General features: G+C 38.7%; 6 protein-coding genes and 1 pseudogene across 12 annotated transcripts; 4 read left to right on the top strand and 3 right to left on the bottom strand.

Moving 5' to 3' along the window:
* Positions 1–23,571: 23,571 nt before the first annotated feature.
* Positions 23,572–35,313, bottom strand: WDR53 (WD repeat domain 53). 4 transcript variants are annotated; one of them, XM_068545489.1, is made up of 4 exons: positions 35,248–35,313; positions 29,835–30,330; positions 24,553–24,727; positions 23,572–23,836 (listed from the first exon to the last, which is right to left on the bottom strand). In XM_068545489.1, exons 2-4 carry the CDS (start codon positions 30,312–30,314, stop codon positions 23,814–23,816), a joined length of 678 nt encoding a protein of 225 aa, XP_068401590.1. In that variant the 5' UTR covers positions 30,315–30,330; positions 35,248–35,313; the 3' UTR covers positions 23,572–23,813. The 4 variants fall into 4 exon arrangements, with proteins under 4 accessions (XP_068401590.1, XP_068401588.1, XP_068401587.1 ...); XM_068545487.1 differs by lacking the exon at positions 23,572–23,836 and adding an exon at positions 33,949–34,120 and having other exon boundaries at positions 24,101–24,727; positions 35,248–35,270; XM_068545486.1 differs by lacking the exon at positions 23,572–23,836 and having other exon boundaries at positions 24,101–24,727.
* Positions 35,314–35,558: 245 nt separating this feature from the next.
* FBXO45 (F-box protein 45) lies at positions 35,559–49,380 on the top strand. Its single transcript, XM_068545485.1, has 3 exons — positions 35,559–36,026; positions 41,359–41,715; positions 46,174–49,380. Exons 1-3 carry the CDS (start codon positions 35,712–35,714, stop codon positions 46,357–46,359), a joined length of 858 nt encoding a protein of 285 aa, XP_068401586.1. The 5' UTR covers positions 35,559–35,711; the 3' UTR covers positions 46,360–49,380.
* A 66,120-nt stretch (positions 49,381–115,500) lies between these two features.
* NRROS (negative regulator of reactive oxygen species) lies at positions 115,501–122,078 on the top strand. Its single transcript, XM_068545484.1, has 2 exons — positions 115,501–115,623; positions 119,926–122,078. Exons 1-2 carry the CDS (start codon positions 115,516–115,518, stop codon positions 121,894–121,896), a joined length of 2,079 nt encoding a protein of 692 aa, XP_068401585.1. The 5' UTR covers positions 115,501–115,515; the 3' UTR covers positions 121,897–122,078.
* A 35,490-nt stretch (positions 122,079–157,568) lies between these two features.
* Positions 157,569–165,578, bottom strand: CEP19 (centrosomal protein 19). 3 transcript variants are annotated; one of them, XM_068546509.1, is made up of 3 exons: positions 165,103–165,578; positions 159,884–160,083; positions 157,569–159,261 (listed from the first exon to the last, which is right to left on the bottom strand). In XM_068546509.1, the coding sequence occupies exons 2-3, from the start codon at positions 160,011–160,013 to the stop codon at positions 158,900–158,902; spliced, it is 492 nt and encodes a 163-aa protein (XP_068402610.1). In that variant the 5' UTR covers positions 160,014–160,083; positions 165,103–165,578; the 3' UTR covers positions 157,569–158,899. The 3 variants fall into 3 exon arrangements, with proteins under 3 accessions (XP_068402610.1, XP_068402612.1, XP_068402613.1); XM_068546511.1 differs by having other exon boundaries at positions 159,884–160,080; XM_068546512.1 differs by lacking the exon at positions 165,103–165,578 and adding an exon at positions 164,896–165,042.
* PIGX (phosphatidylinositol glycan anchor biosynthesis class X) lies at positions 165,172–197,326 on the top strand. The gene is made up of 7 exons (XM_068545656.1): positions 165,172–165,309; positions 165,422–165,614; positions 168,388–168,451; positions 181,799–181,940; positions 191,400–191,613; positions 193,514–193,614; positions 196,309–197,326. The coding sequence occupies exons 1-7, from the start codon at positions 165,172–165,174 to the stop codon at positions 196,450–196,452; spliced, it is 996 nt and encodes a 331-aa protein (XP_068401757.1). The 3' UTR covers positions 196,453–197,326.
* LOC137766654 (ras-related protein Rab-5A pseudogene) lies at positions 178,553–179,172 on the bottom strand (annotated as a pseudogene).
* Positions 191,595–287,963, top strand: PAK2 (p21 (RAC1) activated kinase 2). 2 transcript variants are annotated; one of them, XM_068546508.1, is made up of 15 exons: positions 191,595–191,613; positions 248,145–248,352; positions 264,975–265,075; positions 265,416–265,563; positions 267,138–267,169; positions 268,140–268,244; positions 269,312–269,444; positions 274,433–274,496; positions 275,896–275,944; positions 276,433–276,545; positions 277,856–277,973; positions 279,777–279,876; positions 281,992–282,188; positions 284,787–284,924; positions 285,384–287,963. In XM_068546508.1, the coding sequence occupies exons 2-15, from the start codon at positions 248,166–248,168 to the stop codon at positions 285,468–285,470; spliced, it is 1,572 nt and encodes a 523-aa protein (XP_068402609.1). In that variant the 5' UTR covers positions 191,595–191,613; positions 248,145–248,165; the 3' UTR covers positions 285,471–287,963. The 2 variants fall into 2 exon arrangements, with proteins under 2 accessions (XP_068402609.1, XP_068402608.1); XM_068546507.1 differs by lacking the exon at positions 191,595–191,613 and adding an exon at positions 201,639–201,934.
* The last annotated feature ends 395 nt before the right edge of the window (positions 287,964–288,358 follow it).

The following is a 288,358-nucleotide window of genomic DNA, read 5'->3' as shown; positions in this document are numbered from 1 at the left end:
GTGCCCTTCCTTGTTCTCTCATAACATTCTTTATTTTCAAGTATATTTTATCTGATTTGAATATAGCTACTCCAGCTTTCTTTTGATTTCCATTTGCATGGAATATCTTTTTCCATGCCCTCACTTTCAGTCTGTATGTGTCCCTAGGTCTGAAGTGGGTCTCTTGTCGACAGCATATATATGGGTCTTGTTTTTGTATCCATTCAGCAAGCCTGTGTCTTTTGGTTGGAGCATTTAATCCATTCATGTTTAAGGTAATTATCGATATGTATGTTCCTATGACCATTTTCTTAATTGTTATGGGTTTGTTTTTGAAGGTCCTTTTCTTCTCTTGTGTTTCCCACTTAGAGAAGTTCCTTTAGCATTTCTTGTAGAGGTGGTTTGGTGGTGCTGAATTCTCTTAGCTTTTGCTTGTCTGTAAAACTTTTGATCTCCCTATCGAATCTGAATGAGATCCTTGCTGGGTAGTGTCATCTTGGTTGTAGGTTCTTCCCTTTCATCTCTTTAAGTATGCCATGCCACTCCCTTCTGGCTTGTAGAGTTTCTGCTGAGGAATCAGCTGTTAACCTTATGGGTGTTCCCTTGTTTGTTGCTTGTTGTTTTTCCCTTGCTGTTTTCAATAATTTTTCTTTGTCTTTAATTTTTGCCAATTTGATTATTATGTGTCTCGGCGTGTTTCTCCTTGGGTTTATCCTGTATGGGACTCTCTGCACTTCCTGGACTTGGGTGGCTATTTCCTTTCCCATGTTAGGGAATTTTTTGACTATAATCTCTTCAAATATTTTCTCAGGTCCTTTCTATCTCTCCTCCTTCTGGGACCCCTATAATGCAAATGTTGTTGCGTTTAATGTTGTTCCAGAGGTCTCTTAGGCTGTCTTCATTTCTTTTCATTCTTTTTTCTTTATTCTGTTAAGCAGCAGTGAATTCCACCATTCTGTCTTCCAGGTCACTTATCTGTTCTTCTGCCTCAGTTACTCTGCTATTGATTCCTTCTAGGGTATTTTTCATTTCAGTTATTGTATTGTTCTTCTCTGTTTGTTCTTTAATTCTTGCAGCTCTTTGTTAAACATTTCTTGCATCTTCTCCATCTTTGCCTCCATTCTTTTTCCGAGGTCCTGGATCATCTTCACTATCATTATTCTGAATTCTTTTTCTGGAAGGTTGCCTATCTCCACTTCATTTAGTTGTTTTTCTGGGGTTTTATCTTGTTCCTTCATCTGGTACGTAGCCCTCTGCCTTTTCATCTTGTCTATCTTTCTGTGAATGTGGTTTTTGTTCCACAGCCTGCAGGATTGTCGTTCTTCTTGCTTCTGCTGTCTGGCTTCTGGTGAATGAGGCTATCTAAGAGGCTTGTGCAAGTTTCCTGATGGGAGGGACTGGTGGTGGGTCTATTTTTAATTTTTTATTTATTTTTTTACCAGGAATTTTTATTCATTTTTTTAAACATCTTTATTGGAGTATAATTGCTTTACCGTGGTGTGTTAGTTTCTGCTGTATAACAAAGTGAATCAGTTATACCTATACATATATCCCCATATCTCCTCCTCTTGCGTTCCCCCCCCCCACCCTCCCTAACCCACCAGTGAGCCAGTTTTTAGAAAGCCCCTAAAGATGTGGGGCTGGTTGCCAGGGGAATCAACCACGTGATTAGAGGGTTGGAATTTTCAGCTCTACTCCTCAACCTCTGGGGAAGGAAGAGTGGCTAAAGGTTAAGTTAACCACTAATGCCAATGACTTAATCATTATACCTGTTGTAATGAAGCCTCCATAAAAATCCTAACCAAAGGGGTTTGGAGAGCTTCCAGTTTGGTGAGCAAGAACACATCCATATGCCAGTAGGTTGTTGCACCCCAAACTCTACAGGGACAAAATCTCCTATGCTTGGGACCCTTCTGGACCTCACCCTATGTATCTTTTCAACTGGCTATTCATTTGTATTCTTTAATATATGCTTCGTAATCAGTTGGTAATAGTAAGCTGTGTTCCTGGGTTCTGTAAGCCATTCTAGCAAACCATCAAACTTGAGGACGGGGTCGCAGGAACCCTTGATTTATAGCCAGTCATTCAGAGGTACAAGTGACAATTTGGGACTTTTGATTGGCCACTGAAGTGGGGCAATCTTGGGTGACTGAGCCCTTAACCTGTGGGTCTGTGCCAACTCTGGGCAGTTAGTTTTAGAACTGAGTTAAATTGTAGGACATCCAGCACGTGTATGCCAAGAACTGGAGAATTGTTTGGTGTGGAAAACCCCACACATCTGGTGTCAGAAGTATTGTGTATAGCAAGGAAATGGTGTTTTTCCTTTTAATGATTTATCACAAAATGAACACATTCATGTAAACTTAACCCAAATTTAAAAAATAGAAAATTGCTAACATGCCAGATTTGTCATGGCCTTTGTGGCCCGTCCCAATTACTGCTTTCCTTCTCCTCCTAAAAGATAACCACTATCTCTCATTATACATTAATTTTGCTTATTTTTGAAATTTTAACAAATGGAATCATACAGTATATATTTATAACAGCTTTACTGAGATATAATTCATATATCATACAAGTGACTCATTTTAAGTGTACAAGTCAAGAGTTTTTAGCATATTCACAGAGTTGTACAACCATTACCACCAGCAATTTTTGAACATTTACATCACCACAAAAAGAAACTGTATACCTACCAGCAGTCATTCCCTGTTCCTTCCTAATCCCTCCTCCCCCTGCTTATAGATTTGCTTATTCTGGACATTTCATATAAATGGAATCATACAATATGTAGTCTTTTGTGACTGGTTTTATTTACTTCGCATAATGTTTCCAAGGTTTATCCATATTATAGCATGTATCTGTATTTCATTCCTTTTTATTGCCAAATAATATTCCATTATGTGGTGCTATGGACTGAATTGTGTCCCCCACCCCCACCCCAAATTCATATGTTGAAGCCTTAACCCCCAATGTGATTTGGAAATAGGAACTTTAAAGAGGTAATTAAGATTATATGAGGTCATATGGGTAGAGCCCTAATCCAATATGACTACTGTCATTACAGGAAGAAGAAGAGTCACCAAGGAGGTACATGAACAAGAGAAAAGGCCATGTGAGGACACAGTGAGAAGGCAGCCATCTGCAAGCAAAGGAGAGAGGTCCCAGGAGAAACCAAACATACCAACACCTTGTTACTGGATAGCATCCAGAAATGACAAATAATTTTCTGCTGTTTAAGCCATCCAGTCTGTGGTATTCTGTTATGGCAACCCCAGTAGACTAATGCATGAACCAAATGGAAATTCTAGAGCTGAAATACGCAACAACTGAAATTAAAAATTCACTGGGTAAATTAGGCCCTGGAGATGAATAGAGCAATGAATCTGAAGACAGGGCAATGGAAACTCTTTAAACTGAAGCACAGAGGAGTAAGGCTGAAAAGTAATTAACAGAGCCTCAGTTATCTGTGAGACAATATCAAGAGTTCTGACATATGTGTATTGGAGTTCCAGCAAGAGAGGGAAGCAGCAAAAAACATTTGATGTCAGAAATATTTCCAAATTTGATGACACATTAAATTCCAAGAAGTTCAAAGACGTCCAAGCAGAATATACATAAGGAAAAGCATACCAATGTGACTACAGTTGATTACACTACACTGTATTGTATAAGTGAAATTTGCTAAGAGAGTAGAACTAAAATGTTCTCACCAATAAAGAAAGAGAGAAAGAGAGAGAGGGAGAGAGAGAAAGAAAGAGAGAAAGGGAAAGAGAGAGGTGATGGTTGTGATAATTAACTGGATGGGGGGATCCTTTCACAATGTATACCTATATCAAATCATCATGTTGTACACTTTAAATATCTTACAATTTTATTTGCCAATAATGCTGAAAAAAACCCCAACCATACCAAAGCACAACAAAATCAAATTGTTGAAAAACAGTGATGAAGGGAACATCTTAAAAGCACCAAGGAGGGACTTCCCTGGTGGTGCAGTGGTTAAGAATCCTCCCGCCAATGCGGGGGACACGGGTTCAAGATCTGGGAAGATCCCACATGCTGTGTAGCAACTAAGCCCGTGTGCCACAACTACTGAGCCTGTGTGCCACAACTACTGAAGCCCGAGCGCCTAGAGCCCGTGCTCTGCAACAAGAGAAGCCACCGCAATGAGAAGCTCGTGCACTGCAACAAAGAGTAGCCCCTGCTCGCCGCAACTAGAGAAAGCCCGCATGCAGCAATGAAGACCCAACACAGCCAAAAATAAATAATAAATAAATAAATAAATTTATTTTAAAAAAAGCACCAAGGAATAAATGATGCATTAAGTACAGAGAAACCAAGATAAACATTACTGATGAGTTCTCATCAGAAACAATACAAGCCAGGGGAAATTGAACTATCATCTTGAAACTGATGAAACCAAATAAAAACAAGGGGTAAAAAAACTACCAACCCACAATTGGTAATAATATCTTTCAACATGAAGGTGAAATAAAAAGATATTTGCAAACAAAAAAGATCAGACTGGAGTAGGGTGGGCGGTTAATCCAATACGACTAGTGTTGTCTTAGTCCCTACAGGCTGCTACAACAAAATACCACAGACTGGGTAGCTTATAAACAACAGACACTTATTTCTCACTCTTCTGGAGGCTGGGAAGTATAAGATCAAGGCACCAGCATGGTTGCCTTCTGATGAGGACCCACTTTCTGTTTCCTAGCTAGCATCTACTTGCTGTGTCCTCACATGGCGGAAGGGGCTAGGGATCTCTCTGGAGCCTCTTTTATAAAGCTCACTAATATAAAACTTACTAATCCCATTCATGGGGCCTCCATCTTCATGACCTAAGCACATTCCAAAGTCCCCACCTCCTAATATCTTTGGGGTTATGTTTCAACATATGAATTTTGGGAGAACACATTCAGACCATAGCAAGTGTCTTTATAAGAAGAGGAGAAGAGACACAGAGACACAGACACACAAAGGCAGGCTGCCATGTGAGGACAAAGGCAGATAGTAGTCCTACAGCTACAAACCAAGGAACACCAAGGATTGACGGAAACCCACCAGAAGCTAGGAAGAGGCAAGGAAAGATTCTCCCCTACAGGTTTCTTGGCTTGGCTTTCTATTTGGCCAAAGACACAAGGGAACTCCTGTGCAGATTTCTGGATCTCCTTTGCATATATATGCTCCCATCTCTCTGGTAGTCTGCTCCACAAATTTTAGCTGCCTCAGTCTCTACAAGCTCTGACTCTTTTCTCCTGAGCTCAGCAAGTCTGTCATGCTTTACTTGGGACCCCCATTCCTATGCTGATATTTGGTAAATGCCACCAGGCAGAAAGCTAGGGAAATTGTAGGGCTCACTTCACTTCTTCCTTTCTCTCAGAAATCACGGTCTTGGGCTGCCTATGGTCCAATGACTGAAGACAGTTATTTCATACGTATTGTACAGTTGTCTAATTGCTTATGACAGGAGATTTAGTCTGGTACTAGTTACTCTGTCATGGCTAGATGTGTGTATAATTTTTTGAGTGGTTCCTTTTGCTTAGCATTATGTAAGATTCATCTTTGCTGGTGAGTGAAAGTTTTCTTTTACTTCTGTATGGTATTCTGTTGTATGAATATATCACACAATTTACTTATATATTCTATTGTTGTTAGACATTTGAGTAGTTTCCATTTGGGAGCTATTATAGATAATGCTGCTATGAACATTCTTGTACATGTCTTTTGGTATAGAATTCCTGTTGGGTATATATCTAGAAATGGAATTGCTGGGTCATAGGCTGTGCTGATACTCAAGTTTACACGTACTGCCGATTAGTTTTGCAAAATGGTTGTACCAGTTTTTATTCTCATGTGCAGAGGATGAGAGTCTCAGTTGTTCCACACTTCATCAACACCTTATATTGTCAGTTTTTAAAATGTTAGCCATTCTGGTGGGTGTGTTTTAGTTTGTAATTTCTAGTTTCCAATAAAATTGATCACCTTTTCATATGATTATTGCTCTTTTGGATATCTATTGGCCTATTCATATCTTTTGCCCATTTTTCTGTTGGATTATCTGACTTTTTTCTCTTATTGATTGATCAGTTAATTGATTGAGTTATTTACTCACTCTGGATTTGAGTCCTTTGTCAGTTATATACATTGCACATATCTTATTCCACTCTGTGTCTTGCCTTTTTACCCTCTTAATGATGTTTTGATGAACAGAAGTTCTTAATTTTAATGTAGTCCAATTTATCAATGTTTTCATTTCATCTAATATATGAAATCTTTCCTTCTCCCAAGGTAATGAAAATGTTCTTTTTCTCTTTAGGAGTTTTATTACATTATCTATCACATTTAGATCTGCAATACACCTAGAAATAGTTTTTTTGATAAGTCTGAAGAAGGGATCAAGATTCATTTCTTCTTCATATAGATATACAATTGACCAAATCCCATTTATCACAAAGACTGCCCTTTTCTCACTGCTCTGCAGTGCACCTTTGTCAGCAGTCAAGTTACCATATTTGTAAGCATATATTTCTGTCCTCTATTCTGTCCCATTTCTCTACTTATCTATTCTTGTGCCCATACCACGGTCTTAGTTATTGTAGCTTTATATAATAACCCTTAATATCATATAGTGAGGCTTCCACCTCTGTTCTTCAAGATTATCTGGGCTATTCTGAACCATTTGCATTTTCATATAAAATTTACAACAAACTAATTTTATAGTAGTGCTAGCTGGGATGTTAATTAGATTACATTGACATCTTTATAATATTTAGTCTTCTAATTCATGAATATGAGAAAAACTTCTTTTAAATTTTCTTTAATTTTTCTCAATCATGTCTTGCAGTTTTCTCTGTAGGTTTTTGCATGTCTTTCATTAGATTTATTACTAAGTATTTGATGTTTTTTGATACTGTTGTAAATGACGTTTAAAATTTTTCCCTTATTGTTGCTCTTATATGGGAATATCAGCAATTTTTGTAAATTTATCTTTTTATTCAGCAACCTCAATTTATTTTTAATTTTAGTAATTCATCTGTAGATTCTTTTGATTTTCTGGGTACACAATCATGTTGTCTGTGAATGACAGTTTTACTCCTTACTTTCTAATTCTTATGCCTTTTATTTCTTTTTCTTGCCCCGTACTATCTAGGACCTCCCGGAGGACATCAAATAGAAATAATGAAGGAGATATCTTTCTCTTCTCTTGTTCCCAATATCAGGGGAAAAAGTGGTAATATTTTACTATGTTTCTAAATAATCCATATCTCAAAGAAGAAATCACAATGGAAATTTAAAATGTTCTATTGGAACAATAATGAAAGTGCAGCACATGAAACTGGAAGGATGCAGCTAACACTATACTTGGGAAAAAAATCAGTGAGTTCTGAGTATCCATCTCAAGATGTTAGAAAAAGCAAATTAAACCTAAAGATAGTAGAATGAAGGAAATAATAAAGACTGGAGTAGGAACTAATGAAATATTGATAGAAAACAAATTAATAGAATTATCAAAGGCAAATTTTGGTCCTTTGAAAAGGCTATTAATATTGAAAATCTCCTGACAAGACTAATAAGAGAGAAGCCAGATAAGCAAATAACAGGATTGAAGAAGGGAACATCACTATACATGTAACCAAATATCAAAAAGTGAAGAGGATATTATAAACAAATTCTTGACAATAAATTTGAAAATCTATATGAACATCCAGGTTGCTTCATGTATCAAGTTTGTTCTTTTTTATTCTGAGTAGTATTCCCTGGTGTGAATATATCTCAGCTTGTTTAACCATTTACCTGTTAAAGGAATCTCAGCTGATTCCGGTTTGGGGCTATCACAAAGTTGCTATAAACATTTGTGTACAGGTTTTTATGTGAACACATATTTACATTTTTCTTGGATAAAGGCCCAGGAATGCACTGCTGGATCATACGGTAGTGGCATTTTTAGTTTGGTAAGAAAGGGCCAAACTGTTTTCTAGAGTGGCTATAGCATTCTACATTCCCACCAGCAGTGGAGGAGAGATTCAGTTTCTTCATATCCTTACCAGCATTTGGTGTTTTCACTTTCTTTTTCTTTTACTATTTTTTATTTTAGCCATTCTGACTGGTGTGTAAATCAATTAGAAAATGTCATTCAGATTATCTAGTATTTTTGAAGGGTGAGTTGATCTGCAACATGTAAAATCTCTGTAATTGGTACTGAATCAGGTATTTGAGGGATAGGACACAGGCATCTAGATATTTAAAAAATCTTAATTGGTGAATCTGATTTGCAGCCAAGATTATGATGACACCTTGGTCTCAGAAGACACAAGCTTTGAAGGAAAAGCCCTATAAAGAAACAGCCCTCCCTTCCTTCCTTCCTCCCTTCCTTCCTTCCTTTCCTTCCTTCCTTCCCTCCTCCCTTCCTCCCTTCCTCCCTCCCTCTCCCTCCCTCTCTCCCTTCTTCCCTCCCTTCTTTTTTTTTTTTCCCCAAACATAGGATTTTTATGAAAGTGCTGTGGGCAACAAAAAAGAGACAAAATAGCAGTAAACCCACTAAAATGTCTGTTCACCTCTTGTTTGACCTTTGATGGCAGTAGAAACATCACAGACACCAAGAGGATTGAAACATTAGGCCCCTGAGAAACAGAAAGCCAGCACTGGAAGTCTCTTCAAGGAAAACATCAAATAGCTATTTCCAGTTGTTTCAAGCTTTACAAACAAGCTGAATCCGAGCTCTACGATTTTGCAAATAATTCCACGCAGAAGCCAATGGCACACACATTCCTGAGACTTTCACTGCAATCGATAAGTTTGCTGTTGCTGTCAGCCTGTGCAATTTCCCTGATTAACTTGCGAAAAGTGTTCTCCTTTATGAATGCTGTTCAGAAAAAAACAGATATTGTAAAAGGAGACAAGGGCAGGTTCTGGAACTTGAATTCTTGGTGATCTTAAATGATGGTGTATGAAAGAAAGAAAGAGGGAGAACAGTTTGATTTGCTGCAACTAGGTTGACCCAGAAAGGAGAAGAGCAGAAAAACTGCTTTGCCTAAGCAAACATGACATCAAGTCAGACAAGAGCAGCACTCACAATATCCAGTATTGAAAACTCATTTAAAAAATATATAGTCTGGGGCTTCCCTGGTGGCGCAGTGGTTGAGAGTCTGCCTGCCAATGAAGGGGACACGGGTTCGAGCCCTGGTCTGGGAGGATCCCACATGCTGCGGAGCGGCTGGGCCCGTGAGCCACAAGTACTGAGCCTGCGCGTTTGGAGCCTGTGCTCCGCAGCACGAGAGGCTGCAACGGTGAGAGGCCCGTGCACCGCGATGAAGAGTGGCTCCCACTCACCGCAGCTAGAGAAAGCCCACGCACAGAAGCGAAGACCCAACACAGCCAAAAATAAATAAATAAATAAATAAAAGTGTAAAAATTAAAAAAAAAAAAATATAGTCTGGATCTGAAAGACATTTAAATGCCAGTAATAAAGAAGTCTTTGCTCAAAAAGAAAAAAAAGAAAAAAGAAACAGCCATATTAAATGATGGGAATGTCATAGACAATGAAAGTATGTGGTAGGATAGTAGAGCTAAATGAGGTTTCAGAAATATTAACAAGGATTCTATGACCCTGAAAATTAACATATTTTGGAAAATAATGTTTTAAGCTTTTGAAGATTCAAACTAGATTAATTGAATTTAATTAAAAAAATTTTTTTGTTGAAGTATAGTTGAATTACAATATTGTGTTAGTTTCAGGTGTACAGCAAAGTGATTCAGTTATACATGCATATATATCTATTTTTTTCAGATTCTTTTCCCTTATAGGTTATTACAAAACTGGATTAATTTTTAAGGGGTCTACTTAGACCCAAAAAAATTTTTTTATTTGAATATCAAAATAATAAACGGTTACTTAGAGCCATGAAGAATTCCTTATTAACAAGAAAGAAAGAGAGAGAGAAAGAAAGAAAAGAAAAATAAGTTAGTTGATAAGGAGATGTACAATTGTCCCACTCAGAAAAGAAAAAAAAATAATAAACTCAGGTATGACTAATAAATTAATTGACCAATTTGAGGCTATCAAAATCTCTGAGGACCCAGAAAAAGTTGTGGATTGTGTCTCTAGGGGGAGCTGAATCTCTACAGAGCAATGCAGGAAGGGAAAATATTGAAAATTCTAAGAACCAGAAAAGTAATGCCTCATGAATTAGCATCAATTAGAAAATTAGAATATGTTATTAAAAAGGGAGCAAGACTAAGAGTAAGAGATTTAAGGGAAACAAAGAGAAACAGAAGTGTCTGCTTAGTCCTCCCTCTGGCTTTGGTAACGGACTCTGAACCACCCCTGCCTCTCCAGTGGGATTCTGTCTTGTGCAACCAAAGAGTACTGACTAATAACAGCAGCTGTGTGTCATTTTGGAGAACTGATGGTAATGACACCAGAAATGCTAGCCAGGGCAAGTCAGGGCAGATCAGGTCTAAGTAGTCAAACCTGTTCACCCTCTTGTGCTCCCTACCTGGATTTATGGCCTCAGGATCCACCCAGTCACTGAAACCAGAAACCTGGGCTTCCTTCTTGACTCCAATACCTCATACTGATAATGTGACTAGTTTTCCTACCTGGCTACCTTAGAATTTATGCTGAAAAGTTATCTGTGCTCCTTCAGAACACCCTCTTCAGAACAAACTATGGGTTCTAACCTTGCTACTTCCCCACATTCCCCAGCAACATCATTGACTTAGTTGTAGTCTCACCTAGAAATGCTAAAAGTCACTCAAGAGGATCTTCAAGACTCTGTACAAGCCCATGCATTCAAGCTTGAATAGTGTCCACTTTTAAAAGAAAAAATTATTAGACTTCTATGACTGATTATTATTTATTATACCAAGATTATTTGTCCAAATCCAGCATTAGGTATAAACTTCTTATACTTATAACTCTTACATAACTATAAAATCAAAACAAATCTACATATTGAATACAAACCAAATTACAACTAATTAAATTGTCAATATTAATTTATTATGATGGCTGATGCTGTTTTGCTGAAACTAAATCACCTGTAACATCATGGATTTGGTACTACCTGCTTTAGAGGAGATTCTTTTGCATTTGGCAAGTTGATACTACCTTGGGCAGAGTAATGACAATTACAAAACATTTCTGTAATTGAATTACGTCCATCACTTGGTGTATGCATTCTTAATTTGTAGATTTTAGATTAAAAGAAACACAACACCCTGAATATTTACACCTGCCATGTATATGAAACATTTTCAGATTTTATGAGTTTTTTTCAAGGCAAAGATACTCTATGACATTGATGACATATTGAAGATCATTTAAAAATCAAAATGGAGTAACTATGGTTCAGGCGTCCAAAATGGAGCTGGGTGGCCATTGTGGATGTGGTTTCAGACACGTTCCTGCATCATTGAGAACCTGAACTTTCTGAACTGTATAAAACTCAAAGACACCACCAGCCATTTTCAAAACAATATCTACTAGCAGCTGCTAGATACAACCTTGTAGTTTCAAAGCTCCCCACCCCTACTTAGCAACTATGTAATCATTTTGAACCCCAAACAATCCTTGCTTAACAAGCACCCTTACTTCTTGCCAACTCCAATCCTAATTCTTGACAAACAATTTATGAAAAACTTCCTCCATTTTGTAGTTTGGCGGAACACAATTCAAGTACTTTTTTGGATTTGTGCTTCCCAGGCTGCAGTCCTAACAAATCCCAAATAAAAGCTTTTTGTTTTGTTTTGCCTCAACCAGGTCTCCATTCTTTGAATTTTTAGTTAACAACATGATTTAGAAGATACATTCTTTCCGTTACTTCTGCTACTGCTGTTGGTGAGTGGAGTACTGATGATGGAACATTGGGAGAGTGTTTACTGACACATACTGAGTGACTCTTTTGGCTCTGGGGGGACCTGTGCCTGCTGAACAACCAATCAAAGTGTTTCTGTTGAACACATGCTCAGTTTAAACTCTTTTTTGTACTATTATTTCTAACACAACTTTCAAACTAAAAAAGAAAGCATGGAAAAAGTATGTGAAATCTAAGGGGAAAAAAATCCTACTTTTAAGTGAAAAATTAGTGATAACTTAAAGCAAGACAAACCTTAAAGTCATGAAAGCTTCAAACTTTCTATGTACAAGGACAATGGGTGGTAATAGGTTTGGAAAGAACACTAAGAAACTTGTCTTGAAAATGTACTTTTTATAGCAAGCAATCTTTTTACAAAAGTCTGTTTTGAGATATAATTTACATACAATAAAGTTCAATAATTTTATTTATTTATTTATTGGCCACACCACATGGCATGTGGGATCTTCCCCGACCAGGGATGGACCAGGGATTGAACCCATACCCCCTGCATTGGGAGTGTGGAGTCTTAACCACTGGACTGCCAGGGAAGTCCTCAATAATTTTAAAAAGTACAATTTGTTGAGTTTTGACAAATGCTTATAGTCATGTGACCCCCCACCACAATCATGATAAACATCACAGAACATCACCGCTATCACCCCCAAAAGTTCTCTAGTACTTCTTTGAAATCAATCCTATACCCACCTCTGACCTCTGGTAACCTCTGATCTGCCTTCTGCTTTGCCTCTTCTAGAACTTCATATAAGTAGAATAATACAGTATTTTGTGTCTGGCTTCTTTCACATATCATAATGCTTTTGAAGTTTTGTTGCATGTATCAATAGTTTGTTCCTCTTCTCAGTAATATTCTACGGTATGGACATATTACAATTTGTTTAAATAGTCACCAGATGATGGGCATTTGGTTTGTTTTCAATTTGTCTATTATGAATAAAGTAGCTATAAGCATTTGGGTAGAGATCTTTGTGTGGACCTAAGTTTTTATTTCTCTTGGGTAAATATCTAGGAATGGATTTGGTGGGTCATATGTAAATATGTTTGACTTGATAAAAACTGCCAAACTTTTTTTCCAAAGTGGCTGTTCCATTTTTCATTCTTAACAATGTAAGAGAGTTCCAGTTGCTCTGCACCCTCTCTAACACTGTCAGTATTTTTAATTTTAGCCATTCTAATGGGTGTGTATAGATATAACATTGTGGTATTAATTTGTGTTTACCTAGTGACTATTGATGTCAGGTACCTTTTCATGTACTTATTAGCTATTTGTATATCCACTTTGGTGAGGTGTCTCTTCAAATCATTTGCTCATTTTTTAATTGGACTCTTTGTCTTTTCATTAATTTGTAAGAGTATATTATATGTTGGTAAGTCCTCTAACAGATATGTGTTCTACAAATATTTTCTCCCAGTCTATGGCTTGCCTTTTCATTTTCTTAATAGATTTTTTTTTTTTTTTTTTTGAAGAGCAGAAGTTTTCCATTTTGGTGAGGTCCAACTTGTCAATCTTTTTTCTTTTATGGTTCATGCTTTTTGTGTCCTAAGAAAGCTTTGTCTAACTCAAGGCCGCAAAGATCTTTTTCTCTGTTTCCTACCTTTTACAGTGTTAGCTCTAATGATCCATTATTTATGGTATGATGTAAGGGTTGAGGTTCATTTTCTGGCATATGATATCCAACTGTTCCAGCAATATTTGTTGGAAAGACCCTAATTGGATTGTGGTCCATGTTGGAAAGACCACATTGAATTACTTTGGTAACTCTGCTGAAAATTTGTTTGCCATAAACGTGCAAGACAATAAGTGCATGAAAGGATGCTTAAGATCATTAGTCATTAGGGAAATGCAAAAAAAAACTACAATGAAATACCAATTCACATCCACTCCGATGGCTACAATAAAAAAGAAAAAACAAATGTTGGTGAGGATGTGGAGAAATGGGAATCCTCATAATTTGCTGCTCAGAATATAAAATGTTGCAGTAACTTTGGAAAACAATCTGGCAGTTCTTCAAAATATTAAACACATAGTTACCATATGACATAGCAATTCCACTCCTAGGTATATACTTGTTCTCAGCAGCATTAATCATAGTAGCCCCAAAGTGGAAACTACCTTGAACATCGATCAGCTGATGAATAAACAAAATGGGATATATATATACATACACACACACACACACACATATATATATACATACACACACATGTGTGTGTATGTATATATATACATACACATACAATGGAATATTATTTGGCCATAAAAAGTAATGAGGTACTGATACATGCTATAACACAGATGAATCTTGGAAACATTAGGCTAAGTGAAAGAAGCCAGTCACAAAGACCACATAGTATATGATTACATTTATATGAAATGTCCAGAATTGGCAAATCTACAGAAATAGAAAGTAGATTAATGGTGCAAGTGGTGGTATAGGGGAAATGGGGAGTAACTGCTAATGAGTACAGGGTTTCTTTTTGTGGGGGAGAGAAATTTTCTAAAATTAGGTTGTGATGGTAGTACAACCCTGTTCATTTATTAAAACCCATTGCATTGTACACTTTAATTGGGTGAATTATATGGTATTGAATTATACCTTAATAATGTTGCTTTAAAAATCCCCCTCAAAATTATTGATTTAAATTTTTTGTTCTCTAAAGCTATATTCTTGTTTCTACCAGTACCATAAAACAATTGTTATTTCCAGTGTTTGAAACAGCAGCTGTCTCCTCTCTTACACTGTTAAAATAAAATTTCTTCTAGTCACAAAACTCACATAGGCACACTAAGATTAAAAAAAAAAGTTTAGTTTCACTGATGTGTCAATTACATAAGAAACAGCAAGCTAAAGTAAACAGAAAGTATAATGGAGAACTTGCAGACCACTGGCGATACAAACTCAGACCTCAGTTTCACTCTCTTGTTTTCCTCCTGCTACGTGGGTACCACCTGACTAGTGAGAAGATGGAGGACTGCCGCTTCCCCAAACCCTTCATGGTATAGGAGGACTTCAACCTCGTGACCTTCCAAATTCTCCTCGCATATCATCCTGTATTTTTTATATTAGAAACAAAATTTTTCCATAGGTTTAATTCCTCCTTCCAAACAAGCGCATATAAAGGAATCAAGAAATAGTCAAGAAGGGAGGAAATTGCCATCACCTGTGTCTTTATAATTCACAATGTCAGCATTTGTCGGCATGTGCTACACTGTTTGCAGCTGATGCTTTAGCTCCTGAACCTGAGACGTAGAGTTGGAATGCCTGTGAACACTTGGGCCAGCCTCAGAGCTTGGCTGAGAAAGGACTACAAGCTACAAGAAAGATGCTGGGCAGGTGGGGGTGCCATCTATTACTTTCTGTTTTCAGAGGGAGGGACAGAATTACAGAGAAGCCTCATCAGATGGCAAGATGAAGCCAGGATCCTGTGTCACACATGTTTACTTTAGTCCTTCAGACAAATATGTTCCGTTCAAATACCAATTTATTCAACTTTCCTTCTGTCATGAGTACACTACACTAAGCTACAGAAAAAAGGCTCTCCTCATCAGTCCATGGTTATATAACCCCCTGTATCTGGCATAATGATATTCTATCTTTTTTTAAAATTTATTTTTGTTATTGGAGTATAATTGCTTTACAATGTTGTGTTCATTTCTGCTGTACAATGAAATGAATCAACTATATGTATACATATATCCCCTCCCTCTTGGACCTCCCCCGCCCCATCCCACACATTTAGGTCATCACAGAGCACCAAGCTGAGCTCCCTGTGCTATACAGCAGCTTCCCACTAGCTAGCTATATTATACATGGTAGTGTATTTGGCAAACCTAATATCCCAGTTCATCCCACCCTCCCCTCCCACCCCGTGACCACACATACGTTCTCTATGTCTGCATTTCTATTCCTGCCCTGCAAATAGGTTAATCTGTATCATTTTTCTAGATTCCACATATATGCATTAATATACGATATTTGTTTTTCTCTTTCTTACTTCACTCTGTATGACAGATGCTAGGTCCATCCACATCTCTACAAATGACCCATTTTCATTTCTTTTTATGGCTGAGTAATATTCCATTATATATACATACCACATCTTCTTTATCCATTCATCTGTTGATGGACATTTAGTTTATTTCCATGTCCTGGCTATTGCAAATAGTGCTTCGATGAACATTGGGGTACATGTGACTTTTTGAATTATGGTTTTCTCAAGGTATATGCCCAGGAGTGGGATTGTTGGGTCAAATGGTAGTTCTATTTTTAGTTTTCTAAGGAAACTTCATACTGTTCTCCACAGTGACTGTATCAATTTATATTCCCACCAACAGTGCAAGAGGGTTCCCTTTACTCCGCACTCTCTCCAGCATTTATTTTTTGTAGATTTTTTGATGATGGCCATTCTGACTGGTGTGAGGTGATACCTCATTGTAGTTTTGATTTGCATTTCTCTAATAATTAGTGATGATGAGCAGCTTTTCATGTGCTTCTTGGCCATCTGTATGCCTTCTTTGGAGAAATGTCTATTTAGGTCTTCTGCTCATTTTTAGATTGGGTTGTTTGTTTTTTTAATGTTGAGCTGCATGAGCTGTTTATATATTTTGGAGATTAATCCTTTGTCTGTTGATTCGTTTGCAAATATTTTCTCCCATTCTGAGGGTTGTCTTTTCGTCTTGTTTGTAGTTTCCTTTGCTTTGCAAAAGCTTTTAAGTTTCCTTAGGTCCCATTTGTTTATTTTTGTTTTTATTTCCATTACTCTAGGAGGTGAATCAAAAAAGATCTTGCTGTGATTTATGTCAAAGACTGTTCTTCCTATGTTTTCCTCTCAGAGTTTTATAGTGTCCGGTCTTACATTTAGGTCTCTAATCCATTTTGAGTTTATTTTTGTGTATGGTGTTAGGGAGTGTTCTAATTTCATTCTTTTCCATGTAGCTGTCCAGTTCTCCCAGCATCACTTATTGAAGAGACTGTCTTTTCTCCATTGTATATCCTTGCCGCCTTTGTCATAGATTAGCTGACCATAGGTGTGTGGCTTTATCTCTGGGCTTTCTATCCTGTTCCATTGATCTATATTTCTGTTTTTGTGCCAGTACCATCTTGTCTTGATTACTGTAGCTTTGTAGTATAGTCTGAAGTCCAGGAGCCTGATTCCTCCAGCTCCGTTTTTTTCCCCCAAGACTGCTTTGGCTATTCAGGGTCCTTTGTGTCTCCATACAAATTTTAAGATTTTTTGTTCTAGTTCTGTAAAAAATGCCACTGGTAATTTGATAGGGATTGCATTGAATCTGTAGATTGCTTTGGGTAGTATAGTCATTTTCACAATATTGATTCTTCCAATGCAAGAACATGGTATATCTCTCCATCTGTTAGTATCATCTTTAATTTCTTTCATCAGTGTCTTATAGTTTTCTGCATACAGGTCTTTTGTCTCCTTAGGTAGGTTTATTCCTAGGTATTTTATTCTTTTTGTTGCAGTGGTAAATGGGAGTGTTTCCTTAATTTCTCTTTCAGATTTTTCATCATTAGTGTATAGGAATGCAGGAGATTTCTGTGCATTAATTTTGTATCCTGCACCTTTACCAAATTCATTGATTAGCTCTAGTAGTTTTCTGGTGGCATCTTTAGGATTCTCTATGTATAGTAACATGTCATCCGCAAACAGTGACAGTTTTACTTCTTCTTTTCCAATTTGTATTCCTTTTATTTCTTGTTCTTCTCTGATTGCTGTGGCTAGGACTTCCAACACTATGTTGAATAATAGTGGTGAGAGTGGACATCCTTGTCTTGTTCCTGATCTTAGAGGAAATGCTTTCAGTTTTTCACCATTGAGAATGATGTTTGCTGTGGGTTTGTCATATATGGCCTTTATTATGCTGAGGTAGTTTCCCTCTATGCCCACTTTCTGGAGAGTTTTCATCCTAAATGGGTGTTGAATTTTGTCAAAAGCTTTTTCTGCATCTATTGAGATAATCATATGGTTTTTATTCTTCAATTTGTTAATAGGGTGTATCACATTGATTGATTTGCGTATATTGAAGAATCCTTGCATCCGTGAGGTAAATCCCACTTGATCATGGTGTGTGATCCTTTTAATGTGTTGTTGGATTCTGTTTGCTAGTATTTTGTTGAGGATTTTTGCATCTATATTCATCAGTGATATTGGTCTGTAATTTTCTTTTTTTGTAGTATCTTTGTCTGGTTTTGGTATCAGGGTGATGGTGGCCTCATAGAATGAGTTTGGGAGTGTTCCTTCCTCTGCAATTTTTTGGAAGAGTTTGAGAAGGATGGGTGTTAGCTCTTCTCTAAATGTTTGATAGAATTCACCTGTGAAGCCATATGGTCCTGGACTTTTGTTTGCTGGAAGATTTTTAATCACAGATTCAATTTCATTACTTGTGATTGGTCTGTTCATATTTTCTATTTCTTCCTGGTTCAGTCTTGGAAGGTTATGCCTTTCTAAGAATTTGTCCATTTCTTCCAGGTTGTCCGTTTTATTGGCATAGAGTTGCTTGTAGTAATCTCTTAGGATGCTTTGTATTTCTGTGGTGTCTGTTATAACTTCTCCTTTTTCATTTCTAATTTTATTGATTTGAGCCCTCTCCCTCTTTTTCTTGAGGAGTCTGGCTAATGGTTTATCAATTTTGTTTATCTTCTCAAAGAACCAGCTTTTAGTTTTATTGATCTTTGCTATTGTTTTCTTTGTTTGTGTTTATTTCTGCTCTGATCTTTATGATTTCTTTCCTTCTGCTAACTTTGGGTTTTGTTTGTTCTTCTTTCTCTAGTTCCTTTAGGTGTAAGGTTAGATTGTTTATTTGAGATTTTTCTTGTTTCTTGATGTAGGCTTGTATTGCTATAAACTTCCTTCTTAGAACTGCTTTTGCTGCATCCCATAGGTTTTGGATTGTCGTGTTTTCTCTGTCATTTGTCTCTAGGTATTTTTTGATTTCCTCTTTGATTTCTTCAGTGATCTCTTGGTTATTTAGTAACGTATCACGTAGCCTCCATGTGTTTGTGTTTTTTATGTTTATTTCCCCTGTAATTGATTTCTCATCTCATAGTGTTGTGATCAGGAAACATGCTTGATATGATTTCAATTTTCTTAATTTACTGCAGCTTGATTTGTGACCCAAGATGTGATCTATCTCGGAGAATGTTCTGTGCACACTTGAGAAGAAAGTGTAATCTGCTGTTTTTGGATGGAATGCCCTATAAATATCAATTAAATCTATCTGGTCTATTGTGTCATTTAAAGCTTCTGTTTCCTTATTTTCATTTTGGATGATCTGTCCATTGGTGTTGGTGAGGTGTTAAAGTGAGGTGTTAGTGAGGTGTTAAACACTATTATTAGTATTACTGTATTAGTATTAGGTGTTAAACACTATTATTGTGTTACTGTCGATTTCCTCTTTTATAGCTATTAGCAGTTGCCTTATGTATTGAGGTGCTCCTATGTTGGGTTCATATATATTTATAATTGTTATATCTTCTTCTTGGATTGATCCCTTGATCATTATGTAGTGTCCTTCCTTGTCTCTTGTAACATTCTTTATTTTAAAGTCTATTTTATCTGTTATGAGTACTACTACTCCAGCTTTCTTTTGATTTCCATTTGCATGGAATATCTTTTTCCATGCCCTCACTTTCAGTCTGTATGTGTCCCTAGGTCTGAAGTGGGTCTCTTGAAGACAGCATATATATGGGTCTTGTTTTTGTATCCATTTAGCAAGACTGTGTCTTTTGCTTGGAGCATTTAATCCATTCATGTTTAAGGTAATTATCGATATATATGTTCCTATTACCATTTTCTTAATTGTTTTGGGTTTGTTTTTGTAGGTCCTTTTCTTGTGTTTCCCACTTAGAGAAGTTCCTTTAGCATTTGTTGTAGAGCTGGTTTGGTGGTGCTGAATTCTCTTAGCTTTTGCTTGTCTGTAAAGCTTTTGATTTCTCCATCGAATCTGAATGAGGTCCTTGCTGGGTAGAGTAATCTTGGTTGTAGGTTCTTCCCTTTCATCACTTTAAATATGTCATGCCACTCCCTTCTGGCTTGTAGAGTTTCTGCTGAGAAATCAGCTGTTAACCTTATGGGAATTCCCTTGTATGTTATTTGTCATTTTTCCCTTGCTGCTTTCAATAATTTTTCTTTAATTTTCGCCACTTTGATTACTATGTGTCTCGGTGTGTTTCTCCTTGGGTTTATCCTGCCTGGGACTCTCTGCACTTCCTCGACTTGGGTGGCTATTTCCTTTCCCATGTTAGGGAAGTTTTCGACTATAATCTCTTCAAATATTTTCTCGTGTCCTTTCTCTCCTCCTTCTGGGACCCCTATAATGCGAATGTTGTCGCGTTTAGTGTTGTCCCAGAGGTCTCTTAGGCTGTCTTCATTTCTTTTCATTCTTTTTTCTTTATTCCGTTCTGCAGCAGTGAATTCCACCATTCTGTCTTGCAGGTCACTTATCTGTTCTTCTGCCTCAGTTATTCTGCTATTGATTCCTTCTAGTGTAGTTTTCATTTCAGTTATTGTATTGCTCATCTGTTTGTTCTTTAATTCTTCTAGCTCTTTGTTAAACATTTCTTGCATCTTCTCCATCTTTGCCTCCATTCTTTTTCCGAGGTCCTGGATCATCTTCACTATCATTATTCTGAATTCTTTTTCTGGAAGGTTGCCTATCTCCACTTCATTTAGTTGTTTATCTGGGGTTTTATCTTGTTCCTTCATCTGGTATATAGCCCTCTGCCTTTTCATCTTGCCTATGTTTCTGTGAATGTGGTTTTTGTTCCACAGGCTGCAGGATTGTAGTTCTTATTCTGCTGTCTGCCCTCTGTGTGGAAGCTTTTAAATTGGATGGAGTCCCACTTGTCTTTTCTTTTGTTGTTTGTGGTTTTGGTCCAAAACACCATTGTGAATACTGATATTGAATAGCTTCTTCCCTCCTGTTGAGGTCGTCTTATGTTTAAGTCTTCATGGTTTCAGGTCTTATGTTTAAGTCTTTCGAGTTAATTTCAAGTTGGTTTTTGTGAGTAGTGTAAGATAGATAGGGGTGAAATTTCATTTTTCTGCATGTGGTTATCCAGTTTTCCCAACACCATTTGCTGAAGAAATTATCCTTTCCCCACTGGATGTTCCTGGCTCACTTATCAAGTAATAGCTGACCATATATGTGGGAGTTTAATTCTGCGCTATTTTCTTCCATTGGTCTGTGTGTCCATTTTTATGCCAGTACCATACTCGTTTAATTACTATAGCTTTGTAGTGTAGTCTCAAATCAGGATGTGTGGTGGCTTTGTTTTTCTTTCTCAGGATTGCTTTAGCTATTTGGGGTTTTTTGTGGTGCCATACACATACAAATCTCAAATAAACAATCTCACCTTACACTGCAGGGGGTGGAGGTTCAATCCCTGGTCAGGGAACTAAGATCCTGCATGCTGCATGGTGTGGTAAAAAACAAACAAAAAACCCCCAAAAAAACCCCAAAACCAAAATGGTACCCTGATTCTCTGTAAGCCCAGGCTGAGGCACTTTATTTTGCTTACTTTACCATTCCTCAAACTATCATTAACTAAAGTAATCTGGGTGTATCTTATTGTTCAGCCCATACTCCCCTTCCCTGAGAACTACCTCCCCACCTATGCAGGCCCCATTGGCAATGTTGATACTAAATGACAACACCCCCCTGATCAGAGCTGATTGGATCAGAGCTAGGCACTTGACGAAGTCAGACCAATCAGATTCTCTTCAGGGCCTTGGAACTTAGACACTACTCAGTTTCTGGAATTGAAATGGGTTGCTGATGTAGCCCTGGAAGGCCATCTTTTGTCAGGTGAAAGCCACTATGCAGAAAGAAGCAGAGACAAGCGACCACAGGAACTCAGAGAGACAGAAAAGGTAGCTGCTTTGGTTCTTGGTGGCTTCCCTGGTTAGAAACGTAGAGCCAAGCTACATTTCTGTTCTGGGTTGAGAGAATTCTGCTCCTCCACTCCCCATAGTAAATTTCCCTTTTTGCTTAGGCAGTCTGAGTGGGTATCTGTTATTAGCAACAAAAAGAAGTTTAAAACTAATGTTTCAATCCTGGTTAGGGGAGGGGAGAGGGATGGACTGGGAGTTTAGGGTTGCAAACTATTACATTTAGAATGGATAAACAATAAGGTACTACTGTGTAGCACAGGAAACTATACTCAATATCCTGTGATAAACCATAATGGAAAAGAATATAAAAAAAGAATGTATGTATGTGTATAACTGAGTCACTTTGCTGCACAGCAGAAACTGGCACAACATTGTAAATCAACTATACTTCAATTAAAAAAAAAAAATCAATCCTGGTTTAATACTTCCTACCTTGTTCCCATAACATTATTCAGGCTCAATAGCTAAAATGATGCTGTACTTGGGTAATTTTTCAAAAGATTCCTCTAAATCTCCAGCGATTGCCCATGATAATTAGTTTTTACTGACATTTTAATAAATATTAGAATCACTGGATAAACACAGTGTTATGATAATGTTGTTTTCATTTCATAAAATAGTGGCATGGAAAGGACCTTAGGGGATGTCTAATTCAACCCTTCGCTTTCAAGAAAGGAAATCAAGGCCCAGAATGGCCAAGAACTTTGCCCATTGCTGGGATTAGAAACTTGTTTCTGTCAATACTCAGGCCAAGGTCCTTGTCAATGAATTTTTTAGGGCCAAGATGGTATTCTCCTTGCTTTAAATTTTAAGTGAGATCACTAAACAATATTTACTGACCGCCCACTTAATTGGTCAGGACCCTTTTAGTCACAAGTTAAAAAAAGAAAAAAAAAGCTCCAGAAATAACTTGTTTCAGGCATGGCTGGTTCCAGGCTCAACATTACTGTGAGGATTCTCTCTCTCCATCCCTAGGAAAGACTTTTCACAGGTGAGGCACCTATAAGACTCACATCCTTTCAGCTTAGCTACCTCAGCAGTACAAGCCTGATTATCCTTGGACTTCTCAGTTACGTGAGCCAATAAATTCCTTTTTATTCCCTTAAGTCAATTTGAATTTGGTTTCTGTCATGTGTAGCAAACATTGACTAAAATTGAGCTTATCAAAGAGTTCTCCACAAACAAGGATAATGGTAACCAATCAGAATCTCTCTTTAAACCTTTGAATATAAGAGTAGGCAATTTAAGCAGAAGCTGAAAGAACATGCAGAGAAATCAGCAATCCAGGGCATGATGAAAAGAAAACTTACTCTCAACATACTGTCTTGGCTTCTATTCTCTACCTCTTCTATCTACCTTACATCTTCTGCTTAGTCAGAGTTTCTGCTTATTCATAACTTCAGCTTATTCTTGGTCCTATCAGCATCACAGCCTGGATTGCTTCGTAATATCCTAAACTGATTTGACCTGGAACACTTTTCTTAGAAACGGCAAAAGGGGGCTTCCCTGGTGGCGCAGTGGTTGAGAGTTTGCCTGCCAATGCAGGGGACACGGGTTCGAGCCCTGGTCTGGGAGGATCCCACATGCCGCGGGGCAGCTGGGCCCGTGAGCCACAATTGCTGAGCCTGCGCGCCTGGAGCCTGTGCTCCGCTACAAGAGAGGCCACGATAGTGAGAGGCCCGCACACCGTGATGAGGAGTGGCCCCCACTTGCCACAATTAGGGAAAGCCCTAGCACAGAAACGAAGACCCAACACAGCCATAAATAAAAAAAAAAAAAAAAAAAAAGAAACGGCAAAAGGTGACTGTCAGCAAAGCCTTCCGGGCTTTACACAGAACAAGCAAGAACAGGTTTCCTCTTTCAACTTGGTAAAGTTCCTCATAACATCCTAGGATCAGAAATTACTAATGTTATAACTAATGCGGTGACCATATTTGGATCAGGATGTGGGCTTCCCTATGGCAGGAGGCTTGACAAGACAATGAAGATCCTTTGCAGGTAAGTAATCGTGCCTGCAATTTTCTTGGTTCCTCAAGTTACTTAACATCTCTGAGTCTTGATTCCTGTGGCAAAAAATGAAGGAAATAACCCACTTCATTGATTTGGAATAAGAAAGGAAACATGTAAAATGGCTGGTACACAATCAGTACTCAGTGAATATTAGTTCTCTTTCTCCAAATTTTAATATGTCATTTACTATAAGAAGTGTTACCCAATTATCTCCTTTTGCTCAAATGTTTTAAAATTTATATGATGGAATGGTATTATTTCCGCATATGACAAATAGTTCAAACGAAGAATCAGGATTTTTTTTAACCCATAAGAAGTTCTGCAGTTTTTCAAATGTTTTATTGGATTTAAAATTCTTTTAAGGGATATACAGATATACAATTAGTTTGATCAGCTACCAATATATTTTGGTATCCCTTTATTTTTGTACTCAAGAGCCAGTTCACTTTTTCTCCATGTTCAATACTTAACTTTGGTAAAATTTTGCCATGTTCGTCTTCACCTGCTACTGAAGCATGAGTGTTTCCACCCTGCTTGGTATAAGCTGCCCTTTTGGTTTTCTTCTTGTGGGTATGTTTTGTAGGACTCTTCTGTTTTTTCTCAACTTCACTGCTTACATCCCACAACATTATCTTCCCATCATTCCCTCCAGTAAGCAGCAAATAGGATTCTGGCAGAAAGCAGACATGGGATACCCCTAAGGTGTGGCCCTTAAATCCCAGTTCCTGTTCACACTTGACTCCCATCACCCTAAAGATTCGAATCTTACCATCTTCTGCACCGCAACTAAAAATATTGCCACATGATGCCACAGACACAGAGTGGGCTAGGGCGGGGTTTAAAAGCTGACCAGGTGATTGTGGGTCTTCCATTTCTTCTGTTTCATCCTCCTGCAAATTTGTAATCCAGAGTGGCCGGGCTTTCTGAAGGTTCCACAGCATCACCTTTAAATAAGAGGAAGTTACATAGTTACGGTTCTAGTCAGTTTGTTTAACTAACATGTTTATTCCACTTCTAACAAAATCATCAAAGTAGTCTGAGAATGATTAGTAGGATACATTTCCTGCAATATTAAAAAAAAAAAAATTCAGATGGCACCACGACATGCCAGTGGGATGCAACCCTGGTGCCAAAACTAGAATGCCAATGGGCAGTAAGGAAGATAGAATTTAGAAAACAAGATCCTGAGTAATTTTCGATTAACAAACCCATTAAAGTGTAATCCAAATTCTTAAGCAGATGCCAGTTTCTTTGAGTCATTCTACCCTGATCTCTGCAGGTAAAATTGAAGATTATGAAATTTATTAATTTTCGTCTATGCTTGTTACAAGTAAAAATACCTATCAACAAAATAAACTAAACTAGAATACCACTGAAATCATTTTTATCTGGAATGCTTTTCCTTTCCTTTCACATTACCCAAATTACTCATCCTAGGGGCATAGCTCAAATTGTGTCCCTCTAGGAAGGCTTTCCTAACTATTCCAGCCCCTTCTCTCTTTCCCATATTTAATTCCTGTCCTATTAATTGACATATACTACTAGCTTTTCAGTTTCTTGAGATTTAATTCATCTTTGCTAATGTCTAGCATAGTACCTGGAGAAAAGAGCAGAAATTCTAAACAAGTCTGTTGATTAATTTGACATCCTGGTATACTTAGCTTTTTGTTGTTGTTCCCTACCATGATCTTGGACCTACTAAGCGAATTTAAATTAAATGCTAATTAGAAACTGTTTAAAACAAAACAATAGACTCTGTGAACTGATTTTACTCTATTATCTAGCAATTTTCTTCCCATAGCAACCAATTTGAAAAAGAAAATATTCTTCATACTTTCAGAGAGAATAGACAGCTGTATTTTACCATCTAGTACTATCCCTGAATTATGACTCACAATTTAAAATGGACACTAGGATAAGCATAACCTTCTTTAGTCAAAAGCACAGATCTGAATTGACAAGATTACTACTGTTGATTATTAAGGATCTGGTTTTCTATTCAAGGTAACTTCCTTTAACTCAGCCTACTTTCAAAAGAAGCGACATCTAGTAACACTTATACTCTGCTTATACTAGGGAAGACACTGAAAATCTCTTTAGATTGGATTTATAACATTATACCAAGAGGCCAGCAATTGTTATACGTATGGGTGAAGCCAAAATACTAATAAATTGAAATAAAGTAAAATTTTAAAAATCAGAAAATGTAACAAAAATGAATGAGTAATAAAACTTGAGGGAATTCCCTAGTGGCGCAGTGGTTAAGAATCCACCTGCCAATGCAGGGGACGCAGGTTTGATCCCTGATCCAGGAAGATCCCACATGCTGCGGAGCAACTAAGCCCGTGCGCCACAACTACTGAGCCTGCACTCTAGAGTCCGCATGCCACAACTACGGTAGCCCGCGCGCCTAGAGCCCGTGCTCCGCAACAAGAAGCCCGTGCACTGCAACCAACAGTAGCCCCTACTCACCACAGCTAGGGAAAGCCCGTGTGCAGCAACGAAGCCCCAACGCAGCCAAAAAAAAAAAACTTGACATGGCAATAATCTCTATAAAAAACCTGAACACAAGGAAAATGGACATTCTAAAATCTACTAGCTTAACTGTATGGCAGGTATCCCCAAGTTCTTTTTCACATAGCCCCATAATGCTTGGATTATATTTTCTGCCCCAAGACATCCAAACATGAACTACACCTGAAGTGTTTTCAGCAGCTTAAACATTTTTGTATTTACTTAAATCATCTAAACGTGTTAATAGCCATTTCAGATTCTACCAACCCAGCAGTCATTTCCAAGTGTTGAAGATTCCCAGATTGTTCCTGCCTGGACATTCCCTTTGTACTTCTTTACTCTTCCTAACTGCCCAAGAGTCCAAGGTATCTCACAATTTCTCAACCACCTCATCAAGCAGTATCACCCTAAGCAAGAGAGGTAAGGTATTAAAAGAAAAGAATATTAAAGAAAATTGATTTGAAGGAAAAGTATACAAGAGTTGAGGGCTTAAGGTCCAATAAAACGTCAAAGGGAGAAAAAGTGGACAACTGGCAAATGTTAAGAAGTGAATGCAAGCATACCAAATTGACCCTGCTCAAAAATTTCTCCTACAAAAACATTTATTTCCACATAAAAGATTCATTTTCAAGGGGGGGAAAAAAAGGCTCCTCCACTGTCCCAATCCTTAAGTTCTGTACTAGAGATCTTTCAAACTCCAGAAAGAACAAACCTTTGAACCATTTATTTTCAAATGTGGAAATGAAAGAGAAAGAAAACCAATGTGTATGCTACAGAAATCCATGATGGCTTCAAATTTCCAAAGGTCCTTACAAGATAAAACTATATTTGAGTGGTGGTACACATGTATTTATTTAATGTTATTTTTTATACCTTATACATATATTATGAATATTATTTTGGGCCTATTTAATAAAAGATTAAGCAGTCTCAAGTGTATTAATAAATCATACTTCATTCTTAAGGTCCCTGCCTCTTTGAGTAAGCACTGCCTATTTAATTTTATTTTTTATTTATTTATTTTTAAAATTTTATTCATTTATTTATGGCTGCATTGGGTCTTTGTTGCTGCACACAGGCTTTCTCTAGTTGCAGTGAGCAGAGGCTGCTCCGTTGCAGTGTGCAGGCTTCTCATTGCAGTGGCTTCTCTTCTTGCAGAGCATGGGCTCTAGGCACGTGGGCTCAGTAGTCGTGGCTCTCGGGCTCTAGAGTGCAGGCTCAGTAATTGTGGCGCACGGGCTTAGTTGTTCCGCGGCATGTGGGATCTTCCCGGACCAGGGCTCAAACCCATGTCCCCTGCATTGGCAGGCAGATTCTTAACCACTGTACCACCAAGGAAGCCTGCACTGCCTATTTAAACCGATCTAAATCAAAGGGTATAATTTTTATAATTTGTATAATAATAAAGATAGGTGTGTTGAACACATCTATTATATGTGGCAATAATTCAATTCCTGCCTTGAGATAAAACACACTTGTTCAGAGAGAAATAACTCATCATTAATCTGATAAGAACTCCCTTCCACTATTATGCCTACATTCTTGGACTCCCCCATAGACTGGCTATTCTTAAAGTTTAGAAAAATACCAGATAATCAGGTTTTAAGAAATACTGATAAATTGGAAGAAATTATAGTTTCAATGTCAGTTAAAGAAGTAATTTTTTTAAAGTGTGGCTGTATTATCCTGGCCACTGTTGTTATATCACAACCCAATGCAGAAGTTAATCTACAGTGAATTTTTAGCAATTCTTGACAGTCAAATCAAAAAGCAATTACCAAGGGCTTCCCTGGTGGCGCAGTGGTTGAGAATCTGCCTGCCAATGCAGGGGACACGGGTTCAAGCCCTGGTCTGGGAAGATCCCACATGCCGCGGAGCAACTAAGCCCGTGTGCCACAACTACTGAGCCTGCGCGTCTGGAGCCTGTGCTCCGCAACAAGAGAGGCCGCGATAGTGAGAGGCCCACGCACCGCGATGAAGAGTGGCCCCCGCTTGCCCCAACTAGAGAAAGCCCTCGCACAGAAACGAAGACCCAACACAGCCAATAAATAAATAAATAAATAAAATAATTAAAAAAAAAAAAAAGCAATTACCTAAGCCTTCTTCTCACAAAACATTTATTTCCTATACTGTTCTCTAGCAGCTGCCTGCCACTAAACATTCTCATCTAGAACTGGAGGTAAAATGGTAAATTCTGGGTGCCTGCTTCTTATCTAATCTGTGATTGCTGCACACCTAATTGTTTATTGCCATGCCTAGTAGTTAATTAATGAACCAGTGATTGAAAACTGGTATAGCTTAAGGATGAAAGAAAGACTAGTCAAACAGACACTGTACAATCTGCCTACTTAAAACAGATATCTGACTGGTTGTGTAGGTCTTTCTGCCCAACCAAGTAAGCAGATTATCTCCACTAGGATAGAAAACGTAGGAGGTTTATAAAAGTTCTGGACAAGACCTAGGAGTAGAAAAGGAGTTTAGAGATTATGGGGTCACTGTGCCTTGAAGGTGTAAAATGATTCTCAATAGAGGCACTACAAATTTTTGGTCGGACAATTCTTTATTGTTTAGGGGCTGCCCCAGCACTGCAGGACAACCACCGATTCTTCCTACTAAATGCCAGTAGTTTAGGGGGAGGGGTGGCAGTCATAGTGACAACAACTAAAATTAGCCTCATTATTTCTGAATTATAAGGAGGTGTGGAGGGTAGAGGAGGGAATGGTAAAGACCACTGGCCAAGAAGTGGCCACAAGTCTTAGAAGATACTAATATATAGTTGGGAATGTAGATTAAATGCCTAGAACAGTGCTGGGCACACGTCATTAATAAACAATGGTTCTTTTTCTAGAAGTCATCGGTTCCCATACCAAGAACTGTTTCTACCACATTATCGATGATACTCTGTTTAAATATCTCTGGTATCACAGAGAAAAAATATAGACTTTTAAGCCAGAGAGATTGAGGTTTGAATCCCAATTCAGACAGCTGTGGGGAAACTTAACTTGAATCTCAGTTTCCTCATTTCTAAAAAAGAAATAGTAATGATCAGGGTATGATTAAAATGAAACTAACATATGTAAAGCAGTGGGAAGTAGTAAATGCTCACCAAAGAGAAGCCATGACTATTCTCACTCCAGTGATTTTTAGAGTAAAAACAATAATAGATCCAGGCCCTCCAACTTTTTTTTTTTTAAACAACAGACTTTGTAGAGAGTGGGTGATAAACTCTGACTTTAGCATGACTTTATTTAAACAGATGTTTAGAATCAAATATTTGAATTCTCATGTTTTAGGAATGTCTTAAAGCATAGAGAAAGGAAGAGTAAAAGATTAATAATCACTCTGTGAATAAAATCTACTAGACTTTGTCAAGTTAGCATTAAACATGCAGTAGAAGTAAAGCTTATGCTTCATAAATACATAAGACATGTCAGTGGAGAACAGAAAATGGAAAGATATATTTAGCCCAATTAATAATTTGATTCTGTTACCAAATCCCATCTAGAAATTACCCAAGTACTCTCTGCAAGACATCACCTGCATATCCAGTCCACATGACACCAGGCTCTGAGGTCTTTGAGGCCGAAAAGCTACAGAAGAACAGATATTGGAATGTCTCTTCAGTGATCTGCTAACTTTCTTATTTTCCAAGTCTAGGATTTTGATTGTTCCGGAGTCATCAGCAGAAGCCAGAAGGTTTTCAGTTTCATTCAATGAAACACAGTTGATTTCTTCTTCATTCGCATGAAAATCGTCCAAGGATCCTTTGAGAGACCTGACATCCAGTATGCTAATGGTTTCTCCATGTGAGGCATAGAGCTTGGTGGGGCAGGAGGGAGCGAATAAGACACTGGTAACATCGTCTGCCCCTTGGAAGCGTGTGTGTCCTAATGGAGTCCCATCTTCACCCCAAACCATGAGATCTCCACCTTCTGCTCCAGAAGCCACTAGCCCTTCTTGACTTGCATTCAGGCAGAGAACAGGAGAAGAATGTCCACCAGTCCACTTGACTGCCATAATGGCCCAGATGACTCTGTGAAGAGGGGGGAAAAATTATAATCTCACGTTTTATATAAGAACTTCATGAAAGACAAATTCAATAAGCAATATTTCATTTAATTATTAAAAGACATCTAAAAAACTCAATCAATAAAAAAAGACATTTGAAGATCAAGCCTACAAAGCCTAGTTGAACACAAGATTGTGGTGCACCTGGCTGGCACATGCCTATATGGGCTTTCCTTGCCATCAGGGGCACAGGTAAGCCTGGTCCTCCAGCCCTTGATGTGAGGCTCACATAAGAATAAACAATAAATATATTTATTTTAAATTAAGAAAAATCCTTTTTAAGAAAGGGCTGCACAATCATCAGGTTATATCCTTTATATGAATAATGTTTATAGAGAATGAGCCCTGGAACTAGACTCTCTGGGTTTGAATAGCTCTATTACCTATCAGCTGGGCAACTTTGGGGCACATTACTGAATCTCTCTATAATTCACTTTCATTCTCGATAAAATGGGGGTAATAATAACATCCATTTCACAGGATCAGATTGGATTAAATGACATAATAAATGTCAAGCACATATAATAGTGCCTGGTACGTAATGAGGGCTCAACAAATATTACCACTGCCACTTCTCTTACTTTTATTAGGCTAGTCAAAGTGGCATCATATATACTACAAAAATGGTCCTCAAAGTATGGTCTCCAGGAGCATTAGCATTACCTAGGAACTTGTTAGAAATATAAACTGTTGGACCCCACTCTAGACCCACTGAATCAGAAACTCTGGGGTTGGTACCCAGCAATGTGGTTTAACAAGCCCTCCAGGTGATTCTGATGTATGCTAGAATTTGAGAACCTGTACTATACCAGTAATCATCGGGGGAACTGGTTAAAAATGCAAACCCTTGGGTCTTACCATCGGAGACTAATTCAGTACATTATTTAATTTTATTCTCAAAACAACACTTCTGATTGGTAAATATTATTCCATTTTACAGATAGTAAAACTGAGTCTCAGAAATGTTAAATAATTTTCCCAAAGTCACCTGGCTCTTAGGATTTGTACTTGGGATCTAATACAAAGGGATCCTAAACTTCTAAACAATGAAGACCTTTTTCTAACAATTCTACTTGACAACAGGTTTAACTTGTTAGTATTCTTTGAAAGTGCAGAAAACGACTGAAAGCTGCTAATAATTCATTACTGCTTCTAAATATACTCACATCTTTTAAATCACATAATCACCTACTTGAACTTATATAACAGTAGTACTTATGTGCAAAATTTAGTTTCCTGATACACTAGGCAGCCTGTATCTATAATTGTAGCTGCCACATAATACTACCCCCTGTCGTAACTACCTCCTGTGCAAAGCAAAAAAGGAAATTGGGGCAATTTATACAACTCTAAATGGTCAAAAGGAAGCAAAGAAATCTATCTGGATAAATTTAATTTTTCATTCCACAAGACAAGGGAGAATTTATCTACTAAGAAACTGCCATAGTTGCTTTACTATTTTCAGATACGATACCTGAATTTAGTTCAATTGTACAGAGATAAATTTCCTAAAATTGTTTTGAAAAATAATTTAAAATAATCTGGCGATCTGCCTAAAACTTCTATTCCCAACACAAAGGTTATTTCCTCCACTTTTAGCCACACATACAAACAAAATCACTAACTAGACTGCAAAAAATCACCAATCTAATAATAATCGAAGTAACAGAAACAAGACCACAAAATCAGATATAGCAATTTTCATATAGATAACAAAATGGAAAAAAGACAAAAAGATACATTTTTAAATTTCAGCAGAAGCACTCAATTAGTAAACAGAGGAAACTAAATAGAGACTGAAACAAATAAGTTTTAAAGGAGAGGTTTGGAGAGGAAATGACTCAAAGGGAGATAAAGACAGGGAACTCTGGTGGTTTGATTTTTGCCGACAAGTACTGAAATAGTAGTTAAATAATTTTCTACCATAACAAAGACTTGCCAAATGTTCCAGATAAACCAAGGAAAAAGGACACTTAACACAACTTAAAATGAAAGGTATTAATATTATTTAGGCTTAGGAACTGTCATTTGTGGTGACTATTGACTTACATTATAAATACAATATCCTACCTTAAAATATGAAATTTGAATTAATCACTGAAAAGTTACAAATAGTTTTATTTAACTCTGTCATGAATCTTTAGGGTATTGACCACTTATTTCCTAAGTCAGAGTTTTAATTTTTCTACAATGAATTAACTTTAAAGTCCAGAAGTCTGCCCCCTACAGCTTTAGGATTTTGTGTCTATATAGGTTTTGGATCACTGTTGGGATATATTAGGTTTTTGCTAAGACAAGAATGAGGCAGGGTTTCTAGTACTTCTATTTCTCCATCACAGATCTACTCACAAAGGACCTAAGTAAATGCTGACTAGCAGACAAAAGTTTTAGCAGGTTTTCTTCCTAATATAACTCTTTTCCAGAAAAGAGTAACTCAATTTTAAAGATACATTTGGTTAAACTCCACCCCAAAGTGTGAGAAGTTAGGCAATAAATGAATTTTGTACTTAAAGAGACTATTATAGACAACAACACAGTTCCTGTAAATTTTTCCATAATGGAAGCAGTAGTAACTCTTGGACTATTACAAGTCCAAGGTCAGCTCTACCTTAACCTCTATGCACCAGAGTAAAGAACAAGTTAAACTTCTAATCTCTACACCACATGGATAATATTCACTGATCACCTAGCTAGTCAGAAAAATTAAAATAGAGACCTATTGTGGGGAATGTTAGGAAAAACAGTTGGGAAAGCCCCAGAAATCCATACATTCGAAGCTTTTAATTTTATCATGCAGAGTATTGATCAGGGATTCAACGAGAGCCCCCCAGATCACCTGTTTACTTAGTCTACAAAATTAAAATTATTTGTTATTATTTGAAACACATTCGAAGATCACCATCAAAAAGTGTTAAACAATCGGACTGCTGTGGTACGAAGTAGTGGGAAAAATTAACTACATATGGGTTAAATCAAAATAATCTTTCAGAAATGAGTTGTTTCTTGTTTTTCTTTTACTGGGACTGGAAAGCCTACCTGGAAATAGCTAAGTACCACTATCCCCACACTCAGGTATCAAGTCAACTAGCTTTTCTCCTAGGTAGATGCCTAAAGGGTCAAGCATGGCAATTAATCATATCCCATTGTGAATCAGTTTAATTAGATAATGGATTCCTTCCTTCTAACACCTAATGAGATCATGGAGTGAGAGGGGGCGAGGAAGGTGGGGTACTATGAGAACATTTTTATAAAGGGTGCAGTGCAAAGATGGAAGTTCTAAACAGTGAGAGGGCAGAAAGAGGGTACTGAACATGGGGGAGGGGACATGGTCAGGAGGGTGCTGAGCAGGCAAGAAAGAAAAGGAGGTAGTGATAAAGGAAATCTTTTCCTACTTTGAAATCCTACCTGGGCCACTTGGGGGGTACTTTGCCACAAAAAGTCACCTCACTGACCGGACAAGATTTGCCAGAATTATTTCATCAGATCCTTCAAAGGCTCTACCTCACACCATGGCAGACAGGATAGAGGGCAATGTCTTTAATAACTGAATGCTCTCTACTCTAAACACTTACTCCTGTCATACCTCCATGTATCCACTTGTCCTTTTCAAGTGTCTATGCCTTTAAAGCTGTTCATTCTGTCTGTTCTTTGTCCCCTTCTTGGATGCACTGACTCTACTTATCCTTGAAGCTGTAAAAGAAACTTCAGTGCCTTTCCAGACAAAACTTGGACCGTCTTCCTTGGATGGCTGAAAGCTGAAAAATGAATAATAAATAAAACTCCATAGACTGAGATCTAAATAATGTGGTAGTCACTATCATTGTAATAAGTATAGGTCAACTTTTCTTGACATGTTTGAGTTTTTCAAAGCTGGCCTCGATGTGGAGAAGCTAGATAGCAACAGAAGTGGCTGAAGGGCTGTGGCACTGGCACTAGTAAGAATGAAAAGAATCTGGGTTACTAAGCTTGGAGGAAAAAACATCTGGGAAGAAGGGACTGCCAAGTAATAACCAAACACCACCTATCAGAGAGTAGAGATGGTAGGTGCTGTTCTTTTGTTTTTACTGGAGAACAAAAAATGGATTATACACAGTAAGGGAGCTTTTGGAAAGATTCCTTACTACATAAAGGCAAGACAGTGGAATTGACTACTAAGGGAATCTGTGAAACCTATTATTATAATAATTATCTCACAGAGTTGTTCTGAGAGTTATATAAACACCCCTGTAAAGGGCCTCAGTAGGGTGCCTGGCTCACATGATAGATATTATTTTCTCGTACCAAGCATTCTTTAAAGGCTGTCAGAAAACGTTCTGGCCACCTAGGAAAACGCAATATGACTAAATAATGCTGAAACTCTTTCCCTTCCAAGAAGCCTTCTATAATTGTAGCCTCCATGTCATTCTCCCTATTGGAATTTCTCAGTTAAAAACACACTGCTTTAATTCGCCTACCAATCGTGGGTTAGTAGGAAAGACTAGGAAAAGCCACATTTTGTCCAAAAGAATGTAGCACTTAATAAGCACTTAAACGGCACTTTAAGGTTATCCAAACACTGGGGGTTGTGGGGGGGGGGGAAGGTGTTCAAATGTGGCGACCTCGCATGCTGTATACACGCTAGGACACACGTTCTGATAAGCACTGGTACTAAGGGAGAACAAGAGGCCCTGACCAGAAAAACACGACCTCACCTGCCGAAGGACTGGCTAATAAGAAGAGGGAAGTTTCATGCGTTAGATTGGAAAAGTGAAGCAGGGGCCCAAATGACTCAGCGAAAACTTATAGGAAAAGGGGTCCAGAAAAGCCGACGCGAAACCACTAGACTAAAAAGGGGAAAAGGCACCGGAGGATAGCCTGGAACCCACCGGCACTAGCCTCATACCTGCGCTTCCAGCTTCCCTCCTAGGCGCCTGGTAATGACCTCACCCGTGGGCGCCCAATCCCATCTAGCGTAGGCGGGGAGGCGCCTCAGCCAAACAGTCACATCCGGGGCCGAGAGGCACTGCGTGAGCTGGGCGTGCGCCCTTGCTTCGTGCCCTCAACCCGCATGGGGGAGCCACGGGCGCGCCACAGGGAGGCCGTGCGAGTCGGGCCGTTCCGGCGCCCGCGCTGAGCCGCGGGGGAGGGGCGGGGGACGCCCGTGTGGCCGGTGCGTCTGCCCTCAGTGAGGCGGGGCGCGTGGCGGACGCCCCCGGGCAGGGGCGGGAGTGGTGGAGGGGCCGGGAGGTAGTCTGTGAAAGGGGCGGTGAGTAACTGCTCCGGTCTCAAGGCGAGGCTTGGCCTCCGGAGCAGAGACGGGGGGAAGCGGCGGCGGCGGCGGCGGCCCTCGGGCCGGCTGGTGAGGTGATGGCGGCGCCGGCCCCGGGGGCTGGGGCAGCCTCGGGAGGCGCTGGCTGTAGCGGTGGCGGCGGCGCGGGCGCCGGCGCCGGCTCCGGGGCCGCGGGGGCCGGGGGCCGGCTGCCCAGCCGGGTGCTGGAGTTGGTGTTCTCCTACCTGGAGCTGTCCGAGCTGCGGAGCTGCGCTCTGGTGTGCAAGCACTGGTACCGCTGCCTGCACGGCGATGAGAACAGCGAGGTGTGGCGGAGCCTGTGCGCCCGCAGCTTGGCAGAGGAGGCTCTGCGCACGGACATCCTCTGCAACCTGCCCAGCTACAAGGCCAAGGTGAGGGAGCCCCGCGCCCCGCCGCTGCCCCCAGTCCCGCTTGTCCGGGCCACTCTCAGTGCTTCTCAGCTAAGCTTCTGAGTCGGAAGCCTCGCCTCACCATCCCGCCTTTCCACCGCTCCAGTCTCAATACCTTACCTTACCTCCCCGCGCCATGAGGATCCTCTTCTCTTTGGGTTGAAGTTCTGCTCCTTAACCCACCCCACTTCCGCGATACACTTTTTGAAGGGCCAGGTGGTTTCCCATCCCTGGTTTCCGTCACTCATTCTACTTTCCACAGTCTTTACCCTTAAAAACAGACCACCTCATTGTTGTAGGTTTCAATACTCTCATCCTATTTTTCTCCCTGCCCTTTATTAAATCACCTCGGCTGCCTTAACATCGGCTTAGTTTCTCAGATCTGTGCTTTCACCGCACCTTTTCCAAGCTCTGATTTATAACCATATTTTCTTTATTTTTGCCCAAGCACTCTTTAATTTTCTCCACTATATTACAGGCTTATAAATGAGTGTGGTCCAAGGCATCCTGCTGACTTTCAAGATAGAGGCTTTAATAGAACATCCTCCCATCGGCACCACTTAACAGTCATAATACTGCCATGTCCCACTATTATTAGCTACTTCCTTGCCAACTTTTTCGTAGTTCCACCTTGATGTTGTGTCCCTTATGTTCTATTTGTCATCTAACATGCTGATTCCATTTTTGCTGCCTTTTTTCCCCTGCCAGATTCTTATGATTAGTCTTGCCTTCATATGCAAGTGAAAATGTCAAGTAGGAGATAATGGTAGGACTGAGAGGATTCTTCAAGCAATATAAATAAAAGGTCTTAAACTTGGGTTCAGTTTGGATGGAAACAGCTATTCAGAATAGCAGTCACCAAGAGCATATATGAGACAGGATAAAGTCTGACCTAGAATATGGTAAACATAAAAATACATTAACAACTAAAAAGGGAAAACATACCTTTTTAATGCTAGACTGCCAGTGGGGCCAGAATAAGGAGTAAATTTTTTTTCCATGTGAAATAGATGTAAAATGTATTCTTCTGTAATAAAACAGGTTTTAGTTTAATAAGGAATATCGCTTTTTAATATGTCAACTGTCAAGTTGTTTTTCTATTAAATGAAATAATGTTAATTTGCGAGGACAGTATTTGTACATGGCAGATTCTCAATGGATACTAGTTGTAATTCATATAGTAGAGTGCAGAAGATTGCAGTTTTGTCTTACTGTGCCTGATAAACGTGTAGATTTCATGAGTCTTATTTAGTTTTTCCTTTTCCATAAAGTTTATTGTTTTTACTTATTTTAAATTAAGACATTTTTGTAATTGGTCTGTAATAGTCATGTTCACGATTCAATATTCATATAATAATATGTAATAGATAATGTATTCATGTGAAGAATACATGATTCAAAAGAAGCAAAGTGATGTAAAGCAAAATGTCTTCCTTTTGTCCTTAACACCACCGCCATCCAGGTTGGAGGCAACCTATGTTACCTATTTCTTCTGTATCCTTCCAGAGATATTTTAGGTTTCATAAGTTTTTAATACTTTGTGTGCCTTTGTACTACTAGTACTGTAGGTATTATAGACCTGTACTAATCACATGTACATTCAGATGTTGCAGGACTTTTCTTGAATATCTTGAAGATAAAAGATTAATTCAGAAGGAGTCATATAGCCTAGTAAGGAAGTCCTCAGTCTAGTAGAGGAGAAAAAAATGTATAGAAATAACTAGTGGTTATTAGATAGGAATGGTAGAAATTGTTGCTAACTGTTAGAGATATAAAAATATATATATACTAGAAGTTTACTGAAAGAGATTTACAAGTTGAGTGGATGATTGTAGAAGGTTTGAGGTTGAGATTGTATTTGAGCTGAGTTTTAAAGATGGGGAGAATGTGAACATTTTACTAAGGGGAAGTATCCTGAATAAAAGCAAGGCAATGGAAAGCAGGGGGTTTGTACAGCATATATTTTTATTTAAAAAAATATGAATGCTAGGCACTGTGCTCAGTTTTGCAGATGCAATGGTGAATAAAAACAAATACAGACTCTTATGGATGCCTTGCCATATGGCATTTACAGTCTAGTGGGGGGAAGTGGGTATTAATCAAATAGTCACACAGTTGTAAAATTGCATTTGTGGTAAGTCCTACGAAGGATGGATACATGATGCTCTGAATGTCAGTAATGGAGAATTTGAACTAAGTAGGGAGGTCAGGGAAGGCTTTCTCTGAGGAAATAATGCATGAACTGAGACCTGAATGATAAGGATAAATAGGCCAGAGAGAGAGAAGAGCCTTCCAGAAGGGAACCTAATGAGTATGACGGACAGAAAATAATCAATGTGGCTGGAGCATAGAGAGCAAAAGTGAGGCAGGTTTGAGAAAGATGGAAGATGTGGACTGGCGCCAAACAAAACGAAGCCATTTTAAATTGTAAGCAAAAGGGGGTTAGGAGTGTGGGGATTGGTGATGTGATATTTTTCCATTTTTTAGAGGTTATTCAAACTTAAGAATGGAGAACAGGTTGGAGGCTGACCTTAGAAATATGAGTATTAGGAAGTATGTAGTAAAAGAGATGGGGAGAAATTTAGAATAAATTTAGGAAATAAAATCTACAGGACTTGACAATAGATTTGAAATAGGGGTGAGGAAGAGGGAGGTGCTCAGGATGACTCCTAGGTATCTGGCTTACATGATATAGGGATTACCTGGGCTAGATTTTGGAAGAATAACAATGAGTTCAGTTTTGGTAGCACAGAGTTTACAGTGTTTTTAAGACATCCCAAGAGTTTTCAGATAGGCATCTGTTACAATTTGTAGCTTAGAGGAAAGGCTAAAGATATAAAATAGGTTAGTTAGATTGAATTGTGATAGGAAATATGATTGTAAAGGTAAGCTGAAACTAGATATATCATGGAGGTCCTTGACATACAGCCTTCAGTCTGTAGTTTGGACTTTGTCTTACAGCTGGGAAACACAGAAATTTGAACAAAGGAGGGATGAAGTAAGAGCTGTGCTTTAGAAAAACCAGTCCATAAGGTGAATTCAGGAAGGCAGGGGTTGGTGCCTATACCAGAGGTACTTAAGACCAGAGCAAGTGTATAGAACAGAGAAGGGGATGGCTGGGAGAGGAATTGCAAGAAGACAAGTCCACATAGGTGGACAGCTGACTGGGTGAGGTGGGATGAGGAAGAAGAAAGGGTCAAATAGGATTTCCAGGGAGCCTGGGTAACTGAGAAAATGATGAGAACAGGCTTGGGATAGCATAAAACTGGAAAGTATTTGGAGTTGTCAATCTAATTAGGATTTGTCTTTTTAAAAGTTCATGTTTTACATATTACCAAGTAACATCAGTTATTCCAGTTATGCTTGGCATCTAGCTATAATTGTCTAAATTTCAGACTTACATCCTAAACTAGGTCTTAAAGCTGTTTGCTATAATGGAAAATCCAGGTTATGCATGAGACTGTGTAGCAAGAACTATAGATTGTTTTTATTTATCTGTGTATTTTTTTTCCATTTTATCTGATTTTTCACATTATCTATCTCTAAAAGATAAGGACACTTAATCACAATACCATTATTACATCTAAAGTATAAAGAAATTAATGATAATTCCTTAATATAAAAAGTTTGGTGTTCAAATTTCCAATTGTCTCATAAATGTCAAATGTTATATCTTTAATTTTCGGTTTATTTAAGCAAGATCTATATAAAGTTCCCGTGACAAACAGTTGATATGTCTCAAGGCTATTTTAGTCTACAGATACACCCTCCATCTCTCTCACCTCTTACCCCTGAAGTTTATTTGTTGAAGAAACCAGGTTGTTTACCCTGTAGAGGTTCCCTCAATCTGGATTTTGCTGATTTCATTCCCATGGTGTTGCTTAACATGCTTTCTGTCCTCTGTATTTCCTATAGAAGTTTGATCAATTTTGGTTAGATTAGATTTTTTTTCAAGATATGTTTTACTAGAATCAAATGGTTGAGGTGTGTACAGCACTTTTAGATGCTTAAAAGTGTGTTATAATAAGAACAGATCGGAAAAAATTTAGGTATACTTCAGGTTTACATCCCGTTTATGAAAATATGGGATACCTGAACCAAGGAGGTTTTTTGTTTTTGTTTTAATCTGTGCTCTGGAGTACAACAGTTAAACAGTGAAGTACTTGCTAATGGTAAATAAGAACTAGATGAGGGGACTGGATGCTTGACTTCTCTTTGGGGCTCTTGTGCTAACTACCTGTTGACTTTACGCCTGTGTCCCCATCCCTGAGTTGAAGTAGGTGAACTTTAACGTCTTTCCTAATGCTGAAATTCTGTGATTCTGGAGTTGATTTCTCAGGTTAACTAAAGCAATAGGTCTCAGCCTTCAGCTGCTTTTGGGTAGTTTGAATAAAGAAGGGATTTTCTAAAAAACGTACAAACCAAAACCTATAAATTATTAAAACATGAGAGAATGTTATTATTTGTACAGAGTAACAATTTTCATATTGTCTTTATTTTGGAAGCTTAAAAAACTGGTGATTACTGAAGGTCAACTATCCTGTCCTGTCAGTGGTAGCTGCTGTTAATGACTATCTCTTCATAAATTTTAGTGATTGAATTTATGCTATCTAGGGGATTATTTGATTTGGTAAAATGAGAGTGGTGATGTCTCAGTGTATGAGTAATACCTAGCAAGGAGGCTGAGTATCTAAGATAGTTTGTGGTTATTAAAATTTTTCATAAACTCTAGAGCTGATATGACTAAGTTCTCCATTTTACTTAAAATACAGTTCTTTTTGGTGGCAGCATTGCCAACACGAAAACTGCATATCTTAACTTTTTAATGTAAAAATATCGAATATAAACAAGAGTATAGAAAATAACCTCCCTATACCCATCACCAAGCTTACCAATGATTAATTCATGGGCAGTCTAGCTTCATGTCTACCCTGCCCACTCTCCCATTCCATTCCTGGATATTTCAAAGCAATTCCCAGATATGTCACCCATAAACATTTCAGTACTATCTCTAAAATATAAGGATTCTTGTGTATATCTTTTGATGTGTTAAGAAGTCTATTTGGAGAAATTATACTGTGGTTTAGAATTTTAGTCAATAATGAAACAGCTGGCAGTTTTATTTTTAATGTTGCATAATTTATTATGTTAGGATCCCTTGCTGAAACATGAGCCATTTTTGAGAAATACTTATTGTATTACTTAAAATATGTAACTTTATTGTTTAAAAACATGTAGCCTAAAGTTTGGGTACTTTTTAATGTTTAAGAAAAATTAAATTTCAATTTCTTTTGTCTGCTTTTCATCTTTTCAGATACGTGCTTTCCAACATGCTTTCAGCACTAACGACTGCTCCAGGAATGTCTACATTAAGAAGAATGGGTTTACTTTACATCGAAACCCCATCGCTCAGAGCACTGATGGTGCAAGGACCAAGATTGGTTTCAGTGAGGGCCGCCATGCATGGGAAGTGTGGTGGGAGGGCCCTCTGGGCACTGTGGCAGTGATCGGAATTGCCACAAAACGAGCCCCCATGCAGTGCCAAGGTTATGTGGCATTGCTGGGCAGTGATGACCAGAGCTGGGGCTGGAATCTAGTGGACAATAATCTACTACATAATGGAGAAGTCAATGGCAGTTTTCCACAATGCAACAATGCACCAAAATATCAGGTGAGGAACTGAGTATCTTCTGAGCCTTTGTTAAGTCATGGCTTAATTTGTTGTAAATTTACAAAATTTTATATAGCAGCATTATTTGTCTTTTTGGTAACTTTTAAATAAATAGTGTAACTGGCCTTTTTTGGCTACTCTGACAATAATCTTTAGTATCTCAATATTTGTTTCCTAATACATATTCAATCTGAGCAATCTGTCTTTACTCTAAATCAGGTTGGCAAACTTTTTCTATACAGGGCCAGATAGTAAATATTTTAGGCTTTGTTGTCCATACTGTCTCTCACAACTGTTCAACTATGTTGTTATAGCACGAAAGCAACCATGGATTATGTAAATGAATGAGCATAGCTGTATTCCAGTAAAACCTTATTTATAGACTGCAAGCCGGATTTGGCCCAGGGGCCATAGTTTGCCAACTTGTGCTTTGGATTGGAATCTTTCTTATATCATGCACATCCAAATCTACTTTTTCTGGATACCTCACCCCCTCACCCCCACAAATGCACCTGTGTGCATGTGCATACATACTTACCCTCTGCTACTTATTAATCTGGATTGTATTTAAAGCGTCTGGAGGTGTCAGCAATTTCCATAAACATAGGTGAGTTCAGGCAAACTACTGCATATTTATTTATTTATTTATTTATTTATTTGGCCGCCCCGCGCGGCATGTGGGATCTTAGGTCTCTGATCAGGGATTGAACCTGTGCCCCCTGCAGTGGAAGCATGGAGTCTTACCACTGGTCTGCCAGGGAAGTCCCAAACTACTACATTTAAAAATTCTTTTTTTAAAAAATATTTATTTATTTATTTATTTATTTGGCTGCGTCGGGTCTTAGTTGCGGCACGCGGGGTTTTCATCGTGGCGTGCAGGCTTCGTGGCCCCACGGCATGTGAGATCTTAGTTCCTTGACCAGGGATCGAACTTGGGTCCCCTGCATTGGAAGGCAGATTCTTAACCACTGGACCACCAGCAAAGTCCCTAAAAATTCTTAGCCTTAAGCCATACTCACTTGATTCTAGGGTCATAATTATAGTTCCTATTTGTAAAAGCTATATGATTACCATAGATTCAGCAGAGTTTAAAAAATAATAATCTGATAAGAAATTGGAAATTTTAAGGAATTATAGATTGTACATTTCAGAGGAACATGTGGTTTGAAAGCTCTAGCCTCAGTAATGACCTCAAGTCAGGCATAATAAAATAGAAGAACTAAAATATATCCCATTTCCTGACGTATAAAAGCCTGGAAGGATTTTCTTTCATAGAATCCTTTCCTTACTGTCCTTTCAGGCTCTGCAAATGCCCTAAGGAGAATTGGACTTAATCATCATTGAAGATAAAGACCTATGACTAGCCTTGTGATTTTGTAGTGAAAGTCCTTTTTTCTTTGTTTTTCAGAGAACATACTCTGTATGATTTCAGTCCCTTTAAATTTATTGCAGCATGTTTTATTCCCAGCATATGGCTTACCTTGATAAATGTCTTGTATGCTTGAATATATATTCTGTTGGATGGAATAATCTATTAAGGACAACTAGGTCAAATTGGTTGGTAGTGTTTAAGTCTTCTATCTGCTTTCTGTATTTTCTTTCTACCTGTTCTTTCATTTACTAAGGAGTATTAAAATCTCCAACTATAGTTGCAGATTTATCTATCTCTTCTTCCAGTTTTGTCAGTTTTTGCTTCATGGGTTTTGGAACTGTTATTAGATGCATATACATTTATCATTATGAAATGACCTTCTTTGACTCTAGTAATATTCCTTGTCTTTACATCTATTTTGTCTGATATCAATAAAGCCAATCCAACTTTCTTATGCTTACTATCGCAAAGTACCTCTTTTTCCTCATCCTTTTACTTTTAGTCCGTCTTTGTATTTAAAGTGGGTCCCCCAGACAACATGTAATTGGACCTTGCTTTTTATCTAACCCAGTCTCTTGATTTGAGTAGTTAGTCCATTTATATTTAATGTAATTGTTGGACTGCTTGATATCATCCTTGTCTCTGTGCCTCTGAAGCTGTGTTCTTTTTTCTCTCTGTTTTTTGGATTCGTTACTTTCTGTTGTTCTGTCTTCAAGTTCATAGATTTTTTTCTTCTTGTCATTTGAACTCTGCTATTGAGCCAGGCTAGTGAATTTTGGTTATTGTGCCCCTCAGTTCTAAAATTTTCATTTTTATAGTTTCCATTTCTCTACTGAGATCTCTATTTGTTCATTTATTAATACTATATTTTTCTTTAATTCTTTGGGTATATTTTATAATAACTACTTTAAGTCTTTGCCAAATCCAGCATCTAAGGCCCACTTGGAGTCTGTTTCTACTGACTGCTTTTTTCTCCATGAGTATGAGTTACACTTTCCTGTTTCTTTTCGTATCCAGTCATTTTTTAATTGAAAACTGGACATGGTAGATAATATATAGTAGTAACTCTGGAATGTTTTGTTTCTTTAGAAGCTGCTTTGTTCTTCTGAAAACTGTAGGTTTTCTTGTTCTAGTAGGCAGTTAACTTGCCTGCACTGAAACTATACAGCAGCTTGTGTCTTTGTTCAGTTTTTTTGGCCTCTAGCTGCTACTTTTTCTGCCTGGTTCCCTGGGGGTTTCCCCTGTGTTTGTGTAATACAGTCATCACATGAGGATTTGGGCAGAGTTTATTTTCAGATTTTGGAGCTCATCCTCTTTGTGGTTTTTTGCTTGCGGAGTTCCTCTAAGTTTCCAGTTGCTCTGCTGTCTCCAAATTTTGTCCTCTGACACCTAAAACTGTAAGACTTTCTTTCTGCTCTCTGTGCTATGTGTATGTATGTTGTATGCTCAGTCAAAGGTAAAGCAAACTTGCAAATTTCACTTGGAGTGGTTCTAATTTCTTATTTTCATCTTCTGTAAAATAGGGATAACTCCTAGGATTAATATGAGAATTAAATGAGATAATATAAAATCACTCAACAATACTCATCAGAATATTAGCTTTTATTTCTGATTTTTGCTGTTGTTCGTGTTTTGTTTGTAACAGTAGTGATGATGGTGATTTGGAGGTTCTTAGGTCCATAAAATGGGGTTAATCTGTGAGTTGGGCAGAGGGAGAGAAAAAGTAGATGTTGGTAGTTATTTGTGATAGGAAATACAATGAAGGAAAGTAATGATAGCAGCAGGGGATATCATAATTGGGAAGTATTAAATTATGATTTTTGATTGCAAATGTTAGGACTTTCTGCCTCCAAGTATATAGATGCAACAGCCTTTAATACATGCAAATTATAAGGATAAACATGCTCTTTCTTTGTTTACTTTTCCAAATGGGAAAAGAACTGGGTAATTGTGCTTCCAGTTTAGTTTAACAATCAGTACTGCTATTTTTATAACAAATGGGTGTTTCAGAGTAGTGGACCACAAAGTGATTGTTTAATAAGCCTATTCTGCATCTTTAGAACCTATAGTCAGATTTGGCTATTCATGATTATGTAAGTTCCACATTGTATGTAGAACTGCTTTGTAAATTTTAAAGGTTGTGGAAGTGTTTTATAATTTTTTTTATTGTGGTAAAATATACACAGCAATCTTTATTCTTTTAACTATTTGTAAGTGTATAATTCAGTGGCATTAAATGCATTCACAATGTTGTGTAACCATCATCGCTATAAATACCCAAAACTTTTTCATCATCCCCAGCATAAACTCTGTGCCCACTGAACGATAACGCCACATTTCTTCCTCCCCCAAGCCTCTGGTAACCTCTATTCAATTTTCTATCTATATGAATTTGAATATTCCAGGTGCTTGATACAAGTGGAATCATATAATATTTGTATTTTTGTGTCTGGCTTATTTCTCTTAACATAATGTTTTCAAGGTCCATTCATGTCATAGCACATATTAAAATTTCATTTCTTTTTAAGGTTGAATAACATTCCATTGTATGTATGTACTATAGTAATTTGAGAAAATTTAGGTAGCCTTTTTTGGTAAAATATGCCAAGTTATAGATTTTAGTGGTAACCTTCTTAAGAAAAGTCTTTAAAAAGAATAAATAAAATCTGGGGACTGTTCAGGAAGAATATTTAAATTTTCAGTATTAAATATAATTCCCACACAAGTCTTAAGGTTTTTTTTGTTTTTTGTTTTTTTTTAAACATCTTTATTGAAGTATAATTGCTTTACAATGCTGTGTTAGTTTCTGCTTTATAACAAAGTGAATCAGTTATACATATACATATGTTCCCATATCTCTTCCCTCTTGCATCTCCCTCCCTCCCGCCCTCCCTATCCCACCCCTCTAGGTGGTCACAAAGCACAGAGCTGATCTCCCTGTGCTATGTGGTTGCTTCCCACTAGCTATCTATTTTACATTTGGTAGTGGAGATACATAGTCTTAATAATATTTTCAACTTGATTACATCTAGCTGTGCCTTCGATGGGTTTTCTTCTTACCTTCTTTTTTTGTTGTCTGTTTGCAGATAGGAGAAAGAATTCGAGTCATCTTGGACATGGAAGATAAGACTTTAGCTTTTGAACGTGGATATGAATTCCTGGGGGTTGCCTTTAGAGGACTTCCAAAGGTCTGCTTATATCCAGCAGTTTCTGCTGTATATGGTAACACAGAAGTGACTTTGGTTTACCTTGGAAAACCTTTGGATGGATGACAGTGGCTTTCTTGGGATGAAAGACAGAGTGGAGGAGATACCTGCTTGTGGAAAGTAGAATCATGAAGTGACAGTGTCATACATGCATGCCCAAGAAACATCCTGAAAAAACACATGATATTGTTAACTGGAGAAGCAACTCTACAGCAGAGATTATCTTAGTGTTTCCTCTTTTCTACTGGGCCAGAAAAATCCTCAGGGTTGCAGTTGGTTGAGTGGGCAGTTGACATATGCATGTTTCAACAGATTTTGTCTCTAAGTTAGTGATGTGATATTTCCAACTTTTAAGGTGAGATCTTAGAGATGGTGTAAAAGGGATAAGATAAGGAACTAGCAAGAGTTTTAAGTAGTGTGTTTGTGAAGAAAGACTGATCCTGTTTTACAACTGCCTGTTTTTTCTCCAGACCCTTTTTTCCAGCCAGCTTGACTATTAGAAAAGTATGAAACTGGTTGGATTTTATTTAATATTTTTAATATATTGAGAAGCATGGTCTGCCTGGACTGCACTTCTCTAACGGTGAGATATAAAATTGTGCAGCTATTTTAAAAGTTGTATATACAGTATGTGTGTAAAAAAAAAAACTGTAAAAAAAAGACAAAACTGGACAAAGGAGTTGCTTTGTTCTAGTTCAATTTCTTAAAAACCACTACATGGTACAAAATTAGAGTAACATTTAGGGACAGTTTGGTAACTACAAAGAAGAAAATTTTAAGAGGAGATGTGTTGTATTGGCTCATTTTGTATTATATTTGGCTTACAGTTTCCATGCCTATTACAGTCTGATTTATTTTTTTAACCATCAAAATTATTATACAGATCCTTCAAATCTCCAGGCTAAGATTGAGGGAAGGCAAATCTATTTCTAATCATTCATATATCAATAATAATAATAATGTGCATCTTATAGAATCTGGTTTTATTTTTTGACCTTCCAAGAAAGTGTCTCATAAGAACAGAGAACATTGCCATTTGTTCTTATAGGCCTCAAATATGAAAGCTGTTAGTCACAGACCTTAAGAAAATAATTGATCAATGGTCCTTTTATTTTGTAACTTTATAATGCTGTAGATATTATAATTTTTTAATTTCATATTGTTTACATCATGCAACAATCTAAGCCTCAAACTCTTCATTGGGGTTGTCAAGAAAATGTTTACTCATCCATCTGAAACAGTGCCAACCTGAACCCAGCTTAAGAATGTTCTTTATCTCATTATAAATAATTGCCCCCATGGGACTTGAAATAAAACACCTTATGCTGGAAACTTCAGGTTGGTGATATTTTGAAGGTTTTATTGTAGAAGAGTTTAACGTTAATTCCTATTCAGAATTTTTGACTAAGAAATCTGATTTCACTAATACTCTTTCAAATTAATAATTCAACGTACATGAGCTGAGATTTTCTTTCGTTAGAAAAGAAACAAACATCTTTCTGTATGAAAGTATAAATTGTATGGTTTCAGATACATCTTTGTGATAAGAATTGACTAAGGCAAGTGGAATCTTTGTATTTTTTAGGTTTTGCTGTATGCATATTTTGTTTTGAATCTGATAAAATTAGGGACAGCAAGCATCTGGCTGGGGTTCTTGGGTTGCTCCTTGCGAGTTAATATTATCAGTACTCCTGTGAAACAAGGGATTTCAGTCATGGACAAAGATTTCATTTTTGCCACCTGAAAGGTTTACAAGTATTTGTTGTATATTTGGTGTGTTGCTTAAAGGTGTAATCTGTTAAAGATCCTTTTTGATACCCACATCAAGGAAGAAACCTCCTAGAAACCATATTTAATACTACAGAGTGAAATTATATGTTAAATGTATTAGAGAACATAGCTGCTACAGAAATTGATTTTTCTTGGTGTGGAACAACTCAATTTGGCAAAGTTTAAAATTTAATTAAAGAAGAGATCTGGTTCAGGATAAAGATCGAACTAGTTAGAAAGCTGTAAGGTCTTTCAAGCACTTGTTTCTTTTTCAGATTGTGATATGGTCGATTCCAAGAACTTTTGCTCAGAGTTTTGTTTATATCTTCTGTTTTGTCTTATTAGTAAACATTCATTTGTAACAAAGTTTTGAAGGTGCTGAATGGAAAACAGAAACACATGGTTATTGCATATTGAACCTAGAATCAAATAATTGCCTAAATATTTAATAACAAGCCATTCTTGTCTCAAGGACTTAAATTCCTTAATATCCAATTTGCAGATTTTATAAAATGGAGGTTCATATTTAGCATGAGCATCAGGGGAATGAAGAGCCTCCATTTATAACCTGGTAAATTAATTTGTTACTGGAGACCAATAGTAGTTGTACAGAATAATAAGACAAACTGTTACAGTGTTTGAGGAAATGGAATCTCTTTTTCATTGGTGCTGAGAGAGCACTTAGGTAGAAGCCAGTTGCCTCTGAATACTGAATATAAATCATCTAAACCAGTGGTTCTCAACCTTGGCTATAGTTTGGAGTCACAGGCATTTTGAAAAATATTGATGCTTGGGTCCCGTACCCTAAGATTCTGATGTCGGTCTGGGCTATGACATGATCATAAGGATTTTTAAAACTTCTTAGGTGATTTCAATATGTTGCCAAGGTTGAGAACCACTGATCTAAATTCACCTTAAGTTTTCTTATCTGCAAAAAAAAAAAAAAAAAAAAAAAAAATCCTTGCTCCCTCCCTTCACTACCTCATAAGGATATTGGGGGTAAAGAAGAAAATAATGGGAAAGTGCTTGTGCTATGGATAAAAAGTGCTATTGAAAGGCAAAGTTATATTTGTTGTATTTCAGCTGAAACTCTGATCAGGAAGAGATGTGTAATTGAATTTGCTCTGTTGACTTGGGAAACCAGGAGCACTCTCTTTGGTTCTTAACTTTAGCAAAGTGTGCAGATGGGTAAGAAAACATTACTATTACTCTTATTCATTCTATGGTCTTCTGTCATACTTGAGATAGGCTGGTTTAATTATCTGGTTTTACACAGGAAAGAAGAAATATTAAGGTTTAAAGTCTGTAATGGTCAATGGCTCACAATTCATTAAAACTTTTCATACAAAGAATTCTGTGGTTAATATATGTCATTTCTTAGTTGCCGTTATTTTTTCATTGTCTGACTTTTGAATATTGAACCATTTATTTCATCTGCTTCATTCTTATTCCTGTAAGTTTGGATATAGATTTGATAAGGCACCTAAAGCAAGTAGGTGTTGCTCAGTTGAATACTTCAAGTCACAGTTCCGTGATTAGGCATCTTCTGTCTTTTAGATATGATTTGACCTGAGAGAGAGTTTTGAAAAGAACAGAGCCCTAACCCACATAGTAGGTATTACAATTAACTTTTCATTTATGTCTCCAAACTGCTGTTTATATAGACTGTAATATTTATATTTTTGATCGTCTAAAAAAATGAACGGTTTGATAAGATAGAAACTTGAAATTAAAAGATGGGTATTGAGATTACATTCTAGAAATCAGGACCACCACTTTAAAGCCTTCCTGAAAGGAATAGTTCATACCTAACCCAAATGCTATTCTAATAAAGCATTCCTCAGTTTCTCTAGCTGAATGTAATCTCTCCTTCCTTGAAATTTCCTTGTCTTTATATTTATCTATACTTAGCTCATGCTGTATTACTTTATACCTTGTATAAATTTATTTATATTTATTATTTGTTTATGTCTTAGCTCCCCTAAACATCTTAAGAAAGAATCTCTGATGGACTCATCTTTATGCTCACGTTATCAAACCCAATGTAGGAAGAAAAAAAGCTCTGAATTTACAGACGATAGTAACAAAAGATAGATGAGAAAAATTCTTTTTGTATCCTGTCCGAGTGAAGCAAATCTGAGGCTTGTAAGGAAGAAATAGTGACTATGAATGCATTTTAGCCATTCCCCTTTATTCTTAAATATTGGTAAACTCTGATACTTAGTTCTTGGTATAGATTTCTTATTTGTTTAGAATTAAAATTAGAATTCTGTATATTAATTTTTTGAAATTCTTTTTTGCTTTAGTTTCTTAATAAAAAGTTAAAACAAACATTAATCACCTGTGATTGCTTACATTTAAAACAAGGAATTTTTTTGTATGTTGGTCAGAAAGAAAAATGGTAATACCTTAGTAGCCAAATGTGTTGATGGAATTTACCTATAAATTCCATGCCTTTTAATAATGGAATCCACATTTCCCATGTTTAGAATGGACCATGGCCAGGGAATAGTAATTCACTAGGATCTTGTTTCGCTATCGCCTCCACCCCTAGCTAACAGTTGTTTGATAATGCAGTTGTTTGCCAAGAGTTATAAGAAGCAGGCATGGCTGAACAAATGGCTCCTGTGATCCAAAAGCTTAAAAGAATCAGTTGATCATGTTGCTGAAAGTTGCTTGATGTATAAATATGTTAAAATTTATACAAAGAGTTTTAATTTTCTAAAGGAAAATAAAGTAGGTGTAAAATTTCTGTATCTTTTTGTTTAGTGGGAAGAGATACCAGGGACAGCTTTACCAGTCTGTCGTCCTAATTTCTTTTTTGAATCCTCCCCCAAGCCATTTGCTTTTCATTTAATGTATTCATTAAAATACTGTTGAGAGCAACATGTTCTTTACTTTTCAGAATATAGTTTGTTGAAAGAAGTAGCCCCTCAAGATTTAAGATTGTCATTGTTCCGCTTCTGTGTGTAGGATTTCATGATGAATGAGTGACTCAAGAAGTAAGAATCATTTAGAGAGTTTTCCTTAGGTCACTCTGTTGACAGTCCTTAATTTCTGTTTCTTTTAAAACAGAAAACATATAAGAGAAAGATTAGGGAAGTCAAGTTCTGTCTGTCTATTCTGCGGTAGATACTTAGTAAGTTGTATTGTCTTTCTTCCTCCTTTTCTCTATAAATGAAATGGAGGATGAAATTGAGTAATGGGAATGGTTTTGAGGTCCTATCTCCTTTGAGAAGGATCCTGAAATGATTTATTAAAATGCTAATATCCATTTAGATTAATTAGAGGCGTATTGTAATGGGAGTAGGCCAGATCTCTTTATTCTAATGTAGCTAATGTATTCATGTTTTCCAACCAATGTTTAAAAGGTTTTTTATTTAGCCGTGCCCTTTGTTGATTACCTTTACTTTCGAAAGAAAGGATACTTAAGGTTGAAATGGGAGAGGTCAAGGACTTCTCTCCCCCCTTCAGCAGTCCAGAGAGTGATATATATAGTTCACAACTAAATTGCCCAGAGCTCTACCAGCCTCACTAGACTCCACAACACAGTGGGCAGAGTGAGGGGAGGGTACGCCTGGAGTACATTGAAAGGACAACCAACTGCTCTTTTAAGTAGTGACTCTACCAAGTAAAGGCTGGTGGGGTTTTTTGGTTTTGTTTTAACTCTCATGGCCTACATCTGTGTAGCAATCCCTGCACTTCAGATTTTTCAGGTGCCTCTTTTAAAATGTTTTGAGGAGCTCAGTAATGTTCTAGCATTTTGGTTTTAAGGCAAGAACACTGCAGTAATAGTTCAGGAGTCACAAGCTCTAAGGCCTGGCAGTCCTGGTAGCCATGACATGATTCCTGAGCAGATTTCTTCTCTTTTAGGGCTGTTTCCTTACGTGCTTAAATGAGGAGATTGACCCAGCTCAGTGGTTCTCATTTTGAGCTGCTCACTAGAATCACCTGGGAAGCTTTTAATTTTTTAAACAGCTTTACTGAGATATAATCAACATATAGTAAGCTACACTTATTTCAAGTGTGCACTTTGATAAGTTTTGACATAGGTATACACCCATCACAATCAAGATAATATATACCTGGGAAGCTTTTAAAAGGTAAGATTTCCAGGCAAATTAAATTAGATGGGATAGGGGGGATGCACACAGGCATCAGTAACACTAGTTTATTTTAAAGTTCCCAGGTAATTCTCCCCTGACTAGAAATCACCATTCAGGACTGACTTTTGACAAGACTGAGAGCGGAGGTAAAATCTCTTTTATGACCAGGAAAAAAATATATATATACATATATATGTGTATATATATAATTTATATAATATATAATTTTATGTTTATGTAATTTGTTATATATATATATATATATATATATATATATTCATATATAATACTCTAGCCCTTTACTGAGAACAAGTCAATGGCAGAGCCAGAGCTAGTAGCTAAGGCATCTAATACCTACCTCTTCTGTTCGTCCTTCTGTCATCCTTAGTGAGCTAAATATATGCAGTCATTTAAAAGAGAATGGACTTGAGGACACGGGGAGGGGGAAGGGTAAGCTGGTACGAAGTGAGAGAGTAGCATGGACATATATACACTCCCAAATGTAAAATAGATAGCTAGTGGGAAGCAACCGCATAGCACAGGGAGATCAGCTCGGTGCTTTGTGACCACCTAGAGGGCTGGGATAGGGAGGGTGGGAGGGAGACGCAAGAGGGAGGGGATATATGTATAGGTATAGCTGATTCACTTTGTTATAAAGCAGAAACTAACACACCATTGTAAAGCAATTATACTCCAATAAAGATGTTAAAAAAAATAAAAGAGGTCAGTGTCCTTATTAGGATTCTTTGAGGAACAGTGGATTTAGTATCCTTCCTGAATCAGGGTGGTTATGAAATTTGAGTGCTAAACCAAAGCTGAGGAGCTGCACCTGTGGTTTGTCGCATGTTAGAATCAAACTTTTGACCTCTTCGAAAAAAAGGGAGATATAATCATTGAAAATTGCTGCAGGAGAGAAATGGTAAAAGCTGGTGTTATGGGTTGAGTTGTGTCCCACCCCCACCCCCAAATTCATATGTCAAAGTCCCACTTGCTTCATAATGTGACCTTATTTGGAAATAGGGTTGTTGCAGGTGTAATTAGTTAAGATCATACCGGAATAGGGTGGGTCTCTAATCCAGTGTGATTGGTGTCCTTATAAAAAGAGTATATTTGGACCCAGACATGCGCACAGGGAGAATACCACTTGAAGATAAAGGCAAAGATTGGGTGATTCAGCAGAAGCCACGGAATATCAAAGATTGCCAGCAAAACTACCAGATGCTAGGACAGAGGAGGCATGGAACAGGTTCCTCCCTCACAGCTCTTAGAAGGAACCAGTTCTGCCCCACACTTTGATCTTGAACTTCTGGCCTCCAGAACAGTGAGAAGATAAATTTCTGTTTTTAAGTCACCCAGTGTGTGGTATTTTGCTATGGCAGCCCTAGGAAACCAATATACCTGGTAAGTTTTCACTCTAACAATTTTCCTATTTCTCTCTGGGGGCAACTTCGATGCTGCATTGTGTTGTTCACTGAATCAAGAATAAGGCCAGGAACTATTTTCAAGGGTGTTATAGATTTGTTGGAAGGTCTTTTGTCAGGTTGCATTGGTAACCTAGAGTTTGTAAAGTACAATACGTAGTGTAGTGGTTAAGGGCATGGATTCTGGAGTCAAGATTTCCTGGATTCAACCCCAGTTCTACCACTTAATAGCTGCGTCACTTTGGAGAAGACATTTGATTTCTCTGTGCCTCAGTTCTCTTCTCTGTAAAAGAGGAGTGGCGGGGGGAGTGCTAAATCGTTTATAGGATATGGTGAGTTTGAAATGAAAGGCACATTGAGCTGCTTTAGAACAGCGCCAGGAACATAGTAAGCATTCAGTACATTTCTCATTATAGTAGGTAAACATCATTAAGAACCAACCATGAGAAAAAAGCAATTTTGTGTGTGTGTGTGTGTAAAAAACAAAACTTTAAACGCATTTGGTCCTAAAATTAGGAATAGGAAACATTAAAAAAAAGTATTCAAAGCAACAGAAACTTTAGGTAGTTTAAGCAAAAGAGACAGATTAAGAGGTCCATGGCAAGAATGCAGTTGGACTTCACGAAGGACTTGCACAAGGCAAGGGAAAGGCATCAGGAGCCTGGGAGTATCGCTTCTTCCTCGTCTCTGAGACATCTCTTCACTCTTTCTCTTCTACATAGTTCACTTTGTGGAAAATGGCTGCCTTATACCTCTTCGTTCAGATATCAACCCAGGATGAGATTGGACTCCTAGTCCTAATACCAAATTCGAAAGATAGGGACTCCACTTCCCACTCCAGTCAGCTGTGGTCATGTCACAGGGTGGGGAGCAGGTTCACTAGTACCGAAGCTGCTAGGGTCCCAAGTCTGTACCCAATGGCTGGGAGGGGAGAGGAGGGTAGTTGGGAGGCAGTCACAGAGAAGAGAGGCTGGATACCACACAAACACCAACAAACGTACTTTTTAAAAAAAAAACAATTTATTGGAGTATAGTTGATTTACAATGTTGTGTTAGTTTCAGGTGTACAGCAAAGTGAATCAGTTATACATATACATATATCTACTCTTTTTTTTTTTTAGATTATTTTCCCATATAGGCCATTACAGAGTATTGAGCAGAGTTCCCTGTGCTATACAGCAGGTTCTTATTAGTTATCTATTTTATATATTGTAGTGTGTATATGTCAATCCCAATCTCCCAATTTATCCCTCCCCGCCTTATCCCCTGGTAACCATGAGTTTGTTTTCTACATCTGTGACTCTACTTCTCTTTTGTAAATAAGTTCATTTGTACCCTTTTGTTTAGATTCCACATGTGATATGATATTTGTCTTTCTGTGTCTGGCTTACTTCACTCAGTATGACAGTCTCTAAGTCCATCCACGTTGCTGCAAATGGCAATATTTCGTTCTTTTTTTATGGCTGAGTAGTATTCCATTGTATATATGTACCACATCTTCTTTATCCATTCCTCTGTTGATGGAGATTTAGGTTGCTTCCATGTCTTGGCTATTGTAAATAATGCTGCAATGAACATTGGGGTGCATGTATCTTTTTGAATTAAGGTTTTCTCCAGGTATATGCCCAGGAGTGGGATTGCTGGGTCATATGGTAATTCTATTTTTAGTTTTTTAAGGAACCTCCATATTGTTCTCCATAGTGGCTATGCCAATTTACATGCCCAGCAACATGTAGGAGGGTTCCCTTATCTCCACACCCTCTCCAGCATTTATTATTTGTAGACTTTTTGATGATGTCCATTCTGACTGGTGTGAGGTGATACCTCGTAGTTTTGATTTGCATTTCTCTAATAATTAGTGATGTTGAGCTTTTCACGTGCTTTTTGGCCAACAAACATGCTTTTATTTCAAAGTTCGGCCATATAAAGAGTAGCATGTTTAGGGACTCTGAGAGGGGGGAAAAAAACAGGAGGCTGAAAGGGGTGAGGAGAAAAGGATACAGAGAGGAGAGCAGGACAACCCCATAGAGGGATGGAGACTTACAGCATGATAGCACCCGAGGGAGAGGACCAGCGTCTCCATGCCAGACTCAGTCTTGAGAGGCAGCAGACACTGCCTGGGCAGCAGGGGCTGCACCTTAGCAGGAGCTGGTTTGTTAAATAGAGGGCAAGAATAAAAAGCTCAGGTCCTGTGGATCTTGAAAAAAGAAACTATACTTCTTGCCTCATACTTCTGTTCCCTGCTTTAAGACAGAGCCTAAAGGATGGTGAGATTTGAAATTCAAAGGAAAGCCAGCTCCATGATCTGCTTTTTGTTTGGCTGATCTTGCATCATTAGCACCCAGCTACTCATTGGCTGCTCATTTTGAACAGCCAATGTGTTGCCCCCTGTGAATGTGAAAAATGGGGGTAATTGCATTGTTAATAAGTTGCTCCCTCTCTTGTGGGAATCATGCTTACATAGTTCACTGGATTCCTTTCCTGGAGGACCCCAAGTTTAATTTCGGTTGTTTTGGGGGATCCTGAAGTGAACTTAGGGTCACAGCCTGGAGGGGAGTTTGGTGATGTGGTGAACTGAGGAAATATTTTAGGGAAAGGACAGATCTCAGTCAACTCAGGCTGCTATAGTGAAATATTATAAACTGAGTGGCTTATCAACAACAGAAATTTATTTCTCACATTCCGGAGGCTACAAGTACGAGATCAGGGTGCCAGGGTGGTCGATTTCTGGTGAGAAATCCTCTTCCAGGTTACACACCTTTCTAGTTGTATCCTCACGTGGCTCACAGCAGAGCAGAAAAAGCAAGCTCTCTTGTGACTCTTTTAAGGCCACTAATCCCATTCATGAGAGCTTTACCCCTATGACTTCATCTATCCTAATTACCTCCTAAGGCCCAACCCCACCTCCTAATACCATCACTTTGGGGGTGGAGTTTCAACATATAAATTTTGAGGGGACACAAACATTCAGTCCATAAGAGCAAAGGAATCATATGTTCAAATCCTCTACTGCTTCAACCAAGTGAAATGTTCCTGCTTCGCATGGGGTGAAACTTAAGAGCTACAGGTTTTGAGGTAGAAAAGGAGCTCTTATAGGAAGATGGAGACAGGCATCCTCCCAGAGGGGGCTCAAGAGGACCTACTGCACTGTCCACACCCTCCTCCCTGCCCAAGCATGTATGTGTCTCCTGATTTCATGACCTGTTGTGGCCTGCCACACTTGCACCCATGTCCCTGACCTAGGGACCCCCATGAGGAGTTGAAGTTTCTTCTGTGCAGCTGCCCCTCCCATGAGGAAGCACAAGATACAGTAAAGAACAAGGGTATTACAAGGTCTTGTCCTCTGTGCATCTCTCACCCAGGGCCTTATCAGAGGTGGCTGGTGGAAAATTATGATTGAGGCTTTCTTATCTCTTTTCCCATCAGCATCATGACTAGCGGCACAAATAAAATATTAAGAGCCTCTAGTGTAGGGAATCAATGTAGAGCTCACTCTCCTCACTTGGATGTTCATTCATCTCTCACACATCTATTGAGCACCTTCTTCATAGCATGTACGGTGCTGTGTTAGGACCAAGTCCCTGCACTCCTGATCTTTATAGATGTCGTGCTTAATATTTCTGAGCACCTGCTGTGTGCCTTTACCTACATTATCTCATTTATTTATCACAACATCTTAATGGTATTCACTTTTTTGGGGATGTGAGTTGATTTACAATGTTGTGTTAGTTTTAGGTGCAGAGCAAAGTGATTCAGTTATACATAAGATAGCACAGGGAACTATACTCAATATTTTGTATTCACTTTTTATAGGAGAGACCTGAGGCTCTCAGAGGATAAGTGACTTGCTAAGTTTCAGAGTTGGGATTTGGACCCAGATCTATGGCTCAAAAGCTTGATCACTTTCCATTCAAGGGGGAGGCAGACACGTCAATAGACAAACAACCCATAACAAAGTGGGTGTTCTTGAAGAGGCAGACACAAGTAGTGGTGGTGGCCGACTTGCCTGGAAGGTCAGCAGAGACGCTGTGACAGTTGCTTTATTCGTCAGGACTGGGAAGACAAATGGGCACAACACGTGTTCCCTGCCCTCAAGCCACATTCAGGGTCTGTGCTAGCTCCTCTTTTCTTCCTCTCTCACCTCTGTGAACTGTCCCCTTTTGTTTTGCCTATTAATTATGATCAGCAGTAACTACACAACCCCTGACCTTTGTCTGGGTGGCCAGATAAAATACAGTATGGCCAATGAGATTTGAATTTCAGATAAATGAATACTTTTTTAGTATAAGTATGTTCCCAGTGTTGCATAATATGTACTTATGCTAAAGAATTATTCATCGTTTACATAATTCAAAAAGAGACATGTACCACAATGTTCATTGCAGCACTATTTACAATAGCTAGGACATGGAAGCAGCCTAAGTGTCCATCAACAGATGAATGGATAACAAAGATGTGGCACATATATACAATGGAATATTACTCGGCCATAAAAAGAAATAAAATTGAGTTATTTGTAGTGAGGTGGGTGGATCTAGAGTCTGTCATACAGAGTGAAGTAAGTCAGAAAGAGAAAAACAAATACCATATGCTAATACATATATATGGAATCTAAAAAAGAAATGGTTCTGAAGAACCTAGAGGCAGGACAGGAATAAAGACGCAGATGTAGAGAATGGACTTGAGGACACGGGGAGGGGGAAGGGTAAGCTGGGACGAAGTGAGAGAGTGGGATGGATATATATACACTACCAAATGTAAAATAGATAGCTAGTGGGAAGCAGCCACATAGCACAGGGAGATCAGCTTGGTGCTTTGTGACCACTTAGAGGGGTGGGATAGGGAGGGTGGGAGGGAGACATAGAGGGAGGGGATATGGGGATATATGTATATGTATAGCTGATTCACTTTGTTATACAGCAGAAACTAACACACCATTGTAAAGCAATTATACTCCAATAAAGATGTTAGAAAAAAAGAATTATTCATTGTTTATCTGAAATTCAAATTTCACTGGGTGTCCTGTATTTTTATTTGCTAAATCTGGCAACTTTAAACCCAGCCGGAGACCTCTTGTTTGGTCCTCACAGTCAGCAGCCATACCTTTCTTAGCCCTTGGCTTTTCTGTGTAGCATCCTGATAGCAGCCTGGCCCTGGGCTCCTGGGCTCCACCCAAGCACTCTCACCTGCTGCTTTACATGCCCCAGCATGGGAGCGGGCTCTGCTGCTGCTGCAGAGAAAAGCTTTCATCATAATCTCTTGCTTTGCTTTCCCTGACAGCACCTCCCTGGCACCACACTGGCAGGCTGGCACGGTACGCAGAGCATGCAGGTAGCAATTGGCAGAACTTCCTCTCAAAGGAAATGGCCCAAGAGGGGAAAATGTTGAAACAGTAGAAGTCTGTGGCCTAAACTCAAAGCACAGACTGTTAATAAATACCCTTCACTTTGCAGGTTGGAAGAAGCAGACATTTTTAGTTACTTGATTCTTTCCTCAGTTAGGGCTCCTGGTCCCTCTCCTCCTCTCCCCTGTCCAGATATTTACTAAGGACCTACCATGAACACCATACTATCAGGCAGGCAGAGATGAGGAAAACTTCGCCCTCAAGGATCTCATGGCCCAGCAAGGAAACCAAGACCTGCCTAAATAGCTGTAACATACAGTAGAAAATTAACACCTGAGGGAAGTGCAGAGAGAAAGCTATGGGACTTCAGAAGAAGAAGAAGGTGAGGGAGAGGTTCAATCCAAGCTCCTTCGTGAAGGAGGTGTCTTTTGAGCAGACCCTCAAAGGATAAATAGTATTTAAACATTCTCATTTTGCTAAATAACAAACTGTTGAACGCTAATTCATTAATAGCAATTTACAATTTGTCAAATGACCAGCTCACTAAAACCTTGTTTCTTTTAAGTATTTATAGACTTTATAGCAATTTGTTTTTTACCAAAACTTCCAAATATTGTTTATTATTGTTTTTTAAAATCTCAGGCAATGTCATGTCCCAAATGTCAAAAATATCATAAGGTTTATTTCTCTCTTCCACCCAATTTTATTTTTTAATGTCTAAAAATTGTATAAGTTTCAGGTGTACAGCATTATAATTTGGCATTTGTATTCACTACAAAGTGATCACCATTACAAGTCTAGCTGCCATCCATCACCATAGAGTTGACCCGCTTCACTCATTTTACTTACCCCTTAACCCCCTTCTCCTCTGGTAACCACCGATCTCTTCTCTGTATCTGTATACCTGTATCTGTGAATCTGTTCTGGTTTCATCCTGTTTGTTCATCCATTTTGGTTTTTTTTTTTAGATTCCACATATTGGTGAAATCATATGGTATTTGTCTTTCTCCACCTGGCTAGTTCACTTAGCATAATACTTTCAAGGTCCATCCAAGTTGTCGCAAATGGCCAAATTTCATTCTTTTTTATGGCCGAGTAGCATGCCATTGTATATATACACCACATCTTCTTTATCCATTCATTCACTGATGAACACTTAAGTTGTTTCCATATCTTGGCTATTGTAAATAATGCTGCAATGAACTTGGTGCATATATCTTTTCAAGTTTGTGTTTTCATGTTCTTGAGATAAATACCCAGAAGTGGAATAGCTGGGTCATACAGTAGTTTTATTCTTAATTTTTTGAGGACTCTCCATACAGTTTTCCATAGTGGCTGCACCAATTTACAGATTAGTAAGTGGATCCCCATCACCTATGGTCCATGCGATTTTCAATCTGGTGGTTTTACCCTGGTTTTTGGGTAGAGTCTGCTCATGAGCCCTTTAAAAGTGGGTTTTCCAGACTGGTGGTTGCTGAGGGGGAGGGGTTTGGGGGAGGGATGGAGTGGGAGGTTGGGGTGAACAGATGTGAGCTTTTATAGGTAGAATGGATAAACAACAAGGTCCTACTCTATAGCACAGAGAAACATATTCAATATCCGATGATATACCATAGTAGAATACTTTAAAAAATAATGTATATATGTATATATATATGTATAACTGAATCAATTTGCTTTATAGCAGTAATTAACACAACATTGTAAATCAACTATACTTCAATTTAAAGAAAAAAAGGAAAAAAAGTGGGTTTTCCATTCCCTTCATTTCTATAGTTTTCCTGAGCATATTCCCCATTGGTTTTTCAAAGCCAAGTGTTTGGGGTGCTTGACTGGCTTGTCTCTCCCATGCAGGATCTAGGGGTTGGGGTGCCTGATGTGGAGCTCAAATCCCTTGTTCCTCAGGGAAAAGATTCATACCTTTGTGATCCCGCTGCGTGTGGATCACTGTGGCTAGGGTGTGAGTTTTCCCTTGAGGAGCCCGTCTCTCTGCTTCTCTTACCCATGTCGATGCTGTCCTTTTACCTTTCGTTGTGGAAGCTCTGTTCCTCCAGTTTTCAGGTCCCCTTCCAAGGGAATTATTCCATACATAGTTGTAGATCTCTTGTGTCCATGGGAGGAGGTGAGTTCAGGATCTTGCTACACCACTGTCTTGAACCTTCTCTTTTCTGATGAATCTCTTCTAACCAACTTTAAACTCATTTCGCTGTATCCTTGGGCTTCGTGACTCCACTGACTTGATTCCCACAGGTACAATTTTCTGCAGACACATGCTTGAAGCTTTCTCTATCTCATGACTATTCCTATGTAATTTTGACTTTTTTGAAATAAGCAGAATAATAAAGACAGTAACAACAAACACCCACTGTTCAGCTTTAACAAATCTTAACATTTTTCAATATTTGCTTCAGATAATTTTTCATTACAAATAAAATATTACAGATACAGTTGAAGCCCTTATATACCCTTGCCTGTGATTTGATTCCTTTCCTATCCAGAATCTGAGACTTCTCTTTCCCACGTTTATTTTTATACTTTTCTACATATGCATGATTCCATAAAGGTTTAGCATTGTTTTGCATATTTAAAAACTATTTATGTATGTACATATATATCATAATACCGTTTATGTCCTTCTTTAACGTTATGTCCTTATGATTTATCCATACCTGAACATAGAGCTGTTAATTCATTTTAGATTACTATATAGCATTCCATTTTACAAATATACTACAATCTATTCATTCTTCTGTTGATGGATGTTTAGGTTATTTCCAATTTTTTATTATTACAAACAAAGCTGGAATACATTCTGTACATACACTCTAGTCTCTCTAGAATATATTACTAGAAATGGCATTCTATAGGTTATACACATCTTCACCTTTGTTAGGTATTGCCTGATTGATTATCAAAACATTTGGACCAATTTACTCTCACTAGCAATATTTCTGTTTGTCGAGCAAGGGGCAAGGGCAAACCCCACAGATAACACGTGGTACATGCGTGTTTCAACCTGCAGGTATAAGGGAATGTATGTGGTGCCTCAGTTTCTGACCATTTCATGAGGAAGTGTTCTCAGGCCAGGCACAGCTGGACACACTATGTATTGTGTACAGGAGAAGGACTACACATTTCCCGTGACCTCACATGTTTATAGAGGTGTATGGAGGAATCAGGATCATCTGAACAAGCTGGCTTTGTGATTAAGATTTTAGCCTTCCTGGCATGAGAAATGTGTCAGAAACAACCCAATAATTTAGAGAATTTATAGACCGGAGGTTCTGCGGCCCTCCCCGAAGAGCCAGCTCATTGATAGGCTCCCTGAACGAGGCTCACAACAGTCGTCCAGTAGACAACTGGTTTATCTCTCTACATTACACCTCTGGCCCTGGAGGCTTATTAAACATAGGCCTTCTGACACAGGGAATGTATTAGTCGACAACATTGTGACAATGTGCATCATGGGCTATGAAAGGCATAAAAGGTATTTTGGAACTTCTTGTCCACATCTGTAATACAAAGGGAGAAAGGGTGTTTTAAACTTTTTAATATAGGTCTTTAATCTATTTAGAACTTTTTGTTTTGGAGAAAGTAGAAATTTCATTATTAAAAAATATGATTAACATATTATCCTTGTCCTATTTATTAAACAGCTTATGCTTTATTCCATTGATTTACAATGCCCCCTGTCACTAATCAAGTTTTCATACATACATGGTCAGTTTGAGGGCTCCCTGTTCTATTCCTCTGGTCTAGCCTCTACACATAGGCTAACACCATACACTCTTAGTTATTCTTACTTTATAATCAGTCTTCATTTTTGAAAGAGTAAGTTCCTCAACCTTGTGATTTTTAAAAATTGTTTTGGTTTTTCTTGGCCATTTGTTCTTCCATAGAATGTTAGATCTGACTTGTCAAGTTACCTGAAAATTCTGTTGTGATAAGTATTAAAAATAGAAAACATAAATCAATATACATATTGAATTAATAGATTTGGGAAGAACTGATTTTTTTTAAAGAGCTTATCTCTTTATGATAAAGTGTATTCTCATCCATGATCATGGTATATCTCATTTTCTTTTATGTCTTTCAATGTTATCTTTGAGGGTACGATAATTAGATAGGGTTCTCCACTTGGATTTGGAACAAATTGAGAAATAAAGGAGTAGTACTTAGGAGACAAAAATATTACCTTTTGCTGATAGAGACCGGGTTAGAGGATATGGCTTTGGGTCAGATAGTCAAGTTCTTGGTACTAAATATCAGTAAGCATTCAAAAGATTCATACAAACAATCTCAAAGATAAAACTATATATAGGACCCTGTCAGGAGTTTGCACCCCAAGAAGAAGAAAAACAGAACTGAGCCTAGCATGCCCACATTATTCTTCCTAAATTTACTATTTAATATCACTCTGTCCTCCAAGGAGCAAAATGAGTAAAGGGGCAGAGAGACTGAGAGGGTTTGTCATACCAGTAGAGCTCCTGAATTTCAAATGGATAGAAATCTTTCAAGTAGGAAAAAATATTCTTTCTTTATATTGTATACCTTATATTAGGTTTTAGTCTTTTTAAATTGAGAATGGAATTTGTTTCCCATTACACTTTTTCATTGGTTATCATGGGTATATAGGAATTCTATTGATTTATCTATGATGACCTCATTTTCAGCAACCTAAGAACCACCTTATGAGATAAGTAATGTTATTATTCTCTTTTAGGTAAACTGAGGCAATGGAGAGTTTAAGTAACTTGCTCAGGGTCACAGACGTAGGATGTGGTAGAGCCTGGCTCTTGTCTAGGCAGTCTGATTCCAGAGCTTTCACTCTAAATCCCCATGCAAACTTCTTTCACATGAACGCGTAGTATCCGTTGTATGGATGACCCATCGTTTATTTACTCAATCCCTATTGATGAACGTTCAGTTTATTTCCAGTCTTTCCTTATTACAGATACACTGCAACAAGTAACCTTGTACATATGTCATTTTAAACACATGACATGAAATAAATTTCTAGCATAACAAGATGTCCTAGGTTCATCTTGCACTTTTCCTGCCCCAGACCTGGAATCAATTGTTCTATCAGGAGCCTGGTTACTTTTAGTGGGGAATCGTATTTAGAAACCAGTATCTGGGCTTTTGACACGTATCTTTTACTGAGACTCTCTTAATCTTTAGATGTCTAGAAAATGTCTTCATTTTGCCCTCACTCTTGAATAAGTTTGACTAGGGGAACAAAGTCTAAGTTAACAATTCCTTTTCCTTAGCACTTTGAAAATATTACTCCATTATTTTCTGGCATGATAAGAAGTTTGCTGTCAGTCTAATTATCACTTCTCTATAGTTAATCTTTTTTCTATAATGGCTATTAAGATTTTTTCTTTAAACTTATTATTCCACAATTTCACTTCAATGTAACCAGATGTGAATTTATTTTTATTTATCCTGCTTGATACTCAGCATGTACTTTTTATATGAGGACTCATGTTTTTCTTCAATCCTAAAAGATTTTCAACTATTTTTATAGCTTTATTGAGACATAATTCACATACCATAAAATTCACCTTTATAAAGTATACAATTCAGTGTAAAAACCAAAGCTGTACAACCATCACCACTATCTAAGTCAAGAACATTTTCAATACAGCAAAAAGAAACTCCATACCCATCAGCAGTCATTCCCCATTCCTCCCTTCCCCGATTCCCTGGCAATCACTAACCTACTTTCTCTCTCAATAAATTTCCCTATTCTGGACATTACATATAAATTAAATCATGTGTGACCTTTTGTATCTGGCTCCTTTCGCTTAGCATAATTTTTTCAAGGTTCATCCATGTTGTAGCATGTGTCAGTATTTCTTTCCTTTTTTATGGCTGTGTAATATCCCATATGTATATACTGCATTTTTTGGTCCATTCACCAGTTGAAGGACATTGTGATTTCCACCTTTTGGCTACTAAGAATAATGCTGCTATGAACATTTGTGTCCATATTTTTAGACAAACATATGCATAAATATATGGTTTCAATTCCCTTCAGTGAAATTCCATAGGAGTAGAATTGCTGGATAATATAGTAACTCTATCTTTAAAGTTTTGAGGAATGGCTAAACTGTTTTCCACAGTGACTGCACCATTTTACATTCCTACTAGCAGTGTATGAAGGTTACAACTTCTCCAAAACCTCACCAACACTTGTTCATTTTTTTTCTTCTTTTTAAAAAAAATTCTAGCCATCCTAGTGGTAGTGGTAACTTGTGGTTTTTAAATAATGTTGAATATCTTTTTATGTACTTATTAGCATTTACATAAGTTCTTTAGAAAAATGTCTATTCAAATTTCTTGCCATTTTTAAATTGAACAACTTGTCTTTTTATTGTTGAATTGCAGAGGTTCTTTATATACCCTAGCATGACGGTGCCCTCTTGAAGTACACAAACTTTTAATTTGATGAAGTCAAATTTATCTATTTCTTCTTTTGTCAGCTGGATTTTTGGTGTCATATCTGAGAAACCATTGCCTAATCCAAGGTCATAAAGATTTATTCCTTTGTTTTTTTCTAAGAGTCTAATAGTTTTAGGTTTTACATTTAGGTCTATGGTCATTTGGAGTTAATTTTTGTTTATGGTGTGAGGTAGGAGTCCAACTGCATTCTTTTGCAAGCAGATATACACATGAACTTTTTTTTTTTTTTAATAAATTTATTTATTTATTTTTGGCTGTGTTGAGTCTTCGTCTCTGTGAAAGGGCTTTCTCCAGTTGCGGCGAGCAGGGGCCACTCTTCATCGCGGTGCGCGGGCCTCTCACTGTCGCGGCCTCTCCCATTGCGGAGCACAGGCTCCAGACGCGCAGGCTCAGCAGCTGTGGCTCACGGGCCTAGCCGCTCCGCGGCATGCGGGATCTTCCCGGACCGGGGCACGAACCCGTGTCCCCTGCATTGGCAGGCGGATTCCTAACCACTGCGCCACCAGGGAAGCCCCTACACATGAACATTTTTTTTTTTTTTTTTAACATCTTTATTGGAGTATAATTGCTTTACGATGGTGTGTTAGTTTCTGCTTTATAACAAAGTGAATCAGCTATACATATACATATATCCCCATATCTCCTCCCTCTTGCATCTCCCTCCTATCCTCCCTATCCCACCGCCCTAGGTGGTCACAAAGCATCAAGCTGATCTCCCTGTGCTATGTGGCTGCTTCCCACTAGCTATCTATTTTATATTTGGTAGTATATATACGTCCATGCCACTCTCACTTCGTCCCAGCTTACCCTTCCCCCTCCTCGTGTCCTCAAATCCATTCTCTACGTCTGTGTCTTTATTCCTGTCCTGCCCCTAGGTTCTTCAGAACCTTTTTTTTTTTTTTTTTAGATTCCATATATAACACATGAACTATTAATTTTCAAAAATTTCTTCCTCACAATTCTCTCCATTCTTTTCATATGAGACTTTTAAAAGAGATTGGAATGGAGACTCAACCTATTCTCTATGTCACTTGACTGCTGTTACATTTTTTACATAAGAGTATTTTTCGTAGTGTTTACTCCTCTGTCATATTTTAATTCACAAACTTTCTCTTTGTGTTCCGGTTTGCTGAATTTTTAAAATCATTGAATAAAGATTATATTTACAGTATTTCTAAACTATTTTTTCTGATTAAGGAAAAACCCATTTAATTAATTTATTAGTTTTGAATATGCAATATAGGCACATTGTACAAAATTCAAAAGATATAAAACATAATGAAGAGGTTAGTGACTTTTTAAAAACACATCTGTTCTTGTTTCATTTTTGCCAGTTTTTGTTTCATAATTTTGTACCTGTGTAATGCATATTATTCACAGAGCTAGATGAGCAGCGGGACGGATAGGAGAGAAGCATTGATGGTGAAAAGACAATGGGAAGGAAAGACCGAGGGTTTGGGAACAGTGAAGAGTTCAGTTTGATAGGAGAACAGCTTGTGCAACGAAGTCTAGTGGGAGGCAAGGCTGGAAAGGTGGGTTGGGGTCAGTCTGTGGACTTTGGAATAAAAGGTGAGAAAAGGTTAGTTGAAAAATTTGAACATTATTCTCTTAGCAATGTAGTCTTTGAAGATGTTTTTCACCACACAACAAATACTGTGCTTTAGGAAGATTAATATGTTTCAAATAGGCCAAAGAGAGAAGATGGGTAGTCTAGGCCTCATCAAAAGCTTTCTGTCTCAAGTGAGTACTCTCCCCCTTGCTCTGCTTGACCTCCTTTTAAAAAAATAAAAATAAAAAGTCATTTATTGATTTTAATTTTTATGAAAGCAATGATCTACAGTTTTTTTTTTAACCTCTTCTAACAGGCCTATATGCTGATTCTAAGCCAGATGTTTCAGATATTTCCTGCAAAGCTTGATTTTAGTGTCAGTCTGTATTAAAATACTCTGTTTTGTTGACTGCTCCTTAGAGTTCCCACTTCCACTCTGGGTGCGGAAAGGGGCCGCCCTCCAAAGGCACCTGGCTCCCCGGGTCCTGCAGCATTCTCCCAGCAGGGGGCAGCAGCGGCACACTTCAGAGTCTCAGGGGAGGGTGGGGTGTCGTGGGGTGCCCAGCGGGGAGGAGCTCACAGAAGGAAACCCATTGAGTGCAAAAAGTTAGCTAGTTCCTCGACCCACTTCAGAGCCAAACCCACACCCTGCGGTGGGTTGAGCCGCAAACGCTCTTTTCTGTAAAGCTGACAGAGTCTTCTCTTATGGAGGGAGGAGGATGCTCAATACTTCTGGGGACCCGGTTTTTTGTTTTTTCCTTTCTCCTAATTCTTTATCCTCTGCTTTTGCCCATGAAAGTTCTAGTTCCTCCAGCTTTCCTTTTCCATTCTTTCATTTCCTCCAGTTTCCCACCACCACGGTTGTGGGTCCATCCAAATAATCACCTCCTTGACACTGGGTCACTCTGGGAAGAAGAGATGCAGCGTGAGGGAGGGGCAAGCTGGCTGGCTTCCCGAGCTCCTTGCCTCCCTAGAGGCATCGTTTTTAGATTAGATTAGAGACTCGAATCACCTCTAATCAAAGGCACCTGGCAATCTCTTGCACATCGTCCTGTTCCCACTCACTTGCTGAATCCTCTGCCTGGACAGGATGAGAACATGGGCACCACCCCCGCGATCTGGCCTGTAACTTGGTCTACACCTGCATGCCATGTGGGGAAGGAATTCCTGGGGGCAGAACACGTGGGGTTGGGGATCAAAGCTCAGTGGTGGGGGATAGTTGTTCAAAGATCCCAAAAGAATGTGATCCTAGTACTTTCTCACTGCTTTTCCCCAAATCTGCTGTTACGATGCCCTATGCAGCACGGCCAGCCTGGCATATTACAGTAGAGGCGGTGTGGTGTAGTAGAAAGCACATGGGACCAGGACACAAGCCATAGCGCTTGACTTTACTGCTGTGTGGTTTGGGGCAAGTCACTTACCTTCAAGCCTCAGTTTCCTCTCCTGCAAATGGATATTGATAATACTGTCTATAACCACCTTACAGAGTGGAGATAGTCAAGTAAGATAATGATATGAAAAGGTTTTATAAACAGTAGAATGCTTCAAAACTATCATTTGTCACGACTATTTCTTTTTTTCTTTTCTTTTTTTTTACTTAATTAATTAATTAATTTTTGGCTGTGTTGGGTCTTTGTTGCTTTTTCTAGTTGTGGCGAGCAGGGGCTACTCTTCATTGTGGTGCGTGGGCTTCTCATTGTGGTGGCTTCTCTTGTTGGAGAGTATGGGCTGTAGGCACGTGGGCTTCAGTAGTTGTGGCACGTGGGCTCAGTAGTTGTGGCTCGTGGGCTCTAGAGCACAGGCTCAGTAGTTGTGGTGCACGGGCTTAGCTGCTCCGTGGCATGTGGGATCTTCCTGGACCAGGGATCGAACCCGTGTCCCCTGAACTGGCAGGTGGATTCTTAACCACTGCGCCACCAGGGAAGTCCATGACTATTTCTTTTTGAAGAGCACTTTGGCTTCTGTTTCATGGGCACAGAATCAGGTATTGGGACAAACTGGATTCTTGCAGGTTCCAGGGCTATTGGGAGACAAGTCAGGACAGAACAGAGTGGGACTATTTCTAGGGACTTGGCTCCTAGCCCTCTGTGAGAGGAGGGGTTTCTTTCTTTCCCTTGGGCCAAGGGAGACTAATAGGGTGATCTACCTCTAGAATTCTGGGTCTGGACAAGATCACCAAGGTCATTAGTCTTAGGCCATTTCCCTGTCCCTCACCTAAGGCTGCATCTAAACTACCTCAGATAGATAAGAAAGAATATGGTATATAGTCTGTTAAACTGTTTCTGGGGAGATTCCATATCCTCTCCTGGCAATTCAGAATCAAGTATATTTTACAGTGAGTTGTCATTTGTATTTCATTTTTCGCCTTTTTCTGCAGTTGAAGGTTTTGAACGCTTCGAGGGCAGGAAAAGCGTGCATTCATTTTCATATCCCATCTAAGCCCAGCACAAAGTGGCCCTGGGGTCCAGTGTGTTTGGCTGAACTGTATTGTGCTATCCTTAGCAGAACTAGGAAACATGCTGGTCACTGTTCTTTGCCAGTTTTACATGTAGTATTTGCAAAGTTCAAAACAAACATTGCAGTAATTTGGCTTGCAGCTTCTCTCCTAATCCTCCCTCCTTTGGGGACTGACCAGGTTGGGGGTAGGAACTGTCAAGACTGAGCTCCCTGTTTCTGCTCAAGAAATGCCCTGTGTTGGCTTGGCTTGGGCTCCCCTCCCTTTCTTATCAAATGAAATCAGCCACTGAAGGAAATTGGCTTCTCCAGATTGCGAGAGACAGGAAGCAGCATTGAGAAGCAATGTCCTGGGAGGGCAGCCAGAGAATTAGCTCGAGGCCCAGCCCAGTCAGTGCCTGGCCCTGGCCTCCTTCCCTACAGCTCTGTCCTGTTCTCACAACCTCCAGCCCCTCCTCTCCTTTTCCTGGGTCCTGGCATGTGAGGCTGAAAGGGACTGTAGATATCATCAAGGCCAGTACTCCCAAGTCTTCCAGCCTGTGCTGGTTGCTTCCAGAGATGGGAATTTTGCTGCTTCCCCAAGGAATCAGCTCCATTTTTGCCTTTTATCCAGTTGAAATCTGCCTCCTCCAACAGTCCCCTCATGCTCACCTGGGCCTCTCTCCTTCCTCCATGGGACAGGCCTTCAGATGCCTTAGTCTGACACCCCCAGGAGAGGTCCTAATAAAAGCATCAGTTTCTCAGAAACTTACAAACCCTAAGGGCATCTGAATTAGAACCTAAGCAGGAAGGAAATGCTGAGGACAATGCCATTGGTCGTCCTTTTCCTTGCCAAGAAGACCTGTGTGGTTTACCCTGATGTTTTGTATGGCCTTGACATACTGCTTTTGCCCCCCGCCACTGTGTGCCCAGTGTCTTCAAGAAGAATTTGTTTTCCCATCCATCTCACTTTATTAATTTTTGCTAAAATATTTAGAAGTATATTTAAAGACATCAATGACATTCTGCCCCTAAGAACTTCAGTATATATCTCTTTTTAAAACAATGGAACGGGGACTTCGCTGGTGGCACAGTGGATAAGACTTCATGCTTCCATTGCAGGGGGCCTGGGGTTCGATCCCTGATCAGGGAACTAGATCACACATGCATACCGCAACTAAGAGTTCGCATGCCGCAACTAAGAGTTCACATGCCCCAACTAAGGAGCCCGCCTGCAGCAACTAAGACCTGGTGCAACCAAATAAATAAATAAATAATAAAATAAAATAAAAATAAAATAAAACAGTGGAACAATATCTTTATTTTATTTTAAAATAATTTTTAAAGATTGAAGTCAAGTTGATTTACAATGTTGCGTTAGTTTTAGATGTACAGCAAAGTGATTCAGTTTCACATATGCATATTCTTTTTCAGATTCTCTTCCCTTATTGGTTATTACAAAATATTGAGTATAGTTCTCTGTGCTATACGGTAGGACCTTGCTGGTTATCTATTTTATATATAGTACTGTGTATATGTTAATCCCAAAGGCCTAATTTATCCTTCCCCCCACTTTCCCCTTTGCTAACCATAAGTTTGTTTTCTATGTCTGTGGGTCTATTTCTGTTTTGTATATAAGTTCATTTGTGTCATTTTTTTTTTTAAGATTCCACATATAAGCTGTATCAATGGTAGATTATATATCTTTAAACCATAAAAAATACTTTCCTGCAGAGCTGAAATCAAAATATAATACCCAACAAAATTAATTATAATTTCCTGATATTGTCTAATACTCACTCTAAGCTGAGAAGTGGAAGGGAGCATCCCATCTTCTGGATATATCCGACTGCTTCCTTGTTGTAGTGTTCTTCTAGCTGGTTCTTCTATGCCCTTTATTTCCTATAAATGGTAAGTTAGATTTTAGGGCTTGATTATATTCAAGTTAAACCTTTTTAGCAAGGATATACCCTCAATGATGTTGGGACTTCACGTTGTCTCACATCGGATGACATGTCTGGTTGTCCTACTATTGGTGATGCTAAGATTACCCGGTGGATTAGGTGTTGACCCCTTCATTGTGTTTTTTCCATTTTGTGACCAGAAAGAATTCTGTGTGGTTGCTGTATTATAGCACTATACAAATGTCAAATGATGTGTTTTTTAAAGTCACAATTGATCAGAAAAAGAAAAGGCAGGGCTGGGATGGATGGAGGTTCCATCTCTGTTACTGTGTTCTGTTCTTGTATAAATCATTTAACAGTCAAGGCGCCTCAGTTTTCCTATCTGTAAAATAAAGGGTTTGAACTAGAAGACCTCTAAGGTTCCTTCTAGCTTCAAACTTCTTTTTAAAAAAAGGTTCAATTGTAGTAAAATACACATAACATAAAATTTACCATCTTAACCATTTTAAAGTGTACAGTTCAGTAGTTATGTATATTCACATTTTTGTGCAACCATCACCACCATCCATTGCCAGAACTTTTTCATCATGCAAATATGAAACTTTGTACCCGGTAAACAACTCCACTTTTTCCCCTCCCCTCAGTCCCCGGTAACCACCATTCTACTTTCTGTTTCTATGAGTTTGACTACTTTAAATACCTCATATGAGTGAAATCATATAGTATTTGTCTTTCTGTGACTGGCTTATCTCATTTAGCATAATGTCTTCTGGGTTCATCTATATTGTAACATGTGTCAGAATTTCCTTCCTTTTTAAGGCTGAATAATATTCCATTGTATGTCTATACCACATTTTGCTTATCCATTCAGCTTTCCCCATGGACACTTGGGTTGCTACCACTTTTGGCTATTGTGAATAATGCTGCTAAGAACAAAGGTGTACAGATATCTCTTAGAGACTGTGCTTTCAATTATTTTTCCTGTATATCCAGAGTGGTATTGCTGGATCATATGGTAATTCTATTTTTAATTTTTTGACAAACTGCCTGTTTTCCATAATGACTGTACCATTTTACATTCCCACCTACAGAGTACAAGGGTTTCAATATCTTCATACCCTTGCCAACACTTGTTTTCTGTTTATTTTTTGATAAAGCCATCTTAATGGATGTGAGATGTTACGTGGTTTTGATTTGCATTTCCCTGATGATTAGTGATGTAGAGCACTTTTTTCATATTCTTGTTGGTCATTTGTATGTCTCCTTTGGAGGAATGTCTGTTCAAGTCCTTTGCCCATTTTTTAATCGGGCTATTTGGTTTTTTGTTGTAGAGTTGTAGGAGTTCTTTGTGTATTTTGGATAGTAACTCCTTATCAGATACATGATTTGCAAATATGTTCTACCATTCAGTGGTTTTCCTTTTTGTACTGTTGACTGTGTCTTTTGATGCACATAAACTTAAATCTATAAAACTTGAACTACAATTCTTCCTCTCATCTTTGGCCCATAGCTGCAGCCTGAGGACCTTAACTTCTCTTCCCTAAATAAGTGGCATTCCTATCTCACTGCTTCTCTGATGATTCAGATCTCAGAATAGAATTCTAAGTTCTTAATGACTAGAATAGACCTTAGAGGTCTCGCCCATAGAATAGACCTTAGAGGTCTCGCCCAACCTCATTTCACTAATGGACAGACTGGGGCCCATTGTTAGCAACAGAGCTGGATCTAAAATATGGGTCTTATCCCTCTCTATCTGGGGCTCTTTCTATTTCACCCACACTGTGATTCAACTCCACAAGTCTACTGGTTATTTTAGTAAACTCAGGAAGCATAATCAATTACAGGAAAAGACAACCAGGCTGTTAAGAGGGAATTTTATTCTACCAAAGCTCTGCCATGGGAAAATATGCATGTGTTTGTTATATGTAATCTATTTACATATTCAAAAACCTTTTTACATTCTAAAAGCAATTACACATACCTGGGATCATGTGAGTGCTGTTTTCTGGTAGGTTGGAAGCTGGCTTAGAGACCAGGAATAAGGGGTGGAGATCAGTGGGCTTCTCTGGGCGAAGTGTAACTTGCAGTATTTCCAAGGAATCAACATTAAACTTGTAAAGAGGATGGTCATTATTTCTTATCTGCCCAAGTTCCATCCCTCTTCTTCTGATAAAAGCACTGATTTTCTTTAGGATGCCACTCCTCCTCCACATTTAATTCATATAGTTTGGATGGAACTTCAAGAGTAAGCACATGACCCAGTCCACAAACATCAGTACGTTCTATCACCCAGCCACAGTGAATGGTGAGGGGAGAAGCATTTGACCCCAGGTCATACCAAGGAGACTCAGTCCTGGGACTTTTGCTGGGCTATTTTGAAAGAGGCCCTATTTCTGCTGGGATTGCTAAACTAGTAGGATGTTGGCCTGGAACTGCCAGTAGCCATTCTACATGCCACCTGGGAAGATTCTGCCTGATGGGGTGGCCACACGGAGGAAGATGGGGGTGAGACCTGGAGGGACAGATATTTGAAAGCATTATTTGAGCACTTGGATTCAGGTTTGCCTTAAATCAGACTTTTTGAGTATATGAATCAATAAATTCCCCTTTTTGCTTAAGCCAGTTTGAGTTAGGTCTTTATCATTAATAATTAAAAGAATCCTGATTATTCCAGATTGTACTTTAAAATGCTTGTGTAAATTATCTGGAGGAGGGTATAAAAATAATGGGCAAAGAGTGAGACTGATATTAATTTTTTTAGAATAAAAAGTCAAATTGATGGGAATAATTCTGTAGGGAAATTGTGTGAAACCACGTTAGCGATAAGAAAATTGACTGTTAGGTTTAGGTTTCAGTGTAAGCAAGTGGCTGGTAACATATTTAGGAAACAATAACGTAAATTCTGTTTATAGTATGACAAGTTGCAAGACAAAGAATGAGAGGCATTAAAGGCTCTTTAAGAACGTATTGTGCCAAGATGCTACTGTTGCCCCAACACATTGGAAAAGTATAAAAGGAAAAAAAACCCAGTTAAAATGATTCATTTCACCCTTGTGTAGAACTACAATGTGCCGGATTTATTCCATTTGACTTTCTGGATCCACTCTCCACACTTTATCCATCCTGCTCTATGCTCAGGGCAATGGACCTGTATTGACTACATCAACCGTTTCTGTGTCCTTTGTCTTCTAGGTGGGATCCCTAACTGGGAGCCCTGACAAGAGATTAGAGGCAGAGAGGAGAGAGAAGTTGGGATATTTATTTCCCTGGTTCCCTCCTATCAGGGTTTCTTCAGGGTGGCTGCTTCCCTAGGTCAAATGTCCTCTCCATGTCACTTTTGGACCTTCTCGCCTTCTGGGTTCTGATCATTGTGGCCTCCTCTCAGTCCTAGGGATGTTAACAGCCCTTTGTGGCAAGTCCTGGGTTCCTGTACTACCACATCTTTGTACTAGTCCTTCTATTAAACCCTCCTCGAATTGCCTGATTTGCATGTGCCAAGTCTTCGCTTCTGGGATCCTGTCTGATACTCATAATATGTTCACACTTGGAAAATTACATTTGTTTGTGATTGCGAAGCCTCAAGAGAAATACAAGCAAAGTAGGAAAAGTCTAAAGGAGGGAAACCAAAGTGATCAAGGGGCTAGGAGTGAGAGTTAGAAGAGTCACGTGGGGACAAATCACAACCTGATGCTTGCGCATAAAATCCTTAAATGAATAACTTATACATTAGATTATAGAACAGGATATTAGTACTGGGAGCACATCCTGACCTGGAGATATATTAAATAAATAAAATGAAGTATTACTTCATGCAGAGGATTGTACACTTGTGAAGTTCATTACCCTAAGAGGTGGTATCATTTGAAAGTAAAGATCAATTCCCAAAATGACTTAAATACAGAAATTAAGGAAATTTAAGTCACTAAGGGAAACTTAAATTTTGAGGTTAATATTGGTATATGAGAGATGGAAATGGGCTGGCTGAAATAGAGCTGACCAGGAAATTCTTAATGTTTAATAATAAAGTAAAATTTGAACATAAATAAAACTTAAATTAGCTTTCCATTTTCCACTTCAGTTAACCCTTCTGAAAACAAATACCTTCAATAGTATTATTACCTTTTTTTTTTTTTCTGGATTCCAAACTAGGGTCCATGGACCCAAGCGGTCTGTAAATAGGATTCTATTTCAATATATTTATTTCCTTTATAACACTATGTATTTTATTTTCTACATTTAAAAACATGATTCTGAGCTAAAATATGACACAAATGAACCTACCTATGAAACAGAGATAGACTCACAGATGTAGAGAACAGACCTGTGATTGCCAAGGGGGAGGGGAGGTGGGGGGGGGGATGGATTGGGAGTTTGGGGTTGGCAGATGCAAACTATTATATATAGAATGGATAAGCAACAAGGTCCTACTATATAGCACAGGGAACTATATTCAATATCCTGTGATAAACCACAATGGAAAAGAATATAAAAAAGAAAGTATGTATATATACATATACATATATATATATATACATATATATGTATATATATATGTATATATATATATATATATATAACTGAATCACTTTGCTGTATTCCAGAAACTAACACAACATTGTAAGTCAACTATACCTCAATTTTTAAAAATGTTAAACACACACACACAGACACACGTGATTCTGAGGAGTCCACAGGCCTTTCCAGACAATAAGAGGGGTGTGTAGCATAAAGAAGATTAAGATTCCCTTGTGGACCCACCAGCCATCTGGGGTTCCCATGGTGTTACAGAGAACGACATTGCCTTGTTTCACAACTCTTGCAAGGATCCTGGTTACCAGGGAACTTCCCAGCTCTTGTAGAGGCATGGAACATCTCCATTTTGATCTAGATGCAGAGGGTACAGAGGACTGAGTTGGGGCAGGGACTGGTAAGAAACATGCAGATAAGGGGCCTGGGATGATAGGAGTCATCTTCCAGGCAGAGCAGCAGTGGACGCATCCCTTCCTTGGTTGCTGCTAACATAGACTCTCTCCTTGGCTGATCTCATCCTGCCGCTCTGGATACACCTTTGGGACTGTCAGACCAATGCTTAGGTCTCTTCATCCTTGCCCAGCTCTTTAGAGGCTACACAGTCCTGAGCCAGCTTACTCAGCCAGTCATTGCTTTGTCCTCAGCATATAACCCTTTGAGGAGAAGACTGATGACCCTGAGACTTTGGATCCCTCAGCTGGTGCTCCTAATCATGTGGCCCAGGGACCAAAGCCTCTGACAAGCTGAGGACCACACCATATAGTTGTGCTGGATCCCTGCAAAAGAACACTGAGCAGAGGGGAGGAGCGGAGGCGGAAATCTCGCCTCTGTTTTACATGTGGACTGTGTATCTCTTCTAATCACACAAAGACATTGTACAGCAGAAGTCCTGAACCAGAACTACCAGTGGTACTGCCCACCTAGTAACAAATCCTTCCCCAGATGTTTCATTGTGTAGTTTAACCTTCATAATGTCATGGTCTCAGGCTTAGGGGGTGCTGAAGTTCTGAAGAGCTACTTAGTCTTCTAATCCCAACCCCAAATACCATATCCAAATCCCCTTTGAATAAAGCATACATTTAGGTTCTTACATCATGCCTGCAGCAATCTCTCTCTCTCTCCTTCTTACTAACTCATTGTTTGCAGTATCCTCATGGATTAGTCAAGAAATAAATATAAACTATCTTTAATCTTTTATCTAATTCATAATGAATATCACTGGTAGACACAATCAACAGAATATAAAACCTAAAAAACTGCTTATACTGAAACATTTAAAAATTTGTTTTAGCTAAAAATTAAAAAATAAAAATCTTCTAGACAAAATTAAGGCCTGTAAAATTTGAGTTAGAAAATCTGGACTTGATAGAAACAATAGCCATAAAGAAAATCCACAGTGGGTGTATCAGCTAAGGCATTTTTGGTTGCAAGGAACAGAAAGTTCAACTAAACTGGCCAAAAAGGGGGCGTGGGGGGGATTTAATGGCTTGTATAACTGTGAAGTCCATAAATAGCTCTTTCAGATGTAGTTTGATCAGGGCTTCAGTTCAGTTTCCATGGAGACCTATAGGTCCTGTCCTCCTCTATGTGGTGGCTTAGCCCTCAGCCAGGCTTCCCTCATGGCAATGAAATGGCTGCAGTGCTTCCCAGCTTCCCAGCTTCATATCACACTAGTCAATGGAAGAGAAGAGAACTGCTTTCCCAGAACACCCCACCAAAAGTTATTTTCCAACCTCACTAGCCTGAATTAGGTCACATTCTACCCCTGCAATAATAACAGTTCACTGGAGTTGGGATTTTGCTGATGAGCCCTGGCTTGAGCCATGGTCCTTTTTAAGCTGGGGGTGGAGTTAGCTTTCCTCAAATCCCCTGGATTGCCTAGTGGATATACGGTTCGCAGACAAAAGTTGGGGTACTCACCAGGAATAAGGAAATGGATGGGGGATGATGGGACAATCACAATGTCACTGAACATGGCAGAAACTTTAGTAAAATTTGATACAGATCTGATACAGATAAAGAAACCAAGAAATGTGACAAAACTAAATTTAAAAATTTAAATGAAAAAGAATTGATCCTAGTGAAAAACATTTCAGTTGAATAAAGAGAAAAATGGAAATGTTTCAAATGAGCGTCATAGAAAGATGATCAAGGAATTAAATTGATTTCATGGTGTTTGTTCCAGAAAACACATTCCTGATGAAAACTCATCAATGTTAGTATCATTCATTTGAAATGTTGGCATTGAAAACCTCCTTGGGGACAAAATGGCAGGGATGGAAATATTCTCTGGCCCCCTAGTGACGACTGCCTCTTTGAGGTGCCCATGAGCCGTGTCATTAATAATCCATTTTGATTCTGGGACTGGCAATAAATACAATGGCTTGTGATGTGTAGAAGTGAATTTTCTCACTGTTTTGAAAATTGTCATGTGTCTGTCTCCAGAGGTCTGTCATTTAGACAATGCCTCAAGGATAATTCACCTGCAAGTCTCCCCGCAGTCTGGAAAATAATTTCTCTCGTCAGATTCTTGGGATTCATATAGAAACACTGGGGTTGTCTTTTGCAATTTTCCCTCCCACCTTGGGTTAACTTTCCTCTGGGCTTTTCTGTTCTAAGAACATTCCCCGTGACAGAGAAAACAGAAGCAAGATACAAATTGAGTTCTGCTTTCTCTTTGTCACCCACCAACATGACAACATTGACCACAAATAGTGTATCCCTTTTTTGCTTTGAATATGACTTATGAAGCCCTTTACAGGTCTCAATTCATGTGAGGCTTTCACTTTCTCGGAAGCACGTTAGGCATTTGTTCCGCCTTCTTGTGCTCATCAGTGGCTCTGCTCCGCCATGTCCATCTTAGGCTTACTCTCTCTTACAATCAAATAAACAAATATATATGTAACTGTATGATTTCTTTAAGTCCCTTCCCCTTTTTTCACTGACTTGAAATTTCACAGGTAAGGGAGATGTTCTTAAGAAGGTACCAAATTCTTGAGCATCTTTCTGAAGTTTCAAGACGTGGTATCTTCTTTTAATTGTTAAAATCTGGGGAACACATCTAGCCATTTCTGTCCTACCATTTCTCTCACTATCACAAACTTCAAGAAGACACAGTTGCTCTCTCCCAAGGTTCCTGTCACTTCCACTCTGCCAACCAATTCCTCCTTTTGGCCAAATTTAGGTTTAGAGTGGCAGTTCCCCTTATTACTTCCTCTACCCTTTGGAAGATGAAATTGTCAGCAAGCAATAATACTGGCTAAAGTCTATTGAGCTCTTGCTGTGTGAAAGGCACCTTTCCTATGAGGAAGCTGAGGCCCAGGGAAGCTAATATCTTGTTCAAATTCACCCACCTGGCAGGTGGTAGAGCATGGACACCGGTGCCAGGGTCAGACTCCAGAGGCCACGTTCTGTGTCGGGTTAAAAGAGCTTATCACCCGGGCTGGTCTGAGCTGTGTAGACTTCCAGCTGGCCTGAGGAAGCGCTTTTCCCACCAGCATCTTCCCGTCTCCATGCCGCTTCTGTGAGGTGGAGAGGCTGTGCGCCATTTCCTGCATCTGGTTGTAGGAGCTGTGATAATTCCCACAGCAGCAGGCTTCCTGCATCTCTCCTCTTCTTCCACCCTCATCTTTCGATCCTTGTGACCTACCACGCGACACCCTCTTGGTTGTGGAGTTTTCCTTACTAAAGCCCTTCCTAGGATTACCTAACAGGGTTCCTTGGTTACCTCCCAGGATGTCTTCATCCTCTCCCCTCACAAGTCACACAGAGAGGCTTTTCTTAAACACCTTTGTTTCCCCCCACCTGTGGACCATTTTGCACTCATTACAGACTTGGCTGGCAGAAGGATAAGGGTGGCACACCTTTGGGGGCCACTTGAGGTTGGTGATGGGTTTCCGAGCAGAAAGGTTGTTTCCTGTGCATCCTCCGTTAAACAGTTCTGCTCTTTTTATTTTTATGTTTTTATTTTTTCTAAATCTAGGTCAGTTGTGGGAATGCCTTGCCTTTTGGGTTTTTTGAGTCATCTTGTTTCAACTAAATTGCTGCCCAAGCCTGCTTTCCTTTCCATAGCCATTGAGAATACATCTGACTTTACACCAAGTAATAAAAAACCCAACAATCACAATAAAAACAACTAATGCTTATTGAGTTCTTAATATACTCAGACCCTGTTCTAAGAGCTTACGGTATTAACTTATTTAGTCCTTTCAGAACAATTCTACGAAGTAGCTACTTCATAGAATGAGGAAACTGAGGCACAGAGAGGCCACACAACTACTGAGCAGCTCATTTCTGCTGATGATCATCCAGTTTGTGCCTAGCATGGAACAAAGCCTATACGAATCTGTTTCTTTTACGAACTTTCTATTAATTATATTCAGCCAATCCGTAGGATTGAAGGGATCCTAAGATGGAAAAAGTATCATTTCATTGAAACGACCTTAAATTGTGTTACTAAATTTAATCTATAAACCACTATGTACTTAGAAAGTATTACTTTCTTATTAATAATGCCAATTATAAAAGTTATTAAAGTTATATAGAATTGTAATTTCAGGATAACTTAAGTAGTGATTATAACCCAAACTATAAGCATTTCTATCACACATAATCATAAACCAATTCTCTCAATTCTTATTTTTATGTTTGGTCTGACATTATTTCACCTATAAAAATTTATGGCTTATTAATTTTTTCACTAATATTTTTGACTTGCTTCAAATATTTCAGTTCTTCCTATATTATTATCAAGTTTTGGGCTAACATTTAACTCCTGTTCTTTTACGTGTTTCCAGGTCTAACTTATCCTAAAGTACACCCACCAAAAAACATCATCTCAGAATATCAGACACTACTGTCTCTGAAAATAATTCTGTCACTCTATCACTTGAGTGAAATCCTCCTAGGGTAGTGGACTATAATTTTTGACTTGTGCCTATTGAATTGCAATCCTGGTTTCCTGGGAGTCCAGCAGCTTTGCTCACAGTTGCAGGTACTGTCTTACTCTAATAAGACTTGTTGCTGTCACTGCTTTATGCTAATTCTGGGGAAAAGCTTATTTACCTTTCCAAATCCCAATACCTCCTTTATCCCCCTGCTTCTCCTCTTTTGCCCATCACCTTTTTCAACTTCAAGAGTTTTTTTGTATTTTCTTTTTCCCATTTGGAGAATGAGTTGGGATTCTTGACTGCAAGCAACAGAAGCTGATTCTGGCTCACTTAAGCAGGAAAGGAGTTCTTGGAAGGATTGTAGGTAGATGTGAATGTGAAGGCTGGACATCCAGATGAGCAAATGGGCAGCACCAGGGGGAGGTGGGCAGCTGTAACCACCGCCATGGTCATGCCATGGGGACAGCCTGGTTGGAAGGCTGCATCACTGTGGCTGCGAAACCCTGTCCCTGGCACTGTTGCCACTACTGCTCCAGACATCAGGAGCTGCTGCTGCCACCTCTGGAACAGTCAGCTTCTTTGCATGGCTTGCTCCAGACCCATGGTTCTTGGCACAGATTCAGATGGTTGAGCCTGGATTGTGCAATCATATTCTAATTTTCTAGGGATAGGGCTCTGTTTCCTACCAAGACCATGCAAGAAAAGGCTCCCCTAACAGGAAGGGGGTTTGGATACTAAGCACCCCTCAAAAACAGCCCAGCAAATATTGTCTATTACAGAACCAAGTCCTAGGTACGTAATCCTCTTTTCACCAAACAGAAGAAGGGAGCCATTTCTGCTCTCAAAAGGATGAGGACCCCTTTCTCTTTAACAAGGAATACCAGCTGCCCAGAGTTTTCTGAAATATAATAATATACAATTAATTTGTATATTTAAATTATATAAATATATTAGTATTTATATACTTATTATATACTTATATTTACCTTTATATTATACTTACAATATAATAACTGTTTAACATACAACAGTAATATAATTAATATATATTCATGATCTTTTTTTTTTTTGGCCATGTGGCTTGCGGGATCTTAGTTCCCCAACCAGGGATTAAACCTGGACCCTGGCAGTGGAAGCGCAGAGTCCTAACCACTGGACAACCAGGGAATTCCTAGATGATTGTATTTTAAATAAGAAATCTATAACTTCAAAGTCTTCAAAACATTTAAAAACATTTAAACAGGTGTTAAAGGGAGAGTTCAATAACATTGAAATCTTTTTACTTTGAAAAGCTAAATATAGATGTGAAACATTCAACATCTACAAAGAGAAACTGCACAAATTCAAGAGAGTATGGTCAAAATTTTACGTCACTCTGTCACTTAGTACAATCTTTTCAAGCATTAAGATGTTGATAGTTGCTCCTATATCCCATCTGCTTTAGAGTGCAGTGGTTAGGATCAAGATGTTTTACATAAATATATTTTCCAGATAACTGGACAGTATCAATGTAAGCATTAATTTTTTTAATTCTGAGTTTTTTTTTAATTCTTTTTTTTTTTTTTTTTTTTCTGGCCACACCGCACAGCTTGCGGGATCTCAGTTCCCCAATCAGGGACTGAATCTGGGCCACAGCAATGAAAGCGCCAAGGCTAACCACGGTACTGCCAGGGAATTCCCTGAAAAAATTCTTAAACCATACAAGATTCTTATAAAAGAAACTAAGTCTACAGATTCTGGGTTTTTTTTTCTAGTTTTACTTTTTTTTTTTTTTAATTATTAGCACCTTTTAAAAAAATTATTATCTATTTATTTATTTATTTGGCTGTGTTGGGTCTTCGTTTCTGTGCGAGGGCTTCCTCTAGCTGCGGCAAGCGGGGGCCACTCTTCATCGCGGTGCGCGGGCCTCTCACTATCGCGGCCTCTCTCGTTGCGGAGCACAGGCTCCAGACGCGCAGGCTCAGTAGTTGTGGCTCACGGGCCTAGTTGCTCCACGGCATGTGGGATCTTCCCAGACCAGGGCTCGAACCTGTGTTCCCTGCATTAGCAGGCAGATTCTCAACCACTGCGCCACCAGGGAAGCCCCTCGTTTTATTTTTTATATAAAAGCTTTGTTGAGATACAACTCATATGCTAAACACATATTAAGTGTATGAGTCAATGTCTTTTTAAAAGCATGTTAACAGAGTTGTGCAACCATCACCACAATCAATTTTAGAACATTATCATCACTTCAAAAGGAAACTCCATACCCGTTAACATTCTCTCCCCAGCTTTCCCCAAATCCCCAGACCTAGGTAACCACTTATCTTTCTATTTCTACAGATTTGCCTATTCTGGTCATTTCGTAAAAATAGAACCATATAATTGGTTTTATTATGTGGTGTTTTGTGATTGACTTCTTTCACTTAGTATAATGTTTTCAAGGTTCATTCGTGTTGTAGCATGAATTGGTACTTCATTCTTTTTTATGGCTGAGTAACGTTCCATCCTATGGATATACCACATTTTGTTTATTCATTTATTCCCTCAATGGATATTTGGGTTATTCCCACTTGTTGGCTATCATGAATACCGCTGCTATGAACATTTGTATAGAGGTGTTTTTGTGGACATACATTTGCATTTGCGGGGGGGTGGGGGGGTACCTAGGAATGAAATAGCTGATTTGTATGGAAACGCCATGAGGAACTGCCAAGCTGTTTTCCAAAGTTTCTGCACCAGTTTACATTCCTATCAGTGGTGTGAGAGGGGCCCAATTTCTCTCCAACTTCCCCAGCACTTGTTATCTGTCTTTTTTATTTTAGCCATCTTTGTGGGTGTGAAGTGGTATCTGATTGTGGTTATGAGCTACATTTCCCTGATGACAAATGCTGTTGAGCATCTTCTCATATGCTTATTGGGCATTTGTATATCTTCTGGAGAAATGTATGTTCATATCCTTTGCCTATTTTTTAATTGGATTATTGTCTTTTTATTATTGAGCTGTAAGAATTCTTTATATAAGTCTGCTCTTGTTGACTTAGAGCCTTCTTATGGGCATCAGTGGCTGAGGTTCACTGTGATACAGAGGAGCTCTCATAGGTTATAGACCCATGCAGGGCTGTCTGCTCTATATTAAAAGGCAAGGTGATGCTATCAGAGAGCACTAAAAAGCAGTTATAAGAGCATGTCCTTATATATTTATGTACATCTCTTTTTCTTACTCTCTCTGCTATCACCCCTTGTTCTCACGGCTCTAAATATTTATGATTGATTACTCTAGGTAGAGGCCAAGGGTGACTCAGCTTATCCCATGAATGAGGTGCCTGGGCTTTGAGACAGCTTTCTGCTGTGTTTTGGGTAATTTAGTTACCAGGAATCTGATTTCTGGGAGAATTAGTGGCACTTTACCTAAGTAGAGGTAGTACATTAATAGGGGAGGATTAATTGGGGCAGGTTTTGAGGAGGTGAGTCTTTAGTGAAATCCCCGATAAGGTGGTGACGATAACCTGGCAGAGAAGAATAGACTCCTGTTCAAGGGAATTTGCCAGACGTCTATGGGAATTGCATCATTGGTGTGACCGATGTTGGTAGTTAAGACAGGAAGCAATAAATAGGAAGAGTCTCCTTCAGAGTGGTGAAGGGTCTAAATTCAGACTTTGAGCTCATTGCCAGGCTGATAATAATTGGTCTGATAGGTCAATCTTCCTCTGGTCTGATGGTGTGAGGAAAAAAAAAAGATCACTCCTCCCTGTTTCCGTCTTACCAGCCTCCCCTGACCCTGTCGACCCCGCCCTGCCCCCAGCTTGTGGCTAAATAGCCCAACTGCTAATTAAAACCCACACTTCCCAGCATGCCTTGCACCGCCCAGAACCCCAGTCCCCACCATTCATTCTGCTCGCCAGCTGAAAGCAGCTCGAGCAAATAACCTTCCAGATTCAGGGTCTCTCGCTCTCCAGGGGCCTCTCCCCCCTCCCTCCCTTGACTGTGGCTGAGTCTGCTACCACCTGACAGCAAACCACACTTGACAGGGAACAGGAAGGAGAACCGGGCCCACTGCCTTCGGCCTCTATGAAATCAACAGGGCTGTGCTCTTTCTCCCACAGCTGCTGCTTCTGAGCCTTCCACCCTTTTTTCCTCCCTCCCAGGGTCTCAGGAGGCCCAGGAGGACACTTTGGAGGTCTTATCCTGGATGTGTAGAACTTCTGGGGCTAGGTGATGCGGAATGAATTGAGGGGCTTTTGACCTCTGCTTTGTGGCAGTTTGCACCTTGCCCCACTGCCAAGGCCTCTCCGGTCTCAGCCATTGACACATCCTCCTCCCCCAGGCACTCCCTCACTCCTGAGGACCCTGCTTCTACAGCTGACCTCCAGGCCTGCAGCCCCTCTCTGTTCCAGGAATCGCACCGCCACCTGTTGGCTTCTTTTGCTTCCTGAATAGCCAGAACCTTGCCTTGCGGTTATGCTTTTCATTCTGCTGCCATTCTAGCATGCCACAGCTGTTGGGAAGCATGGCCAGGATGTGGGACAGCCAGCTTCGAATCCTGATTTGAAGTCCACAATTATGAACTCCAAAAATCTCTGAAAACTAAAGGCTTTTTTGGTGAGTTTGACACAAACTCATTTGGTTGCAAAACCTGTGAACTGACAAAAGCCTATTTTGTTCACTTTATCTTTTCCCCACTTAATGTGAATATTTATGTTTGTTGCCAAAATATTAATGTGTTGACTTAGGGTATAGTTCTAGATCCTGTTGGAGGAATTATGTAATATATGGTATATGTACCATGTAACCATGAAAAACTGTGATTTTTGAAACACTTCTGGTCCCAACATTTTATGATAAGGAATTTTGGACCTGTACTGTAATGCCACACAAAATAGACCTGGATAATTAACTATTCACATCTAAGTGGCAGAATAGCATAGAACGAATCAAAATCATGTCCATGGACATTTAGGGACATAGGAAAACAATTCCAATGTTACAGATTATGTATGTAAACTTACAAAAGAGCATGTGGAATCTATCTCAACGTTGTTTTTTAAAAAGCATATAGCACATGAATGAAAAAAAGCTGGGCCTGCAATACACCATAATGTTAACAATGAGTTGTCTCTGTGGCGGATTTTCTTCTTTTTAGGCTTTCAGCATCTAGGTAATACTTTTATAATCAGAAACTTTTTTTAAAAAAACAGTAACTGTTACTAAAAACAAGTTTCCACTATGCGGCCTTGGGCAAAAGGCCCACAGTATGTTATCAATCTGAGCCCAATTTTCTCTTCTGTAAGTTGAGGCCATTAGTATCTGCTTAAATGGAGTTGTTGAGGGACAATGTACGTGCCTGGGTGGAAGGTAGCTATGACTGTAGGCCTTGTGTCAAGATACCTTTCTCCTCCACCAGGCCTGGACTGCCCACTGCTGTTATGCAATAGAGCAGACCAGGTCCCTCACACATTGCCCGCTGTTTTACAAGTGGGTCCTTACAAACGAGGATGATCAACAGCTAACGATGATCAACAGGCAACCTTTCAGAAACACAGCTATCACATGGAAAAACTCGCCTATTGTGTAAACTGGATTGAGAAATTCTCTCAGGTGATCCTGTAATTTTTTTTTTTATGCTAAAGTAACGTATGCTCGAGCATTCTGGTGTCTTTATATGTGTGTAATAATTTCTTAAAACCATTCAACACAGATAACTATTTAAGTTTTTGAAGAAAGTTGGAAAAGGCTCTCCTCCCAAGGACAGTGGCTGGGAGGAGACGGGGCACAGCCAGTTCCGAATGCTGGTAGAGGGTGCAGTGGCTTTTGGGCTCAGCGCCTGGAACCACTGACCCAGGCTGGCTCCCCACGTGGCAGCATGTGATCACAGGCAGCTCGGAGTCGAATACAGGCCCTTACACGGGGGCCTCTGAACCAAGCCTCTGTCCCTTCCTAGGGGTGAGAACTGTACAGAGGGATGGAGCCATCTTCCTCCAGGAAGCCTTCATTCACCCTCAGTGCTGCTGTTGCAACTAGGCTGTTCTGGGCAGGACTCCCGTTTGGGTGGGGAAAAAGAACGCGGAGGATGTTGATTACCTTCCCTTCTCAGCCAGCCTGACCTTTTAATACCTTTGTAAAAAGCATGTATGTATTTATAGTGTTTTAGAATTTTCTAACTTTTATCTTAAGAGCAGAGCACCTGTTTAATAAGCATTGTACCCCTATTGTTAAAGAACTGTGTCCTCTCTCTCCTTCTCTCTCCCCTGTAAGTGCCCTTCTAATAAACTTTTCATTGAAAAGCTAAAAAAAAAAAAAAAAAATGATCAACAGTCCTTTCGGGTCAGTCTTTCCTTCTCCCTGTCACATTGGGAGACATTGATATCTGCCGCATGCAGAGGGCTTGCCACTTTGCCAAGGCTAACCCCCACTTAGAGACTTGACTCATCTTCACTCATCACTTCATCTTCACTCATCTCCCCCTGGCCTGTTCTGCCAAGGAAAGAGATATATTTATATGGCACATCTCATTTTACAAAAGGTGTTCACATACTGATCCTTCCCTTCATGACCTTAATTCTTTTTAAATTTAATTTAATTTATTTTTATTGAAGTATAGTTGATTTACAATGTGGTGTTATTCTCAGGTGTACAGCACAGTGATTCAGTTATATATATATATATCTTCTTTTCCAGATTCTTTTCCATTATAGGTTATTACAAGATATCGAGTATAGTTCCCTGTGCTATACATTAGGTCATTGTTGTTCACTTATTTTATATATAGTAGTTTGTATATGTGAATCCCAGACTCCTAATTTATCTCTCTCCGCACCCGCCCCCAACCCCTGAGATCCCCTTTGGTAACTATAAGTTTGTTTTCTATGTCTGTGAGTCTATTTCTGTTTTGTAAATAAGTTCATTTATATCATTTTTTCATTTCCACATTATATCTACCTATTCTTTTTCGATTCTTTTCCATTTAGATTATTACAAGATATTGAATATAGTTCCCTGTGCTATTGTGGTTTATCTATTTTATATGTAGTAGTGCATATATGTTGATCCCAAACTCCTAATTTATCCCTCCTGCATCCTTTCCCCTTTGGTAACAAGTTTATTTTTTATGCGTGACGTTAATTCTTTTTTTTTTTTTTTAAATCTTTATTGGAGTATAATTGCTTTACAATGGTGTGTTAGTTTCTGCTTTATAACAAAGTGAATCAGCTATATGTATACATATATCCCCATATTTCCTCCCTCTTGCGTCTCCCTCCCACCCTCCCTATCCCACCCCTCTAGGTGGTCACAAAGCACTGAGCTGATCTCCTGGTGCTATGCGGCTGCTTCCCACTAGCTATCTATTTTACATCATGACGTTAATTCTTGAAAGAGCATTTATCCCTCCCTGGGTTTATTTTCATACCCCCAGTCACTAATTAACCAACACGTGGCAACCTGGCTCCTGACCCCATGACTCTGCTGCAGCTGTTTTTTTTTAAAGATCATTCATTCACTCATTCATGTAGTCCACATAAATTTATAAGCCCCTGTATGTGTCAGACTCAGTTATAGCCACTGGGATACAACAGCTAATAAATTTCTTTTCCTTAGGAGCACACAGTCTAGTTGGGGAGGCAGACAATTAAGCAAGTAAATATATAATAGATAACAGGCAGTGACATGAATAAAAAAATGTTGTGAAGAAAATGTAAAGTAAAGGAAAAGTGACGGGGGGGGTGTGTGTGTGCCACTTTAGATGGTGCAATCAGGGAAAGCCTCTTGGAGGAGGTGACATTTGAGCAGAGGCCTCAGGGAAGTTAGGGAGTGAACTGTTTGGATATCTGGGCGAGGGGGAGAGCATTCCGGACCTAGGAAAGAGAAAATGTCAACAGCCCTGAGACAGAAGCCTGCTTGGTTTAAATGGGCTGCAAAGATGACTTCATGCTTTGAGTGGAGTAAGTGATGAGGAAAGTGGTAGGGTATGAAATCCAAGAGAGCAGAGAGGAGACCAGATCATGCAGGCCATGAGCCCATGGTAAGGACCGGGATTTAGATTTGTCAATCATGAAAAATGATTTCTCGATGACCAGCAAGTGACTTTTCCCAAGTCCTCAACCTCTCCGACTGCTCTAACCTTCATTCATTTAAGAAACCCTCACTGAGCACCTAGACTAGGTATTGCTGGGGATACATACGAATACATACAAATGTGAAAAAACTATAGTCCCAGCCAGCCAGGACCCACTGCCCCAGGGGAAAGGCAGAACTGTGACTTGTAAACGATGAAGCCCCTTGGGCAGCACTGGACAGAACCATGAACAAGGTCCTGTGAAGATGCAGAGAGGTACCATCATCACTCCTACAGTGTCTCCTCCTTGACCTGGCTTTATCTCATCCTCTAATTCATCATCATCTTTATCTCTTCTTCAGTCTGACTTCATGCCCAGTCCCGTCGCGTGAGGATCCAGTTCAGAGGCCATCTCTTCCTGAAAGCTTTCCTGGAAGTCTCCACCAGTTGTGCTCTCTTCCCCCCATGACTCTCCCAGCACCTCGTTCCTGTTTTTCCGTGATTTCCTTCCATTCTGCCCCAAACTGGACCATGGTTAGTTGTGGGTGCCCCTCTCCCTTGATGTCCTACTTCCACCTCTGCCCTGACACTGACATTATACTTCTGTAAGCATTTTGTTATCTTTGTACAAAGTGAAATCTTTATCAAATGTTGTCCTACTTCCGCCTCTGCCCTGACACTGACATTATACTTCTGTAAGCATTTTGTTATCTTTGTACAACGTGAAATCTTTATCAAATGTTGATATGGTCAGTGTTTCCAGAAAAGGAAGAGGCAGTGTCCCCCAGACATCAGTGACATCAGTCACTGGAATTAGTAGCTGAGGGAGGCCATGGACTCATTATCCTGGGAGAGCTTTGTGAGCTGCTTAAGTCCCCACCTGCTTGGGCAACAAGGAGCAAGAGGAACTGACCTCAGGATTGGAGATCCACCCCCTCACCCAGATGGTTAGAGAAGAGGAGTAAACATGCCAGGAAGGACCTTCAGCCAAGCCAGCCTCACTTGCCCTCAGTCTTTGCATTGACCCCTAAGCTTTTCCAGGACTGGCATCATGAGGGTTTGAGTGGTACCAGTGTGGGTGGTACCCTCTCCTCTTTCCGTTTTTGATTTTTGGTTCTTAAAAACTACATTCCAAATGAGGGAAATGAAACTACTGAAGACTCTCCCCCAGCAGCCAGCTGACATGGGGCAAGAGAATAATCCCCAGTTAAGGCCCCAAAGGAAATCCCCTCCCTGTCATGTGCCGAGGCCGGGAGAAGTGGGGGAGGCACTAGTTCACTGCTTGGCCAGGCCCAGCTACCAAGGTGAAGGGCCAAGATGGAGGGGCTGCACTGTCTGTGGCCAGGAGTGGAGAACCCAAGGCAGAGTGGAAAACACCACGTGGGAGAGTGAGGTGAACAAAATCTTGGGCCTGGGTGAGCTGCCAATTTCAGAGGTAGACCCTGCCACTCCATTGCTGGGTACAATGGATTGTACTCTTCTCCCGCAGACCCATCTGCAGGAAGGAAGCTGGTCCCCATTTCTCCCACTGAATCCTTTGCACACTTTGCCCCGACTCGGATGTGTCTCTCTTCCCAGTCTCTGCTGTAGGTCTTTCCACCCCCTAGTCTTGAATAGTATCTGGTTATCATCTGAAAAACCAGTGGGAGGGGAGAGAAGAAGCCAGAGTTCCTTTGATCTCTTTGGGAGACTGAGAAGTTCTACCAGTGACAAACTATTATAAAGCTTAGTTTAAGAAAGAAAGGGGAAAAAAAACCCATCAGAAGGCAGTGCCTAGAGAATCATCGACAAGATAGCCATATTGCCTTCCTTTCTTCTTTTCTTCTCTTACCTCTTTCCTTCTTTAAGCAAATATTTACTGAACCCCTTTCCGTGCTTTGGGCAGTATACTTTTTGGAATAACCATGACCGCCTTCTCTCAAGAAGCTTATAGTGTAGTTCGGGAAACAAGACAGAAATCCTAAGTTAGACCACAATACAAGAGATATCATGAGGCCAGTGGATATTGTAGACACTTGGAATCGTGTGTTCAGAGGAAGAGGTGGAGGCTTCAAAGAGGAGGGGAGCTCAAACTGTGCCTTTGAGATGGGGAGGGTTGGGGGTGGTGTCTGGGAGGTCGTTCCAAGCAAGGGAACCCTCTGATGGAGGGAGCACAGAGTGGGGAGATTTTGCTCTATGTTTAGGGTTGAAACCCACTGTGGACCATGTGTTGAAGTATGGGAGGTAACAGTGAAGAGAAGCTGGAGACAAGATTGGGCTGAATGAGGCATCTGGACTTTCTCCTCCAGCTGGGAACTGCCTAGCTCCTTGCTTTCACCTCAGATCTCCTCGGACAACCTGTGTGCTGCTTGACACTGGACTTGTCTTTGTTATGGTTGAGCAGGGAATGGGTACAAACTCACAACAAGTGGAGCAGGCTCAAAGAAAAAGGTACATGGTCCCCCAGACTTTCACCATCCCGTGGAGGCATGTGCCTGACCAGGGCAGGGCTGCATGCACCATGGGCTGTGTTCTGGAGGAAACAGCATGGTTGGGAGGGGGCCCAGAGCACCCATCCACGTTGGAGAATCCTGAGCTGTGCAGTCAGGGTTACAGTCTTGCTGGCATGTAAAACGTTCTGTTTCCAGCTGCAAATCAGCATTGGTTTCACCTGGAAGTCTTATAGGTCCTCCCTGCTGAGCCAGCTTGCTGCTGGACTAGAGGGAGAGCACTGGTGTTATCTGAACAAACTGGCTTGTCTTCAACACCATCAGGATCATTGGTTTTCTAAGTTCTTTTGAGAGGTAGCAGCTGCTTCTCTCAAAAGAAATTCTAAGGATAGATCATATCTTGGGTCACAAATCAAGCCTTGGTAAATTTAGGAGAACTGAAATTGTATCAGGTATCTTTTCCAACCACAACGGTATGAAACGATATCAATTACAGGACAAAATCGGTAAAAAATACAAACACATGGAGGCTAAACAGTACACTACTAAATAACCAAGAAACCACTGAAGAAATCAAAGAGGAAATCAAAAAATACCTAGAAACAAGTGACAATGAAAACACGACGACCCAAAACCTGTGGGATGCAGCAAAAGCAGTTCTAAGTGGGAAGTTTATAGCAATACAATCCTACCTCAAGAAACAAGAAACATCTCAAATAGACAACCCAACTTTACACCTAAAGCACTTAGAGAAAGAAGAACAAAAAAACCCCAAAGTTAGCGGAAGGAAAGAAATCATAAAGATCAGATCAGAAATAAATGAAAAAGAAATGAAGGAAACAGTAGCAAAGATCAATAAAACTAAAAGCTGGTTCTTTGAGAAGGTAAACAAAATTTATAAACCATTAGCCAGACTCATCAAGAAAAAAAGGGAGAAGACTCAAATCCATACAATTAGAAATATAAAAGAAGGAACAACTGATACTGCAGGAATACAAAGGATCATGAGACACTACTACAAGCAACTATATGCTAATAAAATGGACAACCTGGAAGAAATGGACAAATTCTTAGAAAAGCACAACTTTCCGAGACTGGACCAGGAAGAAATAGAAAATATAAGCAGACCAATCACAAGCACTGAAATTGAAACTGTGATTAAAAATCTTCCAACAAACAAAAGCTCAGGACCAGATGGCTTCACAGGTGAATTCTATCAAACATTTAGAGAAGAGCTAACACCTATCCTTCTCAAACTCTTCCAAAATATTGCAGAGGGAGGAACACTCCCAAACTCATTCTACGAGGCCACCATTACCCTGATACCAAAACCAGACAAAGATGTCACAAAGAAAGAAAACTCCAGGCCAGTATCACTGATGAACATAGATGCAAAAATCCTCAACAAAATACGAGCAAACAGAATCCAACAGCACATTAAAAGGATCATACACCATGATCAAGTGGGGTTTATCCCAGGAATGCAAGGATTCTTTAATATATGCAAATCAATCAATGTGATACACCATATTAACAAATTGAAGGAGAAAAACCATATGATCATCTCAATAGATGCAGAGAAAACTTTCGACAAAATTCAACACCCATTTATGATAAAAACCCTCCAGAATGTAGGCATAGAGGGAACTTTCCTCAACATAATAAAGGCCATATATGACAAACCCACAGCCAACATCGTCCTCAATGGTGAAAAACTGAAACCATTTCCACTAAGATCAGGAACAAGACAAGGCTGCCCACTCTCACCACTATTATTCAATATAGTTTTGGAAGTTTTAGCCATCGCAATCAGAGAAGACAAAGAAATAAAAGGAATCCAAATCGGAAAAAAAGAAGTAAAACTGTCACTGTTGGCAGATGACATGATACCATACATAGAGAATCCTAAAGATGCTACCAGAAAACTACTAGAGCTAATCAATGAATTTGGTAAAGTAGCAGGATACAAAATTAATGCACAGAAATCTCTTGCATTCCTATACACTAATGATGAAAAATCTGAAGGAGAAATTAAGGAAACACTCCCATTTACCATTGCAACAAAAAGAATAAAATACCTAGGAATAAACCTATCTAAGGAGACAAAAGACCTGTATGCAGAAAACTATAAGACACTGGTGAAAGAAATTAAAGATGATACAAACAGATGGAGAGATATACCATGTTCTTGGATTGGAAGAATCAACATTGTGAAAATGACTGTACTACCCAAAGCAATCTACAGATTCATTGCAATCCCTATCTAACTACCACTGGCATTTTTCACAGAACTAGAACAAAAAATTTCACAGTTTGTATGGAAACACAAAAGACCCCAAGTAGCCAAAGCAATCTTGAGAAAGAAAAACGGAGCTAGAGGAATCAGGCTCCCTACCTTCTAACTATACTACAAAGCTACCGTAATCAAGACAGTATGGTACTGGCACAAAAACAGAAATATAGATCAATGGAACAGGATAGAAAGCCCAGAGATAAACCCACACACACGGTCACCTTATCTTTGGTAAAGGAGGCAAGAATATACAATGGAGAAAAGACATCCTCTTCAATAAGTGGTGCTGGGAAAACTGGACAGCTACATGTAAAAGAATGAAATCAGAACACTCCCTAACACCATACACAAAAATAAACTCAAAATGGATTCGAGACCTAAATGTAAGACCGGACACTATAAAACTCTTAGAGGAAAACATAGGAAGAACACTCTTTGACATAAATCACAGCAAGATCTTTTTTGATCCACCTCCTAGAGTAATGGGAATAAAAATAAAAATAAACAAAATGGGACCTAATGAAACTTACAAGCTTTTGCACAGGAAAGGAAACCATAAACAAGACAAAAGACAACCCTCAGAATGGGAGAAAATATTTGTTAATGAAGCAACAGACAAAGGATTAATCTCCAAAATATACAGGCAGCTCATGCAGCTCAGTATCAAAAAAAAACCAAACAACCCAATCCAACAATGGGCAGAAGACCTAAATAGACATTTCTCCAAAGAAGATATACAGATTGCCAACAAACACATGAAAGGATGCTCAACATCACTAATCATTAGAGAAATGCAAATCAAAACTACAATGAGGTATCACCTCACACCGGTCAGGATGGCCATCATCAAAAAATCTACAAACAATAAATGCTGGAGGGTGTGTGGAGAAAAGGGAACCCTCTTGCACTGTTGGTGGGAATGTAAATTGACACAACCACTCTGGAGAACAGTATGGAGGTTCCTTAAAAAACTAAAAATAGAACTATCATATGACCCAGCAATCCCACTACTGGGCATATACCCTGAGAAAACCATAATTCAAAAAGACACATGCACCCCAATGTTCATTGCAGCTCTATTTACAATAGCCAAGAGATGGAAGCAACCTAAGTGTCCATCGACAGATGAATGGATAAAGAATATGTGGCACATATATACAATGGAGTGTTACTCAGCCATAAAAGGAAATGAAATTGAGTTATTCGTAGTGAGGTGGATGGACCTAGAGTCTGTCATACAGAGTGAAGTAAGTCAGAAAGAGAAAAACAAATACCGTACGCTAACACATATATACGGAATCTAAAAAAAGAAATGGTTCTGAAGAACCTAGGGGCAGGACAGGAATAAAGACGCAGATGTAGAGAATGGACTTGAGGACACGGGGAGGGGGAAGGGTAAGCTGGGACGAAGTGAGAGAGTGGCATGGACATATATACACTACCAAATGCAAAATCGATAGCTAGTGGGAAGCAGTCGCATAGCACAGGGAGATCAGCTCGGTGCTTTGTGTCCACCTAGAGGGCTGTGATAGGGAGGGTGGGAGGGAGATGCAAGAGGGGAGAGATATAGGGTTATATGTATACGTATAGCTGATTCACTTTGTTATACAGCAGAAACTAACACACCATTGTAAAGCAATTATACTCCAATAAAGATGTTAAAAAAAAAAAAAGAAATTCCGTAGGAGAACCTTAATGTATAAGACATTTAAAAGTGGGGACTTCCCTGGTGGCACAGTGGCTAAGACTCCTGCTCCCAATGCAGGGGGCCTGGGTTCGATCCCTGGTCCAGGAACTGGATCCCACATGCATGCCACAACTAAGAGTTCGCATGCCGCAACTAAGAGTTCGCATGCCGCAACTAAGGAGTCCACAAGCTGCAACTAAGACCCGACGCATCCAAATAAATAAATAAATGTTAAAATAATAATAATAATAAAAAAATAAAACATTTAAAAGTGGAATTGCTTGGGATAAGGAGGGGATGTAATGCCCGGAGTCCCACCAGACAGTCCTTAGGAACCCTGAACCTGCTGAACCTGGTTTTAAACTGCTGATCCATGTAAGAGGCGGTGGCAAGCCATGAAAGGGCTGTAAGCAGGGAGTGAGATGACCCAATATATATTTTATAAGGATGCCCATGGCTTCTGGGTGGAATCTTTGGAGGCAGGGAGCCCGGTTTTAGGAGGCTACAGAAATGATCCAGACATGAGTTGATGAGGTCTAGATCCAGGGCAGTGGCATCAAGGATTAACAGTAGGTTCGGATTCAAGAAACGTTTCTGAGTTAGAATCAGCAGGGAATATGAGAGGTGGAGTCTGGGAGGGCTGGAGGTGTGCCGAAAATAGTGACAGCCAAATACGGGGAGAGACCAGCTAGGCCAAAGGATGAGTTCAGTTTAGGACACATTGTGTTCCGGCCACTCTGTGACATTGACCAGTGGACAGTTAAAAATATGTTTGGATCTCCTCTCTTGGGAGAGAATGTTGGAGCTAGAAATTACAGTTTGGGAATAATCAACAAATTGGTAGACACAAAAGTCATGAGAGTAGAAAATGTGTATACCATGAGAAGAAAAGGCCTAAAAGACAACAATGGTTTGTGACAATTTGACTTTTGTTTAGTTTCTTTCCATTGGTGTTATCATTATTACCGTTACGAATGAATATTTCAGGGAGCAGAGACAATTTACTGGATGTTTGGGGCAGGAAGGACTTGCTTCTATTCTCTTAGGATGGACATGCTAATGATAATAATGCAATACAGAATCACAAATCTACAGGCTACAAGAGATGCGAGCGAGCCCTTAAGGACGCTTCAACTCTCCAGATCTGATGGGAAAGAGCAGAACTGGAGATCCTAGCTCTGACTCACGGAGTATGCTTGTTTGCATTACTCTTTCCGAATGCAGCAGACACTGTAAATATTTTGCCTTCTCCACTAGATGGTAAGCTTTTGGGTTTTTTTGTTGTTTGTTTGTTTTTATTTTTTTAATTAAATTTATTTATTTTTATTTATTTATTTTTGGCTGCGTTGGGTCTTCGTTGCTGCGCCCGGGCTTTCTCTAATTGCAGCAAGCAGGGGCTACCCTTTGTTGCCGTGCGCAGGTTTCTCATTGTGGTGACTTCTCTTGTTGCGGAGCACGGGCTCTAGGCGCGTGGGCTTCAGTAGTTGTGGCACGCAGTCTCAGTGGTTGTGGCCCTTGAGCTTAGTTGCTCCTAGGCATGTGGGATCTTCCCCACCCCGAACCCGTGTCCCCTGCATTGGCAGGCTGACTCTTAACCACTGAGCCACCAGGGAAGTCCTAGATGGTAAGCTTTTGGAGAAGAGGAGCTATGAGATAATGCATAGAAAGCGCTTAGTGTAGTGCCTAGCACACCTCTTTGATGGTGGCTATTATGAATTCAATTAACCTTTTGCATTCTTGGCAAGAGCTAGCAGGGAATTTTGTAAACATCAGGTACAAAAAAATTCATCCATGCTGCCTATGATCAAGCAGTTCATGGCACCACAAAGCAATTTCCATTTCTTTTTCTTTTTTTGATTTGCTGGAGTCAAGTAAAGACTAGCTGAGTGGATGACTCTCTCCCAATTGGGAAACGTGTATCCTACCTATTCTCAAAGTTTGCCCTAGCTTGACCCTTGGACATAACCTTGAAGAAGAGTTTCTGGGTCAGCAGAGCTCGTAGGCAGGGCCCCCAGTCCCCTACCCCCTCAAAATCTCGAAGGCCAGAAACCCTGGGGAGCCTTGGTTAGCACTGCTGGGAGATCATAAAAATATGTGACCTCTTTCGCGACTAATCCAGTAGGTAGTCCGGGGGCCACTGCCTCCCGCCCTCCTGCCCGCCCTCTCCCATCCCCCCTGCCACCCACCCGCGGCGGCAGTTCCCGCTAAGATGCCTGCTCTCTGTGAGTGCTGAGTTGCTGAGCTGCTCGTTCTCCATGTGACTTCAGTTTCCGTCAGTTCCTTCCGCAAGTGCTAAAATAATCTGATGCCCCAGAGAGAGCAGGCAGTTCAACCGCGCGTTCAGCTGCTGTCGAGGAGGAGGCCAGAGCCCCGGGAGAGGATGCGCCCCGCGGAGCCGCCTGGGCCTGCGGGAGCCGTGAGTATTTCCTGAGGGGCAGCCGCGGTCCCTCCAGAGGCGGGCGGCTCTGAAGAGTGGGGAGGCGGGAGGTCAGCGTCCGTGGCCCACAGCTCAGGGCTGACGGGGAAGTTGTGGCTTGCTGCATCCAAGCTCCACCAGTTCTGTTTGGGGGCTACAGCTCTGGGTGGAGGTGGAAATACCTCCCTCTGGGAGACTTAGAGGTGGCGTGGTATAGTGGAAACAGTGAGGGCTTCAGAGTCAGACCTGGGTTTGATTCCTGGCTCTGTGGGGGGAATTCCTGAGCCTCAGTTTCTTCATCTGCGAAATGGGAACAGTAATGCTCCCTCCCTGGGCTGGATGACTGGATGTAGTGAGACTGCTCTGTGAACACTCAGCCTGCCTTTCCTGCCCAACAACGTGGATTGAGAACCACGATTTCATAGATGAAGACCCTGCAACTCATTAACAACAACATATTTATGGATAGCTTCCATGTGCAGGCGAGTTGGAGTTCAAGGTGTTGGGTGGGGCTAGAGCTGTGAAGAAGACAGACAAAGCCCCTTCCCCACAGAGTGTGTGTCTTTGGGAGATTCCCCAGGTTCTGTTACTTGAACCCACAGCCTGGAGACTAGACTCCAGGCCTCTGATACCCTTGTACAGTGTTCTTCTGTAGCCCACGCAGCTTCTCCCTGTGGGCTGGATTCTGGAGGATTCAGCATCTATCCCCCTGCCCTCAGGAGCTGACAGAAGTAAGGAGCCGCCAAGTGGGCTGTGTGCTGCCCTCAGAATGGGCTGCCAGCTCACTGCACCCCTGAGGGGAGGTGACCACGTGTCCAACGGTGGCTGGGACTCCAGGAGGCTGAGGCAAAGTCCTAGGAATGGAGCCCCTGGATAGGGCTGGTCCAGGGTGGCGCACTTCCAGGGGGGAGTGAAGGGACTCCACGGGAGGTTTCTTCCATGACAGGAACAGCCTGTTAGGAGTCTGGACAGCAGAATCACTCAGAGTTTGTAGAGTTGGCCTTTTGAGGTCTCCTGTGTCCCATTCACCTACTGGCTGTGCTGCACAGACTCTTTCTGTGGAGGCTGATGGTTTACTGGGTTTTATAGCCCTGAGACTTATTTATTTTCTTCACATACCACATAGGTTTGTACATGTACGTCTGAGAGTTCCTAGAGGGGATTATAGAATCATGGGCCCTGGGGGTGTGGGTAACCTCAACTCCCGTCTTTAGGTTCAACAAAAATCAAAACCTCTTTCACAAAGAGGGTGATCTCATCTAATGGGTGCCCTCATGGGAACTTCATGAAAACCCATGTGAACCTGATCCCATAGAGTCCTTAAACCCATCATCCAAGAACAGGAGGCTCCCAAACAGAGAGCAGGCTCCGGGTAATTGTCCCGGGGCCTGTGTTAGGGATACATTGACCTGTCTGTCTCTAGTCTTTTTGATTCTGTCGAAAGAGTGATGCTAGTACTGATTGTAACTTGTGTTCTGGCTGTAGTGTGCATCCACATCACAAAGTGTGAGCTAGATTCTTGGATGGAACACTAGGTGTACCTCACATCGTGCTCAGATCCACACTGTAACCACATACATTAGGGGAGGGTGGGCTTTCACCCATGACTGAAAAACATTATCTTTCTTAGGACATGCATGTATGGTCAGGGATGCTCACTGATGTATCTGCACATTAGTGACAAATATTTTTCTTTATTATACTCATTTCCCCCAAAATTATTCTTCTCAACCTCATCATCAAACGAATGTTATGTGTTCAATATGTGGGGGGTTCTGGGCTAGGTTAGATGATGATCTCTGAAAGCTCAGAGAGGTGAGGAGAGGGAAAAAGGACACTGATCTTATCAAGCCTCACAAGCAACTGTCAACTTGAGTTTAGGGGTCGTTTAGTTGCAAATGACAAAAACCTAACTGAGCTTGGTTTCAGGGGGAAAAAAAAAAAAGAGGATTTATTGTTTCAAATGACCAAAAAGTCTATGGGGAACAGCTTCAGGCATGGCTGGATCTGGGTGCTCAAACATTGCCAGGCATCCATCTATCTCCATTCCTCACCTTTGCTTTCCTCTGTGTAGGCTTCATTATCAGGCAGATCCTAAAGTTGTTGACAAAGATGGCTGCCTGCAGCTCTAAGCTTAATTCCCACCAGTTTGGCATCTGAAGCAGGAAGAGAAAGCCTCTTTTCTAATAGTCCTAGCAAAAATGTTTAGATTGATTCTCATGGGCTTGGCATCTGTGCTGTACCTGTTATAAACCAATCACTGTGGTTAAGGAATTAGGAGGCTCTCATGGGCCCAGCCTTGATCATAGTGCTCATCTTGGAGCCATGAGTTGAGGCCAGACCCAAAAGAACACAGACTTTTTAAGAAAGGAAGGGGGTTGGTTGCACAACAATGTAAATATACTTAACACTAATAATTTCTACACTTAAAAATGGTTGAGGTGGTAAATTTTCTGTTAGTGTGTTTTACCACAAATAAAACATTTTTTGAAATAAAAGGAAGAGAGAAAAGAAAGGAAGGGGTGGTTTCCTGAAAGGGGAATTGAGGAGCTGTTACCAGAAGGAGAAATGAACGTGGGTAGGCAAAACCAAGTGATTTCCAGAGTGAATGGAGTCAGCGGCTGAGACCAAACCACACGTGTCTTCTCATTTTGATGCGTGAGTGATTTCAGGCTGAAGAAAGGGCATAAAAGAGGAAGTAGAACCCTGTAGTGGTTCTCACTAGCGAGGTGGGCATGAGGAGCAGGGCTGGTGCCAGTGATGGCTAAACGTGGCCACAAAACCCTGTGAGGACACAGGGACTCCCCACCTCCAACCTCAACCCACAAGGTCGCCTTGCTCAAGTGCTGTGCTGTGTGCCCCAAGAAACTTTCTGTTGGCCCCTCCAAGAAAGAAAAGAATCGGGAGGGGATTTTTCTTCGCAAGGTAGCACTTGGGGCTCTCTATCTTTCCACCCTGGCTCTCTTAAGCAGGACCTAAGTGTCTGAGGCAACCCAGCACCCACAATGCTCCTCAGGGGCTCACCTTGGGGTGCACATCATACTCCCCAATAACTTCATATCATTCTGTTTTAGATGCCAGGCTGGACGCTGGCTCCTCCTGATCGTCTCTATTTTTGCTCCTTGTTTGGCCCAGCCATGACCCCTCAGGTCTCTCCTGCCTTTCCGGTGTCTCCCCTCAGTGGTCCCACCAAAGGGAAAGGCTGAGCTCTCTTCCTCAGCCTGCAGGGTCAGTGGCAAGTGGGTCTTTCCATGCCTGGCCCTGGGCCACCTCCTTCACCCTCAGACATGTTAATGGTCTCCCTATCACTGCCCAGCCTGACACCCTGAGACTTCCTCGTGGGACTCTCCCGATGGCCTTTTTCTTTTTCTAGGTTCTTGTGCCCTTCCTCGGGTCCTAAACTGAAGTTTCCATTTTCACTAATGTTACTGTCCTCTTATTTCCTTCTAAATCCCCAGTTTTTTCTAGGCTTTCTAGCTCTTTTTACGGAACCTCCAAAGGCCCTCATCTTTGTCATAGGTACACCCCATGGCATTGACAGGGTACCTCATCCCCAGAGAAGACCATAGCCCTCTGAACGCTCAGGGGTGCTATTCAGGATATCAAACACCACATGGAATGGGCACTGACCAAACAGAATGGACATTGTCCTTAGAAGCAGTGTCCTGGGGGCCCCTGCTGGGTCAGATGTTACCTCCTTGGTTGCTAGATCATGGGGGAGAGGGAACTGGGAGTTACAAGAGAGGGGCCAGGCAGCTGGGGTGGGGCTCATGGGATACCTGTTTACCAACAAATACTTACCTGTGCAACCCAGCTGAACATTCACCCAACATATATTCCTCCCATACAGGTGTGCATCCAGCACCTCCAACCTGGGCCAGAACTGAGCTCTGGTTTTGGCTTCACTTTCTATAAGCCATGAGACTTAAGCAATTCACTTTGGCCTTTTTGAACCTTGGATTTCTTATCTGTAAAATGGGGACAATAAGCAAGGACTCTAACATAGATATTTGTGCACCAATGTTCATAACAGTATTATTCACAACGGCCAAAAGGTAGAAACAACCCAAATGTCCATTGATGGTTGAATGGAGAAACAAAATGTGGTCTATATATTATTCAGTCATAAAAAGGAATGAATTTCTGATGCATGCTATAACATGGAGGGACCTTGAAACCATTATCCTAAATGAAATAATCCAGGCAGAAAAGGACAGGTATTATATGATTCCACTTATATGAGGTACCTAGAATAGGCAAATGTATAGAAAAGGAATAGTGGTTACCAGGGGCTGAGGGGAGGGAAGAATGGGAAGTTATTGTTTGATGGGACAGAATTTCAGTTTGGGATAATGGAAAACTTCTAGAGAAGGGTAATGGTGAGATTGCACAACAGTGTAAATGTATTTAATTCTACTGAATTGTACTCTCAAAAAGGGTTAAAATGGTAAACTATATGTATATTTTACCAAAATAAAAAGTGGAGATAATAATTCCTACTATGTAGAACTGTTGCAAGTATTACATGAGATCAAATATCTATAAGAAGCCTTTGCAACCTCAAGTGCTATTATTATTATTATTATTATTATTATTAACCAGTAGCATTAAATTATAATCCAGTTGTTTTGGCTTTATCCAAGAACTCCCTAAAAATCATTATTTGGGGGAGGGCGTTAAAAATATCACATTACTCCCATTCCTCTGTGAACTCAAATAAGTGTTAGAGAGAGAAAAAAAATTAGCCTTATAACAAGTAGCCCACCTTGCTAGTATAATTTGAAGGATTTTTAAAAGGGTAAAATTATCTGTCCTACTGTCCTGAAACTACACCATGAACATTTGATTATTTTTCATTATTACCTATATAAATACCTATTAAAGAGCAGTTCATTAAAGAGGAGATCATTCACTTTTTAGTATGAGCTGCTTGCCTGCTAATTCTGGCTGAGAACACTAAGGCAGTGATTATCAAATCTTCTTTTTTTTTTTCTTCTTACAAGACAGAAACTTTTTTTTTCCAAATAAAATAGCTGACTTTGCAATCTCAATTAAATTGAGATTAAATTAATTAAATTGACCCAGAAGCTTGAAAAAGTAGGAACATTTTTTTTAAGGTTAAATCACTTGATATGCAGGGACTTCCCTGGTGGCGCAGTGGTTAAGAGTCTGCCTGCCAATGCAGGGGACATGGGTTCGAGCCCTGGTCCGGGAAGATCCCACATGCCGTGGAGCAGCTAAGCCCGCGAGCCACAACTACTGAGCCCGTGTGTCACAACCACGGAAGCCCGTGCACCTAGAGCCCATGCCCTGCAACAAGAGAAGCCACTGCAATGAGAAGCCTGCACACCTCAACAAAGAGTAGCCCCCAGTCACCGCAACTAGAGAAAGACCGCACAGCAACGAAGACCCAAAGCAGCCAAAAATAAATAAATAAATAAATAAATTTAAAAAAATCACTTGATATGCATTTTGAAGTATTTAGGGGGAGGTGTACGTATGACTGCAATCTATTTTGAAATGCATCAGAAAATAAGGTGGCTTGAAGGATGGATAGAAGGATAGGTAGATGGATAGATATGTGATTAAAAACAAATATAGTAAAATATTAATAGTAGAATCTAGGTAGTGGGTATACCAGTGATCACTGTTAAATTTTTTCAACTTTGCTGTATGTTAAAAATTTTCATAATAAAAATTGGGGGAAAAGTCAAATTACTATTAATACCCAATCACCACTCACATTCTTTTCATAAACATAAAAATAAAATATTTTTTAAAATGTAAGACTTCCATAGGCATTATAACTATCTATACTATAGTATCATGTTATTTGGATTATTGAATTATTGTGCATCTGAACTATGAGGATATGATGAGGAGGTGACACATGTACTGGGCCTTGAAGGATGAATAAGAGTTCAGCAGTTGGAGAATACCAGAAAAAGGACCTTTCCCACAGAGGAAACAGTGTGTGATTTAGTCAGGGATAGCCAGTATCCCAGGATGGCTGGGGCTTGTGGAATTGACACTGAGTTTTGCTGGCTTCACAGACTAAGTTTGAATTGCAGCTCTGACATCTCTAGCTATGTGGCCCAAACCTTTGTGAGCCTCAGTTTACCAAGTGTAGGATGAGGATGATAACATTTTCTTGCTAGGATTTTGTGAGGATTACTATATGTAGAGCACCTGGCCTAGCACTTATCCCAAGGTGAGCACTCAATAAACATTAGATACTACGGTTAAGAGCCTAGAAGGCAATCTGGGAGCTTGAGTACTACCCCAGTCGAGCTGGTCAGTTATCAGGAATCTATATCATTTCATTCCTCAGTTGCGCTCTTTCTCAAGGGAACCAGGGTCAGCTGGTTGGGTGGGAGTGATACATTTCTACTCTGGGCAATAAATCTCAGTTATCACCTATAACCCCTTCCATCCATAATCTCCCACAGACTCTGGGTGGTGTCTCCTCTGAATATCCCAAGGCTCACACATGGAAGGGAGAAGGTACTGCAGTTCCTCTGTCTTAGTTAACACCAGCTCCCTGTTTGCACAGAGGAACTCTGCCTTCCCTTTAACCTGACACTACCTTATCTTATTAGTGTAGTCCACAACATTTCCTTATTGACAAAGCCTTTTCACACACATTCTCTCATTCAGTCTTGTCACAACCCTGTGAGGTCAGCAAGGCAGCTGTTATTGTCAACCAGAGCCACCACAGGAGTGAAATGATCAGAGAGAACAAACCTATGATACTGAACAGAAACGACAAGTTTGAAACGAATGCGTTATTGGTTGGGTGCCTATCCACAGAGAGTATGTGTGTCTCTCTATACAAAGGAGACACCACCAGCCGTGTAAGAACAAGGTGTTATCACCCCCGTGGGAGCAGATTTGCATCTTTTAAGACCTGTGGCTAGATGCAGCCTGTGTCTATGGAACAGGACAGAGTGACTTGACTTCTGTTGGTTCTAAAGGGCTAACCTTGACCACACAGGGAAGCTGGTTGACTCATTTGTAGCCCCGAGGAGACGAAGTCAGCAGGGTAGCACACAGGCAGCGCTCCACACCCTGGCTGCCTGGCGTAGCTATAGGAAGAGCCCAAAGGAAGAAGAGCTGCTGTGGCCTCCAGCCTCCCTCCAGGTGGAGGCAGAGCCTCAACCTTTCCCAGATGAAGACTTTTCTCACAAGAGCCTTTGTGGAGCCTGGCTGACCAGGTGTGCTAGGCTCCGCGTAGGAAAAAGAGATCTGGATTTTAAACCGGTGCTTGGAAACCATTGCATTGCATTCTCTGTGGCACCTTGTCCATGTCACTTCATTTCTCTGGCCTGAGTGTTCTCACCTCCAAAATACTGGTGGATAGTCCCTTCAGAATGCTGCAGTTCTTCTCAAAAGGGTGGTCAGTTACAAAATTTGAATGAAAGTGCAGTTGCTAAGAGTCACGTGCCACAGAACTGTCCTTCCTCACATAAATTCTTAGGACCACATATTCAAGGAGCATTCCAACAAATTCAAATGACGCAACTCCTCATTTATTTGTCCAGGCTTAAAGGGGGATCCAAGTCCTGGAAGCAAATGCAAAGGGGCCCCAATAGTACAATAGGGAAAATACAAAACAGAATGTGTAGTATATTTGTTAAAAGAATATGCATGCATCTGCATGTGTGTAGAAAATACTTGAAAGGGTACATACATGTCAGCATCTCAACAGTGGGGAGAATTGCACCTGATATTTACTTTGTCCACATCTGTATCTTTGCTTCTTTGTATTTTCTAATTTGCCAGCCATCAACTTCAATTACTATATTAAGACAAGCTTTTAAAGAATAGAAACAATCTATTATTAGTTAAAAATTAAAATATACGTCATAATCAGAGCCTAATAAATATCACTGAACTAGAGAATTTCTTATAATTACTTAGAATTGAGATGATTGTGAGTGTGCTTAAAAGGATTATGTTTGGAGTCAATGGAAGAAAAAATATCACTGACTAATAACTAAAATAAGTTTTACTATAGACACTACTTTTACTTTTCAGAGTCCAGGGGTTTTAGATCTGGGGTTGCATATTCTTAGCCCAGCCCCTGGAAAGGTGGCTGCAAAGGTAAAGGAAGAGCCCAGGGTAAGGGGATACATGGAACAGGTTCAAAGCCTGGCTCTCATCTTGAGTACATCACTCAAATTCTTGGCCTCAATATCCTCTCCAGTAAAATGGGAATCATAATGCCTGTGTTGCAAGGTTATTACTGTATTAAGACAACTGTTATAACAAAGTTCAAAAAATAGTTTTTGTCATCATTATAGTATCCTCATCCCTGGAAAGCTGTCCACCTGCCTGTGCTTAAACACATCCGGGGTGGCAGCTCCCTGTTTTGTGAGCAGGTTCCTGACATCTTCCTGTGTTGAATATATTGCTACTGAAGCATTTTTAATTGCCACACATTATACCTATTGTATAGCTGTATCATAATGTATTTAGCCAATCCTTTCATTATTGGACTTTTAGATGATTTCCACCTTTTTATTATTATCACTGAATATTTGCTGTATTATCACTGAATACAGCAATGAATATTTCTGTAAAAATATTTTTACCTACACTGTAATTCCTAAGTATAAATCCCTAGAAGTGGAATTATTGTATAAAATAATGTTTTCAAGGTCTTTGATAAATCGTGTTAAATTGTCCTTCAGAAAAATTGTGCCAATTTGCTTTCTCCTATCTGCAAGATATGAGACAATTTCGGGGAGGCACTCAAAAGCCGTTGTATTGCCTATATTTTAACAAATTCATTATTTTTTAAAACTTGAAGTATAGTTGATTAACTCTGTTGTGTTAGTTTCAGGTGTACAGCAAAATGATTCAGTTATACACATACCTATCTATTTATTCTTTTTCATGTTCTTTTCCATTATAGGTTATTACAAGATACTGAATACAGTTCCCTGTGCTACACAGTAGGTCCTTGTTGGCTATCTATTTTATATATAGTAGTGTGTGTTTGTTAATCCTAAACTCCTAATTTATCCCTCCCCCACCCTTTTCCTCTTATGGTAACCATACGTTTATTTTCTATGTGAGTCTATTTCTGTTAACAAATTCATTATTAAGAGAGGAAGCCAGAGAAGCAAATTATGAGGTCTGAATTCACACATCTCAGTTCTAAATGCTCTCTTGTTCCAATCCTAAATTTGCAAGTTCTTTTTTAATGAGTCAATATTCTTTGCAAAATATAGGAATGTTTGACCAAAAATACAACTGGTTCTTTACTTTTATAACTATTCTGCATTTTCTTTTACATGTAATTCCAAAATCAAAATTTAAAAATCTTTGGATGCGAAAGTACACATTTTGTACATTTCTCCAAAGAAGGTATAGAAATGGCCAACACGTGAAAACACATATGTTCATAAACACATGAAAAATGTGCAACATTACTAGTCATCAGGGAAATTCAAATCAAAGCAACAAAGAGATAGCACTTCACACCTGCTAGGATGGCTATAATAAAAACGACAGAAAATGACAAGCGTTGGTGAGGATGAGGAGAAATTGGAACTTTAGTAATGTTGCAGACATCACACCCTTTACCTCTAAATAATTCAGTGTGTATTTTGTAAGAACAAGGACAGTCTTACATAACCACAGTACAGTGATCAAAATCTGTAAATTAACATTGATATAATACTATCATTTCAAATGTTGTCTGTATTCAAATTTTACTAAGTACCGCAGAAAGGCCCCTATAGTATTTTGATCATTTGGTTAAGGAGGCATTTGCCAGTTTTTCCACTATAAAGCCGTTATTTTCGCCTTTGTAAAATTAACAAGTAACTTGTATTAATAAGATACTTTAAGACTATATTAATATCTTGTTTCCCAACAAATTTTCACTCTTTAGTTTTACTATCCCTTGTGATTCTTGCCTATAGGGTGCACTTTGAAAAATACATTCTTGCATTCAGATTTCAGCTACTTTCTCTAATTTTCAGGTAGCATCATAATGCTTGAATGTGCTCTTTTGAAATATGACGTTCTATTTTGTCTTTGTGTTCAAGCTTATTAAAGAGCACAAGTCCTGTTTTAGTTAGGTTCTTTTTGTTGCTAAGATGCAACTTTTGGGCCAGCCTATGGGGGTGGTGATGGTGGTGAGGTGCTATCATGAAAAACCATGGAGCTTGGAAATGGACCCAGCCATTTTCCAAGAACCACCAGGAACCAGAGAGGCAGCCTTGAGCCCACTCTCCCCGCCTCCTCTCCCAGCCTTCGCAGTCCACCCTCTCGTCATTCTTCCTAGTCCATCTTCTCTGATCTCTGCCCTCTGTTGACTATCTCATTCTTTTCTGTCTATATGCCTTGTCGTCTAGCTTCTGCTTTTGCTTCCTCATGGCAAATCCCTCAAAAATTCAACTCCACCTCCTCTCTCTGTGCCTCTTGGCTCCAATTTCCACTGCTAATTACCTAATTCTCTCCCTTGTCTCTCTGCACTGAGATCACTCATAGGGTGACGGCCACAAGTAAGGAGTGACCTCCCCTGGTCAGGTGCTTCCTGAAGGTTCTGTCAGCTTGGTGGAGGTCCAGGTAGTGGCGCGGTCATAAGCTTCTCCTGAGGGCTGCCCCTCCAGAGGGACTGTGGGTGTGGTGGACAGAGCAATTGACCTGGACAGTGGAAATTACAGTAGTACATCAACCGTGTTTCCTGAACCACAGTCAGGCCATGTGATCTAACACTTCTGTGCCCCTTTCAGGTGTGAGAGATGCTGTCTGGAAGCTCTAGTTTGAATGTCAAAATGTTAGAAGTTTCAGGATATTTTAAAGGTTTCTGTGTAATGCATTTTAAATTTAACAAATGTTTCCTGAGTACCTTTCTGAGAAGAAAGTTTGAAAAATGTACATTCCTGGAAATTTGGGGACCAAAGATTACCATAATCTCTCTCCCTGTAGGAACTCCAACATTTATTTTATTTTTCCCATTTTTTTTTTTAAAGGAACGTAGTTTATTTATTTTTATTTATCTATGGCTGTGTTGGGTCTTCGTTTCCGCGCGAGGGCCTTCTCCAGTTGCGGCAAGTGGGGGCCACTCCTCATCGCGGTGCGCGGGCCTCTCACTATCGCGGCCTCTCTTGTTGCGGAGCCCAGGCTCCAGACGCGCAGGCTCAGTAATTGTGGCTCACGGGCCCAGCCGCTCCGCGGCATGTGGGATCCTCCCAGACCAGGGCTCGAACCCGTGTCCCCTGCATTGGCAGGCAGACTCCCAACCACTGCGCCACCAGGGAAGCCCCCATTATTTTTTAATTTTGAAAAATTTCAAATTTACAGGAAAGTTAAAAGAAAGTACAATGCTAAATTTGTCAGTTAGTAATAATTAGCTTTAATTCTCTCTCTCTCTCTTTGTCCTTCTCACTCTCTATCTTTGTTGAGCCATTTGAAAGAAGGTTACATAAATTGTAGACATCATGAAATTTCACCCCTAAATACTTCAGCATGCATTTCCTGACAATAAGGCATTTTTCTGCATAACCACAACATCATTATCATACCTAAGAAAATTAGCAATAATCTGGTAATATCATTTGTACATAATATCACCTAAAAAGACATCATTTAGTACACATGTAAATTTCCCCAGTTGTCTCAAATTTTTCTTTTAGAGACTTTTTAAAATCCAAAATCAACTCAAGGTACATGCATGGGATTCGGTTATTATGTTTCTTAGTCACTTGTAATCAGACTTCTCCCCTCCCCTGCCTTTCTTTGTTTTTCAAAACTGACTTTTTTTTGAAGAGTCCAAGCCAGCTGTCTTGTAGGACATCTTACAGTCTGGATCTTTCGTTATGACTGGTTCAGGGCAAACAATTTTTGGCAAGGGTACTACCGAGATGGGACTTTGTGTTTCCCAAGGCACCACACCTAGAGACTCAGGATGCAGGTGGTCTCATCATGGGAGATGCTAAGTATAACCATTCGGTGACAGTTGAGATCACTCTTTTTTTTTTTTTTTTTTTTTTTTTTTGCTAAGAATCAGACACCAGAGCTGCTTGCCTGAGGCATTCAAATACTTCTTGGTAGCAGGAATTATTTGAAGTGGTCACAGACTGGGGTTTCTGTTCTTTATTATCTATTTTCTGTGGTCTGTGACCAGCTGCCCTTCCCTTTCTCCCAGGATCCCAAGTGGGATCTGCTCTTTTATTTTTAAACAAATGCGGACTCCCTTTCTGTGGAGTCATCTACCTAGCACCCGTGGCTTTTGTGTTCAGTGATGTCACCATCACACGTTTACACTCCACACTTGTGCAAACTCTGCTTCTAGAGATTCTGCCCCTCATCCCCTCCCCCCTGCCCCGCCCACAACCAGTCTATAAATATTTGTTTCTAACACTGAGTGTTCTCCACTTTCACCTGCAAGACCTCTCTCTTTAAAGCTTTTTAAGCTTATCTGATTATTTTGCAGAGAAAATTCTCAGTTACATGCTAACGTATGGATAACACTCTTAGCACTTGCTAATAGCGCCATTAGCAAAGAGGTTGCAGTCCCAGCTCTGGAGGCAGCCGCTGTAGTAGTAGCAGCAGCTGGAGAAGGTGGGGAGGTGAGAGGGAGTGAGGAGGTGATGTTCAGGGTGCCCCCGAATACTAGAAACCCAGCATCCTTTCCTGAAAATGAATCAGAAAATACCAACAAAGCAAAACCAAAACTCAGGTCAGAGTTACTCCTTAGTATTCCCAAACTTTGAGTATGAGGATACCTTTTTATGGACAAAAATACCTGTAGATCAGCCCTTACCTGATGGTTGTGTTTTACTATCTGCTGATAAAGACATTCCATGAAAACAGAAAGCTACTTGGAATGAATAACCCTTAAAAGAATAAGTTATATTTTATTAATACAGGAAAACCTACATCCATGTGAAAAAAAATAGTGTACATGTGTGTTTGTCAGAGGACCTGACAAAAACAGGGACACTGCTGCACTCCTGTATTTTGATTCTTGTGATGATAGGGACATGGAAATTTCAGGACTTCAAGAAACAAAGACAAGTCAAAAGTTTTCACTCATCCTTTCTTCCCCGTCCATTGCAAAAGCAAGTATCACCCACATGTGTGGCTCCTGGACGGGAGCCACTCCTTGTCCTGCACGTGACCATCTTCTTCCATCCAAGCAATCCTGAGCCCAGAACTGATGCAGTCATGGCGATGGATATGGAAGCACTGCCCCAGCTTACAGCCAAGCCACTGCCGGCAGGCTCAGGATGCTCCTTCCAAGAGGAGTGAATATTCCCATCCCCTTTCATTGTTTCACACGCCCCCGGGACCATCCAGTCAGTCTCCTTTTACCTTACTTGGCTCATTGAAGCAGGAGCTTCTCCCTATTGTTTTGTAGAAACAGGAAAAGCAAACAAGCATAATTTCTAAAACAAAGAGGAATTTTTGCAGCTGATACGCATTCTTCTTCCTCACTATTAGTGTCCTCTTGTTTCAGAATACAATCTTGGTGCGTGTTGTTTTATGAAATAAATTTGTTTTTACCATTCATTTATTATGACCAGATCTGGAGAGAGAAAAGCCAGACAAAAAGCCAATTTTGTCTTTCTGCCTAAAAAAGGAACATTCTTTATAGACAAGGGATGGATGTGGGGTTGAATCACAGGTTTTCATGTTAACCAATTGGAAAGCATAGTATCAAGATGAATGGTTACAATAAGGGATGCCATTAAGTATTTGAGGTCCTAATATTTCAAGGACTTCTTAGAGAGGAAACAGGAAAGACATTTTGTGATGACACAAACAAAATAGTTAGAAGATAAAGAAAAAATATAAATGCAACACTAAGAGGGCCTCACTTTAACATGAGGTAGGATCTTAACATCTTCAAGTCAGATGTGTTACAGACAGTACAGAGTCTTGTCTCCTGCCCACATCTGGGTCAATGGTGTCTTGTCCCTTTAAAACTCTTCACTAGTTAGAAGCTCACAGTCTCTGACTTTAGTCATATTCATGATAACTATGACTGGATAAAAGATACAGAGAGATTATAGAAATCGTTAGCTGAATAAATGAATATAGGATTTATAGATCTATATAAAAAAGAATGGGACTTAACTATTTTCTGCTTCCGCACTTGGAAAGAACTCTTCAACCTCGTTATCTGGTTTAGGAAGAACAGATACAAGCAGATTCTGTTAATGCCATCTGCTTCTCATGTCAGGATCTCAGGTCTTATATGGGTTACATTCCCAGTGGTCACCCAGACCAGGAGGAAACATGGTAATTTTTCAGACCCTACTTGGAACATGGGTTGATTTGCAGTTCTTTTGTATTACTCTGTGGCTCCCACAGTGGTTCACAGCCCATGAAATAGGCACCCTTGATCCAAGCCCTTTTAAGTATAACAAGGGGAGGTTCCAGGTTACCCCGTTTAAATTGTTAATGTCATACTGTCATGTGTGCTCTCTATCATAATTGTTCTTCATCCACTTCCCTTTCTCCGCCAAAAATGTATCTAAGATGAGAAACATTTGGCTTAAAAAATGGATGTATTTTTCAGAAGATATCAGACAGATAGGAGTAAAGTGGGATGGTTACTTTTTAAAAAGCACACTCAAGCGTAGACGCTCTCATACAGCTGGAGACACTGTTGAGTGGTCCTCACCCAGCTGAGGGTAAGTGTGGGTGGAGGGAAGCAGTCCTGTGCACACGGGAGAGGGTTCATGGGATTTTCCAATGAGACTTGGCATCCCAACTGTTTATCTTGTACTCTTCACCATGCCGTGGCTCTGAGGAGGGCTTCTGCAGCCACACAGCCCAGGAAGAGTGTTTCTCAACCTAAACGGTTATTATTTTGAAAGTCTCTTATTGCTTTTCAGAGGCATTACATACCTTTTTGCTTTGTATTGTTCCAAGCCCCTTCTCACTTACATCATTGTATCAGTCAGGCTCCAACCAGGAAACAGAAACGCACAGATTATTTAAAACAGAGGAAATTTAATGCAGGAAATTGGCTACACATGATGGAAGAGGCTGAGAAGCCAACCAGGGAACAGACAGTTAATCCAGAGATTAGCAATTTTGCGAAGCTGCCACCTCCCCTAGGTAGGGGGAGGATACCGGGAGGACTACAAGAGCCTGGGAGTCACCAGAAGAAACTCAAGGACTTCTCTGTCCCAGGCAGAGAGGGCGGGAGAGAAATACCATGGATTTTCTCCTCCTCCTACCTTCTAACTAACCTCCCAGTAGTGTTCCCCATTGACCAAACCAGCTGGAGGCCAGCTGACACCCAGAGCCTTCAGAAATCAGTCCCCGCAAACCAGAGCTGGGTGGGGCAGGGTAAACTATAGCTCTGAGGACAGACTGCTCTCAACCAGCATAGTCATCTGTTACTGGGATTAGCCTTTTTTTTTTTCTATTCAAATAAGTCTTTTCTGGAATTTATTAATGCAGAATTTGTAGTCCAACCTTCTCACGTAACTTTCACACATTTAGTTGGTATAATGACTTACTCATTCTTCTGCCAAATTATTCATTCTTTTCCCTTTTGTCTGTGGCTGTTAAATTACCTTGGAGATTACACATAGGAGTAACAATCACTCATCCAGCTCACTGGTGTTAAGAACTCATAAATAATAATTGTTATTAAGTACCTTCATAGTTGAAGCACTTACGTATATACTATTTGATTCTCATAAAAATTCTGAGTAGTTATTATTATCTCTGTTTTATAACAGGATTATCTGAGTCTCGGAGAATTTATGTGAATTGCTCAAGGACAAATAACAAATGCTGGAGCCAGAATTCAAATCCTGGTCTGTCTGGTTCCAAATCCCATAATTTTCTCATGCTGCCTCATGAGAGATGGAGTGCCCAGAGGGCACAGCAAGAGTCTTTCTGGGCTGGTTGACTGAGCTTAGGAGAAAGGAGAAAATATGCTTTAAATTTGCAAAAATTTTATTGTTGACCCAGAAATTAAAATTACACTCTGGGCATAACTGACACCAGACCCATCTAGCATTCCAGTCTGCACTCTTGCCCTGAACACATCTAAACTCAATATCAATATATAGGGTTGGCTGTTCTAAAAGGCTCAGTGTCACAGCAGCATGTACCATCCCAAGCCTGACAGAGGGGATGAAGGATGAAGGGAGTAAGTCCATGGTTCCCATCTTTCTGTCTCTCCTCAATTCAAACCCAGTGAAATTTGAATGTTGGACAAATAATGAATTTTTTTTTAGTATAAGTATGTCCCAAATATTGCATGGGACATATTTACACTAAAAAGTTGTCTTTTGTTTATCTGACATTCCAACAGCATCTTGTAATTTGCTAAGTCCGGCAACCTTATCTCAAGGTGGGCAGTGATCCTACCGTGTGTGTGTGTGTGTGTGTGTATGTGTGTGTGTGTATTGGGAGTTCACTGAGGACAGGAGCCCATATGGCCTTGTTTTTGCCATCTGTGCCCTGTACATGCCATGAGGTAATAATTCCTGCACAGGTGCAGAAGTAGAAGGAGAGCCTGGGATGGAGACACCTAGTGTCTGCCAATTATGGCTGAATTCTGAATTGGAGTTTCCCTCTGTGGTAAGGAAAGCTGGCCTGACCTGAAGTGAAGGTTAAAGCTGACTTACCTGGTTTCACTTAGTTTTTCTGTTAGTCTTTCACTGGTGAGTATTCAAATCTGACCAGAAAGTTAAAATTAGCCTTAGTGTAAACTTATTCGAAGAAAGGGAAAGAGGAAGGGGCCCAAGATGGCTAGATGCGTCAGGCAGAAATGTCTGTGGGTCCCATGGAATATGTGAGGAGTTCATGTTAGCACTGGAACTGCTGGCCCAGGAGACAATTCGAGAGCAGACCCTGTGGTCCTTCCTGCGGTCCTTCCTGGGGGGATGTCAAGGAGAGGATGGGGCAGGCGAAATGCTGAGACCAGGCTCTTGCCTCTGATTCTGAGGAATGCAGAGCTAGGAGGGGATGCCACTGGGCTATAAACTCTCCCAACAAGAGGGTAGTCAATTCAACAGCACCTACTGGGAGACAGATTACCCTGGCTACTCATCCTAGAGCTCGGGGGGGTGGTTCTGGGGGCTACTTCCAGCCCTGCCACTAAGTCGATCTGGAACCTTGAATAAGCCCTTCCTATCTGTGGCCTTTTTATCTCTGGCCCTGTAAAAAAAATGTGGCGGTAGAGGGTATATTACATTTCCATTATGGTTTCTCTTAGTTCTAAAATTCTATTGGTCTATGTGTAATTTTATGCCTTCTCATGACTCCAGTTGTGGGCTCACCGGCCAGGTAAGAGAGCCGGTAAGCACACTTCATCAATAACCCTTATTATATCTGAAGATTGTTTTTTCATTTTTCCCTCAGCTTTTTTCCTTATGCAGGCAAAATATCAAAATCCTCTTTTCAAAGGTCTCTATTCAAATGAGTTAATCAGTGAGGTCTACTCTTTTCTGAAAGCCTCATGTTGACACAGCAATTAGTAACTCTATGAGACCAGAGGCTACAATTAATGTTTCAATCCCAGTTCACTATTCATTCATTCAGCAAATATTTATTGAGCTCAGGTGATGCATGGCAGATCTGAGCTTTGAGAGGAACATTTCAAGAGAACTATGAAACATGGCAAACTCTAGGTGACCTGAGACCCAGTTCCTCAAATGATTTGCTTCTCTCTTCTGTTGCTGGACTCTTGGGAGTTTCAGGTTCAGCCACCTGCCCATCAAATGGTAGAGGCAAAATGAAAATGAGTTCTTGTTGACAGTTGAGTGAGAGGTTAAATGTGTTGGCTAAGTTGAGGTATTTGAATAATCTGTGGGTTTCCACCTCCCCGTAGCCGTGGGCCTCCAACAGCAGTCATACTGAGAACTGGCTCTTTCTCCCGGGAGCGCACAGCAGCCCTCTGGGATGTCCTTCTCTTACCCGCTTCTTCCTTGCCCTCTGTCCACAGTGCTGCACTTGAGATGGAGTTACTGCCCCTCTGGCTCTGCCTGGGTTTTCACTTCTTGACAGTGGAATGGAGGAATCGAAGTGGAATTGTCATGGCCACTTCCCAAGGGGGCTGTGAGTTGGTGAGTTTTCCTGGGCACTCCAAGTTGTCTGTTGCTCCTGTCCTGACGAGGTTGGGTCCATTTGGAAAGCTGATGGATTGTCAGTCAAGGAGGGGAGGGAATGAATGAGTCTGAATCACTCTGTACCTACTTACCACGATGCCATGTGCAAGCTGCTCTTTAATCAAAGGTAAAGGTGATGCCTGGGAAAGGCCCTGCCCCACCTTTCTCATACCTGCTAAGGACAGGTGATCCCAGAGACAGGCCAAGGTCAGCCACCTGGAACAAGAACACCTTGTTAAGAATCTGGATGATGGAGCTCCACTAATGGTATCAGAATCTCTGGTGGGGGGGCGCATATTAAAGTTGGAGAAGCTCTGCCTCAGAGTCTGTGTGTGAGCCCATAGCAAATGCTTAACCAGCTGTACTGAAGAGCACCCTGCCCACGCTGCCCACGCTGCCCACGCTGCCCACGCTGCCCTGCACAGCACCATCCTTGACCACGCTCAGGCTTACAGCAATCCAGGGAGAGATACCTGAGCTTTTACGGTTCACCCTCTCCAGGGCTTTCAGCCTATATGTGGAAGCAGACTTGGCTCCTAATAACTGAGCACTCTCTAGAAATTTTCTCCTTTGCCTATAACTTAGTGGTATTAAAAGTTGAGAAACATACATTTAATGAATATTCCTTGAGCCGTGTTATATACTAGGCACTGGGAAGACAAATTGGATGTCAGGGTTAATAACATTCAAAAATGTTCTTAAAGCTGATGAATCTTAAAAACCCAGCTGGTGGTGGTTCTTGACCACTTTTAGTAACCTCTAACCACTGTGCTGAAGTAGACTCCGGTAAGGGTTAGGGGTTATGAGCCAGACCAGGTTTAAATCCCAGCCCCACCACTTACTAGCTGGTGACATTGGGCCAATCTGTGCTTCAGTTACCTCATCTGTAAAATATGTAGGTAGTAATAGTACCAACCAATAATACCATAACACTGGGCTGCAATGATGACTAAATGAGTTAATGTATGTAAAGCACTCAGAACAGTGCCTTGTGTGTAGTAATTGCTATGTGTTTTATCTACTGTTATTATTGTTGTTAGTCTCTGCTATACAGACGTCCATTATTCCCTTACAGAGGCAATGAAAGATTAACTTCACAGTAGCTAATTCAGGAGTTACCAGGCATAGGAAGAGGAGGGAATAAAGCACGAGTTCTTTGACAGCTTGCAGGGTTCAGGCTAGACTCCCTGCCTGACCCTCTGCAGCCTGGTGGGCAGGAGTAGGGACTCGGCTACCAGTGAGATCAAAGAGTGGCTTTCCAGTGCTCTTTTTTTTTTTTTAAAACAACAGCTCCTGTTTTTTAATTTTTATTTATGTATTTATTTATGGCTGTGTTGGGTCTTCGTTTCTGTGCGAGGGCTTTCTCTAGTTGCGGCAAGTGGGGGCCACTCTTCATCGCGGTGCGCGGGCCTCTCACTGTCGCGGCCTCTCTTGTTGCAGAGCACAGGCTCCAGACGCGCAGGCTCAGTAGCTGTGGCTCACGGGCTTAGTTGCTCCGCGGCATGTGGGATCCTCCCAGACCAGGGCTCGAACCCGTGTGCCCTGCATCGGCAGGCAGATTCTCAACCACTGCGCCACCAGGGAAGCCCTCCAGTGCTCTTTTGAATTGAGGGTTGAGAGTTTGAAAGTCCAGCTACTCTCCAAAGCCCCTCCTTGCATTAGCCATGCAACATTATCATGAAGTGTATGTGGTAAGCTTTCTTGGGCTCTGATGGCCACGTGGACTTTTTGCAACACGTCAGTGGGGCTGCAAGAATTGCAGAGACATGTCCCCAGCAACTGCAGCAACTCTGGTGAAACAGGGTCTCACAGCTTGAGGAAAGCCCCTAACCACAGCATTCTCCAGTCCCCACGGGGGAAAGACCAACACTTACTCAAATAAAGAAATACATCTTGTTTCTGTATGGGGAGATTCAATTTTGTAAAGATGTCAGTTCTCCCCCAAATTTCTCTGTGATTATAATGCAATCCCAATCAAAACTCCAAAGACTTTTTTGGGGGGAGGGCAGGTGTAGAAGGAACTAGACAAATTCATTCTAACGTTCATCTGGAAATTAGATATAACTCAAATGCTCAACAATAGGAAATTAACTAATTAGAGCATGCTAACAATCGTTCTAGCAAACATTTATTAAGCATTTATGTGACAGGTTCTATGTTAAGTGCTTTACACAAACAATCACACTGAATCCTCAAAAAAAAAAAACCCGGGAGAAAATTACAAGTATAATTTACATTTTACAGGTGGTGTAATGAAGGTCCCGACTGGTTAGGTACCAGCCCAAGCTCACCCATTTGATAAAAAGCAGAATCAAGATGGGCTGATCGTAGAGATCTGGCTCTTAGCCACTGCGCTATTCATGTAATGAACTAATATACAGTTGCCTAAAAGAATGTGATCAAATTTATTTTTATTGCCAAGGAAATATATCTATCACATATTATTAATGGGGGAGGGGAGGAAGTGGATTACTGAATGGTTTGTAGAGTACAGTCTCATTTTAAAATGTTTTTTAATTTATTTTTTATTTTATTTTTTAAATTGAAGTATAGTTGATTTACAATGTTGTGTTAGTTTCAGGTATACAGCAAAATGATTCATATGTGTGTGTGTATATGTATATATATTCTTTTTCAGATTATTTTCCCGTATGGGTTATTACAAAATATTGAGTACAGTTCCCTGTGCTATACAGTAGGTCCTTGTTGGTTATCTATCTTATATACAGTAGTGTGTATATGTTAATCCCAAACTGCTGATTTATCCCTCCCTAATGGTAACCATAAGTTTGTTTTCTGTGTCTGTGGGTCGATTTATGTTTTGTATATAAGTTCATTTGTATCCTTTATTTTTTTTTTTTAAAAGATTCCACATATAAGCAATATCGTATGATATTTGTCTTTCTCTGTCTGGCTTACTTCACTTAGTATGATAATCTCTAGGTCCACCCATATTGCAAAGAAAAATTGTTTTAAGTTAGAGAATGTCTTTGGAAAAGAGTCCAGAGGAGATGTAACAAAAGGTTAACAACGTTTCTTTGAAGGAGAGGCTGAGGTTACTGAATAGTTTAATTTTCATTATTTCTATAGTGTATCAATTTTTAATTACGAGAAGTTTTATTTTAATAATCAGATAAAGAACTTGGGGCTCCAAGAGGTTAATTCCTTGCCCAGAGACCAAAGCTAATAAGTGTCAGAGCCAAGATTCAGACTTGAGTCTGTCATCTTTCCAAAGCTGTGCTTCTTCCTCTCTCTCAGGAGTTTTCTCCCCTGTTCCACTACTCCGCTTGCCCCGTGGGACTGGGCCCACAATTTTAGGCAATCACTGACCTTGTTGTACTGACCAATCTGTGGAAAGAAACGCCATTGCTCTTCCATCTCATCACTTAAAACTTTTTTCCTGGACACCGAACGGATACCCTGTGGATGATTGCTTTTGCCAATCTTGTAGAAAGTGGGCTGAGGGAAAGTATCCTGAGGCTTGTGTGATTCCTGCAGTGAGACGAGACCCATCCGTCCCGGCTGCTTCGCCACACAGTCGCAGTAGAATGGCGTTCAGGAAAAGCACTGGACTGGGCAATAAGAGCTCTGGGCTCCAGTCCCAGCTCTGTCACTGGCTCTTCACCTGTCCTCTCCAGACCCCCTTTACTTCTCTGTATGATTCAGGCTGGTGATGAGCTCTCAAGTCCTCTTGAGCTGTAATATTTATCAATCGAGAGCGTAGAGGAGCCTCCCAGGCAAAATTCCTTCAGGTAAAATGAAGATGCCACAGTGCTGCCGGTTCTTGGGCAGTGTCCCTGTTAAACACACAGTGTTATGATCAGAGCGATAACAATGCAATAGTGACCATTTGCATTAATAGTGTCCACTGTGTGCCAGGCACTGTGCAGCCTCTTGCCTAATCTCACTACAATCCTCTGAAGTAGGTGCTAACTTTATCTCCATTTTTCTGAGGAAACAATAGATTTAGACTACATATATTTGCTCAAGGTCACATAGGGAATAAATGGCAGAGGTGGGATTCGAACCCAAGTAGAGACCTGATCCTCAGTTCCTCTCTGTAGTTAAAACCAAACTGCAATACAGTGGTCAGCACTCAGCACCCGATGGACAGGTTCTCAGATCTTCTCTAATATGCTGTGTGCGTTGAGTGAGGCCTGGAGCCTTAGTGAACAGTCTGATGAGTGAACTAAGTTTCTGTACATAAACCCTCACCTCAGAGGCCCCCCGCCCTGCTGACCAGTGTGTTTTTGGACCTAGCTGGATGGAGTCGCTGACTGTCGAGGCCAGAACCTTGCTTCAGTGCCCGGCAATCTCCCGCCATCCTCCCAGACACTCCTCCTGGATGCCAACCCGCTCAAGACCCTGTGGAACCACTCGCTGCAGCGCTACCCTCTCCTGGAGAGCCTCAGTCTGCACAGCTGCCGCCTGGAGCACATCAGCCGCGGCGCCTTCCAGAAGCAGGCTCGCCTGTGCAGCCTGGCGCTGCCTGACAACTCCCTCTCCGAGAGCTACAAGGAGGCAGCAGCCGCTCTCCACGGCCTGCGGGGTCTGCGCAGGCTGGACTTGTCAGGGAACTCCCTGACGGAGGACATGGTGGCCCTCATGCTACAGAACCTCTCTTCGCTGGAGTCCGTGTCCCTGGCGCGGAACACCATCATGAGGCTGGATGACTCTGTCTTTGAGGGCCTGGGCCGCCTCAGGGAGCTGGATTTGCAGAGGAACTACATCTTTGAGATCGAGGGTGGTGCTTTCGACGGCTTGCCCGAGCTGAGACACCTCAACCTGGCCTATAACAACCTCCCTTGCATTGTGGACTTCGGCCTCACCCAGCTGCGGTCCCTCAACGTCAGCTACAACGTCCTGGAGTGGTTCCTGGCGTCGGGGGGAGAGGCCACCTTTGAGCTGGAGGCGCTGGACCTCTCTCACAACCAGCTGCTGTTCTTCCCCCTCCTGCCGCAGTGCAGCAAGTTGCACACCCTCCTGCTGCGGGACAACAACATGGGCTTCTACAGGGACCTGTACAACACCTCGTCGCCGCAGGAGATGGTGGCCCAGTTCCTCCTCATGGACGGCAACGTGACCAACATCAGCACCGTCAACCTCTGGGAAGAGTTCTCTTCCAGTGACCTCTCTGATCTCCGCTTCCTGGATATGAGCCAGAACCAGTTCCAGTATCTGCCAGACGGTTTCCTGAAGAAAATGCCTTCCCTCTCCCACCTGAACCTCAACCGGAACTGCCTGATAACGCTCCACATCCGGGAGCACGAGCCTCCAGGAGCGCTCACCGAGCTGGACCTGAGCCAGAACCAGCTGTCGGAGCTGCACTTGGCTCCGGGGCTCCCTGGCTGCCTGAGGAGCCTCCGGTCCTTCAACCTGAGCTCCAACCGGCTCCTGGGTGTCCCCACTGGCCTTTTTGCCGATGCCAGTAACCTCGCTACAATCGACATGAGCCACAATCAGATCTCGCTTTGTCCCCGGCCGGGGGACTTAGACCCCGGGGGCGCCCCCGGCTGTGTGGATTTCAGAAACGTGGCGTCTTTGCGGAGCCTGTCTCTGGAGGGCTGTGGGCTGGGGGCACTACAAGACTGCTCGTTCCAGGGCACGGCCCTCACCCACTTAGACCTGTCTGGCAACTGGGGGCTTCTGAATGGGAGCACCGCCCCTCTCCGGGACATTGCCCCCACGTTACAGGTCCTGTCTCTCAGGAACGTGGGCCTCAGTTCCAGCTTCAAGGAGTTGGACTTCTCTGGGTTTGGGAATCTGAGGGACTTGGATCTGTCGGGAAATGCCTTGACCAGTTTCCCAAGGTTCAGGGGCAGCCTGGCCCTGCAGACCCTGGATCTCCGCAGAAACTTGCTCACGACCCTTCCTCAGAGGGCTGTGTCTGAGCAGCTTGTGGGAAGTCTGCGGACCATCTACCTCAGCCAGAATCCGTATGACTGCTGTGGGGTGGAGGGCTGGGGGGCCCTGCAGCGCCTGCACACTGTCGCCGACTTGGCCATGGTCACTTGCAACCTCTCCTCCAAGATCATTCGCCTGACGGAGCTGCCCGGAGGCGTTCCTCAGGTCTGTAAGTGGGAGCGGGTAGACATGGGCCTGCTGTACCTCGTGCTCATTCTCCCCAGCTGCCTCACCCTGCTGGTGGCCTGCACCGTCATCTTCCTCACCTTCAGGAAGCCTCTGCTTCAGGTGGTCAAGAGCCGCTGCCACTGGTCCTCCATATACTGACCTGGCTACGTGCCCACATTAGACACTTGGTCTGTACACGTAAGGACACTTTCTCTGCCAGGTTTCAAGATCTGGTGCAGAGGACAAGTCTGAAGAACTGCGGTTTAAATGAAAGTTTAAAATGTTTCCATCCTTTAGTTGTCCCAAGTTCTTCCTCTATCATTGTGATGCATCCTCTATCATCCTGGTAAAATATTTATTAAGTGACATTCTATGAAGATAAAAAATGTGTCTTATAAATATTTTTTAAATCAAATGCAGCTTGTGTTTTTTCTTTCCTTAATTTTTTCTTTTTGGTAGTTTCACTTAGATTATTTTTGTGCCCTTCCCTTGGTGACATCCATGGAGCAGGTGAGAAAGGGAAATCATTCAGTGCTACCCTACAGCAAAAACCACTCCAAGAGCACGTCCTATGGATGGCGAGAGTCAGTGTTCTGAGGGTTCCCCAAGGACAAGTCTTTCAGAGCCAAGCTGGGTAGTCTGAGATGGGACCTCTCACCCCCTGCCTTGACTTGCATCACCGCTGCGGCCAGAGTGGGCCTGCGGCAGAGTCCTCTCTGGGGGCCCTGGTTCCTGCCTGGAGTCTCCAGTCTCCTGACCCTTCCATGGAAAAGTTAAGAGAACGATAACTGGGGGCCCTGAGTTTATTCAGGCAGTCACTGAACGCTGGGCACAGTCCTTGTTCTAAGGGAAAGTAAAGAGGACCGCAGAAAGGAGGGAATTCTACTAACTTGTGAACTGCCCCTACTGGCAACAAAACCCACAAACAACTTCTTAACAGATGTTCAGTATCTGTACTCACTACATTCCTAGTTCCCTTTCTCCTTCCCTCCCCTCAGTGAACAATTTCTGTGCTCCTCTCTGGGGAAAAGATCATAAAGACACAGCCCTTTTGGTAGTTGAGAATTTACACTGTCCTTGCCTTTTTATCCCTGCTTATTAGATCATAAAGGGCCTAATGCAGGGGTGGTGTGGGGATGGGGAGGGGATGGAAATTCCACAGGCTGATTACTGTTACCGTGAAGGCTAAGTGTCAACAGAAATGTTTAGGCAAACCAAAGTGATAAAATCAGTGGTCTCACTTTGACAAAGCAGTAACTTCCCTTGAATGCTCTACGAGTGTAAACAAGGCCCTTTCAGCAAGCTTCCACACTCAATAGCATTAATGTCAGCCCGTGTTAGCTATTGCTCTTATTGTGGCTTCATCTTTCCTGTCATGGTATCTCTCTCCATCCCGCACCGTCCCAGCCTCGTTCCTTGGATATCCGTCCCTCGAAGCGTCTGCCCAGTGTCCTTCTGGGCAAGCCCATCAGCTAATGCCCATTAAGACCAGACTCTCCTCCGCCATCAACAAAAACTCTTTCCTGGGGTCCTGCTGTTTCCCAAGGTGACAATTAGCTAATTAGACAAATGAATCTATCTGTGGCTGGTACATGGAAGGCTTCTCTTGAGTTAGTGTTTCGCCTCCTGTGTCAGCCAGTGTTCTTAGCTTCTTGCAACTAAGGATGACTCTGTGTGATTTAAGCAGCATGGGGATTTAGTAAAAGGATACTGGGAAGCTCTAGACTCTTTGGGAAGGCTGAGGAACAGACTTTAAAAATGGGCAGGAACAGGAGATGCTACACAGCAGTGGGGACCTCAGCCCAAATCACACCATAAACAATAATTGTGGGAACAGGACTGCAGCCTCTCCCTACTGCTGGACACCACGGTCTGCACTGCTGCCACTGACAGCTCGGGACAGGGCCACTGGCACAAGGCTCACCGCCACTGCTGCCACCCACTGCCGAGTAAGTGCTCTCCCAGATTCTGCTCTCCTGGGTCATCAGCTCCAGATGCACAGCCTGGAGCAAGTGGACCCGGCTGGTTGACCTCAGCTCCTGTGCCCTTGCCCTGGCAATAGAAAATGGGCTCTGCTTCCTATAAATACTCATAAGGGGTGAAGTTCTCAAAACAGGAAGGGTAGTTAGATGTTGAGAGGACAAAAGAGAAAGACAAATGTGTACCACACCCTTTTAAGCAGCGTGTACATTTTAGCAGAGGACTTCTTGAAGCAAATTCTTTGCATAAAGAAGTGACTCAAGTGATGAAAACTTCAGACAGATCCTCAGGCCAGCAAGGGAGATAGTTTGGGGTCAGGCAGGCCTTTTGAAGCCCCTCCAGTCATACCATGTAGCTTGCCACCCATTGTACCTGTTTTCAGGGGCCAGCCTTGCAGAATGGAGCAAACTGAGAAGACATTAGGACAGAACGCTACCCCTGCCTGTGGCAGGAACTTCAGAAGGCTGTAAGCTTTTCTTAGTCTGCTAGTCCTTCACTAGGGTCCAAAGGCTGTTTTCCAAATTTATTTCCGTGTAGTAAGAAGAAAGATAAGAGCAGGGGGATTTCTGCCTCCAGTCCTGAGCTGTGGTTTCTCCAGCAAATTCTGTACCTTTGTTCTGCTTTTCCCACCTCTACCTCCACCTGCAGGAGAAGAGTACACTCTGATGTCCACTCTGCGGGTGCCAGAGGGGGAGGACTCACAGAGCCTGTCCCCAGAGTTCCCTGGGGAGACCAGCATGGTGTCTGCCTAAGTCCTCCCACACAGCCAGATGGAGCACCAAGCGATTCTTCCTCAGTGGGTGGGAAGTGGGGGCCACCCCCAGATGCCACAAGCCAGAATATTCAGACAGGAGAATATTCAGAATCAAAGATAAATAATGTCAGAGCTTGGACTGTTAACATAAGTAACAATAGTGTCGATTTTGAAAATCCCGTCACAAAACAAAATCTTAAGGTTTTTCTAGAAGCCCAAAATAAGTTATTAGGGGTCCACTGATTTTTTCAAGGACCCCCAGTTGCGAGAAATTGGATCAACTATAATCCTTGTTTCATATCACTGGTTGTCTTTGGGCACTGCTGGTCCATGCATGGCCCACTTTTATCTGTGTGATGTGCCAGATTTCTTCCATTTGCTTCTCTAGATCCATTCTCTACCCTTCTCTATCCTGCTCCAGGAGGCTGACCTCAATGGGCTCCCTCTGGCTTCCTATTGTATTTAGCTGAGCAGGAGCCTTGGTAGACCAGAGAGAAGGAAGAAAGTTGAGGTCAGAGTCTTCATTCTCCTGACCCCTCCATCTGGATTTGTCTCAAACCAGCTGCACTCACCACCAAAGCTCACATGCCTCTCAAGGTGGCCCTTTCCACACACACCTCTGCCTTGGGCTTTTAGGAACCACTCACTTCATGGGTTCCTTCTTTCTTGGCCTAGGGATGGGGAACAACTCTGGCATTACCAGCCCTGTGTAATTGCATTATCCCTTGTGGTTTGCCTTTCTCTGCCCACCCCTTTGTAAACAGTCCCTTTATAAATCCTCCTAGAGTTATCCTTGTTTGAATGCAATTCTTACATTCACCTATCTGGTTCCTTCTGGGGCCCTGGGTGAGTTGGTTGTTTATTCAGTAATACTGAGCCAGAGAAATGCTGGTACTTATATCTGGGAGCCACAGACAGCTATGAATGCAACCGGAGGTATAAAGGCAAATCCCCCAGAGATGGTTGTCCCTCTGATTCCTATGGATGGGCACCTCATCATATTACAAGTAGTATATTTAAATGTAACCCAAATTGGAGAGGGAGGAGATTCCAGCCTTGGAGACCGTCTCTAAAATAGTGTTGTGGTTGTGATGGCATGGGGCCAAAGGAAACACAACAGGTAGAGAAAAAGTGTTATAAAGAAAAGAAAAAGATTGGTGGAAATGTAAATTGATACAGCCACTATGGAGAACAGTATGGAGGTTCCTTAAAAAACTAAAAATAGAATTACCATATGATCCAGCAATCCCACTACTGGGCATATACCCTGAGAAAACCATAATTCAAAAAGACACATGCACCCCAATGTTCATTGCAGCACTATTTACAATAGTCAGGTCATGGAAGCAACCTAAATGCCCATCGACAGATGAATGGATAAAGAAGATGTGCTACATATATACAATGGAATATTACTCAGCCATAAAAAGAAATGGAACTGAGTCATTTGTTGAGACGTGGATGGATCTAGAGACTGTCATACTGAGTGAAGTAAGTCAGAAAGAGAAAAAAGAATACCGTATATTAACGCCTGTCTGTGGAACCTAGAAAAATGGTACCAATGAAACCGGTTTGCAGGGCAGAATTTGAGACACAGATGTAGAGAACAAACGTATGGACACCAAGGGGGGAAAGCCGCGGTGGAGTGGGGGTGGTGGTGTGATGAATTGGGAGATTGGAAGTGACATGTATACACTGATGTGTATAAGATTGATGACTAGTAAGAACCTGCTGTATAAAAAAACAAACAAACCAAAAAAACAACTAATACTAAACTTTCCTTGGGTTATTTGTATGGAAATATGTTAATATAAATGATTCAGACATTAAAAAAAAAAGAAAAGAAAAGAAAAAGAAAAATACTCCCCACTAACCAGCGTCTTCTACTCCATCCTCATCAACAATTTTACCAAGCCTTTATTCTGTGCTAAGTGCTTTATGTGGAATATTTCACTTAAACTGGGAAAACCCTAGGCTGAGAGCAGTTCAGATTTGCCCATGGTCACAGAGAACTGTGATAAAGACATTTAGCATTAGGCTGAAGAAGAGAAAGCAGCTTCAACAACTTGATCATCTCTATCAAGTCTAACAAACTGTCAACCTACAGCAATCTGTAGGCGGCTAGTTGTTACTGAATAGCACACGTTTGCTGATAAGATGGCAAAAGTGCAAAGGTTCATATGGTGCAGAGGTGAGGAAGTCCAGAGTAGTTGAAGGTCACCCATCCTTCTGAGGCTGTTCTGAAGGCAGCAGCAGGGTTTGGTGAGAGCGTGGAGGTAATTTACGACAGAGGAATCTCACTCAATTCCTTCCTCCTTCAGTCATGCAGCATCTTCCCACTCAACCATTAAGATAAAAGGCTGAGGCAAAAGGATTCTAGTTTTCACCATGATTTTAAAGGTTCATTGTAGGGGATGGGACTGACCAGGAAACTATCTTGCCCAGGGAGGAGACCCTTTCTGGGATAACCAAGTTTTTCAAATGCAGAACCCAACTTTTATAGGTGCATTTTCTCTGGGAGGAAAGATTAGGTGAAACATCAGTGGACATGGTACTTACTCCCTCAGAGACTTAGGAGTTCTTAAGACACTGACCCATTCACTCTAGGACATCTGAGAGCTCAGGCAGTTCTTGGTCTTAGCGTTAGTTACCAGGAGTAGTAGACCAGGGCCATTTAAGCCCCAGGAAAGGCTGCAATGCACGGGCCTCGACATTCCAGATGGAGTCTCTCTCAGATTACACTTCTCAGTGCTCCTTAAAAACTGTCAAGAGGGAAGAGATATGGGAACATATGTATATGTATAATTGATTCACTTTGTTATAAAGCAGAAACTAACACACCATTGTAAAGCAATTATACTCCAATAAAGATGTTAAAAAAAAAAACAAAACTGTCTTCAGTGACTGCTCCCAAGAGCTGCTCGCGTCTGTCACACACAGGCTAGCCACGGCTCTCGTTTTAATTTGTCCCATCGTCATGCCAGTGCAATGACCATTCTCGGCAGCTTTTTGGCTGTTCTTGGTCCTGTGGTCATTCCTCAGGCACTCAGTCTTGTACTCGCCCCACCTCCAGAACCCTTCATATGAAAAATATGGAAACTAGATTCCAAACTTTGGTTATATTTAACTACTATCACTGGACACACTGAGTTTATAACAAATAATCTGCCCCTCCCCCGCTGATTTCAAGGGTGTTTGGGTTATAAAGGGCAACCCAACAAACCATTTTTCATTTAAGAACATGCATAGCAATACTGATACCAGTGGAGTCCGTGTCACAATGATTCATGCTTAATAACTTTAGACAACCGTATCACACGTGTTTCTGAAACTGAGAAGAAGTTTCAAAGTCTCAAAATCTTTGGAGAAGTGGCATTAGCAGAACACAGTTTGACAACAATCTTTCCCACAGAGCTCCAAAAAACATTGTCAGAGAGGTGGGCATGGGGGAGGTACACGGCCAATCCAAATTTTAATGCGGATAAAATTGGCTTGAACACTGGAGTGGCCTCCATACTGCAACCCTGATAGAGCCTGTGAGGCTCCGAGGGAGAAGGGGGGCCACACGGGGAGGGCACGGAGAGTGAGGGGGAGGGTCATGCCTTCTGGAGGGTGGGTGTGTTTTCTTTCTTTTCCGGCTACTGTTATCAATGCGGTGAGCACATCCCTTCAGTTGAATGCCCTGGAGAGGAAGCCCAGGGCTTCCTGTTGTCTTACCAGTGCTGCAAAAGGCAAGTTAGAAATAAAGAAAAAAGGGAAAAGGGCAGGGGGGAGTGGGAAGCTCCTCTGGGTAGGTCAGGGACGCCAGCCTCCACGAGGGAACCCAGCTCACCTTTTCCTTGAGATGTTGCAGCAAGGGCACATCCTCAGCTGCTTCTCAAATCAATCAGGATCCAGAAAATAACCTCCCTCCAGAAAAAGGACATTTTTTGCGCAACAACAGAATAGATAAGAAGGGTGGAGATCTTAAAAGGAAGGATAAGGTAATACGTATAGAGGGATACTGCCAAAGAAATAGACTTATCCCCTGCTTAATGCCCTTAAAATCCCTCTATTTGTGGGGCTCTACCCCAAAGTTTTGCAGTGTTAGAAAGAATCATTTAAATATCAGATTCTGTTTTATTTTGCTGCTATGCACTCTTAGCTATCTATGAGATGCTTGAAGAGATTTAGCTGAAATAACATCCTGGCCCCTGGGGTGACGCACACAGGCGGTGCCAACAGGTTGCCATATATTTACATATTTACCTATTTATAGCACCATAATCAATATAAATACTCATTTATATCACCACATAACTTACCACTTAATAAAATAGCCTGCCCTCGCCTTGCTTTTCAGTGGCCAATTTTTTTCTTCTATTCTTGAAAAGGCCAATTTTATCCCCTTTGAAATTTGCTTTGGCCGTGTACCTTCCCCACACCCTCCTCTTAGATAATATTTTTTGGAGATCTGTGAGAAAGACTGTGGTCAAGCTGTAATCTGTCACCTCTCCTAAGATTCTGAGAATCTGCAAGAAAATTCTCTTAAATTTTCAAGCCGACCCTGACTCTCTTGAACTAGATTTCTTTAACAATGTTATCTTCCTCTGTTGCCTGTGTTTCACATCATAGTACATCCTTCCTTCGAAAGAGAGATAAGAACAACAAAAATTCCACTTTGATCATAACAGTCGATTAGAAAGGGAAACTCCCTCCAGTTTTCTAACTTTTCAAACATGCTATGCTTTCCCCTTGAAAGAAACGTGAGTTTTGCATCCCCGACTCCATTTCCTACAGTTTTCCTAAAGGACTGCCTGGCGGGTGGAGACAAAGGGAAAGAGGCACAGACATCTTTGTTGCTAACATCATCACCCTCAGTTCTTTTTTTTGTTACATCCAGCTGTGTTTCTAAAGGTGATGTTTTGTTACTTCACTCTTCTTTACCAGAAGTTCCAACAGTATTTAAATTATCTTCTGGACCGATATTTATGGAAGACTATCAAATATTCCGCAATATGTATCATAACCCGGAGAAAAGACCTTACACATGTGTTAAGTAACAACCTACAGTGCAGGAGGTTTGCAGAAGGAGGTGCTCGGCTCGGCTCTGTCAGCTGGATCTGCTGGGGAGTGGGGAGCATTGTGACACAGACTGAATTAAGCTTTTTTTTCTTTTTTCAGTTTTGAAATAAAAACTGTCATTAATTGCAAAAATGGCTACAAATTTTACTGAAGCACTCATCAGAATAAATACAATAAATAAATAAATACATTATGAATGGGAAAACGGTACAAATATAACCTGGGAATTGATAGTTTAAATGATCATGATGAAAAGAGATTTAATATTATGTGGATTGGGTGAAAATGAAAATACAGTGAGGCACGACAAATTGTTGAGCAAAATCAATCTCTTTATTTTTTAAAAATTTTATTTTATATTGGAGTATAGTTGATTTACAATGTTGTGTTAGTTTCAGGTGTACAGCAAAGTGATTCAGTTATACATATACATATATCTATTCTTTTTCAGATTCTTTTTCCATACAGGTTATTACAGAATACTGAGTAGAGTTCCCTGTGCTATATAGTAGGTCCTTGCTGATTATCTATTTTATATACAGTAGTGTGCGTATGTTAATCCCAACCTCCTAATTTATTCCTCCCCTGCAACTTTTCCCCTTTGGTAACCATAAGTTTGTTTTCTAAGTCTGTGAGTCTGTTTCTGTTTTGTAAATAAGTTCATTTGTATCATTTTTTTAGATTCCACGTATGTGATATCCTATGATATTTGTCTTTCTCTGTCTGGCTTACTTCACTGAATATGATAGTCTCTAAATCCATGCATGTTGCTGCAAATCTCATTATTTCATTCTTTTTTATGGCTGAGTGATATTCCATTGTATATATGTACCACATCTTCTTTATCCATTCATCTGTTGATGGACATTTAGGTTGCTTCCATTACCTGGCTATTGTAAATAGTGCTGCAATGAACATTGGGGTGCCTGTATCTTTTTGAATTATGGTTTTTTCTGGACATAAGCCCAGTAGTGGGATTGCTGGATCATATGATAGCTCTATCTTCACTTTTTTAAGGAACCTCCATACTGTTCTCCATAGTGGCTGTATCAATTTACATTCCCACCTACAGTGTAGGAGGGTTCCCTTTTGTCCACACCCTCTCCAGCATTTATTATTTGTAGACTTTTTGATGGTGGCCATTCTGACTGGTGTGAGATGATACCTCATTGTAGTTTTGAAAATCAATCTGTTTAAAGGATCTAGAGAACGGATCCATTCAATGCATCTAGAGAAATGAATTGCCCAAGATAAGGCAAAGAGACATAGGTCTTTATCTAAGTTCCAGTTTCACATGAACTTTAATGCCATTTGGATATGTGTATGGGGATAAATGAATGAAGAAATTACACATGAAAAAAAAGACGGTCCAAAAATGGAAAAAGGATGAGATATCACAACTTCATAAATATTAAAGGAATTAAAAAAGCTTAGTACAACAGTAAAAGTTCAAAATGTACAAAAGTATGAAGTAGTTCAGTGGAAATATTTTCAATAGGGCAAATTAATTACAGAAAAAAAAAAAGATTAAAAGGGGGAAGAATAAAATATTTGAATTTGTAAAAACAGTTGCATTTCCAGGTGAAAGAACTGTTTGCATAAAGAATGTGTTTACAAACAAGAAATTGGTACTTCTGAAGTCAGTCCCTGGAATATGATCCTATGTTTTGAAGAGAATGAAAGTACAAAAAATTTTTTTTAATTTCTTTATTTTATTTTTGGCTGCGTTGGGTCTTCGTTGCTGTGTGCGGGCTTTCTCTAGTTGCGGTGAGCGGGGGCTACTCTTCATTGAGATGCGCGGGCTTCTCATTGCGGTGGCTTCTCTTTGTTGTGGAGCACGGGCTCTAGGCGCGCGGGCTTCAGTAGTTGTGGCTTGCGGGCTCTAGAGCGCAGGCTCAGTAGTTGTGGTGCACGGGCTTAGTTGCTCAGTGGCATGTGGGATCTTCCTGGACCAGGGATTGAACCCGTGTCCCCTGCATTGGCAGGCGCCCTTAACCACTGCGCCACCAGGGAAGCCCCAAAATATTTTAAAAATGTGCTTTACTTACTTTTGGCTGCAGGTAATTTTACTGAGGTTTTCGAGGTGGGGAGGGTTTCTACGACTACTGAGTTTTCTCTTGGTATTTTAGCTCTCCCACTTCCCGCAGGAGGCAGAACATCTTTCCTTGTACTTTTTTAGTTTATTCAGACCATTGGTGAGATCTTTTAACAACTGGATTTTTTTTTTTTCTTTTTGATAGCTGTTAACTTGAGTACTCTCCCCCTTTTGGCATTTAAGATCTTGTAAACAGGTACAATTTGTTTCTCAGGCTTCAAAGGAAGAATATTGCTGATACTTCCTTAATTATGTGAGAAGCTCAGCCTCTGGTGGCTGGCATTGAATTCTAGTTGGGTCATCACTGAATTTATCATCTTTTCCCTTCCTGATTTATTTCACCTTTTTCTCCCCAGTTGGCACCCACTCATCCCCCTTCCCCTTTTCTTTCATTTTCAGGTGCTTTTCTTGGATGTATTTATGTGAGTTCATGACCAAATTTTACTTCTTTTGGGGGGCTTAGCTTTCCAATGTTGATTTCTTTGCCTCATGAATGTAAATCTCTGTGCCCTTGCAAAATGTTGAACTGTTTATTTTTGTATTTTGTTCACAGTTCTAATCACTGAGTCATTTAGGGAGTTGTGATCCTGTTGCATGGTAACCAAGATGGTGCATGGCTTGTTTGTTAAGACTTAGCTGGTACCTGAACTTTCATGTCCGTGAGGTTTGTTCATTTTCAGAGGACAATTTAAGTTTGAGTTGCTAGCTGAAACTACTAGGTTCTCATATTACTGGGTTTCAATATTACATTCTAGATTCTGCTTAATTTCTGGCGCTGGATGACAGTGCTCAGCACCTCCTTTGCGATAACTGAGTAGAGCTTCTTTTGGAGGCTTGTAGCAAATGACGGAGGGTTGCCAGTTGAATGGTCCTGCTCCTTTGAGTCCTCAATGGCTAACAGTTTCTATCTTTCATGGGACATCTGCTTTTTCCCAATCCCAAGCTGCTCTTTTCTACATAGATAATTTTTTTTTAACCAACCATTTGATGATAAGTCTTTCCACTGTCAGTTCCTGAGCTCTGTTAGGTAGGAAGGTAGGACAGTCTTAGGTCTGGGTATAGAATCTACTCTGAGGTTACCCAGGGTAGAAGAGCAGCACTGGAGTAACAAAGAGCCTTAAACTGTGAGGTTATACTTGGCTTCTAACTCGACGTGACCCTTAAGGCACGCATTTTCCTCCTGGACTTCACCTGCCCCACTTACAAAATAAGGAGGCTGAACTAGATCATTTCTTCAGTGACTTACAAATCTAACATTCCATGATTCTCAGGAGCTTTCTGTTCATCTCTCTGTGTGAAGTAGGCAAGTATTATAAATATTTATAAATAAAATATTAATTGAAAATAAAATTCTGAAGAATGTGCGGTCAGCCTTGTTAAGAAACAGCGCAATCTGGAGGTGCCTGGTTTGCTGACGGCAAAAGATAATGATGGAGCAGTCTTACCCTCTGTTACCCCCTTTTATCTTACTGTATATAACTGTGAGCTTCCAGATTTGTGAGAACACATACATGGATCTTTTTTTGTTGTCTGCAAAGGTCTTAGCCAACACATATCCATTCTTGATCCAGTAACCCTCTGAGACTGGTGTGTTTCAGATCTACCCTTCTCATCAGGGTTCCAGGATGCATCTAAGGGATAGAGGGCAAGAACCTCCCTCTTAATGCCCCTAAAATGGGCTGGAATTCCCCTCTGCCACAAACCGACTGACAGTAACTGAGGAAGACAGGGCAAGAGGAAGGTTAGAAGTTACTGAGCACGACAAGGGGTGCTCTGCTGGTGAACTGCCCACGGGTTTCTTGGTATCAGTCAACTGGAGCTTAAAAAAAAAAACATCTTCATCATCCTACCCCTACATCCTCATATCTGACATCCTAATCACGGAATTACAGCTCAGTGTCTTCCCTATGATTTCAACATTGCAGACCTTTCAGGTTTGTTAACTTTTAAGAATATTCATTCATTTGCTTGGGGTTTATTTCAAGCCCAAATGCACAGAAATATCTTGCTTTTTGTTCCATGCCCTGCAGTGTTCTATAATGAGGGAACGGACACACAACCCTGAGACATTCATTCATTCAGCAAATATTTATTGAGCCCCTGCCATGTGCCAGGCACATGGAAATACAGATAAAGCTATTTTTCTTCTCATTGGTTTCACTTGTAGTTACTTTTCTTCACTTCCACTTCCCAGACCCTCCACTGTTCCTGACTCTCCTCGGTATACTTGAGAGCTGAGTACTGAACCACTCTGATTAAAATAGGCCTGAGGTACTCCTTGCTATATTTGGGCACTTACCAAAAGGGTGTGGCACATGTGTAATAGAAGCTCTTTTCTGTGTTTTCAGTTTTCTTAATTTAATGTGCTTCTGAGAGAGCAGTTTCTGTTCCTGTGTCAACACAATGGCCCTTTCTATTCTTGATTCCGAAACTGGGTGACACAGAACATCAATCCATCACAGATCCAGTCATCCAAAAGACACTTCAGCCCAGGCTCTGAGCCTCAGAATCTCAAAGAAACTAGAGATGAAGTTAAGTAATATTGGCTTGAGCTCTAGTGCCAGTCAACTGCTTGTTTACTTTCAAATCCATTCTTTACCATCCCCTGCTTTGTTCTGTATCCACCTATACTAATATAAAGAAATGATTAGATAAGTAAATAAATGGAGAAGAAGAGACAAATGAACAATTCCAAATAATACATGTAGACGCTCCTCACTCTAGGAGGTGAAGCTTAGCCTCCTCCTATCCCCCTTGCTTTTGGGTGTGGGCTGGACTTAGTGACTGGCTTCCAAGGGATAGAGTATGAAGAGGGGAAAATAGCAGTTTTACAGTGGAGAGACCTGGCAGATATTACTTTAACCAGGCAATCAAAGTTAACATCACCAGGGATGTCATGTGGATATTATGCACCCCTGATATGATGTGATGAGATAGGTACATCGCCTCATGGAATTCTTTCCACAAACCCATAATCTCAGTCTAATCATAAGAAAAACGTAAGACAAACCCAATTTGAGGAACTTTCTACAAAATACTTGACCAGTACTCCTCAAAACTGTGAAGGTCACGAAAAACAAGGAAAGACTAAGAAACTAATAACTAAACACAATGTAGTAACCTAGGACAGATACTGGAACAAAGGTCATAAATTAATGAAAAAAAAATCTAGTAAAATATGAATCTGGAGTTTAGCTAGTAGTAACATACCAATGTTGATTTTGTAGTTTTGACAAGGGGAAACAAATTGGGTGAGAGGGGTATGGGCACTTTCTGTACTATTTTTGCAACTTTTCTGTAAATCTAACATTATTCCAAAATAAAAAGTTTACTTTAAAAAATTCCTAGCAAGACTAATACAGAGGAAAAAACACAAATTATCAATATCAGGAATGAAAATAAGAATATTGCTGCAGACCCTACAACATTAAAAAGATAATAAGATGGTATAACTATCTTTGTGCAATAAATTGAACAATTTAGATGAAATTAGCAAATTCCTTAAAAAACACAGGTAAAACTGATATAAGAAGAAAGAAAAAATCTGAATAGTTCTATAAATTGAATCTGTAATTAAAAACTTCTCACAGGGGCTTCCCTGGTGGCATAGTGGTTAAGAATCCGCCTGCCAATGCAGGGGACATGGGTTTGAGCCCTGGTCTGGGAAGATCCCACATGCCACGGAGCAACTAAGTGCCTGCGCCACAACTACTGAGCCTGCGCTCTAGAGCCCGTGCTCTGCAGCAAGAGAAGCCACAGCAATGAGAAGCCCCCGCACAGCAACGAAGAGTAGCCCACGCTCACCGCGACTAGGGAAAGCCAGTGTGCAGCAACGAACACCCAACGCAGCCAAAAATAAATAAATAAAATAAATAAATTTATTAAAAATAAATAAATTAATTAAATTAAATAAAAAAATAAAAACTTCTTACAAAGAAAATTTCATGTCCAGATGGCTTCCCCAGTGAGTTACTCAAAATACTTAAGAAAGAAACAATATCAATATTGTTCAAATACTGTCAAAGAGTTGGGGAAAATGAAATACTTTCAACCTGTTTTACAATGCTAAGATAATCCTGATGTCAAAAAAGAAAAATTACATTACAAAAAAGAAAATTATTAGACAATATCTTTTATGAACCTAGATATAAATATCCTAACCAAAATATTAGCAAACCAAATCCAGCAATATCCAAAAAGTATATCACATCTTGATCAGTAATGCCAGATTTGTTTCAGTAGTGCAAGAATAGTATAACATTTTAAAATCAATCAGTATACATTTTGCATTAAAGATTAAAGGAGGAACTTCCCTGGCAGTCCAGTGGTTAAGACCCCGAGCTCCTAATGCAGGGGGCACAGGTTCGATCCCTGGTCTGAGAACTAAGATCCCACGTGCTGCATGGCATGGCCTCCCCTCCCCCCCAAAAAAAAAGATTAAAGGAGAATCACCTCATATGTAGAAAAAGCATTTGACAAAATTAAAAACGGTTAATGATAAAACACTAAGCAAACCAATAATTGAGAGAAACCCTTATTAATCTAAGAAATGGTATCTATCTCCAAAAAGCCTATAGGTATCATCACACTTAATGCTTAAATACTGAGCACTTCCCCTTAACATCAGAAACATGACTGATTGGTGGTTCTGTTACCACCAGAATTCAATATTTTACCAGAGTTTCTAGCAATTACAATAAAGCAAAGGGGGAAAGGCATAAAAATTAGAAATACAGAAATAAAAGTGCCATTATTTACTGATGACAGGATAATATACATAGAAAATCTGAAAGAATCTGCAAATATACTATTAGAATTCAAAAATGAATTAAGTAAGGTTATTGGATAGAAAATCAATATACAAAAAACAACTGATCGTGTTTTATGATCAATTAGAGAATGAAAACCTTAAAAATATAATTTATAATAACTTAAAAACACTAAATATTTAGGAATAAATATAATGAAAGATATGCAAAAGCCCTACACTGAAAACTGCAAAATATTAAGGGAGATTAAAGAAAATGTATCAATGGAAAAATATACAATGTTCATGGATTAGAAGGCTCATATTGCTAAGATGTCAAATCTCACTAAATTGATCTATAGATTCAGTTCAATCCCAATCAAAATCCAAGGAAGATTTTTTTGTAGAAATTGATGGGAAGATTCTAAAATGTATATGGAAATGCAAAGGACCTAGAAGAGTCAAGATGTATTCAAGAAGATCAAAGTTGGAGGAGTTACACTACCAGATTTCAAGACTTAATATAAAGCTGCAATTAACAAGACAGCATTTTATGGGGATAAAGACAAACAAATATATTCACAGAAGAGAATAGAGAGTTAAGAAATAAACTCAACACATACAGAGTCACTTGATATACAACAAAGTCACCACTGAAATTCAATGGGGAAAGGATGGTCTTGTCAACAAATGGGACTACAGCAACTGGATATTCTTACAGAAAAAGAAAAAGCAGAACCTTGATCCTCTATTTCACACCATAAGCAACATTTCATTTGAAATGGATTATAGACCTGAGAATTAGAACTGAACCGATAGACTTTATGTAAGAAAATAAGAGCATATCTTCATGAATTTGGGGTAGGCAAGATTTTTTTAGGCAGGACACACAAAGCAATACACAAAAGAAAAAAAATTATGCTTCAGATTGATTAAAATTAAGACTGCTTATCAAAGATGTTATTGAGAGTGAAAATCAAGCCTTGTACTGGAGAAGATTTTCACAATATATATAGTCAACAAAAGCTCCATTATAAGAATATATAAAGAATTTCTAAAAATAAGTAAGAAAAAGACAACCTAATTTTTAAAAAATGGACAAAAGACACAAGCAAGATTCCACAAAAGAGGTTATCCAAATGGACAAATAAGCACATAAAAAGATGTTCAGATAAGCAAAATGCAGTTAAATCTACAATCATTTACTAATACCCATTCACTACAGTGGTTCAAATTTAAAAGACTGACAACAGTCATTGATGAATATATGGAACAATTGAACTCTCTCCATTGCTGGTGGGAATGTATATTTATGCAACTTTGGGAGATTGTAGGACAGTGTGTGCTAAAGCTAATTGCATGCCTATCCTACAACCAAGCAATCCCATTTGTAGTATATGTCCAAGGAAAATGAGTCCACCAAAAGACAAGTGCAAGAACATTTCTAGCAGTTTTATTCATAATAGCCAAACACTAGCAACAACTTCAGAGGGCTGGATAACCAAATTGTGATATATTCATATAATGGAATACCACACAGCAATATAAAAGAGTGAATTACTGTTACATGCCACAGTGGATTAATCTCACTGCCCTGTGTCGACCAAAGAAGCTGGATGCCAAAGAGTACATACTCTTTCACTCAATTATGTTCGAGACAAGATGGAAACACTCTATGGTAGTATCAATAGAAGTCAGAGTAGTTGTAACCTTTGGGGGGCTGGGTATTGACAAGGAAGGGACATAGGGAGCCTTCTGGGGCACCAGAGATGTATACATGTGTAAATATTCATTGAACTGTACATTTTAAATTGATGCACTTTGCTACACTTTTATAAAATAAAAGAACTTTGGAACAAAAATTGTAACCAATCTAGACAATAATAACAGTGTAGACAACAGATAATTAAAGTCTGGAGCAAAGAAGTGAATTTGGAGATAGATGTTGAGGGGGCAGTGTCGTAATTCCTGAGTTGACTCTTCAGGACTCCATTAGAATCCACAGGCATCTCCTTACCAAGAAAGAAAAGTGTAAAAATAGCCACCCCATAATGATTAAATACATTTATTTTCTTTTCAATATTATCTTGTATTTCCATGGAGATTGTTGCTTTAAACATTTGATATAAACGTTTTTTCAAAAAGTGAATTGCCAGTGTTACAACCTAGCTTAGGAAAACTTGCCAGGGGGCTTATTAACACACATGCTATTGCCTGTGAGAAAGTTTAAAAAAAAAAAAAATGGAGCTGTGGGAAACAGGCCTCTGAATAACAGAAAGGAAGGAAAGCTATTTCCTCCAGTGAGTGGTGAATGTGTGGAGAAGGGATGTAGGTGACAATCCTTCCTCCCTGTACTTTTCCCTCATGCAAGAAGGAAAGAGATGCAGATATATTTCCTGAGGGGATTTTCTCCAAAGCAAGGTGTAAGCAAAACATAGTGAACCAACCTAAGGCAATTGGGCTGTTTATAATTATGAGGGTCTATCTGGTAGATAACACATGTGGTCCATAGGTCTCCCGACCCACAGTGTTGCCGCTACAATGAAAGCAAGTCTCAGCCCAAATTTGGCCAAACACACATAATGGTTATTATCAGGCAGGCTTAGAAACCCGTCTTAAAACTTGTTCTGTGGACTTGATGAAGCCCCAGGTCGATGTTGTTTTAAGAACTCCATCTCACTTGAAACAAATAAAACATGAGTCTCCTGTGAGGATTCAACTGCCATCTTGTCAAACTCAAAGGGCCAAGACTCTTCTGAGTCAGTGGCTGGATTACAGGACCATTTAGGAGACAAGCCCAGAACACCATTCTACAGGGTTTGGGCCACCAGCCTGTGACTCTGACCATGCAATGGCAGGGGTGCTCTTCAATATTTCCAGGGAATCCACACCTCTTGGGTCACTACTAATGTCACCAAGGGAAACATGTCTAACATCCATTTTGCTAGTTAACAAAGCCTCTGGTGTGAACTTGACCAGGAATGTGGGAGGTATTTCATGACAGGCTTTGCTCACCACCTCTGGAGAAAACACTCCTGCTTAGGATATCTGGCTGTCACCGGCTTGTAAATCCAGTGTACTTCACACGTTTTTATCGCTGTGGTTCTGCTGAAGCCGTCAAAGTAAATTATAGACAACAGAACAGAAGCTGTCACAGAACTGATTTCTTAACTGAGGGACGTAAAAGTCAAGGTTGGTGGAAGGGAACGAGGCTCTCTCTTTGACATTAGGTCCAGGGATGAAAGAAGAATTGTGAATGACAAAAATTAGGAATAAGTGAGAGAAAATAGGAAAAAAGAAGCAGTTACAGTAACATTGCTTAAGCTTTTCTTAATTTATTGCCTTTCATAAAAGGGGGTTGTAAACCTTTGGAAAAAAAATGTGGAAATCAAAGCCACAAACTCAGGTGAGCACTAAAAGAGCCTGCTGGGGGCTTCCCTGGTAGCACAGCAGTTAAGAATCCGCCTGCCAATGCAGGGGACACAGGTTCGAGCCCTGGTCCGGGAAGATCCCACATGCTGCAGAGCAACTAAGCCCATGCACCACAACTACTGAGCCTGTGCTCTAGAGCCCTCGAGCCACAACTACTGAGCCCACGAGGCACAACTACTGAAGCCCGCATGCCTAGAGCCCGTGCTCTGCAACAAGAGAAGCCACTGCAATGAGAAGCCTGTGCACCACAACAAAGAGTAGCCCCCACTCGCAGCAACTAGAGAAAGCCTGCGCGCAGCAACGAAGACCCAACGCAGCCAAAAATAAATAAATAAAATAAATAAATTTATTTTTTTTAAAAAAGCCTGCTGGATGGATTACCAAAACCAGTGTTCAAATCCTACCTCTGCCACGCACATGATGCTGGGTTGCCTACTTTTTACTTCTCTCTGCCTTAGCTCCTTAACCTGTAGAGTAGGAACGGTAATTCCTTCCTAAGGAAATTCTCTGCAAGGAAACCCAAACCCAGCGGATTCAAACATCTGACATTGGCACACTCTTGCCCCCTGGTGGCGATTTTTAGAACTCTGTGGACCGTAGTAAGGGCAAAAATTAAAGGTGGAAACTGTAAAACAAAAATCATGAGATGCCTTCCTTGTAATGCACAGTAGCTTTTTAATTGCTAATTTTCTTACCTCCTCAGTGCCTTTCCCCTCCTCCTACTCTCAGTAGTACACACACTGCAGGAAGTTTCAGGAGTCATCCAATTACCCTGGAGGAATTGTAGTATATTTATTTTCATTTGTATTTTTCCTTCTTACATTTATGGTTAACATCCAATGGCCCAACATGGTCCACTGAGAGACATAATAGTGAGGTGGTTTAGGGCACCTGAGCCAGGTGATCTGTTCAAATCCTGACTCTCCCATGTATTACCTGCATGTCCTTGGGTGGGCTATTTAACTGCTCTGTGCCTCAGTTTCCTTATCTATAAAATAGGCTTATTGGGAGGATTAAATAAGTTAATAATAGGTCTAAAACGTGTAGAACATGAGAGTTCCCTAGTGGACCAGAGGTTGGGACTTGGCGCTTTCACTGCCCAGGGCCCGGGTCGGGGAACTAAGATCCCGTGGGCAACATGGCCAAAAAATAAAAATAAAAAATTACATGTAAAAATTCAAACCATTTAGAAATTTATTTTTAAAAACTAAAAAAATCTCACTTAGGTTCCTCCCCTCTCCCTTAAACTTCACTCCCCTCTCCACAGGCCACGATTAAAGTTAACTTGTGATGATCCTTCAAGAGTTTTTAACTGATTTTTTAAAAATCATGGGAATATAATTTACTTGTTATTTGGCAACTGGTTTCTCTCAACAGTGCAGCTAGGAGGTATTTCCAGGTCCCTAGTCTACCTCTTTGTTCCTATGGGCTTCCCAATATGCCCACAGCACAATTCACTTAACCCATGTCTTTTTTTTTTTTTTTAACATCTTTATTGTAGTATAATTGCTTTACAATGGTGTGTTAGTTTCTGCTTTATAACAATGTGAATCAGCTATACATATACATATGTCCCCATATCTCTTCCCTCTTGCGTCTCCCTCCCTCCCACCCTCTGTATCCCACCGCTCTAGGTGGACACAAAGCACCGAGCTGATCTCCCTGTGCTATGCGGCTGCTTCCCACTAGCTATCTATTTTACGATTGGTAGTGTATATATGTTCATGCCACTCTCTCACTTTAACCCATGTCTTATTGATGGATATTTGGGGTTTTTCCAATTGTCCACTATTATGTTCCCTTTTCACTCATTCTTTTCTTTGTGTAATTCAAAACCATCAAGCTGAAACTTAGCAGGGCTTCCTCATTTCACAATCATAGCTCATTTCCTATTGAGCAAAGCTTCTTCCTCAGGTCAGCTCTTGCCACACCCCTAAGGGTGGGGGGCTTTTTCCACAGAAAGAAGAAGTGGAATTATCTATCCTGGGCCTTAGGAGCAAACGTGCTCATTCTCTTGACAGCCACGCCCATGCTGCTTGGCCCACGCAGCACTGCTGCCCCTGGGGCTCCTGAACAGCTTAATAACCTGAAACAACAAAATCAACGTCACTTTGCCTCCAGTGCGGTTGGTAAGTTGTAATAGATGTGGAAACAGACAGGACGCCTTCCCATGACATATACCACCTCATGGAAGAGAGGGGTGTTCCAGGGTGAGTCTGTTTCCTCAGTGTCATTCCAGTATACGCTCCTGTTTTCAGGGGCCACTGGCGGTATGGTTCCCTGTCGTAAATGCTCTTTCCTCTCCCTTTGAGGATGAACTGAAATCTGACCCCTTTTTTTGAAGCTTTCCCAATTGCTCCGGCCTATAATAGTACTTCCCTTTTCTGAATTTCTTCAGCAAGAATGGCTTCTAAGTGCAGAACACCTTGTGAGGGTGAACCCCTGGGCCACAGAACCAGGGATTGTGGGGAGGTTTGAGATGGAAGGCCATCGTATACCTGAATCTCATAGAAATAACATAGTTATAAGAGGAGAGGCCTATAAGCAGAGAGACACTATGGGATATACTGGAGTTAATATGTACGAAAGGGAAGTGTAGATTAGAAGCATGTATACCCAGGGCAAGAAAGAAGGAAAGCAAGAGTCTAGTGCAGTATTCCTCAAAATGCAGTCTGGGGAATTTATTAGAAATGCAAATTCTTAGACCCCTCTGCAGACCTACTGAGTCAGAAACTCTAAGGGTGGAGCCCATCAATCTGTTTTGACAAGCCCTCCAGGTGAGTCTGATTCACTGGGAAGTTTGAGAACCAGTGGTAGCAAAGAAGAGACTTTTGCAACTGAAAATCTCGGGAGAAGTAGAGCAGCTAGAGGGAACTCCAGGTGCTGCTTATGCTTCACCCACTGTCAGCTGCTGCAGTGTGGATCTGGTGTTAGGAAGTGGAGGAACAAATCCAAGTGACACATGGTCCTTCCCTTCAAGATGGGATGCATAAATAAGACAGCAGTCCTACAAAGTGAGATGGACTCTGTGCCATAGTAATGGTTGAGACCAGTGGTTCCCAACTGAGGTGACTTGGGGAAGCCAGTCTGTTACAAATACAGATTCCTAGATCCCACCCTGAGAGATTCTGATTCGCATCTGAGGAGTGACTGAGTCTATACTTTTAAAAGCTGCTCAAATTTTTATGACAACTATAAAGAGAAGCCTGGTTTGGGAAGCCTTGTTATAAATAGTGGTAACAAGGAGGTTCTGAGTAGGGAGGGGAGAACTCAAGCCTGGGGTGGCAGGGAAACTCCACCTAGTAGGAAGGGATAAGCTCCCCTCCAAGGGCCTGTGCGGGTCACGTATTTCCTGGAGGGCCTGGAGGGCCTGCAGGGACAGGAGAATTACCGCCGTCTGGGGCTAAAGTTCTGCCTGAAACTTGGCCCCAGGATTTCTCTCCTCCGTGTCAGATGTGGAGGCTGATGGAGGAGACACGACAGGAGGATGGCTTTTGGGAAGAGGGCGTGTGATGAAGGCTTAAATGTTAATGCTAATTATCCAGCAAATTGTCAGACCTTCTCAAGGGCTACTAACCAAAAGACTGAGACTGCTTTTTTTTCTTAAGGGAAGTGGGGGTGGGAGGGACGATTTAGAAAGCTCCAGAAGTGATTGAGCTCAGACAAAACTAGGATTTATCTAGTCCCTGCTCTAGACTGCTCTCTGACAGTCGTGTCCTAAGAGAGGGGGTGTGGGGTCACCACCTGAGTTGGTGATAAAGCCATCATCTCCAATGGTCTTCAAAAGTTGATTTTATAAGCAGAGCTTTAAGAAATATCTCGCGTGGAACTCTGTTTTTTTAAAATTATTATTTATTTATTTTATTTTTGGCTGTGTTAGGTCTTCATTTCTGTGCGAGGGCTTTCTCTAGTTGCGGTGAGCGGGGGCCACTCTTCATCGCGGTGCGCGGGCCTCCCACTGTCGCGGCCTCTCTTGTCGTGGAGCACAAGCTCCAGACGCGCAGGCTCAGTAGTTGTGGCTCACAGGCTTAGTTGCTCCGTGGCATGTGGGATCTTCCCAGGCCAGGGCTCGAACTCGTGTCCCCTGTATTGGCAGGCAGAGTCTCAACCACTGCGCCACCAGGGAAGCCCCTCAAGTGGAACTCTGAAATGGGTTAAACTTAGAAACATAAGGACTGAGCTGCTGTGGTTAAGTTGGGGGTCCAGTTCCCACGTCCTTGGTCTCCTTCCTTTCTATCACTCGGGAACAATTACCATTCCCCACCCCTCCCCTAGTCCGGCTCCCTGGGATGACACTCCCTAGAGAGCGGTGTGAAAAAGACTGATCTGGTTGACCTCCTATCCAGAGCCTCGAGAGATTGCTTTCAGGGACAGCCAGATCACTACTGCACAAAGTCATCCTTCCTACTGCTGGAAGCTTTGATCCTCAGAATTTCTTCCTTTTACTGAGGTGAGAACTGCTCGCTAAACTTCCACCCACTGTGCCTAATTTTTCCCTCCGGAAGTACTGCTACATTCTTCCACATGAAAGGTCTTTAAATAAATGTTCATAAAGACCATCTTCTCTTTTCCAGGCAAAAGCCTCACCACGTCTTCCAATAGATTCTCGTGTGACGTGGTCATTCCCTGCGGAACGTACTCCAGTTGGTCCATGTCCCCTTTAAGATAAGGCTCCTGAAGGAGAATTTGGCTCCAGACAGGATCTGGCCGGGGCGGTGTGCATCGGGGCCATTCCTCCCCTTGATCTGGACATTAAGCCTCAATTAGTGCAGTGTGGGATTACATTAGCTTCCTTGGCAGCCACTCTCCAGTCTGTTCATACTGAATCTGCTGTCTACGAAACCTCTTCTGTTTCACGTTAATTGCTATTAAGTGAATTCTTTCCCATCCTGTGCTCCTGCAGTCGACATTTCTTAATGTAAGAGCTGGACGTTACTTTTAGCTCCATAAAATTTCATCCTCTTGGTTTTAGTCCAGTCATGAAAAATATTTTAAAATCTTGATTCTGTTTTTCAGTGGCTATTACTTCCCAGCCTTAGGTGCCTTGAATTTTAGTGTTACTTTTGTACACCTGGAAGACTGCTAACATTTATCTGGAGCTTAGGGGGTAGGCGGAGGCAAAAAACACTTTTTTTAAACTTCCACTTACTGAATACACTCTTATTTAATCTTTCATCTTTATACTGGCCCAGTGAAAACAGATACTAATATTGCATTTTATAAAGGAGGAAACTAAGGGGAAGGGAGGAAAATGAAGATCTTCCTCAGCTATCAGTCTCAGGGACTACTGGGCAAGCACTCACACATGCAAGTTACGTAAGCTCCACCCCGTGGTCTTAAAGGAAGGTTTGGGCTCAGCTGTGACTAATAGGCTTATTTCCAAAGGGTGGAAACAAGAAAAACTAACTCCTGGGTCCTTCTTCTTAGAGTGACATCTCATTAGCCTTTTGAAGAAAATGAAGTCACGCATAGGAATGGATGAAAATTGGAAAGAGCTAGGAAAAGATGAAGTTAGATTTTAAAAGTAAAGCTTATTGAGCATATAATGCCATTAAATGTGACTTGGTCATACAGGTGTTTTAGTTACAGGATCTTGGAATTTGCATTTGTGGCTTTATCAGGCTGATAGAATTTTTTTCCTTGTCTTTTTAGATGCTGCAGGAGGAAGCGATGATTAAGTGAGGGATTTTCCCCACATTACCCTACTTTAATTTATCTTCACAGCATTTATGATCACATGATACTTTTCTTATTTACTTATTTCTCCCTACTGAAATGTGAGCTCCGTAAAAGCAGGGTCCTGTCTGCCTTGTTCTCCTCTGGTATCCCTATTACCTAGAATAGTGCTCGGCACATATTAAGTGTTTAAAATGAATGAATCTAAGTATGACACAGAAAACCTAGCATTTTAAAAAGAGTATTTAAAAACAACGTACAAGGCTGAGCAAGACTCACCCCGAACTCACCCTGGATGTAGATGTAGGCACATTGTTTAAATTTTAAGAAAATGCTACTAACATCCTTCCAGGGCCAGGTCAAAGCTACTTTTTGATAAATTTTTAAAAATGTACTGCCCTCTGATTGTAGTGGGGGGTGGTTAATTTTAATTTTTGCAGCAGTAGTTGGACATCCCAGTTCCCTAAGACCAAACTATGACTTTGGGTAATGGCAAAACCAAGGTGTGGCCTGGGAGGGCCTGTAAAATACACAATGTGTTTGCTGTGCATATTCAAGACAATTCCCCTAGCTACTGCTCCTACTTACTCCCAGACTTTCCAACCACGTTGCTGTCTCCAGCCCTCTCATTCTGGGGTCCCACTGGTCAGCTTGGCAGTGCTAGGGTGGGCCTGCTCAGAGATGGTGTCAGAAAGATAGTGACACCGCTTGCTTGCTTGGGCCTGCTAGGACCCTAAGAGGTGTGAGCCCTCATATGGCAATTGTCCTTTATTTGTCTAGTTTCTCAACTTGGCCTCTTTCTCTTTTGCCTCAAGTTTTCGGCTCTTTCCTGCCTCCTGTTCCTAGCTCCTCTCATAGGTGGAAATGTCAGATTTGAAAGTTTAAAAAATGTCAGCACATTATATCAAAAGCATGCTTCCAAAGTCTAAAAAGATGTTAATCCTTTTATCATAAGGGCTATCAGGTGTCAAAGCATAATTTTCAAAATTTTTAAAACGTAATTCTCATAACCAATATCAAATGAACACATGCTAAGATTCATTAACTCATTGATGAAGGGGACCAATAAGATGGTAAAGCTGGTTCCAAAAGTATTTTGAAGGACTAAGTGTTTATAGGTTTTCACAAAGGAATGTTAGAATAAGACTGCTAGGTTAGATACAAAAGTGGTTAATGTCCTATAGGCAAGTAAACTTATAGGTTATCTTCTTTACTGGACAGAAAATTTCATGTTAACAGTGTCTGGGTTCCAATCAAATAGTAAACCTCAAAGTCAAACACCGATACATTGTCCTAGAAAATTAAGCAATCTTTGGAAAAGCTTCTACACAATGCTGTAGTATAATATTGAAAAGACATGTGGCCCTCATGTTTTGCCTTATTTTAAGTTTGGGATAATTTTTCATATCACAAGTTTTTTTTCATATGTATATTAATATAAAGTTTATATGTATTTCTCCTGTTAGTCTTTTCCCTGTTTTGGACCGTGTTAGTATTTTTCAAATGTTGAACAGTGGATAATGAGAGAGAAAACATAAATCTCACAGAACTTCTTTTGTTTCTAGTTGATAACTCTAATTTCAGGATGAAAGTGTTTGGTGTAGAGTGGAGGGAAAGAGGGAAATTGAGAGAAGAGTTTAAAGGTTTTGGCTAAAATGAACTTTGAGGATTACATTAGGATTTTAATTTATCCGTTTTATTATGGTTCATTATCAGACATAATGGATACCTCTAAGTTTCTTGTTGGTGGAGAATCCATCAGACCCAAAACATGAAAATTATGTAGTACCCAGTATCTAATAACAGGGAAGAGGAACAGTGGAATCAACAAGTATTTAATGATAGTGATGACAGTTGCTTGGCTCTGGTTAAGATTTCCTTTTAAGTGTAGAGACACATGGTAATTTTGCTGTCCCAGCTATGTAATGCTACTATTAACAAGGTCAAGATGGCAGCCCTAATGGAATTTGCTAACCTAAGAGTTCTTACCAGAAACTGAAAGTTCCTGGATCCATAATCATGCATTAGGGTGTCCATATCTAGGTTAGGAACAAGGATCATTCATTCAGTTTAAAGAAAATCCTGTCTTGAACAGGTACTGCCAATTTTTTGTTGTTGTTTTTTGTTTTTGCTTCTGGTGGAACACATATAGGAACTTTTTTCTGACTTAAAAAAAAAAACCCTCTAATCTTTTATCATTTTCTCTTCTGTACCTTTTCTCTCCCTCTTCCTAAACATGTAATATTAATTCCATCCTTTTACATTTTCTTCTTCAAATTATTGATGCAGTTGCCCAAAACCATAGTAAGCATTTCATACCTACCCAAAAGACTTTAGGAACTGGCTGAGTTTCTTCTTCCCTTTGCCCTTCATCGGTCACTATTCCCAGGATCTTTCAGCACCTGGTCTACTGCTCCTCCAGACTCCTTAATTTCACAAGGCTCCATAACTTTTTGGATTTTATGGATTTCCCTCTCTATCAGTCTTGGTCTGTCAAATTCAGATGCTGGATCTCATCACCACTAGGACTTACTAAACTTCTGAGATCTCTTAACTCAGAATATCAGTTCTCTAACCCAATTGCTTTTTTGTTTTCTCCCAAGCTCACCTGTCACAACTTGCCAGACCTGCCTTCTGATGCCACCCTTTCTAGTACTTTTCATTGCTCAGCCCCTCCCATTTGACTCAGTTTCTCCTGGCTCCACAGGACTCCACCCAGCCTTAGATTCCAAGGTTCACGGCTTTGTACTGCTTTTGCCAGTTGCCTAGCCTTCCTCACTCTCTTGTTCTTTGCTCTGTCCACTGTATCAGTCTCTTCCCAGCGGTGTCTGGGTCTATCCTTAAAACACACATTGTCCATACTGGGTCCAGAAATGAAAGAGGCCAATGGAAGAGGTTTGTTCCTTTGCTAACAGGAGTTTTTTGGCTGCAAAAAAGAGAAAAACATCCACTTAAATTGGCTTAAAAATGGGGAAATTTGTTATTTCATGTAACAAAATGACCAAAGGTAGGGCAGGCTCCAGGTGCAGTATGCCAGGGCTCTGGCTCCATCTTTCTGTGATTCTCTTTGTTCTGCCCTCATTAATGATCAGCATCATCCTCAGGCTGGCCACAAAATGACTGCAGTATTTCCAGGTGTCACACTCAGATACAACCATGTCCAGAGAAATAGAGGAGACTCCTTTTCTCCAAAAAATAGTGAACACCGATTTCACAGGTCCTTGTAGATCCCCCTTCACATCTCATTGGCTAGAACTGGGTAACATGCCCATCTCTAAACCAATCATAGACAATGAAATGGAACTACTGGGATTTATTGAGACCAAACGGTCTTTGCCTCTAGATCTGAGACTTATGTGGGAGGGATTATACCTGAACAAACAGCATTGGACCTCTGCAGGCAGTGGAGGAAGTGAAAGGATGTTGAGTAGGTAATCTGCTATATAACAGTATCTGCTACAATGTGAAATGGTGAACCACTGAGAGGATTTTATAGCCATAAAAGCTAAAACTTTTGAGCTTGAAGGTTGATTGTTCATTCAGCCATTAACACTCTTGTAAACTTGGCCAGGGGAAGTTCTTTTGTTAGTTTGTTTCTAGGAGAGAGGAGGTGAGGGTAGGGGAGATCCTTTTCAGTTTGTGACCCCTGGGTTGTAGGTTTTCATTTGACTCCCCACAGTCTACTTTCTCCATCTATGTTGAACACATCCAACCTCACCCTTCCATCTGAACAAAGCTCCTTCTTTTTCTTTCTTTCTTTCCCTCTTTCCTTCTTTCTTTCTTTCCTTCTTTCCTTCTTTCTTTCTTTCCTTCTCTCCTTCTTTCTTTCTTTCCTTCTTTCCTTCTTTCCTTCTTTCTTTCTTTTTTCTTTCTTTCTCTCTCTCTCTTTCTTTCTTTCTATCCTTCCTTCCTTCCTTCCTTCTTTCTTTCCTTCCTTCCTTCCTTCCTTCGTCCTTCCTCCCTCCCTCCCTCCGTCTCTTTCTTTCTTTCTTTCTTTCTATTTTTGGCTGTGTCGGGTCTTAGTTGCGGCACGTGGGATCTTCATTGTGGCAGGCGGGATCTCTCATTGTGGCGCTCAGGCTCTTTGTTGTGGTGCACGGACTTCTCTCTAGTTGTGGCCTGCAGGTTTTCTCTCTCTCATTGTGGCTTGCGGGCTCCAGAGCACGTGGGCTCTGTAGTTTGTGGCACACAGGCTCTCTAGTTGAGGCGCACGGGCTCAGTAGTTGCCACGCGTGGGCTTAGTTCCTCCGTGGCATGTGGGATTTTAGTTCCCCAACCAGGGCTTGAACCCACGTCCCCTGCATTGGAAGGTGTATTCTCTACTGCTGGACTACCAGGGAAGTCCTCTCCTTCTTAATAAAATAAAAAATCACATTTTAAGGCAAGACAAGAAAAATTTAAACATAAAATTTTTCAGGGACTTCCCTGGTGGTACAGTGGTTAAGAATCCACCTGCCAATGCAGGGGACATCGGTTCGAGCCCTGGTCTGGGAAGATCCCACATGCCGTGGAGCAACTAAGCCTGTGCACCACAACTACTGAGCCTGTGCTCTAGAGCCTGCGAGCCACAACTATTGAGCCTGTGCACCACAGCTACTGAAACCTGCACGCCTAGAACCCGTGCTCCACAACACGAGAAGCCACCGCAATGAGAAGCCCATGCACTGCAACAAAGAGTAGCCCCCGCTCGCCACAACTAGAGAAAGCCTGTGAGCGGCAACGAAGACCCAACGCAGCCAAAAATAAAATAAATAAATAAATTTAAAAAAAAATAGTGATTGGTCAGGGACCTATACTCAATATTTTGTAATAACCTATATGTGAAAAGAATCTAAAAAAGAATATATATATGTGTGTGTGTGTGTGTGTGTGTGTGTGTAACTGAATCACTTTGCTGTAAAACCTGAAATTAACACATTATAAATCAACCATACTTCAATAAATATAAATAAATAAATACTAAAAAAAAAAAGATAGTGATTGGTGCAGAACAGACTGGTCAGACAACCTGGGGAGATACTGGGCCACACTTCATGGAGGTCCTTAGCTTAAATACTTACTTATGACCTTATTAATGTTACTAGCTGTATTACTTGTATTCTGCCTATTTTACAAGATTATTATTTCTTGCATTACCAAATATGTGACTGAGCCTCAGATAAAATTAATGACGCCTAAGTGACCTGAAATGATTGACCAAATATATAGTCCTATAAGACCAATGATTGTAGTAGTGTAACTCTAGATACGGGAAGAAGCAACAAGAGGGAGCCATTTCCTGGACCATAACAGACTAGTAAGACAGGCAATCCAGAGGCTTTTGGCTGCTGTTAACAGGGCATAGTCCAGTAATAGCACATGGAGTGGCCTATCAATGAAATCCTCGCCTGACCTGGGAATGAGCATTCCTAGTGCTCTGGAACAAATTGGTCACCAAATGCCTCCCAAACCTTGGTCGAAATTAAGACCGAAAGGGAAGTGATCGATAAACAAAGAATGTTGAGACCTCCCTGGTGGTCCAGTGGTTAGGACTCCGTGCTCCCAATGCAGGGTCTGGCTTCGATCCCTGGTTGGGGAACTAAGATCCCACATACTGCAACTAAGCCTGAGCCCTGCAACTACTGAGCCCACTCTCTGCATGCCACAACTAGAGAGCCTGCATGCTGCCAGGAAGACCCAGTGCAGCCAAAATAAAAAAAAGAAAGAAAGAAGGAAAGAAAGAAAGAATGAAAGAAAGAAAGAAAGAAAGGAAGGAAGGAAGGAAGGAAGGAAGGAAGGAAGGAAGGAAGGAAGGAAGGAAGGAAGGGAGGAAGAAAGAAAGAAAGAAAGAAAGAAAGAAAGAAAGAAAGAAAGAAAGAAAGAAAGAAAGAAAGAAAGAAAGAAAGAAAACGTTGCCCACCATTGAGTTCAAGAATCAAGTCCTTAACTGCTACAGTCACTGACCTACAATACACCCTGAAATGAATTCAGGGTGAAAGATCAGGATGAGGCACTCTGTGCTCTAGGAAAACTGACAGAACTGGCCCTCAGCTAGATATTTTCAGGAGAAATTTTTTATAAACCCAGATTCTTGCATCTTCCCATACTTAGAAAAGCACTAAAACCATTAACTAAGGTGTCTATTCCCCATGGCTAGTAGCAGCCTTCTACTGAGATGTGTGCTTGGTTGCACATATCTCTTTCACCAAAATCCCCTTACCTCTTTCAAACAGTTCTCAGAGCTCTCTGAGAGACTGCCTCCCGGGTTATAATACTCAGTTTTGTTCGAATAAAATTTTCCATTTCTTTCTTAGATGGGCTATGGATTAATTTTTTTCATCGATATGGTCGCCCTTCATTTTCACCTTAACTACTCACTCTTACCCTGGCTTCTCCTCAATCTCACTATAATCTGATGGCTCTGCTTGGCTCATTAAGAAGAAGACTGGACTTCCCTGGTGGCACAGTGGTTAAGAATCTGCCTACCAATGCAGGGGACATGGGTTCAAGCCCTGGTCCAGGAAGATCCCACGTGCCACAGAGCAACTAAGCCCGTGTGCCACAACTACTGAGCCCGTGTGCTGCAACTACTGAAACCCGCGTGCCTAGAGCCCATGCTCCACAACAAGAGAAGCCACTGCAATGAGAAGCCCGCACACCACAATGAAGAGTAGCCCCCACTGCTCGCCGCAACTAGAGAAAGTCCGCGTGCAGTAACGAAGACCCAACACAGCCGAAAATTAATTAATTAATTAAAACAAAAGAAAAGAAGACTGAAATCATGAACCTGCCCCTGACATCATAACTGGCCTATCATCAGTCTTCTCTCTTATTCTTCCCTTTCCTTTATTTTTTTATAAAATTTTATTGGAGTATAATTGATTTACAATTTTGTGTTAGTTTCAGGTGTATAGCAAAGTGAATCAGTTATACATATACATATATCCACTGTTTTTTAGATTCTTTTCCCATGTAGGTCATTACAGAGTATTGAGTAGAGTTCCCTGTGCTATACAGTAGGTCCTTATTAGTTATCTATTTTATATATAGTAGTGCGTATATGTCAATCCCAACCTCACAATTTATCCCTCCCCAGCCACCCTGCTTTCCCCCCTGGTAACCATAAGCTTGTTTTCTACATCTGTGACTCGATTTCTGTTTTGTAGATAAGTTTATTTGTACCATTTTTTAGGATTCCACATATAAGTGGTATCATACGATGTTTGTCTTTCTCTGTCTGACTTACTTCACTCAGTATGACAATCTCTAGGTCCATCCATGTTGCTGCAAATGGCAATATTTCGTTCTTTTTTATGGCTGAGTAATACTCCATGGTATATATGTACCACATCTTCTTTATCCATTCCTCTGTGATGGACATTTAGGTTGCTTCCATGTCCTGGCTATTGTAAATAGTGCTGCAATGAACATTGGGGTGCATGTGTCTTTTTGAATTATGGTTTTCTCTGGGTATATGCCCAGTAGTGGGATTGCTGGGTCATATGGTAATTCTATTTTCAGTTTTTTAAGGAATCTTCATACTGTCCTCCATAGTGGCTGCACCAATTTATATTCCCACCAGCAGTGTAGGAGGGTTCCCTTTGCTCCACACCCTCTCCAGCCTTTATTATTTGTAGACTTTTTAAAAATTTATTTCTTTATTTATTTATTTTTGGCTGTGTTGGGTCTTCGTTGCTGCACACGGGCTTTCTCTGGTTGCGGCGAGCAGGGGCTACTCTTCATTGTGGTGAGCAGGGGCTACTCTTCATTGCGTTGTGGTGGCTTCTCTTGTTGGGGAGCAGGGGCTCTAGGCGCACAGGCTTCAGTAGTTGTGGTGCATGGGCTCAGTAGTTGTGGCTCACGGGCTCTAGAGCACAGGCTCAGTAGTTGTGGCGCACAGGCTTAGTTGCTCCATGGTATGTGGGATCTTCCGGACCAGGGCTCGAACCCGTGTCCCCTGCATTGGCAGGCAGATTCCTAACCACTCTGCCACCAGGGAAGTCCCTATTTGTAGACTTTTTGATGATGGCCATTCTGACTGGTGTGAGGTGATACCTCATTGTAGTTTTGATTTACATTTCTCTAAGAATTAGTGATATTCAGCTTTTCATGTGCTTTTTGGTCATTTGTACGTCTTCTTTGGAGAAATGTCTATTTAAATCTTCTGCCCACTTCTTTTATTGGGTTGTTTGTTTTTTGTTTTTTTTTTTGATATTGAGTTGCATGAGCTTTCCCTTTCCTTTAAAGCTGCCCCTTTCCAGATGTCTTGGGAGCTTCCACAAAATAAATACTCAAAAAGTGTTTATTGAATGAATGCATTTATTCTATCCCTTCTCCAATCTTTTTCAATCTCCATCTCTATGTGGGTTTGAAGAGGTTTTGTGCATATGTTTGACCCTTCTTGTTCGTTCTTAGAACAAATGACCTGTAGGTGTTGATTCTATTCTGTTTCCTATTTTTAAAACAGCTTTATTGAGGTATAACTTATATACCTCAATATATATACCACAAAATTCACCTGTTTTTAAGTGCACAAAATCAATGATTTTGGTGAAATGTCTAGGCAAATCTTTTGCTCATTTAAAAACTGGGTTGTTTTTCTTATCATTGACTTGTAAGTGTTCTTTATATATGCTGGATACAAGTTCTTTTTCAGATATATGATCTGCAGATATTTTTCTCAGTCTGTGGATTGATTTTTTATGTTCTCAATGTTGTCTTTGAAGTATAAAATTTAAAATTTTTGATGAAGTCCAATATATCATTTTTTTTTCTTCTATAGATCATACTTTTGGTTTCAATTCTAAGACCTCGTTGCCTAACCTAAGTGTTATGGACTGAATGTATCTGCTCTTCCAAAATTAATTTGTTGAAACTCTACCCCTCAATGTGATGGTATTAGGAGGTGGGGACTTTGGGAGGTGATTAGGATTAGATGAAATCATGAGGGTGAAGCTCTCATGAATGGGATTAGTGCCCTTAAAAGAGTCAGAAGAGGGGACTTCCCTGATGGCGCAGTGGTTAAGAATCTGCCTGCCAATGCAGAGGACATGGGTTCGAGCCCTGGTCCAGGAAGATCCCACATGCCACGGAGCAACGAAGCCCGTGTGCTACAACTACTGAGCTTGCGCTCTAGAGCCTGCAAACCACAACTACTGAGCCCACGAGCCACAACTACTGAGCCCACGTGCCACAACTACTGAAGCCCGCGTGCCTAGAGCCCGTGCTCCGCAACAAGAGAAGCCACCGCAATGAGAAGTCAGCGCACCACAATGAAGAGTAGCCCCCGCTCGCCGCAACTAGAGAGAGCCCGCACGCAGCAACGCAGACCCAACACAGCCAAAAATAAATAAATAAATACATTAAAAAAAAAAAAGAGTCAGAAGAGAGCTTGTTTGCTATTCTCTGTTCTCCACCATGTGAGGATACAACCAGAAGTTGATAGTCTGCAACCTGGAAGAGGGTTCTCACCAGAAACTGACCATGCTGGCACCCTGATCTTGGACTTCCAGTCTCCAGAACTATGAGAAATAAATTTCTGTTTTTTTATAGTCCACCCAGTTTATAGTATTTTGTTATAGCAGCCTGATCTGGCTAAAACACCAAGGTCATAGAGATTTTCTCTTTTATTTTCTTCTAAAAGTTGTATAGTTTTAGCTTTTTTCATATAGGTGTATGATCTATTTCCTTTTTAATATCCTGCAACTTCCATCCTAATTACTCCCTTCAAGATTCGTCCTTGAACATTAATAGAGACCTACTTGCCTTTCCTCAATTTTCACCCACTGCTTTGGTCAAAATATTAGATAGGTGATTAAATAACTACAAAAAACTTGGTGAATAAAATAGTCCCAAAAGTACAAGGGGACAGATCTGATGAACTTCTCAGGACATAATGTTTACAGTGACCACTCACAGTACTTTGACATACAGGGTGCTTGAGTCATACTTGCTTAATTGAGAAATAGAAAAAAACCTTTAGGTCAATTCTTGGGCTGATCCAGGGATTCACATACAATCTTTAGTTAAGAGTACAGTACACTAAGAGGTCCAAACTGAATTGCATTTCCAAGTTCACATGTGAACAAACCTTCACCACTCAATGAACCAGAGATTCTAGGGATCCAACAGACTGAGGATAACCCAGGGCCAAATTGAATATTCAGGGCAGCTCTCAAAGTATTGAGCTTCATAGCCTGAGCATACATCTCTACACTTGGATTAGAGCCAGATCAGCTCTAAAGGGGATGGGGTGGGGTTGGGAGGGAGAGGGGAGGATGGTGGTTAGATTTATCTAACAAACTAAATGAGCTAAAATTTGGTTAGATGCCATATTAGGTAAAGAAAGACAAGGCGATGTGTTTTCTTGTCTTAGTATCGTGGAGCCTTACGTACGTTGACAGACTGCAGAGAAAGCCAGCAGAGAATGAAGCTGAAAATGAGAAAGACAGGGGCAGAGAGAGAGAAAGAATAATTGATAAAGCCGGGTCATAAGAGAAGATGGAATCCAGAGCCCTCTAGGGAAGCTAATTTCTCTACGGAGTGGGAATTGAGAGAAGGTGAGGGAAAATATTCCCATTTCACTTTTACACTCTGGTATTTGCCTAAAAATTTAAGATAATGAACAGTGAATATGTATTAATTCTATAATAGAAAAAACAAAAGAGCTCAGCAGAAGAGTTAGCTTTGAACAAGTTACTCGGAGGAAAAATCGCAATAGCTACTCAGCTCATATGCTTACCCCCTTCTGCTCTAGTTAGTCAGTACCTCTATTGCACATGTTAGTTTTGTTGCTTTGGCTGAACTATGTTAACAACTCAAAGGCGAAAGTTATGGCCCATTTTGTATCTTTCTATAGCTCTTAATTTAGTGAACATAGATGTACTCGATAAACATTGGATTATCCCCAAAACATGGATTGGGAAGTGTGGGCAGATGACATTAACATAATCAAAAGATAATTATTTTGATACATATGGAAAATTTGTATATGATAAAGGATGCATTTCAAGTCAGTGTAGGGAAAGATAGGTTATTCAATAGATAGTGGTGTTGGGACAGTGGGATGGGCATCTGGAAAAAAGTAATCTCATATTTTACAGCAAAACTAATTCCTGTATAGAAGAAATCATGGGATTAAAACAAAAAGTCTTGGAGTGAAAAATGCCTCTCTAAATATGACACAAAAATGCAGAAGCATAGAGAAAAATATTGATCAATTAGACTTGGAAAAAATATCATAAACAAAGTGAAAAAACAGATGACAAGGTGGAAATATCTGCAACTCATATCATAAACCAAGAACTATTTTCCTTAATAAATAACTTTTTACAAATCCATAAGAAAAAAACAAGTAACCCAATAGAAAACTGAGTGGGCATAACATTTTTTATGTCATAAAAAATGGCTTATTTCATAAAAAGTGTATGAAGACGCTCAGTCTCACTCATAAGACATACAAATTAAAACTATGAGATACCATTTTTAAATTATAAAATTGACAAAGATCAAGTTTGATAACTCTGTCAATGAGCATGTGGGGAAAACAGGTACTCTTACGTATTTCTGATAGTTTAAATTGCTACAACCTTCATGGTAAGTACCGTGTGTTGGTAAAATACACTCCAACATCATCTCCTACCATTTTTCTTTTGCTCAATCTGTATTAGCCACATTGGCCACTTTACCCTTACTCAAATATACCAAGCACACTCCAGCCCTGGGGGCCTATGCACTTATCATTCTCCGCTACCCCTGAAATGCACATCAAATTTTCCTTACCTCCTTCAGGCCTTTGCTCAAATGCACCTCTTCAGTGAGGCCTTCTCTGAAGGCCCTATCAAAAATAGTGGCGCCCATACCATCATTCTGTTTTTACCCTGTTTTGAACTCTGAGCACTTATCATATGACATTATTCTATGTATATTTATTGTCTCTCCCCTCCAAGCAGACCGTAAACCTTGTAAAGGCAAGGACTTTGTTGTGCACACTGCTGCATCCCCACACTCTAGAACAGTACAGGCTCAGCATGTTGTAGGTGCGTATTAAGTACATTACTGAATGAATGAATGAATGAAACTCTTTGGAGGACAATCTGGCAATATCTATTAAAATTCAGGATGCACATACCCAGCAATTCCCCTCCAGGCGTCATTTTTAGTTCAGCAAAATAGGGAATGTACAAGGTTATTTATTGTGGTATTGCTTGTAATAGTGAAAGGGGAAAACAGCCTAAGGTCAATTTTTAAAATGTATCATCTACATCTATACAGTGAAATAGTATGTAGTTATGGAAGGATCTCCAGTACTGAAAATTGGTTTGCTACCTTTGACAAATATACATTTGAGACATGGCCATCTTAAGTCCTTGGTGATATCACTATAAGAATGATCTCTTTAATGAGGCTTTTAATGGTAAAGAGAGTAGGGATGGACAGGTGGAAAGAATGAGTAACTTTTATAGCTTTATTTAATGGGTATTAATTTCCTTGCAGAAAACAGGATTTCTACCAATAATATTCTAATATGAAGAAAGATATATCTGTACATATATAACCTTGTCCAACAAAGATCTTCTCTTTGGAGATACAAACTCATGAATAGGCCTAAACTGGCCGTACATATGTTCATTTATTATGGGTAGATTTCCCATTTTACAAACAAACCTCTTATTTATGGGAAGAGGTTCAGGGTTTCAGAATGTCTTTAGTACATATTTCCTGATACTGGGGCAGGGGGATGGGGCAGAATTCCCCTGCTATCCATCAGATTACATCCACTTGAAGCTGCAGGGCATTCTGCAGGGGTACTCTTCGACTCCAGAGTTAAATAGATATAAAGACAATGCATAAAGGATAATCCCCTGGCAACCATATATGCCCTCTGATCTTATCAAACTATAATTTGCTTACTGTTCCTCAAATAAAACGTTCTAATTCCTATCTCTTTACCAATCCCCTGCAACATCCCCCTTTTTTTCCTCCCAGTTTAATCTGGAATCCTATATAAGCTTCTATCCAAATACTACCATTTCAAGGGCCAGGCAAAGTACCATCTTGCCACTGAAGGACAAAGTCCTCCCTGACTATTCTACCCTACCGTAATCTAGGTTCTGATCCTCTCTAGCCTTTATCAAGCATTTGGATCTAATGCTGCCTAATACCATTAAACTAGCTTTTCATAAGCTTTTGACTTATCTTCCAATTAGACTGTAAGCTCCTTAAAGGCAGATTCCTATATTCTGTTTTCCTTATATTCCATATGCACCTACATAGTAGATGCTCTACATATCTTTGTTTTGAAAAGTAACATGGTCAATCCAAACGTGAACCAATATGCATAGTGTTCTTTACAGATTTTTCTACAACCAATCTATGGTCTTGTATGAACATGGATTTTCTACTACCCGATAATTTTTGTTTTAGTTTTTGGTTATCAGGACTCGTCAGCTGACTCTGTGTCCCAGCCACAGGACTGTAGTTGTTCGTCCTGTGGGAACTCCACTTCAATGTCATAAACAAAATTTGGATCATCCTTCTTCTTCTGATTTTTCTCAAAAAGTTCATCCATGATGCTCTTCCTTTTGGCAAGTTCCTTGTCATCTAGTTTGTTCAGGTCTTCCTCAGGATCAATGGTTGTTTCCCGCTGAATTTGTTCCATTGTTTCTGCCAAACTCTGCCCCCACAAGTAACCTCGTAAAAAACTGAATAACTTCTCTAGTTGCTTCAGGGATACCTGCTCCAGGTAACCCTTGTGTCGTGGATTATTCTTTAATTGTTCAGCAGCTCTGCTGCAATCTAGGAGGGAGAAACAAAACTATTATACCACACGCAACACCACAGACTATTCAGGGACCACAAGTTACTGAAACCATTACCTGTCATTATAGTCAACTAGCTAACTGGCTTTTGGGAATGAATTATTTCACAGAACTATTTCTTTATATACAGCTTTGAGTGTGATGGGGGAAGGAGGGATATATTTTTTATTTCTGTAACTTAAAATCACTTTGAGGAGATGTTAAATACTTTCAACTGGAGAAAATGTCTGAGAAGAAAAAGTAGTATTACAGCTTTAGATATTAGTACTGGTATCAAGAAAATATCAAGATTCCAAATAAAAAACACATTTGGAGGGAGAGAAGGGAATTAATATTACTGAATAATGCTATCTCATTTAACCCACACTGCAGATCTCAAAGGGTGGGATTATCAATTTCCTTTTACAGATTAGGAAACTGATGCTCACCAAGATTAAGTAGTTTAGCCAAGATTTCACACCTACCCTGACAGTCATGACTTGAACCTTGGTCGGTCTAACTCTGAAGGCCATGTCATTCCATTATATGAGACTCAAATCGTTCTTATAAACTGACTCAGTGAATATTTAAGATAGGAGGCAAGATAAAACATAAGATACCTGAATACTTTGAAAAGTTTCGGACTGGCATGATGCGCTGGCGACTTTTCCCCTTCATTTCATTATCATAGATTAAGATAACAGCCGGAGGCTGGAACCTAATTCCACATTTCTTGGCAGTGCACATCATTCTCACATACACTTCACGGTAAATCAGAGGAAATCTGATGAAAATGTGTCAGTCGCGTAATGACTTCCTGCTAAAGGGGAAAAAAAATTAAGTGTTGGATAAATCACATTCTCCTCTACTTTTCCTCCCCAGCAGATCTGAATCTACTCCAGTTCTGGAGATGCATAGTCAGCTCAAGCTCAGTATTTCAAGAGCTACCTGGAAAGTTCAGTTTGGCCCCAAGTTATCTTTAGTCTACAGAATCCCTGGTTCATTGAGGGGTGTAGATTTGTTCACACATGAACCTAGAAATGCAGTTCAGTTTGGATCTCTTAGTGTACTGTACTCTTAACCAAAGACTGTATATGAACCTCTGAGTCAGCCCAAGAATCAACTTACAGGATCTTTTTTGTTTACCAATTAAACAAGTATGTACAAGCACCCTCTATGTCAACATACTAAGAGTTTTTTAATCTTACACATTATGTCCTGATGGGTTCACTAGACCAGACCTCTCCTTTGTACTTCCCCAATCATTCTACTCATTGAGTTTTTTGTAACTACTTACTTTATCACTTTTCTTTTCCTTCTATTCTATATGCTCCATGAGGGCAGGGAACATATCCACTGTTCACCACAATATCCCCAGCACAATACCTGGACTGTAGTAGGTATTCCATTGTTTAATTCAATGTGTTAATAGAAGACACAGCCCCTGTACATCCTCTAAGTGTTCACAGTTTAGAAGTCTGATCAAAAAAGGCAGAATCAGCCTCCACATATTTGAGGCAATAAAGCTTACATGGCTTTTATTTCAACTTATTTGTCTCACTACATGATGTTTTTTCAGTTATAAGAAACATTTTATTTATTACTTTTTAATCTTTATTGGAGTATAATTGTTTTACAATATATCAGTTTCTGCTGTACAACAAAGTGAATCATCTATATGTATACATATATCCCCATATCCCCTCCCTCTTGCGTCTCCCTCCCACCCTCCCTATCCCACCCCTCTAGGTCGTCACAGTGTCGGGCTGATCTCCCTGTGCTATGCAGCAACTTCCCACTAGCCATCCACTTTACATTTGGTAGTGTACATAGGTCAGTGCTACTCTCTCACTTCATCTCAGCTTCCCCTTCCCCCGCTGTGTCCTCAAGTCTGTTCTCTATGTCTGCATCTTTATTCCTGCCCTGCCACTAGGTTCATCAGTACCGTTTTTTAAGATTCCATATATGTGTGTTAGCATACAGTATTTGAAACAACCATTTTAAAGGTTAATACTTTCCATTCCATCTTCCCTTCCCTGATCTCAATGCCAAAATATACTTAATTATAGGGACTGCTTTAGATATGACTATGATATTCTCAGAAAGATTTGCAAATGTCAAAGAACCTGGAGGTAAAGCAGCATAGGGATGATATCTTCATAAATTCAGTTCTGTTAGAGAATCACTAGGAACATGGTTACTTAATACATGTTCATTGTAGAAAACTGGGATGGGAGTGGGGAAGGGGGAGGAAGAAACATACAAAATAATCATCCCTGATTCCTTCCAGTCTTTCTAGGCATAGTTTTTTGTTTGTTTGTTTGTGTTTGGTTTTTTTTTTTGGTTTGTTTTTTAGCTATAGTAGTTTTTTTTTTAGATTCAACTCAAGGGCTACTTTTTATTTATTTATTTATAAATTTATGTATTAATTAATTTATTTATTTTTGGCTGTGTTGGGTCTTCGCTTCTGTGCGAGGGCTTTCTCCAGCTGCGGCAAGCGGGGGCCACGCCTCATTGCGGTGCGTGGGCCTCCCACTGCCGCGGCCCCTCCCACCGTGGAGCACGGGCTCCAGACGCGCAGGCCCAGCAGCCGTGGCTCACAGGCCTAGTTGCTCCGTGGCATGTGGGATCCTCCCAGACCAGGGCTCGAACCCATGTCCCCTGCACTGGCAGGCAGATTCCCAACCACTGCGCCACCAGGGAAGCCCTATAGTATGTTTTTATATCATACATACTGTTTCCTACCTTTTAAATTTTTACATTTTATTTTATGGAAGTATAGTTGACTTACAATGTTGTGTTAATTTCTGCTATACAGCAAAGTAATTCAGTAATAAATATAAATATGTATATTCTTTTTCATATGCTTTTCCATTATGGTTTCTCACAGGATATTGAATATAGTTCCCTGTGCTATACAGTAGGACCTTGTTTATCCATTCTATATATGATAGTTTGCATCTGCTGATCCCAAACTCCCAATCCATCCCTCTCCTACGCCCCCTCCCCCTTGGCAACCATAAGTCCGTTCTCTATGTCTGTGAGTCTGTTTCTGTTTTGTAGATAAGTTCATTTGTGTCATAGTTTAGATTCCACATATAAGTGATATCATATGGTATTTGTCTTTCTCTTTTTTACTTCACTTAGTGTGATACTCTCTAGGTCCATCATGTAGCTGAAAATGGCATTATTTCATTCTTTTTTAAGTCCTGCCTTTTAAATTTAACAACCTATGTAATTTTGCCATTAAATGTCTTTCTAAAATGCAAATTTTTATGACTGCAAATGTTTTGTCCTATGCATATACCATAATCTATATTATTCACCCCTTACTATTGGATGTGAGAATTTTTACTCTTAGGAAATGGATCATACTGTGTTGGCTAAAAAGGTCGTTCGTTCCATAAGCTGGCCCTAGTAGCGCTTAGTTGTCTTTAACTTCATTCGAAACAGTTTTGTTAGACTGTATTGTGAAAGCTGTCATATCAGTGTGCATTAAAATTGGTGAATTTTTGTGTAGCCGTTTTAATATAGAAAATAGGGAGGAAAAGCAACATTTTCGGCATATTATGCTTTATTATTTCAAGAAAGGTAAAAACACAACTGAAACGCAAAAAAAGATTTGTGCATTGTATGGAGAAGGTGCTATGACTGATCGAACGTGTCAAAACTGGTTTGCTAAGTTTCATGCTGGAGATTCCTCGCTGGATGATGCGCCACGGTCGGGTAGACCAGTTGAAGTTGACAGCCATCAAATCGAGACATTAATTGAGAACAATCAACATTATACCACGTGGGAGATAGCCAACATACTCAAAATATCCAAATCAAGCACTGAAAATCATTTGCACCAGCTTGGTTATGTTAACCGCTTTGATGTTTGGGTTCCACGTAAGTTAAGCGAAAAAAACCTTCTTGACCGTATTTCCGAATGTGATTCTCTACTTAAACATAATGAAAACGTTCCATTTTTAAAACAAATTGTGATGAGCGATGAAAAGTGGGTACTGTACAATAATGTGGAATGGAGGAGATGGTGGGGCAAGCGACATGAACCACCACCATCCACACCAAAGGCTGGTCTTCATCCAAAGAAGGTGATGTTGTGTATATGGTGGGATTGGAAGGGAATCCTCTATTATGAGCTCCTTCCGCAAAACCAAACGATTAATTCCAACAAGTACTGCTCCCAATTAGACCAACTCAAAGCAGCACTCGACAAAAAGCATCCTGAATTAGTCAACAGAAAACGCATAATCTTCCATCAGGATAACACAAGACCGCATGTTTCTTTGATGACCAGGCAAAAACTGTTACAGCTTGGCTGGGAAGTTCTGATTCATCCAACATATTCACCAGACATTGCACCTTTGGATTTCCATTTATTTCGGTCTTTACAAAATTCTCTTAATGGAAAAAATTTCAATTCTCTGGAAGACTGTAAAAGGCACCTAGAACAGTTCTTTGCTCAAAAAGATAAAAATTTTGGGAAGACGGAACTATAGAGTTGCCTGAAAAATGGCAGAAAGTAGTGGAACAAAACGGTGAATACGTTGTTCAATAAAGTTCTTGGTAAAAATGAAAAATGAAAAATGTGGGACTTCCCTTGTGGTCCAGTGGGTAAGACTCTGCGCTCCTGATGCAGGAGGCCTGGGTTTGTTCCCTGGTTGGGGAACTAGATCCTGCATGCCTGCTGTAACTAGGAGTCCACATGCCACAACTAAGAGCGCCCGCGTGCCGCAATGAAGACTTGGTGCAGCCGATATAAATAAATAAATAAATGTTTTTAAAATGAAGAATGTGTCTCTTATTTTTACTTAAAAACCAAGGGAAATTTTTGGCCAACCCAATATATAAAGAACTGTGTTATCAAATTATTGTGCTCTGCCTCTGATCTGATGCCATGATCCCACTCCACCTCTTCTTTCTTCTTTTTCTTCTTCTTCTTTTTTTTTTAAAAACAAATACTACTCCCAGTTCACCTCACTAAAATTTGTTCTGTTAGTAAACTTCCTAGAAGATCCTACTGAGCCCAATAAAAATTCCATACACTCAAGCAAATGGCTGTATTAATAAATGATATATGCAAGTGATGCTCAATAATGTAGTTTTATGACTACACTCTTTTCTTTTAAAAATTAAACTCTTATTTTTATTAAAGTAATGTTTGTATTCTGTTTAAAATGTAACATAATTCTATGAGGCTTATAACAAAAAACTGTTGTCCTCTCCCCTTCGCCTCTCCATAGGTAACGAGTTTCAATTCTTTTAAATGTTTCTTCCAAAATTTATCTTCATATTTCTCAACAGCATGCTTATACTGCTCTCTTCAGTTTTAGGTAGTATCTTCTGACATCTTTCCTCTTTAAGACATCCATCCTAGAGCCCTCCGTTCTGTTCCAATCTGCACTGGATACTCTCCAGCTCTGTTTATATATTCAATTCATGAAGACAGACGACACATTTACCCAGCATTTCTTCCTAGACATTAATACTTTTCTCCTCAAGGATCGGTGACCTGCATAATCCTGCCAAGCATCCCCACAGCACCTAAAAGTGTACGGATTTTGCCATCAGGTAGACGATCCTCTCCCTATCCACGCCCCCACCAGTGCAAGACTGACTTTCTTACCCATAGAGAAGTACAGAAAATGCATCTTCTGCAGGTCAGCGACTAAAATCTCCGTGAGGGGGTGTTTCCACTAACCGTAGCGCACCTAGGAGCACTAGACTTTGAGGCCAGGCACAGCCTGGCGCTGCAGAAAGAGGCGACAGCCACAGCTCCGCAGCCGTGACTGTGGGGTGAATTCCCCAGAAGGAGGCCCGCATCGGCAAATACCTGGAATTGGAGGTGGACGTCGGGAGCTGGGCTAGGCTGTTCCCAGGACACCGCGCGGGACTCGGAATCATGCTGGAGGACCGCGGCGCGGCCCCTAGAGCAACTGCCCTGGCATACGTCACGGCGCTTGCGCAGCTCCTCGCTCCGCCCCCGACCGGGAGTGCGAGGGGCGGGGCGGCGAGGGGGCGGGACCGCGGCCTCCTTGACGCCAGAACATTCCGGGGCCGGGGATGCGGGGAGCAGGGTAACGGGTGAACCGCTGGCGTGCGCGCAGCGAGTCTTCTGTCCCGGTCCCTAACTCCGTGACAGCGCGCTCTAGGAGCGGTGTGAGGCGTGCGCAGGTTCCTCCGACCGCATTTTGTCCCCGCGCGCTCTTCTGGGGCGCGCGTTCTCCGGCGTCCTGGCTCCCCCGGCCGTGGCCGTCCGGGCGGTGGCCTGGCTACTCCTCTGGGAGGCGGCTGGACTCACCTGCTCGCCAGCCATAGCCTTCAACACCACCCCCACCGACGCTGGTAAGGGGAAGGGCGGGGCTTCAGGGGTGAGGGCGGGGTTTAGGGCCGAGAGGGTGGGGAGCATTCCAGGCTCCCCAGTACTCTCCCTTCCGCGCTTTACAAAGGTACTTCTCGCGACCCTAGAACTGTGGGGAGAGCTGCAGGAGATTAAAAACAAAGGCTGCAAGCTTCCTGCTACTCCCCCCGCCCCGCCCCGCCTCTTCATTGCTTTGTGGCTGCTTCTGGTTCTCTGGAGAGTCGGGCTTTGTCTTTCTGAGGAGGGACTGGCCGCACTATTACTAAAATATTGTAAAGTACAGCCGTGAAGCGTCTTGGGGTGCTCTTGGAATGCGTGAAGCTTCTGACCACTGCGGGGCCAGCAAAGCCTAAGTGTCCTATGAGGTGTGAGAACCCCAATCTAGAATGCATAGATTGTATGTATTGTCCTCGGGGGACGTGGAAAGGGGAGGAAGACTAGTTTCGTTTTACAAACATTTTTGATAATGGACTGGATTGGGCTAGGGTTTCTTTATGACTCAGGGCTGGGCAAGCGAGTTGATTCACTTCTTTGGGCCCGAGTCTGTGGGCAGAAGTGCTGTGCTAGGCGCTGTGGATCCAGCCCTCGTGGAGCTTGCATTGCAGTAGGGGGAGATGTATACAGTGCAGTAGTAATTACAATAAAGTGACAACGTTTGATAGGGAAAGGAAAGTCAGTACAAATCAGGTGAGTTTCTCTGTCTTTAAAACGAGGATATTAGACTAGTATCTGTCAGTCAGTGCAGTTCTGCTTTTGTGTTTACATAGTAAGTTCCCAAATTTATTTGAAGAAAGGATTACTAGGCCAAAAAGAATTTTTAAACAACTGGACTTATATCTGAAGACTCTTCCAGCACTGGCACTTTGTGATTAAAAAGGGGTCAATTTCCAGAGCCAGTTCAGGCCGCAATAACCAAATAAGGTAATATTTAAGAGGAAAAATCTTGAAGGTGCATTCAGATGCAACAAATTCACTCTGAAAATGGTACCTTTGGGGACTTCCGTGGTGGTCTGGTGGTTAAGAATCCACCTTCCAATGCAGGGGACTTGGGTTGGATCCCTGGTTAGGGAACTAAGATCCCACAGGCCCCGGGGCAACTAATCCCCCGTGCTGCAACTACTGAGCCCGCGCACCACAACTAGAGAGAAGCCCACGCAACGCGAGGAAAGTTCCTGCATGCCGCAACGAAGGTCCCGTGTGCCACAACTAAGACCCTACGCAGCTAAATAAATAAATAAATATTAAGAAAAAGAAAGTGGTACCTTTGCCATAAAAATCATAAATAATCTAGTATTTGCAATACTGTTTGTAAATTAGCTTTTCTACTATCCCAAGATGAATGAAATTTACTATTCTCTAGTGTATATCCTGATAGACTTTAAGCCTATTAATCTGACCTTTTTTCTAATTAATTTATAGGCAGATATAAACCCTTACCTCCACCTCTATTAAAATTAAACATTGAAGAAATATCTGGATTTATGCAAGAGATATTCTGTAAGTTGCTTGGGAAAAGATGATATGTGCTTCTCCAAAGCAATTAAGGATTTCTTTAAATAGCTAGGAGAGTGGAAATACCTTAGGCTTTAAAAGTTGGGCAGATCTTGCTTCTAAATCAGTTACTTACCTAGTTGTGTGACCTAGACAGTAACTGTTTATAAGTCAGAGTTTCCTCCTGTGTACAAATGCCAATAATTTTGCCTGCCTGTTTAGCTAGACTGTGAAAGTTAAAATACATGTGAAAGCCCCAAGTAGAGAATCTGTCATATAGGTATTATTTAATAAATGTTGTCTTTCATACTTTTTTCCTTCCTTCCCTAGTATATTCCAAATGTTTCCATCTCCCTGTCATGTTTTTTTTTTTTTTTTGGATCTTCTCAGGAATATATCTAATGGACTTAGCATCATACAGTAGTGTATGGTTTTTCTGTATGTTTGTTTTAATATTCTTCCCACACACTTCCAGCTTTTGAAAATGGAGTAAAATTCCATAGCAAAGTGCCTGGGCAGAGTTAGTGGTCATTAGTAGCTGAATTTTTAACTTTATGAGACTGACACTGAGTAACAGTTTTAATGTCTGAATTCTGCATGGAGTCAGTATAGTGAGATTTCTGGTTATTCTAAGTTTATAAAGGAACCCTTTGAACCTTTCAAAAGCCTCCAGTTTTTGTTGTTTCTTTAAACTCTTTCAACGTCTCCACAAGGCGTAGTGTACCATCCTCTCAGTTTTTGCTATTTGTGGATGGTAGAATATAGAAGTTGCCAGTTTGTATCTGATACTCAGTTTCAGTGAGCTAGGATTAAAATTGAGGTTTCCTGGCTCTTTGGCCATTCTGTTGTTTTTGGTGTCCTGGGATCACCTGAATAAAGTAATATAAATAGCAAACACTTACATAGAGTGCTTGCTATGTGGTTGACCCTGTTCTAAGTGCTTCTACATATATTATTAAATTCTCATGACAACTAGTAGAGAGAGAAACTGTCTTGCCCAAAGTCACACAGCTGTTAATAGACAGACTAGGGTTTGAAACTAGCCAATCTAACTCCAAAGTTAGGACTTTTAACCCCTATGCTGTACTAGAAATAGATTTATGTGTAGCTCAAATTGCTTAAGTTTTAAAAGTTTTTGTTTTGTTTTTAGGTTGGTTAGATTTTCCAGGCAATTAAAGCCTATTCAAACAATTATTTTCTGATTATTTAAATATTCTTTCATTGAGTGCTTATTTTGTTTAAAAAAAATTCTTTTCATGCTTATAGGCATAAGGGCCACTTGTTCTGAAATTATTTTGAGGCAAGAAGTTTTGAAAGATGGTTTCCACAGGTAAGTTGCCCATTGACTTATACTTACATCAAAATACTGTTTCAATGTAATTTAAAGCAAAAAATCAATAGTTGAAAAATGGATAAACTGAAAAAAAATCACGTGCCTTCTTAAAGTTATAAGTGACAGATATGTGGTTCATAGTTTGAAATAATGATTAAAATAACAGTGGAGAAGAGAAGGAGAAAACAAACATTTATTATTTACTACACATATCTATTATATATTTATATAGCCAGAAGCTATATATACAGTATTCCGTTTAATCTTCACAGTGATTGTAAGATAGATGATACCTTTCTTGTATTTCAGATGAGGGACTAGGGCTCAGGGAATTTAAATAATTGTGTAGAGATTAGGGTGGTAGAGCTCTGATTCAAATTTATGACTATCATACTCCAAAGCCACACTCTCAAGTACTAAGATATTATACCACCCTAAATCACTATTTCTAATTTACAAGACTTGGTTCCAAAGACCAAACTATTTCCAAAATAGAAACTATCCTCAAAAATTAATATTTGCTAGTATTAAAGATATTTAAAAGACTGGTAAAATGTTGTGGAAACTGTTCCATAAGAAATTCCCAAACTTTAAAGCTTCTCAAGGTGGTCACTTTGAAGTTATTATCAGATATTTGACTTATAAATTCTGATACATATATTTTTTAAATCCCTTCATTTTATAAGTCACCTTAAACTAAAACAACTCACTCTCCTCACTCTTCAACGTTAGCCTACAGGTGAATGGCTAGGAGGTGTAGTAGAAAGAACTTGGTTTTTCTGTTTGTTTGTTTTTAATTCAGATAAATTTGGGCTCAAAATGTAGCTCGACTATTTAGTATCTGTGTGGCCTTATCAAGTTACTTAAGTCATTGCTCCCTTACTGATAAATGTGGGTAATGATAGTATTTCCTTATTAGGGTTGTGATGATTCGATCGGAGAATATGTGGAAAGCTCCTTAATGTAGTGCTTGTCACATAGCACATACCCAGGAAATGTTAGCTGTTATTATTAATAATGAGATAGGTGATCAATCTGGGCAGTACAGTTTCAAAGAGGAGGTGTGACTATTAAGTATAAAACTGATTTTGGGAGCGAATTCACTTCTGAAGGGAGTTTTTGACAGAGTTCCAGACACATTTTAAGCAATATCAGGGTAATTATGCCAATTATATAGCTTCTCTCTTTAACATAATTGGAATGTATTTTCAAGAGGAATGGGAGATAACTGATTCCAATAAGGAAGAAAGAAGTAACTGAAGAGATTATCGTGACAACAAAAGTAGCTGTCCAGTTCTAAGTACCGAGGATAAAAAACAGGATATAAAACCAACAGTGAAGAGTGACAGAGCCCATAAGAATAGCTTCAGAAACTAGAAATCTCAGAGTTATTTGAGACCTTCAGAAAATGCCAACAATCATTTTTTAAAAAGGCTTTTTTAGTTATGTTTAGAGCAGGTATAGTCTTGAGAGGGTAGATGAGGAAATATTAACATATCATAGAAAGTAGAATTTGTTAGCCCCTCTTATTTCTGTCTTCTTGGTCAAGAAGCATTAATCCCACTCTGGAAAGGGTCAGGTGGTTATTGGTAGTAGGAAACCGAAGTGCAGAAAATGTAAGGGAATTAATTACACAAAAGGGCCTTAACGAATATAAATGAGTTTAGAGTCTCCCCTCTCTGATGAATTATATCTCATTGCAGTAGGAGAACTTGCTTAAACCATTGCTGAACTTCTGTTTATAATCTTTGGATGATCTGGAAGTTAGTTAGTTATTGTAGTTTCTGGGCAAAATTCTAGGCCAGATTACTAAAACGATGGTTTGTGAACACAGAATAGAAACTGTTGGTTTCTGGGGACTAGCATGAATAAGCTTTATTACAAGCTTATTTCTTTTATAGAGTTACTGGGTAGGTGGATCAGAGGAATGCTATAGCTATAGTATATCTGATTTTCTGCAAGTCTTTTGATGAAATTTACGTGTTATATTTGAAAACAAGATGAAGAATGTGAACTGGAAGGTAACACAGGTGAATAACTTCATAAAGATTAACAAATACATCCGACATGTTTTGGTTAATTGGTTGAATTCATCTTGGAGGGAGGTCCTGAAGAGTCTCTGTCTTTTTAAATATATGTGTTTTTTCTGATGATAAGATATTACATGTTCACAAATACATATATAGTATCCAGAAGAAAAGAGATAATAGATATAGTGTACTTTAGAATATATTTAGAAGAATTAAAGCAAAATATATATATAGAGATAGCTGTTCTTGATATTTTATAGAGGCAGAATGAAATAGTGGCTAACAATTTGGGCTCTAGAGTATAACTACTGGAGTTTGAATCTTAGCTCTTGCCTGAGTTACTTAGTCTCTCTGTGCTTTGCTTTCCTTTCCCTCTTTCTTTTCTTGAAAGAGGGAAAATATTTTTGTTTACTCACATGTATATACACAACTTTTGGATTTAATTGATTTTTATATTCTGTGATTAGCTTTTACATCACTAGAAATGATATTTTGGGGCAAAAATAGAATATAACAATGCCACAGAAACTATTCAGAATTCTTTCAGTGAATGCAAATTATTAGGAAAATAAACTGCTATATGTAAAATTACCTCAGACTACTTTAAAGAATAAAAGCCAAAAATATCTATAGAGATAGCTGCTCTTGATATTTAATTCTTGGAATTTCTGCTGTGTTCCTAGAGCAATGAGTTCATATAAATTTATTGATTATCTGAGAACCAGAAACTAACATCATACGTAAAGCCTAAAAACATTTCCCCATACTTTTTAAGTTGGAGATGACAATTTTTCTATGAAGAGAGTAACATGGGTATTTTACCCTAGTGCTTTGTTTTCTTACAGGTAAAATAGGAATTATAATAGTACTATTTCATAGTGTTTTTTTTTTAAATTATTTAATTTATTTTTGACTGCATTGGGTCTTCGTTGCTGCACGCGGGTTAATTTCTTTAGTTGTGGCGAGCGGGGGCTACTCTTCGTTGCGGTGCGCCGGCTTCTCATTGCAGTGGCTTCTCTTGTTGCGAAGCACAGGCCCTAGGCACATGGGCTTCAGTAGTTGTGGCACACGGGCTCAGTAGTTGTGGCTCGAGGGCTGTAGAGTGCAGGCTTGGTAGTTGTGGCACACGGGCTTAGTTGCTCCGCGGCATGTGGGATCTTCCCCCACCAGGGATTGAACCCGTGTCCTCTGCATTGGCAGGTGGATTCTTAACCACTGCACCACCAGGAAAGCCCCCATAGTGTTTTTTTTTTTAAATAAACTTCATTGAGTTTGACAACTATATACACCCATGTAACCATGTAACCAGTCAAAATATAGAACATTTTCATCATCTCCAAAAATACTCATGTGCTACTTGCAGTTATTCTCCCTCACCCATACCCACACTCAGCCAATCACTGATCTACTTCTGTTACTAGATAGATTTTCTGGACTTTTATATAAATGAAATCATACAGTATGTACTTTTTGATATCTGGCTTCTTTCACTCAGCATTATGTCAATGAGATTTAACCATGTTCTGTATGGCAGTAATTTGTTCTTTTTGTTGCAGAGTACTGAAATTTGTTTATTCATTCACATATCTATGGCATTGGAATTGTTTCTAGTTTTGGGCTATGATAAATAAAGCTATAATGAGCAGTTGTGTACAAGTCTTGGCGTGGACATGTTTTCATTAATTAATATCAATAAACAGAATTGCTGGATATATGATAGATAAATGTTGAACTTTTTAAGAAACTGCCAAACTGTTTTCCAAAGTGGTTATGCTGTTTTACATTCTCATCAGTAATGTATGAGAGTTCTGTTTCTGCCACGTCCTTGCCAGCACTTGATATGGTCAGTCTTTTTAATTTTAGACTTTCTGGTGGATGTGTAGTGGTATCTCGTTGTAATTTTAATTTGTATTTCCCTGATGAGTAATGATATTGAGCATCTTTTTGTGTGCTTATTGTCCACTAGTATATCTTCCTTTGTGAAGTGTCTCAGTCTTTTTTTTTTTTAATTGAAGTATAGGTGATTTGCAGTGTTGTGTTAATTTCTGCTGTACAGGAAAGTGATTCAGTTATACATATGTATACATTCTTTTTTATGTTCTTTTCCATTATGTTTTTCTGAGGATATTGAATATAGTTTCCTGTGCTATACAGTAGGACCTTGTTGTTTATCCATTCTATATGTAATAGTTTGCATCTGCTAACTCCAAACTCCCAGTCCATCCCTTCCCCTTGGCAACCACAAGTCTGTTCTCTATGTCTGTGAGTCTGTTTCTGTTTTGTAGATAGGTTCATTTATGTCATATTTTAGATTCCACATATAAGTGATATCATATTGTATTTGTCTTTCTCTTTCTGACTTGTGAAGTGTCTTAGTCTTTTGTCCATTTTTAAAATGGGTTGTTTGTTATTTTATTATTGAGTTTTAAGAATTCTAATTTTGTTGGAGTATAGTTTATCAAATTTTTTCTTTTGTGGTTCATGGTTTTTGTGTCCTGTGTAAGAAATCCTTGTCTATTCCAAGATCATGGAAATTTTCTTTTAGAAGTGTTATATGGAGTGTGATCCATTTTGAATTAATTTTTTTATATACTGTTACGTAAGGGTTGAGGTTAATTTTCCATATGGATATCCAGTTGATCCAGCATCATTTGGTGAAAGGACTATTCTTTCCTCATCAAATTACCTTGACACATTTGTTGAAAATTAATTACCTTATATGTGAGGAGCTATTTGTGTACTGTATTCAGACTATGGCCCATAGGCCAAATCCTGCTCATTTTGTACCACCCTTGAGCTAAAAATGACTTTTACACTTTTAAAGGTTGTTTAAAAAAAAGGCAAAGAAAAATATTCAACAGAAACCTTATATGACTCACAAAGCCTAAATAATTTTACTGTTAGGACCTTTACAGAAAATGTTTGCCAACCCCTGATCTGTATGTCCTGTAATGTACTATTTTGATAATAGATGTAGCTTGATGCTGCATCTTCAAATCAGGAGGTCTGAGTCCTTCACCTTTTTTTTTGAAAGTTGTTTTGGTTATTCTAGACCCTTTGCATTTTCATATAACTTTTGAAATCAACTTGTAGATTTCTTCAAAAAAGCTTCATAAAATTTTGGTTGGGATTCTGTTGAAACTCTAGATCAATTTGTACAGAACTGATATGTTAATAGTAATGAATGTTCCAATGCATGAATATAGTATTTCCACTTATTTAGCTTTTATCAGTTTATCTTAACAATATTATAACTTTCAGAGTATAGGTCTTGCATATATTTTGTTAAATTAACCCCTAGGCATTATCTTTTTGAAATATTACTAGATTTGGTTTGCTAATTCTTTGTTAAGGATTTTCATTTCATGTTCTTGAGGGATATTGGTCTTTTTTTTTGATGTGATGCCTTATTCTGGTTTTGGTGTCAGGGCAATGCCAGCCTTGTAGAATAAATTGGGAAATATTTCCTTCTTCTCTATTTTCTGATTGCGTAGCATTGGCATTACCTCTTCCTTAGATGTTTAATAGAATTCAACAATAAAACCATCTAGGCCTGGGACTTCCCTGGTGGTCCAGCGTTTAAGACTCCATGCTCCCAATGCAGGGGGCCTGGGTTTGACCCCTGGTCCGGGAACTAGATCTCACATGCCACAACAAAGATCCCGCACGAGGCAGCGAAGATCCCACTGGCTGCGACTAAGACCCGGTGCAGCCAAATAAATAAATTAATTAATATTTTTTAAAAAACCAAAAAAACAAACATCTAGGCCTGAGGTTTTCTATGTGAGAAGGCTTTAAATTGTTTTTATTACAAATTGAAGATATGGAACTATTCAGATATTTTATTTCTTGTATCAGTTTTAGTGACTTTTTTCTTTCCAGGAATTTGTCTGTTTTATTTAAGTTGTTTAATTTATTGGAATAAAATTATTCAAATATTCCCTTATTGTCCTCTTAGTATGTAGAGGTTGTGTAGTAATGTTCCCTCTTTCATTCTGGTAATTTGTGCTTTTTTCTTTCTTTCATGATCAGTCTAGAGATTTACCAATGTTATTGATCTCTGCAAAGGAAATATTTCATTGATTTTTCTTTATTATTTTTCTCTATTATATCTTCTCTATTATATTTCTCTATTATTTTTCTCATTATATTTTCTCTGTTCATTTCTATTATTCTCTCTATTATTTGTCTACTTTCTCTTTCATTAATGTCTGCGCTTTATTATCTCCTTCCTTTTTACTTTAAGTTTAATTTCCTCTTCCTTTTTAGTTGTTTAATATGGCAGTTTAGGTTATTGATTTTTAGACCTTTTCCCCCCTAATATAAGTATCTTTGCATTTAAAAGTATAAATTTCTATGCATGGATAAAGAAGATGTGGTATATATATATACAATGGAATACTACTCAGCTGTAAAAAAAGAACAGAATTTTGCCATTTGCAGCAAAATGGATGGACTTGGAGGGCATTATGCTAAGTGAAATAAGTCAGACAGAGAAAGACAAATAAGGTATGATATCACTTATATGTGGAATCTAAAAATACAACAAACTAATGAATGTAACAAAAAATAAGCAAACTCACACATACAGAGAACAAACTAGTGGTTACCAGTGGGGAGGGGCAACATACAGGTAGGGGAGTAAGAGGTACAAACTATTAGGTATAAAATAAGCTACAGAGGTATATTGTACAACATGGCGAGTATAGCCAGTATTTTATAATAACTATAAATGGAGTATAACCTTTAAAAATTGTGAATCACTCTATTATATACATGTAAGCTACGTAATATTGTATAGCAACTATACTTCAATAAAAAACAAATAAACAAAAAAGTATAAATTTCCTTCTAAGCAGAGCTTGAGTTATATCCTACAAATTTTCTTTAATTTTATTATTTTTTTAATGATTTTTTAAATTGGAGTATGGTTGCTTTACAATATTGTGTTAGTTTATACTGTACAGCAAAGTGAATCAGCTGTACATATACATATATCCCCTCTTTTTTTGGATTTCCTTCTCATTTAGGTCACCACAGAGTATTGAGTAGAGTTCCCTGTGCTATACAGTAGATTCTCATTAGTTATCTATTTTATACGTAGTATCAATAGTGTATATCTGTCAATCCCAACACTACATCTGTCAATCCCAAACACTACATCTGTTTCTGTATTTCTGTTGTCCTACAAATTTTGACATATTTGTTTTCATTTTTGTTTTTTAAAGATATGTTGACTATATGTGTGTGGGTCTATTTCTGGGCTCTCTATTCTGTTCCATTGATCTATTTTCTATTCTTTCACTGGTACCACACTGTTTGGATCACTGCAGCTTTTTTAATTTTATTTTTTGGCTGTGCTGCATGGCATGCCGGATCTTAGTTCCCCAACCAGGGATCGAACCCATGCCCCCTGCAGTAGAAGTGTGGAGCCCTAACCACTGGACCACCAGGGAATTCCCCTATTTTCATTTTCATTTAGTTCAATATATTTTCTAATTTCCTTTTTTATTTCATCTTTGGTGTCAGTCCTTTAGCCACAATTGTTTGATTTTAAGGTTTTAGGGGATTTTCCAGAAATCTTTTATTGATTTTTTTTTCTTTTTATAATAACCATTTTATTTCAACCTGAGCACCTTAGTATATAACTAAACACTGGTGAACTGTTTTCCTTACTAATTCTGAATTACTGTAAATGTACAAGTTGTGCTAACAGTTCAACACTTGAATAGATTAAATCATCTCTGACACATGGTAGATCTCATACCTAAAACAATTAGTGCAATATACCTAACCTATCAAAATCAAATGAATTGGGAAAACAAGGCTGCATTATCGTTACTAACATATCAGAATATTTAATGTTATAAATTACAGGTATGTTGTTTATTATGGTTCTAGCCATGTAGGAACAACTGAAGCCCCTTTCTTTCAAACGGGGAGAGAAGAAAAAAATTGTTTTAGTAACTATTCATTTGCATACTTTTTTTTTAACCTCTTTATTAGAGTATAATTGCTTTACAGTGGTGTGTCAGCTTCTGCTTTATAACAAAGTGAATCAGTTATACATATATACATATACGTATGTCCCCATATCTCTGCCCTCTTGCATCTCCCTCCCTCCCACCCTCCCTATCCCACCCCTCTAGGTGGTCACAAAGCACTGAGCTGATCTCCCTGTGCTATGTGGCTGCTTCCCACTAGCTATCTATTTTACGTTTGGTAGTGTATATATGTCCATGCCACTCTCTCACTTTGTCCCAGCTTACCCTTCCCCCTCCCCGTATCCTCAAGTCCATTCTCTAGTAGGTCTGCGTCTTTATTCCTGTCTTGCCCCTAGGTTCTTCTGACCATTTTCTTTTCTTTTTTTTTTTTTTTTTTTTTTTTAGATTCCATGTATATGTGTTAGCATACGGTATTTGTTTTTCTCTTTCTGACTTACTTCACTCTGTATGACAGTCTCTAGGTCCAGCCACCTCACTACAAATAACTCAGTTTCGTTCCTTTTTATGGCTGAGTAATATTCCATTGTATATATGTGCCACATCTTCTTTATCCATTCATCTGTCGATGGACACTTAGGTTGCTTCCATGTCCTGGCTATTGTAAATAGAGCATTTGCATACTTTCAAGCAACTCTTAAATATTACAGAAAAGTAATAAACATATATGTGGAAACTACCATGCATTACCCTACTTACAGCACGGCTGAAGACTAACTTTAAAATAAGTTTGGGGACTTCCCTGGTGGTCCAGTGGTAAAGAATCTGCCTTACAATGCAGGGGACATGGGTTCGATCCTTGGTCAGGGAACTAAGATCCCACATGCCATGGGGCAACTAAGCCCACATGCCGCAACTACTGAGCTCATGCCCTGGAGCCTGCACGCCACAACTAGAAAAGAGAAAACCCACACGCCACAACTAGAGAGAAGCCCGTGGGCTGAACAAAGAGCCTGTGCACCACAACCAAGACCCGACGCAGCCAAAAATAAATAATAAAATAAAATAAGTTTGAATGTGCATGATTGTTAATGTATTGACTGTATTATGTCCAACGGGGACAAAAGCTCCTTCTTTGCCCCTAAACAACAAAACCTACATAATGACCAGCGGTGATTAAACAGAATCACAGACACCTGGTTTGTTTCCTTTTGTTGATAAGCTCACATGTTTGAAGGGAACACTGTTGATCAAGATGCACTTATCATTTTTCATATTCCTAAAACAAGATGGGGTTACATTTGATTTTTTTAAATATATTTAATTATTTATTTATTTCGTTGTGCCGGGCCTTAGTTGCTGCAGGCGGGCTCCTTAGTTGCGGCTCAAAGGCTCCTTAGTTGCGGCACGTGGGCTTCTCAGTTGTGGCATGCGAACTTCTTAGTTGCAGCATGCATGTGGGATCTAGTTCCCTGACCATGGATTGAACCCAGGCCCCCTGCATTGGGAGCGTGGTGTCCCATCCATTGTACCGCCAGGGAAGTCCCTACATTTGATTTTTTAAGCCCATTTAAAATATAACAGGACTAGCTATAGTTTAGATGCTACTGATGTTCATTTTTTTCCCTTGAAGATGTGGGACTGTTTTCTCTTGGATAATTTGTTAAAATGTGGAATGTACACTTTAAATATAGATACTAGGAGAAATTACTGTTAGCCTGAATACTGTAGCTAAGTATAAGTATCTTTAGAACCTCCTTCTAAATAAAGAATGTTTCTGAAGAGCTCCAAATCTTTTTCATAGAACTGTGGGTTCTGGTTAACTGTCGGTCCAGACAGTCATTTGTCTATATCTCTGGTGATGAGAAATGGTTCCCCCTAACCTTCCAATGAAATAAGTGCACACACAGCTCTCATTCTCTCCTTCTATTCCTGAAACATTAGTCAGGGACACATGGATGTTATTAAAAATTAAGTTCAAAACACTTAAAATAATTCTGTATTAGAAAATTGACTCTATTATAAGTCTCTTCTTTTTGGAAGTCATATTAAACTTGTTAAACGCTCCAATTCTACTGCTAACATTTAGAAAGCAGAAGAATATTCTACCTAGTTCAAACTGTAGGCTAGTAACTACAACGCTGACCCCTGGTTGGCTGTGTGGGTTCATTAAGGCCTGCTGCTCTTCCTCTGGCAGAATTTGCTCCTGGATTCTGTAGTTCATTCTTTGGCAGCTTTTTAGCTATTACTGTGAATATTTCATTTACATTTATTGATGTTTGAGCTGATGTCTTCGTGAATAACTTGTCATCTGCATAGGACTGCGCTTCCTGGAAATCTCAGCCCTTTTATTCTAGGTTGGCCTTGTTTCCTGGTAAAGCTATGACTATGTTAGGACTCACTTGCCTCTGAAGTTCTTTGACCCAGTTTCTTGCTCTTGCAGAGGACTCCTCATTTGTGATATCATATGCAACTAATGGCTGCCTGTAGTCCTCTGTAGTACATCGGTGCTAGGCTATGACATCATTCTTGACCAGCTGTATCTCATGTCCCATATTTCACACAGCTTAAAAAGCAGCCCCAGTGGTGCTCTCTTGAAATTCATGAAAGTGGTCCTTCACAGCACGAAGCACCAGGTTTGATTTGCCAACAGCAGGCTCTCCCAGAAGTACTAGTTTGTACCAGCATACTGTATTTTATTTCCAGTGTTTGGCCCGTTGGGTCTTGTTGCTCCTTGATTAGCCATGTTTAAATTTGAAAGAAGTCCCTAATTTCAGTCTCTTAGATCAGTTTCCAGGATGCGAGGTGTCAATTTTTCTCTTTCTGGAACTGAAGAAACCTGAGACCACACATGCAGGGCTGTGGGGCTGAAGCTACCTGGCAGCAGATCCCAGGCATAGCCCGAAGGACAAGAGAGAAGCTGAAGCTGTGGCTTTGGTGGAGGCGGTGTCTCCTCCTCCTATTGATTTCCAATTTAATTCCATGTGGTTAGAGACCGTATTCTGCATGATTTCAGTTCTTTTAAACTTCTAGAGACTTATTGCCCAGCATATAGTTTTTCTTATGCACTGAGTATGATCTGTAATTGTTAATCAGATCAACTAAATTGAAGGTTGTTCATGCCTTCTGTATCCTTACTGATTTTTTCTCTACTTGTTCTATCCGTTACGGAGAGAAGGGCATCGAAATCTTTTTCTCTAATTGTGGATTTGTCTGTTTATCCTTGTAGTTCAACCAGTTTTTGCTAAGAAGTAAAATACATGAATACTTTGAAGCTCTGTTTTTAGGTGCATAAAGTACATTTAGGATTGTTATATTTTCTTGATGATTGACCCTTTTATTTTTGTGTAATGTCCTTCTTTATCCCTGACAATATTCCTTGTCCTGAAGTCCACTTTTTAAGTGTTAATATAGCCACTCCATATTTATTGTTATTAACATTTGCATACATTTTCCCGTCTTTCTACTTTTATCTCTGTGTTTATATTTAACGTTTCTTGTAGACAGCATATAGTTAAGTGTTACTATTTTATCCAGTTTGTCAATCTCTACATTCTAATTGGAGTGATTAGACTATTTACTTTTAATATAAATATAGATTTGGTTGTTTGATTTAAATCTATCCATCTTGCTACTTTTTTTCTATTTGTCCCATCTAATCTTTTTTCTTTTTTCTGCCTTATTTTGGATAAATGGAATATTTTTTAATCATTCCATTTTATCTCCATTTTTGGCTTATTAACTATACCTCTCTCTTTTTAAAAAATTGTTTGCTTTAGGGTTTACAATTTTAACTTATATAGTCTACCTTCAAATAATATTATTGTATACCATGAATAATGTATGAATCTTAGAATAGTTCACTTCTTTCTCCTCCCCTTTATGCTATTCTTGCCATACATTTATTAACTTTACATGTTTTGCTTATTTATAAACACTACCATATATTGTTGTTACTTTTGCTCTGAACAGCCAGTCATATATTTTTTACATTGTTATTTACTTAAATTGTGGTAAAATGTCCATAACATAAAATTTGCCATCTTAACCGTTTTTAATTGTACACTTCAGTGGCATTAAGGACATTCACATTGTTGTGTTACCGTCACCACTATCCATCCATAAATCTCTTCATGTTGCAAAACTGAAACTCTGTGCCTCTTAACAATAACTCCCCATTCTTCCTTTCCCCCTGCCCCAGGCAACCACCATTCTATTTCTATCTCTATGGGAATCTCTGCTAAACCCTTTGGTCTCTACCTTCGGTTGGTTGGAATGCAGTGTCTCCCCACCCTGTGCGAAATTTCAGAATTTCTCATCTTTCACTTCCCTTGTAATTCTTTGTCTAGTCTTGTGGAGTTACATCTTACTCACGCTTATTTTAGTATTCAACAAAAACTCAAGAGGACTCCATTTCAGACTTCTAGAACTCTTTCTACGAAGTTCCTTCCTTTCTGGAACAGCGCTGTGACGTCTAGCTACTTAAGCCTCCCTTATCTTCTGTCTCTGTTTTCTCACTTAAGCAAAACCACCGTGCTTTGGATCTTCTTCCCTGCGCTTGGTCCAGAATGGGCCTCCAGACAGAATGCCGGGACAATTATACATTTAGGTTTATAATCTATTTCAAATTAATATTTGTAGTATGGTATGAGGTAGAGGTCAAGATTCAGTTTTTTCTATATAGATACGCAGTTGTTACAGTACCATTTGCTGAAAAGACAATCTTTTTTTTTTTTTAAACTTTTTTTTAAATTTTAATTTAAAAAAAAAATTTATTTATTTATTTATTTATGGCTGTGTTGGGTCTTCGTTTCTGTGCTAGGGCTTTCTCTAGTTGTGGCAAGCGGGGGCCACTCTTCATCGCGGTGCGCGGGCCTCTCACTATCGCGGCCTCTCTTGTTGTGGAGCACAGGCTCCAGACGCGCAGGCTCAGTAATAGTGGCTCATGGGCCCAGTTGCTCCGCGGCATGTGGGATCTTCCCAGACCAGGGCTCGAACCCGTGTCCCCTGCATTGGCAGGCAGATTCTCAACCACTGCGCCACCAGGGAAGCCCTGAAAAGACAATCTTATCCCCATCAAATTATATTGGCACCTTTATTTTAAAAAGTGTGTGTCTGTTTCTGGACTCCATCCCTTTCCACTGATCTTTGTCTGTTTTCACACTAATACTATATTATGGCTTATGACATGAATTTATGAAAGATCTAATGAGTGGTTCTGATGTGATATAAATATTTCATTTGACTTGATATAATCTTGTTTTGAAAAACTAATTTGAAATATAGTATTTCTACTAACTTGAATATAACGTTATACTAGCTCATTTAAAAAATGAATGTAGATATTTACTTTAAACATACTTGTCTTACAGAGACCTGTTAATAAAAGTGAAATTTGGAGAGAGCATTGAGGACTTACAGACCTGCCGACTCTTAATTAAACAGTACATCCCGACAGGACTTTTTGTGGATCCGTATGAGTTGTCTTCATTACGAGAGAGAAACATAACAGAGGTACAAGTGTTAGAGGGGTTTTTTTTTGAGAGAAATTATTGTAGGGATGCTATAATTTGGATTAAGGCTAAATAGGTAAGACAACATTGTAGTACTTTTGTATTGAATTTTTTAAAGTGTATAAAGTAGCCTTTTAAAGATAGGACGGGAGTATTCTTTAAAAAGTGAGTGATACCTGTCATACTTGTCAGTAATAAGCCAACTAAACTGATGTTATTAAAGCTTCTCTTTGAGAAGATTAATGGTTAATAAATACTGCTTCAACAACAACTTTGTTAAATTGACATATACCCCAACACCTGTATAATTTGGATATGGGAGGAAACGAAACAAATATTTATTGGATATCTGTATGACAAATATCTTCTTTTTTTTTTAAAGGAAGCAAGGTAAAATTAAGCATTATAAGAAAGATTATGTCCCAAACCCTTTACATAGATTAATCTTATAACAACCTTGGAAAGATTGCATTTTATAGATAAGGAAACAGGCACAGAGAGGCCAAATAACTTATCCAGGATCACATAGGCAAATGGAAAAGCCAAGAAATGAATCCAGGATTGTCTAATTGCAAAGTTGTCGTTCTTTTGGGAAATAAATCTTACTCCTTAGCTAAGGGTTTTGCTAACTTTGATAAGCATCACCCATGCAGGTTATTGTCTGCCTGGGAAAGTTTAATTCAGCAGTTCATATTGGACCCCCAAATCTGTTAATGACTCAAGTGATTCCTATTAAGAAATTTTGGGGGACACTGTCTTAGTTCATAGGATTATAATCTATATATGAATTTTTAAAAGGCAAAATGGATACGCTTGGAGTCATTTATGATGGCGGTTTATTTCTAATTGTGGTTTAGGCCAATTTCTTCACCTGTTTTATTAAGTTTGTTTTTGAGTAGGTAATTACATTCTCATGATTCAAAATTCAGGGGGTGTAAAAATGTATACATGATAAGCGTCCACCTATTTTTTAACCCCCAGTCACCATTTCTTCCTGTGTTCTGGAAATACTGTGTTTTTGGAATCATAAGTTTCACTCAATCAAACTGTGTTCGGACTTCTGCCTTGGCCAAGTTGGAGAACAGGGACCAGATTTACTTTCCCACTTAAACAACCAAGAAATAGACAAAATATATGAAATAATGGAAAAAATAATTGAATATCAGGCAGTGAAGGCAGTGATATCTTAGAGGTGGGAAATAAATAAGGTTAGCCCTTCAGTTGTCCTAGCTTTTTGCATGAGAGTTTTCAGGCTGTAGTACAGGGAGGGTGAACCCGAGCAGAGCCTGGTGAACTTCTTGAGTTGAGGAGATAAAGGTAAGATTTGGGAAAGACCAAAGTCACTAGAATTCACTAGACAGTGTACCAGAGAGGAGAGAACTGCAAAGAGACAAACTGCAGAGATCCATAGAGGTTCCCCTCAAGTACGTAGTTGAGTATTAATTAATGCATGCATGTGAGGAAACTGCTTGATGCTGGGAAAAGAACCATATGAAAAAATTAGAGGTAACAGTGTCTCACACCGGCTCAGTTGTAGTGCCTGTTCCCAACAACCAGACTAGGAAAATCCTCGTAATTCACTGGGCATTGGATAGATTAAACAGAAGAACTTTTACTCAGTAGTGGGGAATACTAAGCCCTAGACTGCACATTGCTTCAGTCCTGCTTAACAAATTTCAAAACGAAGACCTTCCAAAAATCAAACTGTTGCAAGTAAATTTACTGCATTCCAAACAAAGCTCAAGAATATTTATAGGAATGCAGAAATATCTAGCACCCAAAAAGATCAAAATGTCTTGACTCTAATAAAAAGTTTGCAAGGATGCAAGGATGTGGGAAAATATGACCTGTAATGAGGAGATAAATGAATCAGTCAAAACTGATGCAGAACTGACCCAGATATTAGAATTAACAGACAGGCCAAGAAAATAGTTATTGTAACTGTATTCCATATGTTCAAAAAGGTAAGTAGAGAAATGGAAGATACATGAAAGGACAGTTGACCTTTTAAAGATTAAGACTACAAAGTGTGAGATGGAAAATATTCTGGATGAAATGAATGGCAGATCAATGCAGAAGAAAAGATTAATGAACTTGAAATCGTAGCAATAGAAACTACCAAAAATATAAAAGAGATAAAAAAAGAAATGTAAAAAGTGAGTAGAGCATTAGTGAGTTATGGGACAACTTCAAGTGGCCCCCACCATAAGTGAAACTGGGCTGCTTCCAAGAGATGTCTGCACCCCTGCACTCATTGCAGCACTGTTTACAATAGCCAGGGTATGGAAACAACCTAGGCGTCCATCAGTGGATGAACAGACAAAGAAATGTCAGAGAGAGAGATAGATATGAAAATGAGAGCTATATATAAATGTGTATATACATGTGTGTGTATGTGTGTATATATATGTGTATATACACATAAATATGTATACACACACAGACACACAGTGGAATGCTATTCAGCCATAAAAAAGAAAATCCTGCCATTTGCAACAAGACACATGAACTGTGAGGGCATTATGCTAGGTAAAATAAGTCAGAGGAAGACAAATATTGTATGATCTCACTTATATGTGGAATCTAAGAAAAACTGAACTCAGAAACAGAGAGTAGATTGTTGGTTGCCAGGGGTGAGAATGTGGGAAAAATGGGTAGTCAAAGAGTACAAACTTCCAGTTATAAGATGAGTAAGTTGTGAAAATCTAATGTACAGCACGGTGACTATAGTTAACGATACTGTGTTGTATACTTGAAACTTGCTAAGAGAGTATACTTTAAAAGTACTCGCCTCACACACACACACACGCATAAAGGTAATTATGTGAGGTGATGGATGTGTTAACTAATCTTATTATGGTAATCATTTTGTAATATATACATATATCAGATCTTCATGTTGTACACCTTAAACCTACACAATGTTGTATGTCAATTATATCTCAATAAAGCGGGGGTGGGGAGGTGTAATGGGAGTCCACAAGGAGAGAGGAAAGAGATGGAGATGGAAAAAATATTTGGAGAAATAATGACTGAGGGACTTCCCTGGTGGTCCAGTGGTTAAGAATCCTCCTTCCAATGCAGGGGATGCGGGTTCAATCCCTGATTCGGGAACTAAGATCCCACAGGCCACGGGACAACTAAGCCCGTGCACCATAACTGGTGAGCCTGCGTGCCTCAACTAGAGAGCCCGTGTGCCACAAACTATAGAGCCTACGCTCTCTAGAGCCCGCATGCCACAACTAAAGAGCCCATGCACTCTGGAACCCATGTGCCGCAACTAGAGAGAAGCCTGCGTGCTGCAATGAAGAGCCTGTGTGCCATAACGAAAGATCCTACATGCCACAGTGAAGATCCGGTGTGTCGCAACTAAGACCCAACGCAGCCAGAAAAAAAGAAATAATGGCTAAGAAATTTTCAAATTTGATGAAAACTATAAACCCACATATCTACGATGCTCAAGTACAAGAAATATGAAGGAAACTACACCAAGGTACATGATAATCCAATTGTTTAAAACAATGATAATGAGAAAATCTTAAAAGCATCAAGATGAAAAAAACACATGTAAAATACAGAGGACCAAAGATAAGAATAACAGCAGATTTCTTGCCAAAAATAATGCAAACAAGAAAATGGAGTAGCATCATCTTTATTGAAAGAAAAAACCTGTGAATTTAGAATTCTGTAGCCAGTGAAAATACCTTTCAAGGTGAAGGTGAAATAAAGACTTTTTCAGAGGTACAGGCTGAAAGAATTCATTACCATCAGACCTCCAATACAAGAAATGTTAGAAGAGGTCCTTCAGGCAGAAGGAAAATGATACCAAATGAAATCTATATGTACACCAAGGAAAGACTAGCACTTGTAATGATAACTACATGGGTAAATATGACTTTTTTCTCTTATTATTTAAATTTTTCCAAGATAATTGACAAAAAATAATAACAATGTAGTGTAGCCATTCTTAACCATGTCTAAGAATAAAATGTATGATAGCACTATCACAAAAGTTGGGAAGTGAAAAATGAAATACACTTTTGTAAGGTTGTTTTGCTAAATGTAAGGTAGTTTAATATCACTTGAAGGTAGACTCTGCTACATTAAAGATGTTTACTATAAACCCTAAAGTAACCGTAAAAAATAACAAAATAAAAAGTTGTAGTTAATATGCCAGCAAAGCGGATTAAATGGAACTATAAAAAACATTGAGTCACTCGGAAAGAAGGAAGAGAAAGAAGATAAAGGGAACAAAAAATAGATGTAAGATATAGAGAACAAGATGAATTGAACTTAACCATATCAATAATCATATTAAGTGTAAATGTCTAAATATCTCCATTGAAAGGCAGAGATTTTCAGATTGGATAAGAAAGCAAGACCCAACTGTATGTTGCATACAAGAAATGAACTTTAAATTTTAAAACAAAAGATAGAACATGCTCACACTGATCAAAAGAAAGCTGCTATATTAATATTAGGCAAAGGGATTTCAGAGCCAAGACTATCACCAGTGCTAAGGAGGGTCATTTTGATAAAGGGATCAACTAATCAGAAGGAATAATAATAATCCTAAACATTTATGCCACTAATAACAGAGATTCAAAATGCACAAAGAAAAACTGGTAGAACTGTAAGGTGAAATAGATGAATCCACAGTTATAGTTGGAGATTTCGGTACCCTTCTCTCAATAATTGACATAATAAGTAGACAGAAAGTTGATAAGGATATGGAAGATTTGAACAAAACTATCAACCAACTTGACCTGATTAGCATTCATGGAACACTCCACCTGACAACAATAGAATACACGTTCTTTTTTAGGTGTACATGGAATATTTACCAAGATAGATCACTTTAGGCCATAAAACAAGCCTCAATAAATTTAGAAGAATTCAAGATGTCCAAAGAATATTCTCTGACTACAAAGGAATTAAATTATAAAGAACAGAAAGATCTCTAGAAAACCCTCAAACATTTGGGAACCAATTAGCATACTTCTAAGTAATCCATGGCCAAAGGAGAAATCAAAAGGGAAATAAAGAATTTTGAACTGAATGGAAATGAAAACACAAAATATCAGAACTAATGGGGTACTGCTAAAGCTGTGTTTAGGGGGAAATTTGTAGCACTAAAATGCCTATTTTAGAAAGAAGAGAGGTCTCAGTCAGTGTTTTCAGCTAAGCCTCCTTAATCTATGAAAAGAAGAGCACATGAAACCAAAGTAGAAGAATGTAAATAGTGAAGGTCATAGCAGAAATTAATGAACTAGAAAACAGAAACACAATAGGGAAAGCCAGTGAAACCAAAAACTTGTTCTTTAAGAGGGATAAAATTGATAGACCCTTAGCCAGACTGATTATAAAAAAAATAAGTACTGTTAGAATTAACATCCTTGTGTCAGAAAAGTATTGTACATTTCATTTTTATAGTTTTACATTTTTACATTATACAAGTTATTCAAAGATACCAATTACTGTGTCTTAACTGGAGTGTTTTGGGTTGTTTTGAAAGAGCTCTAGCCTATGAGAGGAAGATCTGTTGAATGTTACAGATATGGTACAAAAGTTTTATAGCTTAATTCATTTAACTTTGCTCTGGTGGTTTATGACACGTGTAGTTGAGTGTTGTCATGAAAAAGTATAGGTCCATGTCTGTTAACCAGTGCATGTTGCTCTAGGATTAATTTTTGTTACATAATTTCAATTTTTATTTTATTTTATTTTATTTTATTTTATTTTATTTATTTATTTATTTATTGCTGGCTGTGTTGGGTCTTCGTTTCTGTGCGAGGGCTTTCTCTAGTTGCGGCAAGCGGGGGCCACTCTTCATCACGGTGCACGGGCCTCTCACTGTCGTGGCCTCTCTTGTAGTGGAGCACGGGCTCCAGACGCGCAGGCTCAGTAATCGTGGCTCACGGGCCCAGTTGCTCCGCGGCATGTGGGATCTTCCCAGACCAGGGCTCGATCCCATGTCCCCTGCATTAGCAGGCAGACTCTCAACCACTGCGCCACCAGGGAAGCCCCTATAATTTCAATTTCTTGATAACATTCTGTTGCCATTGTTTTATCATGGTGAAAGTGGAACAATGAATTCTGACTTTTGTGGATCAGCGTAGAGTCACTGGACTTTTTGGGGTTGCACTGATGGTTTGGCACGTGTTTGGGAGATTTACCAGCATCCAACTATTGTCTAGATCACTTTTGATTGTCAGGTTATGATTTTCAAAAATATTTCTCTATTATTTTGAATCTAAAGTGATACACATACCTGTAACTGTCTTTTGAGATTTTGATCACCTGTCATTTGGTGTACCTACTTGTACATTTCCCCCTCTTCCCTATTGTACCTAGGTGTCAAGAAATTCATAGCCTAAACTCCTGAGTCGGCTCCAGGACCTCAGACTGTTGTTTGTGGACTAGCTTCTGCTGGTTCTTATTTGATCTTGGTTTAAAATGGATTTGGGTCTCTGTTGAGGTTCATTAAAAAGAAATTATCCCCGTTTAAAATTTTGAGACATAATTCACATGACATAAAATTCACCCTTTGGAAATGTGTAATTTAGTAGTTTTTAGTATATTCATAAGGTTGTGCAACCATCACCACTATCTAATTCCAGATATTTTCATTACTTGCAAAAGAAAACCCCTATAAGGCTGATTTTTGAGATTCAGGTACCCAGAATAAAATTTTTTGAACCATCATCAAATAATCCTTTGACCAACAGGGCCCTACCTGAAGACCAGAATGCCATGTGTAGCAATTTGCCTCATTTTCATTATATCCCAGTTTAAATTCATATTAAAAATATTCTCAATTTTTGGCAAGTGACCATATTTTTATTTCTATGGAAAAATAAGCAGTAAACAAACAAAAATAAACAAAACAGCTCAATAATTAGAGAAGCTGAAGATCATAGTACCATCATAAATTCTAAATAGCACAATCAGGAATATACTTTATGTTAGTCCTACTTACTACACTTAATTTTCAATTAGATACATGGGCTATTTTATATTACTTAACCTAATTGAATAGGAGAGTCAGTTTGACCTGGCTTTGAATCTTGTCTCCTTTACTTATTAGCTACAGTATATTGTTTATCCACCCTGATACTTTGTTTGCTCATTTATATAATGGGGCTAAGAGTTCCTACCTGATAGGGTTCTTGTGAAAATTAAAGGAGATAACATATATAAACCACTTAGTGAAATACCTAAGTACTCAAAGAAGGTTATCTTTATTATCCTGTCATCTGTGTTGACGAGATAGAAAATTTGGGCTTATGTGTTATTTTGATTTGTAACTAGCTGTACCCAAAGAGAGTTCATTAATAAATTTCTAGCAGGAGGTCTTTAGTAAAATTCCTTAGGGGTTTGCTCTTGTGATCCTCCTGGTCAACATTTTTATCCTTAGATAAAAATACGGAAGACACAGTTATCAAGTTCATAAATGTTACATAAATGCTGGTTGACAGATTGGGATTTCAATTAAATCTCAACAGCATAGAAAAAATGGACTGTAGCCAGAAAGATAAATTTAATAGAGAGAGATATAAAGCCCTGCATTTAATTAGTAAAACATCAATTACTCGAAAAAATAGGATGGGAGTTATTTAAAGTTTTGTGCAAAAAGTTCAAATGAAAACTATAAGGATGAATAGGCAGAGCACAGGGTCAGTGAAACTATTCTGTATGATACTGTAATGACGGATACGTGTCATTTTACATTTGTGAAAAATCCATAGAATATACAATGTAAAGAGTGAACCCTAACTTAAACTATGGACTTTAGTTAATAATAATGTTCATCAGTTGTAACAAATGTACCAAACTGTTGTTAATAATAGAAAAAACTCTGAGTGTGTGTGGGAGCTGTGGGGAGTATGTGGGAATGCTGTTATTTTCTGCTCAGTTTTTCTGTAAAACTAAAACTGCTCTAAAAAATGAAATCTATTAATTTTAAAAAATAATATATAGAGAGATAGTATATAGATATGTGTCACACTGAAATGAGGCTGCTAAAAAGCTAATGCAATTTTTACACCTAGAAACTGAAACAAAAAAAAAGCTAATGCAATTTTTGCTGAAGAAGGTAGTGTCGCTACTATTTTCTCTGAGTATTTTGGAAGGCAACTGATAAGATGAATGGTTTAGAAACCATGTCATGAGAAACCAAGAAAACTGCATATTTCTCTGGGGAGGAGAAAACTTAGTGGAGGCAGTGTGGTTGCCTTCTGACGTATAAGGGACCCTTAGTAAAACAGAGGACATATTTATTGCAGATATTGTAAGTATCGACAATTGGTGAATTATTATGGGTCAGAGCATCAAGTTTCTACTAATAAAAAAGGAATAATTTTAACAGTACATAAAGTGAGATGACTCAAAATAATGAACTCCCTACCAGTCATTGAAAGCATTAAAATAGTGGCTGGATACTTGATAAATACCCTCATGGAACAGTGGTTTAACTTGATTACCTCTAGGTTCCTTATGACTCAAGATTATATAATTCCTTGACCTTTGCCAATAAGTTCTGTTACTCCTGTGATGAACAGAGAAGAAACAACATGTGAAAATATAGCACTTGGTATCACTGTCAAATAGAAGAATTAGAATGCTCGCTGTGGTGGGTAGAAGCTAATGCTGGTTTTTTCTCTTTCCATAAAGAATCTAGAGAAAACTTGCGTGTGTGTATCCATACACACACACACACGAACACAGATTATGTGTATAATGTTGATATACATGTGTATGTGTGTGCATATGTATATATGTGTGGTTTCACACATAAATATGTATGTATGTGTATATGGATACATTTGTAAGTTAGGGCTAATTTCTGCCACATGTGCAGTTTTACTTTTGGTGTAGAATACTTACTTTAAAATGTTTTTTACCATATTATTTTTTAAAAGAATCATTTACCATTTTTTCCATTAACTTTTTATGCCCAGTATGGAAAGAGTGCTGACCTTTGCTTAGACTTCCTGACCGCAGTGCTCTATCTTACTCACTACCATCTTACTTCTGTGAAGAACAGGAAATTAGCAGAATGACACCAATCATTTTAACCCAATACTGGGTTAACTGTTTTTGTCATAGTTTTCATACTTATTGAATAATGCTATATTTATTCATGAAATTTCTTTTCTTAGTACCTGTGTAGTTACCTAAACAAAGGTTGATAAGGAAATTACATAGAAATTTTTATTATGGGGAAATTTCACACCCCAGAGTATAGTTTCCTCAGTTTACTTTTAGTAAATGTCTATTAAACACACATCACATCTTGTGTTTTCTACTTAAAATTGAGGGTGGAAGGGGAATGGAAATTGTTTATAAGGGGGGTGTTTTGACATTTTTGTTCATCTATATAACAATCTTCTGGTTTTATTTTTTTTTTAATCTTCCTCATTCATTTCTTCTGGACTAATATTTGTTTTCTTTTTGACAGGCAGTGATGGTTTCAGAAAATTTTAATATAGAGGCTCCCAACTATTTGTCCAAGGAGTCTGAAGTTCTCATTTATGCCAGACAAGATTCACAGTGCATTGATTGTTTTCAAGCTTTTTTGCCTGTGCATTATCGCTATCATCGGCCACATAGTAAAGATGGAGAAACCTTTATTGTGCTCAATAACCCAGATTTATTGATGTATTGTGACCAAGGTAAGGATTGCAAGTCTTTTTGGAGAGTTGAAAATAAAATTAAAGGTATGATGGTAAGTCTGAAGTCAAGGACAGTGATGACAAAATCATGTTTCTTTTTTCTTTCTTTTAAACTTTTTGATTGTAAAATAAAGCACAGATATAGAAAACTTCACAAATATATAGTTTAGTGACTTATTAGAAGGCAAATACCCATGTAACTACCACCCAGGTCAAGAAACAGAACTTTGCCAGCTGCCCTCACAGGAGCCCCACGTGTCCTGTCCCAATCTCCTTTCCTGTAAGAGTAACCCACTCTCCTGACTTCTAATCACTTCCTTATGTTTCTTTATACTTTTATCACTCAAGTGAGCATTCTTAGACGCTGTAGCTTAGTCTTGCCATTTTAAAAAAATGTTATTTCCATTAAGTCTCTTAATTTACAGATTTCCCCTCTATCTCCTTTAAAAAAAAATTTATCTGTTGAAGAACCGGGGTCATTTGAGACCCTATCATTGTTGGGGTTTGGGTGATTATACTTATTAGTTTATCTGACTTCTTTATTACTTGGAAATTGGCAGCTGGCTCCAGAGGTGTGATCAGATTCAGGTTTGATTCTTTTGGCAAGACTATAGGTGGTGCTGTGTTCTTTTATGAGTGGGCATATAATGTCTGGTTGTTTCTTTTTTCAGCCATTGATCCTTATTACTCCTTTGCTGCTTTCTGTTTCTTCATACTGATACTGCAGGATTTGTAGCTGTTAGTGCTTTGTGTCCACTCACATGTACTTTGGTGTTTAGGGGGGATACTTTGTCACCTAGTTTTGTTGTAAAAGTTGTCTATGAGTTATTGGGTTTGTGTGTGATTGTTCTTTCTGCTTTTATGTGTGGATTTTTTTTTTTGGCTGCGTTGGGTCTTTGTTGCTGCATGCGGGCTTTCTCTAGTTGTGGCGAGTGGGGGCTACTCTTCGTTGTGGTGTGTGGGCTTCTCATTGCGGTGGCTTCTCTTTGTTGCAGAGCACGGGCTGTAGGCACGAGGGCTTCAGTAGTTGTGGCTCGCGGGCTCTAGAGCTCAGGCTCAGTAGTTGTGGCGCACGGGCTTAGTTGCTCCACGGCATGTGGGATCTTCCTGGGCCAGGGCTCGAACCCGTGTCCCCTGCATTGGCAGGTGGATTCTTAACCACTGCACCACCAGGGAAGTCCCTATGTGTGGATTTGAGTAAATTAAAAAACTATGCTCTTATCATTTTCAGTCTTCCTACAATCAAGACTTTAAGAAGCCCCTTTCAGATTTTGGTTCTTTGTGTCTCCAAACAGAAGTCAGTAGCACTGTTACTAAAGATCGGCAGATAGAAAGTTTTTAATCATACATTTGCTGTCATCATATATTTCATGATGAGAAAACTTAAAAAGTATTCAACTGTGTTAGCTTTGTTTATCCAACCTAGTTTTCTGTTTCTTTTCATGGTACCTTTTACTTACCCTAAATAAACTTTGGAAAAGTGCCCCCTCCCAAGAGAGCCCCTGGGGTTCTGGAATTGTTCGTTTTTTTGGTCTGAGAGTTCTTTACACGGGTGTATTTTTTCTACGGAAATTTATCAGGTTGTAGGTTTAGGATCTGTTCATTTTTCTGAGATATGTTATAATTCAAAAAAAGTTTAAGTTAAAAAAAAAATGGCCCCTGGTGTAGTGGGATTTGTTAAGAAGTCATGCTCAACTTCTATACAGTCTTTGTAATTTTATAATTTCCTAGGCATCCACTTAGAACAGGCTATTAAAATAAAACAGCACATGATAGTTGGGTCCAAATCATGTACATTGTGTATTAAAATATTTGAATACTCATATCCCAACATGAAAGACTGGCCTAGCCTCTAGTCCAGATCAGTTTTCTGATATGGTGTTCTACCACTTTTTCTCAGAGTTTCCAATTTTGAAATGCTGGGCTCAGTCAGAAGTGACAGCTCCTTGTGCTTTGAACAGTAAGGATAACTGCCAATGGAACAATATGAAATATAAATCAGTAAGTTAATATTTTATGTTGTTTTAGGTCATGTGGCCTCATATAAAACTTTTTCTATAATGTTTCTGCCACGTTTAAGGGATTAGCATTTTATATTCTATCACAGAAAGCTGTTTTTTTGTTTGTTTTTAATGTTGTTTCTTTGTTACTAATGGCAACAGTCATAGAATCATTTAATTTGGGGGGTGGGGATTTAGAGTTAGTCCCAGTGCCTCATTGATCCAGAGCTTAAGTATAGCTGATGTGCTTTTTAAAAGTGTGGAATGGTAAAGAAAAACAGTGGTGTGTCCATCTGATTTTAATCAATAAAACTTCGCTTTATTTAGAACTTTTTATTAATTTTTGAGCAACAAAATGAATTAGTTGACTTCATTATATTACACAGAAAAAGTGAAAAAAGGAAAGTAAAACTCTAAAGTTGTATCATTTCTACTGTGGTTAAGTTTCTAGACAGTTGTATTGTTATTATAAATCTAAATCTAGGCTGTTTCAGGCCATTTTTAGCGTTTTAACCTCCCAACTTGTTTTCAGTTATTAAATTAGGTAAGTATTAGTACTTCATTAACACTGGCTTTGTCTAAGGAGTCTATAATTTTCTACTTACCCTCTTGAGCTAACATAGTCTACTTTCCTCTCTTCAGACTGGGAAGTCTTTGTACAACATATCTCTTTTCTTTCCCTCTTTTTTTCTGTTCTTTTGTTACTCTTTTAAGAGCTGCCTTTTAACTGATGCTTGTAGTATCTGAATTTCTCTTTGTTCCTAATTCTCTTTAAGACCTGTTTTCTTTGGTTGAATGGCACAATCTGTGTCATTATTTTTACAATTTATTTTTACAAGGAGTCAAATGAGTTTGCAACAAAAGTAAAAAAAATTTAAAAATTTAAACTAGCAGACAACGTAACTGTCAATCAGATAAACATAAAGCAGATTTGTTCATATGTGTGGATATTTAGATTTGAAGTGTTTTCCTTGTAGTTGCTTAGAAGTATGTCTACCAGCTAACTCAGAAAACCACTACTGACAGTGAAGACCTACTGCAAAGCCTATTATTTTGTATTGGAGAACCTTCTTTGAACAGACAGTTGGAAAGATGTATGATTGTGCTAATATCTTATGCAACATAAATTTGCTTTTGAGATTTCTATTGCCATAGAGTACCTGAATTTTTTTCAAACTCTAAAATACATCTGGAGAATTACATTTGATTTTCTTATGTGAATGAAGAGTATGATTAATATTTATACTATTTATGATGTATTGGTTTAAAAAATTTGTGGTGTGCATTGCTACACAATAAATAATCACTCTATTAAAACATTTTAAATTCAGTTCTCTTTAAGACCATGTAACTTGAAATAGGAGGTCGTAATAAAGTACGTTGATTTTTTTCTTTGTTACATTTCTTGTTTATATATACCAGAAAAATAGGTGACCATTACTAAGATGGTGATCTGTACTAAGGCTTGTTTTAAAATGCCATTATTTGAAAGATAATTTTAGGTGGTACTTTGTTACAGATTGTGTTGGTAACTTCTTTTTTGAATGTGAAAGTGTAATGCATGCCATTTATAAAAAGAAACCAAAAATAAAAGAATTCCCAAGTTACCTAAATTTTAATGTTTTTCAAAACCTATTTTTAAACCATAAAATTTCCCAAAGTTTCTAATTGAACCCCTTTATCTTCAAAACCAAATAGAAAATAGAAACCAAGTTGAACATAGGAGAACTTTTGTATTGCTAGTCAGTATTGCAACTACTGGGATGTTTTAAAAACAGTAAAGGACACATTCAGTTGTGTAATTTGTGAATAACAAACTTTTAAAAAAATTTTTGGCTGCATTGGGTCTTCGTTGCTGCACGTGGTCTTTCTCTAGTTGCGGCGAGCGGGGACTACTCTTCATTGCAGTGCACAGGCTTCTCATTGCGGTGTCTTCTCTTGTTGCAGAGCAAGGCTCTAGGCGTGCAGGCTTCAGTAGTTGCAGCATGCAGGCTCGGTAGTTGCAGCACATGGGCCCTAGAGTGCGTGGACTTCAGTAGTTGCGGCGCATGGGTTCAGTAGTCGCGGTGTGTGGGCTCTAGAGCGCGGGCTCGGTAGTTGTGGCACACGGGCTTAGTTGCTCCGCGGCATGTGGGATCTTCCTGGACCAGGGATAGAACCCATGTCCCCTGCATTGGCAGGCGGATTCTTAATCACTGAGCCACCAGGGAAGTCCTAACAAACTTTTAAAAGCTGTTTGAGGAGAGAAACAGCAAAACAGGAATGAATGGATCCTTTAGTTTTATTGTTGTTTTAATGTTTTTCCTTTAGGGCTTCAACTTCTAGATAATTCTGTATTCTAATATGGAACATAGTAAGAGGAAGTAAATGTTTATATTGATTACAGAGGTGACATTAGGATATATAGCCAGTATTTTTAAACAATATACTCAACTCTATGTAAAAAGCAGAAAAAGTCAAAGCTAATGAGAATTCAAGAATTATTGTGGGAATTGAGTCTGATTCTGTTACATTAACTGAAATGTTGAATTTAAAAGAATCATTCAAATAATAATGTTATATGTAATATAGCAATGGCTGAAAGATATTTAAAAGAAAAAAGAAAAAGTTAAAATTAAAAATCAAAGAAGTACTGGTTTCACCTTAGGACATTGATCTAAATGTCTTTAACTTCTCTATCCATCTCTCTCCCTAGGTATATAAGAATGCGAATCTACAGGTTCCAGTGGGGCTGACCATACATGCCTCTTTAGTGTGTTCTGTGACTCTGTTTATTACCGTCTTGTGTTCTACTTTAATCCTTGTGGCTGTTTTCAAATATGGCCATTTTTCCCTGTGAGTTTTATGTAGTTAAATGCTTTCCATAAACCTAAATAAGACCTATTCATTTGTGACTAGAAGTGTTCTAGAATTATGTCATTACTTTTGTCTTTCATCTTCATTTATGGCTAATATTATGTTTACTAGAGGAAATTCTGGATGATTCTCAGCTAATTTCAAAATTCAGTGCTCTGTTGTGTAGACCTCTCATAATCCTCAAGCATCAAGTGCCAATAGAGGAAACTTAATTCTGTTAAATTAATATTTATCTTGTGAGAAGTGACTTTATCTTCATTTGTGTTATAAATGAGTACTTTATGTATTAGAGACAAATTATCGCTAAAAATTGAGAAAATTGTTATAAGATTAATTTGGATGAATCAGAGTTTATTTAAATGTTAATTTTATGAGAATATTAATTTATCCAGTGTTTCAAAGAAAATCATTAAAGTAGGACAGCTAAGAAATTATTAATATCAAAATTGATTTTTCCTTAAAGCATTTCCATTCTCCTTTTCTATTTTATAATACTGCTTTTGAATATATGAATTGGCAAAGGTCTTGATGAAATTAAGATTAAAGAGTATATTTTATTAAGTTGTACAGTTACAAAACTTTGTTGAATCTTCGGGCAATTTTTTAAAAAAACAAAAGGTCTTGATTTACTGTTTTTCTTTGTAAAAATTAGAAAATAAAGTAAATGCCGTAAGCTAATTAAAAAATAAAAGGGCAAGCATGTTCCAAAACAGAAGCCAAAAAACTGGGGTATGTTGGCATTGTTTGTTTTCTGTGGCATAATGGGATATGATGTACTTTATATATGCTATCACTGGTTAATTTCCTAAAACACTCTGGTGTTTTTATGGAATAAATCTTTCATAATTTGGCACGTATAGTTTGACCTACTAATAACAGTTCTTTTTTAAGATGTGTTTGAGAACTTATGTATTGAGAAAGGCAACCCAATGCCATAAAGCAGAAATATTAGAGATCTTTAAAATGATGAAAATTTCAACCCAGTCTTGTTTCATAGCTGTTTAGTATTATAAGACAGAATTCCATGTCTTTTTTTCACAGTGGGATTAATATAGTGGCTTGAAATAGAATTATATGTCAGTAAAGATTCAGTAACATCAACAACATTTTGGAATATGGTTAGTCAGGTGAGGGAACACGGTACTATTTAACCTCTTAAGTGTGTGTGTGTGTGTGTGTGTATTTTCTTTTGCACATCGAAGCCAAGTTCCTCAGTATTTAAATGTTTTCAAGTTAATATTTGAGATTGTGGCTTGGAACATGATTCAGCCATTTTCTCATTTATACAGGTATTCAGAAATGTAATAAAAATGTGAATGTGAGTGAAGATACTTTGATATGACTTTTCTTGCCTGATAAATACTTGCAGATGGCATCACTTTTAATATAACAGAGCATTTCTGGTTTTGAACTCTTTGTATTATCTTCTTTGGATACTTAAGAAATGAATAAGCACTTTATTTTTTAAATCAGTTTTGTAATTCTGTGTATGGTCTTTTTTGTTTATAGCCAAGAAAATGGGTATTGTTCTGCTGGTCATTGTTTTCCAGTATTTGTTCCACTTTTATGGTTTATTTTTCTTAAAGTATCATGTAATGTTCTTTGGATGAAAATAACAGAGACTCAACTAAGGGTGGTGGTGGGGTAGAGATTGGTGTGTGTGTGTGTGTGTGTGTTTCTCAGCCACTCTACTAGGAACTTAGATTATTTAGCTAGATCTCATGGAGGATAGTACATACGTGACTTGGGAACTGAGAAAATATTGATATATTTCTGCTCTAATGATTTCAGAATATAATGAGTTTAAGGATTACTCTAGTCACATAGTCTATTCATCTCATGCTACTCACCTATATTTTGATGATTGATACTAATTGATATGATATGGAGATAAAGAATTTAGGGTGAGGTGACTAACACCTACCTGTATTATACATCAAACTTACAAAATATACTACCGGCAGGTAGTTGAATATAGGGTTTAGTAGGCTGTGAGAGAATGAAATAATATAGAGAATTGTCCTAGTCAGTGATAGGATGGTAGGTTTAACTGCCTATCTGATTTCTTGCACCTCAGACCTTACTTCTGGGATTACCTTCCTCCTGAAGTATATCTTTTTAAGATGTTCCTTTAGTAGGTCTCTGTGGTTGATAACATCTCTGTTTTTGCTTGATGATATCTTTATTTCACCCTCACTCTTATTACTGATAATTTAGCAAGATATATACTTCTTAGTTTAGTTATTTTCTCTTGGTAGTTTGAAAATATTTTTCCATTGTCAGATGGCACACATTGTTGCAGTCGAGAAATCTATGCTAAATTTAATAGTTGTTTCTTTGTAGCGGTGTCTTTTTTTTCTGGTTTCTTTATCTTTGGTATTCTGCAGTTTCACTTTGATGTGTTTGAGAAGATTTCCTTTACTTATCCTGTTTGGAATTCACTTTGCTTCCTGAATCTGAAGGTTCTTGTCTTTAATCCATTCTGGAAAATTCTTAGCCATTATCTCATCATATACTGCCTCTTTTGTTTTCTCTTTTTACTCTCCTGAATTTCTCATTAGGCAAATGGTATACCTTCATAATCTATCCCCATGTCTCTCAGTCTTTCTTTCATATTTCCTCTGTCTTTGGGCTGCTGTCAGTAATTTCTTTTGATCTGTCTTCCAGTTTATTAATTCTCTCTTCAACTGTGTGTAATCTATTTAACCCAAACATTGGCTTTGGTTTCAATTATTATATTCTTTATTTCTAGAAGTTCTACTTGGCTCCTTCTCAAAGCTTCCTGGTCATTTTTTAAAAATAGTATCTTGTTTCTTGTTTAAAAATAGTATCCTGTCTTACTTTGCTTAATCATTTTAATAAACTTATTTTATATTCTGTAATCAATAATTCCAATATCTAAAGTTCATGGGCTTCATTATTCTGTTTATGGTTTCTGGTGATTCACTTCTGGCTTATTTTCTCAGATGTATTATATTTTGGGTGCTCATGTTTAACTTTTGATAGCCTGTTTGTCTGTGGAAATCCTTTCAGTCCTGTGTTGAGAGTGAACCTGTGCAGTGAAGATTTGTGTTTGTTTCTTCCAGGCCTCCAAGCATTACCAGCCTGGGACATTTTCTTGACTAAGTTTCCTGGGCAGTGTAGGTACTATAAATTTGAACTTTCAAACCCATGTGAGGGAAAGTTTGTGGTTATGAATTCTAAAGGGAAAGTTTTTTTCCCCTCGATGCCAAAGTCCAGGCTAAAACTTACCAGTATCTGCATATCGCCCTGGGTTGGTCCAGGGAATTTTTTTTTTTTCCAGTATATTCTTAGAGGGTATAGCCCTTTGAGTTTTCCAGCGTTGTGCAGGATTATAATCCCAACACCTTCTACAGGCCCAAGGCCTTGTCTTTGGTCTCTTGTCTTATGTGCAGCCAGTAAAACCATAGATTTTTCTGAGATAAGTAGGTTCTTTCAACACAACACAACACAATAGGCTTCACTGACCTGGTTACTACTCTGGTTTCTTGCTCCCCCCTTTGGGTTGAATGTGGAGTTTGGAAGACTATCAGATGTATTCCTCTTTCTTCCTTGAAAGCTTAGTTATGCCTTTGAAAGGATGTTCTATTTTATCCAGCATTTTGTGTGTTTAATAGTGGGACTGTTTTTCAAGTTACCTAATAGCGTGCCATATTGCTCCTTGAATCCCTTCTCTCGTACTCTCCGTATCAGTTGAGTTTTTCACTCTACATCTATCAGTAAGAACAGTCTGGCTACTACCTATCTGCACTTCCACGGCTATTGCTCTAGCATCAGTCATGATTAATGCCTTCCTAGTTCATTCCCTTCTATTCTTGCATCTCAATACTCCATTCTCCATGTAGCAATCTAGTGATCTTTTTTTTTTTTTAATAACTTTATTTATTTATTTTTGGCTGTGTTGGGTCTTTGTTGCTGTGCGCGGGCTTTCTCTAGTTGCGGTGAGCAGGGGCTACTCTTCGTTGCAGTGCGTGGGCTTCTCATTGTCGTGGCTCCTCTTGTTGCGGAGCACAGGCTCTAGGCTTGCAGGCTTCAGTAGCTGTGGCACGTGGGCTCAGTAGTTGTGGCTTGCGGGCTCTAGCGCTCAGGCTCAGCAGTTGTGGAGCACGAGCTTAGTTGCTCCGTGGCATGTGGGATCTTCCCCGGCCAGGGCTCAAACCTGTGTCCCTTGCATTGGCAGGCAGATTCTTAACCACTGTGCCACCAGGGAAGCCCTCTAGTGATCTTAAAGTGTAAACCAGGTAACATCACTTCCTTACTTACAACTCTTAAACTTCTTGGAATCAAGTCCAACCTCCTTACCATGTCATTTAAGATCCTTCCTGACCTGAATCTTGTCTTCTCTAGCGTTTTTTCCCACTATGCTACTCTTCTTGCACTAAACTGCAGTTACACAGGCCTTCTTAACTGACCTTAGTAAGTTCTTTTCTTCTTCCTTCTGTCTGTAATGCTCCTGGGAGCTTCTCATGGCTAACTCTTTCTGTTCTCAGCTTAAATGTCACCTCATTAAAGATGCCTTCCCTGGCCACCTTATCCAAAGTAATCATCCTAGTTTTTCCCTCATACCAGATATCACTATTTTAATTATTATGTTTTCATATTTGTAAGTTCCACAAAGACAAAGTGACTTGTATTCACCCTTGTATCCCTGATATATCCAGCAGTGTCTGGTACATATTAGACACTGAAATATTTGTAGAATCAGTGAATACATTAATGAACTCCATGGATAAAACATAGAGGCCTTAATTTGCAAGGAGGTGGGGCTTAATTTAGCACCAAAGTATATTAAGAGCTGTAGGTAAAAAGCAAAATGGATAGTGGATGAATTCCCAGGAACGCGTATCCTAGAGCAGGTTCATATAACAGGAATCGTCTTTCAGCATCTTTGGTTGGCCACAGACCTGACTGGAGGCAATGCTGAATTACATGAGGAAGTGGCGGTGTCTCTCAATATAAAGAATACCCAAAAAAGGCGGGGGGTTGCGGGGTACGGGGCTGGGGGGTGGCGGAGATAAGTGGTACACACCTCCAAACTACAACTCCCAGCAGGCCCCGCGTGAGCCCGCCCACTGGGAGGCGGTGCCCGTCTCCGCCCCGTGGAGCTCCCTGCTTCGGCCTCACCCCTCCCCGCTCCGCGTCGTAGCCCTCCCCCAGGGTTGTGGCCACGCGCAGCGGCGGCGGTTGTTCCGCTTCCCCTCTGGCCTGGGCCGTCGCCATTGCCGAAGGCTCCCTACCCTCCCTTCCCGGCGCCTGCGGGGCTCGGCTGCCGCCCGGCCTAGCAATAACAGCAGCTACGTTCCAGCGCGGTTCCTCTTCCCGCCCCGCTTCCCTTTCCCTCCCCTCCCCGCCCCGTGTCGCGCGCTTGCTCGGGAAGGCTCCTGAGCTCGCCGGGAGCTCGGCCGGAGGCTCCTCGCTGGGGCGGGGACCTTTCCTCGCTTGGGGTAAGTGTGCAGACAGGCCGGGACGCGGGCCGTCGCTCTTCTTCCTTCTTCCTTCTCCGCGGCCTGGCCGGCGCGAGCGGCCCGGGGCAGCTAACCTGCCCCGCGCGGGGCCGGGAAGCCGCCACCTGCGTGCCTGGAGCCGCAACTTTTGGGGCGGTGGCTCATTGTCTGCGCCCTCCGGCTGTTTTCTTCCCCGACTGTAGCCTGAAATGGGAAGCTTGCTGGGCTGGTGAGGTCTAACTCTTCCTGGACCCGGCCCTACCCTGAACCCTGTCGCGCCACAGTCTCTGCCCTGTTGATCTCCCTTCCATCGCGTTTCCAACCTCCTTTTCTCCATTTACTTTTGTGTTGTGCAAAACGTTGCGGGTTTTGTTCCTCGATTTTTTCGTCTGTTACAGAATCCTAGCCCCTCCTTGCTGTCTCTCTGGTCATCCCAGTTTCTTTGCTTAGGCATATTGTCTAGGGTCCCTTTACTGTTTTCTAAACTGCAATCTGTGCTCTCTTCCATATTCCGCGTTAGTAGAAACGAATAGTTTTCCGAGGGTTTGAGGGCCTCCGCTTAAGAACAGAACTTTCGGATCTTCTCGTGATTCCTGTTTGATCTTCAGCCAGGAGGTGAATATTTGCTTCTTTAGGTAACTTAGGTGAAGGTTGGCTTTCACCATGTTTGGCTTTCTTTCAAACAACATACACAACATGTTGCCGAATATTCCTCAGTGGACTCAACCTTTTGACTAATTCTTTAAAGATAGAGTCATCCAAGAACTGAGGAGTGGAAAGTAATTGCCACTGTCAGTCGTTGTGGAGTTGTACTACCAGTCCTTGTATCTTATCTTTAATGGGAATTCTCTGGGCAGTGCGAGCGTGATTTCTTTCCTCCTTGATAAATAATGCTAACTCCCACTGGTATAATTATCTGTTTTATTTTACAAGTGATCTATAGTTTTTTGTTTTCTTTTTAAACCTCTGTAAAAAGACAATCAAAATGGTTAGGCCTAAAATTAGACTACGACGAGCAGTGTTTTGGATCAAGGTTGTGCACGTCACGTTTTTTCCCCTGCTCTGTTTGACTCTTCCGCTCTTGTAAGTAGGCAGGATATTGAAATGTAGAAGAATTTGCTCTGGGGGTTTTGTTTTTGTAGGTTTATTCAAAACAGTAACATTAAATAAAGTTAGATTGGGATGAGGCAGTGAACAGTAATTTTTAAAGCAGGTTAGAACTTGTCAACTTTGCCAGGAGCTCTGTGGCATTTGTAAAACACACTCATAATCACTTATATATATTTTGTATATATGTATGAAAAATATATATATATAAATGAAAAAGCTTTGTTCATGTTCTCCTATTAAGGGTGTTGATTTGTTAACTCTTTTCATCCTTAGCTTTTAAATCTTTCTAGTAATTAATTAACCAGAAACACTGATTTGCATTATGAAAAATGAACCTTAAAATGTTTCTGACCCGTAATATATGTAGGTCTTAAACTCACTTTCATGTTTTGGTGAAAGAGGTTGACCTAAATTCAGTGAGTTCTGTGTTTTCACTTCAATTCTGTCATTTTGGTAGTGTCAGTTGTCCTTAATTCAATGAGAGGTCTTCTTGGCCTAAGGGGTTAAGGTCTAGAAATGTTGGAGTGTGAAACTAGGTCTGTTGATGTCAGCTTCTCTGCCAGTTCTTTCTACAAACAGACGCTTTTACTGAGGAAGAGTTCTGGGTATTCTGCTTCTCTCAGGACCTTGATTCTGGTTTACAGTTATTCAAAGAGTTATTCTTTTGGACTTTGTGACATTAAATACTAGCCTTGAAAACCCGAATTCATAAAGTACGTTTGTGGTTGGAGTCTATCTACTAAACAAATGAATAAGGGGTTCCTGTGATTCTCTGATCTTTATGAAAGGGCGATTTCCAAGTAGACGTGGTTAACAGTGGTGTATCTTTTCAATTGTACTTTTTTAAAGAGAAAACTTAGAACTTGTTCAGGTAGCTAAAGATAAACTTTCAGTTATTCTTTTTAGAAGAGAGAGACCTTGTTCAAAAAGCTAGGGATGAAATAAATAGGTAGGTATTGTTAAATTCTTCCTATGTTTAATCTGTCAATATTGATTATTCTAATATTTGAGTATAATATTTCTTTTGGCTTTCTGAATTTTCTACTTATGATTAAAGTGTGAAACTGCACCTTCTTCAAGTCTTTAAAGCTTTTGGGTTCTGATCAATTTGTTTTCAGAAGCCCTTCCAGTTAGTTAGAGGGGGTAATTCCAGACTAATCAGGGAGGGTGTTAAGTTACTTGCGAATCTGAGTTGTCCCTGGTATCCTTTTTGTACCTTGGTAGAAGCAGAAAGAGATGGAAAAAAATAGCCCCCGTTGCCTTGAAGAAATACTGATTATTTTCTTCTGTGACCAGAATTGAGTTTCACTACTTCTTCATTTTACGATCACTAACCTGAATAAGAGTAGTCAGTCTGAACATTCATGCCGGATTTCAGAGGTCTAGCCTCTTATCTTTGAGGTACAGTAGTACTTGTCATTCCATGTATCACAAGTGGTGAGGAGCTGGAGACCTGGGTTTGAATGCTAGCTCTTCCACTTGACCCTGGGCAAGATGCATATTCTTTTCAGGCTTGTTTTTTTCATCTGTAAAATGAGGATTAATAATAATATAATACACATTTCATAGGGCTATTTAGAGCAAATGAGATAATGCAGGGAAAAGTACTTAGCAAATGCAGTGTTTAAGCGATTAATAAATGTTAGTTATTATTAATATTAATATTAATGATATTAATAGTTAATATTCCATTCTGAAATAGGTTTTATATTTAATTGCTTCTACAGCAAATGTTATACTTCCAAACTTAGATTTAAGACTGCTTTCTGAAAGTGATTGGAATCTCAGGGCCAAGTTTCTGAGACCATAACTGTTAAAAATTACTTTTCAGGAAAAAAAATAGTTTCATCACTGAAATAAAATACAGGTTTTTTGAATACATGTTTCTCAGATTTTAAAATAGGCATACTTCTCATAGAAAATTTAGGAAGTAGTGAAGACTATTAAGGAATGGGACAAAAATTACTATACAAAAATCACTTAGCCCCCAGAGATAACCATCATAACAGATGAGAATAGTGCCTTTTTTCCTTATTTTTAAATTAAATTCCAAAGGTAGTCACTACATGCTTATTAGAAAAGGTTCAAGCAAGTCAGTTATTTAGAGTAGAAAGTGAAAATTACTTTCCTTACTTTTTAGTCCCATTCCTTACAGGTGACCACTGTAAACAATTTTGTTTTCTTTATGCAATTAGAAATAAGCACAGTGTGTATGTAGTTTTACCTTGATTTTTTTTTAATTAAAAAAATCTAATCATTATAAATTCGTTTCCATCTCAGTACTTGTAGTTAAACCTCGTATTTTTAATAATCATGAGATATTCCATTGTATGGTTGTACTTTACTTAATTATTCATGGTTATTTGTTATTTCCACTTTTGGGCAACTAAAACTGGAGCTTTAATGAACTTCTGTATACCTTTGTGCACATGCACATGTATACAAGTATTTCCATTAAAAGGATTCTTAAGTGCGCATTTTAAGTTTTGATAGATGGCAAATTGCCTTCCTAAAAGACTATACTAATTGAATTGTAGAAGCTCTTTACACATAGTAGATATTAATACTTTGCCTTCTGTTTAAGACGATCTTTTACATTTTATCTTTATCAAAAAACAGTCTTCTGTATTTTCTTCTGGTACTTTAATAACTTGTATTTGAATCTTAATACTTCCAGATTTTTTTTTTTTTGGGGGGTGGTGCTTGGTGGGGTAAGAGTTTGGCTACTGAAATAAAATACAGGTGTAACAATATTTCAGGCGTTTGAGGTTGGTGTAAAAATTAGTCCCATTATAGGGATTCAGAAAGGAATATTTTAATCATTTTATTGTAAGCATCACATCCGAAAAGAGGGAGAAATGCCCCCTTTGGCCCCTATTTCTTGTCATCTACCTAATTCATCCTCATCCTTCAAATTTCAGCTTTTGAGTATAGCTTTCTTTGGGAGTCTTTCCTGATTTCCAGTATGACTTAGATATTCTTATTGCTTTTATATGTTTTCTTAACACGTCCATAATCTTTATTTGCAGTGTGCTGAAAGAATGAGTTATTCATCTGGAAATGAGAGTTGTTTCTCAATTGTTGTCAATTGAAATTAGTCAAAAGGGAGGTGCAAAGAACTCAGTAGTGTTGGTTAAAAGTGATGCACATACATATGTATGCATACTTTTAACCGCCTTTTAACCTGCATTACTGAGTTCTTCCTAACATCTTTCTGATCAAGCTGTTACCTTCTAGGTAATATTTTTTCATGTAAATGTTAAATAGGTTCTGGAAAAACACAAGGTTTTATTTTAATCTTGCATTTATTTCATAAGAACAAGGTTATTTATTTCATAAGAACAAGGTGTATTTTAATCTCAGCTTTAAAAAAATTAATTCCTATTCCGGGAATTCCCTGGTGGTCCAGTGGTTAGGACTCTGCACTTCCACTGCAGGAGGCATGGGTTTGATCCCTGGTCATGGAACTAAGATCCTGCATGCCACGTGGTGCAGCCAGAAAAAAAAAAAAAAAAATTCCTATTCCTTTTAATTTGAGATTAGTAGTTTATACGCTTATGAAGCAATAATGTTATATAATAAACACATGAACAACAAGAGTTGGAGTAAAACTTTTAAACACAATTTCAGGTGCTCTAAAGAACAAATTATTAAAGAATAAAAAGTTACATTGGCAGATATAATGGTAAAAATATAACCAGATGTTTGATAAAGAATAAAGTTAAAAAAAAAACCCTTAATTCATTACCTGTGGATAACTGCTGTTAATATTTTGATGTTTCTTTATATTTGTGTGTGTACATAGTTTACTCTTCTAAAATTGGAATCATATTCTGTATAATTTGCTATCTTGCTTTTTTTAACTTAACCTCAAATCTTGAAAGTTTCCCTCTTTCTCCTTAAAAATTCTATTTAAAAATGATTTTTTAATGTTTGCCTAACATTCCGTTGTACACCTATGCCTTAGTTTCATTATTCTCCTATTGGTGAATGTGTAACATTTCTAATATTTTATATAAATAATGCTATGATGAATATCTTTTTATTCATCCCTATTACTTTAGAATATTTTCTTAGAAGTGGAATTACTGAATGAAAGGGTATAAACATTTACAAGTGTTAAGTTACCCTTCAGAAAGGTTTGATGTATACCATCACTAGCATTGTGAGTCTCATTTTGTTGCTATCCTCATTGAAACAACCATCATTCTTAATGAAATTGTTAAATTTGCTTATTGCTAGGCAAATAAAAAATACAGTTTAATTTGCATTTCCTGTTTAAATTATAATTTTGTTTTTGTGAATTTGATTTAGTTTCATTATTTCTGATAAGTATACAGAAGTAACTAGATTTTTTATTAGTAAGTTCACTTTTTCCTTTAGAAAATTTTTTTATACAGTTTTTAAAGTTACTTTCCATTTACAGTTATTATAAAACACTGGCTGTATTCTTCATGTTGTATAATACATCCTCGAGCCTATCTTACACCCAATAGTTTGTACCACTAGAAGTAACTAGATTTTTGTGGTCACGATTATTTTTATTATCTTGCTGGACTTCAGTAAAATTTTATTTACTTTTGTTTTTCAGGTTCATTGTCTTACCTGAAAATAATAGTAACTTTTGCTTCCTTTCCAATAGTTATAATATTTATTAGTATTTTAGCTCTTCATTACATTGATCAGACTCTCCAAGACACAGTTATATAAGAGAGGTGATAATTGTCTTGGAATGTCTCTGGTATTTTTACGATTTAAGGATGAATGCAGCTGTTGGTTTTAGAGAGAAATTTTTTATTATTTATTCTGTTCTTTGTAAAAAAGAGGAGTGTCTTCCGAATTTTATCAAATGTTTTTGTAACTTATTTAGGTGATGATAAGATTTTTCTTTTAACTACTGATAAAAGTATATAAATAAATTTGCTAATAACATTCCCAAAGGTTATATATCCTAAGGCATGTATCATGAGGAATCAAAACCCCACTCTTGTTAGTCAAGTGTACAGAATTTATTGAAAGAATAGAAGAGAGTCTCATAGAACTTTAGTTTAATAAGAATACACAGTCCATATGGTAACTTCTGTAGTTCCTTCTGTAGTCTGGAGAAATCCTTACTTACTCATGAGTCAGTTTTGAGAAATTTGTATTTCCCCAGATTATATTTTTAAAGATTTTCAAATTTATTATTATATGGGTGTATGTAATATTTTTTATAATTAAAATCTGTGGTGTTCATCTCCACCTTTTATTAGTGATTTCATTATTTTTCTTAATTTGATTTGCCAAATGTTTGTCTACTTAGTGGTTTTTAATAAGAAGCTTTGAGATTTATTCTGTTGATTTTCTGTTTTCTGATTTTCTAATTTCTGCTTTTTATTTTGCTCTGCTTTTTCATTTTTTTTTTTTTTTTTTTTGGTTATACAGTAAATCCCCTACATATGAACGCGTTCCATTCCAAGAGCACATTCGTAAATCCAGTTTCTTCGTAAGTCCAACAAAGTTAGCCTAGGTACCCAATTAACACAATCGGCTATATGGTACTGTACTGTAATAGGTTTATAATACTTTTCACACAAATAATACATAAAAAACAAATGCAAAAAATAAAGAAAACATTTTTAATCTTACAGTACAGTACCTTGAAAAGTACAGTAGTACAGTGCAACGGCTGGCATACATGGGCTAGCATCGAGTGAACAGGCAAGAAGAGTTACTGACTGGAGGAAGGAGAGGAGGTGGGAGATGGTAGAGCTGAAGGATCGTCAGCAGTAGGAGATGGAGGGCAAGCTGCAATTTCACTCACACCTGACGTTCGCTATCAGCTACATCACCGCTGCTTTTACGCTTGCTTCTACGCTTGCTTCTGGACATCCTGGGCTTGAAATAAAGATACTGTGCTACTGTACTCTATTACAGTACTGTACAGTAAATTACACAAAAGCACAACCACTTGTAGAGGATGCCCGCATGTGACAGTGTATGCCAGACATGTGAATTAACTTACGTGGTTGGACCTGTGAACACACGTTTGCATCTTTGAAAGTTCACAACTTGGAGGTTCATATGTAGGGGACTTACTGTACTTTTTCTAACATAGTAAATTCTTAGTTCTCTCTTTTTTTTTTAAATGAAAACATTTTTAATGCTCCTAATTTGCCTCTGAGTACAGCTTTGGCTGCACTCTAAAATGTCTGTGAATGATATTCTTATATTCATTGCTTTCCAAATAGTTGCTAGTTCTAGTTTGATTACCTCTTTGACTCAGGAAGTATTTGGTATAGTTCTATTCACTGTATTTTCTTTCACTGTCAGTGACTATGTTCTTTTAAAATATCTTTAAGTTTATTGAGGGTTTCTTTGTGACTTAAAGCATAATCCAATTTGCTAAATGTTCTTTGAAAACTTAAGAACATTTTCTGTTTGCACATACAGTTTTATATACACGCATATATCTGTCAATTAAACTTTATTCAAATTATCTTATTATTCCTTATTAATAGTTTTTATTAATTATAAGATAGTCTTTATTAAGTTTTTAATCTTAATCTGTCAAAGACTAAGAGTTAGCATTGTTTCTGAAAAGCTTGTGCTTACATTGGGGCCTTTACATTTCTGTTTCTTCCCCTTGAATACTGTGTTCCTTTCATTAGCCTCCACCTGCTCCTGCTCAGTATCTAACTTCTTTCCCCTCTGTGTTTTTCTTTATAGCACTTCCACCTGAAATTGTTTTTTCATTCACTTGTTTATCTCTTTGCTATTCTGTTCAGAACTTAGAACAAGTATGTATGCAGTATGTGTTTGTTAAGTAAAGAGTGTCCTTTTTTATTTCTAATGACTTTTATTTTTTTTAAATTAATAGACTTTATTTTATACAATTTTAGGTTCACAGAAAAGTTGAGCAAAAAGTACAGAGAGTTCCCATATACCCTGATCTACCCCCTTCCTCAGCTTCCCCCATCATCAACATTCTGCAATGTTTGGTATGTTTGTTATGATTGATGAACCAACATTGACACATCATTATCCATCAAAGTTCATAGTTTACATTAGGGTTCACTCTTGATATTACACATTGTATGGGTATGGACAAATGGTGCATAATGACATGTATCCACCATTACAGTATCATACAGAATAGTTTCTTCACTCCCAAAATTCTCTGTGCTCCACTTATTTATCCCTCCCTTCTCGCTAATCCCTGATAACCACTGAAGCTTTAACTGTCTCCATAGTCTCGCCTTCTCCAGAATGTCATATAGTTGGAATTATACACTATGTAACCTTTTCAGCTTCTTTCACTTAGCAGTGTGCATTTGAGTTTCCTTCATATCTTTTCATGGCTTAATAGCTCATTGCTTTTTTATGCTGAATAATACTCCACTGTTGGGATATACCACAGTTTGTTTATCCGTTTACCCACTAAAGGACTTCTTGGTTGCTTCCACATTTGGCAGTTATGAATAAAGCTGCTATAAACATCCAAGTTTGGGTTTTTCATGGACATAAGTTTTCAGCTGATTTGAGTAAATAGCATGGAATACGATTGCTGGATTGTATGGTAAGAATATATTTAGTTTTGTTAAGAATCTGCTAAAACTGTCTTTCAAAGTGGCTGAACCATTTTCCTTTCCTACCAACAGTGAATGAGAGTTCCTGTTGCTCAAATCCTCACCAGCATTTGATGTTAGTGTTTTGGATTTTAGCCATTCTAATAGGTGTGTAGTGCTATCTCATTGTTTTAATTTGCAATTCCCTAATGAAGTATGAGACTGAGCATCTTTATATCAGATACTTCTTTTGCAAATATTTTCTTCCACTCTGTGGCTTGTCTTCATGTTCTCTCTATCCTAATGATTTTTATCATGTTTTTGGTGTAATATTATTGATGCATGTTTAAGTTCTATACTGCTAAAGATCTGCATTACACCTAATCAATAACAATAATTGTCATATTTAATCTTTCTAAGTCTCGTATTTTACTTATCTTAAATTCCCATCTGTCCTGTTATTCTTTGTTCAATAAATTATTATCCAACCTTGTCTTTCCATGCCATTTTTAGTTGTATCTCTTTTAAATTACATATAGTTTATTTTTGTTTTAATCCAAAGTGAATACTTAAAACATTTATGTGTATTGTGATAGTTAATTCTGTTGAGTGTGTTTCTGTTATTTTATTTAATGCTTTCTGTTTTTTAATGATTCATTGCTACTACTTCTACATTTTTGTAAAATATACATAATGTAAAGTTATCATCTTAACCATTTTAAAGTAAAGTTAACCCTTGAACAACACGAGTTTGAACTGTGCAGGTCCACTTATACGTGGATTTTTTTTTTTTTTTTTAATGAATGCCCTTGCAATTTTTTTTAACTAATTAATTAATTTTTGGGTGTGTTGGGTCTTCGTTTCTGTGCGAGGGCTTTCTCTAGTTGCGGCAAGCGGGGGCCACTCTTCATCGCGGTGCGCGGGCCTCTCACTATCGCGGCCTCTCTTGTTGCGGAGCACAGGCTCCAGACGCGCAGGCTCAGTAGCTGTGGCTCACGGGCCCATTTGCTCCGCGGCATGTGGGATCTTCCCAGACCAGGGCTCGAACCCATGTCCCCTGCATTGGCAGGCAGATTCTCAACCACTGCACCACCAGGGAAGCCCGTGGATTTTTTTCAGTAGTAAAAACTACAGTACTGCCCTATCCAAGGTTGGTTGAATCCTAGGATGCAGAACTGCAGATACAGAGGAACTTTGGATTTGGAGGAACCATGTATATGGAGAGCCAGACTATAAGTTATATTCAGATTTTTGACTGTGTGGAGGGTTGCGCCCCAACCCCCAAGCTGTTCAGGGTCAACTGTATACAGTTCTTTGGCATTAAGTACACTTACACTGTTGTACAACCATCATCACCATCCATCTCCAGAATTTTTCATCTTCCCTAACAGGATCTACGCTCACTAAACACTGACTCCCTGTTCCTCCCTACCCACAACCCCTGGTGACTGTCTCTAATCTACTTTCTCTTATGATTTTGCCGTTTCTAGATGATTCATATAAGTGGAATCATACAATGTTTGTCCTTTTGTGTCTGGCTTATTTCACGTAGCATGTTTTCAAGGTTTATCCATGTTATAGCATTTATGAGTACTTAATTCCTTTTTGAGACTGAATAATATTCCATAGTGTGTGTGTTTATCCTGTTACCTGTCAATGTCTTAAAGCCAACTCATCTATACTTTAAGTGAATTCAAGTGTAAATCTAAAATTTTTAAAAATAACAATTTCTGATTTGTCAGTCTGAAAAAGAAAATTATACTTTGACTCCCCATAACTGAAGACTGGCTTATTCTCTTAACCAACCCTCACTTTAATGTTCATTGTCAGTTTCTCAGTCTTACATTTAAATTGAGTCATCATGTATGCTAGCTAACATACATTTTCATTTAATATAGGAGTAACTGGAAGGCACATTTAATAATTATTATATCACTAATGTCCACAGAAACTTTCATGCCATGTGGTCTCGCATTAATTTTGTTTCAGAGCTTCCTATATCTGATGGTGCTAGGAATCTTCCTTTTTCTTTTTATTGAAATATTTTGTGACTGATTGTGTCTTGTACATGTTTATTAATGTTGCCTGATACATTAACTCCTTACAGTCTTCATACTTTTTTTTCATTTCCAGAAATATTTTTGGTTATTTTTAGTTCTGTTTTCTTCCTTGAAAACACTTAACAGTAATCAGGTTGGCTTATCATTTCTGTCTTTTGTGTGAGCTTCTCGAATGTTTGTCTTTAACACTCATTTGATTTTCCTTTATCACCTTCGATGTAGGCTTTATTTCTGCTATGGAAATTTTAGTTTCTTTACATCCTTTAAAAATTTCCTCCACTCCCTTTTCCTTTTAAATTACTCTCATTTCATCTTGGTCTTTTCTCTTCATATATGCCTGTTTCATGGATTTTGCCAAACATCGTGTTTGGAACTTAATTCTGTGTCCTGCAGTAACTTTTTTTAAAAATTTATTTATTATTTATTTTTGGCTGTGTTGGGTCTTTGTTGCTGCGTGCGGGCTTTCTCTAGTTGTGGCCAGTGGGGCTACTCTTTGTTGCAGTGCACGGGCTTCTCATTGCAGTGGTTTCTTTTGTTGTGGAGCATGCGCTCTAGGCGGGCGGGTTTCAGTAGTTATGGCACATGGGCTCAGTAGTTGTGGCTCGCGGGCTCTAGAGCACAGGCTTAGTGGTTGTGGTGCACGGGCTTAGTTGCTCCGCGGCATGTGGGATCTTCCCTGACCAGGGCTTGCACCCGTGTCTCCTGCATTGGCAGGTGGATTCTTAACCACTGAGCCACCAGGGAAGTCCCTGTCCTGAAGTAATTTTAATTCACCTTCTAAGTTAGACTCTGCTTCTGTGAAAGGTAATTTTGTCTCCTTCTTAGGCTGCATTATTTTTTGTTGGGACCAATGTTGAATTTTTTCCTGCTTATTCATCCTTGAATGGTAACAGTTATCTATTACTTGATATGCACTTGTCAGAAACATTTGTGGGATTGATTGTCCTTGCCTCTACAGTTGACTGGGATTCTGGTTGAAACCTCTTCTTAGGTGTATTGCTAAAGGATAAATACACACAGCACCTAGCCTGAGTTCCAGTGATAAATTGGCATTCATCGTATAGGGTAGTTCTGGGCTAGGATGGTGGGATCTTATGGTACCCTGGTTTCTAGTATGTGCTACTATTAGGGCTCTTCCTGATTCTAACCAGGTACCCCCAACACAGCACTTTGCTTGTGTGACTACACCTCCCAGGAAGCCATGTGCCAATCCAGGTTTTTCTGCCCATTTACAGCTCCACTTGAACCTTACATACACACAGGCACATAGAAACATACTTGTTTTCTGGAACTTGCATGGCAGTCTCCTAAATGTATGTAGAAAGATCAGAAGAGATGATAAGGAACTCCAGCTGTCACAGAACCCACTTCTATATAGCAAGAAATGGCTTAGCAAGGATGACTGATTAGCTTGTTTCTTTGAGGCAGACTTTGGGTCTCCAAATAGAAGTATGGCTAGCAGAGAGGAACGAGCTATCTTTATATCTTCTTTTAGGCAAATGGTCAAACTTTCTGTTATGAAACAGAACATGGATGGGTCATGAATCTTTTCTTAGTTGAGATTGCGTGACGTTATAGCTAATGGAAAGCCTTCAAAGATTTTATATAAATTGTCTTCATGGAAATTTGGGATAGACTCCATGGTGACTTCTGATATGATACCATTTTTTACTACAATAAACTGGTTTCAGTTTTTGTTTAACTTAGATAACCACCTAAGTAATCAAATAATCAGTCTGCTGTTGACCTTCATTTTTCAGTATAAGGTCTTAGATTGATAAGTTTTCACTTTGATTGTAGGAAAATGGCATCTTGTTACAATTTGCATCTTTTTGATGTCTAGTTGAACACTTTTTATATACATACAGTCCCCCTACTTATGATTTTTTGACTTTACTATGGTGCAGAAGTGGTATGCATTCAGTAGAAACCATACTTTGAATTTTGATCTTTTCCTGGGCCAGGTATACAAGGTTCAGTACTCTGGTGGTGCTGAGCAGAGGCAGCGAGCTGTAGCTCCCAGTCAGCCATGCAATCACAAGGGTATACACTTGTGATAGACTTAACCGTTCTGTACGCATGCTACCATTCTCTCGTTCACTTTAAGTACAGCATTCAATAAACTACAGGAGATATTCAACTCTTTGTTATAAAATAGGCCTTGTGTTAGATGATTTTGCTCAACTGTCAGCTAATGTGTTTTGAGCATGTTTAAGGTAGGCTGGGCTATGATGTTCCTTGATAGGTTTAGGTGTATTAAATACATTTTCGACTAAACGGTATTTTCAACATACATATCGTTATGTAGCCCCATCGTAAGGAAGATCTGTGTTTGTTGCCCCTCTTCTCTTTTTTCATTTTGAATCGCCATTTGGGGTTTGCGACCAAACTTGAGGAAAGCTAGACTTCACTCTGTTGAATACATTTCTTCTTACTTTTTTTTTTTTTAATTTATTTATTTTTATTTATTTATGGCTGTGTTGGGTCTTCGTTTCTGTGCGAGGGCTTTCTCTAGTTGTGGCAAGCGGGGGCCACTCTTCATCGCGGTGCGCGGGCCTCTCACCATCGCGGCCTCTCTTGTTGCGGAGCACAGGCTCCAGACGCGCAGGCTCAGTAATCGTGGCTCACGGGCCCAGTTGCTCCGCGGCATGTGGGATCTTCCCAGACCAGGGCTCGAACCCGTGTCCCCTGCATTAGCAGGCAGATTCTCAACCACTGCGCCACGAGGGAAGCCCCTTACTTCTTTTTTAAGTTTTTAATTTGTTGTTCCTTGCTTCACCATTCACTACCTTATAGGCACTTTTGAAGCATTTTCTGAGTCTCACCCCTTTACTTCTTTCTTGCTTAGTCATAGTTTCACGTTTTTAGTGTAGTGATTGGGTGAAGGCCAAGGGGAAGAAGAAAAAAAGGGGGATCACATTTTGATTACAAAGTTTCTTTAACACACTGCTTCCTCTGTTTACAGAGACCTTCCTCTCTTTTTGCTTGGCAAGTTCTTTCTCATCCTTCAAAGGCCAGTTCTGATTTCTTTGCCTAATTACTTTCATATGCATAGGAGCTCTGGGTCCTCTTTTCCATTGCATTCCACTCATCCCTGTCAGCTCTTATCTCATTGCGGAGTAGTCATTTGTTACTCTTTTCCCACTGATGGTGAGCTCAAAACTGAGACTACATCTTAGTTATCTTTGATCTCTAACATCTGACACATTGTATTCACAAAATAAATATTTCAGTGACTTAGGAAGGACATACTAAGAGTTTCTTCATTCTTCAACCATGTCATTTTCCTGCTTCTAGTGTGAAATGTAAAAAACAGTTCTTTCTCGGGAGTGTAATTATGGATTATTCTGTTTTTCTTTAAATTTTATTCTGGTTTGGGTTTCTTTGTAATGACCTTGTACTACTTTTATTATGAGAATAAAAGACACTTAAAACCAAACCTCTCGAACTTCCAGGTGTTCCCCATTGCCCAGCACCTGCAACCTTGTGGTCCCACTTAACAGTCTTATGTCCCCCTACTTGCTCCTATGTGCCCTTTTGTCTTATGAACTAGATCATTCTTATTGTTCCTGTTGCCTAGAATCCCATCTCCTGTGTAGGAGTATGATCTGTTGTAAATAGAGAAATGCTTGTAATAGGGATTGAGTAGTGAGAATTTAGACTAATGTCCTGCTGGTCTTATTTTGAATATACAGTAGTTAAGATGAGGTGCTTGGATGAGTTTTATCAGTTGTGAGGATCGAGATAAATGGAGCATTTAATTATCTTAGCTTTCTAGAATAGTGATCTTAAAGAAGATAGAATAGTGAAAATACCTTCAAAATTTCCTGGGTCTCCCCTAGCCTAAAAAAGGAAACAAACTTTGCTTGGCTCCGATGCCATCACAGATACACCTTTCATTGATTGATTTATTCATTCAACAATACTCATCTCAGACACATGAACTAGACACAGTGTTAGGTATTAATGATGTAATGGTCAACAGAATACTCACTGGATCCATGCTTGTGGAGTTTATAACGTAGTTAGGGTAGAGAGACTTTTAAAAGCAAATCCAGTGTGATGAATGTTAAGACAGAATAAAATAATGTGCCTGGGATGGGAGTGAGGAGGTATCAGAGAAGGTTTCCTGAGAAAGTGACCTTTAGGCCAATAATACTTGAAGTAGGTGTTTGACAGGTGGAGGTGGTGAACAGAAAGTAGGGTGACCCCGTTCAATCCCAGTTTGCCCCGGGCTTTCCTGGGTTTAGCACTGAAAATCTTGTGTCCCAGAATAACTCCTCCAGTTCCAGGGAAACTGGATGATGAGTCACTGACCAGAAAGTTTTCCAGAAAGGTCATGTGTGAAGGCCTGAGATGGCTATTAGAGAAACTGAAAGAATAGACAAAACTTAAAGCCTGTTGAGGGAAAGTCTACAGAGAGCTGAGTCTAGAAAATTAGGGGCCTGATCATGCATGCACTACTGGGCTTCATCTTAAGTATCCTACTTAAAGGCTTTAAGAACGGGACTGAAGTGATAAAGTTTTATGTATTTTAAAGTGGCTCCCTGTGCTGTAAAGAATAGACTGGGAGAGACTGAGTGGATTTGGGGACAGTAAATAACAATTATTAGGTTACAGGCTACAGCGACCTAGAAGTTGAAGAAGCTGTTTTGGGAAGCATAGATAGTTTTGAGAATTAGGTTATTTCGATAGTATTATGAAATCCTGAAGCAAATGATTTTCAAAAATTGTTTTCCTCCAAGAATGCTAATTTCTTAAAAATGGGAAAACAAACCTTTTTACTTCCATATTTTTCCATCTCATTGGATAGAAATTTTACTACCAGAATAAATCGAGACAGCAGTTTTTTTTGTTTTGTTTTGTTTTTTTCCAGATACGAAGAACAGCAGCATAGAATGTAGGAGGCATGGCTGTGAAGTTTTAGAAGTGATTATTTTTCTGAATACAGTGAAAAATGTAACTTGAAATAGTTTTGTCACCTTCAAAGTAGTCCCATTGAAAGGCAATGTGATTATTTCAGTGATGTTTCCATTCTTCAAATCATTTTTCAGAACTCTTCTCTTTGAAATACCCTAGGGGACTGCCGTATGTTCTTTAGAGAATCTTCTTCAACAGAGGCAGACCTTCCATCTTTGCCTCTGCCTGTTTCCATCAGTCCCCGTTGCTTTCTCCACTACATCTGCCCCACCGTGGTTTCTTTCTTTTCCTTTAAATTTAAAAACATGAGATATGATTTGTATATGATAAAATCCACCCTTCAAAAGATGTACAATTAAGTGGGTTTTTGTTGTTGTTGTTGTTTCTGTTGTACTCACAAGGTTGTACAACCATCACCACTGTCTAATACCAGAATATTTACATTACTGCAAGGGGAAATCTTACACCCAATAACAGTCACTCATTTTACCCCGAACTGCTCCCCCTTGCGCCAGGCAATCTACAGATCTATTTTCTGTCTATAAGTTTGTCTATTCTGGACATATAAGCAGATTCATACAATATGTAGTCTTCTGTGACTGGTTTCATTTAGCACAAGGTTTTCAAGGTTCATCCATATTGCAGCATGTATGAGTACTTCATTCCTTTATATGGCTGAATAATATTCCATTTCATTTATCTACATAGGAGTGGAATTGCTGAGTCATATAGTAACTCCATGTTTAATCTTTTGAGAAGGTACCAGCCTGTTTTACAGAGCAACTGCATCGTTTTGCAATCCTGCCAGCAGTGTATGAGGATTCCAGTTTCTCTACATCCTCACTAACACTTGCTATTTTCTGTCTTTTGATTATAGCCATCCTAATGGGTGTGAGATGGTATCTCATTGTGGTTTTGATTTGCATTTCTCTGATCACTGATGAAGTTGAGTATCTTTTCACGTGCTTATTGGCCATTTGTTTAACTTCATCTCCTTTTGGAAAGCATTTTATGTTCCGAATTGAGTATTTTAGATGAATGCTTCTTAGAAATTTTCTGTGATGGGCTAATAACTTTTGTACAATACCATAAAATGGAAATGAAAGAAAAACCAGGCAAAAATACAAGCCCCAATTGTGGTTGTTAGAGTCAATGGCAAATCACTCTGTCAAATTGCTCTGAAAGTTTCTAAACACTTATTCTCACTTTTTGTATTTCATTCAGTACGGTTAGTAAGTAGCCAGTCCACATAACACTCTTCCAGAGGTACTGCTTTAAATTACTAAAAGGCATTTGAAAAGTAGTTCAACTTTTTCCATGTTTGAACTCAAGGCAGTTGCTTGATTCTTGTATTTTCTCACTTCCGGATATGTCTACCAATTCTAATTTGCTATTGAATTAATCCCACCGAGGGCTGGTTTTGAGGCTTGATGAAAATAAGCACTGTATACAGATTTTATATAAGCTGGTTATATTTTATTGAGATAAGCTAGAGAGTACATTTTTAGCAAAAGATAACAAGGCAAATTGGGTTTGGGGCCAATGAGGGTAGCCTTCTGTCCTTCTCCCAGTTTTTCTCCTAGGACCCTCAGTGTTGATGATATTGTTCTTGTTGAAGGGGTTTCTGCTAAGTGTTCAGAAGCACAGAGTAGAAGCTTACAATAAAGCCTCTTATACTTCCAACCATGTCACCCTGAAATCCCAATATACTTATTTGTTTGTAAATAAATAGTCACTTGGCTGTTACATCCTTATTCTGAACATAATTTTTTACCTCATTGTTCACATTTATACAAAAATAAGCGTTAGTCATGCTCAGCCCCTTTTTGACCCTGTAGCCATGAACAGTCTGTGAGCATGAGCAGTTCATTATCTCCTATCTTACAAGGTCTAGAAGGTCTAAGTCCACAGGCTGTTCCTGACTTTGAAACCTTATAGTCTAGGAATACTGAGGAATACATTGTTATAGTATTCAAATTACTTATGCTTTTGGTGGTGAAAATTCTGGGAAAAAAAGTGGGTTATTAGAACATGTTTCTAGTGGCCTTAAACTAATGAACGTGTAATAGAGTATTTATGAATCATTTGAAGTGTGATTTTAAACATTTGTTGGTGCTTCTGTGTTAAAGAGCGTTATGTTACACAGTGTCAGATTGATACAGAGAAGTATGAAAAGTGTTCCTTGGCAGCCAGGAGTTTATAATCTTGCAGAAAGAAGAAAAGTTGGAAGTTGGTTGACTGAAGTTCAAGGAAGTGTGTAAGTGTCAAATTAATAGATAGGACTGTATCACTCTGGGTCCAATCAGGAGAGAGACCACACAATAATTTGAACATGGAAAGACTATTGACTATAGCAGGAGAATGGAGTAGTGAAGGATTAGCTAGTAGTAAAAAGTAAATAGAACTCCAGAGAACGTAGGAATAACTCATATCTCAGCACCTAGGGAAGAGTCCTCCTTCCCCCAGAAGGGGAAGGTCCAGACCTTGTTGGACAGAGCATGGCTGTGGATCATTGAATGACAGAGAAGTTGATGTGGTGCTGTATTGGTAGTATGTGCTGGACATCTGCACCCTAGGGTGCTCGTAAAGTTGTTCACGGGGAGGTGTTAACTCCACTACAAAACCTCCCAAGAAGAAAGTGTGAGGAGGCTGCTGGGTATGCTGCTGGCCACCTTGCCCTATAGAAGCCTGGTGCTAGAGGAGCCTGTGAGAAAGGGCCCCAGAACCAGGAAGCAAAACAAAACTTTTCTGCTACAATGTCTCTCCTGCGCCCTCTGCTGATTAAGTTTAGCATCATGCCAACTGGCCAAAGAAAAATACTTGAAGATCCCAGATCGGTTTTCACAGTAGACAAAAAGGATGAATTTGGAATTGGAAGACACTAAATCAGAAATCAGCATGGTAATGGTAATAGTGCTGCAGGAGCTCAGAGAAGGAGCAGAGATCATATCAGGTTGTGAGAGTTAAGGAAGAAGTACTGTTTGAAAGAGCCCTTGTAACATGAGTAGGGTTTTTTTTTTTTAATTGAAAATGACTTAGGGCTCCCTTGGTGGCGCAGTTGTTAAGAACCCACCTGCCAATGCAGGGAACACGGGTTCGAGCCCTGGTCCGGGAAGAGCCCACATGACGCTGAGCAACAAGGCCCGAGCGCCACAACCATTGAAGCCCACGCGCTTAGAGCCTGTGCTCCGCAACAAGAGAAGCCACCGCAATGAGAAGCCCGCGCACTGCAACGAAGAGTAGCCCCCGCTCGCTGCAACTAGAGAAAGCCCACGCACAGCAGCAAAGACCCAGTGCAACCAAAAATAAATAATAAATTAATTAATTAATTTTAAAAAATGGCTTACTGTTTTTCCTTATTAGAAAAACAGTACATGTTCATTTTATAAAAATGAGAATATAGACAAGTATTTTTGTCTATAGTCTCTAGATAAAGAAGGGAAAAGCAGTCAGGTCTATTACCCATGAAGAGAACCATTGTTAATTGTTTGACAAAATATGGCTAGATAGTGGATATAGTAGGGAGGAAAAGCTTTTTATGATGGTGCTTGCTGCTGCTTTTGTATCTTTGTTTACAGGAAAAAAAGTTGGCTTTGAAATATAATAATGCTAAATTATATAAACTAGCATTTTGAGGAACTTTCTATCTTTGGCGTTAATGAGATTTATTTATGTAACTTCACGTTTGTGAAAGAGACAAGTTTGTCAAATAGACAATTACTAGACATCACTTTCGTGCTCTTTAAGTGACCATTAGGAAGGTATTTTCTGTTGTAATCACACTGTTGGAATGTTGTATCTTAGAAGTCCATTGTGCTTGTCTCCTCTTTGCTCAAAGATTTCCATATGAATCCTCCTCTTAGGAATAGGGTTCTAGCAGACTTAATCTGAGAAAACAAATTGAAAACTGAATCTTGCCCTTTTTGAGATATGGGGATTAATTCCCCCAGATAGCAAAGGCTGCAGGATTCTCATGAAAGAGGAAGACTTTATTTTTTTTTAACTTAATTTCTATTTTATATTGGAGTATAGTTGTGTTAGTTTCGGGTGTACAGCAAAGTGATTCAGTTATACATTTACATAGTATATCCATTCTGAAAGAGAAAGACTTTATAATACCATATCACTGTTTCTTGGCATTTATTTTTTTAAAGTTAGACAGTAATTGTAGAGAATGAAAACAAAGTTCTCGTGTATTAACCAACAACTGGCTCATGAATGATTAGGACATACAATGTTAGGCCTGTTTTCAGAGAAATATCCTATACTGCTAAATTCAGACTAGTTCCTGTTGACTTGTTGCCTTTTAACCAAGTTGGTACAAAAGTGAATTGTTTGCATTCCTGTTTTTGGTAAAATTAGGAAAACATTAAAACTTTAGCGTAAGTTTAGTTTTTATGCCTTTTAGATACGATAAACACTCATCCTCTGACCATATATGAACAGTTTAGAACTGTCCAATTTGAACTTGTTGCAGTGATGGAAATGTTCTATATCTGTGCTATCCAATATGGCTAGTGTGACAAAGAAACAATTTTATTTTTATTTCATTTAAATTCATTTATATTTAAATAGCCATACGTGGCTAGTATGGCCTACCCATGTTGGATAGCACAGCTTACAGAATGGTGTGTTCATAAGGAAAAAAGTTTTAAAGATAAATAATTTGAAGATGACTTTAAGAGCAAATTCCCATTCAGGTGAAAGCAAGAAGAAGCAGAACTTAGCAGAGCCTAGCAAGACATAATTTTAGACAGGATGCTGACCTCAGTCTGAGGATTATCCTTTAATTTGTAGACCAAAGTGTGCAACTTAAAAAAATCCCATAGGAGCCTAGAGGGTAAAATAAATGAACTCTTTTTTCTCTACCTGGCAAATACTTGTTCATCTTTCAGGGGGCTCCCTGAAAAATCTGTTCTCACTTCTGGACCACCCAAGCTACTGCTTCCTGGTTCCCTAGGAAATGGTAACAAAGCTTCCCCGTAATCCCAGCTTCCATTTTGTTTCTCCACAAAACTTCTCATACAGCTAGATTAATGAACTAGAACAAGGCCAAGTGTATTAAAGAGTATATTGATGCAAAGAAACAAACATGAGCTCCTAGGTTACCATCTATAAGAGCCTTAACAATAAGAAAAATGGGTTAATAGAGATGATTTATTTTAAAATAAAATATATAAATTTCATTGAGAACAATTTCCATTCAGGGTTGGTCTGTCTACATTCTAGCACTTCATTTTCTCAAACTATCTTAACTTGATATTTTTTGAAGAATTTTTTACATCACGGAATTTTTTTACAATCACTGATGTGATTACTAAAATTGGGTCAAGATCCATTTCTTCTTTTAAGGCATTTTTTAAAATGCATATCCCTTGGCGACATCTGTTTCTATAACTTATTCACCTACTCTCAGCTCGTTATAGTAAGCATTTGTTGAGCACATACTATGTGCTAAGCTCTGTACTGTGTGCTGGGAGTACAAAAGCTAATAAGGCATAATTGCTGTCGTTAGCAGTTTAGTCAAGTTGGGATTAAGGGAGAGGGAGGTAGAGGTAAAGGGAAACTTTTAAGTGTTCCCTTTTTTAAAAAAAATCTCTGTATGCAGTTTGATACTGCTTAAGAATATTCTTTCTTTAAAAACTTGCCTCACCTTTTAAAAACCATTTTTTTTTTTTAAAGCAGAGAGAGATTTTTGTCTGTCTTCTCCGGATTATTTTATTTCATATCCTCCCATAAGTGGAATGCAGCCTCAGAATTCTTCCTATCACAACATATGGATGACATGACAGCCAGCCACTCTGGGTCATTCAGAGTAGCTCTGTGAGGTAAAGCCTGCTTGCCGTTTGTGACTTATAGATAGTACCTGGAGTATCATTCCCCCACTTTTTATGTATGGAAACTATCTGTCCTATGTCACTTATCACAGTTTATCACAGTTTATCACATTTATCACATTATCACAGTCATTGCTCTTTCACAGATCATTTTGAAATGATAGAAATAATTTCTTACCCCTCTGTACTCATGCATTTGTTCAACAGGTATTTATTGATTGCATTGCATTGCACGTGCTGGGTTCTGTTGAACCATGAGTGGGGAAGTGAGGCATGTCACTCGTGGACTGAGACGGTTATGAGCCCATATGCACCCTCAGTCTCTCATTTTGGTGGTGGCTTGCTGAGAGAGTGGAACTTTAAGATGGCAGCAGCCTAGATCCGTAAATCACCTTAAGAAGAAGAACAAACTTCCTCAAGCTTAGTGTCCACTAGAAATTTTTGTTGTGTTAAACAGTTGAGATTTTGAGATATGTTTGTTACCAGTGCATAGCCTAGCCCAGCCTAATACAGGGTTGTTTTTAGTCTTTTGCTGTTATGACAGTGCTATTATGAATATTCTTATAATTTGTACATGTGCAAGAGTTTCTTGGATTTATATCCAGGAGTAAAATTGCTGAGTTGCAGAATGAACAGTCAGTCAACTGTATAAGCTAATACCAAGTTGTTTTCTGAAGTAGTTTTATTGGTTTATACTCCTGCTAGCAGTGTATGAGAATTATCTTTGCTCTGCATCCTTGTTTTCAGTCAAATGTCTTAATTTTTGCCAATCTAGGTGTTAGATGGTATCTACAAATGGCCTTAATTTACATTTCCATATGAGACTGGGCTTGTTCTCGTGTTTATTCACTGTTTGTTGTCTTCTGTGAAATGCCTGTTCTTGTCATTTGCTCATTTTTTTACTGGATTGTTTGCCTTTTGCATATTTCTTTGTAGGAATTGTTTATTTATTGTTGATACAGTTTTTGTCAGTTACTTTTGTTGCAGTTATACCCTGGTTTGTGGCTTGTCTCTTTGTTCTATGGTGTAGAATGTAGTCATATTTATCAATCTTTTCCTTTAGAGTCGTGTATTGTAAAGATATTCTTCTGTATACAGATATTCTTGTATATAATCTTCTAAAAGTTAGGATTTTGCCTTTCACATTAAATCTTTAATTCACCTAAAATTTTTTTGGTACGATGCAAGGTAGGAATCTTTCTTCACCTGGATTCCCCAGAAAACGGAGCTTGAGGCTGCAGGCTTACATATCTTTACATTATTAGGAAGCATTTCCCCAGTGTGGGAAAAGGGGAGTGAAGTGGTAGCCAGAATGGCAGTGCAACTGATTGCTCAATCCCAGTGTATTGTCCCCCAGGAAGTTACACTATAAAGTCATTCACAGGATCATCCAACAGGATGAGAAAAATGATCTAAGGCGATGGGATCTATCTGTTTCATCTCCATTCGTCATAGGTTCACTCCACAGTTAACTCCCCTGCACTACCAGGTTGCACATGTGTGGGTGCCACACTATCCCATCGCATTGCGCAGCTCAGAATGAAGAGGGGTGTTGTCATGTTGTGCCTGCATGAAAAAGTTGGCCACACCCAGTATAGAGCTGGTTGTTGGGATAGTAGCTTGAAAAGACAGGTAAAGTGAAATAAAAAGATTGGAAAAGGTGCATAAGTGGTATGGTATCTGGTATAGGATCCATTTTTTTTTTTTAAATTAATTTATTTATTTAATTAATTTATTTTTGGCTGCATTGGGTCTTCGTTGCTGTGCACAGGCTTTCTCTAGTTGCAGCGAGCGGGGGCTACTCTTTGTTGTGGTGCGCGGGCTTCTCATTGCGGTGGCTTCTCTTGTTGTGGAGCACGGGCTCTTGGCACGCGGTCTCAGTAGTTGTGGCGCACGGGCTTAGTTGCTCCGTGGCATGTGGGATCTTCCCACGCCAGGGATCGAACCCGTGTCCCCTGCATTGGCAGGCGGATTCTTAACCACTGCGCCACCAGGGAAGCCCCATTTTTTTTTTCAATAAAGACTTTTCATTTCACGGCGAGTCTTTCCACATTATTATTCTTCAGGAATATCTTTGCTATGCTCTTGCTCTTCCATATAGATTTTAGAATTAACTGTCCAATTTTTCACAAAACTCTTTTGGATCTTTGATTAGGATTGCTTTGAATCTATAGATTAGTTTGAGGAAATGTGGCATTTGTACATTATTGAGTTTTTAAATTAGTGACCATTAGTATCTCACCGTTTATTTAGGTCTTAGTGTCTTTCAGTACATTTTTCCTCTCTACGAAGATTCTAGGTCCACAGTTCCCAAACTGTGCCATGGTGTCCTGGAGTACCCCACTGAGCTTAAAGGCACCATGGGATATTTATTTATTGATTTATTTTTGAACTTTATTTATTTATTTGGCTGCGTTGGGTCTTCTTGCTGTGGGCTTTCTCTAGTTGCAGCGAGTGGGGGCCACTTTTCGTTGCGGTGCGCGGTCTTCTCATTGCGGTGGCTTCTCTTGTTGTGGTGCACGGACTCTAGGCGTGCAGGCTTCACTAGTTGTGGCATGCGGACTCAATAGTTGTGGCTCGGGGGCTCTAGAGCGCAGGCTCAGTAGTTGTGGCGCACAGGCTTAGTTGCTCCGTGGCACGTGGGATCTTCCTGGACCAGGGATCGAACCTGTGTCCCCTGCACTGGCAGGTGGATTCTTAACCACTGCGCCACCAGGGAAGTCCCACCATGGGATATTTAAACTTTTAGAGGGAAACGGTGATGGATGTCCATTGGACACAATGTGAACTTCTAGCTCTAGGAAGTTCCACGTTTCAACATTAGATAGTGATACATTTGATAAAGTCTATCTTTGTGAAATGGTTGCTGAGATTAGAAGTATGCAAATCAATGTGGAACAGGAAATGAGGGTGGGTGGGGTCCGAGGTTTCAGAGGTTGTGCATGTTTCCCTAATGTACCTGAAAGAGAAAGAAAAGTTTTTTGTTTTTGTTTTTTAATTCAATTGCTTTTTCCAATAGTTACTAAGTTTTTAGGATGAGTGAATGATAAATACTAATGAAGTTGTTTGGACCTAACTACTAAATACTAAATGAAACTGTTAGGAATGTCTTTTGGCTTAGAGGTGCTGTGAAATGATTACTGAGAATAGTATGGGCATCATGAACTAAGCAGGTTTGGAAATTTCTGTCCTAGGAACTTCAGACTTTTTAATGGTATTATAAATGGTATCTTCCCCCCCCCCCATTTCATTTTCTGTTTAGTGTGCACAAATGCAATTGAATTTTGTGTATTCCTCTTCATCCTGCAACTTTGCTAAATTTGTGTTTATCCTAATAATTCATCATAGTTTTGTTTGCATTTTGTAGACAGTCTTATTATTTGCAATTAATGACACTTGTTTCTTCTAGTATAGCAAAATGCTGCAGAAAAAGGAATAAATGGTAACAAAAAATTGTTAATTTGCAAATATACAAAACAAGATATGTTCAGAGAAATCTAACTTTTAACTCAGTCCCTTCCATTTTATTCTTTCCCTCCCCCAAAGCAACCATAAAAAAAATTATGGTTTATCCTTCCATTAAAAAAAGTAATAATAACCGTGTGTGTGTGTTTGTGTATTGATACACCTTTTTTTCTCCCCTTAGGTAAGTGGTAGCATACCAGACATACATTTTTTCCTCATCTTGCATTTTAATCAGTAGTATATCCTGAGATTACTCCATGGCAATGTATACAGTGGTTTCCTCTTTCATTTTTACCGCTTCATAATACTTTAGTGTGTGATATACCATAGTTAATTCAACCAGTCCCCTATTCTTGGCCATTTGAGATGCTTCCTGTCTTTTGCTGTTATAGATAATACAACAATAACAGCCTAGTGTATATGTTTATTTGTATTGTATTTTTGTTGGTGTGTCTTTGGTATAGGTTGCTAGCAATGGGGTGTCTGGGTCTGTACTTTTTTTTTTTTTTTTCCCGCTACACAGCTTGCAGGATCTTAGTTCCCCAACCTGAGGTTGAACCCGGGCCACGGCAGTGAAGCCTGGAATCCTAACGACTGGGCCACCAGGGAAACACCCTCCCCGCCCCCCGCCATGGGTCTGTTCTTTTTAGACACTATGTTATACTGCTCTCCTATGAAATTAAAAGTCACAGATTATTTACTTTATCTTCTTTTCAGGGAAAAATCAATATAATGCCTTACTCTACTTCTCTAAATCAATTTGGAGGGGGGGGGAAATTAATATATAATGGAAAAAATAGAACTAACAGGAAAACTTTAATAAAATAATATTTCCATTTGTAAATACTTGATCACAACAACTTTAAAAGTATGAAGTGATCATAGGCCTGTATCTAATACTCATAGGTTTAGTCACAGTGCAGTCTCTTGCAGGTGTACTGCTTTGATGATTCAACCAGCATGAGTGCATTGCTTTCAGTGACACGATATTCCAAATGATGAATAAACTTCTTGGTAAAACTGAGCAAAACAAAGTGTAAGCTCTTCTTGATTTCATAGTGGTTACATACCTGGAAAATTCAGTGTGTGTTAAAACTGTGTAAAAAGTATCTTTTATGTATAAAATAGAACTGTGCTCTAGGTTTGGATAATTTTATATATATGTCTTTTTAATTATAAATCAGAGCATGGTGGAACGTTCAAGAGTTGTGAAGACTTGCTGGCATGTTGCAGAATATTGGTATTAGTGACCTCTGCTCACTACTGGTGGAACCCCTTTTGATTCCTGTTAGTGTTTATTTGTGATTTCTTTGTTCCTTGATTAATTTTGCCAGAGGTATCACTAGTTTTGTCTAAGACTCAACTTTTTAGCTTTATTGATCTTCTCTATTGTATAATAGCCTTACATTCAGCAATTTCTGCTTTTATCTTAAATTATTATTTTTTTCCTACTTTCTTTGGGTTTATTTTGCTATTTTTGTTTGTTTTTGTTTTGCTTCTTAGGTTGGATGCTTAAGTCATTAATTTTTGGTTCTTTTTTAAAGTAAAAATTCAGAATTGTAAGTGTCATTTAGTGCTTTAATCACATCTTGCAAGGTTATTTTGTGTGTGCGGTAAAATATACATAACATAAAATTTACCATTTTTTTAGGTGTGTAGTTCATTGGCATTAAGTACACTCGCAGTGTTGAGCAACTCTTAACCACTATCCATTTCCAACACTTTTTCATCATCCCGAATACAAACTCTACCCATTAAACAGTAACTCCCTATTTCACAACCCCCCACCCCAGGCACTGGTGACCTCTATTCTACTTTATGTCTCTATTGAATTTGACCACTCTGGATACCTCATATACGTGAAATTATACAGTATTTGTCCTTTTGTCTGGTTTATTTTATTTAATGTTTCCATAGTTCATCCTTGTTAGAGCGTGTATCCAAATTTCATCTCTTTTTAAAGCTAAATAATACTCTACAGTATATATACACCACAATTTGTTTATCCTAATCCTGCAAATTTTGATACATAGTTTTTCATTCTCGTTCAGTTCTAAGTATTTTCTCATTTCCATTATGATATCTTTTTTTTTTTAACCATAAGTTTTTAAGAGGTGTTTTATATTTACAAACTCATGGAGTTTTTTCCTAGTTATGTTTTTGTTATTGATTTCCAACTTAATTGATTTTGGTTAAGAGTATATAGTGATTCCAATCTTTTGGAAATTTCCGTTCTCTCAGAATGTATTTATTTTAACCGTATTCTTGAAAGATAGTTTTGTTAAATCTGCAATTTGTGTTGGCAGCTTTTTCTCTCAATACATTGAGGCCATTCCAATGTCTTGTTGCATTCATTGCTATTATCAAAAAGTAAGCTGACAGTCCAACTGCCACTTCTGTGAGGTTTATCCTTTTTTCTCCTTTGACTGCTTTAAGAACTTTATCTTAATTTCACTATGTTTTGTCTTCACTTTGATATGCATAGATTACATTTTATCCTGCTTTTGATTCATTAGGTTTCTTCAACTTACAGATTTGTGTCCTTCATCGGCCTTAGAAATTTCTCACCCCTAATTTGTCTGGTGAGTGAGTCCCTCATTCATTCTGTCATCTCTTTCTGGAACTCCAAATAGATGTATCTTAGATCATCTAGCCTACTCATTTTACTTTTCTTTTATATTTTCTATCTCCTTGTCTTTTGTGCTGCATTCTAGGTACTTTCTTCACATATATCTTCCAGTTCACTAACTCTCTCTTCTACTGAGTCCATGCTGCTCTTTACTTCAAATGTCAATTTTTAATTTTCAGGTATTATGTTTTTTCTTACTGAAAGTTTTGTATGGTTGTTTTGCACATTTGCTTTTCTTCTGCTTTTATATCTGAGCTTCTCGTACATGTTCTGTGTCAGATTATTTCACATCTATTTCACCAGTCTGTTTTGGTTAGTTCTCAGTCACAGTGTGTTGTTTGCTTTCTGAATTTTCCCTTTGAGCTGCTCCTTTTCGTTAGAATTTGATCTTTGGGTATTTTTTGAGACCTGTGTTGAAGTTGTTTTCTCCCAAGGAGGCTTTATATTTGATTCTGTCATTCACTAGGGAGTGCTACCAACATGGCCACATTCAGTTAAACCTGTTTGGGATGTGGGGGGACCTCATGGGTGGCATGAATTCAGACCACAAGCATGCATTTTGTTGTTAGGATTTCTCAGGGATTCCCCATTGCCTGCACTTCTGTTGCTATTACTGGGCTCAAAATGCTTAAGGTTTTCTCATTCCCTTCTGTGCAAAGGGATTTATTCCTGATTTACTCTTCTATAGATTATAGCTAGCCTTCTGTGGGAGGGACTCCAATTTTGGCAGACTCTGGGTTTTATCACCTGTCCCCTATGGCAGCCATCATAGTAGAACTTTAGTCAGAGGTTCCTTGAGAATACCTGGATTAGTAAATTGCTTACTCTCTTGTTCCTGGTTTCACTTTGCTTTGCACCATATGGAAACATCCCTTTCATCTTAACTAGCTTATCCATGCATATTTAAAGATTTGTTACATTATCCAATCCTTTATTTATTTGAATTTGAAGCAAAGTTTCTTTTTATTTTCCTTTATTCTTTACCATGCCCAAGTTGTTTTCTACTTTGCTACTGATAGACTTGGCTACTGATAGGCTTTGCTACTGATAGACCTGATGTTACAGCCATTGCCACCAAATGAAAACACTCCTTTCCTTCTGATTCGTGAACTTTCCTTTCATAGTGTGTGTTGTCCACTTAAGGTGATTTGGGATATTTTCATTAATGCTTTTGCTCTCAAAGGCATTTGAGGCTTTTTTGGAGGGACTCAGGGTCAGTGATGTTGGGACTCTTAGAGCTTATTGAGAGATTGTTTGATATCTTATAGTGTTGTATTATTACATTCATAAGGTACTAAAAAATTAAGGTTTGTTTGGTATTTATATAAAATGTAAGTAAAAAATATGAAGCAAAATTGTGCTTTTAAAATCATGTTTTTCAGTAGTATGTGGTTTGTACTTGGAGTACCATAGATGATCTGAGTGAATTATAATAGATTTATTAATTTCTCCTAGTTGGACTGACTGGTTCCAGACACCACTCCTTTTTTCATTTCTGTTGTGTATTTAGCTTCCCCTCATCTCCTTCAGTAGACAATTGAGGAATTGTTTGTCTTTGAGTTGTGTCACAATTAAACAATGGTCCTGTTAGAAGAGTACAGTGTGTTTTGGGCATGCTTTTTGTTTCGCCTACTTGTTTTTCACTGAAAAGTAGCAAAAAGTGAAAGGATTTGGAGAGAGGCATTCCTTATCATTTTGCCCTTTTTTATAAAACATTTTTGTGTAATGGTAGAGCAAAACATTGGTAAATCAGTATTTTATAATGAATTGTTTTTATACTCTTTGTTGTTTCTCCTAAAATATAAGATGTAAAGAACCTCATCACATCTTCATTTGGTGCTTCTTAGCCGTTTGACACTGTCAGTAGAAGCAATAAACAAAAAAATACACTGCCTTATGGAAAAGTTGAAGACTAAGGCTATGAATTGGCTGTTAGGGGAAAAGTATAAATCCTTCCAAAGATATTTTTGTTAATATAGGGTAGTTTATATGTTGTCTAGTGAAATGCTGTTTGATACAAGAAAGTTGAGGAAAAACAATATTTCATCTGGGGACAGAGTGTAGTCCTGTAAGTCAGTAAACATTATTGTCTGATACATGGAAGGATTTGTGTTAAAAGAAATAGTAATGTGGTATAATAGTAGTAGCAGCAGCAGCAGTAGTAGTAGTAGTATAATCCCTGCTTTTTAAAAAAATTTTTATTTTATATTGGAGTATAGTTGATTTACAGTGTTGTGTTAATTTCAGGTATATAGCAAAGTGATACAGTTATACGTATACATATATCCATTCTTTTTCAGATTCTTTTCCCATATGGGTTATTACAGACTATTGAGTAAAGTTCCCTGTGCTATACGTTAGGTCCTTGTTGATTATTTTTATATAGTAGTGTGTATATGTTAATCCTAAACTCTTAATTTATCCCTCTTCCCCAACTTTCCCCATTGGTAACCATAAGTTTGTTTTCTATTTCTGTGAGTCTGTTTCTGTTTTGTAAATAAGTTCATTTGTATTATTTTTTAGATTCAAATATAAGTGATATCATATGATATTTGTCTTTCTCTGTCTGACTTACTTCACTTAGTAATGATAATCTCCAGGTCCACCCATGTTGCTGCAAATGGCATTATTTCATTCCTTTCAATGGCTGAGTAATATTCCATTATATACATGTACCACATCTTTTTTATTCTTCTGTTGATGGACATTTAGGTTGCTTCCTTTTCTTGGCTATTGTAAACAGTGCTGCAATGAACATTGGGGTACATGTATCCTTTCGAACCATGGTTTTCTCCAGATATATGCCCAGGAGTGGGACTGCTGTATCATATGGTAGTTCTGTTTTTAGTTTTTGTTTTGTTTTGTTTTGTTTTGTTTTAAACATCTTTATTGGAGTATAATTGCTTTACAATGGTGTGTTAGTTTCTGCTCTATATCAAAGTGAATCATATGTTCCCACATCTCCTCCCTCCTCCATCTCCCTCCCTCCCACCCTCCCCATCCCACTCCCCCAGGCAGTCACAAAGCACAGAGCTGATCTCCTTGCGCTATGTGGTTGCTTCCCACTAGCTATCTATTTTACGTTTGGTAGTGTATATATGTCCATGCCACTCTCTCACTTTGTCACATCTTACCCTTCCCCCTCCCCATATCCTCAAGTCCATTCTCTAGTAGGTCTGTGTCTTTATTCCCGTCCTGCCACTCGGTTCTTCATGACACTTTTTTTTTTTTTTATATCCCTTAGATTCCATACATATGTGTTAGCATACTGTATTTGTTTTTCTCTTTCTGACTTACTTCACTCTGTATGACAGACTCTAACTCCATCCACCTCACTACAAATAACTCAATTTCGTTTCTTTTTATGGCTGAGTAATATTCCATTGTCTATATGTGCCACATCTTTATCCATTCATCCGATGATGGACATTTAGGTTGCTTCCATATCCTGGCTATTGTAAATAGAGCTGCAATGCACATTTTGGTACATGACTCTTTTTCAATTATGGTTTTCTCGGGGTATATGCCCAGTAGTGGGATTGCTGGGTCGTATGGTAGTTCTATTTTTAGTTTTTTAAGGAACCTCCATACTGTTCTCCACAGTGGCTGTGTCAATTTACATTCCCACCAACAGTGCAAGAGGGTTCCCTTTTCTCCACACCCTCTCCAGCATTTATTGTTTCTAGATTTTTTCATGATGGCCATTCTGACCGGTGTGAGATGATATCTCATTGTAGTTTTGATTTGCATTTCTCTAATGATTAATGATGTTGAGCATTCTTTCATGTGTTTGTTGGCAATCTGTATATCTTCTTTGGAAAAATGTCTACTTAGGTCTTCTGCCCATTTTTGGATTGGGTTGTTTGCTTTTTTGTTATTGAGCTGCATGAGCTGCTTGTAAATCTTGGAGATTAATCCTTTGTCTGTTGCTTCATTTGCAAATATTTTCTCGCATTCTGAGGGTTGTCTTTTGGTCTTGTATATGGTTTCCTTTGCTGTGCAAAAGCTTTGAAGTTTCATTAGGTCCCATTTGTTTATTTTTGTTTTTATTTCCATTTCTCTAGGAGCTGGGTCCAAAAGGATCTTGCTGTGATTTATGTCATACAGTGTTCTGCCTATTTTTTCCTCTAAGAGTTTGATAGTGTCTGGCCTTACATTTAGGTCTTTAATCCATTTTGAGTTTATTTTTGTGTATGGTGTTAGGGAGTGTTCTAATTTCATACTTTTATATGTACCTGTCCAGTTTTCCCAGCACCACTTATTGAAGAGGCTGTCTTTTCTCCACTGTATATGCTTGCCTCCTTTATCAAAGATAAGGTGACCATATGTGCGTGGGTTTATCTCTGGGCTTTCTATCCTGTTCCATTGATCTGTGTTTCTGTTTTTGTGCCAGTACCATACTGCCTTGATTACTGTAGCTTTGTAGTATAGTCTGAAGTCAGGGAGCCTGATTCCTCCAGCTCCATTTTTCGTTCTCAAGATTGCTTTGGCTATTCGGGGTCTTTTGTGTTTCCATACAAATTGTGAAATTTTTGGTTCTAGTTCTGTGAAAAATGCCAGTGGTAGTTTGATAGGGATTGCATTGAATCTGTAGATTGCTTTGGGTAGTAGAGTCATTTTCACAATGTTGATTCTTCCAATCCAAGAACATGGTATATCTCTCCATCTATTTGTATCATCTTTAATTTCTTTCATCAGTGTCTTATAATTTTCTGCATACAGGTCTTTTGTCTCCTTAAGTAGGTTTATTCCTAGATATTTTATTCTTTTTGTTGCAATGGTAAATGGGAGTGTTTTCTTAATTTCCCTTTCTGATTTTTTGTTGTTAGTGTATAGGAATGCAAGAGATTTCTGTGCATTAATTTTGTATCCTGCTACTTTACCAAATTCATTGATTAGCCCTAGTAGTTTTCTGGTAGCATCTTTAGGATTCTCTATGTATAGTATCATGTCATATGCAAACAGTGACAGCTTTACTTCTTCTTTTCCGATTTGGATTCCTTTTATTTCTTTTTCTTCTCTGATTGCTGTGGCTAAAACTTCCAAAACTGTGTTGAATAACAGTGGTGAGAGTGGGCAACCTTGTCTTGTTCCTGATCTTAGTGGAAATGGTTTCAGTTTTTCACCATTGAGGACGATATTGGCTGTGGGTTTGTCATATATAGCCTTTATTATGTTGAGGAAAGTTCCCTCTATGCCTACTCTCTGCAGGGCTTTTATCATAAATGGGTGTTGAATTTTGTCAAAAGCTTTCTCTGCATCTATTGAGATGATCATATGGTTTTTCTCCTTCAATTTGTTAATATGGTGTATCACGTTGATTGATTTGCATATATTGAAGAATCCTTGCATTCCTGGAATAAACCCCACTTGATCATGGTGTATGATCCTTTTTAATGTGCTGTTGGATTCTGTTTGCTAGTATTTTGTTGAGGAATTTTGCATCTATGTTCATCAGTGATATTGGCCTGGAGTTTTCTTTCTTTGTGACATCTTTGTCTGGTTTTGGTATCAGGGTAATGGTGGCCTCGTAGAATGAGTTGGGAGTGTCCCTCCCTCTGCTATATTTTGGAAGAGTTTGAGAAGGAGAGGTGTTAGCTCTTCTCTAAATGTTTGTTAGAATTTGCCTGTGACGCCATCTGGTCCTGGGCTTTTGTTTGTTGGAAGATTTTTAATCACAGTTTCAGCTTGTGTGCTTGTGATTGGTCTGTTTATATTTTCTGTTTCTTCCTGGTTCAGTCTCAGAAGGTAGTGCTTTTCTAAGAATTTGTCCATTTCTTCCAGGTTGTCCATTTTATTGGCATATAGTTGCTTGTACTAATCTCTCATGATCCTTTGTATTTCTGCAGTGTCAGTAGTTACTTCTCCTTTTTCATTTCTAATTCTATTGATCTGAGTCTGCTCCCTTGTTTTCTTGATGAGTGTGGCTAATGGTTTATCAGTTTGTTTATCTTCTCAAAGAACAAGCTTTTGGTTTTATTGATCTTTGCTATTGTTTCTTTCATTTCTTTTCATTTATTTCTGATCTGATCTTTATGATTTCTTTCCTTCTGCTAACTTTGGGGTTTTGTTGTTCTTCTTTCTCTAATTGCTTTAGGTGCAAGGTTAGGTTGTTTATTCGAGATGTTTCCTGTTTCTTGAGGTAGGCTTGTATTGCTATAAACTTCCCTCTTAGAACTGCTTTTGCTGCATCCCATAGATATTGGGTTGTCGTGTCTCCATTGTCATTCGTTTCTAGGTATATTTTGATTTCCCCTTTGATTTCTTCAGTGATCACTTCGTTATTAAGTAGTGTATTGTGTAGCCTCCATGTGTTTGTATTTTTTACAGATCTTTTCCTGTAATTGATATCTAGTCTCATAGTGTTGTGGTCGGAAAAGATATTTGATACGATTTCAATTTTCTTAAATTTACCAAGGCTTGATTTGTGACCCAAGATATGATCTACCCTGGAGAATGTTCCATGAGCACTTGAGAAAAATGTGTATTCTGTTGATTTTGGGTGGAATGTCCTATAAATATCAATTAAGTCCATCTTGTTTAATGTATCATTTAAAGCTTGTGTTTCCTTATTTATTTTCATTTTGGATGATCTGTCCATTGGTGAAAGTGGGGTGTTAAAGTCCCCTACTATGATTGTGTTACTGTCGATTTCCCCTTTTATGGCTGTTAGTATTTGCCTTATGTATTGAGGTGCTCCTATGTTGGGTGCATAAATATTTACAATTGTTATATCTTCTTCTTGAATCGATCCCTTGATCATTATATAGTGTCCTTCTTTGTCTCTTGTAATAGTCTTTATTTTAAAGTCTATTTTGTCTGATATGAGAATTGCTACTCCAGCTTTCTTTTGATTTCCATTTGCATGGAATATCTTTTTCCATCCCCTCACTTTCAGTCTGTATGTGTCCCTAGGTCTGAAGTGGGTCTCTTGTAGACAGCATATATATGGGTCTTGTTTTTATATCCATTCAGCCAGCCTGTGTCTTTTGGTGGGAGCATTTAATCCATTTACATTTAAGTTAATTATCGATATGTATGTTCCTATTCCCATTTTCTTAAATGTTTTGGGTTTGTTATTGTAGGTGTTTTCCTTCTCTTGTGTTTCTTGCCTAGAGAAGTTCCTTTAGCATTTGTTGTAAAGCTGGTTTGGTGGTGCTGAACTCTCTCAGCTTTTGCTTGTCTGTAAAGGCTTTAATTTCTCCATCAAATCTGAATGAGATCCTTGCTGGGTAGAGTAATCTTCATTGTAGGTTTTTCTCCTTCATCACTTGAAATATGTTCTACCACTCCCTTCTGGCTTGCAGAGTTTCTGCTGAAAGATCAGCTGTTAACCTTATGGGGATTCTCTTGTGTGTTATTTGTTGTTTTTCCCTTGCTGCTTTTAATATGTTTTCTTTATATTTAATTTTTGATTGTTTGATTAGTATGTGTCTTGGCATGTTTCTCCTTGGATTTATCCTGTATGGGACTCTCTGTGCTTCCGGGACTTGATTAACTATTTCCTTTCCCATATTAGGGAAGTTTTCAACTATAGTCTCTTCAAATATTTTCTCAGTCCCTTTCTTTTTCTCTTCTTCTTCTGGGACCCCTATAATTCGAATGTTGGTGCGTTTAATGTTGTCCCAGAGGTCTCTGAGACTGTCCTCAGTTCTTTTCATTCTTTTTTCTTTATTCTGCGCTGCAGTAGTTATTTCCACTATTTTATCTTCCAGGTCACTTATCCGTTCTTCTGCCTCAGTTATTCTGCTGTTGATCCCGTCAAGAGTATTTTTAATTTCATTTATTGTGTTTTTCATCGTTGCTTGGTTCCTGTTTAGTTCTTCTACGTCCTTGTTAAATGTTTCTTGCATTTTGTCTATTCTATTTCCAAGATTTTGGATCATCTTTACTATCATTATTCTGAATTCTTTTTCAGGTAGACTTCCTATTTCCTCTTCATTTGTTAGGTCTGGTGTGTTTTTACCTTGCTCCTTCATCTGCTGTGTGTTTTTCTGTCTTCGCATTTTGCTTATCTTACTGTGTTTGGGGTCTCCTTTTCACAGGCTGCAGGTTCGTAGTTCCTGTTGTTTTTGGTGTCTGTCCCCAGTGGCTAAGGTTGGTTCAGCGGGTTGTGTAGGCTTCCTGGTGGAGGGGACTAGTGCCTGTGTTCTGGTGGATGAGGCTGGATCTTGTCTTTCTGGTGGGCACGTCCATGTCTGGTGGTGTGTTTTGGGGTGTCTGTGGCCTTATTATGATTTTAGGCAGCCTCTGTGCTAATGGATGGGGCTGTGTTCCTGTCTTGCTAGTTGTTTGGCATAGGTTGTCCAGCACTGTAGCTTGCTGGTCGTTGAGTGAAGCTGGGTCTTGTTGTTGAGATGGAGATCTCTGAGAGATTTTTGCCATTTGGTATTACGTGGAGCTGGGAGGTCTCTTGTGGATCAGTGTCCTGAAGTTGGCTCTCCCACCTCAGAGGCACAGCCCTGATGCCTGGCTGGAGCACCAAGAACCTTTCATCCACACGGCTCAGAATAAAAGGGAGAAAAAATAGAAAGAAAGAAAGAGGATAAAGTAAAATAAAATACAATAAAGTAAGATAAAAGAAAATAAAGCTATTAAGATAAAAAATAAGAAAAGAATTATTAAGAAAAAAATTTAAGAAAAAAAATTTTTTTAATAAAAAATAAGAAAAAATTATTAAGGAAAAATTTATTAAAAAACAATTTTTAATTTTTTAAAATAAAAAAATTAAGAAAACATTAAGAAAAAGATTTTAATTTTTTAAAATAAAAAATAAGAAAAAAATTATTAAGAAAAATTTTTTTTTAATTTTTTAAAATAAAAATAAGAAAAAAATTATTAAAACATTTATTAAGAAAAAAAAATTTTTTTTAAGTAAAAAAAAAAAATGGACGGATCGAACCCTAGGGACAAATGGTGAAAGCAAAGCTATACAGACAAAATCTCAAACAGAAGCATACACATACACACTCACAAAAAAAGGAAAAGGGGAAAAAGTAGTGCATCCTGCTCCCAAAGTCCACCTCCTCAATTTGGGATGATTCGTTGTCTATTCAGATATTCAACAGATGCAGGTACATCAAGTTGTTTGTGGAGCTTTAATCTGCTGCTTCTGAGGCTGCTGGAAGAAATTTCCCTTTCTCTTTTTTTTTTTAATAAATTTTATTTATTTATTAATGTATTATTATTATTTTTTTTTTTTTGGTTGTGTTGGATTTTCGTTTCTGTGCGTGGGCTTTCTCTAGTTTTGGCAAGCGGGAGCCACTCTTCATCGCGGTGCACGGGCCTCTCACTGTCACGGCCTCTCTTGTTGCGGAGCACAGGCTCCAGACGCGCAGGCTCAGTAGTTGTGGCTCACGGGCCCAGTTGCTCCACGGCATGTGGGATCTTCCCAGACCAGGGCTCAAACCCGTGTCCCCTGCATTAGCAGGCAGATTCTCAACCACTGCGCCACGAGGGAAGCCCCCCTTTCTCTTTGTTTGCACAGCTCCCAGTTCAGCTTTGGATTTGGACCCGCCTGTGCGTGTACGTTGCCTGAGGGCATCTGTTCTTCGCTAAGACAGGACGGGGTTAAAGGAGCAGCTGATTAGGGGGCTCTGGCTCACCCAGGCCGGGGGGAGGGAGGGGTACGGAGGAGGCCGGGCGAGCCTCAGCGGCCTGAGGCGCACCCTGCGTTCTCCCAGGGAAGTTGTCCCTGGATCACGGGACCCTGGCAGTGGCGGGCTGCACAGGCTCTCAGGAGGGGCGGTGTGGAGAGTGACCTGTGCTCGCACACAGGCTTCTTGGTGGCGGCAGCAGCAGCCTTAGCGTTTCATGCCCGTCTCTGGGGTCCGCGTGATAGCCGCGGCTCGTGCCCATCTCTGGAGCTCATTTAGGCGGCGCTCTGAATCCCCTCTCCTCGCGCACCAGGAAACAAAGAGGGAAGAAAATGTCTCTTGCCTGTTCGGCAGCTCCAGACCTTTTCTCGGACTCCACCCCTTCAGGCTGTGTTCACGCCGCCAACCCCAGTCCTCTCCCTGCGATCTGACCTCCGAAGCCCGAGCCTCAGCTCCCAGCCCCTGCCCGCCCTGGCGGGTGAGCAGACAAGCCTCTCGGGCTGGTGAGTGCTGCTTGGCACCGATCCTCCGTGCGGGAATCTCTCCGCTTTGCCCTCCGCACCCCTGTGGCTGTGCTCTCCTCCGTGGCTCCGAAGCTTCCCCCCTCTGCCACCCACAGTCTCCGCCCGCGAAGGGGCTTCCTAGTGTGTGGAAACCTTTCCTCCTTCACAGCTCCCTCCCACTGATGCAGGTCCCGTCCCTATTCTTTTGTCTCTGTTATTTCTTTTTTCTTTTGCCCTACCCAGGTACTTGGGGAGTTTCTTGCCTTTTGTGAGGTCTGACATCTTCTGCCAGCATTCAGTGGGTGTTCTATAGGAGCAGTTCCACGTGTAGATGTATTTCTGATGTATCTGTGGGGAGGAAGGTGATCTCCCCCTCTTACTCTTCCGCCATCTTGCCCAGACCCCCCTATTTTTAGTTTTTTAAGGAACTCCATACTGTTCTCCATACTGGCTGTACCATTTACATTCCCACCAACAGTGTATGAGGGTTCCCTTTTCTCCGCACCCTCTCCAGCACTTACTGTTTGTAGGCTTTTTGATCATGGCCATTCTGACTGGTGTGAGGTGATACATCATTGTAATTTTGATTTGCATTTTTCTAATAATTAGCCATGTTGAGCATCTTTTTTTCTTTTTTAATATTTATGTATTTATTTGACTGCATTGGGTCTTACTTGAGGCACACGGGGTCTTCGTTGCCACTTGTGGGATCTTTAGTTGAGGCATGTGGGATCTAGTTCCCCAAACTGGGATAGAACCCGGGCCCCCTGCATTGGGAGCTTGGAGTCTTAGCCACTGGACCACCAGGGAAGTCCCTTGAGCATCTTTTCATGTGCCTCTTGACCATCTGTACATCTTCTTTGGAGAACTGTCTATTTAGATCTGCCTTTTTATTTTTTTTCTTTTGGCAGCGCCATGCGGCTTGCAGGATCTTAGTTCCCCAACCAGGGATCAAACCTGTTCCCTCTGCAATGGAAGTGCAGAGTCCTAACCACAGGACTGCCAGGGAATTCCTCTGCCCATTTTTTGATTGGGTTGTTTGTTTTTTAGATACTGAGCTGCATGGGCCGTTTATACATTTAGGAGATGAAGCCCTTGTTAGTCACGTCATTATATTTTGTCAGTCATGTCAAATATTTTCTCCCATCTGTAGGTTGTCTTTTTGTTTTGTTTATGGTTTCCTTTGCTGTGCAAAAGCTTGTAAGTTTAATTAGGTCCCATTTGTTTATTTTTGCTTTTACTTTCATTACTCTAGGAGGTGGATCCAAAAAGATACTACAGCAATTTATGTGAAAGACTGTTCTGCCTATGTTTTCCTCTAAGAGTTTTATAGTACCTGGTCTTACATTTAGGTCTTAATCCATTTTGAGTGTATTTTTGTGTATTGTGTTTGAGAATGTTCTAATTTCATTCTTTTACATGTAGCTGTCCAGTTTTCCCAGCACCACTTATTGAAGAGACTGTATAATCCCTGCTTTTGAATTGCTTTAAGTCTTGGGCAGGAACACACTTAAAATAATAATTAATGATGCACAGTTGTAATTCATTGCCAAAGAATGGTCTGATATGTTAATATAATTTAAAAAATATGAGATGAAGGGTTGTTAGTAAACTTGGATTCTGGTCTTAGTTCTGTTAATAATTAAATTTGTGTGACTTCAGGCAAACTGCTTACATTTTGGTGAGTCAGATTCTTCACAAATAAAATAAGGAAGGTGGACCAAATGAATTCCATTCCAACTTTAATACTCTCTGGATTTATATTCCTGTGTAACTTGCATTCAGAGGATGTGAGGGGTCTTTTTGAACAGGGACAGACAGGCATGACCTTACATAGGAAATAATTTTTACTGAGCATTTGGTTGGGTAGAGAAGAGGATGAAGAAAATTTAAGAATGGAGAAATGTATACCCAAAGATGATTTAGGCCAGGAAAGTCTTTGGTATATTTGGGGAACATGAAGTATAGTATTTATGTGCGCTCATGTGAGATCAGATTGATTTGGTAGTAAATGGCCCTAAATGGCAGTAGCTGCTGGGAACGTATAGCCAGGGAGAGTGTTATCATGTGTTATTTTTAGTCAACCAATTTTAACTTCTTTGTCTAAACAAAAGCTGAATGTATAGAAACTCTTTGGGAAGCTAGTTAGGGCTTCTTCTAACCTTTTCCTCTGAATAGCAGCTGAAGACAGATTCATTAGAGAAATCATGAGATGAAGGGATCAAGTCCTCAGCTTAGCTAGTGGCAGAGTAATCAATGTTTTATCAAGGGTCATGCTTTTATTTACTACCATCTAATCACTTATGAGGGGGGTTCCCTGGTGGCGCAGTGGTTGAGAATCTGCCTGCCAATGCAGGGGACACGGGTTCGAGCCCTGGTCTGGGAAGATCCCACATGCCGCGGAGCAACTGGGCCCGTGAGCCACAATTACTGAGCCTGTGCTCCGCAACAAGAGAGGCCACGATAATGAGAGGCCCGCGCACCGCGATGAAGAGTGGCCCCCACTTGCCGCAACTAGAGAAAGCCCTCGCACAGAAACGAAGACCCAACACAGCCATAAATAAATAAATAAGTAAATAAAAATTTAAAAAAAAATCACTTATGAGGCATATTACTTAGAATTATTGCCGTCATATTTGTCATTTTGAGTAATTTCATTAGGGACATCTGTGACCTATAAAATTTAGATTTTGTTCAGACATGTGTTGCCTAATAGGGTGCATCGTGTTAATTGGGATTTCCTTGAGACATAGCTAATTTAACTTTATAATGTAGATAAAGAAGAAAGTTCTGAAACAAATAATGTATTAGCTCCTCTTTAGAAAGTTGCCTTGTTAGTGTTGTTTGCTTTAGAATTTGGTGGTGGTATTTTTCATATAAATGACAGTCTCTCTGGCTGACATCTTTCTGGTTTTTGTTACAAAAAACAGTGTAGTAATTACTATGACATATGTATAGATTTTGAACCATTTTCAGGATTTGATTAGGTTTTTGTGCCCCAGATTGGAAATCAAGCCATTGGTTACCTTTTACCTTTTCCTATGTCAAAAATGTGTTCTGTAGAGTATAGGAGGAAATAAATATGGGTCTTCTGCTGCCTCAGTAGCACATCAGAAAGAATTGGGACTATGAGGGTGAAGTATGGAGCTGGGGTAAACTCTAAAGCAGCAGTTCTCAAAGAGTGATCTGTGGTACCCTTGGGGGTCTGTGAGTCAAAACCTATTTTTCATAATAATACTAAGGTGTTCTTTGCCTTTTTACACTGTGTTGACATTTGCATTGATGACGCAAAAGCAGTGGTGGGTAAAACTGTACTTAATACAACTCATTCAAGGCAATAGCTATGTGCTTGTAGTTTTTATTTTTAAAAGCCAGTTTCACTTAAGAATGTACTTGAGGGCTTCCCTGGTGGCGCAGTGGTTGAGAATCTGCCTGCCAATGCAGGGGACACGGGTTCGAGCCCTGGTCTGGGAGGATCCCACATGCCGCGGAGCAACTAAGCCCGTGAGCCACAGCTACTGAGCCTGCGCGTCTGGAGCCTGTGCTCCGCAACAAGAGAGGCCGCGACAGTGAGAGGCCCGCGCACCGCGATGAGGAGTGGCCCCCACTTGCCGCACCTAGAGAAAGCCCTCGCACAGAAACGAAGACCCAACACAGCCAAAAATAAATAAATTAATTAATTAAAAAAAAAATGATGAGCTGAGGTTGATCCTTGACACTATCTAAAAAAAAAAAAAAAAAGAATGTACTTGAAACAATAAAATTACTAATCTTATTATATCTCTACTTTTGAGTTTACTTTTAAAGTATTTTGTATAGCAAAATGGGAAGTACTCATAAGGTACTTATGAAGTATGAAATGGTTGTCTTACAGAAAACCACTTATATGATTGAGCTTAAAAAGGCCCCGTTTCCTGGAACACCATTTTTATTTGAAAGAACGACTGGCCCACTGAACAACTCTGGTTGTTCAGACTTAGGTATTTGGCAGACATTTTCTTGAAAATGAATGAAGTGACAGAATTCGTTGTTAATTGATAAAATTTAAATTTTCAAATGAAAATTAGAGTGTTAGAAAACTTGTATTCACTTTCTTGAGTTTGACAGGTTCCCAATACCTAGACTTCTCTGATGAGATCAGTGGTGATATTAATGAATGTGATTTTATTTTTATTGTATAATGAAGTGTAAACATTGGAATATCTTAATAATTGAATGAGCCAATACTTTCCAGATAATCAATTCATGACATTACAAAATTCATTAATGGGTAAAATATCCATTCAAAGTGTAAGAGAAATCAATGGATTTAATGTAACACAGTACAAGAAATTTATTGCTGTGGTTTCAGAGTCCATAGCTAACCTTATGAAGGTTGAGTTTGGTGTAGTATCAAAGAGGAATATCCACAATTATCTGAAAGCTATTAAAATACTCCCTTTTCCAGCTACATATCTGTGTAAGGCCAGATTTTCTTCATATACTTCAACCAAAACATAACACAATAAATTGAATGCAGAAGCAGATATGAGAATCCAACTGTCTTCTACTAAGCCAGACATTTAAAAGATTTGCAGAAAAGTAAACTAATGCCACTCTTGTCACTATATTCTGTTTTGGAAAATGTTATTTTTCATAAAAATGTTATTTATGAATAACATTGTAATGTAATGGGTTTAATGAAATAAATACTTAAATAACTTATTTTAATTTCTTATAGTGAATATAGACAGATAGAACGCACATAAACAAAAATTGAGATCCTCAGTAATTTTTAAGAATGTGAAGGGGTCTTGAGGCCAAAATGTTTTGAGAACTGCTGCTTTGAAGAAACAAAGTGGCTTTTAATATGCATGTGTTGAGAACAAATGTTGATAAAGGGCATAACCTAACTTAAATATGTATGTGCTGGTCTTTCCCAGTAGATTATGAACTCTTGGAGAAGAATTAAGTCCTCTTTTCTTTTCTCCAACTTCTAGCATAGAATCTTATAAATAATAATATCATGATAGTAATAGTAGCAGCCTTCAATTATTAACTCATTTAATCTTTATGAGGTAAATATTATTAATTCCTATCCTAAATTGAGATATAATTCACATAGCTGAAATTTACCATTTTAAAGTGTACAGTTCAGTGGTTTTAATATATTCACAAGGTTGTTCAACTGTTACCAGTGTCTAATTCCAGAATATTTTCATTCCTCCAAAGTCACATCCCATTCCCCTCACTGTCTAGCAACCACTAATCTACTCTCTGTCTCTGTGGATTTGCCTGTTCTAGACATTTCATGTAAATGGAATCTTATAATTTGTGGTCTTTTTGTGTCAGGCTTTTTTCACTTATGTTTTCAAGGTTTATTTCATGTTGTAGCATGTATCAGTACTTGACTCCTTTTTGTGGCCAAACAGTATTCCATTGTATAGATATGACATATTTTGTCTGTCTGTTCATCTGTTGATAATTTGGTTGTTTTCCTTTTTCGGCTATCACGAATAATGCTGCTGTGAACATTCATATGCAAGTTTTTGTGCGGACATGTGTTTTCAATTCTCTTAGGCATATACTGGAAGTGAAGTTGCTAGGTCATATGGTAGGTTACTCTATATTTAACCTTTTGAGGAATTTATTCCTTTTTTAATAGAGTTCTTATTTTTGAATAATTTTAGACTTACAGAGAAGTTGCAAAGATAGTAGATTTCCTGTATAACTATCACCCATCTTCCCCTAATAGTAACATTACATAAACCATAAAATGTATCTCAAAGCAAAGACGCCAACACTAGTACATTATTATTAACTAAATTGTAGATTTTATTTGGATTTCACCAGTTTTTCCACTGATGTCTTTTTTTCAGTTCCAGGATACCACATTGTCATGTCTCCTTAGCCTCCTCTGTTCTATGACAACTTCTCAATCCGTCTTTGTTTTTCATGTCCTTGATGGTTTTGAGACGTGTTGGTCAGGAATTTTGTAGGATGTCCCTCAATTTGGGTTTATCTGATTTTTTTCCCCCATGATTAGTTATGGGTTTGGGGAAGAATACCACAGAGGTGAATTGTGCTCCTCATCACATTACGTCAGGAGATTAATGATGTCATTGTGACTTATCACTGGTGATGTTAACCTTGATCACTTGGTTAATGCCAGATTTTTCCATTGTGGTGTTATTTTCCCCTTTCCATACTCTTTTCTTTGGAAATGAGTCACTAACTCTAGCCTACACTCAAATGGGGAGGGAAGTTAAGTTCCAACTCCTAGAAGGGAATGTATCTACATATATATTATTTGGAATTCTTTTGTAAGGAAGATTTGTCCCCCCGCCCCATTTTATTTATGTATTCAGTTTTTTTGTATCAATATGAATTATGTATATTTATTTTATACTTTGGATTATATACTACTTTATTAATTTTATTGCTCAAATCATTCCAGTATTGGCTTTTGGGAACTCTTTCCTGTGTCCTTTTGACATGCTATCATGCTTTATAAGTACTTGCTTATCTTCTGACACTGTAAGACTCTATAAACTCATCTTGTATTTTCCCTGTCCAGGCCTAGAACCAGCCATTTCTCTAAGAAACTCTGAGTCACAGTTTAGTCCTAAGGTCACACACTTAAGTAAATGATGGAACTAGGATTCCAACCAAAGCAATCTGATTCCACAACCCAGTACCGGACAACATGCAGCTGAAGGTGCATTGCCAATTTCTAGTTATGTTCCATTTATGAGCCAGCCTTAAGGATAGAATTTGTAGTCAGTTTTTCCTAAATAATTATTGTGCCCAGTTTTATATTGATTTTTTTTTAACCACAGCTATGCTGATTATAATCAAGTTTAAAAATTACTTATTAATCACAGATAACCACTGTTAATGTTTTGGTGCATTTCCTTCTGTAAATGCATGCAAATGTATTTTGGAATTTTGTTATCCTGATTTTTAAATAGGAGCAATTCACAGTGTAATCAAAATCTAAACGTGTAGTTTCTATATTGTAACTGGTGATTAAGATAAAAGTGAGCTACTCTAGGGTTAATCTGTTTTACCTTAATGTTTGGTCACATAAAAGCTAAATATCTGTCTTGATTTTATCAATTCATCAGGTAATCCACATGATGTGACCAGCTGGTTTGGAAGAATCATCTGACTGTATGTTGTTCATACCACCTTCTTAGATCCCACTCCCATTTCTTCCTTTGAGCACCAGTAGTTTAATTTCACTTCAGGCAGTCTTTCTCATACACAGTTATAGATCTTTTCTTTCTCTCTTCTCCAGCTAGTTACCTCCAGAAATGTTTATTTTCCCCTTTTACCTTCTTTCATTCTTCCTCTTGTAGGCTGAAAAATAACTGTCATATGACATATAAATTATACAGTAGTGCTTTAACATACTCCTATCAAGGGAAACAAAAGCTGTAAGATTTGGCATGGAATTAGGTATAATTCTTCATCCCTCAGTTCTTTTCAAATTATACCTACTATTCTTCAGGTACTAGCATTCAGACTAAATAAAAATCTTCTAAATTATTTTTAATTTTATCTAAAAACAGTTGCATTCTTTTCATTGTACATATACAAAGTTTTGTTCACTTACATGTGTTAAATAATGTTACAATCAAATCAGGATCTAATTATCAATCAAAATCTTGTTTAGTGAGGTATTATTTCCTAACATATATACTTTTGTATTAGAGCTCATCTATAAGTTAGGCATCCCCTCTCCTTCACTGCTGATTTTAAATGTGTGTAATCTACTTTTTTTTAAAGACATAAAATAGATGTGTGTACATATATGTAAACAAGGTTGACATTTCTGCTGAATTAGCCATGTGGATAAGGAGGGTAACTTGACGGCCTGGACAGGGCATCACAGGATGACAGAACCTTGGGATTTGGCCAAACTCTGGATTTACTTTTGTTAGTGTTCCCAGACTTGAAGGGACTAACGTATGTAGTTAGATGGTCAGATTTTCAGAGAAACCAAATATTGTATCAGTGGCACGTTCCTATCCTTTACGAAAGTCTATATTGAGGTTAAGTTGTAATGACAAAGCTAGCAAGCATGGAATCAGTTTGGAGGCTATTGGTTGATATTTTTAGTAGCAAGCATCCTATCTCTGCTCTAGAAGTAGACCTGTCAGAGACATATATCCTATTATTGGCTGGTCAGGACATAGTCTTCCTCTTCGAATTATTATTTTTTTAAGACTCTATGTTGTCTGTTCATTGGAACATTTACTCTTAGAATCAGTTGAATAGGTGGATATACTCTGATATGTTAGTGTCATCTTGCTTCCCCAAAATTATCATAGTCCTCTTAATGGGATATGACTTTTCAAAGATTCCCTCAGCTAGCCATTTACCAACTTTGTTAGGGGAGATTGCCTATATTGCAACTAATTTCATCTCTTAAGTTTTACAGCTTTAAATGGGTAACATTTTCTAATTTGAAGTTGGGGAGGGAATAAATACTGTTTTGTGCTTGTCCATACTATTTTTTACCTTGTTGTTAACTGTATGTTTTTGCCTGTCTGTTTCAGGCCATATCATAATTGTGAATCATGTCTGATAACGGAGAACTGGAAGACAAGCCTCCAGCACCCCCCGTGCGAATGAGCAGTACCATTTTTAGCACTGGAGGCAAAGACCCTTTGTCAGCCAATCACAGTTTAAAACCTTTGCCCTCTGTTCCAGAGGAAAAAAAGCCCAGGAATAAAATCATCTCTATATTCTCAAGCACAGAGAAAGGTAAATAGCTACTGTGGTTTCAAGAGTCACAATTATTATTTTATGTTATTGGTTTTGATATCTTTTAAATTAAAGTATAATAAGCTGATATCTTTTATGGTGAGAACAGTAAACATACAATTGATGGTGGTATATAGGCACTATTAGAAAGGCTAGTTTGGAAATTCCCTGGTGGTCCAGTGGTTAGGACTCTGTGCTTTCACTGCTGAGGGTGCGGATTCAATCCCTGGTCAGGGAACTAAGATCCCGCAAGCTGCGCAGCACAGCCAAAAAAAGAAAAAAATAGGAAGGCTAGTTTATTTTAAACTGTAATGGAAAAGAATAAAATGAAAGTTATTGCTCATTCTATTTGTTATGTCCAGTGAATTTCTGTACTCCTCTCCATTTTCTAAGGCTTGGGCCACAGTTCATGGCTTCCTAACATTAATGACATTCGTGATATTTGAGAAAGACTTGCTGTTAGAAGAATGGAAATATAAAGTCTACAGTCTCCTGTCTGAAATCTCAGGAGCCAACTGTGGCTTGGAATTAAGAGTTTTTCTGACCTTTGAGTAGTAGTAATGCTGTCTTTTTTTTTTTTTTTAATTTATTTTTGGCTGTATTGGGTCTTAGTTGCTGCGCATGGGGTCTCTCTAGTTGCAGCGAGCGTGGGCTGCTCTTCATTGTGGTGTGTGGCCTTCTCACTGCGGTGGCTTCTCTTGTTGCAGAGCGCAGGCTCTAGAGCACAGAGCTTCAGTAGTTGTGGCTCACGGGCTTAGTTGCTCCGTGGCGTGTGGGATCTTCCCGGACCAGGGCTCGAACCCGTGTCCCCTTTGTTAGTAGGCGGACTCTTAACCACTGCGCCAGTAGGGAAGGCCCCAGTAATGCTGTCTTTTTATAATGTGTTCTGTAATACCCTGAGATTCATCTGAGGCAACACTCAGTAATCAACACATAAATGGATCTTCCATAAACAAGAGTCTAGTCCAGTGTTTCTCATCCTCAGTAAGATAGACATTTGGGGGCCAAATAATGCCTTGTTGCAGGGATCTGTCCTGTGCACTATAGGATGTTAAGCATCATTTCTAGCTTTTACCTGCTAGATGTTAGTAAGTAGCACCTCCTACCCAGTTGTGACAACTGAAAATGTCTCCAGACATTGCCAGATTCCCCTGCGGGGCAAAATTGCCTCCAGTTAAGAACCACTGGTCTAGTTACACAAAGTAGAATAAAAACTATAAATAGTCTCACATAAATTGAATTCACTAAATTTGTTTTGGTGCCAAACCTAAAGAAAGAACTTTTGGTTTTCAGAGAGCTTTATGGATTTTAGAATTGGATAAGGGATTATGGACTGTAATGGATTTTGGAATAAAGGTTAGGGATTAGTTTGTTTTATTATATTAAGCATGACAGTATGGCTCTGACAGCTAGTAATATATATAAGTAGAGGTAAAGATATTTTTCCACTTACATATGTCTAAGTTTACATGGAGAGGTAAACCCTAGTGGAAGAAAACAGTGCTTTGTATATAATAATAAATACACATTTAATTTGAGAGTTGAAAATACATAATCAATGAAAATTTGAATGAGGCAATATAGTTAATATTAATAGAGAATCAAGTCTTAGAGAATTTAGATATGCCGGCAGGATATAATCATTGAACAGTTGAAAAACTGTTCATTTTAGTGTATATCTCTTGTTTCTAATTTTCCTCTTATTTTTAAGATTTCATGTGAGGTTGTAACTGAAAAGCCTCATGAAAGTATGTTTTTTAAGTTTATTTAACAGAAGTGGTAGCCTGTGTATTTGACGTGTTTGAGAATGAAAAGTGTACATACTTAGACTGGATTAAATAAAAGATAAAGGGAGAAATCAGGAAATGAACCACAAAAAGTACACGTGGGAAGAAGGCAGAAAAAGTGAATGTGTTGGAGAGCCCTAAATTATAATCTTCCGTAGTAGTAAATCAGTGTATTTAAAGTAAGAAAACCTAAAAATGGCAGTGTAAACACAGTATTTATAATTACGGAGATTAGAAAAAAATTTATGGTGGTTAGTTAGTACCAGAAGAAATTGCCCAAAGGGTTGAAATTACTTGCCTATGGAGAGCAGAATGCAAAATTGGGGTAGGAGAATGCTCAAGATAGGATAACAACATGTACTTGGGGACAGCCTTGGAAAGGGGAAGAGAAGAGCACTAAATGAAGGAGAAAGTGTGGACAGTCCAGCACTTTGGGTAAATGGTAGGGTGGTGGGGTTTGTGAGCAAATTGAACACGCATTTACATAAATATAGCAGAGCATGCCTATCTCTCTGATCATATTGAGAATCTTCCAGTTTTACCCTCCTTCATTAACTCTCCTTTCTTTTCTTTTCTCCTAGAAATATTAATACTTATCAGTGGTGACTAATTCAAGGTCCCCCACTAACAAAGGGAGGGTGAGGGTACCTGGGGGTCCTAGGGAAGGCTCTGATTGCCTTCAGGTTTATCAGCTTTTGAGGTCTGTAATTAACATCTATTAAATTTTTTTTGGTGATTTCTGAAGTCTTTTGTTTTCTTGTGCTTATTATATTCAAGATTTAATAACTTTTTAGTGCTAATCTTAAAACTTTACAAGCTCTTTAAAAAAAAAAAAACAAAACTTTGCCTTTCTTATCCAATTCCTTTATTCCTTTCTCTAAAAAATAGAAAATGTCAAACTATACAAAGTGTAACAGTCTAATGAACCTTGTAACCCAGCTTCAACAATTATCATTCTTTCTCCACTTACTTTTTAGGTTAAAATTACATATATTGAAATGCATGAAAATTAACTACGGTTTTGACAAATGGACAGACCTGTGTAAGCCATAATCATTATCCCCCTATCACATTATGCACCACTTCCATCTCCCTGGAAAACTCTTTCACATCGTGTCCCAAATAGTCTACTCCTCCCCCACCTTTGGGAAACTTCTGTCTGATTTTTCACCTTTGATCAGTTCAGCCTGTTTTAGAACTTTATATAAATAGAATTTTGCTTTAATTTTTTAGTTTTGTGGTGACATCATACACAAAAGAGTATAGTATACATAATGTATATATTTTAATAAACACCCTTGTACCCACCACCCAACATAGAATTTTACCAGTATGCCCTGAAGTCCCCATCAGCCACACCCCATCCTACCCCTCCTCTTCCTCCTTCTCCTCCCCCGACAGTATCTACCATCCTGAATTTTGCATTTTTTATTTCTTGCTTTTTATTATAATCTTATGACATAATATCCCCAAATAATATATGGTTTGGGTTTGCCTATTTGGGAACATTTTATAAATGGAATCATACTACAGTATATGCATATTTTCAGGATGTATATTTTCACTCGACCTCATGTTTTTGAGATTTATGTTGATATATATAGCTGTAGTTCTTTTTCACTGCTAATGTTGATATATGTAGCTGTAGTTCATTTTCATTGCTGTACACTAGTACACTGTATAAATAGGTGACAGTTTATTTACCTGGTCTCCTGTCTATAGACATTTGGATTATTTTCATGAACAATGCTGCTATGGGTAATTTTAAACATATCTCTTGGTGGACATGTGGAAGTATTTTTCTAGGGCAGTGCTTTTCAGACATCAGGTCGTTTTGATTCTAATTGCTTATTAGAATCTCTTGGGAAGCTTAATTAAATAAATCTGTGTCCAAGCTCCATCGCAGACCAATTGAATCAGTCTTCAGGAGCTTACCTGGGCATCAGTTCTGGTTTTGCTTTTAATTTTTTTAATACCTCAGGGGATTCTAATGTGCATCTAATATTAAGAACCACTGCATTAGTGAGTTATGAAATCTATATAGTGGATGACACTAAATGAAATGGAGTATAGAGTTATTGCACACAGTATAAATAGAGTTATTGCAAAAGTTTCATGAAACTTCTGTTTCAGTTGTGTGTATGTAGGGTCAGGATGCAAAATGTATTGATGTGGGTCCTGGCCAAATATTTAAAGGTTGCTCTCAGGTATATACTTAGTAGTAAAATTGCTGGGTTACAGGGTATTCCCATGTTTGACTTGACTAGGTTTATCAAATTACTTTCTAAAGTTTTTTTTTTAATGTTCATTCTCACCCACAGAACACAAATGTTCTATTGCTGAACATCCTTGCCAATTCTTGTATTATGGGATTTTAATTTTTACCAATTTGGAAGGTGTGAAATGCTATCTCATTGTAGTTTTAATTTGGATTTCCCTGATGACTTGGGAAATTGAGTATCTTTCCATATATTAATTTACTATTCATTTGTGTTTTCTGTGACATACCTGTTTTTTAGTCCAGTTTTCTGTTGAGTTCTTTTTCCTTAAACATTCCTTATAGTCTATATACTAATCCTTTGTCAGCTGTGTGTTATTAAATATAGATTTCCAGGTTGCAGTATGCCTTTTCACCCTTTCAGTGGTATCTTTTGATGAATAGAAGTTATTAATTTTGGTGTAGTGGAATTGATCAGTTCTTTTCCTTTATGTAAAGTTTGAGCTTTTTGTGTTTTAAGAAATTTTTGCCAAACTGGAGGTGATATTTTCTTAGGTTTTTCTAAAAGTTTTATAATTTGGCTTTTACAATTTAAACCTTTGAACTATCTGGATTTAGTTTTTGTGTATTTGTAAAGAGAGATTCATTTTCACTTTTTTTTTAAAACCAGTGTCCCAGACCATTTATTGAAACTTTTATCATTTCCCCACTAACCTACAGTATTAGTTAGCCATTATCCGTCAGGTTTCCACGTATGCCGGGATCTGTTTCTGTGTTTTCTGTTTTATTGCATTGGCTCATTTCTCTGTACCTACACTAATACCAGACTGCCTTAATTGTTATAGCTTATAATTCTTAGTACTGATAGAGCAAATCTGGTACCATGTGGTTCTTCAGGATCTTTTGACCCTTTGCTCTTCTGTATAAATTTTAGACTTTGCTTATCATGTACTTTTTTAAAAAACCTGTTGATTCTTTGATTAGAATTGCCTTGAATTTGTAGGGCAAGTTGGGGAGAATTGCATTCAGCTTTGTAGTTGAGAGTAGAACATCTGCAGAGTCTCTTTGTGTAGTCTACTTGGAGGGAGATATTTAGGAGTGCGTAATTTTCACTTAGACTGAGAGAGAAAAAGATGTTTGGAGGGTGGGGTGCTCTTTGATACCTCCTATTCCTGGGGCTCTTCTCCCTTCCCAACCCAGCCTCCCACACTTACCGTTCCTTTCTGGAAGCTAACACCTCTGACAGGGCCTGAACCTTGAGGGTTAGGAATGAGGATGTGTATGCACATTCATGCTTGTATGAATGCAGAAATCCATCTGCAATTTCATCCTCCTGTCTACATCCTGAGCTGCTGTTTCTCTCTCTAGTTTTATCCTAATTGCTTTTCATCTTTGGGCATTCCTCACAGATTTTGTTCCATGGTGAATAAAGAGGTTTGGTGTAGAAGGGGAGAGCTACAATATGTGCTTGGTCTACCACCTTTAAACAGAAGGATAAAAGGGAAAAAATTGTATTTTTATTTTAAAAAATTACAGTGACCCTAAGATCTTTGCCAACTCTAATGTAAAGCCTCATCTAGAGATATTAATTTTGTTCTGCTCAAATTTACATCCCTTATTGCTGTCCTTATTACTAAACAGACAGCCAATATTTTCATTTAAAAAAAAAAAAAGAAAGACTCTAGAGTATCTTCAGTTGTTCATTATTGGTTTTCATGTCACTGCAAAAATTAGGAAAATTAGAAATTGTACCTTTTATAACAACTTGACTGAATAAATCTTTTTCATATCCCTGCTAATTATGTATCTTATGCACTCTGTGAGTCATCAGAGATTCCATGATCAGCAAGGCCGATGATATCCCTGCCCTCATGCACTAATAAAAGACTGCAACATATAATTACGAACTGTGAAAAGTGATAATAGGGATAGAGTAAGATGTCTGTTATATCTGGGAAGGCTTTCTAAAGAAGGGATATTAGAGCTGAAGACTGAAGGATGAGTAAGTGAAAATAGGAGGATTTTGATAGTTAAAAAGTATGTTCTGTGCCTAGAAAAGAGTTTCAGTGGCCCAGGTACAGGGGGGGATCGTAGCACATTTGTGGAGCTGAGTACGGTCAAGTGTGGTGTGAAAGCACAGAAAAAGAATAGTAATAGCATGATGTATGTAGGAAAACTGCAGGTAGCAGAAGAGGCTAAAGAGGTAGGCAGGGAGCAGTTCATAAAGGGCCTTGTATTCCATGCTACAGAGCTCAGATTTTATCCTGTTTCCTGGGGAACCATTACAAGATTTTAAACAGTGGAAAGACCTGGTCACATTTCTGTCTTAAATAGGCGAGACTAGTAGCTGTCTAGAAAATAGGTTTTGTTGGAGGTCTAAGACTGAAGTTGGAAACTAGTTAGGAGGATTTTGCAGTAGTCCAGGTGAGAAATGGGCTTAACAAGTCTAGTAGTTTTGGTAACGAAATACGAAAATGTCAGTGAGCCATTGTCTTGGCTTATTTTTAAAAGCTCTATTCAGTTAGCTAGTGTTGAATGGTGTGTATTTATAAACTAAAGCAATATTTGTATCTAATTATTCAACCTATATGCACTGTCACCTCTAGTTGGTTATGAAGATGATAGACTTAGAACTGTAAATATTCTTTCTGGTCTAAAAATCTAATTCTAAGATTAATAATAGTAGTCCATACTCCTCTGTCTGTTTCCTAGAGAATACCCTTCTGTGTGATGGAACAAGTTTAGGTCACCAGTTTGAAGCTGTTTTGGGTCAAAAGAACAAAGTAATCAGTAATCACTGATTCTGTTAAACAGAAAAGTCTTCCTTTTAAAGAAATGGGGGCTTTTTTAGCCTTACACTCTAGCTCAAATGTAGCCTAAGTAGTGGTGGCTTTTAAGGATATGGTAGTGGCATATTTAGGATTCTTTCAAGTACCTTTTGTGCAGCACATCACTCAGGGTACCCACTTCTTAGCTGAAGGTTGCTGCCTGCCTGCTTGTTTTGTTGTCTCATGAAGTTGAAATATGATGCTAAGAATCCTTTTTTTCCCAGTCCACTAAAAAATTGTGCATTTTTATTAAAAGAAGTTTCTTTCCCTGGTCCATTACTTCCCATCAAGTGATCCAGTTGCTGGGTGGACATCCTGTAGGTAGATGGCTGTGGGGTTTTTTTGTTGTTGTTTGTCCATATAGCTCTTGGATTCCAGAGTTATAAAGCAGTGATTCTGTTTACATAGCAATATCCTTCCAGCACATTGTTTGATTTGAGACATGCCTCAGTATCTTTTTGTTTTAGATACTGTTTTTAATATCCCTTTCCTCTCCTACTAGGACTACTAAAATGCAAGGAGTATTTGTGTGTATGTGTGTTATATAAAAACAAATGAAATTAAACAGATTTTTAGGGTATTGTGCTTCAAGTTCTGCTTATTCTATACTCCTAACATATATGAAACTTTCTATTAAATATCTCTAAATTTTTCAAAATTCCCAAGTTGAAAAATATGGCTGGGCCTTAGATACAACAGGAACCGGGAATTCTCTTGCTATGTGTCTAGTTTTCCTGCTTTCTGTGTATCTGATCATATTTCTTTCGTATATCAGACTGAGTTTTTTTCTCTGTGTGTTGGGAAATAACAGCCCTCAACAGTTCCTGGGCTTTATTTCTTATATTCACTGGTGAGAGACTGATTCTAAGGGTCCTAAGACTGGCTTAGCTTATGTATTCACCCCTGAACCAATCTAATTGTCTGGGAGTGTGTGGGCAACTGTGGCTGACGTGGCTTGAATTAGATGCCTACCTTGGACCAGTCATCTGTAATCAGGGTCATATAAGAAAATGGCATCTTTCCCAACTATGTACATATCAGAAGTGGATACTGAGCAGATTTTTTAAAAAGAAGAAACACTTTTATATAGTGCATGAAATTTTATGTTTTTCTGTCAGCAGTTCAGAGCCGTATAAAGAGTCATCAACTATTAGTTTATAGTTGGTTAATAAATATTTCCTCCTATATGCAGGATACCAAATTAGAAGTCAAGGGACATAATAGAGAAAGTAGAGGGCATGACTTCAGGTTATTCACAGTCTAATGGAATATGAAAGATTGTTTATGAGAGATGTAAATGTGCATTTCAGTAAAGGTAGCAAAGTTTATATTAGGCTTAACAGTTACATTTCCCTCTGCTCCTTTCCATGACCAATGTGTGCTGCCCTCCTACCATAGCCTATTAGGAGAATCTAATGGTTAAACATGCCTCTATTTACTCTCCCTCCCCAGACACAACTAAAATAACAGTAAAAAAAGAATTATTTTTTCTATCACAAGGACAAAGAGAACGGGAGAGGAGACAGTAGTATACAAGAGATTTCAATACATATTTGGAAGAGTGAAGTGGTGGAGAATGGTAACTGACTAAGCAGAACAGAGGAAGACATATCCTAAGTGTTTGCAGAGGGGAATGTTTATGAGAAGTGACCAATTTCCCTTGTAAAAATCTCAGAGGCTCAGGATTTAGAGGTACACAATTGTGTGTGTGTGTGTGTGTGTGTGTGTGTGTGTGGTTGTGTGTAATACATAGGCTGAAAAGGGGTAATTAGTTGAATAGCTCTATAGGATGTGTTGAAGGCCCTCAGGGCCCCTCCTTTATCCCATAGGCATGCAAATATAACTCCATCCTCTGGGGAAACAAAAGAACAAAAAGATATTTATATTTATTTGAGGAGAATTAAATCTGAGAGTCTCCTTATTCTTGTAGAGGAGTCAGAAAAAGGCATAGAACCAAAATGAAAAAGGCAGATTCAGGAAAGTTAACATACTGAACTTCTTTCTACTGCCCTGCTTTTAGAGCACTTGTACCTTGAGTCAAAGCCCTCAGACAAGAGAATGAACGATTTTTTTCTGGATAAACAGAATGTCCTGGGGAGAAATATTTCAGATACTCCACACCCATCCTCACCTTCAATGAAAAGGCTGACTTATCTCCCAGTTAACTTTTTAATACTTTTCTGTACGAGTAGACAGCAAAGGATCACCAGACATTTGAGCAAAACCCTTAACATAAGAGAGTCGAAAACAACAGGGGGTAAAATGTGAATGTAGAAGAAACAGGGAGGGAAAAAAACCCAATGTATACACACACATAAACTATATAATCTTCAAAGAGAGAAGATAAAGTGCATCCATGAAACAGGAAAAGTATTCTCAGAGAAAAAATGATCAGAGAACAATGAGAAATAATTATTGGAATATCAACAGTTAAGATTATCAACAAAAACAAAAGATATCAATAGGCAAAGGATTGGAAGATAGTCAAGAAAATTTTCCCAGATTGTTGAAAGTACAAAGATGGAAAATATGAGAGAAAAGGTAACAGTTACAAGATCAGACCAGGATGGACTTATCTAACTAATAATGACAAAGAAAATAGAAGAAAATAATTAAATAATAGGAAAAATTTTCCAGATCTGAAGAATATGATTTCTAGGTGGAAGCAGCTCACTGAGTGCTCAACACAGTGAATGAATGAAGACCATATCAAGTCACATCATCCTGAAGTTCCATTATACCACAGATAAGACAGCAAAACCTGTTATACTTCCACTCAAGATATACTAACAGGGACCAGATTTATTTCCCCACCTAAAAAAACTAAAACACTGGGGAAAAATGTACAAAACAACAGTTTTCAAGACATTGGACATCAGATAGTAAAGGAAAGTGATCCCAAAGAGATGGGAAACAAATGAGTTGAGTCCTATAATTGATGCAGCTTATTGCCTGAAGAGTTTACAGCAATAGGGAGGGACAATTAAGTGGTCTCGTAAAGTTGAAAAACAGAACTGGGAATTTGGGGGTGCCAAGGCTGCTAGTTTGTAGGCAGAGTATCAGAGAGTAAAGAGCTGAACAGAGAGAGAAAGAGATCTGCAGAGGGTCCCCTTTGAGTCTTCAGTAGCACATGCATGTGAGGAAACTACCCAAAACTGGAGGGAAAAAACCACTGGAAATTATAAAAGGGAACAGCCTTTAAAGCTCACACAGGGCCCAGAATATTTCCTGTTCCCACTATTCAGAGTACAAAATATTGGATAGAGGTCTTGCCTCAGTAGCAGGACAGAATTAGCCCTAGATTAAATGCTGCTCTAGCCCTGCCTAACAAAACTTTAAAAATAATACCTAAAAGGATCAACTGTTTCTAAATTTGTTTCTCTCCTATATGAGTAGACAGCTAAGAATCACCTATCTATGTCCCAGAACAAAGTTCACAAATATTTATAGGAATGCAAAAATATCTGCACCTAACAAGGAAAAAATGTCAGTCTGTTATCCAGTCAATATTTGTAAATAAATATTAGTAAATGAGTAAAAATCCAGTCAATATTTGTAAATAAATATGAGTAAATGAGTAAAATCCATCAATTGGAATCAATACCAAAATAACACAGGTGATAGAATTAGTAGGCATGGACACTAAAATATTTAAATAACTGTATCCTATATGTTGAAGAACCCAAAGGAAGGATTCAGCATATTAAGGAAAAGCAAAGGAAGAGAGAAAAAAGAACAAATCAAAATTCTAGAGCTGGAAAATACACTGGACAAAACTAACAGTAGACTAGACATTGCAGAGTAAAAGATTAGTGAATTTGAAGACCATGGCAATAGAAACCATCAGAATGAAACTTGGAGAAAAAAGACTGAAACAAAAGTGAACAACCATGGAACAACTTCGCGCAGACTAATGTAAGTATAACTGAAGTCTCCAAAGGAGGGGAAGGAGAGACATTTAAAAAACACCACCTAGAGGGGTGGGATAGGGAGGGTGGGAGGGAAGGAGATGCAAGAGGGAAGAGATATGGGAACATATATATATGTATAACTGATTCACTTTGTTATAAAGCAGAAACTAACACACCATTGTAAAGCAATTATACTCCAATAAAGATGTTTAAAAAAAATAAAAATAAAAAAAAACCAATACTTAAAATAAGGACCTACTGTATATGTATAGCACAGGGAACTCTACTCAGTACTCTGTAATGACCTATATGGGAAGAGAATCTTAAAAAGAGTGGATACATGTATATGTATAACTGATTCACTTTGCTGTACACCTGAAACTAACATATCATTGTAAATCAGTTATACTCCAATAAAAATTATTAAAAAAAAAAACACCTTAAAAAGAAAACTTTAAACAATGGCTGATTTTTTTTCCCCTAATTTAATGGAAACTATAAACCCACAGATTCAAGAAGTTCAGTGAATTCTGAGCACAGGAAACATGATGAAAACTGCACAAAAGCACATAATCATTGTTTAAAACCAGTGATAGAAAACTCTTAAAAACATCCAGACCTTAAGCTCAATTTTCTTTTTTTTAAAATAATTTTATTTTTTAATTTAATTTAATTTATTTATTTTTTTGTCTGTGTTGGGTCTTTGCTGCTGTGCACGGGCTTTCTCTAGTTGTGGCAAGCAAGGGCTACTCGTCGTTGTGGTGTGTGGGCTTCTCATTGCGGTGGCTTCTCTTGTGGAGCATGGGCTCTAGGCCCACGAGCTTCAGTCTTCAGTAGTTGCAGCACGCAGGCTCAGTAGTTGTGGCTTGTGGGCTCTAGAGCCCAGGCTCAGTAGTTGTGGCACACAGGCTTAGTTGCTCTGCAGCATGTGGGATCTTCCCGTACTAGGGATCGAACCCATGTCCTCTACATTGGCAGGTGGATTCTTAGCCACTGCGCCACCAGGGAAGTCCATAGGCTCAATTTTCTGTGAACCTAAAACTGCTCTAAAAAAGTCTGTTTTAAAAAAAAAAGCTGTCAGAAAGAAAAGACACATATAGAAGGGGGAAAAAAGGTAATTATAAAAAAAATACGTAGTTAATCCAAAAGAAGAAAAAAAGGAAGTGGAAACAAAGAATAGATAGAGATGATTAGAAAACAAATGAAAGAATGGTGGGTTTAAACCTAACTATAGCAATCACATTAAATGTTACTGATCTAGACACCCTGTTTAAAAGGCAGAGATTAACAGATTGCTAAAGCAGACCTAAATTTATATGCAACCTATAAGAAACCCACTTTAAAAATATAAAGCCACAAAATAGGTTAAAATAAAATAATTTTTTTGAAGTATGCTAACAATGGGACTTCCCTGGTGGCGCAGTGGATAAGACTCCACACTCCCAATGCAGGGGGCCAGGGTTCGATCCCTGGTCAGGGAACTAGATCCCACATGCGTGCCACAACTAAGAGTTCACATGCCACAACTAAGGAGGCCATGTGCTGCAACTAAGGAGCCGGCGAGCTGCAACTAAGACTCAGTGCAACCAACCAACCAACCAAATAAATAAATAAATAAATAATTTTTAAAAAGACTGAACAGCTTCAGAAAAAAAAAGAGAGCACTGGTGCTTTAAAAAAAAATAAAGTATGCTAACAATGAAAAAAAGCTGGACGGGCTTTGTTAATATCAGACAAAGTAGATTTTAGAGCAAGAAATATTCCTCTAGTTAAGGGATAGGGAATAACTTATTTTATAATGATAATAGTGTCTGTTCATCAATATGGTGTAATAGAGCTAAACATTTATGCACTTAACAGCAGAGCTTCAAAATACATGAAGCAAAAAACAGATTTCAAGAAGAAATAGACAAGTGCAGTTATAGTTGCAGAGTCCAGTACACTTTCACAATAATTGGTAGAACAAGTAGACAGAAAATTGCTAAAACTATCAGCCAACTTGACCAATTGACCTTTATAGAATATTCCATTCTTTTTAAGTGAACATGGAACATTTACCAAGATGTATTCTGTGGCCATTTTTTAAAGTCTCGATAAATTTAGGAAGATTCAAATCACAAAGTATATTCTGTGACCACAGTGTAATTAAGTTAGAAATCAGTAACAGAAAGATCCCTGGAAATATTTGGAAAGTAAATAAAAGCACTTCCAAATAAATGAAGAAATTAAAAGAATATTTAGGAAATATATTAAACTGAATGAAAATGAAAATTCAAGACATCTATATCTACATGATGCTGCTAAAGTACTTAGAGGAAATTTATAGTATTTAAAACATCCATATTAGAAAAGAAAAGAAAAATTTCAATTCAGTGATTTCAGCTAAGCCATTTTAATAAACTAGAAGGGAAGAACAGGTGAGATCCAGAGTAAGTAGATGAAAAGAAATAATAAAAGTCAAAGCAGAAATCAGTGAAATAAAAAAAAAAAAAACAGAAAAATCAATGAAGTAAAAAGTTAATTCATTGAGAATACCAATAAAATAGGTGAACCTTTAGCAAGACTGACAGGGTAGTCGGGAGGCAGAAAAGACACAGATTATCAATATTGAGAATGACAGAGATGGTATCTCTATACTAATTTTACAGATATTAAAAAGAAGGTAGTATTATGAACAAATATATACAAATAAATTCAACACATTAAAGTGAAAAAAATTCTTGAAAGACACAAGTTTTCAAAGCTCACTCAAAAAAAAATACGTAACCTGAAAACCCTGTTTCTTAGGAAAATTTAGTTTATAGTTACTAGCCTTCCCACAAAGACTCAGATGGCTCCATTGGTGAAGTTTACCAAGCATTTGGGGTAGAAACATTACCAATTCTATACAAACTTCTAGAAAATTGAATAGGAAGGAATACTTCCCAAATCATTTTATGAGACCAGCATTACTCATACCTCAACCAAAGACATTTCAAGAAAAGAAAGCTACACACCAATATCCTTCATTAACATAGACGCAAAATCTTAGCAAGATTTTAGTAATTACAACCCAACAGTATACAAAAAGAGTAATACATCATGACCAAGTGGATTTCATTTCAGTAATGCAGGGTTGGTGTAACATTTGGAAATCAATCAGTATAATTTACTATACTAACAAAATTTAAAAGGCGAACCACACGTTCATCTCAGTAGATGTAGAAAAAGCATTTGACGAAATCCAATATTCATTTCTGATCAAAGCATTCAGCAAATTTGAAATAGAAGGAAATACCTTTAACATCTTTGAAAAACTTACCCCTGGTATCAAACTTGGTGGAGAAAAAATGGCTTTTCCTACTTAGATTAAGAAACATACAAAGATTACCCTTTCACCACTTTTATTCAACAGTGTGCTAGAGGTTCTAGCCAGTGCAACAAGGCAAGAAAAATAAATGAAAGGACTCCAGAGTGGGAAGGAAGAAGTAAAGCTGTCTTTATTCACCAGCAACATAACTCAAATTTTATAGGAAATTCTGTGATAGCTACAAATGCTACTGGAACAAAAAGTAAGGCTTCATAGTAAGGTTTCAGGATATAAGATCAGTATTTAAGAATCAACTGTGTTTCTCTATGCCATCAATGAACAATTGAAAATTGAAATTTAAAAAGCTGTACCAGGGCTTCCCTGGTGGTGCAGTGGTTGGGAGTCTGCCTGCTAATGCAGGGGGCACGGGTTTGAGCCCTGGTCTGGGGGGATCCCGCGTGCCGCGGAGCAACTGGGCCCATGAGCCACGGCTGCTGAGCCTGCACGTCTGGAGCCTGTGCCGCGCAACAAGAGAGGCTGCGATGGTGAAGGGGCAGGCGCACCGCGATGAAGAGTGGCCCCCGCTTGCCAGCCCCCGCTTGCCACTGGAGAGAGCCCTCACACAGAAACAAAGACCCAACACAGCCAAAAATAAATATAAAAATAAATAAATAAAAGATTACTATTATTAAAAAAAAAGCTGTACCATTTGCAGTAGCATCAGACCTTTTGAAATACTGTGGCAGAAATCAGACAAAAGCAGTAACAGAGCTGTACAATGATAACTATAAAACATTGCTGAGAGAAATGAAAGAAGACCTAAATAAGTGGAGAGAGTCACTATTTTCATGGATTAGAAGACACAATATTGTTAATAAATCAGTTCTCCCTAAAATGATCTATAGATTCAGTGCAGTCTAAATCAAAATCCCAGCAGGCTTTTTTTTAGAAATTAGCAAGATTATTCTAAAATTCACATGGAAATGCAAAAGACCTAGAATACAGCCAAACAATTTTTTAAAAAAGAAAAGGTCGGGGACTTCCCTGGTGGTCCAGTGGTAAAGAATCTGCCTTCCGATGCAGGGGACGTGGGTTTGATCCCTGGTTGGGGAACTAAGATCCCACATGCCGCAGGGCAACCAAGCCTGTGCACCACAACTACTGAGCTCATGCGCCTCAACCAGAGAGCCCACGTGCTGCAAACTACAGAGCCCACACACTCTGGAGCCCACATACCCTGGAGCCTGCGCGCCACAACTAGAGAGAAAAAACCCGCACCCCACAACTAGAGAGAAGCCCGAGTGCCACAACTGGGGAGAAGCCCGCACGCTGCAACGAAAGATCCCGCATGCTGCAACTAAGAACCGATGAGGCTGAAAAAAAATAAAGAAAATAAATTTTAAAAAATATATAAATAAAAATAAAAAATACATGTATAAAACAAGAAAAACTTGTGAATTCTTTTAAAAAAATAAAAAAAGAAAAGGTCACAAGGCTTAGAGTGTGTAGTTTCAATGCTTATTATAAAACTACAGTAATCCAGGCAGTCTTTACTATTGGCATAAGATAAAGAGATTATTGCAACAGAGTTGAACATCCAGAAATAGACCTGTGCATATATATGGTCAATTGATTTTCAACAGTGGTTCAGAATGAGAAAGTGGCTTTGGCCTTCTAAATAGCAACACTGGAAATTAGAAGAAATTCAAAGGGGGATGGTATTTTCAACCTAAATACATATATAGTTAGTCAAGAATTATCAATTAAAACAAAGGTGTATACCAGAAGAGGAGAACACAGGATACAGAAAATAGATTCTAGCACAGCATAAAAGTGAAGGAATGACCTAGGACCAATAGCTGTGCCAGAAGCCTCCGCATAATAAACTACTGCAGATTAGAGCAAGAGGATCTGAGAGCAAGGTGGCTACGTGGGGAAAAAAAAGGAACTGATGTGTTTGAATTTACAGAGAATATTATTGATAGGTGTGTGGCAGAAATGTTGTAAAAATAATTGGCGGAACCACAGAAGAACTGGGAAATCTTAAAATGTAACAGTTATTAATGTCAATAAAAAGGAAGAGTTAGAGTTGCTGCACAAGAGAGGTGACGTGGTCCTTGTAAACTACCTGTTTATATGGTGTATATTATCCATAGTCATAGTAATGTAAATTGCTCTTTCTAGATGAGTATAGCTCACTGGAAATAGGACTTGATAGACTTTGTTTTCCAGATTGTTCGGCATCTGAGGTGTAGTTCTTTATTTATGAGAGAACCGATAATCTGAGGGGCTCTCTCTTCTGCCCTGAGGGCTTTTATTCAGGCCTGGTGCTGGGTCAGTCTGTGTGCCTCTTTAATCAGGACATAGGTTGACACCCTCCCCCTCCTCTCCCCTCCCCCAACCCTGGCCCTTGATGACAGAATAGGTTTCTGTACTTGATTTATCAGTTTCCTATCAGCCAGTGTTTTTAGGGAAAATTTCTGTTTTAGAATAATTTTGTTCCTAGTCTGTTTTGGGAAAACTATAAACATGATTATAAGTACCTTTATTAATCTTGTTTAAAGAGACTCTTTTTTTAATGCCTTCTAGGAAGTAAGAAGAAAGAGAAGGAAAGGCCAGAAATTTCTCCTCCATCTGATTTTGAGCACACCATCCATGTTGGCTTTGATGCTGTTACTGGAGAATTCACTGTAAGTTTACCAAGTTCAGACTCATTTTTAAAGCAATACTCAAACCTTTCCTTTCAGTATTAAATTTGAAGTTAACTTTTCTATCCACACGTTAACTGTGAATTCTTAGTGCTTTTCTCTTCTTACAAAAGTGTTTGTGTTTAGATGTGTTCTTTTCCTAGGGAGCTGAGCCTATTGATTATAATTTGCAAAACAGATTTAGAAAACCAGACATTTTAGAATTTAGTCATACCTACAATTATGTAGATTGATTTGTTTTATGTATTTTCTCACTTTCCTCTGGAAATTGATCTTATTAGAGCAATTCAAAACAACTGATTTCTGAATATCTTTTTGTTAGGGCATGCCAGAACAGTGGGCTCGATTATTACAGACCTCCAATATCACCAAACTAGAGCAAAAGAAGAATCCTCAGGCTGTGCTGGATGTCTTAAAGTTCTATGACTCCAACACAGTGAAGCAGAAATACCTGAGCTTTACTCCTCCTGGTAAGACATCAGACCATGGTAAAAGGCTGACTTAAATGGGATTGTAGAGTTGTGGAGCACTTCTGGATAAAAAGATTGCTTCTGGAAAAATTAAAAAGCTAAGCTACTTTTTTCCCTGCATAGATCCTGCCTTTTGTAAACTCATTGGGACAGCTCTTATGCATAATTTGGAGTCTGGGGATTATATTAATCTCTTAGTTTTGCCAAAAGTGAGTGTTCGGACCTTTTGTTTATTTGTTTTTTCTCTTTACTGCTTTTGAATGAGTTCAGCAATAGATGGGAAAGAGGCTGATTTATAGGCATGTTTGTACTAGAAATATATTTATTGTCAGTGGGACAGGTTGTTTTACTATATATAAATGCACAGACTTTGAAGTAAAAAATGTTTGCTCAAAAATTGAAACTCATCACATATATAAACATAAAATAAGCATTAGAACTAAAAGTATTTATTCCTCAGAATTGGAATATCATCAGGTAAGAATTGGAGAATAGTGGGGTTTTTTTAAGTTTATTTGTTCAAATAAGGATTAGAATAAAATCCATACATTACAGTTGATTGTGGTATCTCTTGCATCTCTTGTTATTTAGGCTTCCCCTCCCTCACGTTGGTTCCTCTCATGCTCTCCTTTTCTTGCAGTTTATTTGTTAAAGAAACAGAATCATTTGTCCTGTTTCCCTCAGTGTAGATTTTGCTAATTACATCACAGGTTATCATTTAATATGTTTCTCTGTCCTCTCAAGTCATACATGTAGTTTTAAAGAACAATATGATTGAGCTAAAAATCATACATTTAGTTTTAATTAATTGTACTTATTTGATTGCATTCTCGCAGAAATAAGGGCTGTGTTGAAGGAAGAAATAGAGCCCACTTGGTAAATCTTGACCTTTTTTACATAGTCTAGTACAACCTTAGCAAAAGGTCAGATTTGTCTGCAACTTTCTTGTCAACTTCTAAGTCTGTGTAAATGAAGAGTCTTTTTTTTAATCAGTGTTTGAACAAAGAATGGTATATTCACGTGTGTGTGTGTCTGGTCATTTTGAAAGGTAAAACAAAACTTGCTCTTTTAAACTCCAGAATGAATATTGTGATGTTTAGTCTTCATGAACTGTGTTTTGTCTTCAGGGATATGCTTTCATGCTGATCAAAATTTATGTCAATAATTTTCCTTTGCAGAGTTACTGTTGGTTTTTTAAGTTCCTTGATAGGCAGTTTGCTGGAGAAAAATATCATTATGAATAGACTTCTGTTTTATTTTAATAAATACAGGTATAGTTTCAAATACAATTTTTTTATTAAGGTATAATTTCATGCTGTAAAATTCACCCACTTGAAGTATACAATTCAATGATTTTTAGCAAATTTACAGAGTTCCATTAAATTTGAGGTTTATAATATGTAAATTCTTGTTTGAATACTGATATTGTTTTTCTCAAGACTTAATTCAACTTAAAATGAAACCAGTCTAAGAACTTTTTACTTGCTCTGCTTTATCTTTTTTTCCTTTTATTGTATAAAATTGTTTTATTTTTTGAATTGTTAACTTAGCATTATTTTCTGTTTTCTATTCAGAGAAAGATGGCTTCCCGTCTGGAACACCAGCAGTAAGTTAATATGTTATTTCTTATAGCTCTTGTTCTAATTTAAGTTACCCAAAACAAGTCTCAGTTTTTATTTTACATTCTGAAATAAATTACAGCCTCTAGAAATAGCTACTTAATATTGATATATGTTTTTAGCTAGCCACTTGATTATTTGAGGAAGCCATATTAAGCAAATAGAATTTCCTCAGATGATGCTTAAAGTAACTAAAGCTTATGATCTTTAGAGCAGTTTAGCTACTTTTGGTAATGTTTCCATATATAAACATGAATACAAAGAACTTGCCAGCATTTTCCTCTGGCATCATCCTACTGAATATAGACTGGAAATATACTGAACAATAGAAGCCTGTCAGAATCTTCAGAGTTGTCTGAAACTTCATCTAAGTTATCATGTAAGCACAAATACCTCTTGCAAACAGTAGCTATTTTATTTTCAATTCCTCAATTAGGAGGACACAGTCTCCTGGAGTTATTTGAAGACTATATGTAATAACATGTAAAGTACCTACCTAGCATACACCTGGCATATAATAAGCTCTGTATAAAGGATAATGCCTTCCTCTTTTGCTTTGTTAGCCACAACTTCTTCTGGTGAATCTAGCTGTTTTAAATAGCCAGAAAACTCTGACTTATACAAAGTCCAGAGGATTTTTGTTTTTGGTCTTAACAAATGAAATGATTGTTTACTTTTTGGGCTTGTTAAAAGGGTATAAAATTCTCTATAAAAGGTTTGAATTCCCTCTTAAGAATACTTGGTATTTACTGTATACATTTGTTTCATAAACTTTTCTGTAACGTATAGAATTACCTTTACTTTTTAAATGATTAGATTAGAACCAGTGAGGTTTTATTGCTTTGAAATGAGCTATTAAATATTTTTTCAAGTATGGTGAAAAAGAGAGATAGTCATATTTTAACGTGTTTTTATATTTGACTTGTCTTCCTCACTTTGTTCGTGTGATAAATGCAGCTGAATACCAAGGGTTCGGAAACAGCAGTAGTAACAGAAGAAGACGATGATGATGAAGAGACTCCTCCTCCTGTTATTGCCCCACGACCAGATCATACAAAATCAGTGAGTTTCTGATTAGTGAATTGGGTTGTGTGTGTCTGTGTGTGTGTATTTTAAAAAGCAGTCTGTATTTGACTTCCAGTGATTAATTTTTTAAAAGTCCTCAGGCTTAAAATGTTTTAATATGGGATATTTGACTAGGAGATCTTTACCTAAACACCACTCATCAAAAAACTAGTTTTTTGAAAATTAAAATCGAATGGATCCTTTAAAAGTTAAAATACTTTTCTCATTTTGTTTTCTTTCTGTATTACACCATCTGTTCCAGAGAACGCATCTGTTTCTCTGCCTTTTTCTGTTTATCTCAGTGCAGAAAAGTACTGTATCTAAAACTTGGATCTTACCTCTTATCCAAAGTACGTATTTAACTCCCATTTAACATTTCTCTTAAAGCCTTGGTATCATTCAAGAGGCTGCCGAGAGTGAAGTTTCTAACAGATATGGGAGAATTTTAACAATAAAAACCTTAGATAGAGACAGAAAGAGTCCTGTCCCTCTCCCTGTACTAATACAAATAAAGTCGGGGGAGCATGGTGAAGTGTTGGCACAATAGGCGGGTAAGGCTCTAAGGACTGCCATTGGATCCTCATCTAATGATAGGTCTATTTTCTTTACCATTTAGAACTGGCTGTTTGCAATGAAATGGTAGATATTATATTTGTATAAAAAATTTTTGTGGAAATTAATAATAGTTATTTCAACATCAGGGTTTCTTTGCTCCTTATTTCTCTCTTGTAGAAAAAATATGATTTTTAAACTTGTACTTCTTTTTGCTTCATTTCTGGCATATTATTTTCTGTAATCTGGTTACACTTAAATTTCATTCACAGATCTGCTGTTCTGCTAAACAGACTTTTAAAATATATACATGTCATGCCAAAGAAAAATGTTTCACATTGCATCTTAGTTACCAGTCTTTTATAAGACAAGTCTGAAAATACTATTCTCATTCTTTAGAACACTGAGGACAACTTAGTTTTTGTCAAAAATCAAAGAACTGAATAGTGTGCCGGTAAGAATACCTAAAAATATTTTTCCTCAAGTCTCAGTAATTAACTGTTTCTCTGCAGATTTATACACGGTCTGTAATTGATCCTATTCCTGCACCAGTTGGTGATTCTAATGTTGATAGTGGTGCCAAGACTTCAGACAAACAGAAAAAGAAGGCCAAAATGACAGATGAAGAGATTATGGAGAAATTAAGTATGTTAACTACATTTTACATTATTCTTAAATTTTTAATAGCCCCTGAAACGTTTGGCCCAGATGGATCTTAATTTATGTCTTATATGTTAGCTTAAGACATAAAAAATAAATTGTTTTCTTCTAGGAACAACAGCTTCAATTAATGTAGTAAAGCCAAAATAATACTCTTCTTTGTTTTCTTATTATTATGTGCTGGCTAGTGAGCAGCATCTTTGCAAAATAGTCAGTACTTTGGGGAGCAATACTTCTTCTCAAAGGGCCAAATCTAAGGGTCCTAGTTGGCAACTTTATGAAAGGAAGTTTGTATATATTTATGCACACCTGTAGAATACAATATGTCCCTAACTAACTAAACAAAATGGCCTATATAGATAATATGTGTAAGCATAAAATATATTTTTTTCTTTTCTCCTTTTTCATCCATCAACTATCATTGGCCTGGATCAAGCACTGGAAATAATACACACAGTGCCAGAGAGAGGGTAGCAATAACGTCTCATTACAAGTCTATAGCAACTTTAGTTATAAAGCATACTGACCTAGAGGGATCAAGGAAAAATATTGTATATTGGCAGTAGGCTTGAGGTTGGGTACCTATGTAAAACTGGATTATTTCTGTGAATTTCTTTGATGTGCCCCTCTCTCCTTTTACCTAGTGAAAGTTTAAGTGAAAATTTAGTGTGGTTTTCTCATGTTTTGACTTACTGTTAATACGAATATAAGTTAGAGTTATATGTACAACATCCTAATTTTAAAATCTGTTTCTCAAGAAAAATCTCAAATAAACAACCTAAGCTTACACCTAAAGCAACTAGAGAAAGAAGAATAAACAAAACCTAAAGTTAGTAGAAGGAAAGAAATCATAAAGATCAGAGCAGAAATAAATGAAATAGAGAGAAAGAAGACAATAGCAAAGATCAATGAAACTAAAAGCTGGTTCTTTGAAAAGATAAACAAAATTGATAAACTTTAGCCACACTCATCAAGAAAAAAAGGGACAGGACTCAAATCAATAAAATTAGAAATGAAAAAGGAGAAGTGACAACGGACACTGCAGAAATACAAAGGATCATAAGAGACTTACTACAAGCAACTGTATGCCAATAAAATGGACAAGCTGGAAGAAATGGAAAAATTCTTAGAAAAGTACAACCTTCCAAGACTGAACCAGGAAGAAATAGAAAATATGAACAGACCTATCACAAGCACTGAAATTGAAACTGTGATTAAAAAACTCCCAACAAACAAAAGTCCAAGACCTGATGGCTTCACAGGTGAATTCCATCAGACATTTAGAGAAGCGCTAACTCCTGTCCTTCTGAAACTGTTCCAAAAAATTACAGAGGAAGGAAAACTCCTAAACTCATTCTATGAGGCCACCATCACCCTGATACCAAAACCAGAGAAAGACACCACAAAAGAAGAAAATTACAGCCAGTATCACTGATGAACATATCACTGACGCAAAAATAGTCAACAAAATACTAGTAATCCGGATCCAATAATACCGTAAAAGTATCATACACCATGATCAATTGGTATTTATCCCAGGGATGCAAGGATTTTTCAGTATCTACAAATCAAGCAGTGTGATACATCACACCAACAAATTGAAGAATAAAAACCATATGGTCATCTCAACAGATGCAGAAAAAGCTTTTGACAAAATTCGGCACGCACGTATGATAAAAACTCTCCAGAAGGTGGGCATAGAGGGAACATACCTCAACATAGTAAAGGGCATATACTACAAACCTACAGCTAATATCATACTCAGTGGTGAAAAGCTGAAAGCATTTCCTCTAAGATCAGGAACAAGACAAGGATGTCCACTCTCACCACTTTTATTCAACATAGTTTTGGAGGTCCTAGCTACAGCAGTCAGAGAAGAAAAAGAAATAAAACGTATCCAAACTGGAAAAGAAGAAGTTAAACTGTCACTGTTTGCAGATGACATGATAGTATGCGAAGTAGATCCTAAAGATGCTACCAGAAAACTACTAGAGCTAATCAATGAATTTGGTAAAGTTGCAGGTTACAAAATTAATACACAGAAATCTGTTGCATTTCTATACACTGACAACGAAAGATCAGAAAGAGAAGTTCAAGAAACAATCCCATTTACCATTGCATCAAAAGAATAAAATACCTAGGCGTAAACCTACCTAAGGAGACAAAAGACCTGTACTCTGAAAACTATACGACGCTGATGAAAGAAATCAAAGAAAACAAACAGATGGAAAGATACACCATGTTCGTGGATTGGAAGAATCAATTTTGTCAAAATGACTATACTACCCAAGGCAATCTACAGATTCAGTGCAATCCCTATCAGATTACCAATGGCATTTTTCACAGAACTAGAACAAAAAAATCATAAAATTTGTATGGAGACACAAAAGACCCCAAATAGCCAAGGCAATCTGGAGAAAGAAAAACGGAACTGGAGGAATCAGGCTCCCTGACTTCAGACTATACTACAAAGCTACAGTCATCAAAACCATATGGTACTGGCACACAAATAGAAATATAGATCAGTGGAACAGGATAGAAAGCCCAGAGATAAACCCATGCACCTATGATCAATTAATCTACAACAAAGGAGGCAAGACTACACAATGGTGGAAAGACAGTCTCTTCAACAAATGGTTGGCGGGAAAACTGGACAGCTACATGTAAAAAAATGAAATTAGATCATTATTTAACACCATATACAAAAATAAGCTCAAAAATGGATTAAAGACCTAAATGTGAGACTGGACACTCTAAAATTCCTAGAGGAAAACATAGGCAGAATACTCTCTGACATAAATCACAACAATATCTTTTTTAATCTGTCTCCCAGAATAATGGAAATAAAAACAAAAATAAACAAAGGGGACCTAATTAAACTCAAAAGCTTTTGCACAGCAAAGGAAACTATAAACAAAACGAAAAGACAACCCACAGATTGGGAGAAAATATTTGCAAGTGATGTGACTGACAAGGGATTAGTCTCCAGAATTTACAAACAGTTCATGAGGCTTAATATTATCAAAACAAACAACCCAATCAAAAAATGGGCAGAAGACCTAAATAGACATTTCTCCAAAGAAGACACAGGTGGCCGAGAGACACATGAAAAAATGGTCAACATCGCTAATTATTAGAGAAATACAAGTCAAAACTACAATGAGATATCACCTCACACCAGTCAAAATGGCTTTCATCAAAAAATCCACAAACAATAAATGCTGGAGAGGGTGCGGAGAGATGGGAACCCTCCTACACTGTTGGTGGGAATGTAAATTGGTACAGCCACTATGGAGAACAGTATAGAGGTTCCTTAAAAACCTAAAAGTAGAGCTACCACGTGACACTACAGTCCCACTCCTGGGCATATATCTGGAGAAAAACATGGTCCGAAAGGATGCATGCACCCCAGTGTTCATTGGAGCACTGTTTACAATAGCCAAGACATGGAAGCAACCTAAATGTCCCTCAACAGAGGAATGGATAAAGAAGATGTGGTACATACATACAGTGGAATATTACTCAGCCATTAAAAAGAATGAAATAATGCCATTTGCAGCACCACGGATGGACCTAGAGATTGTTATATTGAGTGAAGTAAGTCAGAGAAAGAGAAATATTGTATGATATCCCTTATATGGGCAATCTAAAAAGAAATGATACAAATGAACTTATTTACAAAACAGAAACAGACTCACAGACTTAGAGAATGAACTTATGGTTACCGGGGGGAAGAATGAGGGAAGGGATAGTTAGGGAGTTTGGAATCGACATGTAGACACTGCTATATTTAAAATGGATAATCAGGGACTTCCCTGGTAACGCAGTGGTTAAGAATCCGCCTGCCAATGCAGGGGACACGGATTCGATCGCTGGTCCGGGAAGATCCCACATGCCACGGAGCAACTAAGCCGGTGTGCCACAACTGCTGAGCCTGCGTGCCACAACTACTGAAGCCTGCGCTCCTAGAGCCCGTGCTCCACAACAAGAGAAGCCACAGCAATGAGAAGTCTGTGCACCGCAACGAAGAGTAGCCCCCGCTCACTGCAACTAGAGAAAGCCCTCGCGTAGCAACGAAGACCCAACACAACCAAAAATTAAAAAAAATTTTTTAATAAAAAAAGGATAACCAACAAGGACCTACTGTATAGCACAGGGAACTCTGCCCAATGTTATGTGGCAGCCTGGCTGGGAGGGGAGTTTGGGGGAGAGTGGATACATGTATATGTATGGCTGAGTCCCTTTGCTGTGCACCTGAAACTATCACAACATTTTTAGTCAGCTATACTGCAATGTAAAATTAAAAGTTAAATAAAGTAAAATAAAACATGTTTCTTAGTTGTGACATAGTGAACTTTCCTAAAACAGATGTATGATTAGTTCACATTAGAGTAATGTTTATAGTAATAAGTGGTTTCCTAAATATATTCAAAGATATAAGATATACAAGAAGAGTCAGAAAAGCCATTTAGGGTTTTCCATTTGGATATTTTATATATATATAATTTTTTTTTTTTTCTCATAGCGAGTAGTTTTATAACTTATCATTAGTTTAGTACATTTCAGTGGAGTATGAAAAGTAGGATGACCAACTTTTCCTTTCCCCGGGAATTTACCAGTTTTAAGGCTGAACATGCCACATCCTAAAACCCCCTTAGTCTCAAGAAAACTAGTACCGTTGGTCATTCTAAAACGTGGTCATTTTTGAGAAAATGGGATAATCAAGACATTAGTTAGGAGGTCTAACCTAGTGGAAATGTGTCTTCTTCTGATACTTTTTTATTTGTATTAATTGTTTCTTTAGTGTTTTGTGTTTGAAACATACATTATTTTTGAAACTTAGTGTTATGTTTGAAAACTACTGTTCTAAAATCAGTGGAGGTTATTAAAAGAAATAATGTTATCAGAATTAGTTTACAATTTTTAAATGCTTGACTGAGTTTCCAACTTTTTGTTGTTTTTGTTTAAAATAGGAACTATTGTAAGCATAGGTGACCCTAAGAAAAAATACACAAGATATGAAAAAATCGGGCAAGGGTAAGTATTTGTGACTGTATTACCAGAATATTCATTATTTCCTGGGTGTCCAGCATGGTATCTCTTTTGCCTGCTGACATTGAGCACTTCTGGTATTCTATGAGTAGTATCCTTGGATTTGTGTAAATAAGTAATGCATTTATTTCTAGATGCTATTAAAATACTGTACTACTTAGCAGTGATTGTACATTGTTTCTTCTTAAGTGTTATTTCACGTTGGTGATAAGAAATTAGATGGGTGGGAAAATTGCCCGGCAAATATTTAGAAGACAGTAAGAAAATTTACTACAGGATTATCGTTTAAAAAACCTGCATTTTAATCACGTCATTGAGTATGGATATTTAATTCTACTGATCTTCTGATTTTGTTCAATAATTTGTATTTTTAAAAAAATTATTATTAATTATTTTTTGGCTGCGCCAAACGGCTCATGGGATCTTAGTTCCCCGAGCAGGGATTGAACCCAGGCCCCCTTCAGTGGAAACACGGAGTCCTAACCACTGCATCTCCAGGGAATTCCCAATAATTTGTATCTTTAAAGTATGCTAACTGAAATCTTTTTTTCTGTTGCTTGGGAGCAAATGAACATCTTGAATTTTTAATGTTATTAATCTCTGGAAAGTGTTCTGTGAGTTTAGAAAGTGAGCTTGAGTCTTTTTGAAAACTTCCTTATGAATTTCTTTTTAATCACTTGCAGCACTGGTTTTAATAACAAGAAATTGAAAATCATGTTAATATTCTTCTGCCTGAGAATGGATAAATTATAAATAGTATACTGGATAATAAATGTAATAATTACAAATGAACAAGGATAACACCTCTCCATATGGATGACCATCCCCAATCCAGTGTTGAATTAAAAAAGCAAATTACAAGAAAATACATAAAATGAAATCATTTATATGAAGTAAAAAAATTATGTGAAACATTTTCTATAGTGGTACACACCTATGGGCTTAATAAAGTATAGAGAAATACATGGAAATGATGCACATCAAATACAGAATAAATACCCAATATAGATTACTTTTGGGAGGAGGTAGGATGCCTTTGGAAAGGGCACATAAGAACCTTCAAATTTATTTGTAGTTCTTTGTTTCTTAAACAGGGCAGTGGATCCATGAGTATATGTGACTTTTTTCTTTCTTTTCTTTATCTTTTTTCTGTATTTTTGTAGATCTGAAATTTATGACAAATTTCTAACATAAGTTTTGGCCACAAGAATTGCCCCTTTTTCTTATTTTTTCCCCCTTTGTTTTTGCTTTTACTTCTTTTAAAGATGTTGAGTCTTCAACGTTCTTTAACCTCTTTTTAGTTGTTCTGAGTATAAAGTCTTTGGATGTTATAAATGAGAATGATTTAGAAACCTTAAATCTGGTTGTGTCTTTTTTTCCCTAGGGCTTCTGGCACAGTTTTCACTGCTACTGATGTGGCATTGGGACAAGAGGTAGCTACCTTTTCATACTTCTGGGTGTTAGCATTAGCTTTTAATGTGGGAAGAAACTAGATCTGCCTGTGAATAATCAATAAGGAATCTCTTTTGCAGTTCGATATGTTGAAAGAATTTTACTCTAGGTAATTTTATAACACTTTCCTTATTGAGGGGAAAAAAGAAGTAATTACGTGTTTGGTTTCATAAATAAATATTTTAAAAATTATTTTCCCAGCTTGGGATGAAAAGAGGATTAATTGCTGGCACTGGGCTGACCTTGCATTAAGATTTCAAGAGAAACCTAAAAATATTTAAGCTCTATGTATTACAAAGAATTGTGCATAGGCAGTGTAGAAGTTAAAAGTACTGCCTATGAGTAAATTATTATCCCATCGTATAGTATGTATGTAATAAATTAGATTATTAACTGATCAGTGTTTTGTAATTTTCTAAGAGTATTAGGAAACTTGTTCTGACTTTTTTTTTCCCTGTTTCCATCATAGGTTGCTATTAAGCAGATTAATTTACAGAAACAGCCAAAGAAGGAATTGATCATTAATGAGATTCTGGTGATGAAAGAATTAAAGAATCCCAACATAGTTAACTTCTTAGACAGGTAAATATAAATATTTCTTAAACATTGGGAGAAAAATGTTGAAATTTTAAGTCTCATAGCTTTGGGGGCTAGCCAGTTTAGTTAGACTAGGGTTGAGTGTCAACACTGAAAAGTAAACTTGAAGGAGGAGGAGAGGTAAAAATAGCATATTACAGTTTAGAAGGTCCTTTTTCTACATAGGTATCACTTGGTAAGCGAGAGAAGGCAGTTAAATGAAGGACATTGCTGCTGGTGCTCATATTAATTACAAATGATCAGAAGCAGAAACATTAAGGAGACGTTGGCTATGATTCATGTCTTGACTGACAGAGGTGACTGACCACACAGTTTTTAAACTTTCAAGTCAGTTTTTATTTCAAATTTTGTCTTTCAGGGGCAAATAGCATGTTTATCAGAACCTCACTTAATTTAGGAATTGATGTTAAATAGCAGAACAAAAAGTAGAAGAGAAAATTATGTATCTTACATTTTTAATGTTTTTATATTTAAAAATTTTTTTATATTTGGCTGCACCATGTGGCATATGGGAATTTAGTTCCCCAACCAGGGCTTGAACCCGAGCCCTCAGCAGTGAGAGCTCGGAGTCCTAACCAGTGGACCGCCAGGGAATTACCTTACATCTGTTTTTTTTAAAAGCAGTTACATATATGTGAATGAAAGAAGAATAGTAGAAAAATAAATGAAAATTATAGTAGTGGTTGTATTGGAGATAGGGAATCATAGGTGATTTTTTAAATTTCCATATTTAAATTTGTTTTGAATGGGTTAAAAGAAAACACATTTTTAGACTTCAGGGCTAGCTCTGGGGACCATGTTCATAGAAAGAAACTTTCCAGGTACATTTCTCTGCTTTTAAAATAGTATTTCAAGTCAGTAAAGCATGGTGGTTAAGATAAGCCATAAGCTTTGGAATCAGTTGTGCTTGGCTTCAGGTTCTGGTTCTGTCACTTACTGGCTGTGTGACCTTGGATGAGTTACTTAGCCTTTCCAAGCCTCCATCTTTTCATCTGTAAAACAGGACAAATCATTCCTACCATACAAGGTTATTTGAATTGGAATAATCTATGTACACACTCAAGTTAGAATTGTGGGCAAAATTTTAAAGTGATTTGGGAAAATCATAATGACCCTCAGTTATTTTTTTTTTGTGCTGTTCCATAGCAACTTTTCAGTTTTCTTCCCAGCTATCAAATCTACCAGCTTTCTAGTTTTTTAAATTAGGATTCCTAACATTTGAATTCTTCAATATAGAGTACCACGTGTTTAGAAAAAGTAAAAGTGTGAATGTATTTTTTATGTTCTTTTTTTAGTTACCTGGTGGGAGATGAATTGTTTGTGGTAATGGAGTACCTTGCTGGGGGATCACTTACTGATGTTGTAACAGAGACCTGCATGGATGAAGCACAGATTGCTGCTGTATGCAGAGAGGTGAGTTTGCTCCCTTTTTGAAAAGTTACAGTAACAATGTGGTTAACAGGATGTGAAAAAAAGCAAATTTTTAGTTATTATCCAAGCAGGATACTTTTAAGGGTGAGAGGGAGTGCCATTAAAAATACACCGCTCAACAGTGGAAACAAGGACAAAGTGGTACACATCTTCACCCTAAGTATTAATTAATAAGTTTACTTGTGGCTTTATCGATCTCATTAAAGGTGACCAATGAGATGATATTCATTAATGAATTTGAGACATACTGTTTGCTTAGGCTAGTAGAATTCTGCCACATTGCCTACATCTAAGCCAAAAATGAGCCTTTCTTTCTTCCATGTAATCTTTTCGTACAGATGAGACTTAGGTTGATGATTTGCTTATTGTCATTAAAACTGCAACAGTACTTTCTTCGAATATCCTAGGAATCATTGTCACAAAGGACAAAATTGTAAAAGTTCTTACGACTATTATGTTTCCTGTGATTTGGCTTTCAGCATTTTTACAGTGAATTATAAGTAAATTATAAACTTTGTTCATGTAAGAACAGTATGTGTGATGTTTTTCCTTTTTCAGCTTTTATTAGGTGTTTTTAAAAAAGTATTCTTTGAAACTTTTAATTCTAATGTAATTATGTTTCACCTAAGGGGAGCCCTCTTGACTCTTTCAGGAGGGAAACAATAATATATCCCTTAACAAAGAATGTTTGATCACTTAAAAGCTGATAAAAACTTAAGGACTTATCTATTTATACTTAATTTGTTTTTCTAATAATTTTTTTCATAATCAGTATAAAATTATTTTAGTAGTTCCTCTAATTGTGATAACATTTGTTTCTATTTGTTTACACAAGTATTTTTCTGGGGATTTGTTCTTTTCAGGAATCTGTTTAAATGCTTGGTAAATGTATTGCAGTAATACACAGTTAATCTGGTTTTTTTCTTTGAATAGTAGAGTATTTTGAATGAGATTTTTGTTATTAATGATGTACAGACTTTATTTGTTGTTCTACTTTAATGGGGGTAAGAAATAAAAACAACTTTTTCCAAGTTAACCATTTATACTCAGTTTACATTAAAAAAACATAGCAAGCAGATTTTTAAAATTGAATTTCATTCTTGTTTTTAAGGAAGTGAGAGTAGTTCTTCTGCTCTTTTGACTCAGTGCTTTCTGAAATATGGCATAAGAGGGAAGTGGTGTCCAGGATCATCATTGGTGTCTAGGGTGTGGGTATAGCTTTATGTAAAACCTACCATAGAAGGAATGAAGAAAATATTTTACATAGCATTGAACAGCTGGAGAGAACCAGACCCCCAGTGGCTTACATTGATTAGACTTCGGCATATTTCAGATTCAAATGGGAATGATCACAAGTTTATCCTTTACTGTTGAAATGATTTCTAAAAAGCCTTGTGCATCTTTACCAAGTGCTGCATACCTTTAGGCATTTAAACCTGAGCAGGCCTAGAAATCATGTAGACCCACCATTTCATAAATGAGAACATTGAAGACTAAGTGATATTCTATGGTATTAAATAATCTGTGGCAGAAATAGGACTAGATAAGACATTATTTAATATTTGTCTCTGGATAAGAGCAGAGAGTGGGAAGAGGGGGATCTAATTATTTAAGGTGTCTTATTTTCATAACTGCATGTGACAGGATTTTTTTCTTCATAAATGTATTATTAGAGTGTCTTCTGCTGGTTACTAGAGGTGGTGCATAGGTCATAAATAGTGTATGTGAACTTTCCTTAGACTTTTCAGGGACTGTTTCATTGATAGATGTTTTTCTCCTGTTCAGTGTTTACAGGCATTGGAGTTTTTACATGCTAATCAAGTGATCCACAGAGACATCAAAAGTGACAATGTGCTTTTGGGCATGGAAGGATCTGTTAAACTTAGTGAGTAACAAGTGAACAAATAACATTTATATGTTACTTATAATTTTCTGCCTTTTGTTTAAGTAAAAACCCTCTTCTGCTATTAACATTTTTATGGCAATACAGGGAGTGGGGGAGAATAGTAGTAAAAAGATATGGACTGTCAGCTGGACAGCTTGAGTTTAAATAGCAGATCTGCTACTACTTGCTGAATAATTTTGGGTGAGTTACGTAATCTCTTTTTGTGTCCATTTTCTCATTTGTATGATAAGGAAAATAACAGTACCTATCTCAGAGAATTCTTCTGAGTAGTAAAAATGTAAAGCACTGAGGAACAGTGTCTGGGACTATTATAATGTTGGTGCTGTCTTCCAAACATAAACTTGGATTTATCTCTGCTACCTGTTGGGGTAGGTTTTTGTCATTGTGCTGTTCATCTTTCTCTGGATTTGGTAGATGGTGGCCTAATTGGGGGAGGGCTGTATGACTCTTATGTCAGAGATGACAAGGTCTGAAAAAAACCATGTGTAAACCTCTTTCCCCAATTAACTTCTGTATCAGACATGGTAGAGTCATGGGAAAAAAAAAAAACCTCCTTTCCTCTGCTGGCTATAATCTTCAGTTCCAACCGTGTCCTCTGGAGGATTCAAGAAGAACTTATACTGAGGTTTCTCCAACTATGCAAAATTCAAGGCATTTCTTAGATCAAGAGACCAAAAACTTTTTCTTCTGTTTGCCTAGAAGAGTTTGGCTCCTTTTTCAACATCTCTTTTTTTAAGATAGATCCTCCGAAGGTTATTCAACCACAAGAAAGGGGACCCAGGTTCTAGCAGATGGTCAGAATATATAGTTAATAATTGTAATTTTAATGGGAAAACTAGAAATTGACATTCTCATACATTTTTGGTGGATACACAGGTAAACTAAATTTGACTTTGTTGGATAATATGTTACCATGGCTCTACCACTTACTAGATGAATGATCTTGGATAAGTTATCTAAAAATATGTATGCCTCAGTTTCCCCATTTGTAAAATGGAAATCATAATAGTAAATATGCCTGTCTCATAAAGTTATCATGAGGTATGTTAATTCTTATGAGGTATTATACTTGGAACAGTTTATAAGCACTCATTTTAGCTGTAAATGTTATGATTTGACCTAACAATTGCTCTTTTAGGATTCTCTCCTATAGAATTACTGAACATATGCACAGCAATAAGTACAAAAATGTTCTCTGCAACCTTGTAAAGAAAAACCAACGATATCTTAAATGTTTAGTAGTACAGAAATGGTTAAATACATTATGGTATTTTTATGTTCCGTGAAGTTGTGTAGTTATAATAATGAGGTGGGTTAACGTACTAATATGGAAAGATATTTAAAAAATTAGGTTTTAAAAAGCAGTTTACAAAATATCCTAACTAGGTAAAATAAACCAATCAGTTCACGGGTATTATTTGTACATTTGGAAATGCATAACGAAAAGTCTAAAGCTTACAAACCTAAATGTTAACAGTATTTACCTATGGAGTAGAATGGGTTTAACAGTAGAAGGAAGGAAAAAATTCTAGATTCTCATCTTGACTTTTCCACTAAATTAATACTGGGTACTAAATTAGGCATTCTGCTCTTCAGTTATAAACGAGGTGGTTGGAATAGAGTAATGCTGGTGAAGACCTTGTAGGTACAGTTGCAGTTAAACATGTTCTTTTTCTAGGCTCTCTGCTGAGTTGGATGCTTATTATTATTAATTCTAGCTTCTGTTTATTTTCTTCAAAAGTAATTTCCACTTCCTGACCTTTGCCTGATTCACAGTGGACATAGTTTTGGTGTCCAGCTTTGGTGACTTTTTCTTTCAGACTTTTTCAACTTTATTAAAATTTTTAGGATAGAATTATTTAGAATAAAAGGCTTCCTGATAATTTACCCTCTACTTGTGGGAAGTAAAAGTTAAAAAGTGAGAGTATATAACATCATCAAAATATTTGTAAGCCCATTCTGGTTTTCTTTATTAATACATTCTTAAAAATTAAGAGGCTGAATACTCAAATGTAATTAGTTAAATCATATAAAGTAAACTCTTAAACAACCCATGGACACCATTAACTCAAGATGTTTTATTTTGTTTTATAGCTGACTTTGGTTTCTGTGCCCAGATCACCCCTGAGCAGAGCAAGCGAAGTACTATGGTTGGAACGCCATACTGGATGGCACCAGAGGTGGTTACACGGAAAGCTTATGGCCCTAAGGTTGACATCTGGTCTCTGGGTATTATGGCTATTGAGATGGTAGAAGGAGAGCCTCCATACCTCAATGAAAATCCTTTGAGGGTAAGACCAATTAAATACCAGCCTTATTTTAAGAAAAATAATTTTCTTTAAATCATTTATTTAGAACTTGCTTTTGCCAGGCACTGGCCAAGAATTTAGGATACAAAGTTGATAAAACCTAGTCTCTGCCCTCACCCTACATCTAAAAATCATTTGCTTCTGGCTTATTGAGTTGAATGTGTTAGGTGTAAAGAGTTTGTAAATTTTTGGTAAGCTGTATGGTTTCTAAATTTGCACATAAGTAAGAATTTGGTCACTTTTCTGCAGAATTAAGGGACTCTAGATATATCCTTCAGGTTGTTGACTTTGAACCTTGGCCTCTGTACCCCCAGGTACAAAGAGGAAAGCAGGATCACATCTATGAGAAGGCTGTGTAGATGGCAATGTTAAAGCCCATATTCAAACAAAAGAGTGAGGGTTCTGAGAAACAGATGAAGTCAGTAGACTTTAAACAGTTATGTACGTATTCCAGCAGCTGAGGTGGAGAGTTCCATCTTTCTTTCTTTCTCTTTTATCTTTTACTTCTTTTAAATTATCATATATGACTCAGTATCAGTAGTTAATAAGGAAATGCAAATCAAAACCTCAACAAGATCACTACACCCTTACTAGAATGACTATAATCAAAAAGGCAGACAATGATAAGTTTTGGTGAGAATGTGAAGAAACTGGAACCCTCATACATTGCTAGCGGAAATGTAAAATGGTACAGCACTTTGGAAAACAGTTTGACAGTTCCTGTAAAAATTAACTTTGAGGGGCTTCCCTGGTGGCGCGGTGGTTGAGAATCTGCCTGCCAATGCAGGGGACACGGGTTCGAGCCCTGGTCTGGGAAGATCCCACATGCCGCGGAGCGGCTGGGCCCGTGGGCCACAATTACTGAGCCTGCGCGTCTGGAGCCTGTGCTCCGCAACAAGAGAGGCCGCGATAATGAGAGGCCCGCGCACCGCGATGAAGAGTGGCCCCCGCTTGCCACAACTAGAGAAAGCCCTCACACAGAAACGAAGACCCAACACAGCCATAAATAAATAAATAAATAAATAAATAAATCCAAAGTTTAAAAAAAAAAATGATTGTATTGAATGTAGTAATCAATGAAGAAACAAGGTAGATATTGTAACTAGCTCAAACAAGAATTATTAAAAAAAAAAAAAAAATTAACTTTGAGTTACCATGTGACTTGGCAGTTCCACTGCTAGGTAAATAACCAAGAGAATTAAAAGCATTCATCATTCATCCACCCAAGAACTTGTACACAAATGTTCATGGCAGCATTATTCATAATAACCAATAGGTGGAACACAGGGAATTTTTAGGGCAGTGAAAGTATTCTGTGTGATACTATAATGGTAGTTGCATGATAGTGTACATTTGTCAAAACCCATAGAACTGTGCAATACAAAGAGTGAACCCCAATGTAAACTACAGACTTCTGTTTAATGAAAGTGTGTCAATATTGGTTCATCACTTGTAACATAGTGTACCATACTAACGTACGATTTTCATAATGGGGGAACTCTGTGTGTGTGTGTGTATAGGGGTGGTATATGGGAGCTGTGTACTATCTGCTCAATTTTCTGTACATCTAAAACTTCTTTCAGAAAGTCTATTGAGGTTTTTTTTTTTTTAATTCCATTTCTAGGAGTTCAAAGAAAATAGAGAATTACATAAAGAATACAGGGATTTTCCAAAGGGGATTGACTAAATTATGAAGCACCCATATAATAAGACACTATTCAATTCAGCCATTAAAATAATTTTGTAGATCTAATCTGTTATTATTGATAGTAATGATGAGGGTGGGATATAGCTAGTTTTGTTTCGGGTTTTGTTTTGTTTTTTTTTTTAAAGACTTTGTTTTTTTTAGAGCAGTTTCATGTTCACAGCAATACTGAGAGAAAAGTACAGAGATTTCCCATATGCCCTCTCCCCCTACACATGCATAACCTCCCCCATTATCACCATCCCTCACAGAGGGTACATTTCTTACAATCATTGAACCTACACTGACACATCATTATCATCCAGAGTCTATAGTTTACATTAGGGTTCACTCTTGATGTCATATGTCATGGGTTTGGACAAATGTATACTGAATAACGTGTCCATTATAAAAGTATCTTAAAGAGTATTTTCATTGCCTTAAAAATCCTATGTGTTCCACCTGTTCATCTATAGCCATATAGATATAGCTAATTTAAAATTTCTTAAAGCGGTTTCAACAAATCCCATTGTTTTGAAATGTGGTATGACTTCGAAAAAAAATCTTAAGAAAGATAAATAGGATACTATATGTGGATGGTGGGATTGTGGTCATTTTTCTTTATACCATTTTATTATAGTGGTAGTTTTATTTATCAATATGTATTTATAATCCAAAAAAAGAAAAAGGTGAAGATAATTTTGAAAAAAAGTCAGGGAAATGTAACATCTAAAAATAAAGTGAAAAATATCTAATCGAAATGGGTAGAAATAATAACCGCACTTTAGTGTGTATGACAATTGTCTTTAAATACGTAAAAGATCCATAAACTTTAAAGTACTCTCTAACTTTGTTGAGCTATCTTAAGTATGTCAGAGTTGTTCTTCTATTCTTAGGCCTTGTACCTGATAGCGACTAATGGAACCCCAGAACTTCAAAACCCAGAGAAACTTTCCCCAATATTTCGGGATTTCTTAAATCGATGTTTGGAGATGGATGTGGAGAAAAGGGGTTCAGCCAGAGAATTGTTACAGGTGAATTTGGAAATAATACTATTTTGGGAAAAAGTTGACTTTTTTGAGTAACCGGCAGAAAGTTTACATAGGGTTAATAATTACATTTCACTATTCATTCATCACCAGCAGCATGGCAGCTGCTGCAGTTTAGGATTTTATCTGCTGGGAATAAAATACCCATAATACTGGGATAAATGTATGAGTTTTTCATATTACCAGTTCTCACACCAGTTCATTGCAGGCATGGGTATCTGGGTCATTTAACTGAGATTTTATAATATGAGAAAAACTAAAAAGACTACACTTTCAACCATAGGAGTGATGTAGTGATTTTGTTGATTTTATATAAGTACTGAAATATGTGTTTGTTAAATAAATTATGATCCATAAAGTAGTCTTTGGGGCTTAATTGAAAGGAAATATTTAGCTTCTAAACTGGTGACATTTACATTTATTTTCCCTCACTCTTTCTGACAGCATCCCTTCCTGAAACTGGCCAAACCATTATCCAGCTTGACACCACTGATCATGGCAGCTAAAGAAGCAATGAAGAGTAACCGTTAACATCATTGCCGTGGCCTCATATTCTTTTTTCCATTTTCTAAAAGAAGTCTTTTAATATATGAAAAATATTATTCTTTTGGGGTTTAAAGAAATGGTCTACATAACATGGAGGAAAAAAACAAGCTACTATTTCCTGAAGACAACCAAGAAAAAATTGCAAAACAGAATGACAACTTTCTATTGAATCCCTTCTTTAGGGTCCAAAAGGAATTGTGGACTGAATCACTAGCCTTACGTCTTTCAGCAGAAAGCCCATCAGGGCCATTTATCATGCTTGAGATTTGCATTTTATTTTGCTGACTTCATTATAATAGATCCCATTCATTGTCCCTTTTGGGGTATTTTCAGTACTTGAATGGCAGATTTGAGTTTTGCAGAGTATGTGTTTTATCTGCTAGTCTTCTTTTCTCTCTTCTTCCTAACTTTCTTTTCCTTGACTTGCTCCTTTTGAGTTGCTTTGAGAAATGTTTCTTATGCCTAAATTGGAGGCAAGTGTGATAGAAATTTTGTAGCTCCTTATATTGGCAAAGGAGTTCAATATGGTTTAACTTTGTATAGAAGTTAGAACCAGCTATTGTTACATGTAATATTTCAGTTCAGAATTTGAACTGAAGGAAGGGAAGAAAAGTACGTGATTTTTACCTTTTTTAACAAATGTGAAAGAACCAGTTTTAAAAATTTCATAATAGTGAGTTGTTTGGCATTTGTTACATGTATAGAGAGAAGACTAATAATCTATATTTATAACTAAATCATTGAAACAGAAAAAGAATCCCATTGACTCTACTTTCTTACACTTTCGTTTTTCTTTCTATGTCCTCTTCAGATTTGGCTTCAGGACTTTGGTTTGTGCCGCTACTTTCCCCTTCCCTCTTTTTTTCCCTTCATTTTGGAAATAAGTTTCTGTATATGTTGTAATTTTAGCTGGTTTGTTTTTTAATTAACCCTTTCTCACCCTACTCCTCCCCCCCCCCTTCCCATGGTAAATAATATAATAACCATTGAATTTTCAGAATTTAAAAGTTAACCTTTTTTTTTTCCCATTTAAAGGTAAAAAATATTTGGAGCTAGCAGAGACAAAGTGAGAGGCTTGAACCTTGGTGAGCTCTAAAATAGATAAGATTATATTCATGAAAGAGAAATGTCAGTTACTTAGAGATGCAGCTTCTGACCAGTAAACTGTAGAGATTTGTTATAAACATTGTTCCCAGCCCATTACCAACATTTTTACTGTCTGTGAGAACTTAAGTGACAAAGTACTTCTTGGTAAATTCATGGGTCATTTGAGATGTTGAGTTACTTTAGATTTTTTTCAAATAAGTAAATAATATTCATGTAAAAAACTGGAGAAAGAAAGAGTAATGAAATGTGCTTGTTGATAGCAATACATTTTTTATTTTAAAGATTTTAAAAAGGTCTGTGACCTGTAGCATTAATTATTAGAGTGCCCTCTCTTCTCCCTTCCCCTCCTCTCCTCTTCTTCTCTCATCATTTTAATTGTTTGGCTTTTGGAGGCAGTATTGTCCCTTCTGACAGGCCAAGAGCCACATGAAAGAGAAAAATATGTGCTTTGGTTCTGGCTTTTTTGTTCCCACCATTCGCTCCTAATTGACTTCACACCTACTTGCCATCCTGCAATAGTACAAATCATGAATAAAAATAATTTTGATGTTTTGGAGTACATTAGGAGAACTTAATATGAGTTTTATTTCCTATCATTCCCATCATGTCTGTGTTAAGATACAGGTATAAGGATAGAAATGGCTGGTGGGGTTTGTTTGTTTTTTTAATTGGTAATGCAGGAAGGTTTTCACGAAAATAAGTAAGATAATTAGTGAAACTTGTATCTAGAGCACTTAATAGTCTCTGTTTTCAATTTGATTCTTGATTTCATTTTTCTCTGGATTATATTGGCCTTCTACAGCTATTACTAAATTACTTTACAGAAATAAGCTGGTTTATTTCTGGTGGAAAGCTACAGTGTCTCTTGAGTTCCAGATTTGAACATTCTTTGTAAATAGTTGTCTGGATGGATTATGATAAAGAAGATGCTACCAATGAAATAGAAAACCAACTAGATGGTATAAGACTGTGATCCTCATGACCACTCTAGAAGGCACTTCCATGCGTAAGTCATAAAGGCCATATTCACTGAATGCAGTGCCAATGCCCCATTTTTATGCCTGTGACTCAACAAAGGTCTTTTCAGTTTATAGAAGCAGTTTGGGGTTTGTATTTACAACTTCCTTGATGGTTACCTGCATGTCCATTGCTGGCAACGGACTTTGTCATTAAAACCTGACTCCTAGGTTAAGGGAGCTACGCTGTGGTTTATTCTTTACTTACTTGGATAAACTAACTTGTAATAGAAATGTACTTTGGTTAATTCTGAAATGTGTCAATTATTGAATAATCTTAATCTTAAAAGCAATACAGAATTGTGATTTATTAATTTTAAATTAAAATGTTCACATGTTGTTGCAAGAAAAATTATATCTGAATCAAGATTCATGGTTTTTTTTTTAATAACTGCCTTTTGTATTTACCTTTTTGTCATTACTTTAGAATGAAAATTCCCATTTAAATCTAAAAATTACCTTAGTAGTCCTCTTTTGTTATTAAGACAATATTACTGTAGTATTTATTATATTTCAGACTCTCTGGCAGTCTAAAAGTTTCCTTCTCCTCTTGTTCCTTTTGCTGCTTTTAGGGACAGTTAAAACTGGGAAACCATGAAAATATTGAATATTTCATCCTACGTAGAATAGTAAACAAGTAGAGTGATTGTGCTAGCATAAGAAACTAAGGCTAACACAACTCTGTTTTCATGTGTTGAGTGCCTGGCACACAGTACAAATTCTCTTCTCAACATATAAATATTAAGCTGC

This window comes from Eschrichtius robustus, chromosome 6 (genome assembly GCF_028021215.1).
Source record: "Eschrichtius robustus isolate mEscRob2 chromosome 6, mEscRob2.pri, whole genome shotgun sequence".
Classification (NCBI taxonomy): Eukaryota; Metazoa; Chordata; class Mammalia; order Artiodactyla; family Eschrichtiidae; genus Eschrichtius; species Eschrichtius robustus.
The sequence above is the reverse complement of the archived record's forward strand: the minus strand, read 5'-3'. Positions and strand labels throughout refer to the sequence as shown.

Coding starts and splice junctions, on each gene's coding strand:
- FBXO45 (XM_068545485.1), top strand. CDS start 35,712: ATGGCGGCGCCGGCCCCGGGGGCTGGGGCAGCCTCGGGAGGCGCTGGC. Junction 36,027..41,358: donor TGCCCAGCTACAAGGCCAAG/GTGAGGGAGCCC, acceptor TCATCTTTTCAG/ATACGTGCTTTCCAACATGC. Junction 41,716..46,173: donor ACAATGCACCAAAATATCAG/GTGAGGAACTGA, acceptor GTCTGTTTGCAG/ATAGGAGAAAGAATTCGAGT.
- PAK2 (XM_068546508.1), top strand. CDS start 248,166: ATGTCTGATAACGGAGAACTGGAAGACAAGCCTCCAGCACCCCCCGTG. Junction 267,170..268,139: donor TCCCGTCTGGAACACCAGCA/GTAAGTTAATAT, acceptor TGATAAATGCAG/CTGAATACCAAGGGTTCGGA. Junction 274,497..275,895: donor TATGAAAAAATCGGGCAAGG/GTAAGTATTTGT, acceptor TTTTTTCCCTAG/GGCTTCTGGCACAGTTTTCA.
- NRROS (XM_068545484.1), top strand. CDS start 115,516: ATGGAGTTACTGCCCCTCTGGCTCTGCCTGGGTTTTCACTTCTTGACA. Junction 115,624..119,925: donor CCCAAGGGGGCTGTGAGTTG/GTGAGTTTTCCT, acceptor TTTTGGACCTAG/CTGGATGGAGTCGCTGACTG.
- PIGX (XM_068545656.1), top strand. CDS start 165,172: ATGCTGGAGGACCGCGGCGCGGCCCCTAGAGCAACTGCCCTGGCATAC. Junction 168,452..181,798: donor TTGAAAGATGGTTTCCACAG/GTAAGTTGCCCA, acceptor CTTGTCTTACAG/AGACCTGTTAATAAAAGTGA. Junction 193,615..196,308: donor ACAATATGAAATATAAATCA/GTAAGTTAATAT, acceptor CTCTCTCCCTAG/GTATATAAGAATGCGAATCT.
- WDR53 (XM_068545486.1), bottom strand. CDS start 30,314: ATGGCAGTCAAGTGGACTGGTGGACATTCTTCTCCTGTTCTCTGCCTG. Junction 24,728..29,834: donor CATGTGGACTGGATATGCAG/GTGATGTCTTGC, acceptor TCTTATTTAAAG/GTGATGCTGTGGAACCTTCA.
- CEP19 (XM_068546509.1), bottom strand. CDS start 160,013: ATGATGTGCACTGCCAAGAAATGTGGAATTAGGTTCCAGCCTCCGGCT. Junction 159,262..159,883: donor AAACTTTTCAAAGTATTCAG/GTATCTTATGTT, acceptor TCTCCCTCCTAG/ATTGCAGCAGAGCTGCTGAA.